At 26.2% G+C, this 265,326-nt stretch overlaps 7 protein-coding genes, 2 long non-coding RNA genes and 4 pseudogenes across 11 annotated transcripts in view; 10 read left to right on the forward strand and 3 right to left on the reverse strand.

Moving 5' to 3' along the window:
• Nucleotides 1–12,847: 12,847 nt before the first annotated feature.
• Nucleotides 12,848–149,950, forward strand: LOC114121299 (probable G-protein coupled receptor No18). Its single transcript, XM_050198582.1, has 3 exons — nt 12,848–13,702; nt 44,497–45,428; nt 144,077–149,950. Exons 2-3 carry the CDS (start codon nt 44,775–44,777, stop codon nt 145,124–145,126), a joined length of 1,704 nt encoding a protein of 567 aa, XP_050054539.1. The 5' UTR covers nt 12,848–13,702; nt 44,497–44,774; the 3' UTR covers nt 145,127–149,950.
• Nucleotides 66,442–70,999, forward strand: LOC126549447 (uncharacterized). Its single transcript, XR_007603548.1, has 2 exons — nt 66,442–68,576; nt 69,875–70,999. It is a non-coding gene; the product is annotated as an uncharacterized LOC126549447 (long non-coding RNA).
• A 36,277-nt stretch (nt 149,951–186,227) lies between the features above and the next one.
• Nucleotides 186,228–192,981, forward strand: LOC126551222 (uncharacterized). Its single transcript, XM_050204057.1, has 9 exons — nt 186,228–187,995; nt 188,579–188,725; nt 189,111–189,296; nt 189,524–189,722; nt 189,925–190,153; nt 190,430–190,673; nt 190,864–191,103; nt 191,622–191,747; nt 192,375–192,981. Exons 1-9 carry the CDS (start codon nt 186,621–186,623, stop codon nt 192,641–192,643), a joined length of 3,015 nt encoding a protein of 1,004 aa, XP_050060014.1. The 5' UTR covers nt 186,228–186,620; the 3' UTR covers nt 192,644–192,981.
• Nucleotides 192,982–197,703: 4,722 nt separating this feature from the next.
• LOC126548855 (28S ribosomal protein S18c, mitochondrial-like) overlaps nt 197,704–265,326 on the reverse strand; it is a 77,750-nt gene continuing 10,127 nt past the window's right edge. The window contains exons 1-5 of one of the 3 annotated variants that reach the window (XM_050204115.1): nt 201,915–202,060; nt 201,709–201,768; nt 198,708–198,847; nt 198,352–198,562; nt 197,704–197,914 (exon numbers count right to left, since the gene is read on the reverse strand). In XM_050204115.1, coding sequence (XP_050060072.1) covers nt 197,823–197,914; nt 198,352–198,562; nt 198,708–198,847; nt 201,709–201,751 — 486 coding nt within the window. In that variant the 5' untranslated portion in view covers nt 201,752–201,768; nt 201,915–202,060 and the 3' untranslated portion in view covers nt 197,704–197,822. Of the gene's footprint in view, nt 197,915–198,351; nt 198,563–198,707; nt 198,848–201,708; nt 201,769–201,914; nt 202,061–265,326 lie in introns of those variants that run through there. The other 2 variants (XM_050204120.1, XM_050204121.1) reach the window with 2 other exon arrangements.
• LOC126551231 (uncharacterized) lies at nt 202,091–207,449 on the forward strand (annotated as a pseudogene).
• LOC126551254 (uncharacterized) lies at nt 220,036–224,809 on the forward strand. Its single transcript, XR_007605124.1, has 3 exons — nt 220,036–220,204; nt 220,286–220,374; nt 224,396–224,809. It is a non-coding gene; the product is annotated as an uncharacterized LOC126551254 (long non-coding RNA).
• LOC126551239 (piggyBac transposable element-derived protein 4-like) lies at nt 222,347–223,070 on the forward strand. The gene has a single exon (XM_050204109.1). It carries the CDS (start codon nt 222,452–222,454, stop codon nt 223,022–223,024), a length of 573 nt encoding a protein of 190 aa, XP_050060066.1. The 5' UTR covers nt 222,347–222,451; the 3' UTR covers nt 223,025–223,070.
• LOC126551235 (uncharacterized) lies at nt 230,138–232,282 on the reverse strand (annotated as a pseudogene).
• Nucleotides 233,809–236,130, reverse strand: LOC126551250 (52 kDa repressor of the inhibitor of the protein kinase-like; annotated as a pseudogene).
• Nucleotides 241,366–244,544, forward strand: LOC126551238 (uncharacterized; annotated as a pseudogene).
• LOC126551233 (uncharacterized) lies at nt 246,172–247,625 on the forward strand. Its single transcript, XM_050204087.1, has one exon. It carries the CDS (start codon nt 246,257–246,259, stop codon nt 247,565–247,567), a length of 1,311 nt encoding a protein of 436 aa, XP_050060044.1. The 5' UTR covers nt 246,172–246,256; the 3' UTR covers nt 247,568–247,625.
• LOC126549382 (uncharacterized) lies at nt 253,285–255,973 on the forward strand. The gene is made up of 3 exons (XM_050198356.1): nt 253,285–253,572; nt 253,691–254,651; nt 254,751–255,973. The coding sequence occupies exons 1-3, from the start codon at nt 253,285–253,287 to the stop codon at nt 255,971–255,973; spliced, it is 2,472 nt and encodes an 823-aa protein (XP_050054313.1).
• LOC126549384 (uncharacterized) lies at nt 256,034–258,143 on the forward strand. The gene is made up of 3 exons (XM_050198410.1): nt 256,034–256,591; nt 256,646–257,570; nt 257,626–258,143. The coding sequence occupies exons 1-3, from the start codon at nt 256,034–256,036 to the stop codon at nt 258,141–258,143; spliced, it is 2,001 nt and encodes a 666-aa protein (XP_050054367.1).

Here is a 265,326-nt window from a genome sequence, read left to right on the forward strand (position 1 = left end):
AATAAATTAAAACCCATACCAGTTTTATTTGAAAAAATACGTGTCTTACCATAATATTTAAAGTGAAGCCAACCACTTTAGTGGAAATGTTTATAAAACTATAAACACAGTTTCCTTTACAACCGATTTTTAATACAAAATTAATACTACGATAATATAAAAATATTGTTTGGGTAGACAGTATAAAATTTTTATGTAAAAAATATCTTGTGTTTTTTCAGTATCATAAATCGTGTAATATAAAAATGAAATTAAAATAAAATTCTTAAATCAGTCAGTTTCTCATAATATTTACATTTTATACAGTTTTAAGAATTTAATAGCAATATTAATTCGTATATATTATACTTCTATAGTCTATAAAACAAAATACAATTAACAAATAACAAAAACTGCCTATTGGTATTTTTAAATATATTAATTGTAAATTCAATCTAAAAGATGTAAAGCATAATTAATATATAATATATTATTATATTCTATAGAGTATAGGCTATAATAATATATTACATTGCAGATTTATTTAAATTAAATTAAGTAGAGTTTATATTATTGATCGTACTTTGTTCTGTAAATATATATTTGTGTTGATTTGTTTAATATTACACATTTATTAAGTGACATAATCTAAAGCTTAAAATAACGCAAAAGCTGTTTTTTTTTAAAAAATGTAATATAATTATAAATTTTAACATATAATATTTTATAAAAATAAATTTATATTATGGTGTTATGAATAACTTACTAACCATAATATTTATGATATTTAAGTACTTTCAAAAAGATAAAACCTAATTTTTATTTAACTATTTTTAATTTTTGTCATCTTGTAAGACGAAGATAAGATAAAATATTTTTGATAAAAGCATTTTCAATTTCTATCAGAAATCTTATCAGTGGTATACATGGCCGATAAGGTACCTCAAAATATTCTGATATTTTGAAAATACTTAATTGTTTTGTGGACGAATTGTGTAAGACAATACGAAATGCGATTAACCACTTTTATACATTTAAATTCAAAATGCTTAATTATTATTCGTTTGTATTTAGACAAATTAGAAAATAAAACGAGTGAAAAAATTATATAATTATTTTAAGTTTTAATGATTGTAGAATATAAAAATGATATGCATAGTAAATATAAATTGAATTGCACCTCTATATTATGCAATACCTATTTATATTATATATTATACACGTAATACTATATATCAGTGGTAGCAGTGGTACTGAGTCTTATTCATTTAAGCGAAGCGAGATCAAATTATTTACCCACTCATTCACCATAATAATTTAAGTTGGTTATTTTAATTTCTGAGCAAATTATTTAATTTTAAAAACACTTTTATCCGGTACTAGTAGCCGGTAAGTAATGAAATTTATAAGTAAACGCATCTTATAAACTTAAATACAATCACATAGTTTTTATTGATGCACTTTAAATCTATTTCCAATAGATACTTAGCAATAGTCTTATCGTGAAGACTGAAGTGGATCAATTTCTTTCTTTTTTTTTTAATTTATTAAATTTTATTGTTTCAACATAATTTTTGTTTTTACAATTTATTTTTTATCAATTTCTAAGTTGTGGAAATTGTTATAAAAATTGCAAGCGCTATATTCAACTAACCATTTTAAATCTAATATTATAGTAAAGTTGTTAATAATTTATAATGCAAAATAGAATGAAACATAATATTGAATCTATTATCTTATTACCATTTGGGATTTACCCATTTATGAATTATTAAATATAACGATTTTAGTGTATAACCTCTTTGATCTTAATATATATGTATCATATTATACACACATTAACTTATTCATGGATTTTGTCCATTGTCTTCTACAATATTATTAAAATAAATAACAGTAGATATGATGTAGGTACTAGGTTTACGATTGGAATTTATTCCCAGAATACTAATTAATAGCGATTAGTTTTAATTTATTAACTACTGAGAATAAAATATATGTATATTTTATGATAAACATAAATAATATAATATACAACCTTATTTGTAGCTTACGAACATCGTCTAATACAAATTACAATATTATTAAAATAAATAATAATGCATAATAATATGATTTAGGTAGGTAAATTACAATTTTGAACTTTCTAGAATATTAATTAACATAGATTATTTATAACGTATTATCTAATTACATTAGGTTTACTAGTACATTGATCGGTCTTCTTAATTTGTAATAATTAGTAAAACATTAAAGTAGATTATCAAATTTAAATTGGATTGACAATTTCAAAATGTGTTATTTAATATATATTATTGATACTGATAACTTATACTATTAATAATAAAATAAATTACTTAAATAACAATATTAAAAAAAAGTAAAAAATATATAACTTGAAATGTACTTAATGATAAAGGGATATAGGCTGATACATGTTATCTGCTCAGAATCATTTTTCCATAAGCAATAATACAATATTATTGAATTCAAATTAAAAATATATATTACGGAGATACTGACTTGTCTAACTTTATTTTTTTTTATCATGCAACCTATAAATTATTTAGCTCAGTGTGTTAACTCAGATATTTGTGTTTGACCACTGTCGATTGAGATTTATCGAATGATTTTCAGTTAGTGATAGGATAGATTTGAATGGTTGTGTGTGCATAAAATAATATAATTTAATATAATATGAGTATATGATTCAACAACGCGAATTTATTTTTATTCAATAAATTGTAGATTGTAGATGGATGGAGTTATAAGTTCATTTATAAAAATAATTAAGTTTCAAAGAAACTATCCAAATGTTCTAAGCTTCTATACGTATGCTTAATGATTAGACATTTTTTTAGATCTAATACTATAGAGAGTATTATTTCTATAATAAATAATTTTTATGAAAAAAAAAAAACATACTGTACGAATGTATACTCTATATATTCAAGAATAAAAAATGTTGGCTTGAAAATATTTTTTATCTTATTTTTTTAATTTTTTAATTTTTCGTTGAGTATATTAAATAGTTTATAATTAAATAGGTATAATTAACTATTACTATTATGCTGTTTTATAATAATATAAAATGTTTAATTATATATTATATAATTTAATTTTAATTACAATAATTACAATTTTTATTTTCATCCATAATAATATGTTGTGTATACTATAATATAACGTGCAAAATATTTATAAACCATTGTATAGGTAGGTATATCATGTTTTAAATCTTTAAACCAAGTTTATATTATATTACTATACATTATTATTGGACATGATAGAAAGAAACTAATAAATTTAATAACATCGATCAAGAATGAATTTTTCATTGTGAATTATTTTTCGTGATAGCACTATAAATACCATTAGTAGCTACATTCAGACAAATAATTTGTGTCCTTACATGTCTATAAATTAACTATTTCTATATTTATTATTTTTTTGTTTTAAATAAATATTTATTATTTAATCATTAACTAGTTTACCATTTCATTAATATATCTTCTTCGACTTCAGGACGCATTATATTTTGTTGTATATAATATAATACCTTTTACATAATATTATTAAATTATCACGATTTACTTAAAAACAATTAATAATTTATTACTATAATTAATAAGTCATCAATACCAAATTTAGTATTAAATTATTAGTGTTAACATATTATTATGTATATATTCAAATTATAATGCTGTCACAGACATACATGTACAACAAATAATATTTTGATTATCAAATTATATTAATTGTAAGCTCTGGTTATTTTAATTGTTTATTGTTCTAACAAGCAAACGTAATTATATTTTATAATTGTCATAATATTGTTTTATTAATTAAAAAAAATTATTTATGTAAATAAATGGTGTTTTGATTGTAAAAATTATAAAAAATGATGTGAGACAAAGGTGTGTCACTTTTGAAAATATCATCAAATTCTAAATCAATTATCTTTTATATAATATTCAGAAAACTAGAGAAAATTAGATGAAAGTTGAACTAAAATCTTTTTTAATATACCTGTCCCAGTTGGAAGTACTTTAAATTTAAGTATTAATTATTTATCATGAAAATATAAAAAAATACTTATTTTAGTTAAATAAAATTAAACAGGTGTTAGGTAAATTGTAATACATAATATTAATCAAAAGTAATATTGTTTATAACTTTATATATACTGTTTAATTATTATAATTGTATGTAGGTTAACTTTTGTATAATTACACATATGTGTAAATTCACATAAATATACTCAAATGCAAAGACTTTTGTAAAAGTAAATAGACTTTTGGATTCTAAGCGGAACGATGAATGTATTGATAATATAATGATATTATGTGTATGTGTTTACGATAAGTAGTAGATAAAATATTTCCATTTCAACTTTAAGGGTGTATTTTGATAATAATTGAATCTAGTTTGTAAATGAGAAAGGTCAATATTAAAATTTTCCAGTTTTTTTTTTTCAAAATAATCATGTAAAACAAACAAAATATTAAGGATAATGGGAATTTTAGTACAAAGCAGGTCTTTGACAAAATCTATTTTGTTGTTTTGTTACTTAAAAACAAATATAACCTTAGATAAATAAAATTGTCATCATATTTTCATATTAAATTAACATAATTTATCAAAATCATAAAAATGGATAAATTACAAGTATTTTGTATTAACAATTATAAAATATTTTTCCTACAGTATTTTTTATAAATAGTTCACTATGAAACTAAAAAATTTAAAAAATGTAAGTATAATAAGAATTATTTTTTATGTATATTTTAAATTAAAATTTGGATGAAATTAACTATTTTAATAATGAATAACTATGTTAGTTATTTGGTCATAATATAAAAGCATTATTTCGCTAATAAAACTCAAGACATGGTCGGAGCTACAGTAAGATGTAACAACACAGAATTCATGTTCAAACTCCTTAGCTCAAACTCAATATTTACATCAAAATGTATGACCATAATAATAGTTCCCAGTTCTTAAGTCAAAAATCATATCTTAAACAAAATTTCTCCAAAGATTCTTTGAGCGCAATCGGTAACATTAAAACTACATATAATCCATCAAATATTAGTCTACATATTCTTATAAAAATCCATATTTAAAAAAATAACTATTGTTAAAATTATGGTTTTTTAAATACCTAGGTACTTTAACATAAAATAAAATGAGTTAGGTTATTTACAAACAAAACTACTATTAAATCTTCTGTATTATCATTGTTCACACAAATCATTTCATGTATGGACGTACAAATGCTAATAATAAACAAAAACCAACTCAGTTAGCATCAGAAATATATATCTTGCTCTAATAAATAAAATTGAAATAAATAAAATAAAACATTGGCTATAAGACCTTTCCTATCAAAACACCTAATAAATTTAAAAAGATTATGTAAATACTCATAATTAGTCACATGATAGCTTCCTGATGTCTTAGTTTATATTATAACCTTCACTGACCAAGTCATCATCATAATATATAATATATATAATTTATATATTATCACTATCGAGTGTCGAATATACTTAAACACTAGAACAAAATCTAATATCTCCAATTTAATGTTTGAAATACTTAAAAATCATCTCCAATTTTATTAATCTCCATCATCATTAATTGTATCATCGCTGCGCATCGATCAACCCCGAAATAAAATTTAAAACCTTTAATAATATATTATATAAAATACATATAATGTAATGTATTGGCGTATTGCACATTTATATATGTAGCCAAAAGTCTATATAAAACAAATATTATAAATTTTACTATGTACAATAATATTTTTAAAATAAATAACGTCTCAAAATCTACATCCTTTTCATGTATTTATACTATTAGTTTATTTACAATATTTTACTTTATAAGTATTATTAACCCCAAAAATAATAAAAAATAAAAATAAAATAATATAGTATATGTTTAGAGAGAGAGAGAGAGAGACTACAGAAAAAGTAATATACATTCATTTATATATTTATGTATTTATTATTAATTTGTAATATTATATTACAGTCATATTATAGCATTACTCGATACCTACTATACCAAATAACGGCACCACTAGCACATCTTTTGAATATATTGTTTGAAATTATAGCTATATTAGTTGATTATTATTATTATTATTGTTTTTTATTTTTTATTAGAAATGTATTAATTTAATAAATTATAGGTATGCACACTTTCAACTGAACTCAATGAATTTCTAAATCAAATTGGAATTCTTATGGTTATGTAAACCAATGCGACACTCTGTTGTTTCCCGAATTTGATAGTAATCCGTTTTTCTATTAAAAGGTCGGCTTAAAGGTGCCGGCCGTGGTTAAGCTACAGCTTGAAAGATAAAACAGACCCTTTTTACAGCTCAAGGTTTAACTTGGTTGCATGCATTCGTTTAAAATGAGATGTTTGTGTGTGTGTTAGTAAATAACACACATAAAGGATTAAAACAAAATCAATTAAACATTTTAAGTTTATCATATTTTTTATTAATAATTTCTTATCTTTATTAGATATATATATATATATATATAAAGGTATACATTTAAAGCTATAAAATAGTTGAATTTAGCTATACTTATTTTTTCCATACTGATTATAGTTCATAGTTGCATCTAATGAAAATAGCAGTTGTATTACTGTTTATTTGTTTATAGTTGAGTGATATGTTATATTCATACAATTTATTTTATCATATTATCACATTATAATATTATGACTTTGATAAATTTAGATAAAGTAAACAGTTATGCATAAAATTTATTTCTAGGTATTTATTATTAATACCTAAAATACCTAATATCATACTAACTGATAATAACTAAATTTGATAATTTAATAGATAATTTAATACACGGCATGCACAACGTGATGGGAAATGACCCATCGGTATTAAATTAATAGGTTTCAACACCATTTACGTTAGGTCAGTTATTTTATATTGTTTTATGATTTTGTACTTATAATATTAAATTAAAATATATTAGAAAACTCAAAATAATGTTAACTAGTTTATAATAATATCCAAGATTAAATATATAATTATTTAAACTAAGGACTTTAAAAAAAAAATATTATTTGAAATACGGTTCACAACAAGGAAATAATATTTATACTATTATTATTATTATCATACATAATAAATACGTAATATATAAAAAAAAATTACAATAAGTGTAAAGTGTAAGTATTAAATTAGGTTAGGTAGTCAGTAGTTTTGATTGAAAAAAAATTGTCCATAGCAAAGAAACTTTATAAAATAAGAAATTAGATTAATTATTTCGAATTTTTCACACTGTAATAAGCATTGTAGTACACTTTACTTGCCCTATTATATTTATCGATATATTACTCACTTAATTTAATTCTTATCCTGTCCACTGAAATACTAAATTATACTAAGCTAAAAATAATAATTATCTATAGGTATGTTAAACGTAGTTGATATGTAAATCAATCTCTATGGTAATAATTAACTTTTTTCTTTTTCATAATACATATTATATAATACGTGTAAGCCATTGTAAACACCGAGAATTATTCAAAATTCAGTTTATTTTCAATGTTTATTAACTATTATAGTTTAAGTTATTTAAAAACTTCTACAATTCACATTTTTTAAAGATATTTTTTCAGTTTAAAAAAATTAACAATCTATCTGTATATTATAGCATATTAAAAAAAATAATTTATATGTTGATGATAAAATAATACATACTACATCCTTAAAAATTTAATAGTATAAAGAGAGATGACATCCAGCAATGTAACCTAAAACATTTTTAAGATTTATAAACAAATAAAAAAAATTGTGTTGTTGCTATGTAACTATCGAATTTAAAAAAAAATAAATACTTTGAATTTGATTTAAATAATGTGCTTATACAATATGTTGTTTACTTAATCAAAACTAAACGAATTTGGACAAAAAGTTACAATAAGTAATTGGTTTAATCGATATGTATATAAAATAGCTTGAAATGAAACAATCCTATGGTATTTATGTTACTATATTTGTTTCAATCGATGTATTATGTGTACACACTATTTTTTTACTATCTTTAATGAACAAACATAGCCTGCTTTAATTTTGATATCAAGCAAAATAACCCAAATAGTATTGAAAGTGTGTATTCTTCAAATCGTCTTTTTAAGCACGAAATTTTCATTTGAAACCAGGATATAGAATTTTACAATTCATCATTCTTTGTTTATCATTTAACTAATAAACGTAAACTGTTATTTAATTACATAATGTATAGAACATTTAAAAGTTATTGTCGAAATCAATTGAAAAAATTTTTACTCATTGTATAGGTACCCATATACGTATTATTATAATTATATAATCATTCTTTCAGTCAACACATCATTGTAGTTTTCGAATGGTGTATGCTAAAAATTTAAATACAAACGCTCTAAGCTTATTAAACTCTTTTCGAACCCAAACAATCTGCATAGGGTTGTGGCACTATAATTTTTTTTATTATACGAGATTTGTATACAATTATTTTCGTTGAGATGAATATATTGATTTTACAACGATGTGTATTTTTCATTTATATATTTATTTTTGTTTTTGTGTATACAATCACCCTTGTTTGGAACAATAAATATGTTCTTTGTATTTTAATATTTTGCTTCAATATCAACCATTCTAATGGAAAAGTGAATCTTGTTAGTACCTTTTTTAGTCAAAATTCATAATAAATGTACAGAACTTTTCTTAATAATTGGGAATAAAATAAAATATTAATTTATATATTGTAATGTTTAATCAATGAATTTAAATTTAACACTTGCATTACTACAATCTATTCAATAATAAAGTATACTTGATGCACAATGGACTTAAAAGTGGTTTTTAAACTTTTCACCTGTTTGATACCTAAAAAAATGTATTTTTTTTTTATTTTTATTTTTTTAAATACAAAATTAATTTTGCATTATCAAAAACAAAAATACTATACGTTTTTTATCATGCATTTTATTTATTTAATGCTTAATCTAAGTATTACATAATTATAAGTTTTTATTTATTTATTTTTTTTTTTTTTTTGAGTATTAGAAACTCGTGTTATTGTTGACATTGCATATTTGCTCAAAAAAATTATACCGAATAAAACAATTTTTTTTTTTATATTTTATTGACTTCTTCTGTGTTCAATAATTTTACCTTGAATGATTATTATAGTTTATGTTTTATTGTTATTATTTTAAGACTATAAATTATTATTACTTTTATTATTATTACTCTACACAAATATTAATATATGTTTATATGGACATTCACATAAAATGATTTAAACGCGTATATCCTTATCTTATTCTTCTTATACTCGTAGTACCTATTTAAATTTAATGTGTACTCAACTAACTCTATTTTACCGTAACTTTCATGATACTCAATTTATTACTTTAATGTTTGTTTGTAAATATTCTTTATGGAATGAAATTATGTCATAACCTCACACATTATTATCATAATCTCAGACAGGATTATTATTCCTTTACGTTACTATGTACAATTTATTTTATAGTTCCTACATTTTAAATATTGTAGCTTTTGATAATTCAAAAAAAAAATATTCATATTATATAAATATAAATTAATTATATTCTTAAATAAAAGTAATACATTATAATACAATTGGTATATTATTCTATTTATACTTACATTTTTACAATATTCTTGCTTTCTTACAATTTTTGAAAATAATATTAGTTTTTATTATTTTTTAAACAATTATATAATAATTTTCAATAGATAATGAAAGTTCATTAAAAAAAAAAACTCATTATGGTATTAATATATTCATATGGATAATAAATTGTATCATCATAATAAATTAAGATCAAAAGTGAAAATATATTATTATTATTAATATATATAAATAATTAATAATTAAATATATACCTATTATTAATTATTATTAAAATATATTATAATATGGTTAAATAAAAAATTATAGTTATTAAGTCCAGTGATAAGAAACAAGTAAAATTTAAAAATTGATAAAAAAAATAAATTATTCTATTAATATCTAAATAAAATATGTTGTTATGCACTTAGTAATCAAAAAATATTAAATATATCATTCTGATAGATATAAATAATATAGTACTATGATATTATAATATAAAGTCAATTTCACAAAAATAAATGTTAGGCGTAATCATGTGTGAAATAAATTGTGTCGTAAAGAGTTTCCATTGGTACATTTTAATATTTTATACACTTTTCATGGTAATAGCGTATTGTGCAGTTTTAGGGGGAAATATTGCGATATCAAAAAATAAATAAATAAAATAAGTATGCACGTAATATGAGCAGTCTTACAATAAGAAAAATATATCCTTATACTTTTCCACTGGTGAAATCTGTTTGATTCATTGCTGAAATGTTTCTAAAACCTTCTTAATTGGTAGAGTTCGTGAAATTCTAATGCTACATTTTGTATAAAGCAATAAGTTATTCACATCCGAATGAATTCACATAATATAATAAATGATTAAATTATAAATTAGATTTTTTTATTACATAATATGTCATGTAAAGTATTTTAGAACAGTCTATATCAATTAATTTTGTTAATACTGTTATTTCAATTATATTTTAATTTATCAAAGTGGTTAATGGTGAAAAAAAATTAGTGGGCTAAGTATTATTTAAATTTATTACATCTTATTTTTGGTGTACATATTTACGTACTTTTTTTTAAAGTAAAATAAAATACGGTACATTACAAATAATTTCTTGACTACGTAAAGTAAACTTGTTGACCTAATTTGAAATTATTCCACTTAAAACAATGTTTGCTGTAAAAGCCGCATTTCAAGCATATTATATTTTCCACTTGCGTTGGATCGTTGATCCTGGAGGAAGAGGGGTTATTGTTTTTTCATTTGGATTTGTCGTTCATGACATGACTGTTCACTTTAGAAGCTGTTATCGTGTGTACTTATTCTGTTTTGTTGTGTTTCTGGCAACACTATTTGATAACAAACCCAAACTCCATATTTAGCCATTTTATACGGTTGGGTGAATACTTTTATTTGAAACTTTGCTATCATAAAATTATATTTCTTCAGTCAAAATTTAATAATAGTCTTTCTAAATTTGTACTTTTAACATTTGAAAATTAGTTTAATAATGTTTTCTTTGACACTGACAATACATTTCGTAGAAATAAATTAAAAACATCGCATGGGTTCTAAGAACTTGGATTTATAAACTTTTTCCAACTTATCAGAAATAGATAAATCATCATTCATTTCGTTATCAAATTATGAATGTTATATCATAGTAAGTTAATACCTATTTTATAGAATAGGTAGTCAAAATTTAAACTCAAATATTATTTGAATATAATAATAATTTTGTTATGAGTTGTGTAGTAATTATGTGATTTTTATGAAATCGTAAATTAATAAGTAATTGCATAGTGTATTACCGTAAAAGTACTGTTTTTCTATTTTAAATAATTGCACATACACATTCAATGTTTGATGTTTCCGGCTATCATTGGGTCACATTTGTGGTTTTTGTTGGTTATGTATAGGATATAGTTCACGTTAAAAGGAAGTGAATATCCTTTCCAACACATAATACACGAACGGCGTCATTCAGTTAATGATCGTCGGTGTTCCTACCCCTTGTATTCTTTTCTTTTTCTTCCTTATAGTCTGTAACGGGTGGTGAATGAAGGGTCGTCTAGAGGAGAAACTCGCTTTAGCCAGACAAAACGAACTAACGCTATACATGCACATCCCATAACTTATACAGTTTTTTTTTTTTTTTTTGATTCCTGTCTCTGCGTAATGATAAGTTTTCACTGTTATTATTGTTATTTTTACTATGGTTAGCAACAAGTGCGTTCCACTATCAAAATAATTTGCCCTTATATTATTATTAGTATGACGGTTGCGAGTGAGAATAAATTACTTTCTTTTTACATCGGTTCGACACGAAAACGCGACGAGAGATGGTCGACAACACATCGTTACTATGTTATTTGAACACACTTCCGGAAATTACGAGAAACCTCTAGAGTTGAGATATTACTATAAACGCATAGATATTATTATTGTTAAAACGACGACGCGGTACCACGAAATCATTGTGTCGTACAAGACACGGTTCGTTTTTGCCATTGTCGCGGACGAACTGGTCGAAAAAAAACACATCGTACCTATCCGATGTCCACCGCGTTTGGGACGAGACGGGCGTCGATTCCGACTGCGATCTCCGTCGCCTTTTCGTAACGATTTAACGGTGAAAAAAAAAATAAAAAACAAATAAATAAATAAAACCCGTCACGACAATGACGGTGAACGATGAGGTGAAGATACGGCGAGTTGACATTAAGACGGTGACTACAACTACGACGACGACGACGATTGCGAGGCTATGTGTACCGCCGGGACTGTAAATTTTTTATTTGTTTATTATTATCATCTGTTTGTTTTGTTTTTCGCGGAGCGAGTCATATAGGTCGGGTTTAGGGCGGCGGCGGCGGCGGCGTCGGACGGCGTTTAAAAATATTTGTGCGGGCCGCGGGTACGGCGCGCGGTCGCGTCGGGGGTGACGGCGGCGATCGCTTCTGAGCACGAGGAGTGAACCCCCTCGCCCTCCCTCGACCGCCCCTCCGGTGCTACCGGTGGTGAAGGCGGCGTTCACGGAGTTTGCGCGGCCGTCGGACGATTGCGCTTGCGCCAGCGTGTGTGTGCGGGCGCGTGCGCGAGTCCATGTGTGCGCGCGCGTGTGTGTGTGTGTTTGGTGTCGCGGTCACGTCCACACAGGAACTCCACACACTCACACAAACTTACACGCATAAAAACTTACTCGCACACATGCAAAGATACGCACGCACACACACGGTCACGTACTTACACGGACTCTGTGCTTCCCGAGCGGCGCGTATAACGCGTATAGTTATGGTATTAGTTCGCGTTCAGCCGAACAGCCGTGCGGTAGTGTGCGCCTCGTTTTCGCCGTTGCCGCCGCCGCCGCCGCGGTCGTCCAAGTCGAATCGGAAGCCGACTTCCGCACAGGACCACGATCGCGACCGTATTAATTACCGCGTGCGACCGAAATTCCAGACGGTCTATCGTAGTACGGGACATCTGCAGCTTTTGTACAATATCACAAATAACTTAGCTGCGGTTTCGTAGTGCCTATTGTTGTGCGCACAGCATGTCCGTTCGTTGGACCGCGGCACTCCGGTAATTTCTATTCTATTTTTTTTTTTTTTCCCCCCCCAGTAAACCCGATAACGTGACAAACCCCGACACGTTATAAACTGTATGCGTACGACACGGTAATATGCGTGCGATTTGTTTCACGTTGTACATCGATAAAGTTCAATAATAGCGAAAACAGTCATTATATTGATAATCGTACGATGCCGGCCGTTCGCTGCCACGGTCGTGGTGTCCACTGCTATCCCGTGGTAGCTGTAGACCTAACTACGGTAACAAGATCAGTATCTATAAGCGGAAGAGTTATAGTTATAGTAGGTGGAGGAGAAGGAGGAGGAGGAGCAGTATGTGACGGCGTGCTTTGCTCTGCGACCGATTTCAGCCCGATCGCCGGGTGATTTACGTATACACTTACGGTTTGACTGATTACAGACACACGCTAAAATCGTCATTGGTATCCAAAATCGAGTGTTGACTGCTCATCATCACAAAGGTTAGTATATGAAAATAATTGTATTATTATTAATTTTTTTTCGGACGGAAAGTGGGTGGACTCGGGGATCCAAAAGACGTACGACAACTACATCTAATTGTCAACTAAGTGCTATCGACTTATTTAGTACAAAAAATATTATAGAAATATACGTCATATTGAGTAAATTTTAGCAGTAAAATAATATCGATAACGTTATATTTTAATTTATACATGATATGTACAGATAAGTGAAATCGGTTTTACTAAGAACTTTTATAGGCAGTTAAGTTGTTCATAAATATTATAAAACTTATTTATATTGTATTTATTGAGTAAACAGAACTATAAAATAGACAGTTATCTTACAATAAGATTAAAGATAATTTAATTGACTGATTTACGATTTCGTCGGAGTGTAGTTGTCATGACACACTGTGCACCCCTTCCCTTCACACACATTATTTATACCATTGAGTCGAACGCGAAGATTAGTAACATGGTTACGCACTAACTTGTTTCCAAAAATAGAGTAACAACAATCACTTCTGCAATGATAATAATAACATAATAAAAATATTGTCTAGTGACCATAACACCTCTTTGGTATTCCAATTAGGCCAAGAATCATAAATTATGACCGGTGCGCTTTTCTGACAATGTCATCTGATATGGTAACCTAGCTAGGGGTGGCCGGTAGAGGGGTTGACGTTAATTTATTGTCGTCGTAATGAGTCAGACATCAAAATTAGCTAAACATTCCCCCTCCTCCCCTAGAGTTTATGTCTGCTAAATGACCCACATGAGGCGCCAAACGATTTGTCACAGTGAATTTCACGCAATTTTACACTCAACCTTCACCTAAAAAGCACATGCCAAATGAGGTGTTGGACCAATTTTGAAAAAAAACCGTTACTTAATGTCCAAATGTTACTAAGGTTATTCACAGGGCCATTCAAATATTTTTTTATTTTAGTATTTTATTCAATATCTCCCTTTTTGTGTCTGATCTCTGTGTGTAAATAAACCATATAAATATATAGTAAATAATTTTGTGAATATAATATTTTATTATGTGTACTCGATTTCCGTTTTTATTTATAAAAAAAAAAATAATAAAATAATAAAAACATAAACATAACGACTCGATATTTAGATATTTAATGTTTCGTTGGACCTTTGCCAGATTCTTAATATACAAAATTAAACCAGTACGCAAAATTCAATTTCTTACCGTTTTATATTGTTTGTTGTCGTCTTAGCCAAATAATCAAAGTAAATAAAATGTCAGAATCGTTTGCGCAAACACATTATCAGTGCAGTATCCATCTGTATTTCTAATAAAAATATTATAACCATCAACAGAGATTTACTTTATCTGGATTTTGTTTGTAACATGTGTACTTACTTTGATTTTCCAAATCAATGTTTATGTAATATTAATCTATTATTAAACTTATGAAGAACTATTTAACGTAAGACAGATTGCATAATGGTAATTATATAATATATAAAAACTTAACTTGATGGATAATATTATTGAAAGGAAAACAAATTAGTACAGTAAATTTATATATTATTTATGTATAATATTTTAGTTGAGTAACATTTGTCCATGAATATAATATAATATTATTTATATTATTATATTATATAAAATATATAAATTCAAAAGGAAATTTTTTTAATTTTAAAAGATAACTCATACGATATTTTTATTTTTAAAAATTTCTTTTAGTTATATATATATATTATATAAATATATTTTATTACACATTTTTATAAGAATAATTTAATTGATATCGTTTTCAGATAAGTAAGTTTAAACAATCATAATTATTAAACATTGAGGGCCAATTTACACGGAAGGTCACCTCGTGTTTATTAATGATTTTTGTTGTTATTATAAAATTTTGTGTAACGTACTTTATTATATAAAATAGTATTTTATTGAAATAAAAATGTATCTTATTCTATAAAAAAATATTACATGTTTTAATATTCCATAGTTTTTAAATAAAAAAAATTAACAAGAAAAATATTTAATCTGCATAATATGAATATCTAAATCGAATTTTAAATGTTATTATGAAGAATATTTAAGTATTGGCCATCTGGCATGCATTGCATTCGTTAACAAATAAACTAACGAATAAATTAACGTACAAATGAATTTGGAGCCGTTGTCATGTTACAGAATCTAGTGGAAGTTTTTGGGTGCTTTGTAAATTATTCGATATCAGTATAACCTGAATGTTTAAAGTCATCCAAGTATTTCCATTGTTTTGTTAAAACAACATTTTCAAAAGACGAATATTTTCTCTAGAATGGACCTGGTTTGTTCAGCTAATACCATAGAGTAGTAATGCTTGGTATTGTTTTATCGTATCTAGTACTACGTGTAAAGTTTGTAAGGAAGAAGTTTAATAATATCAAAAGAATTGGGTAACTACACATGAAAATAAGTACCTATATCATCTACGTCCGACATGTTCAATGCCAAATAAATTTTACTAAGCAAATTAAATACGTTAAAAATGCAACGTGTAAAAAATACATATAGTTAATATTATAATGTAATTAATTTTATCATTTTAAAGAAGAAAACAATGCATACTAGTACAATTGATTAGTTTATAATATTGTTGTACAAATAATTCAAAATTATATCTTTGAAATATTCATTGATAGGTATATAAAATTAGATGAATGCTTCATTATACAAAAAAAATATATATATCATAGCTTTGTAATTCTTTGTAATACGATATTCATAAATCTATCGATTATATATAGAGATAAAGTTTTCCTAGTTATATAAGGTTAAATCTAACGATATGAGTTTTGTATTGCTTTTTATTATATCGTCATATCGAACTTTGAAGACCATTTGTGAGCTTTTTATTCAACCAATCGTAAAAATAGTAATACAAAACTTAGTAAAAACGAAGACTATTAGAAATGTGCGTATGAAAATTTAACTTGGATATTATTTGAAAGTATTTTCAAAATGTTGTTCTTTTAATTCGACAAAATAAATTTTTAATTTTATATTTAACATAACTTATTAAAAGAATAAACTATAATTTTTATTATGTACTGTAGATTCAGGTAAATATAATTTAATTAATTAATTTTGGATAATTTTTAAGTTTTATTTAAAAGCTCATGTCTTTCAAAATATATTCAGAAAATGAATAATCTAATTTATTAAAATACATAATTTCTAATGAAATGAATATTGCTAAATATTTTTCATTGAAGATTATTTTGTACGTTTAAAAATTAAAATTATGATATATTTATAAAATTATCTTGAATTCGTGAAACAATAAGTTCGAGTAAAATAAGCTAAAACTATATGTTTTAAATATTAACATTTAAAGTAAACTAATATTATTTAACTAATAATAATTTTTGCTTAGTAGACAAAAACAATAATTAAATGTTGATTTTTAAATTGTTTGAATGAATAACATTTCGTGAATTCATTCATTATTATGTATACTATTATATTACTATTTACCTATTCAAAATATAATACAGGAAAACAACTGTATACATTCGTTATTCAATCATCTTGTTTTATAATTGGATTATAATGTATAGAAATAACAGTGAAATAATGCAAGATAATGCTTATCCAATATCTTCGCAAATAATTCATTATCAATTTGATGTTATTATGAATGGTAATAATTAAAATTGCGTTGTATTTTTGCAATTTCAGAAAGATTGATAAACTTCAATCAAAATCTGTTTTAGTATTCCAGGCGGTCCCATAAAATGAGAGACATGGTTATAATTTAATATTATTTATGATGGGAACACGAATTCGTGAAGTAGTGGTATATAATAATACATAAAAGTAACAAAACTATATGTATACAATGTAATATATTATGTATTTACGTAATATAATATATACATTGACAATATAATCACAGAGATACCGTCTGGCATGATTCGATGGTATAGCAAGAAAAATAAAGTATGTATACACTAAGAAATAACATATTTTTGTAATTTCCGTTGCATCTCTTGAAGTTACCATTTCCGGAAATGTTAGTAAAAATGAAGATATAGGCGTATGTATACGGGTGTATTATAATAATATGTCTGAAATTCAATTAAAACATTCAAAACTCACGAGGTTATAAAAACAATAATGTTATTAACTGTTCGTTTTTTCAGTAATGATCAATAATTATAATTGTAATTAAGTTGGACTCTTCGTTCAGTGACTGTGAGTTCTCTGGTTGAACGAGTAGGTATTGAACATCATTGTATTTTTTTTTTTTCAGTCATTCAAAAAGCCGTGACTGCTGGCGTTTTGTCGTTTGCCTGGTGTAAGTCATTTTTTTTACAAGAGGTCCCTTTCAGAAGACATTGTAGTAGACGGTTCATCATTGTCTGTATTTCACCGTAAGTTTGTATTTTCTTCTTTTCCAAAAATGTTCCATATTTCGAGTGTGGTTTCGCATCGTCTGTCACCTGTCCTTCTGTGGTTTCATACCCTCCACTCACCCCCTTCCGTTTGCAGTCCTTTCCGTTGTATAGTTTTTTTTTTTTATTATTATTATTCCGTTCAGAGTTTTGTATTTTCATCAGTTGGTCCTCTCTTCTTTTTTTTTTCAGGGGAGTTTCATATTGGGTGGATTACACCAAAAGAGGTTATTTTGAATTTAACTCGTTCTTGCTCGTGACGGGTTGTTTCTAACCGTTAATAACCGTTAACATATTTAAATTTATCAACTACGTATATCAATATTACCGAACAGTACATTATTTGGGATATAAAACACTATTGGAAATCGATGTGACAAACAATAATACATAGTAAACAATATAGGTCACAGTACCTAAGTTGTTTTCATGAACATTCTCGGACACATTAACCTAGTGCACGCGTCAGCAGTGCGCAACGGAGTGTCACGAGGAGCACGTTTTATTGCCACGACCGGCCAACAACTGTAACAGTCGCCCGGCTCATATTTTCCAGGGTAATCGAACGACGGTTTTACGGTACAGCTATGATATCGGAACCGACGGCTGTGCATATTTGATTATAACACGGCGTCACGTGTATGCAATATTAATGTCGCCGCGTCGTCAGTACAGTTGAGTGTATCGTTATTGCACACGGTCGCTATACCTTGCGCACCGTACTGCTTATTATTATTATAATAATAATATCGTTTTCGTCGTCTCGTTTCGCGTCCTCAATAATAATAATAATAATAATAATAATAGTAGTATAATACAATATAACGGTATACTAACCTCTTTCTCGTTGACGGTTTATATTTTGTATACGCTCGCACGTGTGTCGCGCGCTCGTGTTATAATGATCTACTGAGAGCTGTATTATATTATTATTATTATTATTACTATTATTATTATCATCATCATCGTAATAATATTACGGCGAGTGCTTCGACAACGACGACGATGACTTCAGAGGATCGGGTTGACCGGACGTCTAGAGCGGGGTAGGAGAGTAGACCGGAATCGAAAGAGCCGGTGACGGGGTGGTATATACACTGCCGTGAGTGGAGAGGTTGCCGGCCGTATGTGTCGGGAGGGGCCAAAAGTCATTTATACACTGATCCCCTTCGCCTATATGCGTCCGCATTAGTCATGCGCCACTGGCTTTTCGAGTTTTCCTCATACAGACACACACACGCACACACTCACTCACACACACACATCGACATACAAGCACGAACTTGCTTACACCACACACCAACACGCACGTTCCGCCGCTGTGCCGATGCGAGAAAACTTTTTCGACGACGACGTGCCATTGCGTCGCGACGACCCGACCCAACCGCACTTTTACCGACCACTGGGCGTCGACGATGATATAATACTATGTGTTAAAATATAAAATGATATACTGCGGCCGTTTCTTATAGAGTCGTACGCGGCTTGGTCGATGGGCAACTATATTATGGACGCCTAGACCCTCGTCCCTCTTAACCGTATTATTGTAATTGCCATTACAATAAATGGTAATAATAACGTTCAAGTAACTATAAATTATTAAAGGTACAAAACAAAAGTATATTACATTCTATAGACTCCTCGTTCTGCACCTCTGGATATTACTAATTGCTCTATCAAGGAACACATTTTGTTTTCCGGCGTTTTCAACGTCTAAACTCCAAACTTAGACCATTCCCAAACGTAAAGTTTTAGTCACTTGGATGGATGAATATATATATATAGACGTATAGATGTATAAACATAAAGAAAAAATACAAAATAACGCTCATCTCGTTAAACTGTGAGGTCTTTGGCCGTTGACACCCACTCGCACGCACGCACGAATAAGCTCACATGTATAGTATTGTTATTATCAAACTTTCTACAACTTTATTATTGACGAATGGTCTGCTCTGTACGTTATCGAACTTATCGCTTGAGATTTCTACTAGAAATATGATGCTACGCCCGCTCAGTTCGTAATCGAAATAATATAACTTTGTTATGATATTATTATAGCGTTATTATTCTCACAGTTCTCTGTTCTCCTTCATCGCCACTCCAAACTCTGAACCACAGTATATAATACATTATTATAAAACACAGTGCATTATGTATATACATATTTTAAACATCGTGTTATGTCAACAAAATGTTTAGTCGTTAAGACTATAACTGACGACAAACAATATTATATAAACGAAACTATAGTGTAGTACCATCGATGTAGATAGTAACTACATACAACATTGTCCGCGTGACAACGTGGAATTTCTCTTGTTCACTATTCTTGATTTAGATTTAATTTGAATTTTGAATTTGTTACAATTCAACTAAACATAATATTATGTTGATGATTTTCATGAAATCATTTTAATCTGTGTGTAAGTACATTTCTGTTATTCACTTGTATAAAGCGTTTGCAATTTCATGAATCTTAAATTTTGTATGAAATATAAATTATTGTGATTCAAAAATAAAAAATTAAATTCTTACGGATTGTTTAAGTTTATTTTTTATTATTATTCATTTTTTTTTTTTTTAATAAAATATGTTTACTTGAGAATATTTAAATGCAATTTACCTACATTATTAAATAATATACAATATACATAGGTACAATAGTTTTCTCAAAATTGTAATCACGACAATGTTTTAAAAATAATAAGAAATAAAATCGTAATTATAGTTTATTATTATAATGGTGTACTTTGAGTTTTGAAGTTTAAATTATTTCTCAAAATGTTTAATAACTTGTTATTCATATATTATGGGAATTAACGTTTTAAATTTATAATATTATGTTTGATCAGTGAAGTGGGTATTAAATATTAGTATACCTATTATATAAAATACCATTAAACATTTTCTTGTTTTTTGAAACTGTTCAAAGGCAAAATAACTTAACTGAAATGTTTTTGGCAGCCACTAAGAAAATGTACTCTTTACGAGACAAAAATATTTGCTACATTCAAGAATTTACGAAAACAACATATTTTAAAAATAACAATATTATGGAAATTTTGTTTGTTACAAAAATATAAAAAATATTTCAAACCATTATTTTGTATTATGTAGGTAATAAATGAATATTATAAAAAATACAGTAAATAGATAATTTTAAAATTAATAGTGTTCATGTGTAATATAACAATAATATGTATTTAACTACAACATACATATAATATTAAAATTGTTTCAAAGTTAAAATATAAACTGTTGCATGATTATTGATTAATCATAGTCTATAATAAAAATCAAATAGTCAACTATGTTCTTTGTATGTTTGATAAAAAATTATTTTTTCATTACATGTATTATAAATGCACATATAGAAATAATAATTTATATTATTAATTAAATATATATTTTGACTAATCTTGTACTACCGTATTTCTAGCATTTATTTCAGAAACTATGATGTGTAAAATAAATAAATCTAAAATAGGTGTATAGATATTAATCAATAATTTAAAATGATCGATTAATATGATTTATTTATGCTATTTCAGTCCACAGTTAAACTACAAATATTAATTAGAAACATAAATTCGATCATTTAAGTTGATGCAAAAGTAATATAAAAGTAATATAAATACTTCTGTTTATATTTTACTGAAATTTAAGGTAAACCAAGGTATTGGACACATACTTTTACGATATTTTTTAAAAAATATTATGAGAATATTGAGATAAATGGAGTTGAATGGTAACAATGCACTAAGACAATTAAACCATATTTTAATGGTTTAATTATTATAAACATAAAGCATTTTTATAGTCGGGAAATAAATAATGTATATTAAATTATACGACGTATTCTTAATGGATATTGCTAAATGATAAACAAAAATAAATACTGTATGTGAGTAAAAGTTTTATATTTTACAAGTCACTAAAATCAATGTTTGGCACACACAATATCACTAAAGTGTCGAGAGGTCGTACAATGTCGTAGGTTTGTTACCCGTTTAAAAAAAAAAAAAAAAAAATATCTGAGTATAATAAATATATCATCTGTATAGTGACCTTTTTAAATAAAGCATTATTGTAGGTGTTCTCATCTGTTACCCACAACAGATTGTTAATTAAGTTTTTATAATCTTTAATAATCTTTAAAATTAAAGCCTATTATATGATCTTCTATTACAAGGTAGTTATTTAATATTGAATTGGTCCCTGCAATAAATATTAAGGAGGAGAAAAGATATATTTTTCAAAATAATTTTTATTATCTACGATTTTTTACTCTAAATTATTTATTATACTATATTATCTTATACAGATAAATATATTAAGAAATATTGACAGTGTCTTTAATATAAAATGTAGACAAGTAGTCAAAACAATATAATATGTTGATAAAGTATATAAACACATATAATTTCATAATAAAAGTCAAACCATATATTATATTTATTTTTTTTAGGGCACGCAACTAACATCATCAATCACAGTATTATAACAGATATTATTACCTTTACACATAATATTTAATTTAAAAATATACAACCGTGCAAGTGAAAATGAAAGGTGAACATTCGATAACGCTATGACTTATAATAATAGTATGAAAACTTGACAATTATAATCTTATGTTCTTATTATAGTTAGTTATAAACTATTTTTACGAGAACAATTTTGAAAATATATTATTTTATGTTACAATTTGTATAGTTGTTACAAATAAAAATATAACTATTTTTAAATAAAAAATATTTACTTTGTTTTCAATGACATTGTTTGTTGAATAATGCACAGTAATAAATTCAAAGCATTTGGTGTTACCCTTCTGTATGTCTATTCGATAAATAAAAAAAAATAAAAAACATTCTTTAATCATTCACATTAAACATTACTTTACATGATTTGCAAAACAAAAAATAACTAAAACCACAAAATATTGTTATACTGAATAAATTCAAAATAACTTAATTTTTTCATGATTTATTATATTGCATATGTGATTTTTATCAGTATTTTTTTTTTATGGACGTAACTAATTATTTTAATTTATTTGAAAAAAATGTATCTCTTTTATAATATTAAATATTCTTTCTGATGGATGTTTTATTAGTAAACACCATGATAATAAATATTTTTCACAAAGAACCGTAGAAATTTGTAAATACTTTACTATCGGATGCGTCTGAACATAAAAAAGTAAGGTTAAAACTCTTTCAAATCCCGTGATCCACCTCAATGTTCAAACTGTCAGTCCTCAGAACACGTGGGATTCAATTGCATACATGTCTTGACTATGTAGAAGGTATAATACGGTCATTTTGACAGTTTATTTAAAAAAAGTCTTCGTATACCCTTTTAAGTATTTAATGTACTGATGTTACTATTAAACTTCTTAAATGTAGCACATTTTTTTTTTTTTAATTTAGGAAATTTATTTAATTTTTTTATTTTAACATTTAATTAAATTAGTTAATTTTATAATTTATCATGTAATGTTAACATTTGAATTGTATGAACAATTAATTATATATATATAGATTTATATATACGAGTATTAAAAAATATACAATACTTAATACGTTTATTATTATACCGATTAACACATAATATTCTTTATCTAGTTAGATTTTATTTCGAAAATAATATTTGTATAATTCAAGTATCTAAAATATTATATTTCAATATTTATTTTACTAAGTATGAATATTATAACATATAAAATATACAGTAAAGTGATTAATTGGTTAACATAAATAAATTAATATAATAATTTAAACCGTAATTAAAGTTTTATATATAACGTTTTAAAAAATCAAATACTTTTAATACTTTAATATTTTTACCTACATATAATAATAACTTACTTATTACGATCAAAAAATAAATAAGTATACTTATTTATTATTTATTAATACTTCCATTTAAAAATAATACCATGATCCCAACAACCTCGCATAAAATAAAGTGCTACAAAGAATAAAGTTATATATTTTCATATTTAAAACAATTGCATAATATAGTAAACCATTCCATTTTTCCCTTTATTTAAAACTTAAAAAAAATTAAAACTATGATTATTTCAAAAAATTTTATTTCTAAATTACACAATCTATATATTTTTTTTTTTTTTACAATAAGTATAAGCAAAAGTGAATATATTTAACATTAATAATAATAAATATTATTTAATAATATTCGGAAGGTAAGCCTGTGTGATGGAACCCATCAATGCTGGGACTTCTGGTGTATTTCAAGTATATAATTTTATATTGACTTATTCATTTTTTTAACAAAATAACTCTATATTTCCTTGGGAGAAATATTTCCGTTGTACTACAATAAGTAATTTTAAAACAATATCGATGTATATAATATAGTGCTTAAAATAAAGTATAATAATCAGTATTAATAAGATAAATATAATGATAATTATTAGAATATTATACATTCAATTGTGAGTACAAATTATGTTTATTTAAATAAAAAGTTATTACAATTTTAAATTCAATAAACCAATATATTGTGTTACAGCTAAAATGCCTATTTTTATAATATGCGTACCTACTTCACAAAGCTGTGGCTAGTACGAATAATTAATGTTGAAAGTTTTATATGTAGGAACAAAATATCCTAAATATTCCTAATTATAGGAATAATTTAGTGACAATCGGAATGATTTGAACAACATCTTAATAATAAAATACCAAATATTTGGCGATTAAGTAGCTCCATCATCATATGCTAATTGTATGACTTATCCTTTGGCTATATCATTTGCCTATTTATACCTGCTTTCATTTTATGCAAATGTAAAAAAAAATAAAAAAAATAAATGTAATAATATATAATATTTGTAGTTATTTTTTTATGTAGAATATTTTGGGAAGTATTTGGTTTATGGTATCAAATATTTTTTTTATTAAAATAAAACAGTGTGTGTTTAAACCTAACAAAAATTCGGAAATGTTGTAAAACACGGTGAAATGTACATTATTTTGTTATTTGATAATAGTACAATATCGTATTCCAGATAATCGTTTGTATACACACGAACAAATAGATAACAATAAATTATAATTAAATCTACCATACTCGCATTGTGGTGTTAACAGTGTATGGCGTTGGCAGCGACGAAATTCGATAGTTGAAAAAAATGCTTTGTCGATTACGGGCGATATTGATGCAATATTTTTGCACGCGTTTTGATTCGTGTAAAAGAGAGTTGACGTGTTATTATAATAATTATTTTAGTGTACGTATAACTAGGTTAGAGTGAAAAAAAAAAAACATTGCAAGGCATTTATAATAGTGTATATTATATAATTTGTGCGTTTCTACCGACACCCCTAACATAATACCAGCACGACTTAGTCTAATTCTAAATATTATATTACTCCAACAGTATTATAATGTAATAATATAATCACACACACACACACACGCATGTAATGTACCTTACTCAGTGTCGATCGTAAGATATTATTAATAATAATAATAATAATAACGATAGCGATAATAATAATAAAACGGCACGCGGTATTATACACTATATAGGAAGGAATCAACACCCATAATACTTTACGACGACGGTTGGGCGTTAAAGATTTCCTATGCCACCGCCACCAATAATAATTATCGGCATTTAGTTGCGGAGTTTGCCGCCACCGTAATTATAATCATTCAATAAACCACCGAGCAAATATTTCCCGACCCGAACGCCTCGTCGACCCCGTGCGCGCCGCGTCATTCAGCATCCATCCAGAACGATTGAAATTCTTGTGGTCCGGCCGGTTCAAAGTAATTCCCGTCGCATAGACTGCCGTTAACCGAGTTCCCAGAACCGACGGTGGTAATACCCCGTAGTATTATTTCCAGAGTTTACGTTCAATTCCGCACGACACTACGACACTCGTCGCAGAAATCGCAATCACGCTCATTCCCGAGGCCGGTCAAAAGAGTCAATGTGACTGCGATACACGGATAGCGGGAGGGGGGGGGGGGCAAAATATTATCGTCCTTTTTTTTATTATCGTCCTTAAGTGATTAACATCTCAAAAATGTTAGATAAACCTTTTATTGACGATTTCGCGGTCTTCAATATTTCAACTACGATTGAACCGTTGTCGAAGTATAAGATGGCGTAGGTAACTGGTTACGCACTACAGGACTATGATCCTCTTAGTACGAAAATTAACTGGACTACCAGGACATGACATAATATATATTATTATTATTTTATAATTGACATTATGTTACACACATAATGCACATAAATTATTGTAGAATTATGTATAAAAAAAAAAAAAAAAATACTTTAATACTGCTTCTCGGAAAGGAATAAAATACTGTGTTTTTAAAAATCAATTCAAATAGAACAACAGATTTTTCAACAATGAGTAAAACGTTTATAAGCTAAAATTATTGAGAAAGAACCACTTAATAAGTGTTAAATATAAATATAAGATAGAACATTTCCCCCGAGTATATATTATTATAATATTATACATAAGTAGATACTTCAGATACAAAATACATTGTACAATTACCGACTTATTTGAAAATAAGTATTATCTGCACTTGGGTATTTATTGCATAATATTTATATCAATAAAAACTGGTAGTCAAAGGAATAATATGGGTATATGTGGCTTGATCCGCTTGTCTAGTTGCGATTTTCATACAGAGCGAGTAGTCCCCCATTTAATACCTACCTTTAAATTCTCGTAATACGTTTTAGCTATTTAGTTTGCCCGTGCAAATAACAATTATAAATTAACAATATGCAAATGTTATAGAAGTATTAAAATAGTTTGGATAGGCATACCGTTTATTAGTAGAGCTATTTAAAAAAAACAATTTCTGGAAAACTGAAATAACCGTAACCGTTAGCTGTAACTAAACTATAACGATCGCTCGTCAGACGTTGATTTAAATTCTACCGGGATACACGTGTGCCAAAAATGAAAAAAATCACACATTCTCACTTGATAAAATCATTCGATCACCGTTAGAAGTGCTTTTACAGCATGCCAATTTGTTTCAAATTCGTCGGCATCGACGATACTGAGACCGACACCGGCACAGTGGTTTGCAAAGCACGTGCTGCAATGGTCGTCGCAATAATTTCGTAACCGTTTGATTCATTTCATTTTTTTTGCATCTGGCATTATACCATGTCGTCTGAATTCAAAAATTATGATTCTTGATGTTTCTATCCCGCTGAATCGTAAGGTGTTCCGATACAACAGTCACAGATCGTGGACGATTTCTAAAGTCAGTGTTATATTAGTATACCAATAATATCGTACCGCTAAATGGGTCAGTGGCCATCGTTAGGAACGAAAGCGATCGAATGCTACTTTTATTTCCAGAGGGGCGGTATCGCTTTAAAATGAGCTCTCTCACACACGCACACACATACACCCGCATAACAATATACTATCTGATACTGTGTATACGCATACGTAACTCTTGTTGTACGCCTATACCTGCGTGTTATATTCAAAACGAAATCAACAAAACCATTTGAAAACAAATGCGTATTTCGTTAGACCAAATTATCCCAAAACACCGATTAAAATTTAGTACCTCAGGCCACGGGCCGGGTGGTAGTAATAGGTTTATAATTTATTATTATAGTAGTCAATTACCGTGGAAATCACCTTACGCTAAAATCAATACCGTACATTTACGGTTTGTTGTTGAACTAAAAAAAAAAAAACTAAATAAAAATGATTTTGATTAAATTTGTTTATAGCTTTGCAACATACTCGTATACCAACCGTATAGTATACGTTATTATGTTTCTTTGGTGGAATGTAGGTATATAATATGCTGTTGTCGTATTTTGTCGTAACGGAGTAAAAAAAAAAAAGAAACCTACCCCGACAATATCCAGAGAATGTTATATTCGGTTGTTACAATAATAATAATAATAATATATACATCGACATAACATAAAACCAATACGATAACGTTTATTGCATACACTATGTTTTGTTTTATTTTCAATTTATGTGGTGAAATTTCTTTAGTTTCGTTTCCACTAAATGTGTCTATCATTTCTATTTTTTTTTTTTTTTAGACACTGTCATTATAATATTTATAATATTAGGTCGGAATTTTTTTTTTTTTATTATTCTAGAGTAACATAAGCTGCCGAATAAAAATTAATATTTATTCTATTCCTGAACTCTAACGAGAAATGGTATAAATTACAGCAAGTGGACACCATAACATTTTTTTCTAATATAACGTAGGATATAAAATATTAATTCAAATAAAAAATTTAAATTAGTGAATTAAAAAATCTATTTTTAGTGTTTTTGTATTTAAAAATTATAATTTTTTTTTATAGACTAATTTAATAATACAATATTAAAACATTTAAATATTATTTTCACCGATAAGTAAATTATTATTAGGGTAACTACGTGCATCTTATAGAAATGACAAACAGCAAACATAATTAGCTTGTGGTTTAATAAATTAAATCACTAAGCCAAAAATGATTCTGTATTTATTTATTTTTTTTTAATTCTAAATATTTCTAAGTTCAAGTAATATAATTCTTATATAGATTAGCGTAATATTACTTTCTCTCTAACTCTGGTAAATCACGTTATCAAAATGCCTATATTGAGCTCTCCCATATAGGTCCTCCTCATTATTCTTGTTCATATATCTTCTAGTTAAGAGATTCACACTGTTGTGTCCCCAAGTTGACGTATCCCCTGGTTCATATGTACATGCGATGGTTCTACTTTATTATAAGTCATTACATACATACATACAAGTGTTTTTGATGACTTGAATTCCATACATAAATTGTTTAAATTATACTATATACATTTATCTGTTTAAAAGTATTGCGTAGTGTTTTGTATTTAACTCGTTGTGTTATTCTTGTATAAATGTACTTTATAATATTAAAATATTCTGTCAAAGAAGAAGAAGAAGAAAAATAAGTTAATATTAAAATTATAAGTTACGACTTATATGATTCTGTGATGTGTATTTATGAGTACATAACATACCAGGCTTACTCATAATTGTATATACTATTAGAGTGTATATTTCACCCCCTTTTTATATATCAAGTTTAGGTCACAGTACCTGTGTTATATTGTATATGATATCAAAATATGTAGCATTATTATTCGTTAGAGGAATCAAAGTTTTCAAACACTTCAAAAGGCTTATTGTCACGATGATCATATAATAAAGTAAATACGCAAAAATAAATATACACTTGATTTAAAAAAAAAAAATGTATTCACGATTTCTGATTCGTATGATTACCTTATACACGATGATGGTTTTATAAACGTTACTTTTTGGAATAGTTTTGTTTATAAACAAGTTGTGTTCAAATTGAATCGATTAAATTATAATTATTTTAATTTTAATAATTTTTAGTTAGTGCGTATATCTTAACAAAAATAAATAACAAAACATAATATACAATTATTATATAAAATATATCAATGAAAGTATTTAGTGAATTAGCAAAAGGAAATAGTTTGTATTTTTAAGATTATAGTAACCTTACACTAACATGTGCAAAATATAAAATCATTTTTTGATCACAAAAGTATATGTTTAAAACATATTAGTACTCTATTATCACTTTGTTTTGATTAATAAAAATAAACAATAATTATTAACACTGGCATTTAAAATTTCTGTTTGATACGAGATACACAAACAATGCCGGTATACATTTGACAGTCTTAAATATTTATATCAATTAATAATATGTATGAATTATTTTGAACCTATATTTTTATAAGCACATACTCAATCAAAAACATGAGTAAAATAAATTATTCATGTAATCCTGTATAATATTCTATTATATTATTACTTATATACATTATAAAAATAACAAGTTTACACAACTCGATCTCAGGTGTCTCATTAGACGTTCAAGTTAGTCGTTCTCAGAGTCACTATACTGCGTAAAATAATCGCGTATAACTTTTTAAAGGGTGGAGGCTACTAAAGAAAAGTCTTAAAAATTCCAACTATAGTATCTTTCGGGTAGAAAGAGTAGTTTCTTGACAAAAAGTTGTGAGAGTATGCATTATAATGTTTAATGTATAGGATTCTCCAACAACAATTACGGAGTAAACATACCAAGTATGCTTATACAATGTTTCTAAAATAGTTGCATTTATTTGAGTACAAAAGCTTTTGATACCTATATGTTTTCTGATATTAAAATTTGGTAACCAAATGAATCTAAACAAACATTTTCGCACCAACATAAAAAATACCAAAACAACTTGATTTATTTACGTAAACATAATTAAATAAACACTAAAAACTAAAATAACTGTAGTTTCTTAAAACTATTATAATAATTGAGGATGGATGACTAACTTTAAATACAATTAACATGGATGTAATTTTTACATCTAACAGTTAAAATGAAAATTGTATTAAAAGTCATGCAAGTTCAATCTTTTTAAAATCATGGAAATATTCATAAAAATAATAAGTGAGTACTCGTCATTCCTGTAAAATAAACATCTTAGAAAATAATATGTAAATGACAGGTTATTTTTTTTTAGCGAATACAATTTAAAGTATATCATGTATATAATTATATACTATATAATTTAAATTATGTTTGGTTTTTAAAATTTATTTTGGAATGTGTACGATTAAATATTATTTAGGTTCGTAGAAGGTATTGTATACCCGTGTATAAAGTATAATAAGTTTTTGAATACTTTTTGGTTCCAGTACTGTGAAATGTATAATATACGTTAGGTTTCTTTACCTACATCTAACGATGTTAGATCTGAGGTTTAATTCGCTTTTTGAGAATAAAGAAAGGGGCTTTATAATAAACCAAAATGAATAAAAATATTTGTAAAATAAAAATTTATAAAAAAAAAAAACTTAGATTGAAAACTAACAGTATTCATAGTATAGTAAACACTCTAATACACTGAGAAAAAAATCTAGTGCCAACAATTAACCTTTTTTTTTTCTTGATAGTTTTCAAGTTAAATAAAGTTACTAAAAAATAACAATACTTACCGATGTGTTGCGTGTCTGACGTCATTCAAGCGTGAAAACGACAGTGACCGCTTGTCTTCATGTTTACGGTTGAACATTTTCAGTTGAGATATTGGCAAAGATTGGTCATCGACGACACATTTTTGATAGTTTACGAATTTAACTACAACTTTTCTTATTTATGATTATTATACAAATCAATTTATATTATATTATTGTGATTATTGTCTATTTCACTTATAACACTTTTTATATTATTGAATCATTTCAAATTTAATAAATTATGGTCAAGATTAGATAATATCAGAGATCATATTAAATTTAAATATTTTTTGTTTTCTTATTATATATATTGATGTAAATATTCTTAATCATTGTTTTTATATTTTTATTGATAATTTGAATATAAAGTTATATCATAGATAGTTATATGTTCTGTGGTCACATTCGTTTGATTCACCAAATTCTCTTAAAAAAATAATAAAACTATTATCAAAAAAAAAAAAAAAATAGTCAGTGGGCTGAAAACAATTTATACAATATTACGGTATAAGGTATTCTAGAACGCGCAGATGGTTATGAATCCAATTTTTATAAAATGTATCGAATCTGGGATAAGTGTCACCTGCGTAGAAAAAAAAATGGTCGATATCCAATAGCAAATGGCAGTATTTGACGTATTACGTTTTTAATATTCGTAACAAAAATGTTCACGTTTTAATATCACAGCGATGTTTATTCATTTTTTAAATGTTCATTGTACTTAAGTAAAAGTGAATATATTTTTTTTAACATAATATATACTTTAATTGTTAGTTTTTTTACCTAACTTAAATGAAGAGTAATAAACTGATTGTAAATTATAAATTTCTCAAATAATATTATAGCATTAAAATGTTCAATGCAAATAAAACAAATATAATAATATACGTCATAAATATTAAATAAACTAGACTAATAATATCCCGAGATGAAATATTTTACTTTTCAAGTTGATTAGCCGTTAATATTAATTAATATTTACCACATCTATATTTTAACTACAAGTCCCATTATTATAAATCGTTCGCTACACTGCTCGACCGAAAAGCCCGTCCATTATAGAGCTGACAAGTATATTTTATTTAAAATTCTCTTATTTTGACCTGACGCCCTTCATCCCCATATTTAATTTCATTGTTTATCCGACAGTCGTTTCCTCCGTAACTGTAACTGTAATCTCGTCTATCGTCTTCTTAGAATAGGATAACATGATTTTGATTTGGTTGGATCAAGAAAAATTAATGCTGTATGATATTACGTAAAAAATATGATATACAACAAAAATTAATGTTAATAAAAATAAATAGTAAACAATTAAGAATAAGTGATTAAAGTGAAAACAAAATATTATTTTTAAGGTATATATACGATGGAATAAGAATAAACAAAAGTGTTTTAAGACTTTTAAAAGTAATTTAACTATATTTATATTGAGATGAGTGTTTTTACGTATAATTTAATGGGTTAAAATTTTTGGTATTATACGTTTATGAAATAATAAAATCCATTTATTATATTTAAATATTACACTTATCATAATTATTTTTTTCTTAATTTAGCGTATATTGACTTATAACTATTAAAACATATTTTACATGATTAAATTCAAAGATAATTATTTGTAAATGTACTTTAATTTAATAAACTCAATTAGATGATATAATTATTTTTATAATTACAGGTTTTTAACTAGCAATTCATTATATTATTTTTATCGTTTTTTAAATAAAAAAATTAAAAATGTATGAAAGTAATTAGTGTAAATTTTTTGATAAGGCGCTCATGTATGCAAAATTTTAAAACATTGAAAATATAATTACGACAAAAAGAATAAAAATTCTCTATTTACTTATTATTTATTTTATTCATTATAATGTTTTTGGTCTTGGCTAAAGCCTAAAAGGCACATTATATATAGGTATTTAGTACATTATGAATCAATAATATTTTATTAATTCCATCTAATTAAAAATATGGGTATTTTATTTCATATATTATTCATTAATTTGATTGTATAATCAATAGTGTACCTTTACATATTAGTAAAATATTCATGCATTTCATAGTGAAAAAAATCAAATCGTGATATTATCAATTGTGATAAACATATATCTATACAACCCTGAAGTAGTTTCATTTTAGATAGAGATTATATGGTCTTAAGTTTAATTTTTACAGTTTGTAATTTTTTTATAAATTACAAAACGAATGGAATTTAACCAATGTGATCGATATTTTACAACCTAGTCAGATAAGTAGATAATATTTAAAGTATAAGTTATTATCTAACGTTAGTTTAAAGTTGATACATAATAACTACATGAATAACATCAAAGATAAAGTTTTTTTCGTTAAGTCAATTTTGATTATTAGGAAAATTTGGCAAGTAGAAAATTAAAATAAGTTATATTAGATTTAAAATCTGACAATATATTTTTATTTTTAAATTAAAACAGTATGATGGGTATATAACAATATAACATACTTTATTCATACAGCTAAAAACAAAAGTATTTATTTTCCATAAATGTGAAAATATTATTTTGAATTTAGTATTCAATAACCTAATATTCTAATACTTCAATGTTTTTGAAAGTCATTGCATTTTTCTCATTATTGCTTTGTTTAAGTATCTAAAAGAAATGTCTTTAGATTCGTGACCTTTCTTTTTTTTAATTTTTCTAGTATTTCCCTGGAATTTATTTTGCAGCAGTTACTTTATATTTTAGACGTAAAAAAATGTGTTATTTGCAGCATAGTTAAAGTTATGATAATGTGAGTTGAGTAATGGATACATAAGAATACTATAAAATATTACTGTAGTATTGTCAATTCTGACATGGGCAATTAGACGCAGTCTATAATATTTTTATACTTTTATCTTTATGTGTGGAATACTAGTTGTGAACAACATACATGTATTTAATATTTTCACATTTAATAAGGTTATAAAAAAAAATAAATAAAAAAGACTAAATCTTCTTACTAGATAAGCCAGTATTACATTCATACCAACTGACTTAATCCTAAATTTTCCTAATTATAAAATATGGACAATAATTGTGTTTTGATATCAATAGCGTAACGTACTTTAGACATAATATATTAAATATTTAAAGAAATTCAGATTGCATGATACAAACAGAAAATAATATAAAATTATATAGATTTTCAGGTACAAACGTATGCACATATTCTGAGAAACCTTTATCTGTTTTCATAAACATTATTTTATTGCGTTTATGGTTTGTTAATTTTGTAGAGATAGAATATTTTCTTTGATAGACTCATATACATTATGTACGCTATATTCCCAATGGGATTTTTGTACGAAATTACGGTTTATTTCTGTATCTACTTGTATGTTTACAGAAATAAAACTCTGTGGTTATGTTTAGAAAAATTTAATAATTGTAAAGTATAGGTATATGTTAGTATAGTCGTATATTTGTATTAAAAATAAAATTAACAAAATACAATTGGTTAGCTGATTCCTGGGTAAAGAAAAAATTTAACATAAATATTACAAACAATAATCTGTATGATGTATTCAAATACCAAAATCTTATTTAGCTCTGATTAATAATTTATATTTTAAGGTTAAATTGAAATTTCAATTAGTAAAATGCCTTGTGCTCCATATGTTACACAATTTTAATAATTAAAATATTTATAGAAAATTCTTGAGCCTAAAATGTTATTTAAAGTTATAAATCTATAGAAGCGGGACAGCAGTGACACCCGCGCATTTCGTTTTCTTGGTCGTATTATATATACAACGTCCGCTCGTCCTCCAATACTCCATTTCTGTCCATACTGTGATCATTGTTCTATATAAGTTTGGGCAACAAGAAACAAGTTTATGCGCTCAAGTTATGTGGCTCAAATTTCTAGGGCGTTAATCAAATTTCCATGGTTTTCCACCGAATGCCGCTTGCTTCGAATAGTGTATATTACGCAGTCCTTCCTATCGCTGTGGTTCTCATGGTTTTTAATTGGGTTAATTGTTTCGAACAAATGTTCAACGTTGACCGTGAATATTTTTAGTTGTATTTATTCGATCAAACTTCAAGTAGTACTAAAAACACCTTTTTTGAATTTTCGATATTTTAGGTTCTGATCAAAGCAGAGAAATGTATTGATTTTACAATGATTTGCATTTTTTTCTGTATGCCATTATCTTTTAGAACAGTAAGAATGTTTTAGTTATTGAAAATAGGGGTGGTATCTGTTAAAAAATTGGATCTAATTAGTACTCAGAAGAAATAAAAAGTAAAAATGCCCAGTATTTTTTTTATAATTGGGAGAGAAATGATAAGAAAAGAACTAAAATTTTTACACAAATCATATTTTTGACAAAATTGTTTTTGTTTATTCAGTGTTACACGAAAACAAATATAAATATCTATAGGTAGTTGAAATGTTCGTTAAATGTTTATTATTTTTTATTTACGATAAAATTTTCAATATATTTTGACCATTTTTAATGTATTTATAGCTATGAGTTATTTTCAATTTTTTCAATTTTTTTTTTTCAATAAATGTTAATTAAAATTATCTATTAAGTAAAAATGCTTGAAAATGTAATACAAAGCTTCTTATAAGTGATATAGGCAGACAGACTTTTTTCTCTCAGTATAATTTTTCATTTACAATGATAATATTATATAGGTACATTATTGAATTCAAATTTAACACACTCATAATAGTGACTCACTCAACACCTAATGTACAGTAGAATGATTCCCACTTGCCTACTTTTTTTGTTTTGACATGAATATCTCTTATGGCTGGAATTTGCAAGACACTTATTTGTTCCACTTGACGATTTTTATCAGTATAGTGGTAGTAATGTAAATAATAAATATGCAAAATGTCTATCAATACATTGTATTTTGTTACTCTAAATATAATACATTTTTGATTTCCTTGCTATTCAAAAGATATGTTCATGATCCAATGTCTTTCACAACAAAGGAAATATTCATAATTTTTTTTAAACATGAACGTATATTTTGGCTATTGGTCTCTATGGAATTTGCATGGAGTTTTTATTTTGTTATACTACTAGCTGTTAGTTGCTATGGTGATATCATTCGATATTACAACGAATGCGTAAATAATATTTAACGTTAAACAAAAATACCTTTGTTCGAACACCTTGTAATTCAATAGCAATATTCATTATACATTGTTTTTTTTTTTTACACCAACGAGGAATAGGTTTATAATTTTCACTGATTATGTTTATTGTATTTATATGGATTATAGCTATGCCAGTAGACATTATATAGAACACTAAACTATTTTTTCATACAATTTCATACTTCATTATGTTTGAATTACAGCCATGATGATGTTATTAAAATGATTTCCTGTCTTCATTTGGTTAATTTTGGTATTTATCGCGCAAACAATATCTAATTTAGTCTTGACGCATTTCCCGCCGCGCTGCTCAACCCGTTAGAATATAATCGCAGTCTATTATGTAGTAGCGCAAGTCCATGGGGGAATTCGTGAAAATGAACGATACTCAAATCATAAACCTTGGACAATGGAAAACTTGTTTAAGTATTGTATCACGTAATTTAATCAAATTAACGATGAAAGGCGGGACACAGATTACAGGATCTCCCTTGCATGCGTAATAAAATTTCATAACGCGTACAAAATAAATAAAACAATAAAAGTAGAGCATTGATCAAAATTTGTAAGTATTGTATTATATACTGTATATGACCTATAGTACGTGTTATGATGCTGTTTATGTTTTCTAGTAAAAGACTCAGTTCCATTATTGGTTATAATTAATGTATTTACAATGCAGATATATAATAATAAATTGGCAATATTTATTATGCTATTTGTACTATTACTATTTTATAAATACTGTTATTGGTTTTATTGCGTTGAATTATAATTATGAATCATTCACGACTTCTAGTAATACTAATTAATTCAAATTTTAGACAATCATTCAGACAATTTAATAAATATTTATTATTTATCGTTGTAATTATTAAATAATTATAAATCCTAAAATATAAAAAGTGGTACTATCATAAGAAATTTTGCGTTATTTAAGTAAATAAATAGTTTAAAGTTTTTTAATTTAAAAACTTTTAATTACATAATGCAAAATATATTAATCTAAAACCGCTGATGTACGTATATTGTAATTGATTATTTATAATATGGTATAACTATAAGTCTTTAATTTTTGCCTAATAAAAATAAAAAAGATAACATGGTCAGTGGAAAGAAAACTTTTAGCACTAGTGGTAGATTAAAGAAGCAATTCATTTTTTACGCATAAAATATCATTGCGAAACAATCAATATTATATTACAACACAAAATATTTTTTAATGAACCTTTTTAAATAATATGTCATTAAAGTTGTTTAAAAGTTATTTCAATAATTTATTATGATTTCAAGGCTCATGTTAGAACTATAACTTTATTTATAGAATATAAACAATCATTTTAATCAAATTTACATTAAAAAACATATACTTAATTGGTTATGTTGATATAATATTTTATACCATTACATTTTTCAAATGATACAATATATATCATATTATAGATAATATGTATTACCTTCTATAATAATACTGAATAGCTATGTATTATTTTAAACAATATTTTTTTTTACAAAACTTCATTATAATTTAATATTCATGAGTATTGAGTATTTATATATAAGTTTTTAATATTTTTTGGTAAACTCAAAATAAAAATAAGAGATTTTTAAATAGTTGATTTGTAAGATTAATTAACTATAAGAGATACAATACTTTCAACTTGATTATTCATTTTTGTTAAGTATTTAAATAGATAGGAATATATGCGATATTCATACATTATAATATTGCATACATAGGATCGGAATGAAGAATAAATATAAAATGTATACATGTCTGTATTTTATCGTAGATGGATTTTTAAAAGAATAAATAAGATTATACTATTAGTAAGGTTACTATGTACTTAAAAACTTTAAGGCTCTAATAATTAATATACAAATAACCATTAGGATAATATATTGTTTTTGATATAGAATATAGTTAATTCAAAATTAAATAAATAATTTAGTCATCCACAAGCTAGCCATTTATTCAAATGAATACCTACTACAAATAATTTTAATAACAATTATTGTTCGCTACTTTATAGGTTCACTTATTAATTTAAGTAACTGCATACTGTACTGAAATATTATTATTATATATATATATATATATAATATACCAAGGGATAACATTTTTTTTTATTAAGTAGATACTTTTTAAAACAAAGTAAAAGGGTGTATAACTCATATAGCATATTATTTTTATTTTAGATAAAACCAGATATTTTAACCTACACTTTTTTACACAACACACTTTTTCTAAATGGGAAATCTTTTTTTCTCAAGTTTAGCAGTGTTTTATATTTTCTGTATCGTATACTTTATTTATTATAAATTTTTTTATTATTATTATTTTATTTGTATATTCAGATTTATTCATAGGTTTTATTTTTTTCGTCACAAAAGCAAAGAAAGATGAGGACACAATAAATCCAATTTAAATTTTTTTTGTTTCGTAAACGGATTAATAATTCTGAAAATCATAATTCAGACGTGATAGTCTAATTTTAGTTATGTTTAAATATGCAAACTATTTTTACTGCTTTCCTCTTCGTTCATAGCGTATCATAAATTATCGTTGATGATAAACGACATCATGACGTTCATAATTCATAAATTAATTATTCTTTTAAAAGTCGGACCCAGCGTGATTATTGTAGGATATCCGAATGAAAAAGCGTTCCGGCCGGAGGTTTACATAACAATAGAACGAAAAAAAAATGTTATTGGAATAGGTAAGTGGAGTGGTGAAAAAAACAAGGATGATGATGACAACATAAAAAGGGTGGAAAAGTTTAACAAATATTTGGATTACGAAAAATTATTTGTGAGGAAAAAAATAGTTAAAGTCCTATAATCTCGGAGGGTTAATTAAAATCTCTTCGTAAGTTACATGGATTGTTTTCACTAACATAATATACATTTTCAATCCCTGAAATATGTTACACCTGATTGCTTGAATTAATGGAGCTTTGCGGGGAATATTTTTTAATTAATTAAAAATAAACATATTGACTACCTAAAAATATTAAATATCTGATGGTTCAAAATAACATAGATAATAGTAATAATAATTAAACTGTTTTTTACATAATTTAATAAAAAAATACATATCATAGATAAACTCGAGTATAGGTACTTTGAATTAATATTCATAAATAGGTAGTATGTTAAAAATATTTGCTACAATATCTTAATAATTATTAAAACAATAAGAATACTTACACAGCATTCGTATCAATTTCACCCCAATAATACCAATTTTCATAACATAGTCCTGAAATCTTTAAGTTCCCGGGTGATTGGTAAAATAGTACATGTTTCTGAGAATTAGATTTCAATTATGATTAAAATCTAATTATTTAGAATTATTTAGATTATTTAGAATTAAACCTGTTATCACGTGTGTTTAGCTAAAAATAAACAGTTTTCAGAAAATGTTTTACTATTTTAGACACAATAATATAGCTGAAGGTCAATTGTAGTCGTTATTGTTGATTATATTTGTTATATTTTCTATATTATTAATAATTGTAGAATTTCAATTTGCATTGCTGATTTTAAAATGCTTAATTTAAAAGAATATTTTGATGAAAAAATAGTTATTTGACATGAAATAATTTATGCATCAATACTTTAAAATCTATATTAGTAATTAAAATAATTTAAAAATTATACCCTGCCAAGAATTTTATCGAAAAATATCAAATAAATAAAGACCTACTCATTTGAATTGGTACCTACATAAAATTAAAAATATAAATTCTCAAAACAAATATCAGAAATGGAAGCTCATGAATCTTAATTATCAAATGATTCTGATGATAAATACAAATATTAGTAAGATAGTTCTGTCCTAAATTAAAATGATAAATGGTTTAAACAATTTTATTTATATTTCAGTAATCTCTACGAATTTGATCAAGATCAATTAAATATTAAAATTTAAAATATCACTAGTTATTAATAATTTTGCAATAATCAATTATTCATTTGTCAATATTTGTCTTTTTTCTAATTTCTAATCACTATAAACATTTAGAATTATAATTATTTACTAAAAAAAATACTTTACATTTACCTACGTATACTATATCGGTCTGTTAAAATAATATTTTTTTATTGAATCGTACCTATTTAGTTTAGGTAACGATTACTTAATTTTGAGTTTTACGATTATAAAATGGTTTTCTTAGATGTTATAATTTTGCAATATTATTAATCAATAGTCATGTATGAGAAAATTAATATTGTTAAGTAAATAACAATATATTGTGTACAATAAACCAGACTATTGTGTGAACAATAAAATGACCACGATATAATATTATGCCCGTATCTGCCATAAACAGTGAACTCTGCAGATACCTGGCTGTGGTTCAATGGTTTTAATGCGCAATAAAGAAATGGTCGACCGATACACCCGCATAGCTACATGTGAATACAAAATTGTAGCATCTGTCCATCAAAATAATGTAGGCGTGTTTAAATTAAGTGTTATTGATCGAAAACTTCTATTACAAAAATTAAACGAAATGATTTGTAAATTTAATAGCGTTATTGTACTCTAGATGATTATTTAGACAAATAAATATAATTTCGAAAATATTTAGTGCACATATTAATTCTTTAGGGACATTTCCTTATTTCTCATTTAATTTCCTAATTTTCAAGTATTTAATTGAAAAGTAATGATAAAAAACATGTTGATCCCGTTGTAAAATTTTTATGATATCAAACTAGAAAAACACGTAAATACCATTGGAGTTTTCAAATTTGACATTTATGTATTTTTAATTTACTATACAAAATGGATGTTTGAATATATATGTATAAATACTTTATTTATACGTTTATATTACACATATATATAGTCTTAATATTTTTAAGTTATAACATATCACAACCAATACTATATTATGATTCCTAGATAATAATATTAATTGTTACGATACTATTTTTAGATAGTGAAAAAATGTATACAATTTAGTAATTTATTGTATTACCTATTATTTGCAATAAAGGCTTAAAAGTAATTCAAATTCAGAAATTTACATTTGAAAAATATTGAATAATTAATAGTATAGAAAATAGCCATAATTAAAAAAATAAATTAATTAATGAAACAATTTTCTGATCTTACCACAGGTAACCAATAATTGTTTTAAAAAAAATGTCTACCTTTCAAGCAATAAATTATAAAAATGTTTTCTTATTAAAACATGTAATTACAATCTGTTTTTTTTTTAATCCAATCCTGAGAGTTGATACTACTATGTTTATAATTATGTAGGTATATAATTTATAAACAAGTAATAATATATCAAAATAGGTGTAGGTTGTAATAATTTTGTTTTATTCTTTATTAATATCAACAGTTATTTGATAGTAGTTAAGTCAAGTATGTTTTAACGCGTGTCGTAAAAACTAAACATATAATTTATATTTACGATTGAAATTTTATAATATGCATTTTATATTTTTATGCTTAATAAACCAGTACATTTATTATGTATACTTTATTGATTGCTCATCATTTTAAAATAAACATATTTAAAAATAATCCATATCATAAAATTTAAAAAAGTCTCGCATTTTATAAAAATAGAATTTTTTAATGTTTAAATGTAATGGGTTTAAAATAATTATTAGTATTTTTATTATAAAAATAGACAAATATGTTAAAATGCATAAATACATTAATTTGTTACCGATTAATTTTTTTCACGCTTCTAGTTCGTTTTTATTCGAATTTCTTGAGATCATGAAAAATCATTCAAACGGTATTAGAACCAAGATAACTTTCAATAATATTTCCATATCCATATTAATTACTATACATTTTAACATCGGATTTCTAACTTTTTTATCATTAGTTATTATATATACTTAAAACATATTTACATTTTTTTTACTATTAAATTATATTTCAATTAATTTATATGATTCAGGTTGTTCCAAATCAAAACACAAATACAAATCAAGTATTACAATTAAAATATTTATGATATCGGATTCAAATATAATAATAACGATTGTAAAAGTATTTTCAAATTTAAAACATTTACAAATTTATGAAATAAGTTCATAACTGTTTATGTGAAAACTTAATATCCAATCATATCATTTGTTATTATGAATTTTTATGCAAAATGAAAATTATTATAATTTTTTATCATTGTGTGAATGTAATTTATCATTTAAATACAATTGAGTTTCCAAGTTAACATAATTGTAATCATTGAAAGTCTTAATTTAAAATACATAAATAAGTACCTACATAACGTATCTTAGATTTTTCTCTTTCTATTCAACGGACAATGATATACTGTTTCAAATTGCAGTTGAATTAAATCATTTTTTGATAATCAATTTTGATTTTCTTACGTTGTATGCACCTTTTTCCAAATAATAATATACCTAGAACAAATATTTGTTAAGTATTTATGAATAAAATATCAGTACAACCTACCTATAAAGAGTATAATCAGTATGTTTGTAGCATAACCTACCTGTGCAAACCATTATACATTATGACGAACCTCAGACTTGACTAATTTATTAATGAAATCAGTTGGATTTAATTTTGTTTTTATTGTGTCCAAGTATAAATAACTATTAAAAATATTTGCGCACCATACTCAGTTACTTTCCTTTGTTAAAGAGTTGAAATGTAATTTAATATTCACGTGTTTGGCTTGGTTGAATATCAAATTCCAGTTTATGATTTCATCGTCTAATGACGCACTTAGTCATATACAGAAATGTTGTTGAGTGCCCTATTAAAATAATTATATGGCAGGACCGTTGTTTCATTCAACATATTATAAGCCTGTGGAAAAGTACTCAAAATGTGATGTAATTTATATATTTATATGCAGTAGGTAGGTATATTTAATATAATTAATATCTCACGCGAGATTATAGAATTGTTTCTTATTGTTATCAATCCTTGTGTTATAGGTTGTAATGAAGACAAAATATGTCGGTAAATAGGATGTAAAATATGTAACGATGAATGATTAACAATAATTAATAAATAATAAAAAAATATTGATTGTTGTATTTTTCTATACCAGACATTCTTGAGAAACTATATCTGAATTTTTAAACCAGTCTAACTTAGTCACCTATCAGTTAATAGTTGCTCTTTAAATTATTTTAATGCGATAATTGAAAATTTAATAAAATAGTATTGAACTATATGAAATAAAATAACACATATAAAATGCAATAGAAAAAAATAATTTAATTTACACGAACTAATTTTTTTTAAAAATAATATAATTATACTCAATATAATTTAAATAACATTCCTTTATGATTTATTAAGGTTGTGAAAATCAATTTAAATATTATTTTCTTGACTTTTAATTGTATTATGATACTTAATAATTAGAAAAAATCTTTATTTTTGCTGTAGCTACAATATAGATATATATGGGTAATGGATATAAAAGTGTAGATACAAAATGTCTATGAAATACTATGTATAAAACTATTTTAACGACGCACATTTTATTAGTTTGGTTAGAATAATATATTTTATATTTGTTAAAATACATTAATTTATTTAATATTAATTTGTACTTCAATATATTTTTTAGAAAATCAATATTAATAATTATGAACACTTATAATTTTTAAAGTAACTCAAAAGTTTAAATGGTTAGTTATTTTGCAAATATTTTTATATATTCTTGAAGAATAATATACATTGTTAAATTTTAATTACAATAACATAAGATAAAATTAGTATAGACTAAAGTTTATTGATAATTGAAGGTATGTAGATACAAAATAATAACCGTAAAGATTTCGTATTAATAGAGATAAAATTTCAATTACAAAGTATCAAATTATAATTGATTATAAGTTTATCCAACAAGCCATAGAATTTAGTTTATTCGCTTAGTCGAATAACATACTGCGCCTGTACACCAGAATTGTCTCCAAGGATCGGTAATCTATTTAAATATTCTCGTTAGCCATTAGGCGTTAGGAGAGAAACGTGACGTGGACTTAATGCCATGGTTTAAGCCACGTTTTCCTGTCGCGAAAGCCGAGAGGGTTAGCAAAAGGCTTTACTCGTATCACCTAGTTATAATACAATATGTTTCATGTGAACTTATTTTGTTCGTTTTTCTGTTTTCCAGAGACCATCCAGATTTGAAAACGCAAACGGGTCATGAGTTTTATTTGGTGGAAGGACTTTCGGAGAAAGAGACCTCCGACGGGCCAGCAAACGTGGAGGAAATTTGACTATTGGCGACAGACTACCGTCGACAACATAGTCTACCAACGGGTGAGGTCCTCAGTGACCACCTAGACAGTATCACCATCCTCTCCCTTTTCCTACGCTATCGACAGCCATAGCATTTATATACCTACTTTTTTTGTTTGGTTGGATTAATCCACTGCCACTGGTGCCAAAATGGAATCACTAGACGTGGCTGAAAACTTATCCAGCCTGTCGGGCATGGTATTCAAAATCGACCAGAACGAGTATGGGCTCCTGATGGACCAGAATGGCACAGGTTACCTAAACGATACCAATGTCACGATGGACCCAAATCGAACGTATTACATTTTCGAATCTGTTTACCCGTCAACGTACTCAATACCGGAAATAGTTATCGCTTCAGTCGTTGTTATCATGCTCATGATCGTTGTTGTTGTGGGTAATATGTTGGTCATCATTGCCATCGTGACAGAAAAAGCACTGAAAAACGTGCAAAACTGGTTCATCGCCAGCCTGGCCGTGGCTGACTTCTTCCTGGGCATAATCGTCATGCCATTCTCATTGGCTAACGAATTAATGGGCTATTGGATATTTGGCGACTGGTGGTGTGACATACACGCCGCACTCGACGTGCTTCTATGCACCGCGTCTATCATGAACTTGTGTTTGATAGCCCTAGATAGGTACTGGTCCATAACGCAGGCCGTCGACTATTTGAAGAAACGGACACCAGCCCGAGCAATGGTCATGATCGGTTTTGTATGGATATTTAGTGGCGTCATTTGCATACCACCTTTGCTTGGTTGGAAAGTCAAGAGGGTGCCTGAACGATATCCAAAATGTGAGGTAAGTGTCATTTTAAAAGTTTAAGCTTTTACATTTTAGTCAATTGATATTACATGTAAGAAAAGTATATTAGGGCAAATATTATATAGGGGCGAGGTTCATTATACTATTAACATGTTGAAAAATGTTTTAATATATAATATATAATAAAATCACTATTGTAGTATTTGATTGAATTTTATTTAAAATACAATTATTAATTCACTTTTTATGATATCATTAAATTGAAACAAGTTAACTGCTTAACAAAATCTTGCAAAAAAAAATGTATATATAAGAATTTTTAACGAAACAACTGATTTATCATTTCGATATAATAAAGTTCAGTAACGTAAAAATATTTTAACGTGTACTATTGTTTTAATTCAATTATTATCTAAAAATATCTTATAGAAAAAATTAAGTAAAATATATATTATATTAAGAATATCTGTAATAATAATATTATTGAAAATAAATTATTAAACATTGAAAATAATGACAGATGTTGAATACAATTTTAAAATTAAAATATAAAAATCAGACACCAAATTAGAATCATGGTAAAGATTGTTTGGAAATAGTACTATGTACAACTATTTACATTAAATTAATTTGCTTTCTAAAATTTGTAATTTATTTAAATCATTATGAATTACATGAATTCCAAATACATAATATAGTATATTGAATATGTATGTTTTTTTTCATACTCTAACAATACAAAATACACAAATACACATTTGTACTCTTTTGTTTGTTCAATATTTCTCTGTTGGTGAGCATTTTTCCTTGGATATTCGATCTAACAAAATTAAAAACAAACAACGCAGATTAGATTCAGATGGATGTCAGAAGAGTAGAAAAATATACTTCAGCTTACACTCTTGCATATACGATATTGTATAAATAACAAATATCTTAAAATCTCGAAATGAACGTTAATATTAAACTATATTATTATCAATCAAAATTTAACAGTTAGACTACTTGTAAATATATTATCTTTATATTAGATTATTATGTATTTTTCAGCACGTATAATCATCATTTAATATTATATAAACAAATAAACAATAAAACAATTGAATTGAAAATTCCAAAACATTTACAACATCTTGCATATTTACGTTTCAATAAATAAATAAAATGAAAAATTTAATGTAAAACAGGATTAATTGATTTTCGTTTTTTAATTAGTTTGGTTTAAGTGTTAGTTGCTAATTTTAAAATAATGTACTAGCACAATCTTTTTTAATGTTATAAAATACTACATTAGCAGGCGTGTTATATAATTATTAATTTACGAGTATAAAATAATCGAAGCAATGTTGTATAATATTTTATGCAAAGATGTCAACATAAGTGTAATGGCGTAGTGCTAAAAACATTTTTGACCTCATTAAATATTACCAAGGTGGTAAAAGTACAGAAAATATTTTCATTAAAATATTTCTTGAAAAATTCAACTCCGTTATAATTTTATTGCAGTTGATTTGACTGGCAATTTGGTCCTTTAATCAAATAAACTATTAATTATTTATACCAATCGTTTTAAATATTTTTCTTCCATAAAAATAATACACTTATTTTTCACTAGAATTTTTTAATACTAACATTACAACTTAAGTATTAATTGTATAAAACAATTTAACAAATTGTTTGTAAATTATCGATTTCTAAAAAAAATTGTTTTTATTAGAGCGAATATAAACATCTTATTATTAAATATGTTTACTATAATATAATAATATTAAGTACATCGGTAATTGTAAAATTAAAATCTATATTGTTAAGAATATAAAAGATTTTTTTTTCAATTATAAGAATAAATTAAATTAATACGTCTATAGGGTTGGATTAAGTTAAGTGCAACATACTATAGTTCAAAACATTTTTATTTTTTGAATTTAATATACATTTATCCAAGAAGTTATTGATAAAAATAATGGAAATACACAATATCTTCTAAGCCCTGAACTAATTTTAAAGCATTTTATTATATTATTATAGTATGTGGATAATACGAAATTTTAAGTATATTTTATATTTTTTATAAGACATTATATTTTTTACTGAAACAGATATGTACAAAAGTTATTGATTGCAAACGTATAATACTTTGAAATACTCTTTTAAACTCATAATAAAAGTTTAAATGTCACAAAGTTATTGCTTTTTGAACATGTTTAATATTTGTTTATTTTAGCTTGCAACAGAATTACACGAATGTACCGTTTTCAGTTTATTTAGTCATGTTTCTGACATTAAAATTTACATTTGATGGCCTAACAAATAATTTATATAGATTTCGTTTTTAACACTTATTACTAAAATATATTTATCGTCATATACGTATATAATGATGGCAAATATATAAATTTCAATTGATATTTTAAATGTATACTAATTTTAGTATAATGAGTAAATTAAAAAATAATGCAATATAAATTATTAAAAAGTTTTGATGCAATTTGTTGCAGATCACTTTAAATTATGTCAAAACTATAAATTTGATTATTAGTTTTGGTTTTCCAAGGAGAAACTCGAAAATAGGGTATTCTTAGAACTATGATTAAGTTACTGGTATATTATAGATAATTTAAATATAATAAAGTATAAATATAAAAAATACAGCTGCTGTCGATTTGTAATTTAACGCATCGTTTTCATAAAAAAGCACATATTTTAAGTATATTACATGGATATAATAAAAAAAGTCTAAACCATTCTGGTTGAGTATTTATAGGTAAAATTAATGAGGTGTCAGCTTGAAAATATGTCAATTTGTTCTATCGTATACATTTTTGGTAAAGAATCCTGTTTTTTTTTTTTTTTTTTTTTTTATTATGGTCATTATGATATATTTTAGATCTGACTTGGAAATATTCCATTTTACACAAATGTTTACCTTTAACTACAGTACGACTATGAAAAATATGCTCACTGAAAGGGTGTTTTGGACTATTTTAACTTTTTTCAACTTTCCCAAAAACACACAGATTTTCGGGTGTAGAGCCAAACTGGTTGTAGATATTATTATATAATAAGATAAATATCTCATTAGCAAAAAAACTAAACAGATTATTTCTGTTGTATTTATTATTTAGTATAATATTAGGTATAGGTAGTATTTTAATTGGTTGTTGGAACATTATTTTAAGACGATTATTATTTTACTTTTTGTCTTATATTTAGAATATACTAATTAGTAAATTATTTTATATTCAAAATGTTTCACATAAAACATTGAAAGCAAATTCCTGAAGTGGTGCGTCCAGTGTGGAGATATTGTTTTTGTAGATTCATACAATGCCGTTTAATAAATTAATCAAATACTAAATATGTTTATTTATACTGAAGAATTATTATGGATATATAAATAGTATGGACATTTTATTGAGTTCGAATAATAATTCCCTATTATAATAATTTTCTGTAGTCTGTTGGATGACACAAATCATCCAATTGACAGTCGGTTTAGTTCAGTATATGTATTTTAACGTCTTCTTTATGTGTTACCGTGGTGTACTAAGTCAGTATTAGCTGCCGATAATTGATGGACCAGTAATTATAGAAAAAATATAGATATCGATGGGTGTTAGATTTTTGATTCTATAACACTCCAATACATTATCATATCAGTTTAAAAATATATATAAAAAAAAAAATGTATATAATTTCTACACAGTTTTAGAAATAATAATTATTAAAATTGTATGAATATAGTAAAAACTATAAACGCTACTTATTATTTTTATTATCAATTTGATATTATATAATACGATTATATATTTTAATTATATAAACAGTTTTTTCACTGCCAAGTATGTTATTGATTATTACAATATAAGTATAGTAATTTTATTTTGTTTCGCTTAATATAATTACCTATTTAATTAATTAAGTATATGAATATCATAATTGAACTATATCATAATATTATGTTTTTAATTTATACTGTTCATAAAAGGAATTATACATTAAAAAAAATGTCTTAAACAAAACAGTTGCTAAAAGTATTTCTTTAAATAGTCATTTAATTACTAATACAATTGAAAATGTCGTAACAACGTGTGTATTTACACAGTAATATTATACTATATCGTTGTACGGATAATATCACTGTAATACTCGTGTACACATATTGATTATATCGTTATATTTATTACGTTATCTATGCATATTATAATATTATAGTAATAATCCATCAACATGAACAACTTTAACGTATACCTATATTAACAACAATGTTTCGGGAAAGTTTTCGTGATCCAACGTCTGTGGATAGTCACGTCATCCCGTATGAGTTTATTATAAATTAACTCTCTCACAGCGGGAAAAATGTCTCAACGTAGATCATATATATATATATAAAGTAGTAATAACCGTTGTGGGCCTTTGTACTGTTGGATGGGACGGTTTATTGCCGTTTATTTGCGACAGTTGTTTTACATGACCCGCCGTTAATATCCACCCCGAAGAAGATTGAGTCGTCGAAATAACGTGCGACGGGTGCACAGGAAAACGACGAGGTCGGTACATCATCGGAAAACACACAGCGATCGTCACAGTTTTGTCGGCCGTGCACGTGTGTTATGCGTGACCAATGTGTACACACAACTGTCTAGACTAATCCATATTCAATAAGAAACCCTTTACTTATACGATATACACACACAAACACGGGCTCCCACGCATACACTCGATAGTATGAATGATAACATTTGCTGACTTCTTGACACGGTTAATGTCATGCATCGTTTCGTGTCGATATTCTGGAATAATACATAGTATCGTTGTAGTAATTTATTTTGAGAGGAAAAAAGGGTTTGAAATTAAGCAACGTTCGTAAACTACCCAAACTAAACTAAACTAAAAAAAAAAAAAAAAAATGGTAATTTTTTTAATCTAATTTTAATTGCGTGGTATTAATTCGTTACCGATATAACTTTAATAACTTATCGACTAATTACTACATTTATAGAATAAATAGAATAAAAAAAGATGTTTAAGTTTCATCGTAAAAAAAAAAAAAATAATAGGTAAGTTGATATAGTCATGTAAATTCTAATCGATTTAGATTTACTTTAAATTTATGTGATTAATTTTAAGAAGATAGACTCCCCTGGGGAGTTGTATAGAAATACATGGGTATGATATAATTTATTCAATAATACGTAACTGTACAGCATGTACGACATCTCTGAAAGTCTATACAATAATATGTAGGTGTATATTTTTTTCACTAAAATACATCCATTTATTATAATAATAAATACTAATTGTCATCCGATCCGAAAAATAATCTTTAGTATTAGATATTGTGTTGTAAAAAATAAATATATTTATAATAAAACGGGCTTTATATACATTTTACTTTGCATTAAGAAAAGTTAATTTTAAGTATAAAAATGCGTACGATATAGTGTCCAACTGGTGTTTTATTGGCTAGAATTTGTATTTCACAATTATTCGCAGATAAGTCGTCAATAAAAGTTATAAACAACTTTCAGAATGAGTTACCGATTGAAAATGTTTTATAAACTTGTTATAATATGTTTGGTGAATGAAATTAAATAATATCACTAATCTATTGAGCATATATATTATTTCAATAAATATAGATTTATAAAAAAAAAAGTATATAATAACTGTTATTATTGTTTTTATTAGACGATAGATTATATTATATTCTTAAATTTTGAAGAATTATATGTTATGAATGACTTTGTTAGCTCCAAATTATGTTATTTATAACGCAAAATTATAGTTATGAATATTTTAAAATCAACCGAGTTTTCAAAATACAATGATAAAAAATTGGTTCAGACAGTGAATTAAAAAAATATTACATAATTTTATCATTTTTGCAAAGCATTCTTCGTTTTTTGTTCTTAAAATTGTGATCAATGCCATATCTACAAATATTATTCATTTCGATATATACATTTGGATACAAACTGTAATCATAATTGACATCATATTAAAATGAACAAACATCCAAATCAACATGACCAGATTGTCGAGATTGAGCAACTTGTAAACAAACTATTGAACTCTTTCTACGTGTTGTACTCGTTATTCTGGTTCTTGTGATTGAACAAATCGTAGACAATCTTCTTCATTGCTTATTTGAGAAGTTCTCAATCGGTTTATTGTCCTTGCTCTTTTAGTTGATTTTGCAAACAATGATCGTTTTAGAATCATAATTTTTGTTTTTGACTCAATTTCAACTGCATCAAAGTTATTGTTAAATGCAACTATTGGTTATTGAGGGCATACTATCTTGATGATTTTTATACTTGGTAATTGTTATGTAAAAGTGTGTAAAATTGTGAGTATATTAAATAAATAAATTCTAATGACTCACTAATTTACAATTATATATATTTACCTATGACTTATGAGTAAATAAATAAGAATAAAACTAAATTCAGCCACATATAGAACAAAATAAACATGCATAAACATTAAACACATAAGCATTATTTAGTCTTTTTTACTCGCATTTTCATAACATTTATTAATTTATAAATATAAATATCATCAATATTTATTCAGTGTTTGATAAATCCATAAAACAGAGAAATTATCATTTGTATAAGTATATAAAATAAAAAAATGAGCAAGATAAATTATTTTGATTATCTATTTAATTCAGAATTGTATAAAATAGTATATTTTATATATATAAAAAAAAAAAACTAAATCAGAATTTGTTTAGGAATAAGGCAAATTAATTATTGTTGTTCAATAAGTAGTATTTAATTAAATATTTTATTAATTTACTAACTTGGGACTTGATAAAATAGTGTACTGCATGAGATTATTAACTAGATTAGTCTTTAAATTTTAAATAATACCATTGTGAAATATATAGATAATAGTTATTTATTATCTTATATTAGATTTTTTAGAAAATTGGCATAAAAATAAGTATTGTTTTGTCTACAGAAAATTTCATAAAATATACTCACACTTTTTATATTTATTCAATAGATATTACAGTCCTCAGAATTATGATTTTTGGAATTTTTAATATACTTAAACATGATATTTTAAAATTCTTGAGATTTTTTGGACTAGTAAAGAGTATCTTGTGGAGACATAATTTTTATTTTTAAATGAAAACCAACTTTTTATATTGTAAACTATTCAGTGGTAAATGTACTATAATTTTCAAAATCAAAATTTGAATGATTAGTTTTTTAGTTATTTAATTTTGTATTATAAGAATAATAAATAATAATTATTACAAAAAATTCAATAATATTATGTATGAAAAATATAATGCCTACCTATGGTAATCTGATAACATTACTGATTTATATTAATCTATGAAAAATAATAGTTTGTAAAAAGTACAGTAAGCACTATGTTTAATATTACATCTATTTTAAATTGTTATAAAAAAAAGGATTATTTTCTCTATTATTAACATTATGATAACTGAAAAAAATGGTTTGAATTATAATTTAAGTATACAAAGATTTTCAAAAAAAAAAAAAAAAAAATGATTCACTAATTAATTTACAAAAAAAAAAAAAAAAACAGAAGTTTGCATTTCCACGGGACAATATTTCAATATTTATGTTTTTTATATCTTTGTATACACTATGTTATGAGTACAATGTTCCAGTGAGAAAAGTAGAGTTTATACTGGACCTGAATACAATGTAACAGTTGTAATATTTATTTTGTACACTTTACCTTTGAAAAGAGTAGAGCATACATTCTCAAGATTTAAAAAAAATATAGTCTTTATGTCTATTTAAAAATTTAAAAATCAGAATTTGGATGAATTCATTATATTTTTATGAAACAATTTGACTTGTGCATGCTTGATAAATTATTTTGTACCTAATTTACTTTGATACCAACAATATAAATCAATAAAATGCATTTTTATATGTTCTGATTATAAACATAAATATTTGTTATGATGTCTAAAACGCGTCTGTAATGATAATAATATTAATTTATGATCAGCATAAATCGATTTGTTTTAAAAAAAATTAAACTGCAGTTTACTTTAATAGGATGAATAAAGAATAATAATAAAAAAAAAGTTTTTTAAATTATTTAAGTTATTATATGTATGTAAATATTGTAAATGTTGTATAACGTTTAAATCAGGTTTATTCAAAACAAAATCGGTACCTACCGAAAATAATAAAGTAATAAAATATAACATTCAGTATCTGTCAAATAAAGTCCGATCAATTATTAAATTTTAATAAGTTAATACGTCTATTGTTTCGATTTAATTTGATTTCTATAGTAAACCAACAGTTTCATTGATAAATACTCAAATATTTTTGTTTCTGGATCAATAATGAATTATATAAATTGTAGAAAATCATAACTTTGATATAAAAATATCAAGTGGTATCCATTAATATTACCTACATAATAAGTTAAGGTTGTATCGATTATTATTATTTCGTTAAAAAATATTTTTCATAATTATATTTCGAGAATTTTTTTAATTGTTTTTATCATCATATTAAAATGCAAAATATATTATATTCACGAATTGTCGATTATATTTAATAACATTGAGGTCATTTATCTTATTTTTCATATTAATTTGAATAAATTATATTTTTATTTTAATAACTACAACGGTATTTAAAACTAAAGTTTAAATTTATTTGAATAATTAATAATTAAATAATTATCATAAATACATTTTATATCGTTATAAAATTTTTATTTTTTAAATTAAAAAAAAACATGTTAGTAAGAATAATCAATCCAAATCAATCTAATAATCAATCTTAATAATCTAATTTTAATCTAGCTTAAACATATATATGTTTATATAATAACCTTGAATACCTATATTTGTATATCATTCAACATTTTAAAAACCTTTTGAAATTAGTTCAAATAGAATAACAAAATTAAGGTTAAGTTAATATGTTTACGTACTTATAACGAATACAACTAAAGCGCTGATTATTTAAATAGATAAAATAATAGGGTTATTTGATTTACGAGTTATATATTTTAGTAAAATAAAAATAAATTACTTGGTAATTTCAATTCAGTATATTTAATCTGAAATGATCTTGAGGTATAATAATAATCATCAAATACCATTAATTTGAGTAAGAGTACCATCTTAAACTCCTTCCAACTAAATTCAGTAATCCGTGAACCCATTCATAATACACCCATAAATATTAAATTAGGAGAGTAATAGACAGAGATATTGAGTGTATTGAAAGAGATACAGCGATGGAATAAGGGTTCAAGGAAAAGAGTTAGAGATAATATATCGAAAAACCCATTTACCTTGACTCTAACTAATTCTTATAGTATACTATATAAATACAATTATGACAGATTTTTTTCTCAGAAATTTATTTCTTCGTTTATAATATTCTCTTATACTACTCTAACTCGCATACATTAATTATTCCTTCAATTTATACTACGGCACCTGTATTATATTTGTTTGTTACAACTATTAATACATGTCAAGTGTACGTATCCGTCAAAATTAACAGTGTTATTTGTCTGATGTGTGCGCATTCCACATTTATCTCAGTTATTATCTCTGTGCATAAGCTACAAATAAAATGAAAATGAAAAATAATAATTTTTCTTTTTTTTTTTTTTTTTTACTTGCTTTATTTAATGGAAATAATACAAAAACATAATATTAATTCAGTGTTGCAGAATAATTATTTTAAATTATGATTTTTGCAAATAGTTTTCAGTGAATTCTGAGTGTTTATTAATTATGTAAATCTATAGAACTCTAAAGAGTCAAATAAACATAGTTTATTGATAATTTAATGACTTTAAAACAAACAAATAATTTAAAAATTATTAGGTATTACGCTTGTGTAGGCTAATTTTTGGATTAATATTAATTATTTAATTATTTTAGTATAAAATATTTGCAAGTAAGAAAAAGGTTTTCTTACTTAGGTATATATTTACTTTAATATGTATGTATACATAACTGTATAGTAGTTTACTATTATTTGTGTAATTCGTCATAATAATTTGCCATTTAACTATAGTCAAATTTGTAATATACATCATTGAATTTTAATCTATTGAACATTATTCATCTTTAAATTAGAATGTAGTTGTTTAAAATTTTGGTTATTTGTTTTAATTAAAAAATTAAGATAGACATTTGAAATTTGAACATCTATGCAAAATATCAAATTAACGGAGAAAGCGTAATGAAATTAACGAACTATTTTTCAGATAATTATCAATTGTATAATAATAAACAAAAGTTTTATCTTAGTATTCAACTTTAAAAATATTTTCTTCACAACGAAAACTATTATTAGATTAATCGATTTTAATATTAAATTATCCAATCTGTCGTTCACATTTTGTCTGTTCTATTAAAATGTATAAAGTTTAAATTTGGTTTGAATTAATTAAATTCAATCGCCATAATAACGGTATTATATGGATTAATAACGCTTATTTTTTTGATAAAATAATTTTATTCTCTCTTAATACTGAACAAATTTATACAATGAACTTAAATTGTATAATAATACTAAAAATTGTACTAATTGCTTTATAATTAAATTAATACAAGTACGTTATGTGGAATTAAGATGAATCTATGATAAATATTAGATAAGTGTATATTATGCACCTATTTGCACTCTAATAAAGATAATTGAAATATATTCAATCAACGCAACAAAAATTATCGTTATGGTATATAGTAGGCTTAGATTCTACTGAATCAATTGGATAAAAAGACTACAAAATTTAATTAATTCAAAAACAGCCGAAATATCTTGAAAGTTTTATCGTAAATAAAAAACTATAACTATTTTAATATAAATATTTGGTGTAAATTTTAAGTCTTAACAGTTATTTATTTTTGATTAACATTAAAAAACTAAAATCGATTTTGTTTAAAATTTTAATTTTAATTATCTAAAGTACAATTTAATTACAATTTTTATTCGAAAATAAATTGTGTTAACTTCTTATTGTTTACTCATACACAAAAAAGATCATTCTATTCTAAATCTAAAATTGAAAATAAATATTTATATATTAGTATTAAAAGTATATGTATAGTTATAAAGTAATAATCAATTTTCTCTGTAAATAAATATCGATAAATAATTGTATACAATTAATTTAAATTAGTATAAAGTAAAATAATAATGTGTGAAATTTGCGAATTTATTTAATTGTATTATGTTTATTAGGCTGTCCATCGTAACTTTCTATGGAAATACGGTGAATTCGGTGTTTCGTCCTTTAAATAATTTTAAAATCTAACTGATAGATCGAGTGAACATCAACGTTAATCAGTGGGTGGGTCGGTGGACAGGTACCCGTAGCTGAGTGTCCCCTTTTTGGAATTTTGCCTAATTTCAGCTCGCCATCGTCCGGGCCAATAGTAGTATGTACCTATTATTGCCACCGCGTGGTCCATTGTGAAACGCAAAATCTGTAGAAGTTAAATGCTGATTAATGTATATGACGAACTAACTACCACACGTTTAGTTGGGTGTTAAAGTTTTACCGTTTGCCATTGAATGAACGATTGGTAAATTGGATTCGCACATTTTATTGTTTTGGTTTTTTTTCTTTTATGGTTTGAGAGAAAAAGCAGTCGTTTTACAAAATAAATAACAAATGTAATCAAAAACTACAATATACATTCAAGGTTCAAGTGAAAATTAAAAAAAAAAAAAAACATTTAATACTATATTGTCTTAAAATGTATATATACATACAAGAATGTAATATAATTTTTATGGTGATTACCGACAATAATGAAAACTAAGAACAACGCGTTACTATTTTAATGATTGAGAACGTTTCAAATTACTATAAATTAGTTTCAAAGATAAAAAAAAGAAATAAGTCTTTTTTTAAACAAGCATTGATGTATTTCAAAATTATAACTATTCAACAAAATGTAGAATAGTAAGAGAAACTGTAATAGTAATAGTATATTTCATAATTCATAACTTTCAGTTGTACTTTAAATTGAAGATATTAAAGAATGAGTTACTTTTCATTTTATAAATTTTGAAAAAATGTCAGAAAATACTGATAATACTGGCCATTTCTTTTATCGTTAAATTCTCCTCAAAAATCACCAGATTCTGATAAACTATGTAGGTTACAAGTAGAATATAAATTAAGAAATTATCAAATTCTATGCTAAATCTTGATAGATTTTAATAAAAAAAACGTGAACATTATACCGGTCAAAAAAAATATAATAACTAAATGTGACAACACAAATTAGATAGAATAGATGGGATATTGAAAAACTATCAGAAGAGGTGAAGAAATCAGTTAGATACAACAAAAAAAAAAAAACAAACCTAGCTTAATTATTTTTAAAATACTTGAAACACGCCTGTTAATGGACATGTTTTAGTGCTAGACAATTTGAAATCAGCATTTAAATATGCGCTGTAAAAATTTAAAAATATACAAATGTTATATATATATATATATATATATATTCGCAATTTTAAGACCACTTCGATATTTTAAAATACTGATGATATATACAAGACGAGTCACTGTTACTGTAAGCAATTTAGCTCACATAAAAATAACGTACGACTTTTGGTTATGAATTTGTGATAGTATATTATTTTATTATTGTTATTATTATTTTAAAACAAATATTTATAATCTGAATGGAAAAATATAATACATATTATATATAGTATATTACGCTTATATTATTTTTAATACATATTCACAAATCATAACTTATAATAACTTTTGTTTATTAAATATTCTGTATTTATTATTTAATCATAAAATATATTTTAATTTGAAAAAAAAAATGAAATGTTGAATAATTCATTGAAATTACAGTCAAACGTTCGACAAACAGATTAATTATTGACAAAACATTATTTTTAAATTATACTATACAACATTTTGACAATATAAATATTTTGAATATACTTTTGTGACATTGATTAACCAATAATTGATGGATATATAAATAATTTAATATTTACTGTTTAGTATTAAAAAATGAAGTTTATTCAAAAGATACATATATTTCTTTTAGTGAATACAAATACATGTATAACGTACTAGTATAAAACAAAACTATTGATATAATATAACTTCATATACAAAATTCTTTGCTATCATTTATTAAAATATTGAATTTATTTAATATGAATCGTATAAAAATAATTTAATGAAATGTATGAAATAATTACCAAAATTGGGTTATGATTATTTCTGCAGTCAATAATATGATAAAGATTAATATTATTTATAGTATATTAAAAAAATGTACCTATTTATTACTTTATAAATATTATATAATAACCAATATAAATTTAAAAACTCACTTTTATATTATATATTTTGTAATAATAAAATGTTATCTGAGTAAAATAAATATATCAAGGAATTGTTATCGATTAATGTGCGGATCATAAATTTCCAATGGCCGGTTAAGTTTCAACTTGTAATACGGCCAGAAATATGCTCAATGAAATGGAAATTTTAACCTCTAAAAATGTTGAATCTAAAATTAAAAGTTGTGATCGGATCGCTCCGATAGTTTTTAGTTATTAATATTATTTGTATTTGATTCCCAAAGTCTACCAAACGTGATTAAAAAAAGGTAATAATTCAAAAAAATCATTAAACATTTGAAAAGTCTAATGATTTCATAAACATTGTGTGTTAAGTGAATATTGTTTTATGTCTTATTAAGCACGATGATAATATAATAATAGCCAATAACCTTAAATATAATACTATTTAATAATTATACATAATTTATAATACTAAACAATAGTTAAATAATATGTTTTAGCTTTGCCAATAAAATTTCAATTTTAAATTAAAAAACAAAATAAAAATCTAAAAAAATCAAAAAAACCAGAACAGAATTTGAAACAGCTTGTAGAGTTTCAATTACTATTTATATAATACACACACACACACACACACACACACACACACACACACACACACACACACACACACACACACACACATATAAATATATATGTATTACGTACTAAATTGTATGTTTGTATGTTTATGTGCGTGTGTGATTGTGTGTTTTTATTGGTATAGACGTCAGTGTTTCATTCGGAATAAATGGCTTAGCGCAATAAATATATATCCTTCTGAAAATGGAAACCATTTCATTGGGTAAAGAAACATAGACTTTGACAGCCAGGGTATATTCTAAGACTCAGAGAGAGGAAGGTAGCAAAAAAAAAAAAAACAAAAACAAATCCGTGTAAAATAGTTAAAACCATTGACATCAAAATATGACATGGGAGCGTAATCGAGAAATTCAGTGAAGAGATGGAAGAACTTCTGGTATTGGAAACTTTCAAAATAGAATGAGCTTAATTTTATTTCGACCCGTTTAGCTCGCTTTATAAAGAGGGTATAAACATTTATTTTCACTTTACTTTAGTCCGCGTGTCCGCGAGACACAAGTTCTGCTTGGGATAAAAACTCGGACAAAGAAGTTTTTCGGCTTCTATTCAGCTTCCTTAATATGGAACAGTGAATTTTATTTTGTTGCGTAAAAATGGCGTAGGTACCGAATAAATAACTTTTTGATCAATATTAATAAACACTGCATTTATAGTATTCCAATATACGCTCTAGTTAATTTTATTAATATCTTATTCAAGTATGTGCGTGTGATTACTCGTTTATTATAATATTATAACAAATGAGTCATAACGATTAACTTATAATTTAATGAATATCAAAATAACAATATAATATATCAATATTTATAATAATATCATAAATATATTATTCACATATTTGGATATACTTTATTCGTATATTTTGATTTTGAATACACATTTTAATATATTTAACATTTAAACACATATTACAATTATCATTGTTATAAATTATATACTTATAACGTAATACAAACTTAATTGTTCATATAAAATGAATTAATTTTTCCACCATAATTTTTTGATTGTTTATTTTAAATTTCTAAAGTATAAATTAGGTGTATAATATATTCTATCAAAACCTCTCTTAAGGTTGAAAATCAAATCATTTTCTCAATAACATATTGTGAATTCATACACAAGAAATAAAAAAAATAAAAAACGCATCATTGTAAATAAATAGCTCCTTTAAAAGTTTAAAATATACAGTTTCGTAAAATTTTAATATAAATATAAATATACTTTTATTATAGATGTAAAATTATAATATTAAATCAAAGAAATTACTATTTTATGTCTATATAATAATATTAATTTTTAAAGCATTGCCAACGTAAAACATAGCAAAATGTTGATATGTACATTTTTTAACATTTAGGTTGAAAAGTATATTTTAATTTTAATTTTTAAAATTGTTACTATTCCTCATATATTTTATATCACTAAATTATGTCAACCATTCAACCAATGTTATGAAAAAAAGTTGAACGTTTTTTTTTTCTTATGAATATAAAATATGGACGACGAATAGTTTTTTTTTTATTTATAATCACGCAAAGTTTGTAGATAACTATTATTTCATTCTTTTATTGCAGATGGTTGGAGTTCATTTAAACTTTGAGTATTTAAATATGATTATAAATGAATAGATAACAAATTTTATTAGATATAAATAATTGTTTAATATTTTAATTCAAGATATAAAATTAAAATACAAAGTTACAATTCTTAATAACAAAATGTAAATTCCATGCTATTTTTCTAAGAACTTTCTATTGTAAATATTTGTTTTTCATAAAAAGCCTTAAAATTTAAAATAGCAATTCATTGTCACAAAAAAAAATTGATGTGGTATAATATCTTAAAAATTTCATAACATTAATTATATTGTAACCCGTTAATTTAAACATATAAAGTTTGTTAATGTGTGTGTGTGTGTATTTAAGGATTTCCAGTATAGTTTGTGAAAGTGGAACTAGACCTAGTAATTTTACAATAATGTTAGAAATATTAGACATTATTCTGTTTTCCTGATTGCATATTCTGAATTTCTGAGTATGAATTTTGATATGAAAAAGTATATTTAAATATTTTCTATCTTTAAGATCAAAAATATATTAGTATTTGAATATGAGCAATAAAAATTATTATAAACACTATTCTTTTTTATTTTTAATTTTTAATTAACTTTTATATATATATATGTGTGTGGTATAGCATGATTGTTTACTTTTTTTTTTTTTTGACTTGATTAATTACCATACTTTAACGGGCCAATCCCTTTTTTCTGATAAAATCACAACACCATTGCTCACCGAATGATTATGTTTATGTACTAAAAATAATTTATATGCGACTTAATATACATACAATACGACATATTTTATTTTATTTTCACACACTCACTCTAGAACAAATTATTAATTCACAATTGTACTACTCCAATACAAGATTATAGACATGACGATAAGCGATCATTGTCAATTTGGTTAAACATGTTTAATTTGTTTTATGTTGATCTACTTGGGAATACTTGGTTATACCTTAAAACTTTTACGGATTTCACTACGTCTTGACATTTTTTAGTACTGTTTTCTATCACTATGAAGTACTTATATTATTATCTCTTATGTCAATAGATTAATAAAATTATTTTCCAAAATACATACATTTATCAATTGGAAGTAAGACAGATTTGGCAATAATCAATAATATCTCTGCATTATCTATTATTTATTTTGGAAGTTTGAGTATTCAATATTTCACTTAACTATATATCTATATAATTTATTTTTAATCTTCTATACTAAAAATATTTAAATGTCTATACTTTTATTCTCAGCAATTTTTTTTAAAAAAAAAACAACAAAAGCAATTCAAATGAACGATCAGTTACATGAATGTTTTCGTATTTCGTTACCTATAAAAAAATAATGTATACTATATATTGTAAATGTTACAACATTTATATTACATGAACATATAATATTACAAAGTACAAATAAAACACTATTATGACACTCCCTTTAAAATATTTTAAATTCTTTGCTAAGCGAGTGCTTTTACGATTTTTGTATTATAGTCTTTATAAACTATTCACTTGTAAAACAACTGAATAAGCTAACATAAAAATCGTATTTTTTACTCATGTAAAACATGTTACTCAATATTTTTTTTTTCGTTTTTAAGAAATGTTTCGTTTGAACACTTTCATGAAATATCGTGTCCACTTTAACCATGGTTTTAGGTTAACATTGTAATTACTGAAAAACATGGACGCACTTAAAGGCTGTAAATAAATAAAACAGAGCTTCGATTGAGGGAAAAAGATACTGTAGATATTCTATTTTATGTACGTACTGTGCATATGTAGTGGAAATATATTAGCAGATTAATATAGAAAACAACATATGTTTGTAATTCCCACAGACTTGAATAAAAATAAATAGGTGTACCCACGTCCTACATGTTACATATGGGTATTTTCAAACTCTTGTTTGCTATTTAATTCAATTGATCATATTATTGGCATGTTATATCGAGAAAATAAACATCGTATTGTTTTTGTTTCATTGACTCGATATAAAAATAGAAAAAAAAAACAAAATGTATATAACCATTAAATTTATCTTAGTAAATTTGTATTAGTTTTCTTACGTAGGTAAAATATTATTATATTATATAAAGGTACTTACAAGTATAAGTAATGTTTTAGTATATGAACAAATAACTATTACTAAAGTGTGTGCTTATAATAATAAGAAAAAATGGATTATATAATTTATTTTAAATTATAATTGATTAAATATTGTTTTAAAACATTGTTATATTATGTAGTACGTTAACATAAATTACAATATTTTACCTTAATCTGAAATTTTTCGTATTTATAAACAGTAATTTTATAGTTATATTCAGATTATACATGTTTATTGTTATTCTAAATTAAAACATAATAAATTTTTTTTTATTATAAATCATACAATTTATATTTTTTGATATACCCACTTGTATTGTATGAATTCGTAACTTTTTTTTTTGAATCATTAATTAGTTTTCATCTCGTGTTATTTAGTAGAGATATGTCTATTGTTGAAGATTGTACATGATAAAGGTGTACTAACGCATGTAAGCCCATTCAAAAAGGGAGACCAGTAACATGTGTATTATTCATTATACCAACAATAAAAATAATGAACATCCATTAATTATGTACAGGGATTGCCAAAAATGGTAAACAATAAAAACGTGTCATTCAACAAAAAATAATAACCCCAAACAAATCATTTTTTTCTCCTTTCTACTATATCATAAAATATCTGTGAATTTATTCACATTTATATTCTAATAAAACTGTGTTTTTTGAACAACTTATAACTAACATATACAATTTAATGTTTGTGCTTAATATACAATATTTATGAAATTGTCATTAAATTATTTATATTCTTGAGTACTTAAATGCATGGTATTTATGATATAAAACTGACGGTTAACGTTAACAAAAGATAAATAACACTATAATATATTTAGGTACTAAAAACAGACAAACTTAATTTGCATTTTAGTACAACAGTAAAACATATTTATTGAGAAAAACATGGTTATAGGTATCCTGTATAGTATAATCGATATGTTTTCCTAGGCGAACTTAATGATATAACTTAACAATGATTGCTTTCTCAGTACTCCATTATTGTCTATTAGTATTATAATATATCGATGAAGACAACGACAATAAAAATTCAAACGAAACTATAATGTCAAATTAAAATAATAATAATAATAATACAATGTATAGAACATTTTATTATTTGAATTTTTTTGATTGGCATACAAGATTTGAATAACGTGTACATTGATAAGTAAAATTTATTTCTTAAGTATCAATATTTATTACATCTTGTTATACGTATTTTATTTTATAATATATCCATGTAGGTAATTATGTGCTAACCAAATGTAATTTAATGTGTATTATAAACAGAATGTTATCAAAAATCAATTTTCATAAATATACATTTTCTAGAATCTATATTGTTTGTATTTTAATTTTATAATACCTATTGTGAGTGTTCAACATTAGGAAATCCAAATCATTACACTACTTTACAATCGACAAGTCAAATAAACTAGAAGGTCATTGGATATTGCTCGCACGTTACTAACCCTTTTCAATTTACTACCAAACTACATTATACACCAGAGTTATTATTGTGGCAATGCTATTTTACACCCCTAGCCATTATGAGTAGAAATAGGTTTACGACTCTTAAAATATTTACGTTTCATGGTATTTTAGATCATTTGCAATTCAGAACACACGCATAGGAAACGATTTAAAAACCGTCGCCATAGATTAATTGTTCGGCACAAATGGTAATGGGTGTGAGAGCCATTTAGATTTATACCGGATGATAAACTGACAGGAGTTTAAAGAATCGATCAATTTTATAATGAATACTGTCGTTTTATTAGCTAAAATACATTCATGTTATAATTTTGAAAAATATCCAATAATGTATAACCATATTTCACTATTAAATATAAATTATACAAATTATATATATATATATATTTAGAATAGCTTTTTATAAATTAACAACACTGTAAAGGATTTCATGACAAATTTTCAATTAAACAAAAATGAAACACACAGATTATGATGACGTCGTAAACATAGTAGTATGATTATAAATAAGTTTAATAAATTATAAAACATATAAATGTTAAAGTTTTTTAAAAACCAGAATTTTAGTTTTATTCTAATAACTTTATACCGATATTTTAAAAATTCTTAAAAATTTTATTACAATTCTTCACAATATAATATAGTTTTTAAAGTATATACAATAATTTATATTTTTCACTACGTTCTAATTATTTGTAACAAGTAAGTTAATTTTTTTATGAGTATAATATTATTATATCAAAATTTACAAATAAAAAATCTATGAAAAAAAAAAAATAACATTTAAATATAATTATTAATTAATATTTAGTAGTAATAAAATGTATTATGCAATGTGATGATTAAAAGTATGTACTTAAATAATTACGAATAAAAAATTAATCGTTAAATTATTTTAACAAATTCAAGATAGTTATATATCGTAATATTGTTCATAGGTTCAAAAAAAAATTAATTTATACGAGTAGTCTTTTATTTATTTTATCTTTTAATTTAACTATTACAGTATTGAAAGTTACAATTTGTAATGAATTATATTATTTATGGTAAATTCGAATGATACATAATATACTTTCCTTAGTCGACATTGAGAATTAAATCATGTCATTAAATACAATATAATAATATGTTGTAATACTATTATTTTATTATAATATTTAAAAAGAAAAAAGTGACAAATTTGGCACTTTGCTGTACCTATAGTTGGTGTGAAGTAGTGTGTGTAATGAATAATGAGTGTATTGAATTAAAATTTAATTCAATAATAATATATTATTGTATCCAAAAAAACAATTCTAAACAGACGGTTTATCAACCTAGTTAAATGAATTTTGTGGTGATGTTTATTGACATTTTATTATTGATTTAAAATTTTCAAAAACATTGCATTTATGATATCATATTCAGTATTGAATTATTATACAATATTATATTAGAGACTAGAGTCAATACCACTTTACTATAAAATAGTGTTAATACATAAATTCATGGTATAAATAGGTAGTAATAGTTTGTAATTAATCTGCATAATATCTTATAAATTAAATTGCATGTACCTTATAATAATATTATTCATAAAAGCTCTCGAATAATGTTTTTGAATTAAAATATATATTTTTTTTTATGTAACTTCAACTTGTAACCTAATAATTAAACTTAAACGATTCGTAAGTGACTATAGCATTGAGTAATGAATTGTATATTATAAATTTATACATTTAATTGATAATTCTTTTATTATAGGCTATAATAAAATATTATATATTAATAGGCTATCATTAACTAATCATCATAATATTGTAACATGCTATTGTTTATTTAATTAAATCAGTGATACACGTCTTATATTTAGTTAAGTTTTATTTAGTAACTTCACTTTAATTTTATATTAATTATTAAAACCTTAAAGTATATATGACGAACTGGAGATTCAATAGTCTTCAATTTTTGTTTACCCTTGTAGAACAAGTCAGATACATCTTAAATAGATATTATACTATTTAATCATTTAATAACCAAATATATTGTGTAAAATGCATTTTTGGTTAAGATTGAATTTTATTGAATAAAATAATAAAGTTTGAAATATTCAATCAATAATTATTTTATTTTATTGCGACTCAACTTGGACTTTATTAAAGTTTACTAGATTTTAATTTAAATAGGGATTAATTTTCAGTAATTTTTGCATTGGTCTTATTGTATAGTTTATAATTTGACGACCTAAATTTGTTATATTTAGATAACCTATAAATTAATGAGATTTCACATTTATATGGAGTTGTATCTTGTAATCGTTTAATAATTATAATAAAGGTAATATTTTTTTTGATGTTAAATTATAATAACCCAAGTACTTAAGATGGGTAAAAATTAATGACAATCTTTTATCGTATCATAATAATATTACATATTATTATACAGAAATGTAATAATATAATTCCATTGTAGGAAATTTGCCCTTAAACATAAAATAAAAAAAATATACATATATATATATCTACATAAAGCCGCAGTCTCGGAACTCTGCAGGCGAACTGTTTAAAAACGAAAATATAATAGAAAGTACAATAAAAAGGCAATCCACTGATATATATTATATCTATGTATAATATTTTATATTACATCGTGTGACCTACTTCGTACTGATAAAAAAACCTTATGTCCTCTTTAGTGTATGTTAAAAAAATACAACTCTTAAAAACTTAGGGATCACACACACACACACACACACACACACACACACACACACACACATACACACATGCACACACACACACTCTAGAATAAGGTTCGGTGTCGTCTGGGTTGGATAAAAGGGATCCGATGCTATTGCTTCGATGCTCCGATGCTCCTGCTGCCGCTACCATTTCCGCCGACTACACTGCCAGAAATCGTGTGCGTTTGCACATGCCATTTGTTCGTTTTGTATTACCATAATGAACGACCGTCCCGCGATCTGAATGCATACAGCGAATAGGCTACCGCGGTAGTGTACGGTTTGGTTGGCGATGACTCGTATCGTCGTCGTCGCTGTGCGGTCGTAGTTATGTCGTCGTTCCCTTCATAATTGCAAGACACTCTGCCTGCAACGAATAATGTATATAAACCCACCTCGGTCTATACTTCATCTCTTTCTGTCCTCCCGGCGCGCCGCGGGAATAACAAGCTGCCAAACTGCACCGACAGGAGACTGTACAACGGACAAAACGCCATAACCCAAGTCCTCTCCCCGACTCCGTCACACTCCATCCTCCTCCGTCGTTAACACACTATCCCTTGTCTAAGATTCCGGCGGGCAGCCCTCTTAGAGCGGTGCACGACGCACCTTTGGGGTGTACCGCGAACACGGTATTCGTGGCTCAAAATGTCGTTAATCATTGTGCCCGATGGCGTCAGTATAGCAATGGTGGTTTAAAAGTTGACACGGACACGGTTTTGTCGCACTGTATATATATATATATATATATATATATATATTGTAAGGTTACCTATCATCGCTATAGGTAGTCCGACGACGGATTATACGTTTAAACTACAATATTACGATTATGATATAATCGTGTATCGCTTCCACGGGGTCGAGACTCGGGGATTATTTATCTCAGATGAGTCAAGTACATCGTATTGTAATTACCTAGCTAATGTCATTTTATAACATATGTTCAGATTACATCACTTACCGGTAGGCGTACGAGGTTGACAACAAAATAAGCTGAGCAAATCCGTACTCGACATGATAACTACGCGATTAGATACTTGTGCAAAAAGCATCGTTTAATCATTATTATAGTTTACTCTTATTGTACTACGTTGTTATAATATGTATTTTCTTTTAACTTATTCTCTACTGGTGAGTCTCTCACCTTATTATACGTCTGACAAGTTGACATTTTAAGAATTCAAGATTCTCAATTTTGTTCACTCTATTCATAATTTAAATAATAATTGATGGTGGCTACAGTTATTTTTCTGTTTACAATATATAAAACTAACTGACATTGTCATTGTCATTATTATTTATTTATTTTTTAAGTAAGTAAAGCATTTAATATATTACTAAAAGTATTAAAGATCGATTGGAATAGTGTCTTACCAAATAGAGCTATTATACTTTTACTTTAAGATTTAGTCATAACATTATTATGTTTGTGTTTTTACAAAAAAAAATATATTAATACTATTTGTTAGAAATACTAACAATTAGTTAAATTTTGAATATAAATATTGTTTTAGTGTAAGATTGATTGACAGAATATTTGTAATATATAATATATTTGTGATATTTTATTAAATGAAAATGAAAATAAAATTGTAAAATCAAAAATGAACAAAATATAAATATTTATATGATATTGATAATAATATTTATTCAATTAGATAAAATCAATTACATTAACTACAACATTTAAGAAAGATTATAGATTATAAAAACATTTAGAATTTTTACAAAAGATGTATTATATGTGAATAAAAATAAATAAATATATGAATTACTTAGAAAAATCGTATTTATAAAGATAACAGATAATAAAGTATGTTCATCCATTTCGATTTGAATTCAAATGGTAATATATAATAATTTACACATATAACAAAAAAAAAAAAAAATTGAAAAACTAAATTGCATTCCATCTAAATAAGACATAATATTGAATTATAAAATAACAATATACCACACAAAATAACTCTTTTAACTTTTTGTCTCCTATTAACATTAAACAAGTTTGTTTTTTTTTTGTAGAACAAAATTCTACATCAGCTATATTTCAACTATTGCATATTATTGAGAATAATATTATAAAATGAAAACAATATGAAAATGAAGACCAATACGTATTTATACATGAAATTATAACTTGATTAATTCGTTGATGTCATATGTAAATTATTTTAATTAATAATACATTTTATAGTTCAAAAATACTGAAATAATTTGATTTTTTAATTTAAACTACTATAACAATACTACGGTTGTCGTGAACTGTGATTTATTCTATATGACATCTTTTTTTGACGCTAAATTACGTGTTATGTTCAAAGAACAGTGACGAAGTCTCTCAAATGTCTACAATCAATTTATAAAATATTAATTCAAAATTAAAAAGTATTTTATACTCTATAGTATATCATTCTAATTATTATGAACATACTAATTACTAATGGTTTGTTTATTTATTCCTAATAAGCACAGATTTGCATAAAAAGAATACAAATGATGGCGTTTTGAAGAATGTCTGAATATAATAGATAATAACGATATATAATTGTTTTCAAATGTTTTGCTCTATTAGTTAGATTACCGAAAAGTACACATTTTTTTTTTTTTCAAGAACACAACATATAACAGCTGTCGTTGTTAACTCGTATGGGCTAGTGAGAGAGGAAGAGCATAGCACACATGTGAAACGTGAAATACACAAACACTAATGATCATTTTTATTAAAGGCATACTCAAATGGTACGAAACGAACGCACGCCCTTATATCGATAGAATTGAACTCCTTAAAGAAGGTCGGTATCAAATCCTCTTAAAATGAAAACAAAATTAAATTAATTTGTTTCGATGTTTACACTCCTTTTCAAGTATACACTTTAAGTAACATACTATACAAATCATGTAATGACAATACTTACATGTAAAATCATCATCATATTGCTGATTATTATTCATATTCATACATAATAAATATTAAATTATTTATAGATTATGATTAAATATAATTTATTTTTATTTATTTTATACTATTTAATGTCTATTAAAAAATATGATGCATATGCATTATGCAATTATACCAGCAGATACGTATCATTACAATTTAATTAAGTAAAACAACTATCCATTTGTTTTAATATTTTTAGTGATAAAATTATATTGTTATTGTATTTATATAAAAAATAAGAATTATTAAAAACACAAATATTATGAGCATGTTACTAATTTAAACGAATAGTATAAGTACGTATATAATGTATCAATGCAGTGGCGAAGCCAGAGGAGGGGCTGAGGGGGCTGCAGTCCTCCCAGAAATTTTAAGAAAATTGAAAATTTATTTTAATGGTCAATTAAACACGCTGCAAAAGTCTTAAATTGTATTTTACGGATTTTATATTGTCATAGCTTTTTTTATTTGTTATAATATATATATTAAAAATACTTTGACATCTGCATTTTACACTTATGGAAAAAACTAGGTAAACCACAGCTGAGAAAAAATTTAGCCTCCTCCGAAAAAAAAATCCTGGCTACGCCACTCTACCAATGTATAATTATATTGTAATAATTGTAATAATATTGGGTGAATTGAATATATTTGTCTATGATTTTTATTTAAAATCATTTATATTTAAATACTTTTTTTTTAAATATTCGTGTCTTAACTTAAATATGGCAAACCACTCGTTTGATTACATAAATAAAAAATATCTATAAAACAATAAAATATAATATTTGATTATACGTGTGAACACTATTTGAAAAATGGTGATAAAATTAATTATTCCGAATGATTGTGATTTTTGACTTTAAATAAAATATTGATCTAACATGTTATCAATAATAATATTTAAAAAAAAAAAAACAAATACTATTATAGTGCTTAAAATTGAATTAATATTTAAAATTTGGAAGTAATGGAACTTTTGTTTGTACTGTTAGTTTTAAATTCAGAGCAGAACTAAAAGCAATTTGTTCTTCCAATTATGTACTATGAAGTATGAATCCTTATATTTATTTAAACACGTGTCATCAATAATTTCGTGCTCCAATTCTCTTTTAACACTGATAAAATATCATATATTTGTGCAAACAATAGTTTGGTTACATTCTAATTTTTTTTTCAAGAGTAAACTGTGAAAGAAATAATTGGATTGTCATTGAAATTTTACAATATTAAAAATAGTGTTGTATTAGAGTATTACATCAGATCTCATGAAATATTCGCTGTTATTCATATTTGACTTTCTAAAATTTAATTATCGATACAACTATGTGTTAATTATTCATTTTTTATTTTATTATAATATATCCAGTAGATACCAGAAATATATCAAGAACTTTTGTGCGTTGGTAATAATTTTATTTGCAATCCACTTATATTTTAATCGAATTAAGTTTTTAGGTGGTTATTAGTGGTTATAGTGGTATTAAAGCTAACCATATCTATGTTTGAAAACACATAAAGAATATATTTATATGTACGTATAAATATATAACGGTATTTATACTTAAGCTACTAATACAAAGGTTATTAGGTGTGCGATTAAACATTTTATTAAAAGCATCAGTTAAAAAATAAACACAATTAAAACCAATTTAAAACCTCTCTAATAATGTTATTTATTTTTATATACATACATATAATATATTATATTAAGCGTTATTTTAAAAAGTATTTTAGCTTCAATCAAATTGGAGTATAATATTGACGTTTTTTAGTTGTTTTACAACACAACAGTTAAATGCAATCGTCTAGGTTGTAAATTGTAGTTTAGGGCACAAGTTTTAATGCGATTTTCAGTTTTAAAGAATCTCCAGTGTGCCATTTTTTTTAACTTTTGTTTTTTATTTTTTAAATTAAAATTGTTATTACACTTTTTTATACTTTAAAATGTAGTAAAATCAAAATAATTTAATGATACTTACTTATTATTGGCTATATATAAATACATTTTATTTGTAAATTTAATAACTTTATTTTTTTATTTTTCTTAAACTCACTGCCTAGTTGAATTTCATTATTAAACTGTAAAATCAAGGTTCAAAAAAACTATTTTAATTAAAATGTTTCTTTATTCATTTAATTATGCTGTACAACCATGGTTGTTAAAAATGTACGTTATTAAAATATGTTATAATCTACAATAAACACCTAATTCTAAATACTTAATTTAATTAAATAACATGAATTTGGTTTGAAGTCGACAAATTGTAATTATCTATGCAAACAATGCAATGTCTTTGTTTGAATTTGATATAACGGTATGTAAAATGAAAACTTTTGATGAGATTGATGATTAAAAGCGTATAGAATGATAAGAACAACTACGTAACAGTAGCAATATACACACGTACAATACCAGAGTGTAATATGCATTAGGTATATATTATATCTCAGTGAAATTCGAATGTTACTGGTTGGTAGTTAAATGATGAGTGGGATGGAAACAGTCGTCGTCACTTCTAAAGTTGATAACCGAATTAGCAAAACGTTTCTAAGACGTTTAGCCGCAGACATAAAATTGGCCCACTGTTTGGAATTAACATTCTGAAACACCCTCCAGGGGGTTGCTAGAGTAGGCAGCAAAAGCTTAAACGGATTGGCAAATAAAACAATGGGAGCGAAAAGAGACAGGAATAAAGCAATCCAGCAAGGTTAATTCTGTCGTTGAGTTTTGAAAAAAAAAAATCTAGTTTATGAACAAACCGCTTAATGTATTTAGTATTTAATAGCCCAGTAGGAAAACTTTGATACCATAGAAGTTAATCATCGCATTACAGTTTAAAAGGCGTACTCACTGAGCCATACCAATATTAATACCATCGCTGGAAAATATGTCTTTAAATGCTATGGAATGGGTGCTTAAACATTTTAAGGCTACGTTAAAAGAAGAGCGGAACGTAGTAAATCGTTTTATAGACCAACATAATATTATACAGTATTTTTTGTGGTAGTAGGCTTTTACTTTTTTCTTTTAACAACCGCAATATTTTCTATAAGTTCAAGGTTGTTGAATGTATATATATATATATGTATAAAACATTCTTGTTGTATCACAAATTATATTTATTTCAAAAAAAGTATGTCATATGAGATACAAAACTTTTAAATCAAATTCATATTATTGTAATACTGAATATTATAAAAATAATCCCCCTATAAAATATACATTTTTTATTATCCAATAATTTTTATAAGATTATATTATATAAGTTGATGTTTATTTAATATTTGAATAATAATTAAAATAATTTGAATACAAAATATGTTTAAAGTTAAAATTAAAAATAATAAATACAAATAATTTTCAAGTTCAGTTCTTATGAACTCGAATCTACTAACTATTTTTAATTTTTAATAACTAATGATAATCAATTCATTTAAATTATACTATAATAGTTATATCATTGTGAGTTTAAAATGTATAAATTATGTACCACAGCGATTTGATGCTGTCTATAATAGCGGACGAAATGAAAAGGTTTGCTTGCAAACACAAAACTAGCCTAGATCACCACGTCAATCCATTGGCTATCCAATCATTAGAAAACCCTAAGGACACCGGAAGACTTAATCCGTTTCAAGCTATATAACTTTTAAGAATTTATATTAAGGGTAGGAAACACTTCATTGCAAATGTGCCTCGCGCTTTCATTAATGTGTATTTTATATACCATTTATATTAAGACCTTTAGGTCGTTTAAATAATTAAGTCTTATGGAATTAAGAAAAAAAATATTCACTAATATTACTAATATTATATTATATTTACTGATTCAAATTAATATTATCAAGTGTTTCATATGCAACATCGATTTTATATTAAAAATTGTATTTCATGTGATCACATTATCATGAATGATTTACAGATCGTAGTTAAAGACAATATATTACATTTAAAAAAAAAAAATAATAAAAGTATTTGTATTTGTACAGTTTAAACGGATGGTTTTCATGATGAATTTAAAAAGAAAATGCGCATTTCGGTTATTGAAAAAAACTTTTTTTTAAGTGAATAACGATTTTAGTTTTAATGACCTCATTTTTCTTGTAAAATCGACGCAATTTAGGTTTCAGAAAACTGACGTTAAGGAATGTAGTAGTATATTTGACACAATATCTGACACGAAGTATTGAACCATTTAATCATGACCGACGGAAGACAATAAGGGGTGTTAGTGTGTAACGTGGAAACACATTGAAATGGAACAAGGGTAGTCCCCCATTAGTTTATCGAAACAAAAATCATTCTGTAGAGATACGTGTGAAGGTAATCAACAATAATTATTTGATATTCCACTGTGCATTTGACCGCAATAAATATTAAGAATTGAAGTTTGTGGTGCCTATTTCATGTAAAAACTATACGCGTAGAAACGGAGAAAAACTGATATAATTTATATTCTTGTCCATTAACAACAGAAGTTTGGACTGGCAGAAAGGGGGGAATTAAATTTCTTTTCTTTTATTACCGAAAATCTGTGCCAGGCACCAACTCATTTATCTGCGTGTGGTCTCTTTTTCTGGAAGAATAATTTCTGGTCGTTTTAGGGCACACCGTGGTTTAACGAAAACCACCACCGGATTTTCATGTCATTTACTCGGGTACACACTGCCGGGAGAGAGTGAAAGACGACATGATATAGATAGAGAGTAAAAAATAAGATAGAGTGGGACTGGGCTATAAGAGGGGAAAAAGAAAGGCAACACTGACTTTTAAACCCTCTAGTTGCATTTGTTCAAGACGTTGAACAGCATTAAATATTATATTAGAGTACAACACGTAAAAAAGAAACAATATGCACCATGAGTTATTTTTTCATACAAATATTGTTTTGATTCTAGAAACTAAGTACAGAGTATAAACTAACTTTGTATTCATAAAGTAACTTCAATGACGTGTATTGTGTGACATTTAAAAATGAGTTCATTTTAAATTATTATGTAAGCACATTCAGTTATTGACTCAAACACAATGTAATTAAACAATAATATTTCATAATATACAAAAAAAAATAGGATTCGTTATGTTTCCATGGTGTAATGGTTTTATGTGTTTTCAGATAGTAAGCGTATACCTAAATATAAATAGTTGATTGAATACTTAAGTACAGTGCAATGTGGAATCGTTTATGGAAATTAAAATGTATACTAAAATATCAACATTTAATAATCAATTCATTGGTTAATCTACCAGTCATATTTATAATATTGTTTAGCCAGTTGTAATTCATGTAATGTAATAATATATATAATCATCTTAATAATGTATTGAACAAAATATGTATTAATTATAATTTTATAAATTAATTTACTAAAAATAAAGTTTTAAAAAATGCACAAAAAATTCCAAATTTTTTTATTTTTGAATGATTAAATAATATAATTTATTAATATTCAATAGTTAATACTATTTGAAAAGGTTGGATAGTTTTTTTTTTTTTTCTATAATATTATACAAATCATGTTTTATTCTTATTTTATAGCTTATATGCTATGAATTTTATGTTGTAGTATGATATCATCGTGTTGTCAGATGTTAAAGTGTATAAATATAATTTAAGAGATAGCGAACACCTGACACTTAATTGACCTCCACTGCAATTTGTTTTCTTTACGATGATGTTATACACTTGTTGCCAGTAAACATATTTGATTATCTAATTTATTGAATATTATTCAATGATTTTATTGTAGGTTATTTTTTATTTTTTATATTATCTTTTAATAAATTAAGCTTTCGTGTACCTTTTTTGTGTTTATAATATGCTATTTTATGGTAGAATAAATTTACTTTATTTCTTTATCACATTCAAATTTTTATTGGATTTCCCTTGTTGTCAATGATAAGGTTATACGCTTTAATGCAATACCTACTCATATAACAATAATTGTGAATTACTTGAATCTGGGGTTATAATTATTATTTAAAAACTTTTCTACTGTCAACCTAGATGTCAACCTTTCTATAATAAATATATATTCACATTCTTTAAGTATATATAATATATATATTATACAATTTAACCCACATTAATTTAAAATATATCATAGAAACTTACATATTTTGTATTTATATTTTAACTATAATAAATAAATAATTTAAAAAATCAGTTTAATCTAAATTAATTTAATTATAAATATTCTATCAAAAACCTACTTATATTATTATTGATCATTTACTTAATTTAGTCATTTTATTTTATTTTTTATTTTTTGCCATTTATATTATTATATTGTTGATATCCAAATAACCCTAACCTTAATTATATAATAATTATATAGCATAATCTATACAATATCATATTATCCATCATCATTAGTTTTATGTATTTTTTTTTTTATGTATATTTTCAGTGATTATTATTAATAATCTTATAATAAAAAATGTAAAGTATATACTTTTTTGCTTAATTTTTACTTGTATTCGAAATAATGAATTATAGAGAAATATTTAGAATTATTTATTATAGTTTTGATAAAAGTAAAATAGAAAAGTCGTATTAAAAATTTTAAGTATTATAACAGTCACATAAATCTCCATAATCCTAAATATTAATGTATGTGCTTTATAATGTATAAACTTTTGAAAATCAGTAGAGTAAAATAATGAGATTGCATGTAAGAAAGAAATAGTTTTTTTTTTTTTTACTGTGTATTGTATGTTAAATATTTAAATAAATAAATAATTAATTAATTATCATTTTAATTTATTTATTATAAATTAATTTTAATTATTGCGTAGTATTTATAATAATAATAAGATAAAATACAACATTTTGATATTATTTAAGTATTATAAATATTTTTCAATATCTCATTGCTGTTTGTAGATAGATTCCTATACATTATATATGTGCGTGTGTGTGTGTGTGTGTGTGTATGTGTCTATTAGCTTACTTATTTCTGATAAAATATATGAGATTTTATTTAAAATAAAGATCCTTAAGAAGATATGTGGGTACATTCATTTTTATACTATATGCTTATGAATTATTTGTTATTATCCACCAAAGATTTTAAGAACATATTCAATTTATTTTTTGTTAAACTATTTATTTAAAAATAAAGAACTATTGAAATTAAGTGCATTTAAAAATCTTTTGTCTCTGGCCTCAAGCATATCTTAGCAAAATTTTAAAAGCTCTTTTCTGTCTTTCAGCTAACTTTTTGTTTGTGATTCCAAAAAAAAAAAAAGAAAAATTAATCAATCTTACTGAATGTTTATAAAAAAGTCAAACTAAAATAATATTTTTTTTTCAAGAAAATCAGATATAAATAAGATATATTTACAATATATTAATATATTTTATAATATAATAAGTTTTCATTAAGGTTTTAAATAGTAAAATTGTTGATAGGTAATGGCGTTTAGTAAACATGTTAGTAAATAAGAGATATTTTAATGTTTTTAGGTTTCATTAATATGAAATATGTACAAAATGGTATTATTTTGGAAAAAAAAGTAAACAGAATTAACTGAGCAAAATAATATGAAAAGAGATAAGTCTACACAATATTTATTATCTAGCTCGCTGATAAAAGTTTTTGATTACCGAGTTAACATTTTACGGCGTTCGTACGTGAACTACGTAAAATACTAAAGAGACCAAAAGGTTTTGTTGGTAGAAAATTCGTTAATCGGATTAACCTTTGCAGTCTATTCATGACATGACGACAAGATTGAGCTTATCACAGTGAAAAATTACTTAACATTGTTCTGTAACACAGGAAATGATGTGAAAATAAATAGTGAGAATTGTCTCCTTAAACATGAAAAAAATAGAATGATGATAAATAATATTATGACTTAAGTTAAACAAACGAATATGTTGAGAAAAATCATTTTTTGGTTCAGTTTATTCAAAAATAAATTATTATTTTAAAAACTACATTGTATTTATTATACCAAGATAAAAATACATTTTTCATTGATTTATAACTGACCTGGCTGATATAAATTAAGCTTAGTTTATCAAACAATAACAAATTATTTAATTAATTACAGAAAAAATGTCTGAGTAAATAAATTAGATTAAACGTGTTTAAGATAAACATATGTTTTTCATAATTAAAAATATTTTATGAGCTATTAAAATGTTAAAAAATAAATAAAATAAAATATATAATCATTCTTATTTGTATATTATATAAATATACCTACTGGTATTGTTATAATAGAACCTTAAACTAAATATTTCTGAGCATAATACAAATAATAACACATAATACTTACCTACAATATATAATAATGAAGTTATAATAATACATATTAATATACCTTTATATTATAAAAGATTATTACTAATAACACTTATACATTATAACACTACTACCATCGATGATTATAATATAAATATTACGTATTGTTTAATGAATGCACATATCATAATATACAGTATGCAAGGTTATGCATCAAACACGCTCTGCACACCCATTTTTACTTTAATAATGAATTCATTCAAACTATATAGTTTCTGGAATTTGTATGTATACATTTAAGAACCATTTTCAAATAATATTAGATTTGTATGCAACCATTGTTCTTAAAAACTGTTTAACGAAAATATAAAATATATGCAATATTTAATCTAGTATTTCTTGTACTCGGACAATTATTACAAAATATTTGTATTAATATATTTTATATAATTCTCAACGCGTCGTAGCCACCATATCTTCCAAACGAACAAAAAATCTAGTACCTATAATAATATTATTGTAATATCGTGGACAGCTAGGTCCATCTCTGTCTTGTGAGGATTCTTGTGTTACAGTTACATTATCTTTATATTACGTAAAACCATTCGCCTAATACTTTCTCTGCTACTAAAAGTCTGATATCATAAAAGATTTAAGTGTAAATATTTTGATAATAATAATAAATATACGTATGTATAATATATAAAATTGTAATATATTTCAAGAAAAATGCCGTATCTGGCTTATATGGCCCACATAGAGTCTAATGGTGACAAAATGTAATAGTAGACACACTGTAGCGAATTTTATTGTATAACTTTCTCGGTTGTTATTATTTTTATTGAACGTTCAATAAGACGTAAACGTCAGTCATTTGCCCGTTCTCGCCGTTCTTGATAATTAGATTATATCGAAATGGTGTAGACATTTTATATAATAATAATATGATTGGTCGTCACTCATCATTACAGTATCAATAATCGTTTTCGAATCGTCATGGCGACCATGTCCAGTAAATTATAACAAAATAATATAATAATATTATAGGTTAGCAATACTGTTGTTTTTACTGTGACAAATTACATACTTATAACCGACCGCCCATTTCCGCCATTACTATTCGCCACGACCAAATAGACCAAATAATACGATTGTAATATAGTTTGCAAGCTATAGAAAATCTGCGTTAGAAATAATGGCGGTGACCAGAGCAACCACGGTCTTAGTATAATATTATTATCGTGCACGTAAAGATTTACTCTACTGTGGCGTGGTATGAGTGGGAGGAGGAACTATAATATTAGATAATGGATTTGACATGATGTTATACGTTTTTTGTTACGACGACTTTATTACAAGATATTTTTATTGGCCCATCCTCGTCATTAAGACGATTAGATAACGATATTCTATAAACAGTCTAGATCTTCATCTAGTTTTAATAATAGTGATAGTATGGCTGGTCATCGTTTGTTGTTATTGATTCACGAGATTATTATTATATTGTGATTTCGACTATTAATGGATAAAATAATTAAACATAATTAAACTATTGCTTATGTAAGTTTGAATTGGTAAAAAAGCACACACATTATAATAACCAGTTTTCTTTTCTTTTTTTTTTACGATTTTTAATAATTGTTATGATTAATTTATACTTGATACTCATTATTGTTTTTTTGAGAAAATACCTCCAATGTTGCTTTTACTTATTAATATTGATTTATTATAAAATTATTATTTTTGTTGTTAGTTATTAACTTAAATTACTATAATACTTATAATTTGTAAGTTTTTGTCAATTATAAATTATTCTACTATCCGTTTAGGTACCTAGTAACTTACTATGCTTATGTTATTTATTATACTAAAGTAAGTTCAGCTTAATGTGATCACTGGTTTAGAGAATCAACCGCTTATTGGAATTAAAAATGAATATTCCTAACCAAATCATATGTTAGGAATGTTAAATTAACCTTTTAATAAAATTACAAAGTACCAGATTATCGAACCACTTTTATAAATATTCTTAACTTTTTTATATTTAAAACTGATTATAGTTGTTATAGTACTATATACAATGTACATGCATTATTATGTATTTAATTTTAAATAATTTAAAATTATATAATCATGTACATCAATTGAATAATATGGATTTTAATTTTAGGTTAATATAAAAATGAAACTAGAAGTATAATTTTAAAAGCTAGTTTCTTTACTAAGTAAAACATAAAAATATAAATTTATTTCAATGTATTAAGCGTACACTAGAAGGTTATAATATAATATAGAATAACTTTTTAACCTATTATCTATAACTGAAAGGTGTCATTTAACCCAAATTAAATAAATATTATACAGATGATTCAGTTATGTAGTCTATAATCGAATTTTTCAACAAAATGTTGTGGACTTAAAGTTTTATTTTATAATATCTACCTCTTTCATATTATTTAGTATCAAAAGTATTTTGGTCACTCAGTTATCGTTATTGTATATTTAAATAAAAATATAAAAACATTTTCAGCTAAGTTAAACCAATGTAATTTATTCATAAATCAAAAAACAAAATGTTATAATTATTCAATTTCTGTAAAGTTACATTATAAATTAGATTTGTTTATTTTTACTGTGTACTTTTTTCTGTTTTCTTCAAATTCAAACTAAATTTTAATATAGAATAACATAACTAATTCAGTTAGATTTTGAAGTGCAGTGTATTCAAATTAACTGAAATTAAATAAAAAAATCGCATAAAATATTCAAAACGCGTAACTAAAATTCATTATTTATTATATTTAACATACATCGTTGAATAATTTCTGAAAATTTAAAAAGAAACTGTAAATGTTATATAAATTATTTAAATTTGAATAAACTATGAAAATGTCATTAACTTAACACGTTGAGCTTCTTAGTACCTAACATAAGTTGTATAATTAAAAACTATTTTGCTCTGATCGTTAATCATGCCAATTATTATGATAATTAATTAGTATAATATTTATATATATATATATATATATATCTGGTAAAAAAGTTTTTGTTAACTGCATAAAATATAAATCGACAAACTTAATAAGTAATGGTCTTATACAATGTGTTACTAACAACAGTTAGTAACGAATAATTTTTTTTTTATCCACTAATAGTGACGGAGTTAATTTCGATTTGCATTTAAATTTATGGAAAGTAAAGCAATAATAATAATAAATACAACAAGCACGTATTATAGACGTATGCGTGACAAAGGTTTTGACTTCCCGCCGGCAGTCCATTGTTCCACAAATTTCTTATCCGGAAGCTGTAGAGAAAATAACTGCGTTTACAGGAAACTAATAGGGAACACACATCCGATAACACGGGAAAAAATATTTTCGGATTTTCGGTGTTGACAGTGGAGGAAACGTACGCTGTGGGTGGTGACATATAATACAATAATACGTTGGATGGAACCTGCATCAATTTATCAATCCTATGGCATCATTTATGGTTTACTTTATATATATACTAGTAGGTATACTAGTATACTTTATATATATATAGATATATATATAAGGAGGTATGTATTATACATATAGGTTATATGGTAGTATAGCACATAGGCGCAATATGTATGACGTACGTGCTGTTAGTTGCGTTGAGTTTTGAAAATTAGGGGCCGAAAACGCGAAGGAACGCTAGCTAATAGTCAGCGCGGTAAGTGTAGGGAGAGGCAGGAAAAACTGGGTTATGCGTAACTACGTTCCCCCTCCGTGACCGATAAATTATGCTTTTTTTAGTATAATGCTGCCCAAAATAACGGCCATCTTTGTGCATGCCTCAAAACCCTCCCCACATATTATATATACATATTATTATCCCAGTGAACTCACCATCACAATGTGTGAATACGGGGTGAGCAGCAGTAGTAGCTGCAGCAGCAGCAGTAGCAGCAACAGCAGCAGCAGCAGCAACAATAAACCGACACAGCCATAAATATGTACTTTAACGGGTGGAGGCCCTTTGTAGAGAAGAGAAACCCGGACTCGGTTCGGGAGTTTATATATTATTTTTATGCCCTTTTTACGGAGCCATCGCCGCCGCCACCGCGCTACTGCACCAGTCTACCACTTCCACTACCACCACTACCCCCTTGCAAAATAGCATTTTTGCGATTACCACTCCACGCCACATCATCCGACACGCATCGTCCGCACATCGGTTCCAACACGGGGGTGGTGGTGCGGCGTACGTCGTAAAGGTGGCTTAGAACGACTTATTTTATAAAAGAGTAGTCACGAGCAAAAATACACAAGTATATATCTTTCTCTTTTGCCTTGTACCAATAATATATATTTTTTTCTCCCCATTTATTAATATAATATACGCGTATACGTTTTATTGCTCTTTTTTTTTGTTTTTCCCCACCGTGCGCCTGTATATACAATAATATTATCATGTTATGTTTACAATGCGTTATTTATCGAGACAGTTATAAAAATAAAGGAACATTAAAAACAAAAAAATAATAAAAGCAATTTATTCGTCAGCGCGCGTAAGTGAGCAGGGTATAATATAACATAATATATATATAGTAGAGGATCAACTCTTTGAATCCAATTCCATCGGTTCTTGCGGCTAAAAATAAGGAATCGAAACCGTTATCGGTTATTAATATATCCGTTTGAGAAACAATCGATTAATAGAAACTGTCCAATCAAAAAATATCAAATTTAATATAATAAACAATGCCAATTCGAATTATGTGGAAGATACCCATAATTCTTTTGAACTACGTTAGAATAATGATCGGTAAAAAATTGGGATTGACCCATATCTAAGGTATGCGGGTAGTAGAAGGTATTGACGGATGCTACAGCCGAACAATATACCGCGTGAACACATTTGATAAAGTGGGTGAACCAGAAATTCGACAGCAATGTTATGCAGTCGTCGATTTTTACACCGACCATTGTCGGTAAGACGACTGTGCATAGCCTTTGGTTTTTGGACGACTTTCCATCATTTTGCCGTCATCATTTGACCCGTTAATAGATAACCACTTATTATTGATCAAAATTTCCTGTATCAGCCAAATAAACAACAAGGGTACTGCTACCTACTGACTCGTAGGTCCAGATTTAACACTGGGGAATAAGCAACAATTACAGTTATCTCAGAAGGTGCTTCGAGAACGGATTCCTGGAAATGCATTACATATTATTATCCTCACCGCATTGCCAATGCCAATTATATCAATTATATGTCTTCCATGTGTGGGTTCAAAGATAAACGAGCTAATCTATGTGGTCCATTATTTTCCAAGACGTTAATTTGTTAAATTATTGTGAGAATTCAAAAAATCGATTTTAACCCGTTATGCTGTTTACTTAGTTTTGATTAAATATAAATAAAATCGTAATAATTGTTCAGTTGAATATCATAAAAATAATTGCCATTTTTGAATTAACGATCATTCACAATACTATTATATAGATGATTTTATATCTTCGCTTCATAACACGCACTACGCCGAATAAGAGAATATATTATAATTGAAAACATCGAATAAACAATTGAATTAATTAATTTTAAATTGAATGATATCATATTTTTATTTAAATTTTACGAACTATCTATACTATTTTTTTTTCTTAGTCAAAAAAATAATAGTGTTTTTAATTGAATAAATATTGCTTTATCCATGATATATATTTTTAAATACATCTTTTAACTTGAACAGTCATTTTAACATTGAACACATCTAGTCAAACTAGATATTTTTTCTCAAAAAGATAGTTATTCCCTAAATTCTCCTTAAAATCATTCTACCCATAACTAACGTCGACGACATTCCTATCACTTTCCTTTGTCGGTGAAATTCCTGTGGATTTACGTACAAAGCTCTTTCAACCGTTCCCACAACTCGTCGTCACATATCCAAGTAATTTATAGCACTCTAACACGTGAAACATATTTTGCTCATTTATCTTAACTTTGTCTTATGTGATTCAATTCTCCAAGCTATTTCTAAACCAGCTCCATTTTATTTATCAAATTAATGGTTTATTAACTACATTATGAGAAATTGCAATAGCAACTTGACCTAAATAAGTTAAACCAAATAAACAATAATTATTAACACCAATATTATTTTAAATACCGTACTACCTCATACCTCACACAGTGTTTATTTTATAAAGAGAAATATAGTCTATAACGTGGAACAATTATTATTATATATTTATATGTGTAGTAGTCGATTTGCATATATAAATTAATTGTGTTTCTATTTATATTTGAAAAATAAATTAAAATTATTAATCAAATTATTAAAACTCTATTAATTGAAATTATTTGGAATTGAATAATTAAAATATAATATCATATGCGTACTATAATTATGAAAATATTTAAATATGGAACATTTAAAAGCTTTTGAAATCAACTGATAACCATGCTGCAGTTTTTTTTATTTTTTTTATTATTACTCGCTTACCATTTTTTAAAAATATGTTTAAAAAAACATGGTATATTCTTTTTGGTTTCATCTTAAATTCTACAAGCATCTTTCATTCTCATACTCCCATGTTTCCAATCTGTGTACTCATTATTCTTTCTAGACTGAAAAATTCATACAAGTACGTTTTTCTATAACGTATGTCATAGACAATGGTCATTAATCCTTTATTTCATTATATTTTATTTTATTTTATTTATTTATTATATATTAACTAAATATTAGTAATATAAATTATACATTTTATACTATTTTTATTTATCAAAATATTAACTGTTAAATTTAATTTAAATTATGAAGCTTATTAAAAATATATAGGTAAAGTAAGTAGTATTAGATATAATTTTTGAACAAAAGTCTACAACTTTTATAATATAACAATATACATAAAATAACGATTAAAAATAAATAAAATTAAAATATAAAATTATATAGAGCTTAACGTAAAAATGTATCAGTATTATTATTATAATATACAAAAAAAAAATGCTTATATCTTAAGGTAAGGGCATTGTTAAATATTATTCCTATGTTAAAACCTGTTCCATTTGAATAATATATCTAATAATATTTTTACATAGTAAAAATAAACTGTTAATTGTATCTTAAAATAGAGTATTTCAAATTTAAATAAATGGAATTTGTGTTTATTTTTAAGTATAAACTTTTTATACCATTATATTGTGACATCTCAACTTAAAATATTACTATTTGGTAACACTTTAAAACATTACTTTTATAGTTATATGAAACTTAAATATTCCCATACGTATTATTTGTTCAATGTTTATCTACAATAACATAATTTTAAACTTTATGGAATAATTTAAAATGTTTTTAATAATATAAGGTTGGTATTATTATACCTATTTCTTTTATATTCAGAAAAAAAATATGTTTAATATGATATTTTGTGTAAAATTGCTACCATTGAGGATTGTAGATATATTTTTTCACGTGTTTTGCTAGTTAAAATGGAGTTTATATAAAATTAATTATTTTAATCCTATATACATTATGTTTGTAAGATTTACTTTTATTTTTTTTTTTACAAATGGTTTTTAAGTTTATACATTTTTCTATGGTCAATAAAAATAATCTCAAGTATAGTTTAGTATTTTACATTTTTAGGGTTTTTTTTTTAATTTACAGTCTACCAGAGTTAAAATGCTATAATTAATATATATATTTTATATTAATTCTACATGATTTCTGAATATCTTAAATTATCATTAATTTCAGTTAAAATAATAAATTCTATATAATTCTCAAATGCTCAAATAAAATGCTTGGTTTTCAGTGTATCGACTTTTTTTTCGTTTTTTTTTTTTTTTTACAACTATGATAGCTCAACGTTTTCTAATAGAACTGACTTATATTCCTAGATTAAGACATAAAACATCTAATGGACCAAGGAGCAAAACTTATTTTTGAGCCGTATTCAATGAAAAAAAAAAAATACAACACTGTTCTTACCTCAGTACAAACATTATAATATTGGTTGCATTAATGTACAAATAATTAATTACTCATAATTATTGCGTGTGCAATGTTAAGAAATAATATTAGTAATATCACCATGACTACAAATTTTATTGAATTCAATATAAAACTCTAAAATATACTAGGTCTTAACGTATAAAATATAAAAAATATGCATAATATAGTGTAGTAGTTAAAACACCAATGCTATATTTTAAATTAAAATGTCTTTATATTATAATTGAATACTTCAATGTATTAATCAAAAAACATATTATATTTCAGACTATTTAAAATATAAGATAATTGATATTTTTCTACCAATAAATATATATTTGGATGATTTTGTTAAACTGAATATACACGTGTTATTAAAGCGACATAAATTATACTTCTCAAGTAGGTATATTATTTTTAATAAGATACTTTTTAGCAAGTCAAAAATTTTAGAAAAAAACTCGATTTACTTATTTGAATTAGCTATCATGAATAACCATCATTATAAGTGAGCTTTTGGAGGGTTGGTTCTACATTGTTCTACTTAAATTCGAGTGAATGTTTTCGTATTTGGCAACTAAAACTAAACCGTTACTTCAGATAAAGATACTCATATAATCGTTAATCCATTCTCTAAGTATCGCCAAATTTTTAAATAATAATAAAAAAAAAAACTATATAAAAACAATATTTATATAACGATACAATTGATTTAAATTATTTATAATAATTTTTTCCATTTATGTATGTGTTCTTAACTCATTTTCCATCACCATTAAAATGCGAATTAAATAGTTTAAAAATATAGAAATATATTAACAACAAATAAATTAAGATACATGTATATTTTAATTAATCAATATATGTATCTATTTAATAATTGTCTTTCAAATATAATATTATATTAAAAAAATAAATAAATATAAAATTATTATTATGAACATTTAAAAAAAAATATACCTATTATTCCTATTTGAATGTATTAAACAATATATTATTCAAATATATACATAAAATAAAATAATAATAATACAATTTAGTATTACTCATAATAGTTTGTAGTCCTATTTAATTTATGTATTAAGAGTTTTCATTTATATATTGCATTATTATTCAATAACTTCAAGTTTGATAAATATAAAAAAAAATGACGATAATAAATGTAACTCTTATCTTAAATAATATATTACATTGCTCTAATTGGAACTTGAGTTTAAAATTTGATGTACACAGTAATTAGTTTAGTAAATTAGATATTATTAAATATTTTTTGATGTCTTATTAGTGATGATTGATGATAAAATAATTTATTCACCTAGGTATGGAATTAAATAAATTTAAAAATTAATATCTCTTTCCTAAATTATAAATTAATTAGTTTTTTTTAAAAAAAAATTATTATAAACGTATATAAAAATTATGACCGAGTACTGAATGCATCTTATCAATTTATCTAATTTAATTAACTTTTAAATGGTATAGTGTTAGTTGTAATATGATGTAGACTATGAAAGTATAAATCGATAAATAACCAAGCACAAATGTAACTTAATGCTAGTTGTTCCTTTTACGCTTGGGGAAATTTAACTAATTTAATATACATCTGCTATAAACACTATTTATAATCGATTTCAAAGTTTAAAGATGTTATTATTTGAAATGAAACTTTTTATGTTCTAATTATTTAGCAAGAAATACTATTACAATAATAATTTGGACTTTTATCACGGCACCCAATACAAGTAAATACTACTAAAATGTAGTCTTATTTCACAGCTATTCTATCGGATATCGGATAGTAAATAAACACAGACATAATGAATTCATTCGGTATTTAAGCATTTTATACAAATAATTTGCATCTTAATAAATACATGGTCATTTTTGTAACCTAAAACATAAGAACAAACTTAAATTCTTATTTTATATCCATTTTATTCAAAAAGAAAAATCAAAAAAATCTGAAATGTTTGTAATCAACCCTAGAAAATGTACAATAAATTGAATACCTACCAATTATTTTAACTTTATAGATGTAATAATAAAAAAAAAAAAATAATAAAAAACTGTAAAATCAATTATTTTTAAATTACAAGTAAATGATTAATTTTTTTAGGTGTAATTAAGTTAAAATAACTTATACCGTACATTTTTTTCCTAGTAAGTACCTATATAGTATTATATAAGTATATTCTAGTTTTTGTTTCAATAGAAGATATTTGAGTTTACTTGTTACATAATACCTATTCGTTCATTTATTTATAATTTTTGTTTTTTTTTTTATAAAAACTGAACAAAATGATAATTTATTTAATCAAAATCAGTATTATAAATTATAATACTTTATGCTATTTAAATATTATATTATCATATAATTATATTTACGATCAGAGATTTATTTTATATGGCTTAATCAAACAGTTTTAAAATGTGCTATGTGCTGGAAATATACATATTTTATAATGCATTTTGTTTGTAATTCTTAATTTTTGTTTATATATATAAACCATAGGTTATGAGATTTAATTTTTTTTTTAACTTGATAATTTGTGGAAAAGATTACTTGAATTATGTAACACTTTATTATTGGATTTTTAAATTTAATATTTTAGGTAAAATACTTAATTTTTACACCGAAGAAAGTAAAAACATTCACGATAACATAAAACACCAAACCATAAAAAGTTGTATAATACAACAAGTTTCTTCAAAAAACAAGACAAATGTTCAAATAATTCTTAATATTGTAGAAGTCATTACATTAATAACTTTAGTTTTGTACTTGACATAGAATAAACATCCAAATTTATTACACTAGTTGCCTCAAACTTTTTACAAGAATATTACTATAATTGTAATTTATTTTGCAAAAATAAACATTTTCCACCAAAATGCACTTGGATATCCAATGGAAAATGTAACATTAAATCATTTTAAAATGTTAAATAAAAAATATTAAATAATGAAAATATTTAACCATCAACCAAATAATTTCCAATTAATACTTAACTAGCTTTTTAAAATTTAATGTTATGATAAATATATGTAAATACATTTTTATCGAATGTGGCTGTATAATTTACAACCCATATTCAACTTATTATCATATGATAGAAAATTTAAAAAATATTTTTTTTATAAATAATATTACAATATTATAGTTTTATGAAATTAATCTTTGCTCAGTCATAGTGGCATATAATAGTAGTTCTCATGCATTTATTTTGTATTATTTAACTTTAAACTCAACAATTTATAACAATGAATTAATTTTTACATACTATTTGTGTTAAATTTTGATTCACAAAAATATATGTACTCTACAGTTTGGATTTAGTATACTATAATTGAAATTATATTTTACATATACATCACATTACTTACTCAAGAACGAGGGTATATTTGACACCCGCTGTATAAAAATTGTTTAATTTATTAGTATGTTGGTAACTCAATATATATGATGATAAAATATACAGTATTTAGGTTATTCTGGAGTATAAGATAATTCTGATACGGTTTAAAACTATTTGAATATGAAACCATTTGTCTCGATTTAAATATGATTTTACGCCGTAAATTCTCATACATTTCCTTAACACCTATGCAATATGTATATCGTATATCGTAGCCCATATGTTAATAATAAATCGTTTACATATTCTCTCATGTTTCACGATCAGATCCTAGCCATCAATCTTTATATATATCTATGTACATGCATATAATACGCACGCAGACATTTTATGCTTTCCCCTAAATTAGGGGTTATATCAGCATTCAGCAGTGTTGTATAAGATTTCCAGTCCGACCATTATGAAGTGTTCTTACCTGCTTGCCGATTATATTAAGTGGCTTATGAAATATGGAACAACAAAATATGACCATCCAGTAAATTAACATTTTTAACAAACCGCTTTGGTTTTAAATAACAATAAAATATAGCGTTTTTTGACAGGCTTATAGTACATTTTATTTATTATTTATTTATGTTTAATGCTATTTTAAAATAATGAACTATGCGTAATGCGTGGTCACTAGTTAAATGTATAGCCAGTATGTGGATTTAAGTAATTTACAATTGTGCCATACGATATAATATAAAATAATTTACAATAATATTATATTAGTACATAAGATAAATTGATTAAACAATGTTAATAAATTAAGTTTAATGAAAAAATTAGTTATTTTTCATGATTTTAAAAATCATATCATATCCGATATCCTTTAAATTAATGTAGAAATGAACGTAAATGTATATATATATATATATATATACAGGTGAAAAATTCTATATATAGGTGTTGTAGAATATTATTTTAATTTGTATATCTGTTAACCAACTGACCACTTAAATTCAATGAAAATACAACATTTAATCAAGTACCTAGATAATATGTATAATATAATAAAACTAAGACTATTTAAAACGAATTGCGAGAAGCTTCATTTTCTTAGTATTTTTCAACTTTTTTTTTCTTACATCTTAATCAATAAAATATTATAAGAATACAAAAAAAAAAACCACAGAACATTTACTAAACTAAGAGATAATGTCTATTATTGGACTATATTGGACTATAAATATTTTAAATTGCAATTAAATAATTATAATTATCTACATTTTATTTATTTATTTATATTATGATTTACTATTTTATCGTAGTAACCAGTAATGTAAGTAATCGTATCAACGACAATGTATCAACAATGTGTCTTCAAATTTGTAGACAGCCCGCTTAAATAAATGTATTAATTAAAAAAAAAAAAAAATCGTCGATTGATATATGAAAAAAGTTTTAACACTCATAATTTTAATACCATTGATTATTTTTTATGAACAATTTCGATTAATTAATTAATTTAGTTACTTAATTACTATAAGATAAAACGTAATGTCCTATAGTAGATAGTAAAAAAAATATGCTTTTTGTATGTAGTTATAAAGTAAAATGTATAATATTATATATATATAATATTCATCATTTATAGTAAATAGTAAATGTTAGTAAGAATAAAACTATATTATAACATTTTCAATTTTCGTCAAAGAATAAATTATAAAGTTCCTGATTACATATACAAGCTTTATTTTTAACAAAAAGTATCGAGAAAATAATGCCGAATCAAAATTCATATATTTTAATAATTAATCTGATGTTTAAGTTTTCTTTTAAGTTTATGGAAATACTCATTTTGCTGTTAAACGACCCACGACCGGTATTTCTTACATTTTAAGCGTATTATGTTTTACTGAAGAAAATCTCTCAATAAACTCCCGGAGGTAATTAAAAAGCCAATATTTAGGTATATCATTAATTATTTAAATATAAGTAGGTACACAGTATAGTACATATTCATTCTGTGTAATATAATACAACTCTTCCGACTAAAATTGTATACACACAATATACTTATGAATTATTTAATAACATAATTATATACATAATAATGTTTTATGTTTATGAATTTTGTTTATACATACAGTACATTTTATACCATATTATGAAGTTTCGTAATCCACCGGTAGCTCATTTTTGGTCCATTAACATCAAACAAAAGTAATCGAGTTTCTACAAAATATTATTAACTTTAAATGTTTAGATTTTTAATAAATATTAAAGTATATATATAAATATATTTAATATTATTATATTCAATTGTTTGATTGCCAAATTCTCCATCGATTGTGTCATATACGTTCTATTATCTTAAAAAAAACGTGGTTAAAATCACATATATATACAATAAAAAGATCAAATATACTAATATAATCAATAGTAGTCTCTCTATTCATATATTTTGTAAATATATAGCACTCAATTTTCAAAGATTTCAACTCAATTTGTAAGAGACCTCTTCGTTAGTCCCAATAGTACCTATCGTATCACACAATCGAATTTAATGCTCAGACCCAAGTCAAATAATTTGATTTAACTCGAGAGCCAAGAAACTCAATATCATTCATTTAAATTGATACTTTTAAGTTGTTCAATAATTATACATATGGATATTTAACTAAAAGTAACTTACTTTGAAATGAATTACAATCACAACTTTATTAATAAATAATTATTCAAGTTTGTATTAATTATTTGTATAATACTATTATACACTAATTGTTTATTTTAAAATATTCTACTATGACATTTATAATTTTTATAATACCTAACAAACTCTTTAATTATTAGATAAATGCAATAATTATTAAAATGTATATTACTATTTAAAATAACATTTAATGACTAACATATTAAATAGTTATACCAAGAAAAGTGCACTTAATGTTTGTATCTATTATTACATATTGTTGTGAGAAGGAAATTGTATACAAACAACAACTATGCTTTATATAAAAGCTCACGTCAACGTTCCACCACTGGATGATTTTCCACCAACGTTATAAATTATTTTTAATATATTAAATAAATATGTTATTACTGGTGTTTATCATAGCAAATATTATTTAATGATTGTAAATAATATTGTTCAAAATAAAAAAAAAATAATAATATAAACTAATGTATAATACATTTTTTTTTTTACAGGTAAGATCATAATAACCACCTAGTTCAATACATTTTTTGAAGTAAGGTAAATAATTTATCATATTACATTGTAAAGAAAGCAGTGGTGTACTGATTAGATATTCACCCCCCCCCCCTTGAGTAAAGCATATATAATTATTTATTTTATGGAGTATTACATTATTAACAATTATTAACAATTTTTATAGATGTGTTTTTAAATCCTGTTTATACAATATATAGTATGATACACTATAAGGAATGCATTTTTAATACAATTAATATTAACATTGTAATGTTGTATTTTACAAATAGGGATCAATTATATCACAATTGTACTGCCATCTAAAATATCAATCAATACAAATTAAAATACTTAAATGTTATTTTATCAAAGTATATTTTGTTCTATTTTATATTTAAAAAAAAAAATCTATAGTTATAAAAAGTTATAAAACATTTTATAATAGCTATTAAAGGCATTATTATAATCTGATTGAAAAGATTGACAATTTTAAGGTTAGGTCTTAGGGTTTTAATAAAAATGAATGATAATGATAATGATGTTAAAAAAATGTTTGAAATGATAAAAAAAAAATCACGAAGCCCCACCATTTTTTTCACTTTGCTTTAAACCTATTATTTATCATTATTTATTTGTACGAAGTTATTTAAACTACCTACACAATAAGTGATGTAAGAACACAAAAGAATGAATAAATGTTTTTGTATAGACAATTTTGATGTGCCCACTTGGGCTCGATAATTCAAAAGTCAAAAGGGCTGCTCGGATAATCGATAAGTACTTGCTTAACAATATTTTACCACTTGTGTGTAGTACATAAAAAAAACATCCTTTCTCCTCGAATTTGGTCTAAAGGCGGAGAAGAGAACCGATTGAACCGATGTAGAATGGCAGAGTGAATGCAAAAATAGAGAAAGGAAATAGTTATGGTGAGGAACAGAGAAGAGAAACAACGAAAGAATTTTCAATAACGTGAAATCTTGCGACAGCAAAGAGACACATGACACACATTTAACCACTTTCCTACCCTTTCGATATTTGAAAGGCAAAAAACAACACTCTTAGGAATACTATAAATTCTCAGTTTCAAATCGGCTACCGTGGTCGTTATGTCTATACGGCTATTGGCGAACATAAAGGAAAATTCAATTTTAATTTTACCTTTTTTTATTTGTTCGCCAAATATTTTTAAAGATACTTTTTCTTATTATAATAATGTCTTTATTATTAGTGGTATTTATGATACTTATATTTTAGTTTTATAATAACATAAAAAAAAACGCTAATTAGTTCATTTAAATTATATCACACTGTGTTTATCAAAAATAAAACATATTTTAAAATTATTAGTTATAACTATAACTCTACCTAAATAATAGCTTGATATACTTATAATATAATATAATGTTTATAGAGTACATCAGTACATCAAAGAGATGTAGAAAATAAATTTGTTATACTACATGCAAGTGTTGTAAAATAAGGTTTATAATTGCACGACAGTAGTATTTTAATTTTTCATTTTATTAACACGACATAATTAGTAGTCATAACGAAACAAAATGGATACACAGATTTATCTTAAAATCAAGTAGTTAGTGTTAAATAAACGTCTAAATATCACTGTTGGTATAACAACTAATATAGTTAGACATTGGTTGTTTAAAAGTATAATACATTTAAAACACAACTTATTAAAATAAAATAAAATATAGAAAATCAAAAAAATTATTTTAAATTATATTATTATAATATATGCATATAATATTATATATTATGAGTATTTGTTTATGTCCAATAACTTAATGCTGTATAATTTAAGAAAATACTTAAATGTTACAATATGTTTAATAGTATTAATAGTAAATAACTAAATATTAAATTAATACATAAATATATAAATCAAATAAATTGCTTTATGTTAAAACTTGAAAATATAAAACCATGAAACGTAGTTAACTTTGTTGCTGTTAAACAAATTCTATAAACAAAATATATGTAAAAATATAGTATTAAAATAATAGAGAAAAAAATATTAAAATGAAATTAATTAATTGTCTATTAGAAATGTACGCATTAAACAATTATAATAATAATATAATAATAATTGACAAATACAATATAACATTTTTTTTTTTTTATTAAGTACACTATATACATTTAATAATCGGTATTGTTATTCTTGTCATTATAAAAAAATTGCTGATTTACTTAAGCAAGATAGTGTGTAAACAATAAATTGATAAGAATAGAAAACAATTTAATTTTTTGATTGTATCACTTAGAAAATATTTTAATTAAATAACAATTATACTATTACACTAAATAAATAAAATAAAATATGATAATCTAAAGTCTTTAAAATCGAAATAATATCAAAAATTATGATTGCATTTTATTATTTTTTTTATTTTTATGTATATATATAATTTGTCATAGTATAAAATACATTTTCACTCTTCAATTCTAAAATTATTCAAAACAACTATAAATTGTTCTACGATAACTCATGATATCTAAATCTGGAAATCAGTCGAAGTCTCAAATCTAAAATTGTTTTAATCTTTTCAGTCTATAAACTTACATTTATAAACCAAAACGCAATAGTACGTTAGCAACAAAAAACTCATAGCAACATAAACTCTTTATAAAATCTCAAAATTCCTACTCTCTTTGTACTTGGTTTCACTAACTATAAAAAAAATCCACTTCAATACTTTGCCCACCCAAATACTCTAATATCAAATCTCTCTTTTCCCACTCTACCGGGTAATCCTCCCCGTCGCTTAAAGCGAAATTGGCCACGCGATTTCCTAAACATATAACTGAGAAAAAAAATAAAATATAATAAAAATCCTTTTAAGTTGAAGTAGCGTTACTGGACGCTCCCTTCACTCAAGCCGTCGAGCCTTGTAAATTGTATCATATATATTATGTATTGTATTTTTTCATACAGATTGTAAATATTCGTTTTGAAATAAAAAAAACAAAAGATATACACACATATAAGTAGTTGTATTTTATGTAATGCGTGTATAGGTTTTACATAAAATATTTTTAAACGAATCATTAATACATTTTTTTTTTATAATTATTCACGAAGTAGAATAAATCAATAACAAAAACATTTTGCAAAATACACTAATATGAAAAAAATTAAGTTTGTAATAAAGTCGTGTCAGTTAAGCATTCATTTACAGTACATTATACATTAATGGTAAATATATAAATACCTACAACTTGAAATGAGTACAGATTTATCATTAATAATGATTGGAACTTATAAATATATCATACCTATTAATGAATCAATTGCACTTTTCATATAAGTATTATAAATGTTTTGTTGTTTTTTTTTTTATATAAATAAATAAATATAGGTAAAAACTATTTTCTGCGTACTAGTGTTACTGATAAAAAAAAATTATGTAGATAATAAACAATTAATTTTAATTATTTTTTAATTTAGTTCCTTAAGTAGGTATATGTGTATATTGGTTTAAAACCCAAAAGGCCAAACTATACTTTTACTATAAAATATGATATAAATGTTTTTTAATGTGTTATTCCAGTGCTTTTCAAAATGTTTTGTTCAAGCGTCCCTTGAAATAATAAAAAAAAAATCGCGCCTTATTTGAAAGAATGAAACAACATTTTTTATTAATATATAGTACTATATTAGTATCTATACGTTATATGTACACCATACATTTTTTCCATGGGATTCACGCCTCACAGTTTAGGAATCACTACACTATACTATGAAGAATATAATAATATTCTTCATACTGTAAGCTTCAAAATTCACTAAAAAAAAAAAATAGAAAAATGTCAATGGCGTAGAAGAAATTATTACATCCAATTTGATGTACCTACCTAATAAAATAAACACATTATTAAAAAAAAAAAAAAAAGAAAGAAAGTATAATATTTTAACAAGAATATATAAACTATATGAATCATTACGTTTCAATTTAAAATAGAAACATAGCATGTTTTAGTCACGAGTACTTAAAATTACGCAGTATACAGTATACAGTCGTATATCTCCATTGTCCAAATTTACTCAAAACACGATATTTACGCACACGTGTTAACTTCAAATATAATTCTCATGTTAACATGCAAAATCAAAATATAACGCATACAAACACTTGTTTAATGCCAAAATCGTGTTCTCACCGTCTTGGCCACAATATAGAAAATTGAACGCGTATAGTATTATTTACGAATACACTAAACTCGAAACACATAACATGTTTGTAAATTATACTTTACTCGTGCAAAATAATTTAAATTTCTTCACGTATTACACTAACCAAATAAAATAAACAGAAAATAATTTGTGCTAGGGTTTAAAGTTTCCGAAATAAAACAATTCAATTTAAAAAAAAATGTGTAAACATACACACTTACCCGCACATTAGGTTCAGATATCAAAACACATGCAAAAAAATATAGTTTTGAAGGTTGAAGTTTCTGGAAAAACACATTTTTCTACTCGAAAATATGAACACACACACATACAATAAAAATTATTAAGGTAACTGAACTGGGTGCTACTTTGTCATATACGCCAAGCATTTTGACACACGCAAATAAAAATGAAACACGCACAATTTAAAATATAAACACTTGATTAAACCGCGGTTGAGCAACCACATATAGAGTCATATATATCACCACTCAAGAACCCCTTTTCATTTTCTCTTATTTCTAATAATATTTAATGACTAAAACTTATTGTTGAATTCTGTTACTTATTATATTATAATTGTTTTTTTAGTTTATACATAAATATACATATTAACAAGTATCTAATACACGCATCAAATATAAAACAGTATCCATGCAGGATTTTTTGACATCAATCAGTTTTCCTTTAGTAATGAATTTTTGATATTTGTTTATGTTACTGAAATAATATATTGTTGTGGAAATAAAAATTTTCTATTTAACAAATAAAGACTGACTCCTTTTTCTATTGTTAATTATTTAGCAGATGGCTGTTTTGAAAATTTTCAGATCAAAATTCAAACGAGTAGATTTTGAGTTATTTGACTTTGTTTATAAGTTATACTATAGGGTACTTCTAACACGCGCTGCTGGTTTGGTTTTTATGTGCCATACGCAAAAGCGTCAACCATCCAAAACGATATATAGACAGCCCAAAACAGTTATAGGTTAGAGTAAATTCAATTATTTTCTTCAAATCTCAAAAACTATGACAAGAAGAAATAAAAATCCACTCAAAAGAAAAAAACACTAAAAGTACAAAAAACACTATTGAATTCTGCTGAAACCCGAAATAAAAATATACGACCAACGTCGTGACCGGCTAACGAATTCAGCGCTCAAAAGCAAACATGTTGAAACTAGACCACTTGAGACCATAGAAAACGTTCTCCGATATAACATCGAACGCCACCGAGACCTACATCTCGCTGAACCAGTGTACGAGTTGACGCCAATGAGCTTGTGACTTTTTCGATACGATTCATTTCCGACTCCATCGTCCTTCTGAGACTCTGAGTATCGTGAATAACTTATTCTAAACTATCAATTTTTACTCCAATGTCCGACAAAAAAATCACATCGTGACATCGAAACCACCCGACGAAATTACTGATACTTTTTGGGTTATCTAAACACCTGTCGTAGTCAAGCTCCAAGCACGAAGAGATTGATTTTTGGCGTATCATGAATAATACAAACACATACACTAGCTCACCGTCAATGATATGTATTTGAGTTGCCTACCTCAAGAAGATACGAAGGTTTGAAATCGCTACTACACTGTAGAGTAATTATGGGCTTCGAATGCGGATAAAAAATTAGTTGCTTCGCTGTCCCTCATATATCGTATATACTTACATAAACATAAACGTTATAGAAATAATAAGAGCAGCTGATGACTTGTGGTGTTTATTATAATAGGACACAGCTTTAATTGTACAAAAACTATTATAAGATTTTGAAAATATAACCTTTGAGTATAATTAAAAATTACAATCAGAATTTGAATAAATGAGTATGAGAGTGCTTAATAAATCACCTTATATAATATCTACAAAGACTTGATTGAATAGTTGATGATTATTTAAATTGATTTGTACATAACTAGTATAATATGTCTTCCTAAGTATTTTTTGATGTATTAATACACTCAATAATAAGTAATTAATGTAAATATATAATATACATAAATATATTTATACATGATTAGTTTGTAAATTATTCTTAAATATATTATTAAACATTATGGCCGCGTCAGTTTCAAATATTGAATAGATATGTAATATATGCGTGAATATGGATGCTTGTGATATTATTGCTTACTGCACACAAATTTATTTATAAAAACTGTATTGTTTTAAGCCATGTGTAATCATCCATAAATTTATAGAATGCCCGTGTAGTTTGAACGTGGTTCTACTTAAAGTCAAGGCGTCAAACATTAACCGCGTCCTTAATTTTGACGGTTGAAAACTTCTGACCAAACAGATTTCGAAATGCTCACACACACTAAACACAAGGACACGTGCATTTTGTGTTACACGTTCTTTGTTAGGTGGATACACACCATAGCAGCAACGGGTGTGTCGATGAAATATATAAATTGACCGGGTAGCAAATGGACCGAAAAACTAACCGTTTTCAGAAATTACACCCATCAAAAGTTTCGAATAAAAGCATTTATACACTCGGTCGCGTCACAATAGCCCTTCTGTGCTGAGTTGCGGCCGTCTCTGCAAAAGTGTACCACCTCCGCAGCAAAAAGCTGCGACAACCGAACGTTTGGGAAGCCAAATATCGTTGCGACGATTTCTCGCGATGCACACTACTTCCACTAGCTGTAACTAGCGCAATTTCATTTCCCTCTTACCCTCTCTCTCTCTATCTCTCTAATTTTTCTTTTCATTTTCAATATTTCCTTTTTTCACTTTACCTCTAATTTTAAATACGATTATTTAGTGTTATTATTTTTTTTCTGTTTTTAAACCAATGGATTTAACATGTATCATTTCAAAAGCAAAACTCTCATAATAAAGACTCACACCAGGACCCGTAAAGGCAATCGACAATGACGTGATAGATAACGTTGGCGTGTGAGGTGTCGCACGTAGTGAAGAGGAATATCATTTGGTATTCGATTTGACTTATCGCCAACGACGGTACAGGCTACTGCGCCTCGTCCGTGATGATCGGAAGGTCGCAAGACTTTTGTTTTGTGCTACCGTCGTTACGTGGCTACGGGGTGGGTGAATTTTGATGGAAAAACGCATATACGGTACGGTGTACACACACGGGTCGTAAGATATATCTACCCTGTGTATATTGATCCGTATTATGTCGGCCATTGGACCTCTTCCGCCATATGCACCCAGCCACAACTGTACCTTCCAGCGGACTATTCGTTCTCCTCTTCTTTCGACGCTGCGCGAAACTTATTTTTCTTCTATTTCTCATTTCCCTCATCGGTAATAGGAATAGGTTAGCAAAATGTGGAAGTATAGTAAAATTGTCTACCGTGCAATGAAACTCCAGGTTATGACCTGCAACCAACTCATTATTAAATCGGCTTTACAGTTTTTAACGTACAGTGTAAGTCGCTTACCATAGTCCGAGTTCATAATACTGTTCATTCGCAAAAACAGCAGCTGACTGTTATCGGTTATAGTAACCAACAACAGCTGAAGACCTGTTTCAGTTGCCAAAACGTTTTAGTTTCATCTCAATCCCTTTTAAACACAAATATAGATTTAATATATATATGTATAACATATTTGTATTATATGTGCTACGCAAACAAGTCACGACATCGTGGTATAAACAATCTGTACATATTGAGTATTGACCTACAAAAAAAACCGTATAGTAATATATAACTATCATAATCTGGGTCAGATGAAATATTACGGTAGGAGGTGGTTTACTGTGACATCCAAAAATTCGAATTACTATTATGGTTATTGATAGCTTCTAGTTTCAAATAATAGCTCGGTGGTTTTGAGTAATGTAACAGAAATAACCTTGTTTTACGTGTTTCAATTGTGAATCTATTGAAAACAATGTTTATTTAATATTATTGTTTTTATACATATGTATAGAAACCATCAATCAACCATTCAATGTTATTGATTGTATTGACTGTTTAAATTTTTTTTTTTTAAATTTCCCACAAAAACCAGTCACAGTGGTATCTTACAATGTAGATAATTAGAAAAATAGTAAAACGGTAGACACAAAATAAAGATAAATGAACGAAAATATTATCGTAAATATATAGGATTTTTTTTTATTTATTATAACGAATATTATATGATACAATTGAAAAATATACACGCATTATACAATTATTGTTATTTCTATTCGTGAATTTATTTAAAACAATTGAATATTTAGATTATATGTTATGATTACAAGCAACTCTGTGACTTATTATAATTTAAAAAATAAATCTGAGATTGTATTCGTATTTTGACACAGCTTGTCAAACTCAAAAAAAGATCATGAATATAATGCATGGCATGATAGGTATTGAAATCTGTTGTCTGAAATTTGTCATGATTGATTTTATGAATTTAACTATTACCTATAATAATATTAAAACAAACTATTCATAAATAAAATAGCTAGAACACTATTGTTTATTTTATAATAATAAACGTGTATTTATAGCATATTGATTTAGATTATCAAATATCTATCCATATTTAAATACAAATAGTTTAAATTGCTTTTTTCTGTAAAAAATCTATTGATTTATTAATTATTAGAACTTGGAATTCTGTAGAAGCCATTTATAAAGTTGTATCAATTGCAAAAATAAAAGTTATTATTATAACTTAACTTTATTAATAAATAAAAATTAAAGAAATGTTAGTTATTCGTGCACCTATTTAATTATAGTTATAGAGGAGTTACTTAATATGGTACTGTAAAAAAGAATAATGTTATCAATACTAATGTACTTATGTTCAACATTCGTGAACTTCATCATTAATCTAATTTTGTAAACTTTATTTTAATACAAACATTTATGTGTAATAATAACAGTTTGAACTAAATAATAATCTATTTTATTTTGTATAAATATTAACTTCTAATTTTATTAAATAAAATATATAAATGATTCAATATCAATTTATTTTGTATTCGAATTATACAACTAGTTCATATTATAATATTACAGCATATATTAAAATTACTGGGATTAAAGTTCATGTTTACACAAAAGTTTAATATGAAAATCATTGGTATTAAATAATTAATTGTATTAACTTAAAAACAAGTAAATATGAGACACGAAATCACATTTTAACAAAAGTTCTATTTATTTATTGTCTGTATTTTAAATCTTAAATGATTCTAAATAGTTATTTTGATTTAAATATATGAATATAAAAATTTGTTGATTATATCTGTTTATTCTTCTTTAAAATACGTATACGTTTAAATATTATGAATATAGAATTACAATTTTTTTTATATATATCACTAAATAATTTAACATTTATTTAATATTGTTTTTAATGTAAAATTGTGTGCGATAATGGCTTATAACTTTTCAATGATAAACATTTGCTAATCTAAAAACAAAAATGAATTATACAGTATAGAAATGTAATTATGAGCTTTCTGTGAGGGCAATTTTATACAATAAAGGACTAAGATAATAAACCAAAAATTAATTAATATTGGGACAGACTGCAAAGGTCAGATAATAACTACCAATTACCAAAACTTAATTTATGAAAATAATATGAGAAAATAGGTTATAATTATAGTTTGAAATAATTTATTGATGATTTTTCTACATATGTTTATGAATTTTAAACAGCATACTAATACAAAATATATATTATTTATCATCAAAGCACATGTTTATGTTAAAATTGTTAAAATTAAAAAAATTTACTGACCGAACATATTTATTTGTTACTTATGATAAAATTAAAATACAATGTATTGTAAAAAATAGTAATGATATTTAGAATCTATTTAAGTTTAATTTTATAACATAAACATATAATATTATATTTGGTTGATTAAAAGTAAAACAGATGGTTTAAAATCTCTAGAAAAAAATATAATAAGTACCTAGAAAAAACTTACAATATTCCCATATTCATTTCTTAGACACCAAACATAATGAAAAAAGAAATATACTGCACTGATATAGCAATTTTGATAACTTTATATATTATTATTAAAATAAAATTACCCCGAAGCTAGTTGATACTCTTTCATTAAACTTAATAGAATACTAGTAAATATAAATCCATGATTAAAAAAATTACTGAATTTCAGATTTATACATAATATACCTTTATACCTATCAAAATTCATTAATATCATCATTGTTGTTATTTTACAAAACTGCTTTTAATATTTTAGCGAATGATTTTCAACCATATTAATGACTTTTTAGTTTATTGTAATTCAAAAATTTAAGTTTATAAAGTAAAAATAATTAAGAATAGATTTTATTTTGAGTTTAATTAAAAGTATTTTGATATTTATATTATAGTTACATTCAATATATTAAAAATACGAGTATAAAGCAATTATAAAGACTCGTCAAATAAAAAAAAAAAAAAACTGAACACTTTTATCTTGCATTTTGTATTTTATTTTTTACTGTGGAAATTGTAGAAGAGTTTTTATAACGAAACTTATATATATATATATATATACAGTATACATTTCATTCCAGTTATAATAATAATAATAAATTATGACCCATTTTTTAAACATTATATTATTTTAAAACACTGTTTTATTTATCACAACAAATGATATATTTTATATTCTATTAACTAATATCAATATTCTTTATTATAGTATAATGAACTTCACTGTTCAGAGAACTATATCTATTATCCATGATCAATAATTAAATTAAATGCTTATAGGGACAACTGAGTTTTTCCAACATTGTTTTAAAATGTGTTATTTATTTATTTTGTATCTTAAAATAATTGTTTATTGTGCATACAAATTATAATTAAAGTTTTTTATTAACATTTTAGATACGTAAATCAAATCTACCTTTTATAGTAATTTCTTTAATTTCTTTAATTTGTATCATATTATTAATGAAGTATATTCGTATGTAAAAAAACGTAGTATAATGAAATTACTAATAAGTATTTTTTAATGTTTTAAATAAACTGATCGATTTTTTACCAAACAAGACTTATTTTTTCGAAATATATTGATATTTTTAAAATATTCTTTTTTTTTACATAACTATTATTTTAAATTTTATTTTAAATACTATTTAATGATTTTTATTTTTATCATTATAATTTTTTTACTTTTTAATTTTTTTAACATTTTTAACAACATACAATTTTTTGATTTTATATTCTGCAGCAAAATATTTGTTGGGTTACTTTATTACATAAAAATTGAAATTCAGACGAGTAGTTTATGACTTTATTAGTTATAAGTTTTAGAAGTTTAAATGAACAGAGTGGTGAGGTACAGAGATACTCCCCAAAATGTTAGTCTACTACTTGGCTTACCTAAACTTTAAATACTTATAACTCATAAACTTTATTAAGAATTTAGATTTTTATGTATCAAAATACTACTAAATATATTTTACTTCAAAATATAAAATGAAAAATGTGTGTTCTCATTAAAAACAGTAAATAACTTAAAAATTAGTTAAATTGAATAAAGATATAAAAAACATAATTTATTGAAAAAAAATATGTTTACAACACATTAATATAATATTTTGAAATAATAATTATTTAATAATAAAAATTAAATTAAGAAGGTACATACCAATTATTAAAATTGATATTTATATATAAATTGAAATGTTATTTTATTTTGCTAATATAATATTGATAATATTGGCATACCAAAATATTTGTATACAAGTATTTTTGATAAGTGATATTGAAAATACTTTTCCATGATAAAACATCCCTTAACAAGTCTTTGATTTAAAACCTAATACTAAATCAAAAGCATGCAAATTACAAAAGTTTGTATGCAAATATATATTATAGTACGCTTAATATTTTCCAATTTTTTATTTTTTTTTTTGTGGAGACTTATTCCACGTACTTCAATTAATCACTAACGAATTTTATTACACGTACAAATATTCTATTCTTTCGGTGTACTTTACAAATATTTTAATCTTTTCATGTAAATCGAAATACCCTTGCCAATACATGAATGTAACATGTTACGCTTGTATAATGTATTAGATACTATTTTCCTCGATAATAATTTTCACTAAAAAGCATACAATATGATTTTTGAAAATATTCAAACATCAAAGAATGATAATATTGTAAAATCTAATTTTGAAAATAATATAAGCCAGTTCTTTCAATATTTAATTTATTTGGTTTTAACGAAGAAATAGATACTCTGAAATAAGATATAATATTTATATATCAAATTTTCATTATACCAATTTAAAAATGTATTAATATTCAAAAACATTCCTAAATCTAAAATAATTACTTGATATAATCCAAACTTACATAATTTCTTACTTAAACAAAATATGGTTAGTTTATTTTTATGTACTATAATAGTACATTTTAATATTACTAAAATTATTTAGTTTGATTAATATAATACGGTGTTCCCCAAAGCGTAATCTTAGTATAAATGTAATAATATACTTTCGATTAAAAAAAAAAAATTATAAACAAATAAATGCTTAAAAATTTGTGCTTTTATAATGTTTGATTATATTTATAGTATAAATATATATGTTTTTATTCATCAACAAAGAATCAAGTTTATTTTTCAGAAAAATAGATTTAATTTTGATAAAAATAAATATTATAATCTATCAAACAATAAAAAAAAATAATACGAAAATAAAATAAAAACAAAATTTCTAATTAAAATACCAATCTTTAAACACAAAAGATAGCTTTTTGAAATATTCCAAAAAGTTTGCTCAGGTTTAAAGAACCACCGCCTTCCTTTTAGTGCTAATGGAAATCCGTTGAAGAAATAGCTTAGCTTTTCATGAACATCTAGCTAAAATGTTTTTTTCATTCGCTGATATTACAATTCTTATAGTACCAGAAAATCCTAAATTATAGTCACGTTTCTTAATAAATTGACATCTGTCTAATGCTAAATTTCCCACAACAAATAAAAGCTAAATCCATTGAGTATGGTTTTAGTACATTTACTATTCCAAGACGATACTGAAACAACAAATGAAAGTTTCTATTCATTATTTTTTTGATTTATAAAAATAATTTAAAAAAATGTAATACACTTTGGTATGTGGTTCACTAATAACTTTCCATTAATGTTATATAACAAAAAAAAAAAAAAAAAAAAAAAGAAAAAACGAACTTTTTGTTATACATTCAAATTTGAGCTGATATTAAATACTATAACTGAAAATTAGCTAGTAGGTTGTGATGTCGGTCTAGTAACCTTGAAAAACTAAATTATTTTTTATTGGTCTTTTACTGGCAGAAAGTGTATTTGCCTCCAATAATCGTTTTGTGGAGTAGGATGAGAAACCGCATTCAATTCATACACATAATCAGGTAACAAATTTATTTCCATGACGTGCTGGAAACGTCATACGCTTAAAGATTTCTTCGACGTCATAGTTTTTCGTTCGTCCGTGACGTAACTGTAGCCGTTGCCACGGTGATGGCCGTGACACATAGATGGATAACTATTTGAAACATTAAGAAGGGCGCCGAAACAGAGTTATTTAAATGTCTGAAATCTCTTTCATTTATTGCACGTATATAATAATATTATATATTGCGCACATAAATTCCGCGTTTTTAAGTGTTATATTTCAATAACCCAATAATATTTGATTGATTAATGATTTTACATTGCAAAACATTTTTGTCAGTTTACAAATCGCTGTAGTTTATTAGAAAATAGAAAAATAGGCATATTTAATATTTTCAATACTGAAAATTGTTCCTTATCACTTCTCAGATATAGGTTATAATATGTACGAATATTAACTAATATAATTCATAGATACATAAGTTCCTATAATACCATTATAAGAAACACAATAATTAAATAAATGCACCAATAGCACTGTATCACTATACTGGATTTGAAACAAATATAAAGTAAAATGTCTACATTCCTCATTTATTACAGTTCGCTTACTCCGATGCAGAAAAATAGTATATAATTATTCATTACTTATTACTCGTAAAATAATGAGTGTCGTCGTTAAATGGACCCCCACAGTATAGTTAGGTACTTAAAAATTGATTTCTTAAATGTAGAATTTATGTTGCATTTTGAATTTGTTGAAATGTTTGAAAAAAATGTTAAGTACCTATTTTAAGCTTACAAATATATATATTTTTAAAATAAAACTATATAAGTATATTATATTATCATTGTATGTCTTAGATGTATACTATCTACAGTTGAATAATAGGTAGAAAAAGTAAATTAGTTAAATTAAAACATTATTTTCATTATTAAAAACAATAATATTATGGTATAAATTATAATATAGACTAGTTACTAAGATTGAAATAAATATACTTATAATAAGTATAACGACTTGAACTAAATTTAAAAAAAAAATCTACAATTTTATAATCTTAAGATTTAAAAAAATAAAGGATGAAATACATTAATATTTAAATTTAATTTTCAATTTAGTTATATTTGGTATAGGATATCATACAACATAATATTTGATATTTTAGTATAATTGTATTATTAATATTTTATCTGATCGTATGAATTCAATGTGAAATATTTACTTATAAATATTCAAGAAACTTATATTTAAGCAACAAAGTTACACAATTTCAAATATATCAAAATATTAATGATTTAAAATAAATATTATTTGTATTTTATTTCAATTATACGAGATAAATGTATTATACATTATTTTATATAGTTGATGATAAAACTATGCTTAAGTATGACAGTTTTTTTTTTATTTATGAATTCTTAAAGGTTAGTAAAAAGTATAAACATGATGGAATTAATCTATATTTCTAAATATATTCATTATTAACTATGAGTACGTGTCAAAAATATCCAAGTGTGGAACTTCAGTTATATAGATCGTTCCAATTGCATCGATATGACCCAATTTTACGCGTTCTTTTTGATAAAATTCTTATGAGTTACTAGTAAATATGAGAATCATAACCCAACGGCGAAACAAAAGTTATATTACATGTCCTCTTCACTTCTTATCCAAACTATGTGACCACTGTGATAAATGGAATAACTACATTTCGAGGGGTAGCGCCTGAAGAAAATATAATGCAGTTAACGTAATCTATCGTATAAATCATGATTTGTTATGTGACCCCGAAAGCGCGCGCAAATTTCACTGAAAACCCCGTTCTTAAAAACCCTATAAACACAACAATGAGGAGTCTATTTGTTTTTTTCCCTTTTTCCACTTTACTTTTTCCAGCCATAATGTTTCATGTATTTATTTATATACATATATACATTTCATAATATGCACATACAGACGCGTTTATATGATTGTGTATGTTTATACATAAATGCGTTTCAAGGCAAAACCATTTCGAACAAAATGGAAAAGACGATTTTGTGCTCATTCTTTTTTCTCCTTATGAACAATACAAATAGCATGTGGATTTAGCCTTTTGCTCTATTCTCTATGTCTGCAACACAGTATTTTTTTTTAAATAATAATCTGCATTAAGTACTAAGTAGGATAAAAAATATTCTATAGTCTACAATGGTTGAATTGTATGTATTAGTTTCGTAAAATAATTTATTACATTTATATTTATCACAATGAGGTCGTTTAAAATATATTTTAATGAATACTTAATATTAAATTATACATATATGTGTTTATGTAATTATTGGTTTTAACTAAAAAATACAGTAATTATAAAATATTGTATTGTAAATAAAAAAATAAAATATTTGTTACTGGAACTATAAAAAACTATAGATTATTAAAAAAAAATAAATAAATAAAAAAAAATTAATTTGATTCTGTTTAAAAATAATTTACTATAATATGCGAAATTAAATTATAAAACTATAAGACGAAGCAAAAGGTAAAAAATAATATCTAGATAGGTATAAAAATTATTAAATATTAAAAATATAATATATATTATTTTAGTATAAACTGTACCACAGTACAGACAGTATTTTATATAAATACAATAAATAATAATTATCAGCGTATTTAAAACGTTTATAATTGAATAACGGGTACCTCGATTTTACAAACTCGTGTATTTATAATAATTGTCAAAATTGTCTATTATACTTGGTACTATAATACTATTGTGTAATTTATTAATTATACTCGTTTTATTAATTTTAGGAAAGAAAGTTGGATAATTATTTATTGGAATCATTTTAATTGGTTTTTTGTTTTTTTTAAACGAATTTTAAATTTATAGTTAGATGGTATCTATATTGTGATGGAATTGGAGATAACCATCAATAACATAGATTTCATTTATCATTTATAATACCATTTTATAGTAAATAAAATAATTTTTACAGATATTTTAAATTAACTCAAAACATGGTTTAAAAAGTTTATTTAACTATCACTATCACTAATTAAAATTAAAATTATATATATTTTTAACCAGTTCGTTTGGTTTGTAAACTAAGATACTATAATATAATGAAAGATTTAATTATTTATAAAAAAAATAATGCAAAATTTCCTATGTATATTGTATTTATTATTTGTGTATATGTGTTTTATTGTTCAATAAATCACATACATATATTATAGATGAATGTGAAACTATCAAATTATTAAACTCATCGTTTTCTTAATTTTTTAACATTCATATTATTATTTATACTGACTATTTATGTTACATAAAAAAAAATTGTATTTTCAATGTTTTAGTTATAATTGTAAGACATTTTAAAATTACAAAAACAATTTCGTTTTATTGACAAATACTTATTTACATTTTAAACAAATTGTATCAGTGTAATTTTCTTTATAATCATAAATACAGTGGGTTTATAATTGCATAATATATGATTATACGGATAAGTGGTCACGTTATACTGACAATATCGATGAAAATCTTACGATTCGATCCCGCAGGAAAAGGAATAGAAGAAAATGTTAACCCGACAAAATTGTCTAGTTCCAAGAAATTTATGGTCATGAAAAACTTTTGTCTGTGAAACTTCGGTCTATCTCATCAAAGTTGTATCCATTCGATAGTAAAAGTTGTCCAGACACAGGACCAAAACGGATTTCCATGATTCCCTCGACTATACTGCAGTAATAGCATTTTGAGTCTTTATGATTGTTGGACCCGGAGTAAAGCTCGGGCTGCATGAAGCTGCTGAAAACGAATCATAGTGGTTGACCTTAATTAGTAAATTTATTTTTTAAATAACATAAGTTATTCGAATTTATAACGTTTTTATTCAATAATTAATTGTACTATTTAATGTGTATAGTTATTGCTTTAAATACAAAACTGTTTAGTCACATTTTAACTATGTATCTACTATTTAAAATGATTTTTAAAAAAAATCAAAAATAATATTACTAGATTTTTAGTTTTTATAAATATATAAACGATATATTCATATAAGCTGGTCAACTTACGTGAATACGATTAATATGGTTTAATTTCCTTTAAAATAATATACTTCTATTAAAGAACATCTAATGATTTCCGTATTACATGTAATATATATTTATATAATATTTCAATTTGAAATTGGAACATTTTTAATTAAATGTTTTCTAAATAATTTTAATTTTAATAAAAAATATGTTGGATCAATTCAATTATATTTTATATAAGTATATTAAAATGTTTTGCGTAATTTAAATAAGTTTTATAATAACACATGCATACAATAATTTGTTAAATTAAATCAAACTTATTGTTAATTTATTGTAATTAATATATTTAACTATAAATTACAAAGCAAAGATAAATTTAGAAATATTATAAGACAATGTAGATAAAATTATGTAATAAACACTGATTGAAAATTTGCTCCTTAGAAAATGATTTTAACAACTGAAAGGCACGTCTCAGAAACCCAGTCACGTGTACATTATTATTTTGAAGATAGACGGCAAAACTCGAATCAGTTTATATAATATTACACCTTGTGTCGTCCAGGGATATTATTTGGGCATGTCAGAACAGAAAAGCAACATGCGAAAACTATCGTTATATAGCACCGACGTTATAAAGAGCACTGAAAATTTGACCCTTGAGGCGCTGTTTATTGCATGATTTCATTTCTAACACTTTTTGACCATAATAGTCACCATTTCTAGTTTAAATAGTATTTGATTTACATGTACGTGCACTATGCGTAAGAGTCATCATGAAACAAATATACTATTTTACGAGATAATAAAAAAATATTATTACTTATTTATATGATGTAAAATATGTTATTTATTAATCTAATGATAAATTTTTAATGTTAATGATCAAAATTAAACTATTAATTTAAAACTAGTGACAAGAATAAATAATATTTAATTTTAGATATATTATTTATTATTGTAATTTCTACGAAAATTGAAATTTTCTAAAACCGCTTTATCTTGTAACATAACAACATTTTTCTATTTTTACCATAAACCATCAGAAACCTATTGAAATATAATTAACTCGTATCTATATTTTTATTATTTGAAAAAATAATTTCCAATAATTTAAATAACATAATTTTGTCATAAAAATAAATTGTAATTGATATTTCTAGTTTATATGTATTTTGGATTGTAGTAATTAACTATATTCAGGTTTAAGATGAAATCATTTAAGTTAGATATTACATCCATATGGATATATTAAGTAATAATTGTATACTTAATATTTTAATGAAATATAAAAATAATCCAATTATCATCTATTTAACCTTCTCACAATATGTATATATAGGTTTGATTGTACAAAATATGTTTGTTTATTAAATTAAATATGTTTTACTTCATTGATTGCATCAGAAACTTATATGGAATATGCCATTTATTAAATAATATATGGTTAATTAATAATAAAATAATATGCTTTAAGTAGATTATTATTTATTTTAATTTGAAGTTTTATTTACCATAATTATTTATTACAAAAAACATCGCTACAGATAATATTGTAAAACAACTGTATATAAATTTATTTATTACAATAACTACTGAATTAATTAACTAAATTTCCTCAATTTTAATAAAAGTACTATTAACATAAACAAAAAATTAATTGTAATTTTAAGTTGTAAGTTATTGCAAAAGATAGTCTACTAGTCTACCCTAATTTCTTAATTTAATAAAGATTTTTTTCAAATTTTGATTATTTAAATTATTTATTATAATTAAAGACTATATTTTTCTACTGTTGAGATTTATTGTACTACTTTAAGCTTGTCTCGAGGCGATAAACAAACTTTTGTTGTATAAATTAGAACTTTATTTTTACTATTAATTATATTATAGAAAATTTTTTAAAAAATTCTAAAACTCATATTTTGATTAAACTCACCATTGTAAGAAAAGCGGGGAATGAGCATTAGTAAACTAAATTATTTATGTAAAAAGATTAAAGATTATGTTTATTTAATATATAATAATAATAATTATTCGCTTTTATACGTTTTTTTTTTTTTTTATACTAATAAAACGATAGATACAGATAGGTAATATTATATATATTATATTTATCTATTATTATTATATTCATCTGTATGATTATAATTAAGTTAGGACGTGACGTGTACAGGCCAGGATTGAGCAGGCGGTCTACCGGGCAAAACCCGGTGGTCCGTTAAATTTCGAAAGATTTGGGACGGTTATGCAAAAATTATTATTAATTTAATGCTCTTTTATTATTATACTATGCGCAATATACCTATTAATTACAATAAAAAAAATTATCCCTTATTATTTATTATTTTACCCCATATAAGCCTTTGCCTTTCATTAGTCAATGCGTGTATTAAAGTCTGCAAGTTCCACCAACTTGGCCTATGGGCATACATGCGATGCAGCTTGCAGGTCACCATCTAAGTATTCCCTTTCGATGGTGGATAGTTTTTGTATGCTTAAAACTCTCAAATCCTTACAAGTTAATAGCTAATAAAAGTAGTTTATTAAAAAAAATTACTAATTTGAAAATTATGTAACATAATATTTGTTTTTTGTTTTTTGACATCTTATAATAATATAGTTTGATAATAATAAACTATTAAAATTTTACTTACGTTTTTTGTATAATACTATTATACTTAGTGTTTAAATGTTTAATTTAAAATTAGAGAAAAAAAAAGTGTTTTTATTTACATTAAGGGTCTGTAAATTATATCTTGTTATATACTAATACAATTTGTATATGTTAAGAAAAAAATTGTTTAGAAACTTGGGCTGGTCTAGGTGGACAGCCCGGTAAGTAGTTTCTTCCCAATCTGGCGCTGGACGTGTGTGTTACTAAAATTCCCAGATGGTCACCCATCCAGCAACTAGCAACGGTCCAAGCAACTCGCTTAATATCAGCTCTGTCAGGCAATGGTGTTTTCTCTGTAACACGCTATGCCCCAATTTAATTAGCTAAGAAACAGAATATTTTTAAAAACAATTAACCTATAATTGAATCAAATAATCACTGTTCAGCTTTCTAAGTAACCAGATGAAAATACTAATACAATATTGACGATTGCTGTAAACTTAATTTTCAACTTTATTCGTCAAACTGTAATATGAGTTAACTTACTTTACTTAGTAAAATTGATTATTTTAATGTGATTATTTATTAATTGTTTTCTTTTATTAAAAAAAAAAAAATATTTTATTTTTTGTAAATTATTTTAGTTAGGTAGACGACTTAAAAAAAAAAATTGAATTATAGCTCTGATTGTTATATTTTATTATTATTATGTTAATGTATAATTAATACATGTTTCAATGTGATCGACTTCAAATTCTATGCTGATTAAAGATTTAAATGTTTATTAAAGTTCATTTATGAAGATATTTTTTTTTATACGTATTATTATAGGTATATTATGATTTATATTGCTTGAGAAAAATTGAAATAATACAAAAATAGCTTTATTGATTTTATAAAGAAAATCATCCAATTTTTTTTCCAAATAATTGACACATTTTGAAAATAAATTTAATATAATATTTTTGATGTGTTAACATCTTTACGTTATGCAGTTATATCAATAGTTTAAATAACGTTAGAATTAGGTATATATTACTTGGAATGAAACTAAGATTCCGACATAAAAATCTCAGTGAAGTCCTTAAATTGTGAACATAAAACAAATGAAGATGTACATTAATTTTATTGTGATCGTCGCCCGATACTACTATCAACAATGAAATTTTATTGTTGATGTATGATTTAGTAAATTGAAAAAAAAAACAAAAACAAAATTATATTACCCATAGATATTATATTATGCTTTCAATATATCGAGTTTCAAATTATGTTAGTGATAAATGCAATGTAATAATGGTAATTTTATGTTATTACGGATGCATTAGCTGTATATCTTATCCGTTTCGTGCATAATTATCCTATCGGAAGAATATTATAATATACGAGTGTATGTTTATTTGTTTCTCGCACGCGTTGTTATTAGACAATGCGAAAATGTCGTTTTATGCTAAATAATGTTGGGGTTCACGATGTTGGATTTAATCCACCGGATTCCTATTGAATTTAACGAACCCATGCCTAAATATGAATGAACCCCACAATATACAACGGAATACTGATCAGGGCTCATGTTTTTCGCCGTATACCATATGCACATATCAATATCAGCGTACGTATGTGCACCACCAAACATTGAATACGTATATATTATTAAGTCTCTCGGCTCGTTCCGTTACAAAACGTTTTACCGTGTTTGCTTGATTACCATTAGTAAACAGAGTAGAAATGAGAACTATAGCGCCATCCCTGGGGGCAATATTTATATTAATGACTCGTTTGTCCGAGTTAGGGATTTAAACGAATCCGACGGGGCCCGGCGTGTTTATTAATTTTCACCGGTCCCCGTGTGTGTATTAATCATGTAAGTATTATGATTGTTCGCTGCCTGTACGTCGTACAAGTGTGTGTGTGTGTGTGCAGCCGTGTAGGTATATGTAATTTAGTACACACGAACCATACCGTAACCAGTTACGGTACGAAATGTGCGATGCATTACGACACAATACCTGCTAGTATACGTTTTGCTGCCGTCTAATGCATTTTAACAATGATCAATTCGAATTGATTGTTATACCTGTTATACCACTGTGGCGTACCGCTTGAATTGATATTAACCACTAAAGTTTTAGTAGGTTGATTCTGATATCAAAAGCGTACAAGAAAATAAAAACCAAAGCATTTCAAGAACGCGGCCAAGATAATATCAACTAACTTTTTTCACATAAAAACTCAAATACACTGTTTAATCAAAGATAAAAATAATTCTAATTAAATAAATATGCAATGTAATTATTTCACATCGATAAAAATGTATTGAACTCGGTGAATGCTGATAAAAGTCAAATTATTAAAACAAATAAAATACAAATATTTAACCGGTTACGAATAAGCATTATTGTGACTCAAATACACAATATTATTTTAACACCACAAAGATACTTGATCTGACTATAAATTTTATCTCAGGACTAAACTCAAAAAACAATATGTTTCAATATACTATAAAACACGAATTATGAACGTGCTATCAAAACTTAATTATTAAGAAGAAATCGAAGTCAGGTTTCTAATAAATCCTTAATCCGGTAAATATAAATTTACTTTTTACTTCAATTGAGTATTATTAATAAATATTAAACAATTTTAATATAATTCAACTTATTTCGAACTTTGTATTTCAATTTTAAACGAATATCCATTATGCTATATATTATCATAATATATATTTTAATATCATCATCTTACATAATACTCAACTATTAGAATATTAGAGAATAAAAATAAAAATTTAATTTAATGTATTGTATGTAATATAATATTTATGAGCTACTAAATAAATTGCAATTTTTTTTTTATCTACGTTTTTTTTCTAGTTTTTAAGTATGAATTGAATTGGTTATTATTTAAAGCTGCATTATTATTATTATTATTATCAACAAAAAATAATTAAATTATGTTTAATTTGTTAAAACTAACTAATTGATGATATAACAATCTGAACAATATAAGCACAATAGTTCAACTGATAAAATTTAGAAAAGAAAGATTACATTGTTTAAAATATTCGAGAAAGAAATTTCCTTTTAAAGTCATAACATTTGAATTATCTTATTGTTGTTGTTGTTGTTGTTGTTTTTTTTTTAACCAATATTTAAAGATAACGACGATACTGAATCAATTCATCTATAAGTAGATTATTTTAGCTCAATGTATTTTTTTCCTGTAAAGAAGATATCTCATATGAACTTTTATTTTATTTTTATTTTTATAGAATGACAAAAAAAAAAAAACAAAAATACTTAACTAAAATAATTTTCAAGTGTTTTAAATATAACAGTTATATAGTGTTTTTAAATAAAATAGTTGTTTTCTAATATTATCATAATCAAATTAAAAACAAATATATACCATTTTATTTTATATAATAATTCCACATCAGAATTTTTTTTCATAAATAAGGAAAGAAATGAAACTTTATTAGCTTAAAATATTAATACCTATATATATTATTTATCATTTCTATCTTACAATTTTATCTTTAAAATTAAACATATTGTAAGCAAAAGCATTAAAGATCATTAATATTCAAGTATCAATCAATATAACATTACTTTTGAATTTCTCTTTAAACTTTTAAAATATAAATAAAGTTTGATTAATATATTAAGTTATTTTAATATATTTATAAAAAAAATGTTTTTTAACAAAACTAACAGTATTTGAATAGGATGTTACACTTTTTAAACTTGAATTTTTTGTATTTTCAAATGTTAAATGGTATCATTTAGAGTTGACTACTAATGTTAATGATACATCCAAAGTTCTATGCTATAACGCCATATTAGATAGGTTATTTGAACAGATTTACATTTATCATATCACTGTGGTAACTTCCCAGTTTGCGTATGAATTCGGTTGAATTTTCGACGACAAATCAATGCTATTATCTGTGAATCAAGAACGTACACAAACGTGTGCTTCGAACAATACAAAATATGATATTATTCTTCTATATTGTACGCTAACATTTTTGGTCAACCAAACAATAGTCGCACAAAATGTACAACCGTATCTATACCAATGGAAATAATGACGTTTGGACATCCACAGTGTCGATAAAATTGGTGGTATGGGTGGCTTACCAATAACGTTCACATGTCGACCTGGGCCGACACACTAGTCACATCAATCACATAATGCGAATTTATATTACACCAAACCATGTGATCAATTGTGGTACTTAAATATTTTTTTCTTCTAAAAACAATTCTATAATAATATGTATTGTTCTCGTAAAAAAAAAAATGGATCAGTAGACGTGTATCAAATACAATATTATATTCTAGATGAAAATAATAAATATTACCTATATAAAAATTATAAACATTATTATTATTAGGTATATAATGTTTAAAAATATTTTATTTTCTACGTAATATTTTAAGTTTTTAAATTTAAACATATATTAAATGAAATTTCTGAAAAGTAATTAATACTTCATAAGTTTAAAATAAAAAGTTTGAATGAGTGGAGAAGTATGCTAATATTTTTCGGGGTATCTTAATAAATACCACACCATTCTACTCATCATAACTTTATTTACTTATACTTCTTAAACTGCTAGTTGAAATATCTATTTTTGTTTATTGAAAAAAATATTCTGCTTTGGATTATGAAATTATAAACATATGTTGTCATTCGAAAAAATAAAAACTTAAAACATAATCACGATAAAAAATATTTAAAAACAAAAGTTTATTTTTATTATTTTTTTTTTTTTTTCAATGTTTTAATTGGATTAGAAATTATGAAAAAGAATATATCAAACGCGTTAATATATTTTGAAATAATGAGTATGATAAAAAAAAAATATGGTAACATACATCATAACCACAAACATACTAACAACTTATAACAAAGTAGTTAGAAATTCGATAAGCCTGTAGTTAAATACTTTAAAAAAATGTTGTTTCTTGAAATATGAAATAAAGATTTAAGCTTTCCTTCGAATTATAAAAAATAAGAAAAATAAAATAAATTATTTATCAAAAATATGATTTTGTAATTACATAAAAATAAAGTAAAAACAAATTTTCTTTCAAATTTATAGCTTTTCAAAAAAATGAGTGTGACTTAAATGAAGCTTTGTATATATCTCAATTAAATTTGACGATTTGTCATTGTATACAAAGTATTTTAAAAATAAACGTTCTAAAATATCATTAATGTAGGAATATAATATATCTGTGTGTATTATTTCATTAATTGTAAGTCTTTTTAATCGAATATATATATAATATTACTTCATAATCAAATAGCTTATTACAAAATGTATCCGATGAAATAACTCAAAATGAAGTATAATATAAATTGTTATACCATTTTACATCATTTATTGATTATTTTCTTTTAAAATTACCATGAAATGTACTAAAAGATTACTCTTTGTTAAATTACTCTACGAAAATGGTAAAATACCTTTATTTAGCCAATTTATTGTGTCACAAAATAACGAGATTCTTGAATATATTGAGGTTATTTCATCATGTACCCTAAACCAATTATAATACAACCAATAAGCTCTAAAAGTTTTATCGATAACCAAGCTTAGAAATTTGATTTGATCATTTTATTTAATGCAATATCATACATTATATATATTTATAAACCTTAGACCACTGATATAGGTACTATTAATGATATTGATTATTTATATAATTATATTTAGTTGTATAATATTAATCAAATAAAACTGTTTAGTGGTCATAAGTTTTTTTTTCAAAATAAAATTAAATATTTGTGAATTTTTATTTATATTATTAGCATTATTATATACAAATAATATAATATTATAATATTGTAACATACCATATGTAAAGCTTTTCATGAGCCAATAATCCTTATCATCGAGGTTTCAATAACAAAGAACAACTATAATATTATAATAGTTTGTGAATTAGAAATATCTTCTTTTATGTATTAAAACTGGGATAATAATTTAATATTTATTTAAAAATTATGAATAAAACTAAATAATATACTTTCAAATATTTAAATGTTTAAATTACGTTAATAATTAAATTTATTTATGATTAATACATCAATTTTATATTGTTAGCCCATTGCCGGCGCTTTGGTTATGCAATTTCACTACACTTGTGTGTAGTTGCACAAAGCCAAACACACTGGAGACTTGGATATTATAATAGTAACAACAAAATAATATGCAAAATGTTACAAAACTATAACCAAATCTAACAAATAAAATATTCATATTATGATATCTGGGTCAATAATATTATATTAAATAGAATAAAAGCAAGATAAACAATAGTAATATAAATTGTGTAATATACTGTTTTTTAAACTCTTACCAAATTTATTTATTTTACGAAATTCTTGATTAGATATATTTTATTCATAAAAAAATAGATTTTTTATTATTCCATCTTTAAAAAAAAAGACATTTATCTAATTTAATACAATATTACTTTTTATCATTTTTTTTTTTTTTGTATGTATTGTACATAAAAATTAACTAAAAACACAAATTAATTACTCATTTATAAAAATTGTATCAATAACTTACTTGGTCCACTTGTATAATTCTATACGGTTCAGTTTAAGTTTTTATACATTATGAACAATTTAATATAATATCGTTCAACTTATAATAATATGTCAAACGTATTATATTTAATTTATTTAATTGTATACTATACGACCTTCTACAAGCTATATACTGAATAGAAATAGATTGCATACGCAGTTCACCAGTCATTTGGGTATACAGTCATTATATTATAACATGATATACCTTTTTACCACATATTGTTTTATTTTACTTTATATATTTATAATAACCTATGTTTATCATGAATCATTATTTTTATGTACATATATAATAATAGAAATAGGCTATGTAATTAACTAGAAATACATGATAATTTTTTCTCTTATCAATATTAAACACTTTATCATGCAATTTATCTTAATATTATAACTAAACATGAATTTTATTTAATAGGATGAAGGTAAATACGTAGTTTAGCAATTTGCAATTGGATAATTTCTTTCTGTTACATCCTATACATTCTATTTAAATATATTATTTAGTATTAATTTTAACTGTTTTTTTTTGTATAAAATTATGACTTAAATGTCCATTTTGTTTATTCTTCCAAAATACAAGGTTTAATAATTATTCATAGTATTTATTAAAATAAGTCTTAAAAAAAAATTCAACTAAAATTTAATTTAATGTCAACGTGAATTTATAAGTAGAATATATAGCCATAAACGCTATGAAACATATTAAGTAAATTGCAATTTTATTTTCATTGTATTTAAGTCATTGACCTTGATAAAATTTGATCAAAAATTCTCCAAGTGTTTATCTTTATTATTATGGCGATGTCAATGGTAACCATCAAAAATCTAACTTTTATTTTATAGTATATTTTACATATTATCTTAGCCCGAGCATGTAAAATGATATTACCGGACAAAAAACCGCATGAAGGCTAAACATTTATGTGCTTATTTGTATACAGTACGTAGATACGCCGTGCACGGAAGAATATTTGAAATGCCTGAATCAACCAATTTATTTTCCTCTCTTACGACCCCTACACCAACACGACTGCGATAAGCTTATTAAAATTATGTTTTCTCTATCTTCAAAATGTTGCAACAATATGCAATAGCATTACTACTTTGACTCGTGATTTTATTTTTACCTCAGTGTATAATATAATATTGGTAAGAATAAACTATACATTTTCGTATGTGTGTAATACGCAAACGAGTCGATTTACGGTTATAAAAAAAAAAAACGTGCGATTTGGGACTACCACTTTCGTCGAAACCGTTACCGCCGTGATCGTAAAAAAGAAAAAAAACTGAAAAAAAAAACAAGATAGAAAAAAGTGAAGAAAATTTAAAATAGCAACACGAACGAGTAGACGTGTTACTCGCGCAACACGTTCACGCTACGCGATATTTAGTCGCGCACATCGCATTATTTTTTTATTTTTTTATTTTTTTTCTTATATTTACACATATATATCATAATAATATTCATGGAACCATGACAATTCGCCCGGAGGCGGCAACCGTCGTTGACGCACTACTATTTCACTGATTTGCATATAGTGCACCCGGAGCGCCTATAAAATTGTTCGTGTGATGATGGACGATAAACATATATATATATATATATCATATATAAGATACGGTTGGTTTAGTTAATCAAGTATGCGGGTATATGTGTGCGTATGTGTCTGGGTCAATGTGCGTGCACATTTTACAGCAATATTAAACTGCACTTAGACTAAGAAAAATAAATAATAAATTCACGAATAGGAGTAAAACATTTTTTTCACACGTATAATATTTATTATTATAATCATATTGGGCGTTGCTACTCAACCAGCTTTAATATGGAATGAGATCGGTTTATTAATCAAACCGATAAACGAAAAAAAATCTCTCTACTTATGTACTTAACTATAGTATAATAAGCAAATAAATTTTTATGAAACGGATAAATTCCAACGACAAATTCGTGAAACGCATTAATATTATAGCTAATAATATGATTATAAACTACATATTTAAATGATTATAATATCACATCTCAAAACTATTTTGTTCTATGTAAACAAATTATTCATAAAGATTTTAACTATTGAATTTATCATGATATAAGTAATGATAATGTGTTAATATCTCTTAAGTATTTTTTGGTTAGGTTAACAGCTACGTTAATAGTTATTATATTATACAATTTAATGTATTTTACCTATGTGTAATTAATACATTTTTTTTTTCATTTTTCAGGTAAGTTCAATACACAAATGGTTAAAATAAGAAATTCATTATATTAATACAATGTGTAAGTACTTAAATAATTTATTAAAAACTATTGAGCTGATAATTTTGCTATATTTATGAAAATTGCGTATTTATTGTTGTTCAATAGAATAATTTAATGTATATATATATATAAATTCACAAAGACATAATATTATATAAGCTCCATTAAAAATTGTTTATCTAACATTACCATAATGTTATATTTTTCGATGATTCGTTCGTCGTCATTAAATTAATTTAACAACTATACTTTCAATATATTCTATATTGTTCAAAGAATTTGTTTATATTGAATAAAAATTGCCTAACCAAACATTAGTATAAATTAAAGTAATGTTTTTTTCTGTGCATTTTGTAAATAATCGTTAGTATTAGGTTCAAAACTAAGAGAGCTATCGAGTGTTTTCACAAAATGTTTTTTTTTTTCTTGTGGACACTTTCATTCAAACAGAAAGAATGCTCGATGAGTTTCATATAATGTAATTGTACATCGAAAATTGAGAATGGTCTTAACTTCAAACATATTGTATTTCGATTTTGATTTTATTTGTTGTTGTTTCTCATAAGTACATCTCAACATTCACGATTATAAACAAGACATTTCAGATACGTTTTTTTTTATGTGATAGTTGATGATTGATTAAAAATTAAAAATCACAGCACATTTTGTATTATGAATCCATGATGAAACAAATTTAACGATCGAAATATTCTGTATAGATTATATTTTGTTTGGTTATAAATAATACATTTTAAATAGATTTGTTTAATTAATAATAAGAGAAAATATATTTAAATATTTTTTTATTATTTATTTTTTTTTTTTATTATAATTTGAATAAACAAAAACAACGAAAGTATATGTCATACATTTATAGAAAAAATAATATTTTAGTAACATAAAAATAAAACAAATTGAGTAAGAAGGATAAGAACACTGCATAGTGGTGTGTTATGATATAAAATTTGAAAAAAATGATAAATCGCCACATTCGAATAACTATTCTCGGTGGAACAGGATTAAAACCACTCAGCAATAATATTTCTTCAAAAATTATCGACGATTGTCGGAAGTTTTTCCTTACGCTTAGAAAAAAGTTTTGAGAAAATCGAAAAATGTCTCTGCAAATTACCATCTAGACTCGATTTCCAGTCTATAAAAGACAAAGGTGCTGCATAAAACTTTTTGAACACTTCTCTCAACAGGAAAAAGTATTTATAATAAAATATAACAGATAAAAAAAAATCATCAATTTTCAACCAATTGTAACACCGCTTTACTCGGAATCTACAATACATCATTGTAATACTAACACATTAATCACTTCACTGAAAATTTAAAGCAATATTTTACTTTATTATAAGTACCGAATTAAATATTGCATACAATTATAAATAATACATCTCTGTTTGTAATTTATTTATGAAAAATGGAGCAATTCGTCCCAGGTACCAGACATATTTTCCAGTTAATTCAGCAAGGTTACTATTAAATACAATACATTAAATTGAAGTAATTTAATTTTATAAAACAATAATGATATCATTGAATTTTTATGTATTGCTTAATGTCAGTCAAAAGTTGAATATACGTTATTCGTGTTTTTAGGCAAGGTCACGAAAACACCAACAGTTTTCATTAGGAAAAAAGTCCCCGAATGACATCGAATTGTAATAACTTTATTTTATTTTTTTTAGTACACATAGAAAAAAACAGTATTTAATCTGGTTAGAACACGCAAACATTACCAACAGAAAATAATAGTGTTTTATGGTATTATTTCACTTAAAAAAATTGATTGCATTAATGACATCCGTATCACGTAATATACTATCCTTTTCGTCAAAACTTTTATAATTAACAATCAGTGTCATTGTCGTTGTTTTCACCATATCATTGTTTAGTTTTTCTCTCATTCTCTTTATGCATATCTTTCTTTCTCTCTCACACTTTTTTTATTTTCTTTACTCGTCTCTTCTTTTATTTTCTCTCATTCATTCTCTCTTTGTCTCTTCTTAGTTTTCCCGATCCACCAACGTAAATAAGACCTACCCACTTGAACTATTTACTCTCAAGTCAACAGAAACCTGTACAAAAACAAATTATCTCTGCCTTACACTCTCCGTCTCACTTTATTGAAGTATTTCTCTTTTGTGGCTGTCTCCGTGCGATGTAGAGTACTAAAACAACAAAAAGCGATGATTAAACTCTATGTCTATCCGCTCAAGCACGAAATGCGAACATTTTTTGACATAAGAACAAAAAGGAAGTGTATAAAATTCCCCATGTGGGTTTTTTCACATCTTCGAATTTTTCCCATCTCCAGACAAATTTCTAAACAAAATCGGTTTCTTATTTTGATACCGTGCATTTTTGCGTGAAAACCCTAATTCCGATTACATTGTTGTATCACTACCATCACCAACGATTCTCTACTCGTTTGTATGTTATTATTTTTTATTTTTTTGAAACCCCTTTTAACACGTATAATAATATATCAAATATAACTAGAATTTTTCGGCGTCAGAGCGTATTAGTTTGAAAGCTCTAGGGACCAACGAAGATACAATATGGTTTGGTTTGTTTTGTATACATTTTTTTTTCATATTTTATACTTATTCTTCCTCCACAGTGGAAAAAGATAGACGTTTTAGTTTTCAGATTTCTCGTATATTTATTTCGGACCGATCCAATTTAACGCCGGCGACTTGCACGTTTACACGCTTAAGACTGAATAAGGTTTTATTTTTTAAAGTCGCAAAGGGTATGTGAAAAGGTGGCATATAAATCAAACGGTCGGAGAGCTACCAAATTCTTCTCCACCTAGACAAGCAAAGAAGCTTCCCCTCTATTTATCAACGTTTCATAAACTGACTTTTCAGACAATATATATAAAAACAAAACCTCTCTGGAACGTGCTGGGCTCGATATCCTATTGGTTTTCACTGCATAAATAACCACCCAAATATTTATTTAGTTTTTTTTACTATTTGTTTATTATTCATTCTTATAAAAACACACAGAAACACATAAGCTGACTCATTTCTTCAATACAATATTACAAAAAGTGTTGGTATCCAAATAAACGACAATTTTTTTTTAGTAAATATAATTCTAAAGGATTGAACATTATACTAAATTTAAAAGAATTATAAAGTATATGAAAATAAAATAAGCAGAACGAAGTATATGAAAATATTATATTGATAATATTAAGTTATTTAATTATAACATATATCATAATTCAACTTTAAATTATTATATAATTGAAAACGTAATTTATGAATTCATAGTTTGTGTAAGTGATATACTTTTTAAATTATAAGTTGTTTTTCGAGATACATGCCCTAGATGTTTATATTTTTAACTTTATTCTAAATATAACAACACATTTTTTTATATTTAATTATTATTTGAACATCAAAAACTAAAAAATGGGGTATAATGTAGAGTAAAAATAATAGTGCTGTTAACATAGGTCGCATAAAATGTACATAATACAACAAAAAATCATGGTTCAGTTTAATAAACGTATTGACAATAAAATTACAATGAAGGCTATAAAAAATTTAAATTAAATAGGTTCATTTTGCAGTATCAGTTAGAAATTGTGTATATTATATTGTTTCCTTTTATTATCTTAGGTTTTGCTTAATTTTAAATTATTATTCAAATAAAATTTATAAAAATAAAAAAACTATAAATAATATTTGAAAAATTCAAAATTTAAACGTATTACACTACGTTGTAGTGCATTGATACACAAACGTTGGTATTTACTATTTAGCTATGTTGGTTACAAGTCATCGTGATTTATTATGCACTTGCGTGCTATTATCTTGTTTGTACGAACCCGTATGCATTGAATAAAAATGATCAAAACTATTGACTCATGTTATTTATAGAATGATACATAGTAGGTATATATATTGTATGGCATCCGATAAAAAATACTGAACAAGATAACGATTGACATTGGTTTTGGTGTAGATATCTTATAAATGGCAGTTCTCTGTTTAGCTTTGCACAATAGGAAGACACGTTTAGGAAGTAAAAAAAGAATATCCTTCAACGCATATACCTAGTTTATCAATTGGGAAAGTTCAATAAAACTATAATACTGATAAATAAAATGTATAATAATACTAAATTTATATTACTAAGCATAGAAATAACTTGGCAATCGTATTTCTTTATGTTAAATCCAAAAGTTTTTATTTGTGCAATATTCCAAAACAGTTTTAAATACTTTTATTGAAATAATTCAAAAGAGAGATCAGAACTAAATATATCCTCATGAAACTATTGAACTAACTAAATTAATTGCTAATCGTAATTTTAAAATTAAGTTAAATTACAGATTACTTTCACCATAGTTTGTTATTGTTACGTATTTTGGTTTCTTTAAAATAGTTAAGTTGAGTAGTGGACATTTTCTAATCGGACGCCTATTGAATATTACTGATATTTTAAATAACTACAATTCTTCTCTCGGATAAATTGTATATTTAAATTTGGTTTGAGAATGAGCATTTGCGAGAAAAAATCATAAAATATGTATTCAATAATGTTACATTTCTTTATTAATAAAGTTATATAATTAAATGGTAAATACATTTATTATTGTTAATTTACTACCACAAAAATCAAAGTTTTATCCACTTATTGTTTAATAAATAATTTCTAGTATCCGTTGTTATATGTATTTACAAAAATTGTATTATATTATAAAAATAATTTATGAAAAAATAAGAATTACCGTGATTATTTATTGTAATTTTACAAAATTTAAAATAACTATATTATTTGAAATACAATTTTTGTTTTATATAACAAAATTTTTCTAATTCATTTTTTTATAAATAAAAAAATTATAAAAAAATGTATTGGTTTTATTACTTAAATAATAATATGTGTTATTTCAGTTATATAGATTCATGATTTGTGACCTTTAAGGTATTATACTGTTACCTACTTCAAAATGTATTGACTATTCTTATTTTATTTTTACTGAAATAGTGAAATCTAACAAGTTTGTTCTCCTAATCAAGTTACTATACTGCAAAAATGAACTAAAATAATGTTATAGGGAGTCAGAAAAAATTATCTTATTAAAAACATTTTTTTTATGTGTTAGTCTATTATACAATCGTGCTCAAATTAGATAAACTATGAACTCCATAACTTACTTCTTTGAAATATTTAAAAAAAATTTATAATACCCTCAAAATCACACATAATCTCAACATATTCTCAAGATTAAGAATATAATATTTATGTCGTCTTAAATTGTATTCAGAATATGCTCAGTATGAAAAAGTATATATTAATTCACATAATTTAAATATATATATTTTTATGAAACATTACAATTTTATAATATTAGTTTTCAAATATCGTTTCATAATATATTATTTTAATTTTAAATGTGTTATAGAAAGTTAAACGCATTTATAGTTAACAGTTAACGTCATTATATTAAATAATTCAATTTTGATGTACAATTTTCTTTTTAAATATGATCTAATAAGTTTATAATAATTATTCAAAGATTTATTGAAGTATTATGCTGACTGACTTAATGTTTTCTTATTAAATTATACTAAGACAAATATATTTCTTATTATTAGTACAGATAAAACAAATATAAATATTTTATTTTCAGATTAACGTAACAAAATATAATATTATTAAGACTTTATTTGTTTGATGCATATTTCACAGAAATAAATTCTTATCATTTACACAATAAAATTAAAGATGATTAAAAAAGCTAATAACATATATAAGGAAAGAATAGTTTGGCAGCGTGAAAAAAAATTATACGAATCAACAGAAACCATTTAATAGGCATATTCTCATAATGCTAATTAAGTTTATACCTAATACTAAAAAAATACTCAATATTTATGTATGTTACAATATTAAATCATTTTTAACTGTGTGGCATTTTATTAATTAATATCATGTTTAATTTTTCAAAAATGTAAAAAAGCGAGATACAATATAACACATAACTAATATTAGTATGAACTTTGAATCAGTAAATAATAATGATAAATGTTGAACTAATTAGTGTTAACATTGTTAAAGGTTAGCTATGTCATTTATAGTATAATGTTTCAACAAAGTTGATTGTATTATGAACAAGTAGTGAAGAAGTAGCAGTAGATATATCATCAATGCTTTGCAGTATAAGACTAATAAACTTTATGTAGTTAACACAAAAATTATTGAGCTTTGTTTAAAACATTGTAATTTAGGTATTTTTTTTTTTTAGTAATATATAATTACATATTCATAATGCAATTTTGAATGTAATATAAGATATAACACACAATTAATTTTACGTATATCTAGACATATTGGCACAGCTAGCAATGATAATGTAGTTAAACGAGCCAAACAAGTTATACGATTCATTGACGTTTCCTTAAACTCTAACGTAAAAAACAACAAAAAATCTGAATACAACTGGAAAACATATTAAATAGCCAAATAAATATATTAAATTAAATAAAACAATTAGTTAAATTATAGAACAGAAATTCAAGTATAATGATCTAAAAAAAAATGTGGACATAACAGACTGAACCGTGCATTTTTTATAATTTGAAGCAACCTCTCTCCTCACAGTAAACCAGTCGTGCGGTACTACGCTAACAATAAAACATATTTTCGAAGAATGCAGACAATACAATGAACTCAGAGAGAGAATTCAAAAAATAAGCCATTGCAGACAGGTTGAGATCACATAAAAAAAAAAAAAATATTGAAAAAATTTGATTTACTATAGCCAAGATATACTTAATAACTAAAACTCTTAATATTATATTATTATTATAACTATTACAATTATATTATACTAAAAACTGTTCGTGTCATTATAAATAGGTATATCTACGTGTTAATCTTAAAGTTGTCAAACATAGATTATAAGTGGTAACTTTATAGGTCTTGTATGGAAATAATTCTAATAATTAAAAATGTATTTGTGCCGTGTACCGATGCATGGCTAAATAATCTAGTTTTCAAAGTTAAAACTTCGTTTTAAAAAAAAAATAAAACAAAAATTAATTAATAATTGAGAAATTGAGTTTATTCTGTTTATCATTTTAGAGTTTATAAATTGACATTCAGCATTTAATTATATTGATTTATTATATGCATATTATAATATTCGAAGTAAATACGAAAATAAACTAATTGTCTTTTTTCCCTTTTAGTTTTATCCATAACGGTTTTAGTTTTAAAGACAAAAAACGTTTTTCGACCAATAAAATGTAAATAGCATGCCTTATTTTCATGGTTATAAACGGTTTACAATAATGTAGGAAGCACAAAATCTCATTTATAAAACAGCATAGTTAATTCTGTGAATAAAGAAAAGTCGATCTATAATAATGATTCAGTTACTATTAAACAGTGTAATACTATAATATCATTAATCTATTTAATAAAATATAATATATTTATGATAATAAAATATTTGTAATTTTAACTAATTTTAATCATATTAACTAATACACTTATATAAATAATTCAGTAAAATTAGTTTATCAATTTTCATATGACTTGCAATATAGTATTATTATAATATATTTTTGTAATATTTTAAATAATTTAAATGCGTACATCACATATATTTAATAATAATTATTTATAAATGTATTTTTTTGTTTTAATTCAACTATTTGTATCGTTCATTAAAAGTTACAGCTTTTAATGTTATGAAATTTACTTAACCTTAAATGTCTATGATTTATGGAAAATAATAATTATATACTATTATGTTCAAATTCTCAAGTTAAAATGAATATTTTTTTTGTTTCTTAAATTTAATAAATTTAACAGGAGACTAATGTAACACTTTTAAGATACATTGTTAAACTATACAAAAATCATGATAAAATATTATTATAATATATATATATATATATAATAAAATAAACGTCTACTATTTGAAACACATATTATTGTGCATACAACTAAATTATACAATAACACACAGAATTAAAATTTATATATATATTTTAATGGATATGACTGTGACCTATTTTTATTATTATTATTATACACGCATAGATACTGTATACTAGAAAACCGCAGTATCGAAGCAAATAACTTTCGGCTTGACATTTACCATAATTCGTATATGAAAAATGTCAGCCGTTTCGAAATTTGTTTGTCAGGTGATACAAATATCTTGAGAAGATTTATACCCTAATATCACTACATACAATGAAACATGCATTATTTGGATATAAAAAATATATAAAACGTTCAAAATGGGCCGTATGTAAAATCATATATTATATATATTTATGTTTGCAAAAAAAAGTTTAGAGCTAACTTTGTGCAAAATAGTGGTATTCGCGGTATTCTAAATCCAAATTCAAAACTATCACCGGTAAAATTTGCTAGTTTAAATTAATTTTGTGAAGTTTTTGTCAAAACTTTTATTGTTTGTATATATTTAAGCAAGGATTTTAACTTCCAAAAATTATTTAAAAATGAATTATTTTAAAATATTGTTGTTCAATCATTAATAAGAGTATTACTCTTAGCAAGTGTATAAAAATATAATATTTTTATATATCAAGATATAACATAAGTGTATATCAATAATAAATTATCTGTTACTTAATAATATAAAATCTAAAATATTACATTAATTATATTCTTGAACGTATTGTTGAAAGATATAATTTATTTTTTTATTTTGTTTATATGCATTTATAATGTATTAATAAATTATATATTATTTTTCGAGTATTTTTCATGCGAACGTTAATAAATTTAACAAATTACGCAATGTAGCGAATGTAGTGTTTTAGTTTAAAAACAACGATTATAATCTATTTATTTAGGTAACACATGTATGTAAATATCATATGTTAATTAAAATATAAATTACATATTTATAATTTAGGTTCCTCATATTTTAAATATGAAGTTCAAAATATTCTACTATATCAATTTAATATAATAAGGATAGTTGTTTATTTAAAAAAAAAAATATTTTTTAATTTAAATTTTATTAGAATTATTTCCGTTAAGTAATACCTCTATATTTTATATTTTATTTTAGTTTATATTTACTATATAATAATAATTAAACATAGGAAATATATTATTTGTTTATTAACTAATTTAATAAGTTAAAAATAACTTAAACAAATATCATATCTGTTAAAGATTTTAAAGGTTGAATAAAAAATATTTTGTAGAAAATAATACATCGACTACGTCGAGTAGTTCAACTTTGTATACTTATTACAACTTATATAGTCAGTTTAATGAGAATAATGCATATAACATTTACAACCAATGAGTTACTTAGTGAAATATTAATTTCTTTATTATAGTTCCTCGTAAAATGAACTAAAGTTAAATAACACGTTATAAAACATTAAGAAAAGGAAAAATAAATGTAATATTTGGTGTAGTTTTCATCGTAATGATATGATACATATTTTAATTAATTTGTAATCGTTTATGATCTCGATACACGTCTTTATTATTGCCAGGTGAATAAGTATTACACAATATTTCAACTGAGTTTCTTATTATATAATTTCTATTAATTTTACTTTAAAGTAAATAATAAAGTATTGCTTTTAAAAAACTTACTTTACTTAAAATATTCATACGTTTCAAAAATTCTGGAGGCTGACCAATAGTCGAGATATATTTTGATTAGACAATGGTATAAGCGACGACGGGCAACAGACACTGCTGACATCACCAGAGTTTGCTACAGGTCTAATCAATTTTCGAAATTGAAGAAGCAACGGCATAAAGGATAGAGTAGTAATGAATTTTAGTTTTCCCCAGAGTTACGAGTGCCACTGCCGCCACCGGTTGGCGTATTATATCTTGTATACGAATGTAGTCGTTAGTGGTCTCCGAAACATAGTATCAATATATCATCTTATCCTATGTGGAAGGGTCAAATTTAATCAGTTTTAGTTATTGTATAATTAACTATTTGCATTTGGTTTTGTGCGGTTGCTTCAATCGTCATAATTCATTGAAGGGTAGGTCAAGAAGCCAATAGAAAGAGATAGAACATAAGGCTCGTTAATTTAATACGTAAGATATGATATAATTTGTAATTAGATACTCTATTACATGAGTATTACACAAGCTTATTAATAAATTATAATACTTGAATATTTCACATTATTTTTCTTTCGGTTATAAAAGGTGAAATATATTTTAAAAAGAAGTTTGAGAACTATTTAATATCATTATGATAATTATTAAAACTTAATAACAACATTGAATTGAATAATAATAGTCTAGCTTATGATAACAATAATTTGAAAGTTCAAACGACTGGAGGCGAAGATTTTAAGGCTGCGAAAGTTGTGAATATTTGAATTATTGACTTTCCGTGGGTTAGGTTGAAACTTTACTAATATAGGAAAAGAATAACAAAATATGATATTTCCTTTTAACTTTCATCAAACTTGACAATTTAATGTTTAAATTAAATTATTACATAATCTCCATATAATTTAAAATCTTTTTTAAGCTTCATAAGATAACGTGAAAATATAATTTTAGCAAAGTTTATGGAGTATATTTAGAAATAATAAACCTTTATAACATAAAAAATATAAACTTATCAAATTAATAAAAAACAAATAAATCATGCATTAAATGACTTCCATTTATTTGGCTTTATAATATGTGAAGTAAAGTATCGGTCATTATTTGTATTTCGTATTTAACTTAGTATTATTTATATTATTATCTTTAATGAAACCATTTAAATTGACTACAGGGTGCCTCAACTTTAACTAAAACGCCAGCATAGCCTTGGACGCAATCAGTTTTTCCGTTAAGGGTTAAGGGGAGGGCACAGCTATACGATGACTAGTAGTGGACTCATAAATATTTAAATTTGAATTTCCTGACCGGCAATCCCATAATCCTTACCCTCCCATCATGCACCTTCTCTTCACCACATCTTTATTTCTTTATCTCTTTTCCTCTTTTGCCTCATCTGCATCACTAAATCGTTCTTTCTCTTTCACACTTTCCCTTCACGACTCATTCTGCTTTTACTCCGCCATTTTTCAATGTTCTCTATCCCGTTTGCAGAGTGACTCATAAATAAAATTCTCAAACGATTCAAATCAAATTAAAATGTTCATAGTTTCGTAATTTATTGTCTCTCATAATAATAGTGGTAGCAAGGAAAACGACGGAAACAATACCAGACTATACGTCATATTCTGAAGTAGTGGCAAACAATTATTTTCTATACAGACGTGGAAGACATAAAAAATAATAATAATAATACAATTATTATGTTGTCAAGCCGGTGTCACAGTGAACATTATTCTACATATTATTAAAATAAATAAAGTCAAAAGTTAGAAGTACAACGTAGGTTCACTGTATATTATGTACACAAATATAAAAATATGTGTATAATAATATTATAAAAAAAAAAAATAAAAACGTATTACAATCTTATTTACTGTGTAGTACCAAAATTGTATTAAGGATATTATAGTAATGAAGTATTCTAAACTTATAATAGGGCCACATCAGTCAATACATATATAATTTAAAATGTAAATTAATATAATAAAGAGTATAAAATATCATATTATATAATATTGTTATATTTAATATTAATAATAGAGAATAATACAATATAATATATAAAATGTTATTTCAAATTCTGAATGGATAGTGATGAATTTTATGGTTTAACAATGGTTATTCTCTTTTTTATAATAATTATTGTTTGTGTATACCAACACTGTTTTAAACAATAAATATTTATTTTATCTTCAACTTTTAGGATGATTCCTAGTAGAAAATTTATTGTATCTAGTTGGTACTTTAAGAAGTCAACAATTCTAAGTATCTAGTTTTCAAATTAACAGGTAAAACCAAAACAAAATAAGTAGGCAAGTAGATATCTACAACTGTACAGTAGGTTAGATCACTAGATAATTATGTTAAATCTGAACTATAAATAACTAAATATATTTTATTATTAGTAAATGTTAATAATTTAGGCAATGGCTTAAATTAAATTTAAATACTTTGAAAATGTCATTGGGTATAATAAAATGTAGTAATATATTATGTAAAAGTTTCGAATTCTTTATAAATAAACGTAAAAGTCATTTAGTAACAAAATTCCAAACATCTAATGATAAAATAAAAAATATGAATTTTAAATAATAAAATAATTTGTAATTTTTCAGATGTATAAAACTATCTTCAAATTTAGTTTTTTTTTTTTTTTGTTCTATTTATATACATTTCAAATTGTTTTTATTATTACAGAAAATGTACAGATGATATGTTATTATGTAGGTAATTAAAACTTATGTTTGACTATATTATGTATTCATAATTTTCTTAAGTTTTAAAGGTTTAAGTTTAAAATAAAACCAAATGTATTATCTAAACATTTTAATAGTAATGTCTTACGTTGTAAAAGTTATATAGTAGTGTAGTTCAAAATATTCTTTGTTATACGTTTATAAAACAAATGTTAATATCATTATAAACTGTTTTATATATTATCTTGATTTTTCCGTTATGGTTTCCGTATCAACGAAGATATTTTGTAAGTGATAATAATTATCTAATAATTTAGTGTTCTTAGTAACGGAAATATAATAATAATTGAATTACAAAATTTAATAAATATGAAAGTTAGCCCATTATATCCTTAAAATGAAAAAGGTACCTTAAGTATTTAAATTTTTATCTGTATATGTAATTTCTTGATACAATTTGTATGATTTCAAGAATATACTCTCTTCTAGTTTATATATTATATTGTGTGATTAATCAGTTCACATATTAATTCAACCCAAAACCACTTGTTTATTGTTTGAGTGGGATGAACAAAGCTCTTAATAGTACTCTACAAACTATAGAATAATATTATAATTTATATTATAGACTCCAATTGCATGGGGTGATTATCACAAGCATTGAACAACGTTAAAATTAACTGTGCACATTTTAATGGCTAACAATATTCGGTCTGATACAAAACCAGAATATCATTATTTTAAACAGAAGCTTAGAATTGCTCACAGACTTGAATGGCGTGGAAAATGACTTTTAATCAGGAAGGTGTAAAATAATTTTATGACTTGCAAACTTTGGACAAAATATTAAAGAAGTATATTTTGTAAAGAACAAAATACTGGAAAACTTTTAGAATATTTTCTCAGTAATACTTTTTACGCTTTCAAGTTACCTAAATAAAGAACAATTGCATAATAAAATTCAACGATAAAATAAATAATCAATTTAAGTACTTAAATAATTTTAAACAAAAACATAGTAATAAAAGATGAGTTTATGTTTTGCTAAACTGATAAGTTCTAAAAATAAAATTTTGATACATAATTTAAAATTTTAAACTTCGTCATCATTATTTGAAACAGACAAATAATATTTAATGAATCACTGGCCGTGGTGTTTAAGAAGAAATTATTTGATATAATTATCCCGTAAATTCTTTGTGATAATGTTTTAATAATGAGTAAACTGTTCAAAATTATAATATAAGTTATATTAAATTAAAAAAATCTGGATTAAATAACATAATATTTAATTAGAATCATATGATACCTGTGTACAAAATGAATATTATCAAAATGTTATTCTTATTCAAAATTTACCTTCTAAAGAAGGTATTTCTAAAGAAACTTAATAAATAAGTTATTTTATTAACAAAAATTTTTATCTATCTAACATATTTTTATATATGTGTTTATAAGGTACAGAGATAAAATAAAAGATTCATTATAGTCACTGCTCATTGAGGCTGAATAACTAAAACTAGTTTAATAACAATATAAACAGTTTTTAAACCAATATGATGATAAATGTGGGTGCATTACTTTATTGTATATATATATATATATATATATATATATATATAAGAATAAGAGGATAATGTAATGATTAAAAAACATCTTCAAATGCTCAAGAAAGTACATTATATATATACAAAATTATAACAGTACAGATTGAAAAAAAAAATTAAGTAAAAGTAAATTGTTGTAATATTTTTATACATCAAGATCTACATAGGAATATTTTATATACATTTTTATGATTTATGCTGTCACTTTAAAAATAATAAATAACAGTTTATCAAATATATAAAACAAACCTCACTCTTTAGAATAATGTGATATAAGAGAAAAATTATAAGAATTAATCATTATATTTCAATTGTGACAATTATAACACTAAAAAAAAAAAAAAAAAAACAAAGCAAAACTATGGAAAAATAAATATTTTATTTCCTTATAACTACAATCTTAATGATATATCACAATTTATAATATTTATTATTAAAAAAAGTAAATTGAAAATAAATTAAAATATGTATGTCATAAGTACCTAATAAGTTATAACCTACATCATTACTATGGAATATATTATAACACAATATAATATGATTAATATGTGTTATTAATGGTTTTTACAACAAATAAAAAAAATATATTAACAATACCATAAGATGTCGACTTTTAAACAATAATTAATAACAAAAATAATTTATTACCATACCACGAAAGATTAATTTGAAATAAATATAATTCCAAATAAAAATATTATGTACATATTTCTTTAGTTCGTGCAAATATTATTTTTAAATGAAATAAATCTAATTTTAATTGTTTACTGCTCCAAGGTATTTTGTATTAGTATAAAATAAAAATAAAAAAAACAATTACAGCAATTTAATAAAAGAAATAATGACTGTTTATTATGGAAATAGATTAAGGTACCTAACAATTTGTTTATTAATTATTCTTTGAGCAATGACCGCTAATGTTCATCCTTTGCAGTTAGGTAGAAGGACAGCAATCGCTATTCTCATTAATTTTATATAAAATGAAATTCAAATATTTATATTATATTTGCGAATACATGATAATTGTTACCATCATGTGCGTTCTAAGGTGAGGGGCAACAAGGGGCACTTGCCAGCCCCTTAGAATTTTAAATTTGTTTTGAATGTATAATTATTATACCTAATTGTAATAATGTTCTATAATTAAAATATATAAAAAAATTTCATTTATTTTTAAAATTAATTTTGAAAAATGTCTGAGAACGCCCATGGTTACAATACAATTGAGATTATGTATTCGCGCAGGTGTGTAATAATATTATTGTTGTTATAAGAGAGCATAGATGGATAATAAATAATAATACAACTTGTTATTTATATATGGATTAAAATAAATATAGAGATTCAATCAAAGTACTCTATTTATTAGTTTTAGCATGATTCGATTTTACCCAAATTCGATTTCATTCAAATACTTGAGAATTGTATACAATAAAAACGAATTCAATTACATTACAGACGAATTTTTTTCGAAAGTCGTCTGTTTAAACTCTGTCATCCCAGTAACATCACTACGCAGTACTTGGAATAATTTATTTATTTTTTTTATTTTTTTTTGTCTTAAACTTGTAAATAATTTCTTTGTTGTTTATTATTTTACAAAAACACTTCTCGTTTATTTCGCATTAATTAATAAGTTTATCGAGTTTCAAGAAAACTGGGCAGCGGGCTCGTTGAGTTAGCTCGGGCGGGAAGTAGTGTAAAAAAAGAAATACCACATCGTATTTTAAGTAAACAAAAATACAGAAAGAATTTTCATGAAGTTTTTATTTCTATTAGGGATATAAATATTTGTGAGTGATTCAGTCTTTAGAAATCTGTGTATAAATAAATAACTGAATCCTTATTTTTACCAGTACAGACTTATTTTATCACCATAGGACACTTTTTAGAAAAAAAAATGTAAAAAGTATTATACGTGACTGTATCATTATATTATGTAAGTCAAACAATCAATTACAACATAGCTATACAATTATTATAGAGTAAATATAACAAAAAGTATTTTGTGAAATTCCAGATAAATATAATAAAATTGTATTACTTTGATAAAACATAAATTCAAAACCTTTATCCACAATATCATCTCTTATAAATACTCAAGATATAGAAATATGCTATATAGAATTAAGAGTGTATGATTAATATTGCCTCACTATTCACTTTAAAATAATTTGTATCTTTGGATTTTTTTTTAATTTAATGACTGAATTTTAAGAGAACTTAATAAATTACACTAAAATATTAATTATATCATTTTTGAATGTATAAAATTGGAAACTTAAGCTTTGTAAGATAACCTATAAATTATGTTTTGTTTTTTTGAAAACTACTTCATTTTATAAACAATACTATAATTGTCTATGAAAATAATATAACAGTAAAGTTTTAGTTATTTTAACACGCCATACGCCATATCATTTCGTAATTATATATTGGAAACAAAAAATCAGATGATTAATTACTATCGTTAGGTACCTGCCATTGAATTGACTGTTAAATTTAACACTAATTACTTTTTTCTTTAATGTACTTTAAATTAATCGCTTTCAAAATGTGAATATTTTTTATTTTTATTTTTACTTTCATTATTTTTATGCCAACAAATTTGTATACAAGTAATACCTACAATAATACAGTAATACAATTTCACAGTATAAATCGGGACGACATTCGGTTATGTAGTTTCTGTGATTAAGTAAGCGAAACTGGATGCAATTAAATGAAAAGAAACCTCATAAGTGTAAATTAAGTGAAAATGTTAAAATTTAGGCTTCATATTCAGTTGAAAAATCTAATTACAAAATAATATACATATTAATGTCCAAAAACCAAAAAAGAATATAATTTTCTACTTGACGAGATCAATCAATTATAAACTAATTTCATTTGAATTAACATCGCCAATATTCTTGTCAGAAAGGATGATCAAAAAACATCAAAATAAAGTTTATTCGCATACTTAGGGAAATTATGATCTATAACTATTTAAAATGTTTATAAAACTTATTTATTGCTTACTCTTTTTAGAAAAAATTGGTATACATAATATTATATTATATATTGGTTTAATTGTTTTAATATTAGGTTCTTATTTATGGCTCACATCATATTCATAAAAGTAAGAAATGTACAGTATTAATTATCATTAATAACCGAAATTATCTTTCTTTTTGGTGTAATTGATGAAGGTGACACAACAATAAAATATCTAGATAAGATTAAAACTCTATTTTTAAATTATCATTCCGATATGAACATACTTTTTAATATGAGCTAGGGATATAAATACAAGGAGCATTTCAGACAACTGTTTGGAATTCGAGTGCCTTAAAATTGCACTTAATAATAAAAATAATATAGGTAAGTGTAATTACAGCAAAGTCATTACCTACTCAGGAAAAGTATCGATAAAATACTATTAAATCAAATAATTCCAAAGATGCTATTTTCAATATTAATATAATATGCAAATCCATAAGTTTAGTTATATTATTTGAAATAATATTATACTTCATACCATGAGAGATTTAAAAATACTAGATACTAATTACTAAATTACCTGTTTACAACAATTAAATTTAATGAAAAAAAATATGGATTTGTATCAGTTTATAGATCCCAAAGTAGTAACATAATCATATTTATTACAAATATAAGCACAATAATAACCAATATAATTGATTGCTATAAACAAATTCCATAATTATTATAGGAAGGAGATATAAACATTAATCTACTTGATACTTTTAATTCAACAACAATTTATTTAGATTTAATAAATTTCTTTAGCTTCAATCAATATAAGTAATATTAATTTCCCAACTCAACCCACGGCCAATAGTTGTATTGATCATAATATATTCGTTAAGGACACTGAGACTTTGAAACAGTTGTTAGACTCTCTAATTACTTAAAATGATCCGTTATTTCTACAATTACATCATTCTATGACAAATTAAAATAACAATATTAATAATAAGTTATATAAAAATTTACATTTTTTGAATTTAAGGTAAATAACTTAAAATAATTGGAATGATTTCAAAAAATTAAACTTTCAATGATAAGCTAGCAATACTTACAAAAACTATACATAATCTATTAAATAATTATAAATTTTATGGGAAAACAAAATATAACTAACAAAGTCAATGTATTATCAGATTAATTAAAAAATAAAATTAAGATAATTAACTACATACTATAACTATCTGACAACTGTCTAATTCTTTATTGATAAAAATAAATACAAAACGTATAGAAATAATATATTATAATTAAATGAAAACAACATTTTTGTATAAAAATAAAATATAATATATAACAACCCACAAATGATAAAGTCAACAATAAAAGGCATAACAACGTCAACCCAGTTATATTTTCAAAACTATAGATTAAATATAAAAACATAATTCCAAGAATCCAATTATAAAAAACTATTAATAACTGATAATGTATTCAGATTCAGCCACTTTTCTTAGATAACTGGCTTCCTTAAAAATAATATTAAAAACAGGGTATAAAAATCAGTTTCCTGCCAAATGCACATTAAACTATATTTATTTAAGAAACATAACTTAAACAGAAATAAGTAATATTATTTCTTTCGGGAAAGGTGAATCGGCTCCTTTAAAAAAGATGGTATTATCAATGAAAATAGTAAAACATATAAAGAAACAATAAATAATAATTTAAAATACATTTTGAACATAATTTAGGATAAAGTATTTATTTAGTTTAAATTTGCCATAGTAGGTATCACCAATACACAAAGGGGGGGACAAAACAGAAAAACAGAAATTAATAAATACAGACCTACCACCTACTTTTAGAATATTAAATACTTTTTAAAAAATATTCATAAAAGCCATTTAAATGAAAACGAGATCCTACCAAAATCCCACAATGAATTTCAAGAAAGAATTAGAACCGAATAATGCCCTTGTACATCTATCAATGAATATTAACACAAACCTCAACAAGATAAATAAATCTCTAAGATTTTTTTTGGATCTCATAAAAGCGTTTAGTAGTATCTCTCATAAAACACTAATACATTTTGTTAAATTTATTGAAATTGATAAGTAATAAAAACCATTAATTTTTTTTTAAATCATACTCAACTAATAGAAAACTACATCAAGTTAGAATATCTATCATTTTAAGCGACAAAACTACAATAACTATTGGGGACAATTTTATATTTAATTTATAACATAAGTGTGAAATTACGAAAAACTAAGAAAAAAAAATGAAAAAAATATATAAGAATTAATTACTCGAGAGCAATTTTGCTATGACTCAGATGGTTCTGCGATATGGCATAACTGCTTTTGATGGTCTAGGTTTTTTAACAAGTAATGAAATACAAAGGGCTCGGAAAAACATAATTAAAATAATATTAAATAAATCCAAAACGTGTTCTTCAATATAAATATTCAAAGACTTAAACGTCTTATCAGTACAACAACTGCTATTTTATAGAAATGCTCTTTATTATACATACAAATTGAATCTTATTAGCTTTAAACCAAAACGTACATAATACACGACAGAAAAATAATATAGAGATGCCTACTATTAAAACATTAAAAACAAGTCCGTATTTTTCTCGAGTAGGTCTAAACTTATAAAGCTCTAATACATATCATAAACTTCAAATCTTACATACAACAGGAAAAATCCGTCATAGTATAGTTAAGTCATAGCACAAACAATATATGAACTAAGTGTACGTGACACGAATTTATTTAATCAACTTAATATTATAATAGCAAAATTGTTAATAATAAATATGTACTTCCAAGTTCCTTCACTGTAAGTATTATTAGCATTAGGCTTATTTTATTATAACCCTTTATTTTTACTCGCATTACTAATCTTATATCACCAATAAGAGGTTATCCTTAGTGGTGAATTAGAATACGCATTTTATTAATTTATTATAATTACATACTTTTTATGTACCGTTAGGTGTCTAAGGAAATCATCATTATTATTATTGTTTATTTATGAAACTTTATAATAAATGTAGTGTATATTAAATGATGTGGCGTGAGTCAGTTGGTATCTAGTAATGAAACATAAAAAAAAATTAATAATATAATAATTAAATAGCATTACTTGAATTAGGATATTTAAAATATGTTTAATACAATATCAAAGTTCCATATTTGCCTACATGTACAACACAATGCAATAAAAAAAATTCCCCTTATTCCCTACATAATATTCTGTCAACATATTACTATATTGACTTACTATTATAACTTTTACCTACGAAAATGTATTAACCATCACTGTTTGAGACTAACACATTATTTTCATCGACCATAATCATATTCGGTATACTTTTAAAATATTACAATTATTATTAGTCTTATTAGAACAATCTCAAAATAAATGTAATATTATAAAGATTGTTACATATTATAATACACTTTTTGGAGTATTTCAATTGTCAGTATCAGACGAGAAATTTTAGTTCGTATACTCTACTCATTAAAATCTTGTAGACTGGTTAGTTTACAGCATATTTTTTTTGCAGAAAACATCGCGTTCACTTCATGAAAACTTATTCAGATAACTGTGATATTCAAACAGTACTCATGTGCGTCAGTATCATAGAAAACTTGTATAACACACGCGCTATATGTTTCTCAAGCCAAAAGTTTTCTGGCAGTGCGATATTTTCGGTTGACTAAGGACGGACCTATAATATTTTGTATTATCATGTATATAAACTACGAACTTTGTAGTTGATGAATATATGTATTATGAAATATTATTTTTTACTTAATTTAACATAACTTAACGTGTTATATTGATTTATTAAAACACATTCAAAGTCACAGTTAGCAAGAAGACAACATTTTTTTTAACTTCTAGCCCTGTCGATAATTATTGCAATAATCGATTACCACTTACTTAACCATTCATCATATTATATTAAAATACAATAACAATTTTTCAAGTAGGTATCAACTTAATAAAAACTATTATAAACTAATGATAACTTAAACCAATAATGAATAATCCAATTATATACTTATCTTTATTTATTGGTAAAAAAAAAGTTTTATATTTTTATTTTACAATATGATTTCTTACAATTTAAAACACAAAACCACATTACCAAATGTTATATGAGTATGAAATAAATTAAGAAATCTTTTTTTCACAACTTAAGAGCAATACAGACTTCTATTATATTAACGTACTTCTCTACTCTAAAGTCTTAATATAGTAGTCTATTGTAAAAAGCAATGTTACCATGACTCTTCGATCAATGTCAAGGAGCTTAGAAACAACTTATTATACGAATTACGATTACAATGAACTCATGTAAATAATTAAAAACATAGATGGATGCACTGCTGAGTCGTGCAGATACACTATATGCTCAAACGAGACAACGCTATCGGTCAAATTGTTGTGGAAAAGAGAGGTCCAATCACTATTATTTTGTGCAGCAGACTCATATAGTATACTAATATGTAGATAATATTATTATGTGCATAATATAGTTATCAGATACGTTAAAATAAGTATCTAAGTACAAACACCCGGTTCAAGTGTCTTAAAATGTATTTAACACCACAAAATGTTTTAATAAAACCAAAAATTAGAAATATACAGTCACCGCGTTAAAGTAAAATAAATAATGCATAATTTAAAATAGGTGAAATGATTTTTATGTCAGTCTTCAAATGTAATTGTACACTTACAAATTACAATGGAGTCATTGTCAATGAAAAATAACGAACAAAATACGATTTGTAAATTTATTATAGTACTGTTATAAACCTATGATACATCATCATAGACCGTTTAAGTTCGATAAAATAGAACAAAAATTTAGGTAATTATGACGTAATAGAGGGTAGTATCCACTCGACCACCAAGGGAATTTTCTGGTACCTATATGTATTTCGGTTAAACTAATATTGTAATAATATGTTGTGTCCTAAACACTTTTGTTACGCGTACCCAATGACGCTGATAGTCTAAGATAATAATATTATGTGAACGCAACGAGAATAATGGACACGTCCACGTTTTTTGTGTGTTTCAGCTGAGCGAGGACTTGGGATACCGGATATACTCGGCACTCGGTTCGTTCTACATACCGTCGTGCATCATGGTGTTCGTTTACATCCGGATATACTTCGCGGCCAAAGCGCGGGCGCGGCGGGGCATCCGGAAACCGCCGTCGAAACCGAAAAAGGGGGCGGCCAAGGCGGCGAAGGCGGCCGCCGCCGCGGCCGCGGCCGCGCAGAGCCCGTCCACCGTGTCGCAGACGACCAGCTTCATCACGCGGCCGTCGCCGGCCAGCGTGCCGCTGACCGCGTTCCGGTCGCCGCCCGCCACGCCGGTCAACACCACGCTGCCGGTGATCGCATGCGACTACGCCAGCGACGCGAGCACCAGCGACGTGAGCAAGGACGGCGACAAGGACACGCTGAAGGTGTTCACCACGCAGGGCAGCCGCCGGCTGACGGTCAACGGCGACCTGGCCGGCGGCGGCGGCCGGTGCCGGGCGTCCAGCGTGGCCGTGGACACGGACATGGTCAGCGAACTGGAACCGTCGTCGTCGGACTCGGGCAACGTGCAAAAGTGCGGGGCCGTCAAGCCGGTCAAGTCGCGGCTGTGCAAGCCCATATTCGGCGTCGGCCGCAAGTCGGCCAAGGCGGCGTCGGCCAAGGCCAAACGGGACATACTGGACACGGGCAAGGTGTCCATGGCGTGCCGCGGCGGCGTCGATCACCATCAGTACGGGTCCGGTGCCGCGAACGCGGGCGGCCCGGCCGTAGACCCGGCGGCGCCGTGCCAGCCGCGGCCCAAACCGCGTGACCCGGAGCGCGAGAAGCGGCGCATCGCCCGGAAGAAGGAGAAGCGCGCCACGCTCATACTCGGCCTCATCATGGGCTCGTTCATCGCGTGCTGGCTTCCGTTCTTCTTCATGTACATACTGAAGCCGCTGTGTCCGGTGTGCTACATACCGCCGCAGGCTTTCGCCATCGCGTTCTGGCTGGGCTACATGAACTCGGCCATCAATCCGGTCATATACACGATATTCAACAAGGACTTCCGGCGCAGCTTCCGGCGCGTGCTGTTCAAATGATGAAACCGTCGTCGTCGCGCACCACTCGTCGTACGACTGGCGGCCCGCCCGGTGGTCATCCTATTCGACACGACGTCTCGACGTGTCGTCTCTTCTTCTTATATCTACTCGTTCTTTGTATCCTTCGTATTCTCGTTCTCGTTTCTCTCGTAATCGACATCATCATTAATTATTATTATTATTATTATTATTATTATTATTACCTACGCGTACTATTATAATATTGTTGTTATTACTGTTATCATCGTTATTATTATTTATCATTGTATTATACTATTATATAGGTACGTGAAATACGGTCGAATATCTGCAGAAAACTGATTTTTTCACACACCATCCCCCCCCCCTAAGCGCCCATAGACACGTACGGGGTGTGAACGAACACTGTTCAAATACAAAAAGTGAATTGTGCATCCGTCATGATAAAACCATGACTTGCGATCAAACATATGAATAATGAATCAGTAAACTTTTCTCAATTCCGCAGCGGAATTCAACAAATTATTACATTAAAAAAATATTTATGTATATTTTTTTTTTTTTTTTTTAATACCTTTACAACTACTACACTCGACATTTCAACACCAACCGCAGGCAGGCAGATTGCGCAACTAATTCTAAATGAACACTGCACATACTCACTAATGTACACACACGTGTTATAGTTATGCGTGTAAAACGTAGTCGGTATTCGACGTTGGTATTATAAAGTAATATGTGGAGTAATCGAAAAAGCCATTCCATGTAAAAATTGGGTTCTTGGATTACGAGTTACGACGAAAAATCTACAAAATAAAATCGTCAATAAAATGCACGTGTATTTAAACTTTTTTTTAATTTTCCATTTTAACAAAACAATATTAATATAAACCGCTTAACTAAAAACCAAATATAATTTTATAATGTTTATAACATTAACATATATTTTGAATTTTATCTAGTATTACAAAAAAACTACAATTTAACTAATAACAAAAATCTATAACATCGTGCACTAACATAGATGAAGATTAAATGCATGTATAAAAAAGTATTATTTTGAATAAAACATTATGAATTGAGTTCAAATAGTATAAGCTTATTAAAAATTAACAAATAGGTAATAATAATTTTAATACAAGTTATAAATTTGAGCTAAAAAAGTTTTGTTCTAAATCTAATAATATAACAATTTAACTAATAGTTCAAAATTCAATTTTTTACTCCTGAATTTATTAAAATATAATTAATTGTATATCCGATAAAAATATATTTAGCAAATATTTATTTATGTTCAATGTTTGCCTACTTAAATTCCACATTACAACATTGAGTGTATTATTTAGCACAAATTCCATTTATAGAAATTTAAAAATGTTTGTTATAGTTTATTTAAATAGGTACCGTAATACAAAATTCTAATAAATATTATCAAATAACAGTAACCTATTCTATTATATAAAATGATATTTCCGCATAGTCCAACAAAATAGCAAGTAGCGACATAATATTTCAAAACTAAATATAATACAAAATAAGTATTTCAAAATATTGTTAAATTATATTCATATTTTTTTTTTTCAAAGTTCTAAATATTGAAATTATAAAGATAGTTTCAGTATGAACACATATTAAGAATTTATTTTAATACAGGATATTAATGAAAAACCCCCAGTGCACTTAGATAAATTGCATGTTTTTATAGGCTATAATAAACACGGTTTTATTTTTGAAAATTCTCAGAATTCCGTTTTCTAATAATACATTACACAAAAATAATAACATATACAATCGCAGTGTACAAATAAAATGAACATATTATAATTAAATAATGTTTATAATAAACGTTGAAATTGTTTTAAGGCATATAATGTGAGATTTAAATAAATTATTTATTAATATTCACCAAGTACCTAAATATTTGATTGATACGTGTAAAACATATTATAAATACTTCAATTTATTAAATACTAAATTTAAAATTTAAATTAATCCCGAATACTTTATTACAAATTATTGAATTATCGAATTATATAGTTTAACCATAAATAAATTCATTTTTCTAATTAGGTAACTTAAACATAATATATTATATTTAAATTAAAATCAAATTGACTAGTCCATTTTTAGTTCAAAACTACTTACTTCGAAGTGTTTAATATTGCATTTTTAAATTTATATTTTATAATTTTATTATAAGTCTATTGTTTTTAGCTTATAACAATCCATATTTTTTTATTTTAATAATTTAATTTTGTTCATATAAAACACGGACAATCAAAAAAGAATTTCAAACTCATCCTGACTGATGTTGATCAATTATAAACGTGTTACGATTAACAGAAATATGATAAATTATTAACATCGTTAAATAACATTTTTATTAAAAGATTACTTGTATACACATATACCAAGTAACAATGTGGAACATGACGTGTAGAAAAATATGTTTATTTGACAATTTAAATGTGTACATATTATACGTGCATTATGCATGTTATCCGACCAGTTATACCTCAGTTGTTTATTTGCTTCAGTTTTATAATATCCTAGTGAAATAAAAATGGTTGAATAATATGGTTAACACTTATTCATGCGAAACACGTCACTATATATCTCTCGTGTTGGTTTATTTGTATAAAGAAAAAGCAATAATAATAACAACTCAAATAGAAATCATATTATGTTTCTTTATTTTGTTTTGAATTTTGCACACAATTTCTATATGAAATAATACACCAATAATAACGATAGTAAATTCATTTTAAAAATATTTTGCATTTTTCTGGTATTGAAAATTAATTTTCCAAAAACCATGGGATAGGTAGCCGATTTGTTTACCTTCATTTCACACTGTACAGGTACATCCTTAGAGACACAAAAATAACGGGTTATTCTGGTTATGTGAAATATCCATGTTCCCGATCACGTATCCCATCACAATGTTTACATCCATTGAATGTTAGTTTTTCAGTGTAACCTTTATTTACTTACGCAAATGCCAAAAATAACAGAAATATATTTCATACATCCCACTAAGTGAATAATTTTAAATGTCAATATTATTTTTAAACGTGTTATTGTGATTGAATTTATTATAATTTATAATTATTATTGTTATGAAATAAAGTATACAGAAAAAAAAGAGAAGTCAAGAGAATTGACTAAAAGAATGATTAAAAATTAATATTGGAAATTCACATAAATATTATATTATATTTGGTAAATTTTATTAAAATAAATAACAAAACCTTAATATGGAGTGGTCAAATACAGGTGATTATTTTAGGACTAGATTAAGTATTTTTGTTTATAGTGTGTCTAGAATATCTTCATTATCAATACCTAGGCATGGAATAAATTTCATTTTTGAAATTATTACATGTATGATAATTATAAAATAATTCATTTTCTTAATATTTTCACGCATAGGTATGAATAAAATAACTACAATATTAACCTATTAACTAATAATTCAAATTATTAAAAAAATATTTATGAGAGTTAAGAATATATAATAATACGATTCTTACATATTTTTATTTTATAATTCTATTTTCTATACCTAAGTTATTAATTGTTAAAAATAAATATTTTTTTTTTTATTATTATCTAAATATTCGAAATATAAATGAAAATATCTATCGGTTAAAATTCGAAATATGAACAGCTATAAAGTCTTTTAATATTTTATGAGACTAACCGAATCCATTTAATGTATTATATTTGCCAAAATAATCACTTGTTATTTTATTTATAAACATTTTTATAAGGAAACAAAAATCATATTAATGTTATGTTCAAAGTAAATAGTGCCAATTCACAAAAAGTAAAATAAATGAATATGGGCAGGTACCTAAAACGTTTTACACGCATAGTAGCAGAGTATAATCTATTATTACTCAAAGAAGTGTATGGTTTGGTGTGAAAATTTCTTCTGTGGTTTTTGTTTGTTTTTGTTTTCCAGTATAATATTATTACATGCATGTAGATAAAGTTAAGCGCAAGTTTGATTGCATCCCATTAATTAAAATATTCATAATAATGTTTAATTTTATGTATAAAATACGTGCTTCAAATTTGAGAACAAAATATAATTGTATGTATAATTTTTGTGTTAAAATAAATTTAAAAAACGATTCGAACTCTATATTATTCCGTTCGCTTTATTGTGGGTCCAAAAACACAAAGAGGACATTAACGCTTGAGCCTCAAATGATTGTTATATATACATATATATATATGTATATATATATTTAAACAAAGTTATTATATATATATATATATATATGTATACATACTGGATTAAATACTAATATATTGTCCTAATATTATAAAAAAAAAATTGTTAACAAAATAGCTACAAAATATTCTAAGCATACAAAATATTAGGTAGTTGATATTTTATTTTTCAATTTTACTCAATTAACATTAAGTCCATTGTATATAATTTATTAAGGCTTATGACATTAAGAAAAAACAAAATAATATTGAGAAAATACATTTCTATATTTTATCGCTAGTATTTTGTACGAATTATATTCTAAATTAGACTTTTTTAATTTATTATATCTTTACGAATACTACTGATGGATATAGTAGAAACAATAATACCTGCCCTAATAGCAGTTAGTGTAAGTACTTATAGTAAAATTCTATGTACATATACAAACATATTTGATAACTAAACAGTTTTCAATACTTAAAACAAATATGTTTATTATGATATTTGATTATAGAACTCAAGATTAAGAATAATTACATTTATATTTAGTTCATTCCAAAATTCTAAATTACCGAAATCATGATGTACACACCTATTAGTCTTTAAGTTCACGTTATTTTGTTTTTAAAATGACTCAATCACATTGATACTGTTACAAGTTGTATAATTCATATTTTTAGTATATTATTATTATATTGTCTTCCATTTATTCCTATTTAAAAAAATAAAAAATATATTAATAGGATAATATGTTTTTACAAATTTTATTTAAACATAAGTGAAATGTGTTTGAATTTCCGACAAAAACAATGCATTTTAATCTAGGCAATTTAATAAAAATAATTGTTATATTGACAAAAATGTATTTATCTTAATATTAGAATTATAAATAAAAGTTATATTTACAGCTATGGTTAATATAAACTTATTATTCTCGCTATAGAGTTTATAATTGTTTAAATAGCATTGAAAATTATTATTATTATTATTATTATTTGTATTATTATTTTTCTTATTCTAATTATCATTGTTATTATTATATTATTATTGTGTATTATTATTATTATTATTATTATTATTATTATTATTACTATTATTATTATTATTACTATTATTATTATCATTATTATCAAATATAATAAAACAGTTAAAACTATTGAATTTAATAGTTACGTTACATTTTTATTTTGAACAGACAAGAAACTTCCACAAGATCAATTAGCTAGTTAACAGCTGAACGATATCATTGAACTTTTGAGTAATAAAATATGGATAGACAATTGAAAATTAAAAATAACAACAAGAAGAACAAAATAATTAAACAATAGTTCTGAAACAAAATTTGATACAGACATAGTGGTTTCTTTTAATTATAATATCCAAGCAAAAAAAAAAATTAATATTTTATCAGAAACTTACTTACATCCTAAATGAAAAAAAAAACAATTATAGAAATAGTTCAACTGAATTATTTATTTTTACAAACATGACAGTAAAATTCTATAATGGTATAATACGAGTATAATATATTTTTTTTATTTTAAACTAGATTGATATTTTAAATATTTGGTTAAAAGCTTGAAACATGTACGGTTGTATATGGTGCTGTTTAAATAATTATCTTATGATAATACCTATACGTTTTCAGTAACAGACGTTTAATTTTTAAAATTAGTCAACAAATACATTAATATGACAAAATTGTATTCAAATTTAAAATGAATAGTATAATGAAATATTGTGTTTGTATATCTATTAAAAATACAAAAAATAACATTTTATTTGGAACAATGAAATTCAATATATAATATTACATAGAAAATATTAGAAGTATATTTGGGATATATGAATATATTTGTTTAATTTATCAAGAAAGCGTATTGACTTTTTATCATTGATATTTTTAGGTATTTGTACTCATATTAATGATCCTGTATAAACAATGTATATTATTTTTTATAATCCGAAATTAAATTTTGAATTTCCTTTCAAGTACTTAATTCAATAATATTAGTTTATACTTTGCGAATATAATAGATATTATACTTCGTATTTTCAATTATTTAGTTACTTTAAATTTAAACAACTAATAAATATCAAGTGACTTAGAAACATGACGTATAAAATAAATTACATTTTATTGAAAAATTACAATAATAATAACTGTTTAAATATTTTTATAATTAAATTTTTTTCTCAATGGACAGCTTAATAACAAAAAATTAGGTGAAAATAATCATAACTCATTACTGTAGATCAATTAGATAAAGAGAACAATTAATTAATATTTGGCCCTTCATATAAAATTTGATAAACAATACACTTTTAGAAACACCGACATAATGCATATTATACATAGTGTATAATAATTAGCCTTTTAAAGATAAGTCTTTGAAATACAATAGTATATTTTTTATTCAATTTTTTTCAATTAAAACTTAAATATTAATATTTATTGTTTATGCAAGGACTATAATATATATATATAATATATATGAAATAAAAATAATAAAATAGGTACTCTAAAAATGTAAGCTATTCCTTTGGTTACCAATTCAATTTTTTCTCAAAAACCATAATTTTTTTGTCTATCTATGAAGAAAATTAATTTTATTGTTACTTTAAAAATCAAACGAAGTTTTCACAAAAGTTCTCATTAAATCTTTAAAATGATTTTACATATTATGGTATAGTTTAAGGTACATCTACAATCTATATAAACCGAGAACGAACTATAATATATTAACTAGGTAAATATTTTTAAAGTACCCTAAATTCAATAACTAAACTTCAAATATAAAATTAAATTTGAAAAAAATATGATCCATATTTAACTAAAATAAACATTTTAAATTGGCTAGGTATCTATGATTATTTATTTACAAATCGGGATACTATACAAATACAACATAAAGGGTACTTTATCGCTTCGCTTACCTTATATTTTGTGCTAGATAGTGGCATGTTGAGTTATTAAATTGAAAAAAAAAGATATAACGTCCAGAAAAACAACGATTGCTGAAATATCTTATATAGATTTCAATGGTTGAAGGTAGGTCTTAGTTACAAACTAAAAAACTTTATTATTTCTATTTTTCCTTAAAGAAATATGTTTTGATAATATTATATAAATGTGCAAATTATAAAAATCGTTTGATACATTGGTTCCAGTCTCATCAAATATGAACAATTTATTATTTTACTATTTTTATCTATCAACAATTAAAATTAAACAAATTTTAATATAAAGAAACATAATTATCACAGCCTCATAGGACAGTGCTTTTAAGTTTTATTTTGTATGATCAGTGGAATCATAATAAGATTAATAGATAAAATAAATCTTTTCTATAAGATTGTGATATGCATTATAAAAATTATAAGCACAAACATTTTCACAACAATCTCACAATAGAATAGCTATAAATAGATACATTTTTGATCTCGGTAATTTTTATAATTGTACAGTATGTAATCTACGTTATTTTAACTATAAATTGTATACCTAACTTATGTGTTTGTATAAATTCAAATCCCAATTTTTTATATGTTATATATTTTCAGTCTAATGTCTATTTTTTAAGACATACATTTTTTATTACATTAAGATCATTTATTTTAATATTATATGCGCTCTTCTAAAATGTATTCATACCAGAACTCACAAATTATAAGTTTCTCAAAATATATATTTATTTGAAAGACTCGTTTCATTGGGGTGTTAAAGTCCACTGTAAAACATCTCTTCATACACTGATGAAAGATGAATGTGACGTGAAAATGGTTTGAACCCCTTCTGCTCCCTTCATCAATTAAGAACGGCTGACGGCAGAAAGTATCGTGATTACCCGTTTGTGAGTAACGTAAATAATGTGGACAGAAGTTGTGGTATAAATTCTGTCACCACAATTGTAGTATAAAGTCACCACCAAAACCACAGTTAAAATTTGGCAATCACGGTCTCGACTGTGTAAAATGTAATGCCAAACAGTTTTCCACGATATTTTTAGTCTTCATTCAATCATAAAGATATCAAATCCAGCTATTTATTTGACCTCAAATTTAAGTAATTTATGGAAAATTGATATTAATCTAATGTTCAATAATTATACTGAAATTAATTAGAGAAATTTATACTTCAAGAATTTTGTTATTAAAAAATAATAATTGCGTAAAAATTTGTGACATTAAAAATACAAACGACATAAATATAAAATGTCATTCCTAATAAATTATTTTATCTAATAATATTTATAATAATATTTTAGTTAATTCTGTATTTACCAAATAATTGATTATGATATAAATATTTATGTAATTACTTGTTAAATAACTTTAATGTATATATTTATATTAAGTATAATATGTACAGTTATGTTCAGTGGCGTCCCTAATTCGCTGTATAGGAGGAGGGGTAGAACTCCATACATTTGTTATATATAAACACACTAATTACAAAATAGTTGACATAGTAATTTATTTAACAGAGTCATTATATTAAAATATTAGTGTATATTATATTTAATTATTAAAATATAAATTAATAAACATTAAAACACTGAATAAATGTTATATTTATTGATTATATAATAATAAAGCAAAAAGAAAATTAAATTACAAATTATATGTTTACTTAATATGTTATAGAATAAAATCGATTTTGTGTTTAGATTTGGCAAAGCGATCAATTATATTATAAGTATATAATAGAATTTCTCTATGAATATTCAAAAATCCCAAAACAGTTAAACATGATTGTCCCATTTGATATCTAAACTTAGTTTTTAAATCTAATAAGCACAGACATGTAAGGAAATCATTATAAATCAAAAAAGAAAATTGTGTACAAAAGCTTAAAAATTAAAACCATACAGGATTAAAATATTCATATAACACACTGCATTTATCATTTAGAAAAGCATTAACTTAATTTGGAACTTTCTTTTAGAAAATGAGTTCAAATATCCTTATCATACCAATAAAAAATTCAAAATTTTAATATTTAAGCTAATTCTCAAAAGAAAATCCCAAAAAAGTTAATAATATTCAAAATTATGCATATAATGTTTTAATTTATCTTACAATTATATTTTGTAGTTTATAATGAATATGTTTCTGTTTTTTTAATTTATCCTAGTATGATATAAAATAAAAATTACGAAATTAAAAAAAATAATAATAAAGTTCATGAAGATGGTGACTGTTCCATTCTTTCCCCCCTTGAAGACACCCCTGGTTCTTATTCTACAGAAATATTACTTGAAAATATAGCGTGATGTGAAACCCGTTAGTTAAGTTGTATAAATTGAATATTCTAGATTTTCTCCTTCTTTTATAAATTACGAATCAGTTAAAATTTAAATCTTCGCACCACTTTCTATAAATTCTTCTAAGAGGATCATCTAGAATAATTCCATATCAAAAAACGAATATTAACAGGGATTTAAATATTTTGATATTTTGATTATTAAGATAAAAAATATTTGTACGAAACTTTAACCATTTTTTCTATAGTTTTTATTTTTAGATAAAAATGTATCTAAAAGGCTATTATTTGAGACTTAAACGAAGTACTCGTATATAATGTGGTTGTATCCAGTCATTTATGAGAATGATTGAATTTTGTAAGATTAGTTTGTTTATTAGACACTTGATTTTTTGGCTACATTTCATAAGTCCAGATGTACAATAGGACAGTTACATAACACATTAACATAACATTTTTATATTTAGTTTAGAAAAGTTATTTACCAGTATAGATATTTACACATAGAGTTTATTTTGAGTCATTTGTTTTTTTACATAATACTCCTACTACACCGAAACGTCTTAATCAAGCATTAAGCCCACGTAAGTATTTAAAAATGCAATTATTTGATGTTCTTGATGTTTAATTATTCAAAAAGTGTATCTTTTTGAATTTTTATATTCGAATGAAAATAGTATTTTAAAGAATACCAATGAAATTGGAGGACCCATTTACTTAACTCTAATTTATATACAAACATTTTTTTTTATCTATTAAAAAAATAATAAAACCACCTTTAGTATTCCATGATAATTCATTTTAGTAGGTATATTTTTGTATAGTGTAGCATAGTATTGTTTTTATAAATTAAAAACAAAATATAAAAAATGAATTTTTGTATCTTTTATTATCGAAGAAAGTCTTGATTACGATTAGAGTACTGTGGTCTTAAAAATAATGTAAAATTAACTGTTACAAATGTTATTGTTTATGGAAGACTAATTAAATTAATTTTAATAAACAGACTCTGTGTATATATAATATATTATTATCAAATTGCATTTAATTTTGTTGAGCGATCACCAACCTATATAATTTCCGGTAAGGCGATGTCGACACCTTCAGGTCTACCGGATTTTATCCACCATCCGTTTATTCCGTCAAACAAATACAATACCACTTTTACACTCTATCTTTAGGCATGTCAAGAGTGATTATGACCATACACGGTGGAATGGATGTTAGCGATCTCTTAGCATAAATGAAGCGTCATCAGCCAAAAGGATCATCTCCTGTACCTACATACAAACACTCATACACAACTGGCGAAATAATTGATGATAACAAACGGCTATACGGCAGACCCCCTCGGGAACACATACCTGACATCGTCGCTGTCATTTCAACACTAAAAGGAATTTACTGTCTATTTTGCTCAATAATACTATCATTATAGGATTCAATATTTTACAAGATGGTCATGGTTTTTTTTTTCTAACAGAAATATATAAATTGGTACCTATGCCTATCTGACGAAAAATAAATTATAATCACGTCCATTTAATTGTTCCTAAAATGTATAAATATAATAATAATAATATACTTCACACATGCATTCGTAGTTTGAAAAAAAAGTAAGTAGGCAATAGCAATTGTACGATTAAGGACTATCAAGTATAAATTATATTTAAATTATGTTAAAATTTTCAACTATATAATGTGATAACGAATAAATTACATTTGAATATAATATGCATACATATAGGTATACATATTGTTGCTTTAAACTATTATGGATTATAATTTTCTTTCTGATTAGTAAATAATAATTATAATATTTTTACAAGCAAATCACTATTAATAATAATAATAATAATGATAATATCGTTGTTTATTCATAAAAACAAAATTTTTAATTTACTTATCAAATATACAAGACAACATATATATGAGTAGACGATTCAAAACAATATACATTTATAATTTGCATGTACATATTTTAAAAGTCAAGTTAATATATTCATATTTTTATAACTTAAAATGTATCATAGCATCCATTAACAACCTTTCTATTGTAGTCTTATTAAGTCACTAGAATATAAATATAATGTCCTTATATTAATAAATATACCAATCTATTAATAAATGTTTTGGTCTTGTATACATTTTTTGTAGTAGATTTTAAGTAGTGATGGCCGACTAATATCATGTGTGGAATAAATAAACAAAAATACGGAATATTATTATAAACATAAACCAAAGACCGGTGTATACCCAGATTTTATCTTGTAGAAAAATAGTGTTTGGTTCAATATGGTCAAAAATAAATCATACGTAGACTACTTGATTACAGTTTAGGTACCCCTTTTCATAACCTATTTGCTTCCGGAAAATTGATGAAAAGAAATTGATTATTTGAATGCATTTCGTTAATATACGAATATATGATATATTCATTTTTTCATATAGTACTATGTACTAACTGCAAATATATAAATAAACTAGCTTGCCCGGCTTACGTTGTATTGACTATTAAGATTTTTTTTTTGGTCGACGTCTAACCAAAAATAAATCTATGGGAACATCGACTGACCCTAATAATATGAGAATATCTCTTTGATAGCTTTTAGAGTCACTAACAAGCACAATCGTTTATATATACAGATGTAGGAAATTCTGATTTTATGCTTAAAAGCTAAATACAAATATATATATATGTATTACACACCATTTAATTTTGATTCACATTCAAGTATGTTCTTATATATATATTTAACACATATTAAGAAATATAAATACTTTAAAGATTATAATTATAATATTACTGATGTTAGGAAGAGTGACAGCTAGAATATCGTTCCTGTTTAATGACAGAAATATCATGTTGTAAGTAAAGTAAATTAACCAAAAAAAAAAAACATTTATACCTATTATTAATTACGATATTCAAGTATAATAGAACTAGTTCAAGTTAATATTTTACGCTCTAGCTATACCTACTAGCTCTTGCCTGTTTCATTAATATTAAAAAAAAACCAAATTGATCATTTTATAGAATAACGCTATCAACATATTATTAACTGTTGCATGCGTATGTAAGTATACATACAATCCACGAATGTTTTTTCTTCTTAGGTTATCCGGTTATATCCTTTTCATTAATGCTACAATTAATAAACAAATACCTAAATATTATGAAGTCAAGTATAAATTTTAAAGTATTAATAAAAAAAAAAGTAGGGCAGTGAAAACTACCACTTTGATGTATAGCACATAAGTGTCGAATTGGTCACTATAATGATGTTGTTAAATTTGAATTCATTGTTTTATCATGGTACACGAAAAACAGTTCTATGCGCAGACGGTCTGTCAACATAATACATCATTGAATACATTTCATAATGTATTTTTAGATATTTCTATTAAAATGATTTATTTTACTAGTAGAATTAAAGGTTTTTTTTAAATAAAATCTTTACATATTACATGGATAACATAAATAACAATATAAAATTATTGATATTTGTATATAATAAGAATAATACATTTTATACCAATATCATATATTATTGTGTTCACTCTACAAATTTATCAAGGTTAAATGTTTTGAAAATTTGAATGCACCAAGTAAAAATTATAATAAAACTTAAAACGTCAATGTATATTTTTTTAAATTAAAACAAAATAAAGAACATTATTATTTATTCTTCAGATGTATGATTTCATCAAAAATTTAATTTAAAATATTTATAACAAATTATTATACTTACTAGTTCTAGTATCAATCCATTGTAGTTCTAATAGTAAAATATATTAAGAAATATAAGTAACTACTTATAACCTGAATAAGGATCGTCTCCACTCAGGATCGTTTTTCGTAATATATTATTGAATACAAATTTAATAAAGCCATTATCCAATACACAGTTATTTTTGACAACTAATGTACAGCATTTTGCTTAAACACCATTTTTTAACTATTAATTTTTGAAATTTTGAAATAATGTATTAAAATTCATCATATATTTATTTGATGGATATTATATAATATTATATTTATTTTTCTATTATTTCCATAAATAAAATTTTATGAGAAACCTTGTATTCAATTTTCAAAGTCGTTGTCCATGGGAACATTTTATATTGTCAAATAATAATGATAAAATTAAAACTAAACATAAATAGTTGGTAAAAAATTTAAAGTTTCTATGGTGTTTGATTTTTAAATTTTAACAAAACAAAAAAATATTGTCAAAACTGGCTTAGCGTAAAATGTTCAGTTTTTTCATTTTTTTTTTTTTTAACCACTCTTATAGTGTAAAATCTAAACATTTATACTATCCAAAAAGTTAATGTTATAAAACAACACACATTATCGTAAAATCAATAAATGCATTGCTATACTCATAAATTAAAATTCATTGGTGATTGTCATAATATAATACATATCGATTTTATAGTGACAGAACTACATCAATAATTATGAAATAAAATGTATCTAAGTTATTGATGAAATGAACTACCTATGAAACATATAATTATTTTTACAAGTGTAGTAAGAAGTGTTAAATACTATAACAGGTCATATATATAATAAGTATATATTTAAAATATTCAAGATAAATAGAAATAAATGTATAGGTATTAAATTTAGATTGAATTATTGCATTAAATACTTTTTTGTAACACTGAACTATTTTATGCGTTTTAATAATATTTCCTTAAAATATATTTACATAATAATTATTAACATACTTTCAACTTATTAAAATTAAAATCATAGTAAGCAGCTATGTGTGTTAAGAAAACTTTAAGGTATCGTATAAGCAAACATATAATAGTCTCCTTTTGTTAAAATTTTGATTTATTGTAATCCTTGAGAATCGGTATACCATTATATATATTTAAGTTTCTAATTTTAAGTACTTTGTTTTAAAACCAAATTCTTAGGAAATCATTTTTTACACTTTTAAGAGTATAACACTATAGATTTTAATAATATTGTTATAAAATTAAATAATAACGTACGTAATTTAAAATATAGGTACATATCTATTTATAATAGGAATAAGAACTAACATTTTAAAATGGGAATTCAAATTTTTCCATAAATAATATGTATCCAATAGTTATCAAAATAAAAATAATTTTAAATTTTAAATTCATAGTAATGTGTAAAAACATTTATAAACACGTTTTTCGTTATCTAATTATAATTTTAGGTTCAGAATTTGATAAAGAAAATAATTTATTAAATTAAAAAACTGATCAGTTAGATTTAAAACTACAGTAAAAAGATGTATGCAATGTTATTATTCTAGGTATAAATAAAAAATTCATTAACAATGATTTGCAAAAAAAGTAATTTTTGCAAGTGGTTAGTAGTTAATTCAGTTATTAATAAACTATACAGTTACTATTCACGATAAACATAAAAAATAATTTATTTAATACACCTTTGATTAGTTTATGATAGATAATAAAATTAATATTATTAATAAAGAAATGAATAATAATTAATAAAAATGAATACAAACTGAATTTAATGGAATTAGTATAGGTAGTAGGTACCGTAATAAAACGAACATTATTATGAATGGTAATAAATGGTTGCGGCTTGGTTGTTTTCATATTGCTATCTGAGAATTAATTTAAGTTATTTATATTCAAATTTACTTTATACCCATGGTAATCTTATTTTAATTTCTTAAATTATTTACTTTTTAAATAATTGAATCACCTGTTTGCTAACTATTTAAGGATAAGTGGTTGATTAAAGATGATGTTGAAGATTCGAAGTACATATTATATTTATGAAAGACTATTAAAATTATGTTATGTTTTTATACAATCCGTTTCAAAAAATGTATAATATGTAAAATATCTTTATTGAATTTACAAAGATTATAAATAAAATATTTAAAAATAAAATTTGATTTTTAATAATTATTATAGTTGTATATTTTGTATGTAATTGTATAGTTTTTTTTTTTTTTTTAATTGACTTAGAATAGCAATATTGCAACAATACATATTATATAATTCAATGTAAATGAGTGTTTACTGTTAAGATATTTAGATATAACATTGATTTTGGAAAAAAAATAACAAATGTTTATCTACATAATTCATCAAATTATATAATCAAATAAAAAATAAACTTCAATTAAAATGATAATAAATATATATTACAGTAAGTGTATGCTTTTATGTTAGGTGTTTTTTTTTTTTTATTTATATTATTTATATTTGTCTATATTCAATTTAATTTAAGTCACCTATCTCAAAAACAATAATAATTTACAAGAGAACAAAATAAAATTCCTAAAATAGTGAAATGAATCATTTTGGGCATGGTACAGTAGTCAGTGGACATACGTTTCGTATTGCTATTTACAAATAATTTGTATCCACTAAAAGTGGCTAATCATGTCATATTCTATTAAGTATCTAAAAAAAACAAAAGTAATTAACTGTTAAAAAGTAAATGTTAAGTAAACTTCATCACTGTAGAGTAAGTCACTATATTGTAATGTGTGTTAAATTTGAATACAATAATACGAAAAAATATTCTGATCGAATTCCGTCAGAGCCTACATTTTATTATATATTGTTATTGAAGTAATTTATTTTACAATTAGTAATGTAGTAGGTAGAATTAATTATTTTCCAAAACATTGAATTTTAAAATGGCATTGTGTGTTTAAAATATAATAAAGTATGCTAACATTTTCAAACACCACGAATAATATTTTTCAAATTAAATAAAATAGTTATTCTTCATTTAAATATCTGATTCCGATCAAATTTGAACATAAAATATCTTTGAAAAATTCATGTATTAGGTACATTTTAAATTCTTAACTAAAAAAATTGAACGTTTAATACATTTTTAACAACAAAATTACTTGTACTAACTATAATAATCACTAACGAAGAACCTTGAATTATTTTTTTGTGAACTTAAATAAAATTAAAATTCCAAACATCTATAAATAGCTCAAAATAATCAGTTTATTTTGAAAATGTTAACATCAATAAAAAAAATCATGATTTTATTTGGTGAAAATGTTAATTAAGTATCTACGATTATTCGTTTTTGAATTATATCAAAAAAACAAAATAGATTTTGTCAAATACAGACTATGTAAAAATGCCCATTTTTCCTTAATTTTTTTTTTTTGTTTTTTTGTTTTTCCTGGGTATTTGACCAGTTCTGAGATTTTTTACTTTTTATCCCTTAAAATTACCAACCAGGTTTAATTCTCTATCAGATATCACCCTCAAAGCTTAAATTCGAAGCATTTTTACTGACCCAAAAGGTGATGACAGGCACAAAATAAAAATATATATAAAAAAAATACACTTCATTGTAAAATCAATACATTTATAACTCCTTCAAAATATCTATTTAAATATATAATATATTCTTATATTTATTTGATTAAGCTTTTTGATGAACAATTCAAAAATTCTATTGAATTATACGATTATACAATATTGTTTTATCAACATGTATTTATTTTTTATGTTTTTCAAGAAATTTTGAATACAGTGGTTGGATATAAATGGTTTTAACTACGTAAGTCCTATCAATTATACTTAATAAATGAGGTATTTATTTCACAAATATTTTAATTTCATAATGGCTTGTTATAACGATTATCTTTTAAAGTTTTTCTCATTTAAACAGAAAATGCCTCTCTAGAAGCATTTAATTTTGTACATCAAACATTTAAGTATGGTGATAATTTGATTAAAAATTCTGATAAAAATTCATACAAGATTCAATTTAAAAAAGAAAAATTCTGATACAATTTACCCATATTACGTACTACGAAAAAATATAAAAATTGTTCAATGATTAACCAATATAATATTATATTAACATATTCAGTATTCACACAATGTGGAGAAACAGTCAACCATAAAGATATAAATTCGTTTTGTAGTTTGAGAATAAAGTACATATCATTATCAAGTGCAAATAGAATACGACATAATAAAAATGTATTAAACTTTTTTGTAGAAATTTTTGAATTTCAATATTAATTACAAATATAGAATATATGCACCGATTGCAATGGTTGGTATAGCCGTTTGATAATACATTGATGTGTGAATTACTGTAATTTATATATGTATTAAATGAATAAATATACAACTTATAACTAGGTAATTAATAGTTATATTATCTTTTTCTTGATATAAGACTCTAATAAAGTCACTATATACGAAAATATACAAATTATACACTGAGATTACGACTTGGTAGTAATAAATAATGAAAAAGTAGTCCTGTAGGTTAATGCCCATGGGTAAAAATTTCTCATTTCTAGTAAATAAAAATAATTTCTCATTTAGGTATTACAATATACATAATTTTAATAACTTGTTATTTTTGTAAAGTATTTTATTTATATTACTGAAACACTATATGATATTATGCATATAAAATTGTAATACTTATAATAATCATAACTTCAGACTTCTTAACTATAAATTCCCTTATACTCATTACACCATTAGCATTATAACAACTTATATAAAGACAACTTATTACTTAACCAAAAAAGTTCACTGTTGATTGACTGTTCAGCGTTATCTTAATTACCCTTTTCATTTAATAGTTTTAATAAAATATCGATTTTTTTTTTTTTTTTAATAAAAGTTAAACAATTTTATTTTATTTATTATATTATATAATATTGTTTTTAAAGTCAAAAAAATATTTTTTTTTATAAATATTTTTCTTACAAGACTATACCAACACCAACTAAAATAATTATTGAGTAACAATAACTCCCCCTAACCCATGTGTATACCATTTCCGTGTGTATATAAATATTATACATATGTGTGTGTATATATAAATATCATATTATATTATTTTTATAATTTTTAAATCTAAAATAAAAATAAATTAACACAATGTAAGTAAGCAAGAAATAATGTTATATGTTACCTATTCTGTTCACTAAAATTCATCATATTATCTTATTTTTTTAATGTTTGAATGATATTAAATATTTATATGATGTGTGGGTAATGAAAACGGTTCTACAAAAATGAGGTTGTGTATAAAAAAAAAAATTGTAGCACTTTTTTTTAAATTCTGTTTAAATTTTATTCAGGGATACATTTTAGTTACATTACTTTAACTTATTTTATTTGACATTTTAAGTGTTTTTGCTAATTTTGTTTTATTTTTTGATTTTTATTTGGATCAAACTATTAAATAACAGTATAAAATAAACTAAACATTAAAATATGATTCTTAAGTTTACCAACATAAAAAACCTTTATAATATATTACAGCGCAAATAAGATAAATGGAAGTAATATAAAATGTTTAATATTTTAATATTTATTTTCTCATTTCGTTAATATTATATAATAAATAACTAGTAGTTTGATAATATTTTCCATTTTCGTCAACCTTATGTTTTAACTATATTTGTTATTACTTTTCATGCTCATTATATAATTCTTTTAGTTATATTGGTTGTATTTTTAAGCTATAACATATTGAAAAAAGTATTTTTATTAATTTAAACTCCTTAATAACAAAATATGAATTATACTTAATTTCAAATACTTTACTGTTACGTTACTATATATAAAAAAAAATTAAGAAAATAATTATTTTTTCAGAAATATTAGGTAAAATAAAATAAAAACAAGATATAGAATATTTAAAGTATACATAAATATTTAAATTAAAAGAACAATGGAAATTATTTTAGTGTACCTTCATAGTCAGTTATAAGATAATGTATAATCCATATATTATTACATATAACTTCTTAAACAATGAAAATTATTTTTAAATTTATTTCGTACATTTAAATGATATAAAATCTATTTAAAAATAAATTTAAAATGTATGAAATGAATTTATTAGTTAGAAAAATAGTAAGTAAATATAATTTTGGTTATACGAATCGTAGAATAATTGTGATTTATTTAAATAAAAACTAAAAATGTATAAAGATAAAACAGTATACATTATTATTATTATGAATTACGACAAACAATTCGTTTAATATTGTTTGTTTTAGTGTAAAATGTACATTTGGTGATTCGTTTCTTTGTGGTTGACAAAACTTAAAACTTAACTGTAATTGACGTAAAAAAAAAGTAATAACACAACAGTTCCTACATTATATCTTCATAATAAATTGATATAAAAAATAATTTATAAATCAATCATTTATTACTCAGAAAAAAGTATATTATCTAATTCTTAAATTAGTATATTTAACTAGTTTGGTGCAATTTAATTGTAATATATACTGTAACAGTATAAAAACAACGTCTGAAAATATTATCTACCACGATTGCTAAAATTTTCTTTGCTCGATAGTATTGAACTATATTTTTTTTCACTTAAATCAAATTTACAGTAACAACTTATCTTAATAGCTCGTTCAAATTGAAATTTAATTAAATCGTATTTGAAATAATAACTCCAGCGCTATGTTATGTAATTTTATTTTATTTACATTTACAATTAAAAATGTTTTATGCAATTCTAAACTTCACATTAAAGTGTGGAATTACGCTGTATCTGTTATTTGTAGAATGTATGTGACTAATTACACCAACAATTTTACTCTGTAATTAAAATGTCTGATTAGAATTTTTATTTTAGTTTTTTTTTTTATTATTGATTACTTTATAATTGTATATTTTTCATATATAATTGAGTTTTGTAAACTTAACAAAATTTTAATTAGAAAACTTTATTAGCAAACATTATTTAAGTTATGCTTATATCAAATTTGTGAGTAGTTTTTGTTCTAAAATTGAATCTAGTTGGTACTTTAGTGATTAAAATTATTATAAATACCAAGCACTTTTCAAAATAATTGGAAGAAATGGAAATTGCCACTTAAAACTTATGCAATGATATTTTCAAAATATTTAGACTAATTTTAAAGCTATTCATAAGCTGAAATATATACAGCTGGAATTTCTTAGTATTTTTTATCCAATTCATAAACGAAGAACGTTTAAAATCGATAATAAAATCTATGAGGCGGTAAATATTAGATGCGATAGGTCGATCTCAATATTAAAAAAAAAAAAAAATCCTTGCCCATAATAATTCGTGGTTTACCTAAATACCTAATTTTCGACATTCTACCGAATTTGTAAACAACGGATATTTTTTATCGACGAATTATTTAGTTTTGATAAACGATTGACACGTGCTAGTGAATAATTTACCCTTACTGCCGTGATGATATTATAATGCTCACTCAACACACCACCCGTGTAATACGTCTTAACGGACGTCATGACGAATCGGTTAGGTTACCGCCGTTCGTCCATAATGTCCGCGCCGAAGTGGTCGTCATAACCGTTTCGTCGCGGTGGCAGAGTTTTGATCGATTTATAAGCTCCTCGCATATACGGGTTTGACGAACGTGGCCGCCACCACAGCCGTGTGACGGATGTGCTTGATATGTTCTCCCATCCCCCCCCCCCTTCACCCTGGACTCCCTGAGCTCGCCACTGTGCAGGTCCTCCGGCCCGGCGCGCCTTCTGTCAGCTACTCGAGGCAAATGGCGTGTTTGCGTGTATGTGATTTGTTTGAAATCGCGAGTGTGTGTGTGTGTGTTTGTGTGTGTGTGTGTGTGTGTGTGTGTGTGTGTGTGTGTATGTGTGTGTGTGTGTGTGTGTGCGTGTGTTCCTTCGAAGCCAGTTTTTCTTCGTTTCGCTCACACGACTCCCCGGTGTCCACCATCCCCTACACCGCCGCCATTACAACCGTGAGTTTCTTACTGCGAATACGCTTTTGCTCCCGAGGAGGGTAGATGGCTCGGGTGTTTCGCTTGACATTGATTGATCGGCGACAATATCTACAGCATGGTTGTCGGCAGTGTCGGTACGGTCGTTTTTAAGGGACGGTTCTCCACCCCAACACCATTTGCTTTTCTCACCCTTTCTCTCGCTCTCTCTCTCTCGCTTGCACATAGGTACATACGCGCACATACACATTATCTCTCTCTCTCACCCTCTCTCTCTCTCTCTCTCTCTCTCTCTCTCTCTCTCTCTCTCTCTCTCTCTCTCTCTCTCTCTCTCTCTGCCCCTCTCTCTCTCTCATCCAGTGGTTGTATTCCCGAGGCAAAACGACTACGGCCAATGTCGGCAGAGAAGGAGAGAGAGAAGTATAAAGTAAAATACGTAAATTATTTTTATTTTTTACGCACTCGCGATATAATATTGTTATTATGACGAAGACAACAACTGAAAAATAAATTACACAGTTATAATATATTATGAGCATTTCGGAACCAAAACAACAATTTTCACGGCACTTTCACGCGTTACCCGCCTAAAATTTAATAATAACAAAGTTATCAATCATCAAATGTGTATATGTAAATAGTAAGTACACTTACAGACTTATATAATAAATATGAATTGGCATGTGTAAGTGTGTGACTACGGTGTTGTGGATTATAAATGTTGACATTTAGAGTATATAGGTAGCATAAAATAATTAGACGCAAATAATAATTTATGCAATTGACAGTTAAACCGTGATCGAAATGCAATATATACACGAGCAGAATTAAACAAGTAATTTCATAATTCGAATTTAAATATTTATCTATTTTTCTATTTTTAATCTTACTGTTTAAGTACAAATTTAAATATTCTATTTTTAACAAAATAGACTATTACAGGTATTTAGAAATAAGAGTGTTGGTGTTAATATTAACAACTTCGACAACCTATTTTATTTACTGCTTATAATGAATAGTTATTATTGATAAACAATCAAAACTTAAAATTAATTTGAATAACATAAGCATTTTATATACTGAAATAACAGATATTTTAGATAGTAAAAATATTTGCACTGCTTAATATGATAACTTTCGTTGTCTATATAAGCTATAATATAGCTATCACAGTTTACTTGGAATACATTTACACATCATAATATTATAATATGATTATATTATTATAATCATTAACTGAATTACTCAGTACCCTCATAAAATCTTTATAGTTTGGTTTTTTAAATTGTATAAATTACTTGCAAACTAACGAAATACCTGTTTGTTTATTAAAACAATATAATTATGATCGTAAACGAAAATTTAAATGTACTTGAATCTAAATTCGAATAGAATATATTGTAATCACAAAAATATTATAATTACTTTGAACTTTTTAAAGCAAGTTCCCTTTTATATTTACTTTAAAAAAATAAAAATAAAAATGAATAGATTTAGTAAGTAGTAAGTACCTACATTGTTTTCATAAAACATTTTTAAATGGTTCTTTTTTTTTTTAGTATTTTATGTTTTACAGAGTTTAATTATTTGTTTACTTCCTTGTTCGATGTCATATAGAAATGTATCAACTCAACTGGATGACTTCAACCACGCGGGTTAAATTTCGAGAAGTTTAACTATCACTTAAGAGGGTATTTCACGGATGAAAAAGCGGCTCAAAACTTATGGTCGAATTTTCAAGACATTATGTTTCTTTTTCATTTATTTTTGTAGAATACTAATATAATACTAAATATTACAAATTTATAACTAAACATTCCGATAAATATTCACAGAGCATAGGTACTGATAAAATTATGGTGGTTCAATATTTTAAATTAAATAATTATACCTTAAAACAATATTAATTAAATTATTTTATTACAAGATTCTATTATAATATAGTCATATAGATTTTATTTTTAAATTGTATAGATTTATATTTATTGCAATACTTATATGATATTATTATCAACCAGATTAGTTTGTGCTGATATGATTAATCTTCGATATCCGTGTATAACTGTATAGCTTAATTTAATAGTAAATCGATATTGGTCAAAATAAAAATAAAAATAAAAACATTTAGTTTTATATTTAAATGTTTTCTATATCATGTGTATGTATTATTTCGTATAAAATATATTTTCAAATTTATATTAAAAACATAATAAATACTTTTTAGATGGCATTATCTCTATTTCTATTTAAATGCAAATATAAAATAAATGATATGTTTACAATATTAATATTACCGATCTAATAATAATTGGGGAATTTTGTATTTCAAACAATAAAATGACAGTGGTTTCACAATAATCATTCTCAGTGTCCGATATGTGTCAAAGTACCTACAATTGTCACTCAAACAGATTCATCTTGTTTTCTATTATTATTTATTGATTATTTTTCCTAAAATTATTGTTTACTCCAATTTCTGAAAATATGTAAGGAAATAATAAATTAATAACATTCCATTGATTTAATTTTTCTATAGCAATATAAAACAGATTTATCAAACTTTTTCTAACCCGGAATATGCCAAATTATTCATTTTAGGAAAACGATCAACATCATTTTGACATAAATTGAATCAATCAATTGCCTTTACCGAAAGATAACTCTTGTCGATTTAATAATAATTATAATGTTGTACATTATTTTTTCAATTATTTTCTTCGATAAAATATTTAATTAATACAAGATTTACCACGTTATGATAAGTAAAATATTTTTTGTCATACGCAAAGCGATTGATATGTTCTAAACATTCCTACTTTTTTGCTAGACTAAAAGAAATACTGTTTCCAATTATTCATTTTAATTATATTTTAGGTATTAATTTAGTTATTATTCAAAAAAAGTTTATTACAGTCATCTTGATTTTTAAACATTTAATGATAAGTATTTAATAATAGTTTTCAAATAACTTATTTTATTTTAAATGACCACTTAGAGAAATGTTTAAAGGAAATTTTCAAATTTTTAAACTTAGATAAACATGATACATTTATTGGAATTGCGGTTTTTATGAAAACAATTTTAATACCTATTTAATATTTATTAAGATTATAATACATACATGCTCAGAAGTTCAAGTAGGAAGACATTAAACTATACGGCACGACTAGGTTATAATAGTTTTAGTAAACGGAAATAAATGTCTCTTTCATAAATTTTAGTGTAACTTATAAACATACATATAGGTGCATACTTTAGTAACACATAAGTACATAACTAATAAGTGGCTAGCCTCTAATCTTCTTTTCTTCATTGATTATATTTCGTGTGATGTAATAAAGCGTATAAGTTTGTTTATGTTAACAGTAAGTATACAAAGACTCAGACATTTGTGTGTAGAGTGGACCAAGCCATACATTTTAAAATGATTTTTTTTTAAATATTATGTACCTACCTTGTTCCTATATTATTGAATTTATTTTGTTAAAATAATATAATACAAAATGATTTTACCTTTAACGTATTTTTTACCCTAGTGATAATATACAGCTCTTAAAATGAATGTGACCCCCAAAAAGTCCAGTAGTAATAAATAATAATGCAAGTTATTACTGGTATAATCGGATTTATCTGTGCTTCGTATCATATGATTTATTAACTTTCTCAAGCTAATGTTTCTTATTTAGCAAAGGACTTATCGTTTTGTTTAATGTCTAGTTGTAAGCTATGTGTCATGATGTTTCCTCATTTAGTTATAATGCGTAATGTATTTTCATAATCACATTATATTTCCCTATTAAAAAAAATATATAATACTACAATTTATTTTAAAATATAAAATAGACAAAATTCTAATATGTATAAATTGTATTTAATAACAACTAATATTTAAAGAAATTCCGTAAGTGAATCAATATATTTTATAATTAGTTTAGAAAAAAAATTGACATAGGGTTTATTGGACATCAAAGATTTCAATATATCAAAGTAAACTCGAAAATTAATTCTTCTTTCAATACATATCATTTATTTATTGAAATAACTTATGATTCTTAGTAAAAAATAAGTATGTATATTTGATCAACAGTTTAATATTTTATTCCTGATAGTCAGTGCTTTTGAACTTAAAAAATAAACATATAAATAAGTGTAAAATAAATAATACTTAGTATTACAGAGATTGAAATTATTTATAAATATTTCAAAATTATAAGTCATTGGTGTTAAACAAAAATTGACTAAAAGCAATTTGGGTTAGTCACCTAAGACTTGCCGGGCCAACTATGATTTTCCGTAGTAAATTGCAATTTTGACGTAAGTCAATAAGAAACCTGACGCACTCGAGCGGAAAACACTATCACTCCTTCGAGATTATTCATGTGTCATCGTACTTTCCATCAATAAAGTAACTGAAGGGTGGGCAAAAAACTGAGACAGCCTAAACTCTGTGCCATCAAAACAGACGGTGCTATTTTCCAGTGATGATGAGACAGACAATCTTTCCAGACTGACGGAGTGAACAACGTTGGTCTGGAGTGAAGAGGAGAACTAGACGTTTTGACGTTATCTCGTTAACCAAAATGAATTGAATCCGGTATTAATTTGGTAGACTGAGAAATCGGAATGTACTAGATTTTTGACAAAAACTTGAGATTATTAATTGTTAGTGGGACGGACGTAATACAAAAAAATGTTCCCGTTAGATGTAATATTGCATATATACAGGTAAAGTATAAGACCGAAAATTTTATTTATTTTTAATGATTTGGTAGGTATATAATATGTTAAATTTAAAATTTAATAAAATAATAAATATGATCTTGTATAATATAATCTATTGTAACACAGATATTTTCCATGATATTTTTATGTACAAAGACATCCAGCAGCTCTTTTTACTTTGTTTATAATAATAAACAATTCACATTATATTTAAAAAATATTTTAGAAACTTTAGTTATTGTCATAACTAATAAATGTGCATTGTGCATACGAGATTGTCATGGTAGACCGTACACTATCAGTTTGATTCTACTTTTTGAACTTTTCTTTTGGTTGTAGGTACACGATTATATCGCGAATTTATCAGTTGTTCGTTTCAACGTTGAAAAATATGGACACTGGTCAGTCGCTCATTATTAAGATATAGTATGTTTGTTTATTAAACTTTTAAAACAATAATTGTGCAATATACAACGTCAACAGTTTCTATGATTGTTAAGTGGTGTCAAAACCAACGTAAAATGTTCTAAATTATTAAGTAAGATTATAGTGAGTAGTTTTACGACATATCTTCAAAGTGTCTTAACAATTCCTACTCAGATGGCAATATCAGCGTGCTTTCTAGTTGGACAGAGTATATTATTATTCAGAACACCCTACAATTTTCCGCTATTTATGTTTAAATCCATTTCTGTTAGTTGGTAAATTTGACTTGGTTTTAATTTACTCATATTTATATTAGACAATAGTAAGATAGTACTGTTTAATATCACATTCAGCCCAGTATGATCACATTATTTTATATTTTCATTAAAAATCTGTAAAAATAGGTAAAAAGTACAAACATAATGTATAAGATATACTCAAATATTTAGGTAACCAAAACGAAATTAACAGACTAATAGTTTATTCTTTTGATGTTAAAAAATATATATTTCGAAGTACATATATGAAAATTATTATCAAGTGCATTCTAAATCTTTTTAACATTGCCAGTTTATAAAGAAATAAAAAAAGCTGTGGCCATCAACTAACGCCATGGACCTACCTGTAATATATAACAAGCTTAAATTTGATTTGAAATACGAATAGTAGTTGTAGTTTCATTAGTTTTGACATTTTTACACATCTCAAAAACATAATTAATTATTGGCATACACAAACTTATGATATATGAATAATTATTAAAAAATTATATTTCTTTGAATAAATCGACAATTTAAATAAAATATTTAAATTTTCCTTATTATTCGTACCATATATTATATAACATGAATGTAGAACCAAAAAAAAAAATTAGCAAATTGTTCTGTGTTATGTCTTGATTTTTATCTTTTTTAAGTAAAACTTAACGTAAAAAAGTTAGATAAGTAGTTTCCACTCTGCTGTATAATGGGTATCAAATGGGTCACTGCTATAAGTGTGTTAAATTTGAATTCAATGATACCTATATCATTAAATACGCAAAACGATTCTGAGCGGAAATGATCTATCAACCTACACCTCCAAGACAAATGATATATGTTTATTAGATATAGCTATTTAAGTCATTTGTTTTATTAAATAATAAATTTCTTAGACACATCTAATTATTCCGTTAACATAATACTTCAGTTAAAATAATTAACATAATAAAAGTATTATACTAAGATGATTACTGTACATCATTAAACAACTGTTATTGCAAATAAATAAATTACAAATAAAGTTTTAAATATTTAAGTATTACTGCAAGCCTGGGCATAAACGAGTTAAAAAGTTAAAGTTAAGTTAAAAGTTAAGTTAATTTTAACTTTTTAACTTAACTTTTTTGAATTTAATTTTCATTGACATAATTTTTAACTTAATTGATGTTTATTGATATTAACTTAATAAATAACGAGTTATTTTTAATAAAATCTAAGTTACGTTATTTTATAAATAATTAAATTATAAATAAACCTAACGTAACGCTAACATATAAAAAAATAACTTTTTTTAACTTTTAATTTTATTAACTTTTAACTTTTAACTTTTTCTTATTGATGCATATTAACTTAACTTAACTAAGTTAAAAAAAATCATTAACTTGCCCAGCCTTGAGTATTAGTAATATGAGGTGAAATATATCCAAACTATCTATTAATAAAAATGGTATATGTATTAATAAATCATAACAAAGTTTTAGAATTACCTAAGCAACGTCAAGTTTATTTAACATTTGTGGAATCAATAATTTCTTATGATATAATAATTTGTGTTGGTTCTTTCGTTAGTCCTATATCTCAAACATGTCAAAATCAAATAATTAGAATTTTATTCGATAAAGAGAAAATGTACTCAACAAAAAATGTATATACACATCAATGTTATACATCACATATACATATCTAAAAACTGCTACTGAATATTTAAAAACTTATGATTTACTATAATCAATAATACATGGAATAGACACATAGTATATAAAAAACAATTTAATCTTTGAAAGATCAAAAAAAACCACACCTGGTAGAAATTTCGAAATTATCGGTATCAAATTATATAATAAAATAACATTATATATTATAATAAGCCATCCAATTAATTTATTTAAAAAAGGCATTTGCTATAGCTATTGGAATCCCTTGACAAATTAATTATATTATAGTAATTTATTACAACGCATTTTGTAATCAATCTTGTATTTTAAATTCCCAATATTTATATCAGATATTAAAGTAATCCAGAATTTATATTTAAATACATATTATTTAAGAGTTCTTATCAATAAATATTATAATCTATACTATGTACTTAAAAATGTTATTTTTATATAATTTGATTTGAAAATCTTGGACCACACACAAGTTCTTTCAATAGAGCTTAGTATTCATATTATGTATGTGAAATTAAATTAAATAAAAAAAAATAAATAAATATTGACTATATTCCATAGTCTTATGCTTTTATCCAAATAATAAAACAATTTCCGTCATATTCAAATATTAAATTCAATCAGGCGTAGTTTTTCGAATGTCTTCAAAATATTTTTTAAATAATATAATATAATATTTTTTTTCCAAAGAATATTATAAGTATAACTGGTCATAGTTATTGATGAGCAATAAACTTTCAAAAATAAGTTCAATATGAGACTGCTATAAAAAAAATCTCCACCGCATTGTACATACAAAATCTGTTATTTTCATCCTTCTTTCTTCAAACCTCAATAACGCGTAACCCTAACCATAATTGGTTTTTGATCGATGGTTCATGTCGTTGTTTGTTCACAGCAAAGATAGTCTAATAAACTCTAACGCGCATCACACACGTATCTGTATACCATATAACCACAACATATTGTTTTGAAGGCATAACAAATTTGATTGAAACAGGACCCGTTAGAAATTTGCACCAAATCACACATGGTGTAATAATTATTGCACATCTAACTAATTGAAATATTGTCATTTTTACTTCTTCAAAAACTGAGTTTGAAGTACCTATGATTCAAAATAACGAATAAGTGTCTATAATATGTGTGACAACATTATGCATTTTTAAGGTATACAAAAAAAAACATTTTATTTATCAAGGATGTACATGTATTGATTTATCTTATTATTGCATAACATAATTTAATATTTTGTATATAAAATTTTAGATTTTAATCACATTAATTATATTATCATGATAATTTGGTGTAAGTTTATTACGCCGATATCGTGCCACATATGAAACTATTAGGATAATAAAAAAAATATTTAATTAATAAATTAGATGGGTTCAATGATTAAACAAGGTTCCAATAATAAACTAAAAAATATTAATAATTTTCACATTACGAGAAATTTGAACTATACAAAATAAACTATAGTTTAAACTTAAATATTATCATTAATATTCCATAAAAAATACTATCTATACAAACAAATTTTATTAAACTATAGAAAATATCAATGTTATTTGAAAATCTAATAATTTTACATTTAACAATGATTTTTAAAATTTTTATTATAACACATTGACACGAGAACCAATAAAAGCTATCTTCCACCAAAAAACGAGTCCCATCGATGCCATAATTTTATTTCATATCATATTGGTTTGTTAATATGCATGTATCATTTAATTAAAAATAAAAAATAAATAGTCTTGGTTTAAATTACCAATTCTAAATAATATGATACTCGGTAAAAGGTGTTTCATTCTTGACATAACAGATAACCCAAGAATAATTTTTTTTATATAAAATGAAAAAGAATATATTCACCATCACAAAAATATTATATCATTATGAGCATTGTAACTATATTAAAAATCTAAATATTTATATTACCTATGTACTACCTAAAAATAACAATTGATAACTACATTTGTAAGTGTAATAAATAATAACGTAAAACATGTTGTGATGATATTTTTTGATACAATATTGACAGTTAATTTATAAAATGGAATTTATTATAGAAAAATATTTTTTCTAAATCAAATAATTTTATATTGAGTCATATTATAAGGTTCTATGTTTTCACGCTTATATGATTTTTTTTTTTATTTACCATCATAATTCACAAGTTATAAATATCAAATATTTTTATATCATTTGTTTCATTACTATAAACACATTGGTTTATTTTAATTATAGTAGTATTTAGTTTAAAATAGTTTAAAAAGAAAAAACATTGCTTAAAAAAACATAAAAGTAGTTAGATATTAGAAAGTCACTACAATAATATCCAACTGTTTTTACTACAGAATATCAACATTTTTACAATTATTTATAGATAAAAAATGTTACTAAAAACTACATTTCTGTTAAAAAAAAAAAAAAATTAGAACAAAAAAGGTCTTTTCAATTAAAAAATAATAATTATACTCACTGCTATTTTTTAGATTAAGCGAAAACAGTATTTAGTGTTTTCAATATAGTACAAGAATTTTTAATTATATATACAAACTAAAAATACCCTGAAGTATCCTTGACATCAACGTAATTTGTTTTGCATTCTAACAGATATCATTAAAAAGTGTATTTACAGTAAGGTCCATATGATGAAATAAAATCTTAGAAGCATTAACATATCCTAATAAAATAAAAATAAAATAGTAACATTAAAATGTATCTTATGAATTAAATTATCGTAGACAATTTTAGTTTTAATTACGATTAGATTGAACATAATTAAATTTTTTAAAGTATCCACTAGAATAATTACATTTTAATCACTAGGTAGGTATCTTATATAAATATTCGCAAGTGGATACCATATCATAAATATTTCATAAAATAGCAATTTATTTTAGTCATATACCTATTAGTCGTAATTTAATTTATATTCATTATTTTACATGTTTAATTTTAACAAAAATATAATTATGTATTATACAACATCAAGTAAGTTAAGATATTGATTGCATGTGATTTGTATAAATACATTGTTTAATAAAATTGGTAGACTCAAAAATAATGATAGCAGGTACCTATTATAGATTTTTCCAGTCAAACATAATCGAAATTGCGCATACTCAGCATTGATGCTTTGCATCTATATTGCCGTTTATGTTGTTTTATCCTTTAAGCCCTAGTGTTTGCCTCGCATTAAAATGCTCACTTGCATTATTAAAACTACGTATTCAACCGATAAAGGTCTAACCAAGAATAGGAATCTCTAACGTTTTGTTAAGTTAAATGATAAAATCCGATAAAATGCATGTAAAACATTAGGTCTAAGGTAGAAAAAACTACCTGGAAAAAACCACGTTGTATATGAAAAAAAAATCACATTAAACCAATAAAATATACATAATAATATAATTTTATTGCACGAACGTAACGGCCGTAACACAATTACCTGTTGTACGAACACATATTTCCTTAAGAAGAAACATCATGATTATTCATAGGTTCCTTGAAAATTGTAGATATAAGTAACTGATTTAATTTTTATTTATGAAAATAGTGAAATATTTTTTTTTTCTTGCTTTCACTTCTATAACTCAACAATTACGTGGTTTTCTATTATTATATTTTTGTCAAGGAATTAACTATACGAATAAAACTTTAAAAAATGTTATTAATAAAGAACTAAATGTCAAATCAAAAAAACCTCAACCCTCTCTGTAACTAAAAAAAAATGTTGTTTTATATTCTGAATTATGCAACTATAAACGTAGTTATTTATAATTCGTGTATAAGTTTATCTTGCATAACATTATTATAATTTAATATTTAGGTTCTAAGTGGAGTCAAAAATTAATTATTTTTGAATTCTAAATAGTGCAATTCTATTTGTCTTACATTTTGGGTCAGAAAAAAAGGATATATTTTCAGAATTAGTGTATTTTCTAGTGACAAATTGTATCAAATTATTAATTTAGATTATAAGCAAAAAAATCTCAGTAATTTTCAAAATAATTGTCAAAATTAGAAAAAAAAATTACCGAAAACTAGAATTTTTACGCAAAACTGATTTTCGATGAAATTCTATTTTGTTTTTGGTGTAATTCAAAAATTAATTGATATAATGACTTAACATTGTTTTCTTAACAGTAATATAAATTAAATAAATTTCATATAATAAAATATACTTGGTAATATAGTCGTGTAGTCACCATTCAGATCCGTTTTCCATACCTATGAAATTATTTACCATTAAATTATATTCAGCACCTACTATATACAGCTACAGCAGTTGGTGTTGCCTGATTTTTTTATTTGTACACAATGTATACATACAGTAAAAATGCCATTTTTCCTGTAACCACTTATTGATGAACAGCTTCAATATGTCTGAGTATCCTAAACAGACTATTAAACAATTAATCTTTCAATATCGAACCTTGAAATTATTCTTTTTAAATTTAAATTAACGTTTCAAAAGTACAATATTCATGTCATTTTTGATTGATTGAATATTTTGTAGTAGGTATATAATATATTATATACACTAAAATTGAAGAACATTAATGCTTCCTTACAAACTAACTAAAACATCTTTTCGATACTCAGAATCTAAAAAAAGTTATAGAACGTTAACATCTGTACATTATTGAACCTACGCAAAAACTTCGTGTCATCTTGAATACTTACAATCTGATTTTAAACTAGATTTCTGTTAGGGAAATTCTAAATAATATGTTGCCAACTATTCTATCTCTAACAAGATATCAAGGTTTGTATTTGAGTTCTTTCCTACTCGATCAAATAAACTTTTAACGATTTTACAATCACTTGTTTCTCTACTTAGTGCTTTTTCGTGTACCTACTATCTAAAGTCTTCTATACCAAAATATTATATAACCTTAAATTATGTATACAATAAATTATAAGTAGTTATTTAACTCGTCTAACCAAATTTAATACATAAAAAATTAAATAAAGTACCTATATGATATTTCTTTCCATTTAGCTAAGACACTCGATAGTATTGTATATGAATTGTATATTATATTATATCGATAGGAGCTCAGATTCATTCATACGGTTGTACCGATTTTTCAAATGCACTTTAGTAGACATCTTAATTTTATTTTTATTCTTACAGTTAAATAAGTTGTTATATTATGTTTATATTTATAAGAATGTTTCTATATTCAAATATTTTTATTTATAAAAATAATTTGTTAATAATTATTTTATATATTTATATAGGTATTTAATCACATAATTCTGTGGAAACTTTGACTTACAAACATTTATTGGTTCCATAGTTTTTTTTCAGGCTTTTACTAATAATATTCTAAATATTAAAATAATATTAATTATGACGATTCATACGAAAAATCCCTAAAAATTATATGTATAAACTATGAGCTATACACTATTATATAATTCCTAAAATATGATTTATAATGTCCCACGGTTAGTCTATAAAATTAATCAATTTTTATACAAACCAGTATTAATATTATTTTTCTGTAGTTTAACGTATGCTTAATACATCCATGAACTATATATTGTGAGTTATGACTATAATTCCTCTAGCCGTATTGTACACAATATCAATAGCTTCGGCTAAATTGTTTTCATGTCGAAAACAACAATAATATAACACTAAATAATACAAAGTATTGTTTTCATTTTAAATTCTTAAATTCTTACAAAATAAAATACTGCTACCATATTTTTAACTAGATATGTATTTGAATTAGATTTAATTAATACATTATTATCAGGTGCATGGTGTTTGAATTGGTTTATCTTATCAACCACCATACAATTAAATAAATACAGAATATAACATGATATAGATATTACCATAAAAAAAATTATATAAGTATATAATATTATAATAATCATTTTTTAAGTCATCATTTGCTCTATCTTATTTGTAATTGTATCACAGTCAGTCAATCTCATCACAAAAGCAGCAACATAACCTCCTCCGGTCCTTGAAAAGTCGTCTCCACGGTGGCTATAGGAATGATGACCTACACCAAATGGATCGCGATTGTTCTGCTGCTACTATTTAGGTACTTTATCTCGACTGCCATAGCTGCTTCCGGTCAACCACCGTCACTTCCTGCTATATCGTCCGGAACTATGACGATATAATACACTATGAATGGCACACTTGAGAACTGTTTCTGTCTTGGCACGTTTTCCAAACATCCATGAATCAACAACAAATTCCATAATATCTTTGGTTCTAGTTTTTGCAGGAGACTTTAATTCTTCAATCGCATCGTAAATCAAACGTTAGGAATAAAAAAACTTTTTTGTGCAGTACTGCTGAAAAACAACACTAATGGTTCGTCTATGTTGTGCTGGGGAAAAATCATTGTGATAGGTAAGTTCAAAGATCTACATCTAACCATTGCTCATGAAGCTTCAGCTAGTGTGTATAGTAACCCAACAACTGCCGTTATCAAGTCAATATTATACTGTACACTTTTTTTTTTATCCATTTAAAATTCAGCAAAATTATTAATTAATAAACAAAAAATGTAATATTGTACATGATAAAAATGAAAAAATAACATTGTTTTTTTAAGGTTTAATGATAATTTTTTTAAAACTAACTAATTATTTATTGTTTTTATTAATATTGTTAACTGGTTTTTGTTTTAAATGTTAATATAACTTTCATCAAAAAACAACAAACATGTATTATCTGTATATACATTTAATTTCTACGTCAATATTCATATTTCATGGCCTATTTATCCATATTTTAAATGACATATGACCAAATACACTTTCTTAAAGTATATTACATAATATTATAACTTCATTTTTTTTTTTTGACCTATAACACCATTGGTATTAGAAATTCGTTTCCTTTTATTTAAATAACTTTTAAACCGGCTTAAGCAAATTCCACTTAAACAGAAACAACTGATTAGGTACTTTAAATAATACACGGTGATTTAGTGTATCAAAAACTTTTGCCAAATCTAATTAAATGGAGGGTACTGTTTAGAAATTTTGCGGCGCCCCCAGGCACAAAATTCATTGCACCCATTTTTAATATATTTTTCAATATCATAATATATAATATACTATCATACTCGTATATATTATATAATATTGACGAATATTTTTCGTCGGGGACCATAAAAAAATTCATTTTAGATTCTGAGTAGAACAATGAATGTATTGATTTTATAATATTGTTTTTTTCTTTTGTGTGTGTGTATCTGTGTACACTATAAGCAGTCAAAAAAATTATACTTAGAATTTAGTTTAAATTTTGGAAAATAGATTGGCTATAGTTTTTACTTTTGAAAAGTCAAAATTAAAAATTATCACTTCTTTTCTAAATAATCGGAAAAAAAACAACAATTTTTACACAAATTCAGTTATCAGCAAAATTGATTTTTTTTTTCGTTTTGTGTAATCGTAAAAATTTTAAACTATCAATAAATAGTTACATGGTAATTTTCCATACATTTTATAATCTATCAATTACTTTTACTCTTTTTATACTATTTATATTGACAATTGAAACTTTAGATTTTTTTTTTTTAACTGCCAATAAAACAATTGTATAAATAGATAATATAAACGCTTGAAAATCTATTAAAACGTTTCTAACAGGTTAATAATATTTTCCAATAAAAAAATTATAATCACAATACGTTTGTATAAGTATTTAAAATTAAAATGTTAAAAATATATTTTGTCAACGTTACAAATTATTTTATTGTTGGAGATTCATAAAAAATATCTGCTCTATATCATAAATATTAAAAATATTAAAAAAAATTAGTATAGGATTTTTCATGTGTAGCTCATAATTGAATCGTAAAAATATTTACAGACCAATATATTATTATAGACATTTTAGGTTTATATAAAATTATTTATAAAAATTTCTTATAAATAATGATCTTGATTATTATAATTATATAAAAACATAATTCGTGTAAACTTAAAACGTATACGTATCATTTATTGTAATGTATTTATTATGCACAATAATATTTTTGATGTATTTTAAAATATTATCTATTCATACTTTATGAACCTACTTTTACAGTTTTATGATATGTACAAAAATATGTACGTATTAAAAATTATAATTATTAAAAAGTTATTTAGTAATTATTTTTGTAAATAACATGAAATGAAAAACTGATTTATAAATCACATATATTTGTATTACTCATTCTAACTGAAATATTTCTTAAAAATTAGTGTAGCAATATTTCAACTTTCAATTTTGACTTTTAGTTTTAAAACTTTTCATGGAAGTAAATAAATACAGTATTTTAGTATTTTTTGAATTTTGTCTCTTGTAAATAATTTCATTCAAGTATTTAAAAATTCTGCTAGTGTAATTAAAACGAATAATTAAATCAAATTATTACTTATTTTTATTTACTGTGAACTTTTACACTAATTATATACAATCTGTTTTTAATTTAATTCACTTGTTTAATTAACTGAATTGATAACGTGAAATTAAGAATGATTAAATTATGAAAATAAAAATATTTTATCCAATAACTTACCGTGTAGTACCTATTATATTAAAACAATATCATAAGAAATATAGAAATATTGGATGACAAAGAAATTTTTTTTTTACATAACTAGAAAAACTGTTTCAAACCTAATGAGGAACATATATTTCCAATATTGATACTAACAATTTTTTTAATTTAATAGTTATAGCCATTATTATAGGTACATCTAATTTCATTTAATTAATATATATTTTATACATTGAGTATGAATTATGATGTTTCTATTACACTACCTATTCTGACTAAATCGAAAATCGTAGTTATAATTTCAAATCAAAATATTATTTTTCAATCAAATGAAGTTTAAAAGCTTAATTATGAAAAAAAATAGTTTGCAAGTTATATTATACATTAGTATTTTTATCGTACAATTGGGGAATACTGCTATGTGAAAAATACTCGGAATTTTTTTTTTAAAAGAAAAAAACAATTGCTTTCAGATTTAATATGACAGCACACCCACCCTTTCAACCTACCGAAACAGTAGCCTACCCAACAAAGCAATTAATGTCCACTTTTAATCTTTTTATACAATGTATTCTTCATACTATCTAGTTGTTAATAAATATTACTTGGTAAAAAAATCCTCTATGGTGTTATTTTATTTGTATGTAAAAATGTATATTTTTATCGTATTTATGAAACAAATTTAAAAAAAAAGTCAACTTTATTACTATATATGTGATGATTTAGATTAATGTTTAATCTAAATAAAACGTATATATCAAAGAAAAATTAGTCAGCAAAAATGTATTATATTCATGAATATATTCACATTCACTAATTATAAATTAATAATTGCAGAGAACGTTTAACTAGGTGGATATTTAAAAAAAACAATGCTTTTAAAAATAAGATTGAAAAATGTTGTATATTTTATAACTGTTTATTGATATAACTAGGACATTATAGCAGTAGATAAAATATTATAAATTATATTTATAATTATAATTATATTATTTAAATAGCAACTAATACTGCTAATTAAACAATATATACGTAATTCAGTTTCAGTATGAACAATTATAAATTTATTTTCAAGAATAATTTTTATATCTAATCAAAATTCAACTTACTTTAAGAAATTTATGTTAGAAAAGTAAGAGTAACATATAGTACCCAAAGAGACAGTTTATTATTAATCAGAAAATATATTGAAATATACAAAACAGTAAATCCTACTTTAGTGGCACAAGTAGAAGATGAATGTGAAAATATATTGGACAATTTCATGAAAAATTTTTTAAAAAATGTAGGTGAATGGGTACCGCTCTGCTGTGCATTAGGTGTGTTAAATTCAAATTCAATGATATATCATTGTATACGAAAAACAATTCTGAGCGGAGACGGTCTGTCAGAGTGTCAGCCCAAATCACTAAGTATATTTTTCATATAATGTTTTTTGATATTATGTATACCTATAAAGTAATTTATTTTACTTTTAGTATTAAAGTAGGTTGATATATTTTTTACCGAAAATATTGAGTTTATTATATTATTAATATTTTGTAATTTTATTATTATAGTTAATATTGTAAATATTGTATTTATATTTTATACCATACTATATCAACTTATTTATATAAATCAAAATTGAATATTATATTTTTGTATATTCTGCAAAACTGTAAAAATAGAATAGATTAATAAATAGAATAATAGATATTATTTTACAATAAATCAAAAATATAATTGAGTTATATAAATTATAATATACGATACGTTGATTTGTGAAAGTTTTAAGTCTCATGAATAAGGTTTTTAAATTATAACATAATAATTAATATCAATATTTATAAGTAATTTTTTACAAATTTGAATTTAAAATATATATAAAAAAAATTAAATTTTATGAATTCAATATAAACTACTTATGAAAAATCTTGTATTCAATTTTATAAAGTTAGATATAGAACGAAGTATTTATGAATTTTTAACTACCAAATAATTTGCAATTTTTTACGACTTTGACGAATCTTGTTAAAATGCTAACTTTAAATGCTTATAAAAAAAATATTGTGCATATTATTAATACTTCTATATAAACGCAAGAAAAAGTTAAGGGAGATCTTGAATTAAATTTTCAAAAATTGTAACTTAGCAACTAATTTGTTTTCAACAATTATGGAAAAAAAACTAAAAAAAAGATACGCGAAACGACGAAACAAAATAGTAGCTAAAAATAAAATAATGGGATTTATAATATATAACTTTCTTTATTAGAGTTGTCTACAATAATGTGTTACCAACATACATTAGTTTTAATTCCGTTTTAGTGTATTTTTAGACTTTTAAGTGTAAGAAAATTATGTGAGATCTTGTATTAATTTTTCAAGAACTTTCACAAAACGAATATTTTCTTTTTTGACATTTATAAAACAAAAACTAAAAAAAAAAATGGAGAATTTGTAAAAATTATTTGTATACATAACTCAAAAACAATAGTACAATTTTGAAAATTTTATCATACGTTTGAAATGATAATATAAAAAAGTCGGCAAATGGGTACCGCTTTGCTGTACATTAGGGGGAGGGGACCTCGGACTAGGGTAGGTTAAATTTGAATGCAATGATAGGTATCATTGTATACGAAAAACGATTTTGAACGGAGATGATTTGTCAGTCTAGAATATTTAACGTTATATATAAATACAAACAATTTTATGAATTTTGAACTACAAAATAATTAGCAAATATTCATGATTTTGACGAATTTTTGTCGAAATTTGAACTTCAAATGCTAATAAAAAAAAATTGTGCCTATGTATTCTTATAATTTTTAATCACTATAAGAATAACATATGAGGAACTTTGTATACATTTTTCAAGTATTTTGATTAGGCCAAAAAAAATGTATCGACACTTAAAAAAAAATTTTTCAGAAAAATTGAAAATTTCAGTTGTCTATAAATAGCTCAAAAAAAGTCAATAATAACAGATATTTAAAGTCGGTTGAAGATAAATCATCGTTACGCGATTTCGTAAAAATTTAAAATTCAAACGCACTTAAAATTTTTCCTATAATGATGCTTCGAGTTTTCTCTATAGCTACTTAAAGAAAAACCTATAGAAAACTTAGTGTTATATTTTTAATTCTTAGTTATAAACACAAAACATTTTATGATTTTTCAACTTCAAAATTACTTGCAAATTTTCGCGTTTTCGACAGATTTCGTAAAAATTTGAACTATAAACGCTTATAAAAAAAAAATTGTGACTTACGATTTTTAATTTTTTTTAGCTACAATAAGAACAACTCATAAGGAACCTTGTATTAATTTTCAAGTTTTTTTGGTCATCCAAAATTTTTTTACCGACACTTCAAAAAAAAATTCGCATAAAAATCGAAAATTTCAGTGGTCTATAAATAACTCAAAAAAAGTCAAAAATGTTTGAAAATTTAACTGTATATAGATAACACTAACATAAATATTTGGTGAAAATTTCAAGTATTTACAGTGATTAGTTTTTGAATTACAACCATATAAAAAAAATAGATTCGGTCAAAAACTGGTTTTGCGTAAAAATTCCCGTTTTTCCGTCATTTTTTTTTTTTTGTTATTCTGGATTTTTTTGAAAACTGTTGGAAAATGTTTACTTTTTACCTCTATAATGCACCAAGGATATTATAATATATTTTATAATACAACTAATAAATTATCACATAAAATTTACCTAAGTCCTTAAATATTAATTATTATGTATTTTTTGATATAAATAATACAAAATATCTTATTTTTCATAAATTAAAAAATTAAACTAAAAATAAAACCAAATTAATGTAAATAAATATAATAATATTATGTTGTTTCATTATTCTGAATCACTATTTTTTGAAACATTGTCTTCAGTTCATGATTGGCAGTATCTATAACAGAATGTTTACCACAGTAAAAATGTTATATGTCGAGTAGGTTAGGTTATTATACTAAGATTTACGAATCTCATTTGTTAAAGTCTGAACTACAAAAATCATTCGGGGTTTGAACAAAATATTTTTTGTAACTTAGGTTTCCCGGTAGCCGTACTTTTACCGTATTACACATATATAATATATATACATTATACATAGGTTGCAAAATGTATGAAAACGTATTAAAGTTTCAAGTCTCAAGTAGGTAATAATAATATATCAATATAATATCACAGGAATAAAAAAAAAGAGCACTGGAACTTATAACTCGCGGACTATCGCGGTAGTTTTTTTAAATAATTTATTTAATTATATTAAATATATTAATTTTACTATTTATTCTTATTTTATCAAAATAATTGTTAGAAACGCAAATATCATCGAAAAAGGAGCCGTTACTACGGATTTTTTATTATCTATGTCAATACCATTATTTATTCTTTTCTGGCCCATATGGATACTGGCTACACAGTTTAAATAAAAATAAACGTGAAATCTCTTGTACGGCGTTGTCGTAGAAACCACTACAAACCGTTATTTATTTTTTACGTTTGTCTTCAAACTATTTTCTAGCCTCGGCAGTGTTCTTATTTCTTAAAAGCATTTAATATCAAAATAGTCGCGGACGAATTTTTTTTTTTGTTTATCGATATTATTTGTGTATAACTGTCTAACAGTATTTATATACTTCTATTGTAAAGATAGTTTCATATAACATGGACTTATCAACTTATTCAATTTCAATTGACTCAAGTACCGGTATATCAGCCGACGACGAGCTGGTCTCAGAACAGACAGCGTCTCTGGCAGCTGGACAGCCACCATCGCCGAATGACAACAGCATACCCTGTGAAAACATTCATAATTTCCCTAATACTGCTACTAACAAATCGATCACGGAACTTTTAGCATCTCCGGCAACTGAACCACCGCAATCGCCAAATGACGACAACATATCTTGTGAAAACATGTATGATTGCTCTGATACCGACACGAACAAGCCAATCTCGGAACTAACAGCGTCTACGGCAGTTGAATCACCACCATCGCCGAATGACAAAAACACACCTCGTGAAAACACGTATAACTTCCCTAATACGTCTATAGACAAGTCGATCTTGGAACTGACAGAGTTTCCAGTAACTGAACCACCACCATCACCGAATGAAGACAATACATCTTGTGACAACATCTATCTTTACTCTGGTACTGCTACAAATCAACCGATCACAGAGCTTTCAGCATCTCCGGAAGCTGAACAGTCACCATCGCCGAATGACGACAACATATCTTGTGAAAACATGTATGATTGCTCTGATACCAACACGGACAAATCGATTTTTGAACTAACAGCGTCGGTGGCAGTTGAATCGCCACCATCGCCGAATGACAAAAACACAGCTTGTGAAAACATGCATAATTTCCCTAATACGTCTATAGACAATTCGATCTTGGAACTGACAGAGTTTCCAGTAACTAAACCACCACCATCACCAAATGACGACAATACATCTTGTGAGAACATCCATCGTTACTCCGGTACTGGTACAAACCAACCGATCACGGAGCTTCCAGAGTCTCCAGCAGCCGAACTACCATCATCAACGAATAATGACGACACAACATCTTTTGTAGACAACATGTATCGTTATACTGAAACTTTAGTGAACAAACCGATATCGGAGCTTCCTACTATTTACGAAGACAAATCGATCGTAGAGAATGAATCTGAAGAAGACAGATCAACACCTTTACAAAATCGAGACCAAGTGTCTTGTATAATTGATATGCATTCCAATCCAGCAGATTTCACGGGTAATCCGATCGTGAATATCCCGTCGCTGGAAGCCGGGCCACCGCCGCTAGATCAAAACGAAAATGTGTGTTTGTACACTGTGCTGTGTCCGTCTGATGATGGTTTTTGGCCTAGACTAACATGCATACTTGCTTTCTTGTCGTTATTTGTCGTCGACGGTATCTGCTCGTCGTTCTTCTTACTGGACAGCCGCGTTGGAATGGCCGAATATTTGCCATCTGGAACGTACGCTCTCGAACATTTGGCAGTTATCTACTTATTTCGTTATTTGACCGGTAAGTAAATATATTTAATATAGTATAAACGCTCAGTTTACAGGTATATAATTTAAAGTCGTGTCGATTACAAATATTGACCGTAACGCGGTAGTGCAGGTTATACATTTTTAAAATTATAATCAACGTCTGTTGCAATTGTGTAATATTTGTACGACCGCAAAGATGTATATAATATATTCTTGTATAAATATATATATTATACTGAAATAGCCCTATTCAATGCACCCCATGATTATTTTACCCTATATATATATTCAACGTAGATTAGAAGTTTTAGTTTAGCATAAAAAATTATAATCAAAAACAGCCATATGAAATGATTTTTTTTTTTGTGTTATTTCTTGCTTTATTTTATTATTTAATTAAGACTATAAACAAATTAAAAATAACTTTTTTTTATGATAAAAATAAGTACATTGTAAATTCTAACGTACTAGAAGGTTTCAATATTAAATAATATACTTTATAGAACTTAATTATTACTTATTAAGAATAAATAAAAATAATAATAATAATTAATCTGTAATACAGACATATTATTATACATAAATCATATAGGTACATGATATTTTGTTTACAGAACCGTTTTCGTGTGCGTACATAAACCGCTACGGTTTTAGGTACTGTCTATTTATTGGAAGTCTATTATCTATCACGTGGATCGCATTGTTATACTTTATTGAAAACGCACTTGTTTACGAATATTTATTTTTGGCCATCATTGGAGGTAAGTGTAGAAAACACAGTACCTATAGGTAGGAAATATAATATAATTATAATAATTGTTCATAATTGTATACACACGACACACAGCTAATTATATTATAATAAATGTATTATATTATACGTTTATATTATGTTCATAAAACACAATATTATATAGGTAGTTGTAATTATGCACAAGTTTTATTAATTGGAAATAATAATTTTCAAAAAAAAAATTGTTATTCTTATTTTATATACCAAAAATCAAAACACAAAATAAAGCATATAAAATCTTAGGTATAATATATAATACATTATGTACCTAATGACGTATAGATAATAAGATACTAGTAAATATTATATTATGTATATGAAGGTATAACATATATATATATATTTATACATAGGTATTGGAATGGGTATGATTAAAACGTCGTTCTACGTTTTGCTTTCCACGCTGTTCGTAGTAAATCGTCATACGGCGCATTTATCTCTCCATCTAGGAAGCATCAGTGGGATGATGTTTATGCCACCTGTAACCGAATACTGTCTACTTTTTGCAGACTGGAAAACAGCATTATATATTCACTTGTGTCAGTACAAATATGCGATATACCTATTATTTAATTTTAGCAATATATTTATATTTATAATTGTATAACTCGTACATACTATATGATTGTAAACATAGTAGGTACTTAATTATTAAGTAGGGTATTTTTTATGTTTCACGAGTACTATGTTTAATATCTTAATCCAAGTATGCGATATATTTTTAATATGTTTTATATAATACTATAATATACACCTTTCAATGTAGTGTTGATGTGCTTCACACTGGTGTTCTGGTTGTTTATCGCCACACCGGTACCGGTTAAAGTTGAACCCATCGACGATAAAGTCATTAACAATCCGGTAAGTCCTCGCCGATTAAAAACCGTGACAAAGATTTGGAACGTTCAGAACTTTGCAAAAAAATATCAACCTCCAACCCTTAATACCGAGATTGGATATCAACAGTGAGACATTTTTTAACCTTTACCTATTTTATAAACCTGTATTAGTATTGATACAATACATTATATCCAATATTGTTTATGATACGAATATTATATGACATTGCTTATAAAATATCTATAGTATATTTTATACTATTTATTAATATATATATAATAAATTATAATGCACGTAAAAATACTTGTAAAAACTTGTGATTTGCAGATTTTGGGTAGGGCGATTTTTATCGAGCATTCCTATGTTTTCCAATACACGGCCATCAAATTCTGTCGTCTACAACTTAAATTGGTTATACGACGAAGACAGAATTCATATGTTGGACGTCCGAAATCTTACCAACATATTTAAAAGCGGCTTGATTGGCAGTCGGCCAATGTATAGAGACGATGTTTTGTTCGACGGCAATGTCTCCTTTTTGGATCCTGATTTAAAGGTTTTTATAATATTTCGATATAATAATATATTTGATATGCCTATATAGTATACTATATATATACATAGGTATACGACCTACTTCGTAAGGAATTTATATCTTTTTGAAATTCTGTATAATATTCTGCCCGTCTATTAATTAGCAAGCCTTTTAAAATGAAAATGTTTTTTTTTTTTTAAATCGCTATTACACACACTTACCAATAACGTAATACTGTACAATTTCTATATACCACATATTGTATCCTCGCGTATATTTAAATTCATATTTCTATAGAATGTTAGGACAAAGAGAATAAACTATAGTGAATACGTGATGTCGATGACTCGAATTTGCTCGGTGGCCGACGTGAAAGAAGAAACATATAACAGATGGTGCTGGAAACCACCGATAGCGATGAATAGAGTTTTCCGTTCTATGTTACATATGCCAATCTGGCTAAATGACGAATTCATTTTAACGGCTATAAGTGAAGCATTAGTTCACACGGCATGTTTTGTTCCATTTATGTCCATTAAAGGTGTGTTAAAATATTTATTTTGATTACTATTGTGGCAAATCGTCTTGAAAAAAATAATAACAATAATAACATTGTACATATGTATTAATATTTACAAGGTTATTCGAGTTTTTACTGTATTTACTGGTTATTTTATGGTATCCTAATAAGAATAATGATGATTGGTAACATCATCATAATATTATTATAGGTCCAGTTGGTCAGAAGCATTCGGCAGAGGCAGTGATCACCCTTATCGCTGGTTGCTGTGGTCTATTCGCCGGTCGGGGGCTTGGATATTTGTTGCACGAAAAGTCAAGAAAATCTGTAGCATTGTATCATGTTGGATTAACATTAATGACCAATGGGCTATCATTACTTATGTGTGCTATGGCAACTAGTGATTTTGCAAAAATGTTACCGTACTTCGGACTATTTGGATTTTTCTTTGGTAAACTTTAAATTTTAAAAGTTAATAAATACCTACAGATAAAAATGAATACATGTCTATACGTTGTCTATATTGAATATATTATTTTCTGGTCGACTATAAACAACGGTAAACCGCAAAAGAACCTACATTTTATACGTATAGAATTGTTTATAATATATTCACGTTTTATTTCGTTTTTATCGATTTTCGGTTATCTTATACAACATTATAATAATATTACGTATTTAACTTGAAATGCACTAATCTTACTTGTGACTTACACATAAATGCAGATACGTATCATTCTGCAAGCTTCATTAACACAAATTCGAATTATTAGTACAATATACAATAATGAATGTATATATTCTATAAAACACAACTTTACTATGAATTCATATTCCATAGCTATACAAATGTATATTATTGTGATATTAAACTTCGTTGTCCATATGATTATTATGTACAATATATGATACGATTTACAAGTATTATACTATGACGAATGAATTTTGTAATTCTATAATACATTTCAGGGTACTACAAGTCAATTCAAAACGTAGTGCTGTATTCTGTTTTTCCAATAAGAAAATTGAATAACGTATACGGACAAATATCATTGGTTCGGGCTGTTTCGTCGTTTGCTGGAATTTTAATCGCAGGTATACACAAGTGTTTTTTAAAACTATAATTATATATATATTAAGGTATGTTTTTAATTTTTTTTTTTTTTTTTAACATACCTAGTAGTCCTATCGTATAGAAATGAAAATATATGGATAATAAATTCGTGTCAGGGGTGGCTCCAGAGACTTATAGTTAGATAGAGATAGCCATTCAATTCATATTTATATCATATCATAGTATATTTTATTTTATTATAATTTATTTATACTCTATAGTATAAATAATATAAGTATACACCCCGAACTATACACACTTGTACGTGTCTTTAACAATCTAACAACAATTTAACAATCATTACTTTACATACCTAAACACGTTATCAACATAAATGTTGTTATTTAATATTTGACTTACTTTGACGACTACTTTTATGCATAAGTAACTCATTTGATAAGGCAAAAATTTTATCTTAAAATATATTTTATATTATGAATTAATGAGATCCTTTAAAATTTTAAAAATTCAAAATAGGTATCAAAATGTTCATTAACAAGTCACAAATTCCGGTGGCCTATCCATTCTTATATATTATATACTATACCTATATCCTTCTCTTTATATATATTATTATTAATATCGCCGGGGCGCATCGCCTTTTTCAGTATATATTCAACGGCCAGGGAACGAAAACCGGTCGGTTTTGGGCAACAGCGAAGACGTATACGTTTTCGCTGGTCTACTCATGTTGGTTGGAGGCGTTTTTGTATTCATTTTAATGCAGTCGGCGCGTATCGCCGCCACCGCCGCTGCCACCGTCAATTCGCGAGAGCCAGTAAGACGCGAAAACCAAAACGTATTCGGCCGTGACGACGACAATGTTGGCGACAGTAACCGTAATAACGAGCGAAACGCAAACAATTATATTGTATAGAGCAAAATATTATGTTGACGCTTTATAAAATTATTATCTCACGATCAGCACGTGTGGATTTTACCTATGATAAATGTTAAAAGTTATATAAAGATGATATATTTCATTATTTTTGAATATTGAACATTGATTACGAGTTACGATAAATAATATGAAAATTTTATAACGGAATATACCGTTTTCGAATGTTGTGTGTAAACTGTCACGACGTTTAATTGAGTAAATCGTACACTCGTAAAATTGTACAAATAATGTGTATGGTTATAATTTATTGTTCATAATTATTATGTAAATATATATATATATATGTTATAAAATAAACTCTGAATTTGTATGTATATTGTATACTAGTGTTTACTGTGTAGTTATTTATTCATGGATTTATAAAATGCTTACCAAATCTTTTGAAGAGAAATATTATAGGTTATTATATGGCTGAATACAGAATGTCGTAAAACTTTGAATTTAAAACGGTCATAAAAAATGTTATGTGACTTTCTGGTAAACTGTTCAATTTTTTTTATAGGTAGAACAACTAAAGATAAATCTTTTACTATTTATTTTATCCTAACTAGATACAATATTTTTTTTTACCGGAAACCACTCTAAAGTTGAAAATACTCATAAAATTAATTCTGCTTTCCGGTAATTTTTTTTTATACATAAAAGCATAAACAACGCGGAATTGAATTTTTAAATCTTAAATATAACAACAAATTTTTTTTTATGAATTTCCAACAATAAAAGAATTTGCAATTTTCATGATTTTGATGAATTTTGTTAAAATTCTAAATTTAAACGCTAATAAAAAAATATTGTGACAAACAACTTATGAAGAACTTTATCTCAAATTGTCAAGCATTTTTACCAACAAATAATTTTTAATCAAGGATTTTATACAACAAGTCTAAAAAAATATTATTGTATAAGTTGCTTAAAAAGAGTCGAAATATTTTGAAAATTTTATCAGAAATAGAGAATGATACATAAACATTTTGTGAAAATTTTAAGTATCTATGTATACAATTGTTATTCGTTTTCGAATTACACCAAAAACCATTTTTGGTAATCTTCCTCGCAGGTTAAAGATAAGATTGTGTCGTGATCTAAGCCACAACTGAAATTCAAATAGCTAAAAAAAGTTTTATATAAAATGTACCATTAGGTGGATTAATTTTTCAAGCATCTTATTTCAAAAATAAATATATTTATATATCCACAGTCCACATGCATGCTTGTTGTAGATTAAATATTACAGATTGCTCGTTTTAAAATAAAGTTTAAAAAAAAATTACAATAAAAAAAAAAATAAAATTTATCAAAAATTTGATTTGTGAAAGATTTTGCATTTTTCATAATTTTTATTTATTTTTCTTGATTATTAAAAAAGTATTGCAAATTTTTAATTTTGATTTTTTAAAAAAGAACAAACTACATACAGTTTGCAATCCAAAACCACGATTAAATTTTGTACCACTGACACCAAAAAATCACACATCATTTTAAAATCAATATATTCATCACTCTGCTCAGAATCTAAAACGTATATAAATAAAGAATAAAGGAATTTTAAGTTTTAACAAACTCACAATGTTCAGAAATTTTTAGAAACTGACGTTTCTAAAAAAAAAAATGAACAATAATGTTCGATCAATCACATGATAAAGATAAAGATACTAGATATAATAGTATTCTCAATATGGTTTTTTTAAGAATTTTAATTAAAAATGTACAGGGTATGGAATAAAGAAAAGCCACTTCGTCAGCGTGACGTATAATGATTCGGCCGAGCATGACCCAAACATCAAAATGATGAATAGTCTTTATATTAAAGGGACTAGGATTCGTTGTGGAAATAGTAATTTATTGAAGTCCTTGTACACCACCACCGCTGTCTGTAGTACTTTCCATGGTATAGGTTCTGCTTTTTCAATAAATTGCTTGCCAACGGCTGTGTCATCAATATTATCTCATTCTTGTATTGTCATTTTGGTAGGTGTATGTACTCCTGTTGCTGGTTTTGATGTACCTACCTACTAAAGCCTTTCTATTGCTTTTATTCATTAAATATACCCACAGTGTAGTATAAATATCAGTTAGCTGTTCGTTTTCTTGTCAGCTATGGTAGGTATAATATGTTAGCTTCTGGTGGTCACTCATCAGATGTTGTTAGCTGTCGACCGGATTTTAGCTACCTACCTAATGTTACTTGCGTTCACATAAAGCGACGTCAAGGTATATTTCAAACACCGATAATAATCTTGTGCACAATACGCGTGAAAACCTTTACAAGTTAAATAAAATAAAAATAAAATAGGACAAATGCATTTTATTATTTTCAATTTCTTTCTACAAATAAGTGATTCTGTACAACAATAATATACGAACTTCACTATAGGTAGCAAAGATAAGTTAATATGCCTATATATATATATTTAAAGGTATGTAGGACGTGTAAGTACTATCCACTAGGTAGATATAAGATAAGTACCAATTCTAAAGTATTAAATGTATGTATTATTGTGAATTATTTAAGTGCAGCCAAAAAGGGTGTCCGCCGGGGGGGGGATCTAGGTGCAATTTCCCCCTTGGCTTTTTTTCTGGATCAATTATCATAATCATTGTATAATATAAAATATCACAAAATAAATATTTCTGAAATTAAAAATTAAAAATCATTTTTTTTTTCAGTGATTTTTATTATCTACACTCGATTATGAATTTCATACGTTGTTTGTAGCATATATGTATGGCGGTGGAGCCAAGTGCAGTATCAACCAAATTTTTACTTTTTCATTAAAAATAATTAATGTTCATAGATTGCATAGATATAATAGTTTCTAACGTATGATAATTCTTTATTTATTTTATAGAAGTTAGAAAAATTTAATTATATAAACAACCTAAAATTACTAAATTAATGGGTGACATTTTATTTATTAAAAAAAAATACTCATGTTAATATAAAATTTCAAATTAATTAATTAAAATGAATGCTGTAAGATTAAGTTCTAACTATCTATAAGTAATAATTAATAATTTAAGTTTTACTTTTCTAGGTACCTAAATGACAAAAAACGCGTTACAAACAATACTTTAACACTTTGGTATCAAATAATGAAACAAAAATTAAAATATAGTCCCCCCTCCCCCTCTTGACGAATTCCACCAAACGCCCTTCGTAGCCAATGAGAATTTTGAGTGATGTGGTACATAGGTAATTATAATTTTTAGCGCGTAAAACATAATATCAAATTAAATTATTTTTTATAATATCCCGTAATGAATTTCTCAATAAAACACTAACATAATTGTCATAATTTGATTACTTCGTTATAATGATTTACCGTGATTAATTTTCGCTCTAAAATTTTCTATGCGAGTACAATTTTACCGACCAGATTCTACGTGGACAGAGTGAGAATTTCTTGTGTGATTTAAGAAGTACCCGTCATATTCGTTTATTGTATGAACAGTAATCCCATTCATTTCGTCTTTATTGTTATCACCTCAACCAGCAAAATCCATGTACGAGGTCAAAATCCACAACATAAGTTTCATCCGGGATGAAACTACCTGTGTAATCCGATCTCCAATTCGAAATAATCTGTTACGCTATTCGCTATTGGTCACATTCCCGGAAAGAAAAATCAATTTTTGGTTTACTATAATATTATAGGATGGTATAGCCTTAGTAATAATGTAATTTGTTCGAAATGATGGATAGATATATCTAATCATTATAATTTTTTGTAATATCTATAATACGTACCTACCTAGTCAACCTGCTCTATATTATATAGGTAGGTTATATATTACACCTATTTTCCTATTTATTATTTATAGACTATTATACAAAAAATATATTATAGCTAATAATGTTCTGCTAAGGATAAAATATAAATCTTATCAGCATTAAAATATATAACATTATAATTAGCTAAGTTATTTGCTAATAGGAAAAACACAATAAATGTGAATTTCCAAGTCAAAAAATGAAGGTACCAATTAACCTTATTAACTTACATCGCGTGTTGTGACAGGTGTTATTATAGTAACTATATTTTATACAGGTATGCAACCGTCAAATAGCTAGGTGGATAATAATGTAGGCTATAGACATTAACGTCAATGACAATATTTCCTATTGAATTTCGGATATACATTATATTATTATATAATATAATTTTGAATAGAATTCAGGAGATATATTAATGACGGAATTTTCAACAAATATTTCCTAATTATTTAAATAACATTATTTCAGAAAGCTATGCATATTGCATACCATCCATCAGTGGTATATACTAATATTATAATTTAATATGTTTATTCAAAAAATGTAAAACAATTTAAATGATAAAGAAGTTTATATGAGTCATGACACATAAGTTGATTTTTATAAAGATTGGATATATTTAAAAAAAATTAATTTTTTATAATTTAAATGCTTATTATTGTTTTGAAAAAAAATGTAAACAATATCATATATTATGTAATAAACTATTTAATAAAAAAACCTATAGAGCAGGAGAACATTCAATGTTTCAATTTAATAAAAATATTTATATTACGTATTATTAATATGTATTCAAACATTTCTAACATCGTACATTTTAATATTATATAACATTTTTTTTTTATTTTATATCACTAAATTATGTTTCAATATTATTACGTATGTAATATGTTTACACAATTACCTATCTATAATTTATCATTAAATAAGTTGTAAAGCACTTTTTGAAGTTAATAAAAAATACAAGAAAAATAAAGTATAGACAGATAGTTCTAATATAGGTAGGTACATAAATGACGGTCTGTCATGTATGACTCTCTGAACATTTCGCAAAGTAATAAGCAAACTAAGATTTTAAATTACCTACGTATTTTAAATTTTACCATAAATACCTATCTATACTATAATAGTATAATATATCTATTACCTGCCTATTTGTACGTAGTTTTAAGACAAATGTATATTTACCTTGGCCGTTTAGTAGTAACCATATTGATAACTGATAGTAATCTACGCGATCCGTGTGAAAAAAAAGATATAATATTTATAAACTAAATCACATTTCATATTTGCATATAAAATGAACATCTACATTTTTTATTATGAACTGAACAATTTATTTTTAATATACAGCATTAATTTTAAATTTATTTGATAACACTAATAACTATGAGGTCTAAAAGGATTGTCAGGGTCGAACAGTTTAGGATCATGACTAAATTCTGGATTTCTGAAATAAAACGGCATCAAACCTGAAACCAAAATAATAAACTATCAAAATCACATAACAAGTAACCAGTAGCAGAACAGTCAATGTCTATACTCCATATTGAACCTTATGTATAAATTATATTTTAAATTATTACATGAATAATAATTTATTATAGGTTTAGTAGGTAGTAGCTATATATTATGATACATAGGTATTTGCCTTGATATTAGGTAGTTAAAAATTGGAAAAAAAGACCTACACCATACATGAATTTACAAAGTACAAAAATAATTGCACGAGCCTCGTTCAACATTTGTACCTATGACCGATCGACTGAAAATTCGGTGTAATAATATTAAAATACAAGGGAAATAAAATTAAAATTAATACCTAACAACGTATAATTATTTACAATGAAATAAATACGGAATAACACCGGGGGATGCAGAATCCATAAAGTAGGTAGTAAGTACTAACCTGCTTCCCTAGATTTTTTAATTTCTTTTTCAACGTGCTCTTGTTTGTGCCGGCAAAGACCTGTAATGTGTCTACCGTAAATACGACCAGTAAAACGGGATATAAACTGCGATAACATTCTGGTGTTCTTGTAGTCCGGAACAATATTCATTTTGCAGAGAATGCACAACCGTTTTTCCTTTTCGTACGGGTTAGGTATGTTAACTAAATGCTTAACAATAAACAATTTAATGATGAAATTAGTAGTACAGCAAATAAAATAAAAGATTATTTAAAAATATAATGAAAATAAAAATCAACTATCATAAAATAATATTATACACCTATGTAGGCATCTTAACAAATATGGTAGCTACCTTGCTTTTGAACGCCTGCACGTCTTCATCTACAGCGTTCGTTTTTTTTTTATCAATGGTTTTTTGCAAATTGGTCCATGGGTTAAATCTATTTGTTCGGAACCTACCCATATGCCTCGTGCTTACTCCAATACTTATCCCTAAATAAATATAAACGTAAGTACAGTGCGTGAATTATGTACTAATAAATTAATACATGAGACAAGTGTTGTTTAAAATAAGTATAAAATTAATAATTATTGTTCGACTATACTACATAACTGACATACTTATCATGATAGATATAAAAATACTTGAACATGTACTTTAATTTTTATTATTTAATGAATGTATACCTTACAATCTATGGTAATAAGACTAATAACTTATAAATAAACACAACAGCATCATAATTTGTAGGTGTTATAAATTATTCTACTTACTTTATAAGAAAGATTTTTTTATTTTAAATCTAGATAAAATATTATGACAAGAGTTAAGATTTATTAGATAATTAATTTACGATATGTTCTTTTAAGAAATAAGTTTCCAACAAAATAAAAACGCAGAAATGGTTATATTATAATATTAATGTTCAGTCTCAAAAGAATTAGAACACAGAACAATTTATTGTTTTGAAAATTAAATCAAAACGCAGCTTGAACAAATGTATTTAAAAATATGAGAGTACGTACAAATATGCAAATTAGATTTATAAAACCATTAATATACCTAGGTAGTTACTGTAAGACATATATTATAATTTATAACCTATTAATAAAAGTATTTGTAATACTTTAGTATAATATCCTGAATCATGGAATAACCTAATTGCATATAAATTAGATAGATAGATTACAGTAAAGCTTGTACACGTAAATAAGTGGTATGAGTAGGTATAACATAATATACCTACATATTTCAGAATGTTAACTAATTTATAGATATTTTATAAATGAATAGGTAAGTAGGTAGTATCTTCTTAACTCAATATTCATTATATAGTAGAGAAAAATTTGAAAAAAACATGACAATTATCTATATTTAATTATAAGTATAACTTAAAAATTGAATTTAATTTAAGAAATCTAAATTTTTAATTTTCAATAATTTATATTTTTGCTTTAAAAAATATTTTAGACCAGTAGGTATACTTTATTTACGTTCAAATATTAATAGCATAATATTAAGAGGTCACTACAGCAATGTTTTAATAGCTGTCGTTTTTTTTAACATTACAGGAAAAAATATATTTTGCATACTTTTTAGCTATACGTTTTCAGACAAAATTTTTTTATAAGAACAGGGTAAATATGCATTCAATTTCCGAGGTATTCTCAATATCATAATTAATTTTATACAAATAATAGGTAAAGTATAACATTTAATATTTGATTTTTTTAGCAAATAATTTTAGTAAAAAAAAAAAAAATAATAAAGAAATTAAGAAATAAAAAAATATAATATAATATCGTAGAAATGTGTATTTACATTGAAAGGTTGAATTTATTTTAAGACTGAAGTTGAGAAAGCAGCTAAACAATGGGTATTTGTCGAGTCTTAATGATAATAGAAAAAGTTACCAGATTAAGAATGATTTCATGCATAACTTACTAAGATTTAAGTCAACTTTATCTTTAAGATTTTATACATTTAATATATTTCATACTAACAATACACAAATATAATTAACTAAAATATTAAAACCTACATACAAAATTTATGTATTTTTTCTAAATAAAAAAAATTAATTTATAAATGTAAATAATCTTCATTTATTTTTATTTTCTATTTTACAATAAATCATCATCTAAAAGTACTTTTCCAAATACTCTTGTACGAAATGCATTTAGAAAATTTCTTGCCATTCCTTGCATGTCAGGTCGTATAAATATAAGATCCATCAAAGTTTAGATACTTGATACTAGACTTGCGATGAATTGCAGCTTTTGCTAGCACTATTCGTATATCATCAGTAGGTTCATCACAATTTAAGTATGAAACATAATCAAAATGGTTATTCTTATTAAACCAGTATAATAAATAGTCAGCAATTTTTCTTCACCCACAGAATGATCTTGTAGAGTCGCACACATGCAAGTTTTAATCCAGTTTCAACATTTTTAATTGTTGGAGAAACTACACCTGGAGTATCAAGGACATAAACTAATGGATCATGGCTCACTTTAATTTGATGTTGAACTGCTCTAGTAATACCTGCTACTGCTCCAACAGGAACAGCACTTTTTTTCCCAAGAATTGTATTTCTAATAGAATTAATTAAGATGATTTTCCCACATTAGGTACACAATAACCATTATTCGAGAATCAATATTTTCAGAACGATTGTATCTATTTGATCTTTTAATTAAACTTAATGCAGTAGGCATAATTTGTTTTACACCTGGACATAAAGAATTTTTACAGTTTGTATATATAATTTTTGATATTTTCTGTTCACGCATAATTTTTTCTTCAACTTCTTGCTTGTAATTTAAATCAGCTAAATCCATTTTGTTCAATACTAAAATGTGAGGTTTCAATCCAGAGATCGAGTATTTAAAATCTGGATTACGGCCAGAAAGTGGTATTCGGGCATCATGGACTTCAATGATACAGTCAACTGATTTCAGTTTTTGCTGCATTCGTTTCATGCCTTTCCCCATGTGGCCTGGGAACCATCGTAAAAGAGCTTTGTCGACAACTTTGAAACTCTGTCTGAACTTGGAAGTCATTTTTAAAAATGAATCCGATTCTTTACAGAAAAAATGTTGAGAATATTTTAAGCTGGAAAAAAACAATTGAACTTATCTTATCACCAGTCCCAGACCACAGAGGCAAATGATTATGTGAAGCAATGTGAATACATGAATTTAAGAAGAAATGTATTAATATTACAACAAACTAAATTAAACCCGCGCACAATAATTTAATAGCTATAATAAATAACAAATATGCCAGTTTCAGTATTCTTTATAGACACGTAATCAACTATTAAAATACTATGTATTATATTATTTACCTTTAAGTAACTTCTGGCAAGTTCCAAACATTGTGACTGACATCAGGATAACTTACTGTTCTGTGACAAACAACAAATACATGAAAACTAATTATTATTGTTTTTACAATAAATATTATGTAGGTACACAATAACAGTTATGAAAACGTAAAAAGTTACTGTAAAGGTATATTTTTTTTAGAATTTATGTAAACTAAAATACTTACAACTACGTAATATTCTTTTTCGACCTCAATTCTCAATAACTAGAAATAGTGTGAAAATTAGATTTTTTTCTTTTCTCTCACTATGACTACTGATATTTAATGGGGGGCTAGTACAGTTCGGCCCCGAGATAACAGGCAGAATAATTTTCATGGAATTATCTGTATCTCCTTATAAGGCCCCGTGATAAGAGTTCGGCCCAGTGATAAGGAATTTTCGATTATTCAGAGTTCGAACACTAACCTCAAAATACAAAAATTCAAATTATTACCAACCATTCGACATTGTAAACAGTTCAACTACGATTTTTGAGTAATAGAATTCCTCAGCCTGGTCCCCAGCACCGGATACATTATTTATTCGTCCGTTAAAATTTCAAATAGCAAATAATCGTCTATAATAACTTTAACGGTCATTTTACGTTTGTCGCTTTTATTAGAAAGTTGGTATTTGGTTCATCTTAACGTAAGTAAAACTTATATTTTTTAATTTTTACCTTAATAATATGTTCTTAGATGAATTATTGTTTGTAATATATCTTTTTATTTTATTGTTTATTAGATAATATTAAATTTTCTTAATAGCATGTGCACTCCTAATTAATAAGTTTTTCGACTAGGAAGTACTACATTTACGTAACTATGACTCAAATACCACGTTTTTGTAAAACAATTTCAACATAATTATTTATTTATATTTTGTACATTAACAGCTTAATATATATCATTATACTTATAAAGTAAATAATTTCCTTATTTTTACAATGTAAATTATATAATACTTTACATGTTACAAATAACACACTTCCAATTTCCATTAGGTGTTATTAAATTTAAAATTAACCCTCATAGCTTTTATAATTTTCATCATCTTAAAAAAACTATTATTATTAATATAATTAGCTTAGCATAAGTTTATCCAACTACATTAAATATATTGTCATTCTATTATTTTAAATCAAAAATTATTTTTCATGCTCTGTTGCTCATTATCTTTTTACTTATATTCTTTAATATGTATTAACCAACATTATTATATATATATTAATTATTGTTGTTATTATATTGTTTAGACTTTTAATATTTTTATGAACACAGCGAATGGCTTAGAAGTGTCTAACAACTGCAATTTAATTTTGTTTATCTTATAAATTGTTAAACTATAGTTGGGAATAAATAAATTAATATTATTATTGTTATTTTATATTGATTAATAAAGATCATGATGTATATTTTAAAACACTAACTGATCACTTAGTTTTTCTGTTGCCACTATCTAAATTAAATACCAGTGCTTTTGGTCATCATTACTTGAACAGAATTCTGCAGATTGAGTGTTACAGTGTTTAAATATTCTAATTTTCTATAATTACAGATTTGAAAATACTGAATGCTGCTTACAAAAATCTTCCAAATATATTGAATGCAGTAAACACCATGGATCTTGTTATGATGGTCATTGGTTGATGATAGCTATTTTGATGACATCTTGAAAATTGCAATACTTAACTTAACCATAACTTTGTCTTTTTTATTAAACAGTTACACATATTTTTATGAATATTTTAATAACTATACAGTTATTCTGTTTAGGAAAATTGAATATGTCTGAAAATTGCATGGCAGTTATGGCTGGAAGAATGTGCAATGTTGTTAAGTCAAATATTTATAAAGCATATCAAATAACTTAAAACTTTTTCTTATTAATAATTCATGAATTATTAACTGTGGAAGACACTGAAAATAAGATTAACAATTAATCTCTATTTGTATTACCTAAATTATGTACCTATGTGTTCTAACTGAAATAGCTTCAGTTTATGTAAAGTGAATAATTATTAATGAATTATTTTAAGAGTTGTTAATATTATGTAAATGTAACAAAACAAATAATTATGTTAATTAGATATTTTATCATATCTGTGAATGACTGTGATACTAATACAAATTTTTTAATTTATTATATAGCCTGATATATCTACCATTTACCTGCCACTTACCTACGAGAAAAAAAAAAACAGTTTTTTTTAAGACTAACTTCTGCGATTTTACTGTAAGTAAAAGAAATAAACGGTTTTTCTCAAGACAGACCATCTCTGTGACTTGCCTATAAGTATATATAAAAGGTTTTTCTTAAAACCAACCGACTTTATATTTATACATATATTTCTTTTGTTTGTTTAATATTTTTTAAGTTTTGTTTAGCATAGTAAAATGGCATTGAGAGATCATGACTATGTCATTCCAGCCAATCACGAAGAAGTCGGTCTCCCAGCTCATTTGTTGGATCATGATTATTTTCGTCCAGTTGTTTACGAGAACAACCCGAATGAAGAACTCACCGATGAAGAAGTAGAAGTACTTGAAAATGAAAGAGTTCCAGCAGATGAAGAAGTGCTTGAAGAAGAAGATCCAGAAGATAATCCTTTGAATCAAGTACCAGTTACTTACAGACTGATCCCGGGGGTTCATCATGGTTCTAGGGTTTATATTGATAATTTAGGTTTTAAGTACTACAAGCACGAAGCCAGAATTAACCGGATATATTTGGTATGTGAAAGGCAAAAAAGTCGGGTACATGATTATTGTCCTTGTACAGCATCGGTAAGTACAGAACCTGTTGACAATAGAATTAGAATTCGAAATCGACACAACCACGAACCTGCAGATATCAATTTACATGTGCCTTTCTTGAGAGAAGCAATTGGTGCAAGGGGCATTGATCCTGAAAACATGTCTGTTTCAGTTAGGACTGCATACAACAATGCAATTGTTCAGTAAGTTTTTGAATTAATATTTTATTTAACTAACTATTTCGTTTATTTAAACATTATTCGCTTACTTATATATTTTTAATCACAGTTAGGTAGGTAACTGATAAATTTGCAAGTATTATGATAAAGTTGTTAAACATTCCTTGTTCTAAGTTATTTACTTGGTTATTTATTATTAAGAGGCACTGTTGAATTTAATACAACTAATTTTCCAATTCTATAATATAGAAAAAATAATAATTATATATAAATATATATATAATAATAATATATTATATGTTTATTTGGTATATTTCTTTAATTAATGGGTTAGTAGTTATTATAATATGTTATAAGCTTTACATAATAAATAAATCAATTAGGTCTCGGTTATGTTGTACTTATCATCGTTGTACAATTGTCAAACAACTATACATTATCATCAGTTTCCTCTTAAAATACCTAAAACTATTTTACAATATATTATTAAATGATAAACCAGCCTCATTCAATAATTTGTATTATTGATAATTATTATAATTTATTTGTGTAGTTAAAAATGTGGTTTGACAGTAAGTTTATAGTGAAATAAACAATTGTATTGAACAAATTAAAAAAAAATTTATTAAATTTTTTTAGGTATCCAGAAGCTGCTAACAATTACACATTTATGCAAGGACAGGGAAGATGGAAGAGGATGCGGAGGTCACGTCAACCAAAAGGTGGACGCATTCCCGAAGACATCCATGAGCTTGCTGAAGCATTGACCCGACCAGAGAATGCTGCCTACAGTCAAACGCTTCAGACACCACCGTCAAATTTCTTCCAACAAGAACTTCTAGTCAATGGATCAAGCGAAGGAATTATTTTTGCAAACCTGGATGCAATTAGGAGATTTAGAGAAGAGTTGGCCACAGTTACAACAGTTGGAATTGACGGGACTTTCAAGACTGTTCCTGCTACTCCTGCAGACTTGAGAAGTTTTCTGACTTTTCAAGTGGTATTTAAGAGTGTATCGTTCCCAATGGTGTATGTTCTTCTTAGAAGTCGGACAGAAGAAACATACGTTACATTGTTTAATATTGTTGGTCAAATTTTACCTTTAAATTATAATTCAATTCGATTTGTTACAGATTATGAAAAAGGACTCATGAATGCAGTTCAACAAGCATTTCCAGAAAGTAGATTAGGATGTTGCTTAGGGTTGATTAGGGTGATTCCATTACACCCAATCAATTGTGCGGTATTGTCATCGTAAATTAAATGGTGTTTTGGATTTAGTCAAGAGAAATCCTGAAGCAGCTCGTGTTTTCAGAATGGTTCTTGCACTGCCTCATCTGCCTGCTGTTAGGGGTCATCCACAATGTCCACGGTTTTGTATGTATGGATGGTTTCAGGGCCATCATGCAGTATGTTCAACAATTTCCTGAAGTCGAACAGGGAATGAGAAATTTTTTAATTGGATATATTGAGCATTATTGGTTTTTACAGGTTGGTCCAGAGTTTTTCAGTGTTTTTGGAGAAGGCTATCGTACAAATAACTATTTAGAATCATTCCACTCAACATTATTGTCGCAAATGGGACGCCATCCTAATATTTGGGATTTTCTCCGTGAGTCAGATAACGTCTGATGTGTTTTTATGTGTTGTAACTTTGTCCTAAATGTTTGTGATTATATGGTTTATGGTTTATATGTTCAACAGCGTGTTACAGATAAGTAAGTTAATTTATGTGTATTTTAATTTTAGTTAAAAACCATTTGTTGCTTTCCTTATAATCTATGCTTTTGTGTATTATTGTAGTTACTTGATTTTATGTGTAATGCTTGTGCTATGGTTACTGATTTCTTATTGTCTTGTTTTTTGCTTGTGTCTTATCTTAACAAAATAATTAATAATATATTTTTTTAATTACACCACAATTATTTTAAAACTAGATTTTTGTTTTATAATGAATAATCATTTATACATGAAATTAATAATATTAATAATAATTTAAAAATATTTTATATATTATGAATTGATATTTTTATAAAATAGACAATAATTTTTAACCATTCACCAACAACCAAAATTTGTTATCCGGGACATTTCATTAAGAAACTTCCTCAAGACAATGGGTTGAAAATCAGTTGTGTCCTGGCAAATCTGTGACATATCACTAGTCTATTAATTATGTTTGATTATTTTGCCTTGGGTTCAACATTTAGTTAATTTAATATTTAGCATGATGTAAAATAAATTGTCTTTATTGCTGTAGTTTTATAGTATATCATATCAATTTTATATTATTTATATATTATTAAATAATATATATTTATATTTATAATAAAATATATTACATATTTTTATTCATTATTAAATAATGGATAAATAATATAAAATTGATGATATAATAACGTATGTAATATATAATAATGTCATCTTCTATTTCAGGAAAATTAACTTACATTGAAAATCAGTTTTCAGTTGAGTTTAATCAAGTACGGAATAATCTCAGGGTAAATGGTTAACATACTTAACTTGTTTTACTTAATTTAAAATATAATATGAATTATTATTTTATTAGGTGAGAGACGGCATATCAAGATCGGAACGAGTTATTGCCACTCATATTATTGCTCAAAATGTCCAGCGCCTTAATGAACAACAAGACCTCTTGTTGTTTTTGCGGAATACCGGTCATCGTAATGATGGATACGTTCAAAGGGAAATTGGACCTTATGCGCAGCCATGAAGCCGTTGTAATTTAATTTTATCAATTCTTAATGTATTATATTTAGGTTATAATCATTAATTATTTTATTTATATATTTTGTATACTAAGTTATATTTTTATTGTTTATATAATTTATATAGGTATTGTATTTTCTTTATAATATTAATACATAGTAAGTAACTATTTTTATTGTTTTATGTTAAATCATATTTTGTTTTAATTACTTTCAAAGTGTTACATTTAATTACTTTTCTAATTTTTATCTCTTGTTATATATTTTATTTTTATTTTATATTATATTTTCCTTTTACTATTACCTAAAGTGATATTAGATATTAAGTATATATTTTGTTTTTTTATAATAAAAAATCATATTTTGTTTTTTAACATTTTTAAATAAACATTTAATTAATTATTTTACTTGCCTGTTGTACACTGTTACATAGGTTGTAACTAAAACTATAAATTAATAACCTCAAATATTGGTTAAGATTTGAAATGGTAACCTTCTAAAACTATATACAACCATGGTTATACTAATCTATAATCTATAATAATTGATAAAGCAAATTTTTGTATTGTTTTTTGGTTTTTTTTATGCTTTTTAAAAGCTATCTATTTAACTACTGGAAGATTTGTTACACTGACCATTTAAATGGAATCCTCATAAATTTCTCTACCGATTAAGTTTTGGGTTCACAATTTCTCGTTCTCTTATGTGTGATTAATCTCGTCCGCAAATGGACGACCACAATAATTCTGAATAGAAAACATAATATTTACCCTTGTTATTTTGTAATTACTATAACTATTGTTCAGCGTTAAAGGTTTTGAGACTTGTCATAAATTAAGTTATTATGTATGCATAAAAAAAATAACATATAACTGCATATAACTATAAAATATCAAGTACAGAGGTTCAAATTTTAGTCACAATACCATTTGCAGCTTGCTTCTGTTAAAATACTAAGTCCTTCATCCACAGCGAACATTCTTATTTACTTATCGTTGAAAGTTTAAAAGTAAATCTAAGTTGTCGGATAACAAAAATCGTTTTCCTTCATTCAAAACAAATCACCTTAATTACAAATACTGTATTTTAATGTAATATAAATACACAAATAGGTAGGTAATCTAGACAATCTAGTATTTTTCGGACAGGTTTCAACTTAGGGGGACCATTGCTTCACCAAACGTTTTGGTTTAGGCTCTTCTAAGACGCACTCCCCAAGTCGAGGGTCTTTGAACACCCCCCCCCTAGGTGTATTTTTGAAAATGTTTAATTTTTGTACAATGTTTCTGAAACTCGGGAACTGGGTAGTTTGAAGGTCGGTGATCAAATTTGGCGTCTTGTGTCGAGACAGTAGAAGCCGTTTTTCCCTGTAATTTGGGGCTTCAAAAGTTCAAAATTCACATTTTTTCGGTTTTTTCGGCATGGGCACTAAGATTTGGGCGCAACAAACCGTTTTGGTAATTAAATATTATAGAGGACTTTGCGCCGAATCGATGGGTTCCGAGATCGACGCTATGCGACTTGTGGTTCGGGAGTTATGATTTTTCGTATGTTTTTTGTACTTAGAAAATTACGTAGTAACGTGTTTTTTGGATTTTGAATTTTCGATCGATCACTATGAAACTCGAGATTCTGGTATTTTAGCGTACGACAATTCAAAAAGGGTCTATGGTCGAAGTACCTACGACCATTATTTCACCCGTAATCTGGGAAGCAAAAAGTTGAATAACACATAAAGTTATTTTTCGTATAACCATACGTTTCCTTATGGTATATACGTCTGTTTAATGTTTTAAGTAATAATTATTTTAAATTTTGGTAATATGCCACTTAAACAACACGTTTTCGTAAAATCTAAATTATAAAACTTACAAAGTACCCTACGGGGATTAATTTTACCTATTATAATTTTTGTCCTATCTATGACGGTTTTCCCGGGAAACAGCTGGAAAACGTGATTTTCCGAATTACGAAATTGTCAATTTTCCCGGTAAACCGATGGCCAAACGAACATTTTGCATAGAGGTCGATTTGTTCTCCGAGAGATGCTACACTAGGATCAGTTTTTCATTTTTCCAAAAAGTCATTATTTAAAACTTTTATTTTTTAAAAGCCATTTGACGTATACGATGTTTTTAAAAAACCTAAATAACACGTTTTCGAAAAATCTAAACCATAGAACTTACGAAGTATTCAACGGGGATCAATTTTATCTCTTATGATTTTTGTCCTATCTATGACGGTGTGGTGATAGTGGCGTTTGTTGGCTCACTATCAGCCAGCAATTTACGCACTTCGAGGAGACTCGAAGCGAGACGGTAAATATAAAAGAAAAAAGGAAACTTAACAGAAAAGCACTTTTTAATGTGTAGAACAAAACGTTATAAATGTATTTTAAATAATAAATGAACAATTACAGCCGTAGAGAGTTACAAGGCAATCACGGAGGCGAAAAATACGCGTGGCGTGATTTAACGGCGTCGCGGAAACAGAAAAATGTCGCGTGACGGTGCAAAAGTTTAGCGGACGAGTGGACAGAGAACAAGTCACTTGACAGTTCGAATGTCGAAAAAAGGAGTGCGAAAAGAGGAAACGCGAATCGAGCGTAACGGTCGTAACGAACCGAGAATCGCGGACGGTCGCTCGTACGGGCTGGCGGGGGGTAACGCGAGATCGCGCGTCGCTAAAATGCACATACATAGATATAATACACAATAATACAATAATAAAATAATACAATAATAAAATAATACAATAATAAAATAATACAATAATAATTGTGCGCTAACGCGGCGACGGTAAACACCGCGACAGTGCGTCCGCGGTGTAGTGGTGATAACACCGTATCACCACAACGGTTTTCCCGGAAAACAGTTCGTAAGCTAAATACAATAATATTTGAATTTAAAAATACATAAATTTGAGTTATACAATAATTGTACAATAATTTTACAATAATTTTTAAAGTTGAAAATACATAAATTTGGGAAATGCATTGGGATATTTTGTGTTTTAATGTTGGTACACCTGCTTTTGAGTTCGGCCCCGATTTATTCGTTTATTCCATGATAATTCCATGAAAATTATTCTGCCTGTTATCTCGGGGCCGAACTGTACTAGCCCCACGGACGGAGACTGCGAATCGATGCGATTAATGCGGTGTTCTCTGCGGTTTGGAAACGGCTTAAGAGCTCGACGTTCGACTCGGTTTCCCATCTCGTACTGTAGTCGATAGGTTTAGGCGTTAGGTCCCCGTGCAAGGGTAGGCAGGTTCGAATCCCGCTCCGGCGGTCACGTCGTCGATCCGACGGCGGCGCTTTGAAACGCACGGCCGCCCGGACGCTGTCGATTTTTTGCATTTTTTTCCGATTTTTTTTTCGTTTTTTCGTTTGATTGTCGAGAGTTAAACACCGTTTAATAATATATTATTATACATACCTACGTATATTACTGGAATATTATATATTTTATAGTTTCCCATTTATTTACTACCTATACGCTATTTATGTATATTTATTATTTTTCGAACTCGGCAATATTGTATACATGGGTAATTATATATTTTAGGCGGATTGGTTATTCAATACCGATTTTCGACGAGTTTTTCGTGTTTGTATTATATACGTACAGGTTTATCTCGAGTTTTTGCACGCCGATGAAATGCAATTGTTATTAAACATTAAAAAAAAAAGGAGATTTCGATTTTATTTTTACGCGGCGTTTATATTGTCATCTTCGCAGTCCGATATTAATTGGACGTCGACGGCGGTCGTGTTAGATTTAATCTTTGGGTATAGTAATACTATCTTATCGTCGATAAGATTTCGATTTGACGAATTGTAAATCTATTTATTGTTGGTAAATTCGTTATACTCAATACGAAATTAGTATTTATTAATTATCAGTGTAGGTACCCATCATTACTGTACGCCTTCACTTCCACGGTCGGCGTATTATTGTTAAATACGTACAACTTTAAAGTTTAAATATGCGAAAGTATATACAAATTTTGCTTATTAGGTATATATTTTGTATTCGTAGAAGACCAATACCTCATTGAACCCCTTAAATACATAATATATTATGTATTAGAACACCGATATCATAGACACGGAAAATACGTATAATAATAAGATGCAATTGGACAATATACAACATCTGTCATCTAAGCACCATGTTTTTTTTGTACTATACTGTTTTTTTTTTTAGCTTATATATTATGAGACGCGTTATGCTTAAAATGCATACTCATTCATATTTACACTTACAAAGCATTATTGCTTTTAAATTGGTTCTGAATAAACCAATACATTTATTACAATAAATTGTCTAATTTTTATTTAACAACTTATTATATTTCATTAATGCTGAGCTATAAATTATAATCATCAAACGATTATTTTCTGTTTGTTGTTAATATTCTTTATTTTATTTATCTTTCCTTCACATATATTAATAATACTGACTATATAACGAATACACGACACTGGTCAATTATGTAAAATATTGGTACAATAAAGGATTTCAAAGATGGGTTAAATATTTACCTACCCTGTTTTTATATTTATCACGTGTGATATAAACCTTATGTAATTTTAAAATTTCAAAACAATTTTTAAATTAAAATTGAAAAACGTATATGGAAAAAATGCCTTTAATGATGCACATAATGTATTATTACATTATTTTACAATTTATTATGTAAATGATGATGTATTTAAAAGTACATATTACAAAGATTTACTTTAGGTGATGACTGATTGCTAGACCCCCCTCAAATACTTAATTTCTATTCTATCGTGTAATTCTTTTGCGTTTCAAAATTATTCTGAATTCAAATTTCAAATATTTCAATTACCTACAATAAAAAATAAAAAAATTAATTAAAATTGTAGAAAAGTCAACTCAAATACTTATTGTTGTATTCATTGTAACTAATGCCAATTTTAATTTTACTTCATAATACATATTATAATCGATCCTACTGCGGCGATTTTATATACACGGCCACCCGCGAACGCTCTAAATTTATTGCATTCTTTTCAAGTTATTTTTTGATTTTTTAATTTGAATTTTGAAAATTAAAGCTATTGCTTTCGCTAAAATACATACGTCTACGATTTTTTTTTAATACCGTATTATTACGATTATTATTAGTATAATATTAAGTGTAGTACTACAACGCGTTAATGGAGTACATTTTGAATTTTTATGTTTTCAATTTTTATGACATTTGATATGTTTTATATAGTTTCCTACATATCAAAAACAACATCTGATATATTCTGAACTTTGACATTAGGAGGTATGAAAATTATGGATTTAACTTTCGGACATCGATTTACATCATATATTATGATGACTGATAGCTAGACATTCAACTACCATTTTCACTAAATAAATTTTATAATATTAAAAAAAGAACCAGGCATGCGACGGAACACGGTATCAGATTGTTCATATTATACTATATTGGCATTATAAACCTACTATTCACGCATTGTCCGCGATCCGACGCAGTCGGATTGCCTACGTGGTGGGTGGGTTTAATGGCGTTTAATTCGATTTTTCCCAATGATAACTGACAACTCGACTTGAATGCTCACAATATGTTATTCGACTTTATACTTATAATCCTACAATACAACATTAGACTTTTGACGACGGAGGCGCAGGCATCACGTGATGTGATGGTTGATAGCTAGACACTCGACTATCATTTTCGCTAAATACATTTTTTTATATACAAAAAGAACAGGTAGTCGCGTTTTGCCTGTCGAACGAACAACACGTACGTTCCCGTCGCGTGTGTCGTATTGTGCGAAGTGTTTATTAAATTTAATTTAATATCTCTATACGATGTTTTTTGCTTAGAACACAAAAGTGTCAAGTGTTACAACACAAATTATTTAAGATATTGCGCGTGGCGGCCCAGACCGTCGTCCAGCAATGGACTCGACGGATAATGCTCCCACGGAGTCAACACAAATTTTAGTTGACCAAGCAGTTCTGGTGCGCATGCAAAATGATAATGAAACATTACACAAACTTGTAATCGAATTACAAGCGAGTAATGTACAATTGCAGAGTCAACTACTGGACATTCAAGTGAGTAATATTAATACTAATAATACTACTGTAAATAATGACTTAAAGAATACAAATGCAAATGAAAAAACGGGTCTCAGCTCAGAAGCTAGTTCAAGCCCACTAACAAAACGCTTCAAAGAAACAGATAATAATATCATCAAAACAGTACCAAAAATATATAAACCACCACCAATTACAGTGTGTGGCGTTAACGATATTCAAAACCTAGTTTCTATCCTAACTCGTGAAGAAGCAATTGGATATGAACAGCAACTGAAAACGTTCGCTAACGGTGACATTAAAATCTCAACAGTGGATGAACATCAGTTTAGACGAACAGTAAAAATTCTTGAAGTCAACAAAATTGAGTTTCATAGATATCAATTAAAAGCCGAAAAAAAAATTCCGTGTCGTAATTCGTGGATTGCACCCAGAAACTGACATATGTGAAATTAAAAGAGACCTAGCTGACAAAGGTTTTTCTGCATGCGATGTCTCAAACATTCAAATCAAAAAAAAGCTAAACCCCAATGATAAAAATAGCGAAAATAAACGTATAAGACTGCCTTTATTTTTCGTGGACTTACTTCCACAAGAAAATAATAAAGATATTTACAAGCTAGATAGTTTATGTTATCATAAAATTAAAATAGAACCACCGAAAAAGAAAAAAGATATACCACAGTGTAAAAACTGCCAGTCTTTTGGACATACACAAAATTACTGCTTCAAAAAACCAGCGTGTGTAAAATGCGGTGAAGAGCATAGAACCGAAGACTGCCATAAGTCCAGAAAAGCTAAAGCTAAATGTGCTAATTGCGGTGAAGAACATACTGCAAACTGGAAGGGTTGCTCTATTTACAAAAAAGCGGAAGAAAAAGCACACCCAAAAAAGGTTTCTGCAGTACAACGCATTCAGCAAAAACCAACAAAAACTGTTACAGCGGCCATTTCCTATGCCCAGATGACTAGCTCTACCGACACTAACACAACGCCCCAAACGTCCAGCCAACAACAACAGTCCAACGAAAACAACCTCGCGTTAATAGATATCTTATCTGCGTTAACCAATATAACAAAATCACTAGAAAAAGTCACATCTAGACTAGATAGATTAGAAAGTAATCAATCTAAGTCTAACAACAAAAATCAAAAGAAAAAGTAATGAATCTCACTCTGAGAATCATAGCATGGAACGCCAACGGGTTAGTACAGCGTAAACAAGAACTCGAAGACTTCTTACACAATGAAAACATTGATATTGCTCTAATATCAGAAATACACTTCACACCTTGGACTGTCCTAAAAATTAGAAACTATAGTATCTATACCACCCTCCATCCTAGTGGCAAAGCTCGAGGAGGTACAGCGATAATCATAAAAGAATCTATTAAACATTTTGAGTTTGACAAACACTCGGAACTATACTTACAAGCCACAACTGTTAGCGTCAACGATGGTAACAATGACCTTACAGTTACAGCTATTTATTGCCCACCACAGGGAGGCGCAGATGAAATTAAATTTATTGATTTTTTCCGTAAGCTAGGAAACAGATTCATTGTTGGTGGAGACTACAACGCAAAACACACCCATTGGGGCTCAAGACTCATCACTCAGAAAGGACGTGCTCTATTGAAAGCAGTTAATACTATCAACGCCGAAGTATTTTCCACCAGAAAACCGACTTACTGGCCAACTGACCCAAATAAGATACCTGACCTACTAGACTTTTTCGTAGTTAAAAATATTTCCTCCAACTACATTGAAGCTGAGGAACTAATAGAACTATCGTCCGACCATATTCCTGTGTTACTTTCTCTAAGCTCAAACGTCATAATGAAAAAACGAAAAATCTTTCTCACAAACAAAAGAACAGATTGGGATCTCTTTAGGAGTACCCTCGAAGAAACCACCACTCTCACAGAGAAGCTAAAAACACCATCAGACATCGAGTCGGTAGTGCAAAAATTAACTAATGACATCGCCGAAGCAGCAAAAGCGGCAACACCAATAATTTCCGAAGGAAACAACCGGGAGGCCACTTACCCGTTAGAAATTAGAGAACTTGTTCAACAAAAACGTAAGGCGAGAAGAACCTGGCATAGAACTCGACATCCGGAGGATAAAAGCAATTGGAACCGTATCAGTAGAAATCTACGCGACAAAACCAATGAAATAAAAAACGAAACTTTTAAATCGCATTTGAGTGGCTTATCTGCAACGAACGATACCGATTACTCATTGTGGAAAGCCACAAGACGCATTAAAAGACCTCGTACACATGTACCACCCATTCGTAAAGTAGACGGCACCTGGGCACGCAGTGAGCAAGATAAAGCTGAAGTATTTGGGCAACACCTTGAGAATGTATTTCAACCAAATGATATCGCTTCCGAACTTGATATAATACAATGTCAACCACTAAACGAAACAAGGAAAAAAATACGATATTTTACACCTCTAGAAGTCGCTCATGAAATTGATAACAACATCAACCCAAAAAAGGCACCTGGTTTCGACGAGATCAGCCCACGTATACTTAAAGAGCTACCAAAGAAGGCGGTCATTCTTTTAACACATATATACAATGGAATCCTACGACTGGAATATTTCCCTAAGCAATGGAAAAAGGCGCAAGTGATCATGCTACTAAAACCAGGCAAGCCACCTGAACGATCTACCTCGTACAGACCGATATCGCTTCTTCCAAGCATGTCAAAGCTCTTTGAAAAGCTTCTTCTTAAACGATTAAAACCACTTCTAGAAGAAAAACACCTCATACCAGACCATCAGTTTGGTTTTCGGAACAAACATTCTACTATTGATCAAGTTCATCGTGTCACTAATGTAATAAGCAAGGCACTGGAAGAAAAAAAATATTGCTGCGGAGTGTTCCTAGACGTAGCCCAAGCCTTCGATAAGGTTTGGCATAAAGGACTACTCATAAAACTACAAGAACAACTACCACACACATGGTGCGCACTATTAAAATCTTATCTGACCGAAAGGCAATTTAGAGTTGTGCATGAAGAAGCGATAACAAACTGGAAAAATATATCAGCAGGAGTACCACAAGGTAGTGTATTAGGACCTATTATTTATCTGCTTTACACAGCTGACATCCCAACTGATTGTAACGCAACGACAGCCATGTTTGCCGATGATACTGCAATTTTAGCAACAAGCAATGATCAACAGACTGCGACTGAAAACGTACAGACCTCAATCAACCTCATCGCTAACTGGACAAGGAGATGGAAAATCAAGATCAATAGAGAAAAGTCGGTGCACGTAAATTAAACTTTACGCAAAACTGAAAATCTCCAAGTGTCGCTGGATCATACGGCAATCCCACAAAAGGACTCAGCCAAATACTTAGGTATGCACCTTGATTCTCGCCTTAATTGGAAACACCATGTACGACAGAAAAAAATACAAATAAAGGAAAAATTGCGTAAACTGTACTGGCTTGTAGGAAGACATTCCTCACTAGACCTGACAAACAAACGGCTACTATATGTAGCTATTATCAAACCGATTTGGACTTATGGCATACAACTGTGGGGTTGTGCCAGCAAATCCAACATAGAAGTCATTCAACGATGTCAGAATATTGCACTTCGTACCATTGTTGCAGCATACCGTTTCGACAGGAATGAGATCATCCATCGAGACTTGAATATATCATCCATCCAGGACGAAATCAAAAAGTTTGCCAACAAACATGCGAATAAACTTGAGCTGCATCCGAATGCAACTGCTAAACAACTTCTAGACAACTCGCAAGACATTAGGCGTCTCAAACGCCTAAAGCCATACGACTTAGTTTAAATCACTTAGGCTTAGGAAAGGGACTATCTCATTGGAGATAAAATCCCACACATGTTTATGTATAATATATATTTTAGTAATTATTATTGTATTTTAATATTTTAATATTTCAATATTTTAAATGTTACTTATAAATAATCATATTGTACTCACCCTCAATGTATTGTATTTATAAAGACCTTTGGTCGTTTAAATAAAAATGCCATAGGCAGTATAAAAAAAAAATAAAAAAAAAAAAAAAAAAAAAAAGAACAGGTCATGCAATGGGAAACGGTATTACACCAGTTTAGGACTGATAGCTAGACACTCAATTACCATTTTTCGTATTTATTTACTCGACTTCAGTACTTTTCTTACTTTTTTAGTGTATATGATTTCTTTTCTAGACACCCGATTACAATTTCCGACCGAATTCCTGATAACACGATTTTTACACGACCCCCTCGAAGGCGCCGAAGGCGGCTTCCACCAGCCCAGAAATCGAGGCACACCGACCCCCTCGAAGGTTAGGTTAGGACCCCATCGGCTCCTCTCAAACCACCGGAGGTTAGGTTAACTAAAATTGTGACTACTAGACTTTTTACGATATTTTCTTTACAGTCCCGTCTCCGACCTAGGGTACTCACTTAGAGCGAATATCACTTAGACCGAATTTCACTTAGACCGAATTTCACAGCAGAGCGAGGCACATCTAGTCATAGAATAAACGAATAAATCGGGGCCGAACTCAAAAGCAGGTGTACCAACATTAAAACACAAAATATCCCAATGCATTTCCCAAATTTATGTATTTTCAACTTTAAAAATTATTGTAAAATTATTGTATAATTCAAATTTATGTATTTTTAAATTCAAATATTATTGTATTTAGCTTACGAACTGTTTTCCGGGAAAACCGTCATAGATAGGACAAAAATCATAAGAGGTAAAATTGATCCCCGTTGAATACTTCGTAAGTTCTATGGTTTAGATTTTTCGAAAACGTGTTATTTAGGTTTTTTAAAAACATCGTATACGTCAAATGGCTTTTAAAAAAATAAAAGTTTTAAATAATGACTTTTTGGAAAAATGAAAAACTGATCCTGGTGTAGAATCCCTCGGAGAACAAATCGACCTCTATGCAAAATGTTCGTTTGGCCATCGGTTTACCGGGAAAATTGACAATTTCGTAATTCGGAAAATCGCGTTTTCCAGCTGTTTCCCGGGAAAACCTTCATAGATAGGACAAAAATCATAAGAGATAAAATTGATCCCCGTTGGATACTTCGTAAGTTCTATAGTTTAGATTTTTCGAAAACGTGTTGTTTAAGTGGCATATAAACAAAAGTTCAAAATAATTATTACTTAAAACATTAGACAGACGTACCTATACCATAAGGAAACGTATGGTTATACGAAAAATAACTTTGTGTTATTCAACTTTTTGCTTCCCAGATTACGGGTGAATTAATGGTCGTAGGTACTTCGACCATAGACCCTTTTTGAATTGTCGTACGCTAAAATACCAGAATCTCGAGTTTCATAGTGATCGATCGAAAATTCAAAATCCAAAAAACACGTTACTACGTAATTTTCTAAGTACAAAAAACATACGAAAAATCATAACTCCCGAACCACAAGTCGCATAACGTCGATCTCGGAACCCATCGATTCGGCGCAAAGTCCTCTATAATATTTAATTATCAAAACGGTTTGTTGCGCCCAAATCTTAGTGCCCATGCCGAAAAAACCGAAAAAATGTGAATTTTGAACTTTTGAAGCCCCAAATTACAGGGAAAAACGGCTTCTACTGTCTCGACACAAGACGCCAAATTTGATCACCGACCTTCAAACTACCCAGTTCCCGAGTTTCAGAAACATTGTACAAAAATTAAACATTTTCAAAAATACACCTAGGGGGGGGGGTGTTCAAAGACCCTCGACTTGGGGAGTGCGTCTTAGAAGAGCCTAAACCAAAACGTTTGGTGAAGCAATGGTCCCCCTAAGTTGAAACCTGTCCGAAAAATACTAGATTGTCTAGATTACCTACCTATTTGTGTATTTATATTACATTAAAATACAGTATTTGTAATTAAGGTGATTTGTTTTGAATGAAGGAAAACGATTTTTGTTATCCGACAACTTAGATTTACTTTTAAACTTTCAAACGATAAGTAAATAAGAATGTTCGCTGTGGATGAAGGACTTAGTATTTTAACAGAAGCAAGCTGCAAATGGTATTGTGACTAAAATTTGAACCTCTGTACTTGATTATTTTATAGTTATATGCAGTTATATGTTTATTTTTTTATGCATACATAATAACTTAATTTATGACAAGTCTCAAAACCTTTAACGCTGAACAATAGTTATAGTAATTACAAAATAACAAGGGTAAATATTATGTTTTCTATTCAGAATTATTGTGGTCGTCCATTTGCGGACGAGATTAATCACACATAAGAGAACGAGAAATTGTGAACCCAAAACTTAATCGGTAGAGAAATTTATGAGGATTCCTTTTAATTGGTCAGTGTAACAAATCTTCCAGTAGTTAAATAGATAGCTTTTAAAAAGCATAAAAAAAACCAAAAAACAATACAAAAATTTGCTTTATCAATTATTATAGATTATAGATTAGTATAACCATGGTTGTATATAGTTTTAGAAGGTTACCATTTCAAATCTTAACCAATATTTGAGGTTATTAATTTATTTTTTGTTTTTAATTTCATGATAAAGAAAAAATGATTATTATCAATTTTGATATTTTTGATTTAATTTTTAAGTATTTAAAGTATTTTACATTTTTTGACTTTTGTTTTGTTTAATTGAATAATAATTTCACTACAGTGTACAGTATACAAATTTCAAATCTAAACAGTTCTCCTTAGATGTGGTTTTTGTAAGTCGTTCATAGTTATTAGTCATCATATTTTGTGTATTCTGTAGATTTTATTTTATATAACATTGTTATTATTTCTAGGTGCAATGTATAGACAAAGAATTAAAATCATCGCAAAAAACAAGTTAATATCATGCTATCTACAACAATTACATGCCTACTCAATTCATGTAAGTTTGGTATAGTGTTACAATTTCTTTAATAGGTGTATTATTTATTTAAAGTTTATTTTTTATTTCACATCTAAAGCAACCCTTTAGCGATTAGTGGTAACCATATTTACCACTAGGTTTTTTTCAATAAATAGGCGATATTACTCTCATTAATGATATTAGGTGTCTTATTATGGTATTTATCTATTCTTAGAATGCTTATCATCAAATAACTATTTGTTCAAGTTGCTAAGACATCATTGATGAGTGGATATAAACAAAAAAAAAAGGTGGTAAGTATATTTACCACTGCTCACATGTTGTTCCCGCGAAATTGTTCTTAGCAATTATTGAAATATTTAATTTGTCAAGCAACCAGTGTAGCCACAACGACGATAATTGTATATTCTTAATCACGGGAAAATTTAACACAATATGAAGTTATCAATTATTTTTCGCTCCTTTTCGAAAAGATAATATTCCAATTCAAATATGATAGGACCGTAAAACACAAGCATGAACTGATTACGGTTTGTGAATTTGCATCCTTCAATTCGCGTTTGCGAGGTGAACAATTTTTCAACGTTCAACCAAGCATACAGGTATGTTTTAAATTTATATTAATATTGTTTTATTAGTAAACAGGTATTTCAAATAAATAATAAATAGTATTCATGTCAAAATAGATAAGTAATTTATTTTTTATGATTTTAGCATGGATGAAGAAACTATAAGGGACTATTTGTTTTCAATCACTGATGAACAGGCTGAATGTTCTGATATTGACGGTGATTCAGATTATGAAGATGGATTATTAATTACTAGTCCACAGCACAAAATTACAAGAAGTACTTCATCACAATCATCTAGCAAATCTGATTCTATGTCATATGAACCAAATGAAAATAATTTACCAGCAACGCCAGTATTGGATATATATACTAATACACCATCACCGTCTACTCTCAATGTGTTTGATAATGATTTTGACATTATGAATATGCCTATAGAAATAGTTGAAAATAGTGATGTGTCTACTGAAATAAATTTAGATAATAATGTTTCTTCAGGCATTTCTCCTAACATACTGCCAATAATCAACAATTCACCCATACCAAAAAAAAAAAGAGTTCCTCAACCAATATTGACTTTCAAATGGAAAAAACAAGGTAATAGACCAAAAACATTTAGAAAATTTAAATTCACACAACCTTTTGGACCTAATGTACCTGTTGATATAAATAGTCCAAATGATATTTTCAAATTGTTTTTTGATGACAATATTCTACATACTTTCAAGACTCAATCTGAATTATATGCTGCTCAATGTAATCAACATTTTGTTACTTCAGTTGAAGAATTAAAAGCATTTTTTGGCTGTCTAATTATAATGGGATTTCATAAATTACCTACTATTCGTTCTTACTGGTCTACTGATACCAATTTTCAAGTTTCAAGGATATCATCTGTTATGTCATTAAAAAGATTTCTATCTTTGTTACGATATCTTCATTTAAATAATAATTTGACTATGCCTAAACGGGGACATGATAATTATGATAAATTATACAAAGTACGGCCATTGATCAACAAACTAAATAAAAATTTTTTTTCAAATTTCAACCCATCAAGAAATATTGCTATAGATGAAAGTATGGTTGCTTTCAAGGGAAGAACCACACTTAAACAATATATGCCACTTAAGCCAATCAAAAGAGGAATAAAAATTTGGGCAGCTGCATGCTCTAAGACTGGATACCTACTACAATTTGAAGTATACCAAGGTAAACAAGGAGATCCAGAAATTGGTCTTGGGGAAAAAGTTGTGACACATTTAGCCAATCTTTATGACAATAAAGGATATTGTTTTTATTTTGATGGGTTTTTCAGTAATATTCCCATGATGAAAAGTATGATTGAAAAAAATAATTTTGCATGTGGTACTATTAAATCAAATAAAAAATATTTTCCATCTTGTGTTCTAAAAGATGACAAAGAACTAAAACAAGGACAGTTTGATATAGTTAGTTCTGACGAACTAACTATAAGTAAATGGAAAGACAGAGGAAAAAAGTGTGTAAATGTAATTAGTAACATGCATAATGCCAATTGTATTGGTTCTGTTTCTAGAAGAGATAATCTAGGAAATAAACAAGTAATAAAAGCTCCAATGGCTATTGTAGACTACAATAAGTACATGGGTGGTGTCGACCACTTTGACCAGTTTCATTCATACTACAATGTGGCATGGAAGTCTAGAAGATGGTGGTTAAAAATATTTTATTATCTTCTAGATGCTTCTATAGTAAATTCATTTATACTTTATCAAACAACAAGTAATCTACATGACCCCAAGATATCAAAATTTACACACCTTGCTTTCAGATCAACATTAGCTAATCAATTAATCGGTGATTATTCTTCAAAAAAAAAACCAGGTGTTCAAAAATCAATGCAAAGAAAATTGACAAAAAAAACTGGAAAATTGATTATTGGAAACCATTATTATCTTCAAAATATTGGTGATCATTTACCAACCAAAGGTACATATCGTCGGTGTGGATATTGTAGTACAAAAGAGATACAGAAACGTTCTAACATTATTTGCAAAAAATGTGATATTGCACTTTGCTTAAAATGTTTTGCACCCTTCCACAAGAACTCTTAACGCTAGTCAATTACATTCAATTTGTATGAATTATAAGTATTTTTTTTAAATTTGTTAATTTAAGTATGTTAATACAGTAAACTATAAGTTTGACTTATTAGTTTATAATATGTTTTTGCTATTTTCTTTTGTTAATTAGTTCAAGTTTTATTATTTTATTTTATACTCTGTACAGTGTACACCTATTTGTTATAAAATTAGGCTTGCAGAAAAAATTTTGTATAATTTTTTTGAAGCTTTTTTTTAAAAAAATTTTAAAATGGTAATATTTTTTTTATGTATTTACAGATACTTTGTTCGTTTTAGTTATTTATTGTTTGAACATTGAATTCATAAAGTCTGAATATGTTGTAAGTTTATAATCATATGTATTTTATATTTTCTTTATACATTAATTCTTGATTCAAGTTTTACTATTTTATTTTACATTTTGTACATCTATTTATTACAAAAGTATGTTTGAAATATTTTATTTAATCTTGTTGTAGCTTTGCAATTTTTTTTTTAATTTAAAAAAGTTAATATTTTGTTTATTAGTTCAAAGTTGTATTATTATGTTTTACCTTATACATTTATACATCTACTTAGTAGATATGTTTAAATTTTAAAGTATTTGATTTGAGTCTGAATTATAATTTTGTTATTTTATTTTAAATGATTTTGTTGATTTGGTTGTTTTTTAATAAATAATAAATATTTATGATTTGTTAAACTATTTATTTATTTAGTATAAAATAATATATAAAAAGTTGTAAATGGTCTTTAGTAAATATTTAATATAATATATACCTCCTTTGTTTGTTGTCACTGGTCAATGGTAAATATATATACCACCTTACTTTGTTGTACTTGAGCAGTGGTAAATATACTTACCACTTCAAAAACAACCCCTCAGAACTACCCCGAATGAGGGAAGTTATGAAAAACATCATTTTTAACATCCTAAAGAATATAGAAATTGGAAAATATAACTTTTTTTTATCTGAAGTAAGCATAGAATTATGCCCTTTAAAGGGTTAAAAGAAATATGGAAAAGATAATTATTTATCTTACAAAGTTACAATCGGATATGGATTGATTACTTGAGAATTTGTAATTATCGACTGTTCAATTTTATAGTAATGTTAAATGTTGATAGAATTAATAATTCATAATATTAAATAGTTTTTATATTTATAATATAATTATTGATTTCACTTTTCTCTATAACACATAGACAATTATAAATAGTATAAGTATACTCTATAAAGTATAAGCACACCACTATAATACAATAATAAAATTTGAATAATATTGATTATAGTAACTATTTTACATTGATACAATTTTCAGAATAATTTTATTAATATTATTTTTTATTATTTTTTTCAGCTTTAGTCAGCAAGATACAATAGTTGACATAGGCATTTGTCCAGGACAATAAGGAGATTATTCTGTTTTGAAAAAAGCTTTTTACTAACAAATGTTAAGTTGTAAACTTACACAAGTCCCATCTCTATTATTCAACAATGTATTCTTCAGTTCATAATTTTTTTATATCATATGGTTATATTTTTTATTTTTTAATGTATATTTTATTTTATTTTTTTGTTTGTGTATAATGGCAAATATAAGCCATAAATAATATATATATTTTTATTTCATCATTATAATTTTTAAAAGATTTATAAAATCACAATTTTATTATTTATACATTTTTTATGTGTGTATCTTATGTAACTATTTACCTTAAACCTAAAATACATAATATAGGTTTAAGCAAGTAAATACAATTTTTAAGTTTTACATATTGTTTATATGCTAATGTATATGACATGATCGTGTATTTCTATAACAGTGCCTTGATGTTATTGGTTTACAAAGGAGCACACATGCACTTATAATCTTTTGTCAATACATAAATTAGCAATAACCAAAATTATGAGTGCTGTGTAACACGGATTCACCAGTGGCATTACAGATATAATTTTTTTTGAATATTCAAGTTTAAATTGTTTTAAAGTGTGGAAAGATAACTTCAATATTTTAGGTTATGGATAAAATGTGTGTTACCAATATGAGTTTCATTGAATACTATTTTTTGATATTTTTGATAATTCATGTGTGAGGTCAAAATAAGCAATAAGTTACGAAATATAGTATCATACAATTTCATAATTTATGACAATGCTTTACACTAGATGGTGCTGGATCAAATTGTTGCTTAAAATTAGTTGAAATTTAAATTTATTTGTAAATGATTCTATACCTTTGGGAAATATTTAATGCAATTTGCAAAATTCTTTCATATAGAAATTATTCATTATATTATCATTCAATATATAAATCATAAGTCATAATCATTTACAGAATCGTGACATAAACATTGATACAGCTGCAGATGTGCAAGAGAGCCAAATTAAGATAAAAGTTAGGAAATTCTATTGAATCGATATCATTGGTAAGTATCATTAATTACTTTACCAATTAATTTGTTTTGTTACATTTAATTTTTGTAATGGCCCACGCTGCATTATGCCAGCAGGGCCTCAAATCTATAAAAAGTCTACTAAAAATACTCAGCTCGAAATTGAAATTTTCCATATAACTTATTTTACTAACTACTTACTATCTATGACGGTTTTCTCGGTAAACCGTTGGCCGAACGAATATTTTGCATAGAGATCGATTTGTTCTCCGAGAGATTCTACACTAGGATCAGTTTTTCATTTTTCTAAAAAGGTCAGATAGCCTAATTATATTAATTAAGTCTGTTAGCTGTTATGTTCATTAATATTTTTGAAATAGAACCAAGACACAGATTACAAATTTAAAAAAAAACTTTTGTTGTTTATTTATAATTTTTTATAAATATCTGAAGTTCAAATATGACAATATTTATCAAAACCTTAAAAATGTTCAAATTGATTATAGTAAAAAATATATATAAATAGTTTAATTTTTATATCTTAAGATTGAAAAATTGAAACAAGAATTCTCATCAATACATTGATTATTTTAGTCAGCTATCCATTTGGGCCACAGCCATGTTTTGTAAGCTTTTCATTGATGTGTTTAAAAGTTTAATGATTCGTATTTATAAACCATACCTTATACCATATTATGTGTCAGTTCACCTGTAAATTGTTAGGGGTTATAAAGCCCTTCAGAAGCAAAAAGTATGTGATTCACATTCATACTGTTATCTAAAAATACTTAAAATATACTACTAATATAATAAAAATAATATAATAATATAATACTTAAAACACAGTTTTTTTTATGGCCATACACTTTTAATATTAATAAAAATAACATTATTTTTTAATTTCCAAATCATATTTTAAAAACAATGTAATAGGTATGATACCTTCTTAATTATACAATTTTTCTCTTAATAACTATTATATTTTTGAAAAAATGTTTAACGTTTTACTAAATAAAATAATTCAACAGAAATATAGTTCTTGAATAGTTAGATGATGTTTACAGCAACTAACAGCTTTTTTGTTTTGTACTAATACACATTGTTTTATCCTCATTGTAACATAATATTTTAAGAATTTGGAAGTTTCTCGTCTTAGGCGCCTTTATTGTTAAATAAACTAGCAGTAGTCTGTAAACTTGCAAGAAGGATGTAGGTTGATCATTTGGACTGCAACGTGCTCTGATACTTATATTAAATATAATATATAAATTACATTCTGTAGCCGACAATAACCACAACGCTAGGGGGCATAACAAACATCCCTATAATTATAATTGGGACCTAAAATGAAAGGTAAAAAGATAACTAATCAAAAGGTATCATCACACGTATGCTTTCTACCCGCTTGAAATAATGGCTATATGATTGCTATTTGGTGAAATGTGTGGATGCGTAATTACCACCCGGTATAATATACTAGGTACGTAATTACCCACCCGGTAGAATATTATAGACACATAATTGACGCACGATGTTGCGCGAATGACGCAAAGCGTGGGAAGAAGCGGATGCAGGTGCAGATGACCATTAGGGACCAGAAGGTACCGCGGGAGTCCCTGTATGATATATAAGGGGGCCCAGATCAGGCACAATTCAGACGTGATCCACCAGAGTTAGAGCAAGCACCTTCACGTCACCCAGTTTAATATTTTATGTCTCCTGGACTTAGAATATTTTTCACAGTTTCATTTATTAAATCATTTGGACTTAGAATAATTTTAAATAAAAAACACTTAGAATAATTTCGAGAGTCTACAATTATTTCACTTTTCCTTTCCGATTCGACATCATCCAATTGATTGTACGTGGCACGTTACAGGACCAATAGGTTGGCATAGTGTACCGTAAGATTGCTACAATTGAAGTATAAACATTAATAATATGAATTTATATTAACTATTCAAAAGTTATTTTACCTCCAAAGAATTTTGGTTCATGCACTTCGTTGCCCGTTAAAAATTCCAATTCTATATAATATGATTCGAATTTTGATTAATTTGTTATTTAATATTCGGTTTAACGGTGTTCAAAACTTATATATTTTCATTGACCGTTTTGATTCTCAAAAATCTTGTGAAACCACCACTTAAATATGCGAATTTTGTAAAATGCTTTCTTATTGCACACTAAATTTGTGGTACGATTTTACGAATGTACAGTGTACATTTTAAGCATCGATCTATCATTGTTCAGGCTCTACGTTTATTAGTCAGTGAGTTACTCAAGTCATAATATTTAGTCATTCTGCTTGCCGTTGCCGTGAGACTCTCTTATGATTATGCGAGCAGTATATTATCATGTAGGCAATCCACACATGGTGGATTGCGGACCCCGCGAGATGTGTACGTAAGCTTATAATTTCTAACACTTAAGTTTCAAAGTTATATCATTTTTTTATTTTACTACGGTGGGTAAAATACAATAATGTGCCATCTCGTGATTTTTATATTGTTGCCTGTTGGTAAAACAATAAAACTTGGTATAACTTGTTATGTTAGTTTATTGCTGTGAATTTGAAATTTACTGTAGACATTGACTTATTTTGCTAATTCTTATTTTTGTTGTTATGGTTTTAACAAAATATAACAACAGGTCTATAATTATTATATTCAATCATAATCAATAGTGACCTTAATATAGTTGTTGTTTTTTTACATCCAGATTCCGAAGTTTTCTGGTGGATTTTCCTAAAATTGTACTACATAAGCACCTTCTCTTGCGACCAATAGGAGCGAATCATCAGTGAAAAATGTTACAAAAATGGGGAAAATAAATAATAATAACAAAAAAATTGTTACCATGATTACCGAAAATAAAATAGTAATAATAATAATAATAATAGTAATAGTAGTCATCGGTATTTTTTATTTTTCATTGTATTTTTTTTAATTTTCCGTGCAATTTTCTTAACTTTTTCTTACATAAGAACCTTCTCCTGGAAATTACGACCCAAACAAAATAAGAATGAGCGAAATCGATCCAGCCGTTCTCAATTGATGAAATGTTATACACTTTTGTCTCTATTTTTATATATATAGAAGATAGAAGATAGATAGATTATTGTGAACTAAAAAAAAATTCACTCAACAAATTTCAAATTTCCAAACTAAAATAACTATAGAAACCATAGATTATATTGATTGTACATCGAGCTGATGTTTAGATGTCTACATCTACCATAGAGTAAATAAAGACAATGGTATCGAGTTCAAATCCCAAACATCAATGAATAGACTTTGCACTTTTCCTACTTATTCGGTTGACTTTTTAAAAATTTTCTTTCGTAAAAACCTTCTCCAGACAATAATAAATACTCCTAAAAAATAATTGGCGAAATCGGTTCAGCTGTTCTCAATTCATGAATTTTTATACATTTTTGTCTCCATTTTTATGTATAAAGATTTTTAATTTCTTTTTTTACTATGACAACGATTTAAGTTTGTATGTCTATTTGCATGCATTTTTAAAAACATTTTAAATAAATGATTTATTTTATTTAAATGGTTGCCATTGACTACCAAAAATAATTTAGTTGACTATTTGCTGGATAGATGGCGCTTCTGTAATTTCATTACCACCTCGTCATATTTCTCTAACCCGATAACTTTCTCAAATTTTTCGCTCGTAAGAACCTTCTCCTGGCAATTACGACCCAAACAAAAAAAGAATGAGCGAAATCGGTCCAGGCGTTGTTGAGTTATGCGCTTACAACACTTTTGCGATTCATTTTTATATTATAGATTCAAAAGTTATTTTACCTCCAAAGAATTTTGGTTCATCTTGTTTTGTTGACATATTTAAAACCACACGTTTGCAATAAATAATTTGTTGAATCCATAGGCGACACAAAACCCATATAACATTGATTTCCCAATCATTGAGCCAAAAAATGGTTTTCTCTAAAACATAATTAACAAGATACCTATAGTGAGATATAACAATGTAATGTTAGGAAGCAACAAGTAAAATATTGTTTATTAATATAGTTGAACAAACTTATCTTTATTACTGCTTCAGATGCCCTCGCTGGATTTATGCGGTATTTGCGATTTATAACATCAGATAGTGAAATAAAAATATTTGAGAATTTTTCAGTTTCTTCACTGTTTGAACTCTTCAACGCATTGATGTTTTCTGTAATACAGTAATACATTTATTTTAAATAACATTATGTGTAGTAAGTAGATCTTAAGGTTATTAATATAAAATATTATTTATTTCTTAACTTCTTCAACAGTTTCATGGGGAAAATGGTAAGCGCTGCGTATCCCAGCAATAAAATGTTAACACGCACCATATCAAACACCAACCGACCTGTATGTTTTATGTGTAATAGTGTTATAGTTCAACTAGCAGTGGTTAGGTTCGCCGCGCAAATACTAGTGAGCTATGTGGTGTAATGATGTGTAAGGTGTGTATATGAGTATATGTGTTTGTGTGTATAGATCGGTCAATGAGAAATAGGCTGTTTAGTTGATCCAGACCCAACAATAACACACCTCCTACAGTGATAAGTACAATTAATGAAATAGCTTATTTATTTTTTGTAAGTGGACAAGTAGAAAATTTACAACATACTCAGGGATAGGCTCCAATTTGTTGTTGAACATAGCCATCATTTCGGTGACCAGTCCTCCTCAAAAACATCAATACGAGATAGATAGATCACCGTCTCTGTTTAGTTGCTGTACAGATTCTGCAATAATCCTTGTTGAATTTTCTCTTTCAGATCTGGAAGTACCATCTCTGATCTAAAAAAAATAAATACATACAGTTGACATTATTCAACCGCAATCAAAACAGTAATTATGTTGATTCAAATATTGATAATAATTAAACAATTACCATGAGATTATTGATGCTTTGTTGAAATTCTACAAAGAACTGATTTTCCACAATAGTCAGTCTTTCTGTTTAAAATATAAATAAACATAAATATTATTATTAAAAATATAATATCTTTGACAATAAATAATTTAAAACAATTTGCCATGCTAGAGATACTTTTAAAAGCGACACTTATTTATCAACAAGCATGGTACCATGCACACCATTAACAAAGCACAAATATTCACAACACAACTACTATTTACATATTAACCTAATCTCTATAATGGTGTTAAATAAATTTTACACCAGGTTAAGCTTATGAAAGCAATAATAAAAAGATAGAGCAAATAGAAAAAAAATATTTATTAAATTAAATACAAATATTGATGACACTTACTAATTTTGTTTTTAAGAATTGATGTTACACTGTCGATTATTTTAAACATGTACCTAACAATAACACAAACATAAAACACATAATACATACATATAACACAAACATTTATGAGATAATGCAACATAGAGAACATAGTATGGTCAGTACAACTAAGACAACTCACGAAGAAAGTCCCAAATATTAGGGTGGCGTCCAATTTGAGTGAGCAACGTTGCATGGAAGGATTCTAAGTAATTGTTGGTCCGGTGATCTTGACCAAAAACACTTAAAAATCGTGGACCAATTTGCAAAAACCAATAATGGTAAATGTAGTCCATCAGGAAACGATTCATAACCTCATTAATTTCGGGAAATTGTAAGGTATAATTAACAATCGTATTTAATCCATCTTCCATACAAAAATTAGGGCACCCCGGATGACCCCTTTCAGCCGGTAGATGAGGCAATGCTAGTACCTGAAATATAAAATATAATTGAAATACAATAATATTAACTTGTAAAAGAGAAAATCAAATTTACCATTCTAAAAATACGAGCTGCTACATCATGCCTCTTTACCAAGTTCAAGACACCATTCACTTTTCGGTGACAATATCTAACAACCGACTATAACATTAAAAATAATATCATTAAATTTATCTGACAGGTATGATCAACAAAATGTGTTTGTTTATATTACCTGGGTATAATGGAACCAACAGCATAGAAAGTTACTGTTAGGGAAGATTTGCTGGACAGCATTCATAAGAGCACGCTCATAATCAGTAACAAAACGGATTCCATCATAATTCAAAGGTAGAATATTGCGTATCACAGCGAATAACGCACAATACGTTTCCTCTGTCTCACTCCCCAAAAGGACAAAGACCATTGGAAACGCCTAAATTGTAAAAAAAAATACATATTTAGAGCATAGTTATAAGTAATAACAAACAATATAACTATAAACAATTGCTTACTACACTTTTGTAGAGAATCTGAAATGTCAGGAAAGATCGCAAGTCCATTGGCACTTGAGGTAGCGTCTTATACGTACCATCTATTCCGACAATCTCTACTGTTCACGATACTTTTCAATTGCCGAAGTATTCGCAAAAATAATTCCAACAGTTACTCCATTTACAATCAATTCTTGATTGAAAAAGGCAGTTGAAGGAATTTGGAATGTTGAGGCATATTTTGCATTCCGGGGGTCTCTCAACATTTCTGCAAGATCGTGCATGTCCTGAGGTAATTGTGGGCGTCTCGATAGTCTCATCCTTTTTGTTCTAGCTTGTGTCTGGAGGAATGTATAGCGAATGGCAGCCTGGGGATGCCTACCAAAAGTTAAAAAAAATTATCATATAATTAGCATAATTTATGTATTTGTAATTCAACACAATAATTAGTTAATTAACTTACCTAATTATTTCGCTATTATAGAGACCTCGAATTGATGGGGTTGTGATTGTCCGATCAATAGCTCTTTCACCTAGAGCGTTCCTCAGGAATGGCACATTTAAATCAATTTCATTCGGCTCATGATTGTGTGGAACTACAATCAAAATTTGATTGTCCATCTCGTTTCTACTGATAGATGCTGAACCATGACATAAATTAAATAAAGTATATATAATGTGTATATAATATGTGTATATATAATATATATATTAAAAAAATGATGGAAAAACGGGAATTTTTACGCAAAACCAGTTTTTGACCGAATCTATTTTTTTATATGGTTGTAATTCAAAAAATAATCACTGTAAATACTTGAAATTTTCACCAAATATTTATGTTAGTGTTATCTATATACAGTTAAATTTTCAAAAATTTTTGACTTTTTTTGAGTTATTTATAGACCACTGAAATTTTTGATTTTTATGTGAATTTTTTTTTGAAGTGTCGGTAAAAAAATTTTGGATGACCAAAAAAACTTGAAAATTAATACAAGGTTCCTTATGAATTGTTCTTATTGTAGCTAAAAAAAATTAAAAATCGTAAGTCACAATTTTTTTTTATAAGCGTTTATAGTTCAAATTTTTACGAAATCTGTCGAAAACGCGAAAATTTGCAAGTAATTTTGAAGTTGAAAAATCATAAAATGTTTTGTGTTTATAACTAAGAATTAAAAATACAACACTAAGTTTTCTATAGGTTTTTCTTTAAGTAGCTATAGAGAAAACTCGAAGCATCATTATAGGAAAAATTTTAAGTGCGTTTGATTATTTTAAATTTTTACGAAATACGCGTAACGATGATTTATCCTCAACCGACTTTAAATATTTGTTATTATTGACTTTTTTTGAGCTATTTATTGACAACTGAAATTTTCAATTTTTCTGAAATTTTTTTTTAAGTGTCGATACATTTTTTTTGGCCCAATCAAAATACTTGAAAAATGTATACAAAGTTCCTCATATGTTATTCTTATAGTGATTAAAAATTATAAGAATACATAGGCACAATTTTTTTATTAGCATTTGAAGTTCAAATTTCGACGAAAATTCGTCAAAATCATGAATATTTGCAAATTATTTTGTAGTTCAAAATTCATAAAATTGTTTGTATTTATATATAACGTTAAATATTCTAGACTGACAAATCATCTCCGTTCAAAATCGTTTTTCGTATACAATGATACCTATCATTGCATTCAAATTTAACCTACCTAGTCCGAGGTCCCCCCCCCTAATGTACAGCAAAGCGGTACCATTTGCCGACTTTTTATATTATCATTTCAAACGTATGATAAAATTTTCAAAATTGTTTTATTGTTTTTGAGTTATGTATACAAATAATTTTTACAAATTCTCCATTTTTTTTTTGTTTTTGTTTTATAAATGTCAAAAGAAAAAATATCGTTGGGTGAAAGTTCTTGAAAAATTAATACAAGATCTCACATAATTTTCTTACACTTAAAAGTCTAAAAATACACTAAAACGGAATTAAAACTAATGTATGTTGGTAACACATTATTGTAGACAACTCTAATAAAGAAAGCAGTGGCGTTCTCAGAAATTTTCAATGGGGGGGGCTCTGAAAATTTACTAGAATACAAAAGTGGGGGCTCTGCCCCCCCACACCCACCATAGTCATAATAATTACAAATTTTGTTCTGTTTTAAAAAATTATATATATTTTAATTTTTAATACATTATAATAAAAAATCTAATTTTCTTGGTTTTTTCGCCAGATCGTCCAACACTTCCTCAGCTGTTAATGGCACATCTCCATGTATTGCCAACATTGTGAGTCCATTAAGTCGGGTCTAAAATAATTTAACAGACACACTATACTTATAAATTTAACCAAACATATTTGTAAATAAAAGTCAAAAGACGTACCTCTGTCATTGTATTACGTAAGTAGGTTTTAAGTCTCTTAAGACACGAAAAAGTCCTCTCTGGCGTTGCTGTAGATACTGGTATAGTACACAAAATTTTCAACAGACGATGGATATTAGGAAATATTTCTTTGTTACACACTCGTAACGCATCTAAATATCTAATGCATTTTTTGGTTGTTCATTATTTTTCTCCAATTTTGTATGCCATAGTCGTAATTCAGCCTTAACAATTTGTAGATCTGTATCAAGGTAAAACTGTACCAGTTCGTCAAACTCGTCAGCATAGGTTTTAGAAAATAAACACCCAAATCCTAACGAAAGATAAATATATTTTAAATACTAAAATAAATAAATTTGAAAATAAAATATAATAGGTAGATATTAACTAGCCTTTTAATATATTTGTGCTTCAAAAACCTTTCATTTAATTGCTGTATAAATGAATCAATAAACGGTATGGCTATTGTTATACGATAATATTTTTCTGGTGTTATATCATTAATACAGAGGTTGGCTCGATTTTTGTTTATTTTATTCTGACGTTTAATTGAAATACTCACGCCAACCACATCGGCCATTTTCTGAAAAAAAAATAAATAATAATTGCTTTGTCAGATAATAACATTTTATCAAAATCTTTACCTCAGCTTCTTTGAACATTTTATTGAACTCTTGTTCTATATTATCACGTAAACATTGAATACTTGTCACAGTCACTTCAGCTAAGTCCACAGCTTCTTTCAAATCAAGTTCAACTTTTTGTAACAGTTTACATAGAGGCAAACCATATGCAAACAGCACCTAAAGAATAAAATACAAATTGACGTGTGACAAAAAAAAAACATTTTTGATTCAGAATTAGTCACCTTAATAACTTGTAAAGAAACAAAAAATTCAGAATCCATAGATTTTGCAAGAATATTAGCATCCGTAGCTGTTGAGTCTTTCCACTCAGATATTTTATCGAGTGCACTAACCACACAGGGATATAATTCGACAAAGTCATGAATTGCTGAATACCTTTCAACCCATCTTGTGGCGCATAGGCGTTTTAATGATTTTGAATCAGGATTAAAGTCACTTTCTGCAATTTCACTTAATAACATATCTTTTCGTTTAGGTGTGTTGAAGAAACAGTACATTTTTTCAACAATACCCAAACAGTTTCTAATTGCTCGTATATCACAAGCAGCAGAGACAGCCAGATTTAAACTATGGGCGGCACAGTGAACATATATAGCCTTAAGAAAGTTTTCAGATACAATTTTTTGTGTTCCTTTGACATGTCCTGCCATGTTTGATGCCCCATCATAACCCTGACCAACCATATTGCAACAATCAATTCCACAGGAATTTAAACCTGTTTAAACAAAATTTGTATACGAATTGATTATAAGTAGCAAATTAATATAACAGATATAAAATATTTACCATTTATGATAGAATTTGCAATATCTTTTCCTGTTAGGCTATGAATAACAATGTATTTTAAAAAAACTTCACGCAAATTGACATTTTTTTCGGTACCAGTTACAAAGCGAACACATAAAGTTAATTTTTCCTTCAATGAAACATCAGTTGTCTCATCCGCTAAAATTGAGAAGCACTCAGATGTGTTAATTTCTTTGACAATCTTTTCCAATATTAAGTCACCACATGAAGATATAATTTGATTTTGAATATTAGAACTTGTATACTTATACCGGCTATTTGATTCTAAAAATTCTTTAAAACTGTCTAAGTCTTTGGCCTTATACTTGAGTATGGCACGAAAATTGCCTTCATTCACATATGGTTGTAATTCACCTTAAAATACAATTATAATATAAAAATATTTCCAATAGTTTAGATTATTTTCTTAAAATACTGACTTTCAAAACAAATAGGACCAGAGTCTCTATGGCCACGTAAGGGAAGCCCTTGTCTACCACATAGCATGACACATTCAATAATGGGTATAAGCATCAACCTATTTTGCTTTTTCTGTTTTATTCTAAATATTATCAAATAATAATATAATTATACAATTAAAGTTTCATATTTATTATATTATTATAGGTACCTGTCATCATCCAAAAGATCAATTATACTTGTTTGTTAGTTAAAATAGTTTTGAAAAATGTTCACCTCTAATTAAAGATGCTCTATGGTATTCATGTTTATTGTGATTTTCAAAAAACTAAATAGCAGAAAATAATTTATTTAGTAGAATTAAAAAAAAATGTATTGTTAATAGTTAAGTACAAAATATAAAAAATTAGTAAGTGTTAAATTAAAAATCATTAGAAATAAAAGCAATTACTTCTAAAGCATTTTTCCAGTTTTGGTATGCAGTCAAGACAAGGCCACCTAACTTTTGTGATCCAACACCACCAACTTTTGTAAAAACTACACAATATTTACAAAAAGCACCTTCAAATTTTTTAGAGTAACATAACCAGCTATATGTTTGAAGCCAACGGTACTGAAATTTCAGGTTTCTTTTAGAGTTCATTTTTAATATTGGAAATTCATAATTTACTGATGGTGTCCATAAGTTATTTAAAACCTTAAAAAATGTTGTTTACATTAAGTAACTTAATTTAAGTTACACAGGTTTTTAATTAATTTAATTTTCATAAATAACTAATTTGAAATTAAAATGTGATTAAACTTATCAGTGACAAATGCACTCACTATGTTCTTTTCAATATCTGACAAGCTTCGATTTATAAATAAACCTATATCATTTATTGGTCCAATTTCAACAGGTTCATTACATTCTAACATGTCTAACTGTATCTGTAATGAAGAAAAGCAAAGCAACAAGAAAAACATCTATAATTAAAGCACCATTTCACCTATTCTGTGGTAAATGTGGTGGTTAAAGCAAATAGCAATAGTGTGATATCTAAGTTTAAATGTTTAATTACATAGGTATCCATATACTCACATTTTCTGAATTTTGGCCACATTTGTCACTTAGTGTTTGAATGTTTTGAACAATTATATGCTAAACACAATTATTAGTATTATATTATAAATATATTATATATAAATTCTGAATAACAAAATACAGATATATTATGGTTTTTGGTGTATACAAAAATACGTAAGTAATAGTTTTGTGTTTAGTAAAATAATACCGAATAATATTATGTTACTTACCGTTGGCGTTTCCACACAAACTTTTTTATTGAAGTACGATAACAATGTAATTTGTCTTTTATCTCCCATTGTATTAATGGTATTTAGGTAGGTAGTTATTTTAGTAAAAGAAAATATATCAAACTAAAAGAACTAAGAAGTAAACTTAGTAGTAAGTACAATCACAGAAACATACACGAAAGTTGAACGTTAACATTATCACAATATAAAATAAAACCATAGATATTAAAGAATAAAACCATAGAACGTGTTCTATGGTCGTGCTCCAATCCAACTTGACAACCGCGATACTGTTAACTAATGACGTATAACCACTATATTATAATCAATAAAATCAATAATAAATTATTATTGAACTATTGGAATAATTTTAAAAAAATACGGCCAATGGGGGGGGTTTAAACCCCATGAACCCCCCCCCGTGAGTACGCCACTGAAAGAAAGGTATATATTATAAATCCCATTATTTTATTTTTAGCTACTATTTTGTTTCGTCGTTTCGCGCATCTTTTTTCCATAATTGTTGAAAACAAATTAGTTGCTAAGTTACAATTTTTGAAAATTTAATTCAAGATCTCCCTTAACTTTTTCTTGCGTTTATATAGAAGTATTAATAATATGCATAATATTTTTTTTATAAGCATTTAAAGTTAGTATTTTAACAAGATTCGTCAAAGTCGTAAAAAATTGCAAATTATTTGGTAGTTAAAAATTCATAAATACTTCGTTCTATATCTAACTTTATAAAATTGAATACAAGATTTTTCATAAGTAGTTTATATTGAATTCATAAAATTTAATTTTTTTTATATATATTTTAAATTCAAATTTGAAAAAATTACTTATAAATATTGATATTAATTATTATGTTATAATTAAAAACCTTATTCATGAGACTTAAAACTTTCACAAATCAACGTATCGTATATTATATTTATATAACTCAATTATATTTTGATTTATTGTAAAATAATATCTATTATTCTATTTATTAATCTATTCTATTTCTACAGTTTTTCAGAATATACAAAAATATAATATTCAATTTTGATTTATATAAATAAGTTGGTATAATATGGTATAAAATATAAATACAATATTTACAATATTAACTATAATAATAAAATTACTGTAGGAAGGCCTCTTCTTTCTCGGCATAATTATTGTTGTAATAAATAATAATAATCATAAGTCAGGAAATACTTTATATTTTAATTAAATAATTTAACATTATAGTTGAACGTAACGAACATAACATAACATAACTGTCGTCTACTACTACAAATTACAAAAAGGTTAGGTCCTCAGTCAGGAGGGTGAGGGATACCAGCAGTGTTGCCAATAGTCACCACAGTATGCCTACATTACAAAATATTAATAATATAATAAACTCAATATTTTCGGTAAAAAATATATCAACCTACTTTAATACTAAAAGTAAAATAAATTACTTTATAGGTATACATAATATCAAAAAACATTATATGAAAAATATACTTTATACTTAGTGATTTGGGCTGACACTCTGACAGGCCGTCTCCGCTCAGAATTGTTTTTCGTATACAATGATAAATCATTGAATTTGAATTTAACACACCTAATGCACAGCAGAGCGGTACCCATTCACCTACATTTTTTAAAAAAATTTTCATGAAATTGTCCAATATATTTTCACATTCATCTTCTACTTGTGCCACTAAAGTAGGATTTACTGTTTTGTATATTTCAATATATTTTCTGATTAATAATAAACCGTCTCTTTGGGTACTATATGTTACTCTTACTTTTCTAACATAAATTACTTAAAGTAAGTTGAATTTTGATTAGATATAAAAATTATTCTTGAAAATAAATTTATAATTGTTCATACTGAAACTGAATTATATTGTTTAATTAGCAGTATTAATTGCTATTTAAATAATATAATTATAATTATAAATATAATTTATAATATTTTATCTACTGCTATAATGTCCTAGTTATATCAATAAACAGTTATAAAATATACAACATTTTTCAATCTTATTTTTAAAAGCATTGTTTTTTTTAAATATCCACCTAGTTAAACGTTCTCTGCAATTATTAATTTATAATTAGTGAATGTGAATATATTCATGAATATAATACATTTTTGCTGACTAATTTTTCTTTGATATAATATACGTTTTATTTAGATTAAACATTAATCTAAATCATCACATATATAGTAATAAAGTTGACTTTTTTTTTAAACTTGTTTCATAAATACGATAAAAATATACATTTTTACATACAAATAAAATAACACCATAGAGGATTTTTTTACCAAGTAATATTTATTAACAACTAGATAGTATGAAGAATACATTGTATAAAAAGATTAAAAGTGGACATTAATTGCTTTGTTGGGTAGGCTACTGTTTCGGTAGGTTGAAAGGGTGGGTGTGCTGTCATATTAAATCTGAAAGCAATTGTTTTTTTCTTTTAAAAAAAAAATTCCGAGTATTTTTCACATAGCAGTATTCCCCAATTGTACGATAAAAATACTAATGTATAATATAACTTGCAAACTATTTTTTTTTCATAATTAAGCTTTTAAACTTCATTTGATTGAAAAATAATGTTTTGATTTGAAATTATAACTACGATTTTCGATTTAGTCAGAATAGGTAGTGTAATAGAAACATCATAATTCATACTTAATATATAAAATATATATTAATTAAATGAAATTAGATGTACCTATAATAATGGCTATAACTATTAAATTAAAAAAATTGTTAGTATCAATTTTGGAAATATATTTTCCTCGTTAGGTTTGAAACAGTTTTTCTAGTTATGTAAAAAAAAATTTTCTTTGTCATCCAATATTTCTATATTTCTTATGATATTGTTTTAATATAATAGGTACTACACGGTAAGTTATTGGATAAAATATTTTTATTTTCATAATTTAATCATTCTTAATTTCACGTTATCAATTCAGTTAATTAAACAAGTGAATTAAATTAAAAACAGATTGTATATAATTAGTGTAAAAGTTCACAGTAAATAAAAATAAGTAATAATTTGATTTAATTATTCGTTTTAATTACACTAGCAGAATTTTTAAATACTTGAATGAAATTATTTACAAGAGACAAAATTCAAAAAATACTAAAATACTGTATTTATTTAATTCCATGAAAAGTTTTAAAACTAAAAGAAAACTGTTGGAAAATGTTTACTTTTTACTTCTATAATGCACCAAGGATATTATAACATATTTTATAATACAACTAATAAATTACCACATAAAATTTACCTAAGTCCTTAAATATTAATTATTATGTATTTTTTGATATAAATAATAAAAATATCTTATCTTTCATAAATTAAAAAATTAAACTAAAAATAAAACCAAATTAATGTAAATAAATATAATAATATTATGTTGTTTCATTATCTGAATCACTATTTTTTGAAACATTGTCTTCAGTTCATGATTGGCAGTATCTATAACAGAATGTTTACCACAGTAAAAATGTTATATGTTGAGTAGGTTAGGTTATTATACTAAGATTTATGAATCTCATTTGTTAAAGTCTGAACTACAAAAATCATTCGGGGTTTGACCAAAATATTTTTTGTAACCTAGGTTTCCCGGTAGCCGTACTTTTACCGTATTACACATATATAATATATATACATTATACATAGGTTGCAAAATGTATGAAAACGTATTAAAGTTTCAAGTCTCAAGTAGGTAGGTAATAATAATATATCAATATAATATCACAGGAATAAAAAAAAAGAGCACTGGAACTTATAACTCGCGGACTATCGCGGTAGTTTTTTTAAATAATTTATTTCGCATATTCTTATTTTATCAAAATAATTGTAAGGGCCAGTTGTACCAGTCTAGTTTAAACTAAAGATTATCTAAACTTGGTTTAAAAATTAAACCGAGTTTAAAATTTGCTATGTTGTTCAATGGTAGTTTAAACTACAGATAGTTAAACTAGGTTTATCAGAGCGGTCAATGGATTCTATGAACGTTGGGACAACTATACCACATCAATATTATTGTTATCAGTGCATTATCACTTCTTGTTTAAAAATGATAGCATGATAACATTAATTCAGAATTTCAGAATAATACCTAGGTATTAATCTTTTGTAGTTTTAAAGTTTAATTTATTTGTTCAGGTAATCTTTTTTATTTATTCAATTAATATAATTTAATTTTGTAATAGGTACATTATACTAGTAATTATTAAAAAATGACTTCCATTAAAAAAAGAGCCACTAACTTTTCTTTTAAAGAAGAGAAAACGGTATATTTATACTTTACCGGACACCTTTTTTTTTGCGATTTTTATAATTGAAATCTATGTAGTTAAGTACGCTGAAAACGATGGTGAAGTCAGAATTTGGCGCTCGGACATAGTTACGAAGTTATGGCACTACAAAGTTAGTAGATATTATGTTAGGTTAACCTAACCTAACGCGCAGTCAAATTTTATGCATTTTACATTTTCACATTTCTTAAAATGCATTTTAACCCAATGCCTACTTGAGGTGGCGGTACATAGCAAGTCGAGGGATATTTTCGATTTGTGCGGAGCGGAGCGACGGCGCCGAGGAGCGTAGCGACGAGTGCCGAAACACGCGCAGTCAAATTTTATGCATTTTACATTTTTACATTTTTTAAAATGCATTTTAACTCAATGCCTACTTGAGGTGGCGGTACATAGCAAGTCGAGGTATATTTTCGATTTGTGCGGAGCGGAGCGACGGCGCCGAGGAGCGTAGCGACGAGTGCCGAAACACGCGCAGTCAAATTTTATGCATTTTACATTTTTACATTTTTTTAAAAATCATTTAGCCCTTGATAACTTTTACTTATAAGTTAACACTGCGCAACGGTACAATACGAACATTTTTTATCCAAAATGGGTATTTAAGAATTATAGTATAAACAGAAAACTTCAAAATAAATGATTATATATTATACATATATAAGAATAAACATTTTTGGACTTCACTCGTTGCCGTCGTCGTCGCCGTCGTCATCGTTGCCGTCGTAATATCGTATAGGAAAGTAGTGTCGTAGATGTTTTCGCGTACGCACAGAAAAACACAGTGAGTATTATAGTGGTATAGAAATCTTAAACTTATCATTTTATCTTATCGAAAATGTTCAATAATTTAAAGGAAACCCTATTAAATGTGTCCTAAAATATTTATTTATTTTCTTTATTTGTTGGTTTCTAGATTACAAATTGAGTGTGCCCTTGTAAACTACTTAATTAGATAAATTCTGTTTTCGCATTATATTACCCGTACGAGCGCAGTGCGCAAGTGACCCTGCCCGGTGACTCGGTGCAACAAAAATGCATTTTATTTACCGTGTTGCGTACTTGAGAGGTGGCGTTGCATAGCAATCTCCAGAAAAACTCGAAAAATTTTTTTTAGTAAAGTAGTAAAGTAAAAAAGTTCCTCAGTAAGTACCTACCTATTACAAATTAACTATTGGATAATTATAATTTTTATATTCATTCTAAACAGTTTTAATTTGCTCACTAATCAAAAATAAATTGTTATATTTTTTACTTTAATACTTACCTACCTATACATATGATATAATTTATGTATAGGTACACCTACTAGTTTAAAAAGTTTTAAAAGTTTATTAATACCTACATGGCTAAATGTCAAATTAATTTAGTGAAAAACAAAATATTTATAATATTCACTATACCACTATAATAAAATAATGTTTACTAATTTCATTATATTTAATAATATACTTCACAAATAAAGACACATTTGAGGATGCTAAGATAAAAGAAAAAGAACTATTCTTGTCTGCATCCGAATCTGAAAGTCCAGTAAAAAAAAAAAAGAAAAAGCAGAAAGGTTATCCAGCACAAATTGAAGTAGAAAGTGACAGTGGTAAGTATAGTTTTACTTTTCCAAAAATGGTAAATATGCGTAGGTGCATTTAATTACATTCTATAGTTATACTTAATAAAACAAAATATAAAAAACTTTGAATCTATGTTTTATTTTTGTATAACATTTTAATATTTTACATTTCTTTAAATATATTTACTTTTATATTATTAATATGAGAAAATTATTAATTATTAAAGTTACATAAATATCAAATTTAAAGCGATGATGGACTTAACTATTTATACCTGTTTATACTATTGTTAAAATACTAATTTTTGCATTACAGCTTGTAGTAGTACACACACAACTCCCATAAAAGTTTTGAAAACAAAGCATGTAGAAGACCACCAACAAAGTGGATCTTCAGCTTATGCCGAACTGCAGATAAATCAGATTTCTGATCAGTTATTACCCAGCAACATTATTTCTTGTATGTATTAAATTCATTTGTAATTTACTGATGACAGCAAAAATTAATTAATATGTTTAGCATCCATGAACACTTTATATGACACTGATGCTTATACTGCAGAGAAAGAGTTACCTATGTTTGAATTAAACACTCAGAGTGTGGACCATTCCATGTCAAGTATGTGTTTTATAAAACATGCACTTGTTTTATTTTTGCCAAAAACTGGCTCAAAAATTATTATTTATAAAATAATTTATAATTTAGGCGTATCAACAGAAAATCAAGAAGAATTAGTTAAAAAGTACGATGACAATATGATGAACAATTTATTTAAAAATGTAATTTCTATACTGGCATATATAAAACGATTGGACAGCAAAATAGATTCATTAATTCAAAACAATAATAATGTTCAGATAAATCAAACTTTTACAATAATTTCGAGAAAATCTTTCCATTAAAAAATGTAGAAGCCGTGGATGACATGGAAAATAAATTAAAATTGTGATGAAAACACTTCTGGTCAACTGGTATTTATGATATTATTATAATGTTTAAGTCATAAAATAATTATTTACTACTTTTATTATTTTTACAGAGGAAATTACTGCAAAAAATTGGTGGCACAGGACTTAAAAACTTTGTTAAAAGAGTTTTGGAAAGAATATTCACAAATGAATTATCCACAAAATATTCATGGACCGGGTTTAAAGATAATCATGCTCTTAGAAATTTAAAAATTATAAAAATCATGAAAGGTTAGGTATTTGTATACAGATATTGATTTTTGTTAATGTTAATGCTTATGAAACTCACTATGTTGTATCATTTTTAGATGTTGCCAATAGTACTTTTTCTGAAACTGAAGCTAATTTTGAAGCACACATTAAAACTGGTTTCGTCATGGTTCTCAAAGATATGCAAGAGAACAAACAAAAGAATCTTTATAGGCATCTAAATTTTATTCAGTTAATACATTCATTCAGTCATTCAGTAAATACATTCATTCAGTCAATTCAATTCATATATCATTACTAGGTAATTCACTAAATATCATCACATATTAATTTTTTATTATAATATAAACAAAAAAAAACAAATGTATTTATATTATTTTATCATTATTATTATTTTATTAAGAAAGTTATTTTAGTTTAAACTTTTATAGATTATATAATATGATTTGATTTAATCTTTTTATAATATTGCTCTAAAAATGTTCCTGTACATTATTATTATTTTAATATTTTAAGAAATAATAGAAATAATAACAAAAAGTTTAAAAAAATTTATAAATATTTAGAGAGAACACACTTTTTATACATACACTTATTACTTATATTTTTTTTTTAAAGGACAGTACAAAAATGTTATTTGTATACATTATGCTTATTGATTATTATGTATAAAAAAAAAAAATTAATTATATTATAAGTTATGTTGTTGTGAGATTTACAAACATTATTATTATAGATAATAATAAAAATTTTGATATTCAAAGTAATAATAAAATACCTACCTAGTAAAAACGTTTGGACTTAACCTAGTTTTAATTATCAACCCACCCATTGTCAAAGTAAAATATGCTTCAAATGCTTAATCTAGTTCAATATATAGGTATTTAAAAAAATACCAAACATGTAACGACCAAAGCAAAGATGGTTGCAATGGTTGCATACAGTTTAAAAAAATATGATAGTGTTGAAACCATATTAGAATGGGAATTGAACCTACCTATCTTGTATATGTAGATAGAATGGTAATTATTAAAAGATTCTTAATATCCTGTTGTAATATTAAATAAATACTAAATAGGTATACAAATAATAATTTGTGTCAAAATTAAATTATTACAATTTATAGGTAGCTGCAGTTATGTATTATTTATTAATTATTTTTAAATTTAATTTAGTTGGTTCTTCTGTTCTAATGAATATTTTTGTTATCTCTTTAATATTATTATGACTAATAATTAAATTTTAGTTCCAGAAAAGGAAAGCTATACATTCTACAACAAAAAGGCATTTTTCACGCTACATTCAAAATGATATATCAAATCAACTGTCATGTATTAATCACTTTACAAACACTTATGACAGATCACAAGAACCTAAAATGAACTCAACAACAGACAATTTAGATAATATTCAAACATGGATTTACAAATACCAAGTGCATGTAATTTACCATCACCAGTTCATTTGATAACTTTTCGAAATAGTTAATTCTGAAGCTAGTTGTTCTGACAATTTTACTAGTAACATAAATGATAATGATTCCATTGATGAAATCCTTTAAACAAAAATTAAAACAGTGGATAAGTGATTATCATGTTTCTCATAACTGTGTTAATTCACTTTTGTTAATTTGAGATCAGAAGGATTAAAATTGCCTAAAGATGCCAGGACATTATTAAAAACACCTAAAGCTCGTGAACATAGCATAATAAATGTTCACCCTGGAACATATATACACCTTGGGGTAGAATTTATGTTAACTAAAATCTTAACTGTAAATCTTGACATTATTGAACAAAATACTACAATACAACTTGGATTTAATATTGATGGATTCCTCTTACATCAAGTTCAAAATCAAGTTTTTGGCCCATTCTCTTAAGTTTTGTAAATATTCCTCAGTTATTCAATATTGTAATACCAGTGGGTATTTATCATGGAAAGTTTAAAAAACCGTCATCTAGTCATGAATTTTTACAATATTTTACTTCTGAAATGAAAATAATTTTAACTAACGGAATATGTATACAAGATAAATTAATGAAATTTGAAATTAGTCAGGTTGTATGTGATGCACCTGCTAAGTCATTTATTTTAAATGTGAAAGGCCATAATGCCTATCATGGGTGTAATTCCTGTATCGTTGAAGGAACATATATTGATAATAAAAGGATGGCTTATCTAGATTTAAATGCCCCTTTAAGATCAAATCAATCATTTCGAGACAAACAGGACTCATTTTATCACAAAGACTCAAGTCCCTTAGAGGAATTTCCAATTGATATAATTTCTACAGTGGTCCTTGAATATATGCATAATATTTGTTTAGGGGTTATGAAGAAGCTAATTGTATTTTGGGTAAAAGGTAAAAAACCTGTTCGTTTGGTAGATCCGAACGCTGTTTCAGAAGAATTGATTAATCTTAAATGTTATTTACCATCAGAATTTAATCGCTTGCCCAGATCACTTGAAGAATGTGAACATTGGAAGGCAACAGAATTTTGCACTTTCCTTCTCTATACGGGCCCTATTGTATTAAAAGGACGATTGAAAAAACCACTATTTAAACATTTTATGCTTTTAAACTATGCCATAAGACTTCTTATTTCTTCAGAAAATTGTTATACCCAAAATAATTTAGCTAAAGACATGTTAAAAAGATTTGTACAGGAATATGGTTCTCTTTATGGTGAAGGATATGTTGGATATAATGTTCATGGTCTGATACATCTAGCTGATTTTGTTTTGATACATGGCCATTTGGATTTATTTAGCGCATTCAAGTATGAAAACTATTTACAGTTTTTAAAAAAAAGTTGTAAAAATGATAGATTTCCTCTCCAAGATGCATATAACCGCATCATGGAAAATATTGAAATTCAAATTAATAAAATTATATCTCCAATAATATATCCAACATTGAAACGAGAGTCAACATTTAATACTAATTCAAATAATTCATTAACTGAAACTATGTATGAAGAAGTTGTATTAGAAAAATTTTTGGTGAGTTCAAAAAATGCTAAAGATAAATATTTTATGTTGCAAAATAATGATATAGTTGAAGTTACCAAAATAATAAAATATTATAATGGTCAGATTAAAATTGAAGCAACTAAATTTGATTATTCACCCATGTTTGATTATCCATTTACCTCAGATATTACAAAAATATTTTATATCAAAGAAATTATTCCAAAAATTCAACCAGTTTTAATCAACATAAACAGTTTAAAACATAAATGCTTTGTGACACCAATAGGTAATTGTAAATATATAGCTATCGCATTACTACACTCATCATAATATATTTTATATAATTATAACTTAAAAATCAAAAAAAAATTGTCATACCTACATACCTATCAACTAATAGAATCATAGTCTCATTAACTATTTTACCCAAGTTGAAGGTATAAGTTATAACTTAAAATAGTATAATATACTTAAATAATTATAACATATATATTATATATGTTATAATTAGGTACATTTAAATGTATTTTTTTTTTTATGATCAATTGTATTTGCATTGTATACCTACATAAAAGGTATTGTCTACTTCTATTTTATTATATATATAATAACATGTTCATATAATATATTACCTATAATACAATTATCCAAATAATTTGTTGTCTATTTTTTTTTTTTATATAATAATATAGTTAGCTATAGGTACCTACCTATATTATCAAATATAATTTATTACATACCTACCGATATTAATTTTAATACATAAATATGATAAAATGTTTTAAATTTCAAGAAGGTATCTTATTTATAACTATAGGTACATTTAAATAGGTGCTTGAATTTTTTAATAATTAGTAGGTATATCTAATAAATTATTTACTTATCTAACAAAATGTATTTTATTGTATTATGATATTTATTGTGCTTAATTAGTAAGTAGGTATACTACCTATATTATTATAAGTACTTATGTAAATATATTAATATTTGAGTCCAAATTAAATTGTTCATGATTTGTTTTATTTTATTTATTTACATATAGTTAGGTATAATAGTTATAGACACTTATAGGTCCCTTTAAATGGTTATATAAATATATAATATAATATAACATATATAATATACCTAGGTAGTAGGTATAGTACCTACCTAATAATTACCTATATTTTGTAAACAGTAATTAGGTATTAACTTACTTAAAATGCTTTAAAAACTCTGTGTCAGTTTTATTATGTTCAACCGTTATTACCTACTCATTGAAGTAAAATTAATATTTTTATGAAAATTTGTAATTTACGATTTTATTTTTAAAATACCTAGGTATTGATTAAGTAGGTAATAAGTATGATTGTATATTAATTATTAATTAGTATGTATACCCTTAATTAATATGAATAGGTAATATGAAATGAAACAATTTATTCATTTATATTAGGGGGTAATGCTTTTCGCACGTAAATAGTATAATGTATTTCTATTTTAATGTTTAAGTACTTATTTACACCAAGTACAAACTACAGAAATATTTACAATTAAATGATATTAAATACACTAAAATGTTAGCACCGATAAATCGTGTTAAGGTGTCCCAGTAGGTTAGGCGTAGGTTAGAAGTGTTCAGGGGGTGTAGGTTTCGAATCCGTCCGGATGCAAAAAATAACAAAAACCATCCGCGAACGCGCGCGCCCGACATTGGTTTTTTTTTCATGAACATCAATTTTGTGAGTTCTATATGAAGTCGATGCGATGAAATTGGGTTGTTCAATGTATCTCAACAAGGTGACCTATGGAAGTTAGTGTGACCACACATAGACCATTGTTTTGCGACATCGCATGCAGTAACTTCGCGTGTCTGGACATTAAGCATCACATAAGAGTCTCTGAGACATCTCTAGGCTCTAAATTTGAACATCTCACTGCTTAGTGAGAGGACTATGTAACGTCTCAGAGATTATATTTTGCACACAGGGATTTCTCTTCAAAAGATTTGGTTAGAATTTTATAAATCCATGAATAAATAACTACACAGTAAACACTAGTATATAATATACATACAAATTCAGAGTTTATTTTATAACATATATATATATATATATTTACATAATAATTATGAACAATAAATTATAACCATACACATTATTTGTACAATTTTACGAGTGTACGATTTACTCAATTAAACGTCGTGACAGTTTACTCACGACATTCGAAAACGGTATATTCCGTTATAAAATTTTAAAAATAAAGCGTCAACATAATATTTCGCTCTATACAATATATGTTATGGCTTATGTAGGGGCGTTGCCTATTATATAATTTTAATATAATTAAGGGTAACTCCAATAAAAATAGTAAACAGGTAAATATAGTTAAGTGGACTGTATAATCAATAATAATATAAAAAAATCACACCAGTAATAAATAATAGAATAGTATCAACTTGTTTAACAATATAATAATATCAACTTGTTTAACAATATAATAATAACAAATAAATATATTAAATAATATTTTGTGCCTCAGACGGCTCTTATAACAAATATAGGTAATAATATTACAATTAAAGAAAATATATAATAGTAAGTATAATGATAAATAATAAATATAATCATGTGGTGCACCACGTACCTTATGTATGATTATGATGCTATGTGGTGCCCAGATCCGTATAATAATTTTAATAAATTACAATAAAAATAACAAATTGATCTGGCACACTCACATAAGCACCGATAAACATACCCAGAAGAATCAATCAATAATCTGCGGCCAAAACCAATAAACAACACCACGGGAAAATTTCCAATGAAGCTTTAACATATACAAAAACAATCTCCTGTAAATACAATAATGCTTAACAACCGCAGCAAAAAAGGTGATCAAACGATACAAACCAAATCTAAACAACCGACATTCATGAAACTGACCAAAACCACGTGGTGAATGTGAAGAACAATGGATGCATATAAGCTAAAACCGAGAAAGAGAATTGAGCAACGAGCTACGACTTGGTGTCTCGAGAGCACCGAAAAAAGTGAATAAAATAACAAAAAAAATGGTAGAACAGACCATACCGACTATATACAAAATAATAATATGAACGTAGGAACGATACTAAATAACATTCAACATGATAATAATAATAATGATAACAAAACTGATTGTAGTTAACAGCTTGAAGCGTGAACAGCTTAATTAAAAATAATTTTTAATTCCCCAGCCACCAAAAATATAAAAAAAATGTAACAAATGTATATAGTTTTGTAAATTTATAACGGCGACACAAGGTCCCCAGTAGGTAGTAATAGTAGCTTATCAGTATAATCAGTATAATTATTATCAGTATAATTGGCATTTAACTTATCAAAGTAATAGCCGAAAACTGTTTGCATACGTTCCTAACTTGTGTTTTATCATCCAACTCAGTCGTGGCCACGGATAAATATACTGGATACGCAACGAACCTGTGATAAGTGAAGCACTGAGCTTCTCACGTTGCGGCAAGATTCCTAGCGCGATCTTGTATAGTATATACCAGGGGCGGCCAAACAGTCGATCGCGATCGACCGGTCGATCTTGGACAATTTCAAAGTCGATTGTGTTAGAATTTATTTTTAGAGCCACTCGCCCTATATGTTTCTTAATAATTATAGTTATTCAATAATAAAAAAAAAATTATATGGAAGTCGATCCTCAAAGGTGAAGTACATTTTTAGTAGATCGTGACCAAAAAAAGTTTGGCCACCCCTGGTATATACGCACTAATTCCCGCGTATTTTTAATTCGTGATTATATCACAAGCTATATGAAAATATAGTAATATATTATAAAATATTATATTATGAAAAAAGTCTGTATTGTATAAGCACAATATAATAATAATAAGCACAGATTAATATATTAATAACCCCAAAGATTTGAGATTATATTTAAATCGAATCTGTGGTAACAGTATAAACTAACAAGTCTAAGATAATATAATACATGCATTTTAAAACTTTGACTTTTTATTGTGTTGTATATTATTTGGCAGGGTAAATATTAATTTTAGTTTTGAATATTAATTTTATTTTGTTTATAGATAGTTAAATGTATCATTTTTTTATTTTTAAGGTATTTGGCAAGAAGGGTTAGTAATAAAACAAAATGTAAACTTTGCCTATCAGGGATTAAAAATAATGATAGTACTAACTTACCTGCAGCAAAGTTAACTAACCTTAAGTCTCGTGGTTATTTGACACAACCAGATAGTGGGTTTTATATTTTGCTGCGACAAATTGAAGATTCATTTGCTCTAAATGCTCAAAGCCCAAATGCTTTTGATGACACTATAGACCATTTTTTAATAAGAATTATTTAGTTCCCTTTCCTTGCAATGAACATAAACATGAAATAATTCAGTTTATTTTTGTATCTTATTTGACAATGCGAATGAGACAATTCACTTGGATGAGCAACAAACAATCAAAATCTACCAACAAAGTGAAGAAAAAATTATCAAAATTAGTTCCTCATTAATTAATTTAACTTACAAATAATATATTAATATAATATTTATATACTACCTATATTATAATATATTAAATACTTACTACTTTTTTTTTTACAGTATTAAATACTTCTTAGTTTGTTATTGTGAAGAATATAAACATATAAAATTAATCACAAATCATAATTGACAGAGACCACGAATAAAAATTCAATTTTAACTTTTAAATTTAAAATAAAAAATAATATCGAATAATGTAGTGTAAAAATAATAACAATATTATGGTGTACAATAATAAATTATTACTATGTGGCAACACTGTCTTAGTTCATATTTTATCCGATTAGCGCTAGGTGTCATGCCGCAGTCGAAGAAGGACACCGATTCAAAAAAAGCATTGATAAGATGCATCGTTGCGTATCCAGTATATTTATCCGTGGTTGTGGCAGTCGTGGTGCGGCAGTTTTCTACCATTACTTTTCAGTTTTTCACTTTTTTCTTTGCTGCGTGTTCGAGAAGGTCGTCCGTGTGTGGCTCGACTTGTCCATTTTTTATGTCGTCGAAACACGTGTTGTCTTGGCACATTTTTACATTGCTGTCATTCAAGTAAATATCGTTCGATATTATTGTTTCATATTATTATTTACATTGCTGTCATTAAATTTAGGATGTTTCAACTCTCGTTTAAATTTGACTATTTCATTCTTCCGTTTACCTGCGTTAATGCGCTGTGATGGTAGTTAGCGTTCCCATCATTGGCAGCAGACTCATCGGTGACTCTTCTGTGAGTGAGTTAGCGGAGGTGCTGTGTGTGTGCGGGATCACACCTGTTATTTTTATTGTATTTAAAGAGTTACCTACAGATCCCGGCGCCACGCACTCCATAACCTCAGAATAGGTAGGTGGTGCACCACAATCTATTATTTATTTGTATCTATGCCACCAGGCCAGAATTGTTAATTTATTATTCACAATCTATTATTTATTTGTATCTGTGCCACCAGGCCAGAATTGTCAATTTATTATTCATATTATTTATTTGTATCTGTGCCACCAGGCCAGAATTGTTAATTTATTATTCACATCATTATTTGTATCTGTGCCACCAGGCCAGAATTACTATATTTATTATTCATATTATTTATTGTATCTGTGCCACCAGGCCAGACACATTTCATTTATATTAAATTTATATTGCACATTATTTGTTTTATCGTTTTATTATTTAATGCCAACTGGTTAATACAACAACGACACCCTAAAAGGTCATTCACAAATACAGTCCACTAAAACACTAAAATATTAAACCAGTAAAACATTTACCAAAGCCCGCCTAATAAGCTCTTTGGTCTTAACATTTTGGTCATCTTTGAGCCGGATCGTTGTTGTTTAAACAAGTAGCATTAATTTTAAATTAAAATTACTATACATTTTATTTAATTGTTAATAAGCACATGGTGCAATTGCAATCAATGTAAAGCACATTTGTTCACTTATTATTATATTCTTAAAGTCAAAAATTATCATCAAGTGTGCTTAGGATTAAGTAAAACTCATCACCATGAATGAAGAACAAGTCAAAATTGCCAATCAATTGGCAAGGAAAATTAAATTTATGGTCACTTCTCTCAATGCTATGAGGACATTTGCAGCTGAAAGTCCAGATGTCATCAACAGGTATCAAGTTCACAGTCGAATAGATGAACTAAATGCCATGGGTCAGGCATTTGAGGAAATGCAAGACAAGTTGGAACTGTTGGAGGAAAAACCTGATGAGAATTGTAAGAATTGTAGAACGACTCAACTTTCAATCAATAATAATGGATGTAAAGGCATGCTTGAAAGGAATGTTGGATAACAATTCACTTGACTCAAGCTCAGAAGCAACGTCAGCATGTAAGGAAGGTACAAACAGAACACTTCGGCTTCCAGCTATTGAAATACCAATCTTTGATGGAAACTTACAGAACTGGACCTCATTCATAGACAGTTTTAATGCCGTATTCCACAATCACCCTGACTTGGAACCCGTACAGAAATTCCAATTTCTAAAATCACATTTAACTGGGAATGCAAGTGACGTTGTGAAAACCATTCCTCTCACGAATGACAATTACAATCAAGCGTATGCTAAGCTAGCTGAGCGATATGAAAATCCAGGACTCATCATTCAGTCCCATATCCGAGCTCTGTTTGACACACCAAAGGTACAGTATGCATCAGCAAGTCAACTACATCAATTACACCACCACGTGGTCACTAACGTACGTGCCTTGGAGTCGCTGAAACAACCAGTTAAGCAATGGGATGCATGGTTAGTAACATTGTTATGCTGTCGGCTCGATAATATCACTGTGTCTGAATGGCAATTAAGACAAACATCAAAACAGTTGCCTACATTCACTGACTTGGAGCAATTTCTATCAAATAGAGTAAATGCTTATGAGGCAGGTGAAATAGCAATTGGGTCAGCAGTCAATGACAAGTACTCAAAAGTTAAGGCAACAAAAAACCAAAGTACTAAGACATGTTTTGTTGCTCAAGAAATAAAAAACAGTCAGTGTCCAATCTGCAGTTATAAACATGAAATATATAGATGCTTTAAGTTCAAGAATATGACTGTCTCAGAGCGTCAAGAAGCTGCTCGAAAACAAAATTTATGTTTTAACTGCTTATCAACTGGACACTCTTATTCAAGTTGTATAGCTGGGAAATGTAAAAATTGTAGCAAGAAACACAATACTCTGCTACACAAGGATACAATTTCAAACACTGAACCAAATCAACAAACACCGGCACAGTCAAGTCCAGATACACCTACTTCTGCTGTTGAGCCTCAAGGAGCCCCTCGAGTACTTTGTGCACATAGTCAGAATAACAGTCAGGTACTACTTGGAACAGCAATAGTGAATATTGAAAATAGTACAGGCAGATTTATAAAGGCACGAGCAGTACTCGACAGTGGTTCACAGGTCAATTTAATTTCAACCAAATTAGCAAATAAATTAAACATTCAAAAACATAAAGGTACAATGCCTATCTGTGGAGTTGGATCTTCTGTGATGAACACTTCAAGCTGGATATATGGACAAGTGCATTCATTACATTTCAAATACTCAAAAAAGGTAGAAATGTCCATCATCAATGCAATTACACATCAACTTCCTGCAGTATATATTGATGTCAGCCAATGGAAATTACCAGAGCAGGTTCAAAATAACCTAGCTGATCCAGATTTTTATAAACCAGGTAACATTGATCTGTTATTGGGAGCAGAATTGTTCTTCGACCTGCTAGGCAATGAACAATTAAAAGTAAACAATCAATTAGTTACTATTCGCAACACCAAGCTAGGGTGGATAGTATCTGGAAGGGTAAATTCAGCTCAACACCCGGTACCATCAATGTGTTTAGTGTCATCAATCTATAACAATGACGACAAACCTTCTATCTTGTGCAACGAAGCAGTTAAATGCGAGGAACATTTCAAGTCCACATATACTAGAACCAAAGAAGGCCGTTTCAGTCTCAAGCTTCCCATCAAGGACATATCAATTCTAGGATCCTCGTATGAAATGGCTCGTCGACGTTTCTTTAGTTTGGAAAAACGACTGTCGCAAAACGATGAGTTACGTTCAAAATATATCACATTTTTACAGGAATATGAAGCATTAGGGCACATGTCACAAATTAAAAATGTTGATGCCGTACATACCAACTGTTATTATCTCCCACATCATGCAGTGCTGAGAGCAGAGAGCCTCACAACAAAAACAAGAGTTGTCTTTGATGCATCAGCCAAGACCACCAGTGGTAAATCTCTAAATGATGTGTTGATGAATGGTGGAGTTGTCCAAGATGATTTGGTGTCAATATTATTACGGTTTAGAATGCACAAGTTTGTCATGACTGCAGACATTGAAAAAATGTACAGACAGATATTAATTGACCCAGAACATAGGACCTACCAAAGAATACTATGGAGAGACTCACCGAAAAAGGAATTGCTACATTTCCAACTCAATACAGTAACTTATGGAACAACATCTGCTCCATTTCAAGCTACTCGGTGTTTACAAGAACTTGCAAATATAAGTGAAGCAGAACATCCACAGGCTGCTCAAGTAATCAAACAAGATTTTTATGCTGATGACCTGATAACAGGTTCTCACTCAATTAACAATTGTCAAGAAATCCAAAGAAAGGTCACCATGATACTCCAGTCAGCAGGAATGACTCTTCGAAAGTAGTGTGCAAATAGTTCACAACTAATCGCTGGGATAGCAAACGCAAACGACGATCCTCATGTCATGCTTGAGTTAAATGATAATGATACCACCAAAACACTTGGACTAGTATGGAACCCAAGAAGTGATCAACTTCTTTTTAAGGTGTCACCTCATGTAACCGAATATTTATTCACCAAACGCACATTACTTGCAGACTTAAATCGTGTCTTTGATCCGTTGGGATTTCTGGCACCAGTCTTAATTAGTGGTAAAATATTCATTCAGCAATTATGGCAACTGAAACTGGATTGGGACACTGTACTTCCAGCTGACATGTCTCAACGTTGGCATAATTACACTCATGAACTTAGTCAGATTGACCAGCTCAAGGTATTGCGCAAGGTGAAGGATCATCCGTACAACAAATTTGAACTGCATGGGTTCTGTGACGCCTCCATGAACGCATATGGGGCATGTATTTATGTAAGACAATGGCAACAAGACAATACATTCACGTGTCATCTTCTGATAGCAAGGGCTCGAGTAGCACCTCTAAAGGTGTTGTCAATTCCAAGATTGGAATTATGTAGTGCTCATGTGTTGGCAATATTAATGGCTAAGGCGAGAAAGACATTAAACGTAAGCCCAAATTGTTGTACATGTTGGATAGATTCATCAGTTGCGTTAACATAGATCCGAGGAATCTCCAGTCAATGGAGCACATTTGTGGCGAGTCGTGTATCTGAGATTCAAACATTAACCGAAGAAATGACTTGGCAACATGTGAGAACAAAGTTAAATCCTGCAGATCTAATCTCTCGAGGGGTAAAGGTAAAGGAACTGTTGAACTCAAATCTGTGGTGGTACGGTCCAATCTTTCTCCAGCAGCCGGAAGCAGAATGGCCAGCAGAATGTTCATTTGCACCACCAAGTGAAATCCTGGAAAAACGACCCGTTCAGTTTGCGCTTTTGGTTCAAACTAACGAAAATAGTATTCTAGCCAAATACTCAAGTTGGACAAAATTAGTTCGCATCACAGCATATTTAAAAAGATTCATACACAACACTCACAATAAATGTCGAGAGAGATGCATCGGTCCACTGTCAGTACCAGAATTAAAGAATGCCAGAGACGTATGGATTAAGATTGCTCAAACAGATGCATTTAACGACGAAATCAAGTCACTCAGACAAGGCAAATCTTTATCCTCACACAGTAAACTCATTACATTAAGTCCGTTTCTGGAAGAAGGTATAATCAGAGTGGGAGGACGGTTGCAACGATCACACCTACCCATCAACCAACGTCATCCAGCAATTCTTCCAAAGAAGCATACCGTGACAGAACTCATTTTCACAGAGTATCATATTAAATATCTGCATGCTGGTCCCCAAAACCTCTTAACAAGAGTACGCCAAGAGTTTTGGCCACTTGATGCAATGAGAACTGCTCGGCGTATTGTTCATTGTTGTACGATCTGCTATCGTGCAAGACCACAGTTATTTCAACCCAGCATGGGTGAACTACCTCGGCTCAGGGTAACACCCAGCAGACCTTTTACAGCAACGGGTGTAGATACAACTATACTCTGGTCCAAGAAACCGAACGGTGACCAAGGCATACATTGCAGTGTTTGTGTGTTTCAGCACGCGTGCTATTCACCTCGAGGCAGTGAGTAATCTCTCAGCACAAGCGTTTTTGGCTGCGCTACGTAGATTCTTCGCTCGACGAGGTCAAAGTGCTCATATTCACTCTGACAATGGAACCAACTTCCACGGCGCCAGGGCAGAGTTGAGACGCTACTACACTGAGCACTGTCAGAACAACAAAACCATAATTGAGTCCCTAGCAACAGATGGTACTGAGTGGCATTTCAATCCACCTAGTGCACCACATATGGGCGGACTGTGGGAGGCGGCAGTTAAGTCAGCCAAACACCATCTTCTACGCATCACAGGGTCGGCCAAAATCAACTTTGAAGAACTAACCACTATGCTGTGTCAAATTGAAGCCTGTTTAAACAGCAGACCACTGACATCACAGTCTAGTGACCCAGAGAGTTTTGCGGTCCTGACACCTGCTCATTTCTTAGTAGGTGGTTGTCTGACTCTACCTCCTGAACCGGCTGATGGCGGGCGGCAGAATGTTCCAGAGACCCATCGTAAAGTTGTGTCCACTCAAGATCTATAAAGTAGAGGTTAGCCAGTTATGGGAAAGGAGCCGTAATTGTAGTGCGGGGAAATTATATCTGTGACGTAGGCAATAGACCTCCACCGAGCTTATCACTTATCAGTTTTATTCGGTTATCGTTTTAAGTTAAAATTTCCGATATTTTAACTTCAAATGTCTATAACAAAAATTGTACCTATGTATTTCACATAAGTATTATACATTTTAGTTCTATCTATAATGCCTGGTACCATGTGTGCTGTAGCATGCTGCAAGAATAACTTAAAAACAACAAAAAAGCTGTCAAAAGATATATCCTATCACACCTTTCCCAAAAATAATGAACCAGAGCGTTTAAAAAATTGGATTTTGAGAACGAAACGAGCGGACAAATTTAATCCTATGTCATCTCATATTTGTTCAGAACACTTTAATGCTGATGACTTTGAAAGAAATTTGCAAGCTGAAATGTTGAACTTAAAAGTAAAAAGGCAATTAAAAAAAACTGGTAAGAAATAGATTAGTATATTATACTTAACCTCAGACCTCTTATATAATATATACTATATAGGTACCTAATCATGTTTGTGTTAATATTATTTAATAGTAATAATTATATAATAATACTATTGTATATTTTCATATTGTAAGATAATAAGTTACCAACTATTTAGTATTTTGACCTAAGTTCATATCATATAAATATTATTGTCTCAACGACCAGTTGAGAGATGAGGTGGTTGTGGTTCATGAGGAGTTTCCCATGAAATCTTTTATAGAAATTGGTGGCTGTTTCTTGGACAGTTTTGATTTGGAGATCATCGTGTAGTAATTTATTCATTACGTACCATGGAGCTTTGGCAATGATACGTAGGCATAGATTAAACATACATAGATAGCCAACGCCGTGTGATCGTTTGGAAATAAATATTTCATCGGAAATGTACCCGAGAATATTTAGTTTGTACCCGACTCGTTAGAAGCGCTAGTTTATTACCAGCTAAATCGGGTACGACGGCTGGTCGCGTCTGTCGTCCGACACTCCGGCGGCCGGTGCGTACAGCGTATTGCTTAAGAGGATTTTCCAATATTAAAATATTATGTTTAATCCAATACCATAATGAATAACAAACACATTCATTTATAATATAAATTATGATTATATATGATTATATATGGAATATATTTCAAAAATAGAATTACGTATAATTATTTCATATTACGTCAAAACATTCAGCATTGTATGTGTTGAGCTTAATATTGTCATGCTTTTAAGAATAATATTATTACTCAATCTACAAATTAAAATATAGTGTACTTTTACGACTAGTGGTAATTTGTACTCCAATACGTATTTTTTAATTTATACATCATTATTAATAATATTAATATGGCTAGGAGAAATAAATGTGTATTCTTTAACTGCTCTAAAAGTAAAATTGAAGAACCTGGTTTAACTTTATTTCATTTTCCCAAAAATGATCCTATTCGAGCACAAGAATGGGTTAAAAAATCAGGTCAGTAGTGTATTAGTATAATAACTATAATTCAATATTAAAATAACTTTGCTTTATTCAGTTGATTTATTTAAAATAATAAAGTTTATATTTGTTAAATTATTAGTTGAGATATTATGTACACCAAATTTAAATAATGATATACTTAAATTGCGATAGGTAGGTATCTATATACGCCTTAGTGTACATTATAATTATTAGGGTTGTGAATTTAATGCACTAAAAAACCTTAAAAAAATGTCCAAAAAATGCAATAAAATATGTAGGTAGGTACTTAAAATGCAAAAATGCAGTATAAATTGCCAACAATTATAGTATAAAATACACCAAAAATGGTTTTTAATTTAATTTTTATATTTATATTGATATTATGGGATATTACACATTAGTTTATTAGATTTTACATGCATAAAAATGTGTTTATTCAATAAAAAAATAAAAAATAAAAATGTTGATTGAATTTGAATTTCATGTGAAAATTTTTTAAAAAATTTTAAAATTGTGTAAAACAAAAAAAAAAAATTTCAAAGATGTTATGATTGGCAGAATTTAATTAAAACTACCGGAAAATTAACTAAAAAAGGAAAAAATTACCTAAACAATAAAAAAAAAAAATGCAAAATAATAACTCCATAAATCGATTAGTTATTACATAATTCAAATCATGTACTTACTTACAAAGCTACGTTTCACAATCACAAAAAATGCACCTTCTTACAAACTCGCAGCCCTAATTATAATGAAAGTTCAGTACAAATTGCTTTAGGTGATTCATGTACGAATCAAAAATGTAGTATAATTCTTTTTAAACTGGGTTAAGTTAATGTTATTTCCATATTAATTATATAACTTGAGTTAATTATATTATTAACTTGCCTGCATTTGATGTATGATGTATACAATGCATATTTTAATAAGTTTATGGAACCTAGCTATATCATAGATTTATATTTATTCAATGCATATTATATATATTATATAATTTTATTTTATTTTTATTTTCTAATTAAATTTTTTGTGGTTTTGTTTCCTAAGGAAATATTGATTTAACTATTTTAACTCATGAAGAACTTTCTGCAAAATATGTTTGTGCTCACCATTTTTCTAAATGTGACATTAGATGGGCAGGCAATCGTTTCATATTGATAAAGACAGCTATCCCCAAAAAATATAATATTGACAATTCTTCTTATGAACTGCATCAATCTACATCATCAACACCATCACAAACAGATCCTTTATCAGAAAATATTCTAGACACTGATGACAAAATAGATTTACGTGTTTTAAAACCGACACACACATATTTTAAAAAATCACCAAAAACACCAACAATTTATTTTTCTCAAAAAAATTCAAATAAAACTTTAGAGGAAGAGATTAATCTTCAAACTCCAATAAATGCCCATAATAAAAAATCAGCAACACCTAATTTAACACCTTCTTCAAGATTATTTATACAGGATATTATAAATATGCCAACTCCAAAAAAGTGCCAAAATTCTCAGCTTACAAGTTTCCCCAGTCATGAAAATTCTGATAATACTGTTGTTGAAACACCAACTATGAAAAATGAGAAATGTGATAGAAATTAAAAAAAAAATAATAAAATATAAATCATCAACAGTATGCAAACTACAAACAAAACTGTTTAATGCGAGAAATAAATTAAAAATTGCTAACAAATTTAAAAATAAAATAAATTATAAGAGTACTAATTCTAGAATACTTTCTGAAATGCAAATGTTTCGTGCAAATAAATCTAGACGACCATGGTCAGTTGAAGAAAAGCAATTTGCGATTTCCCTTTTTTATAATTCACCTGGAACATATAGATTTTTAAGAAATGTACAAAACATAAATTTACCTGGTTTAAGTACTATTAAAGGATGGATTGGTAGTTCAAAGTTTTCACCTGGTTTTGTAAATAGTTATATGGAACAAATAAAAATTAAAGTTAACGCGATGGACAATGAACAAAAATATTGCGTCATTGCTTTTGATGAGATGTCCATAAAAAAATATTTGGAATATTCTAAATACTTGGATGTAGTTGAAGGTTACGAGGATCTTGGACATAAAGGAAGAAAAGACAAATTAGCCTCTCAAGCGCTAGTATTTATTGCCCGAGGTTTATACTCAAAATGGAAATTACCCCTTGCATATTTTTTATCTGCTTCATCAACTAGAGGTCTTGAATTGAAGAATTTGATAAATGATGTAATTGAAAAAGCTTTAGAGTTAGGGTTAATTGTTACTGCTGTAATATGTGACCAAGGTAGTAATAACTGTGCTGCTCTAAAACAATTAGGATGCAACAAGGAATCTCCTTATTTTAAAGTAAATGGTAAAAGAATATTTTCCATACTTGATATACCTCACATTTTTAAAAACTACAGAAATAATTTTTTAAAAAATAATTTAGTGGTTGATGACTATGAAATATCATTTAGTGACATAAAGACAGCTTATGAAATAGATAAAATGAGTGGAACAAGTAGAGCATTGCTAAAAATAACAGACAGTCATATTAACCCAGGTCCTTTCCAAAAAATGAAGTGCAAACTCGCTCTTCAACTTTTTAGTAACACCGTAACCGCTGTTATCAAAACATGTGTAACTACAGGACAGATTAAGTCAAAGACAGGTGCAAATACAGCTAATTTTTTAAAGCATATGAATGATTTGTTTGATTGCTTAAATAGCAAATGTTTGTATAGCTCCAATCCTAAAATGTGTGCATTATCTGAAGAACGACCTAGCCAATTCCAATTTTTAAATGAAGCAAAAACAATACATGAAAATATAAGATTAGTTAAACCTAATACAAAATATGGGTATCGTCTACCGTGTTTTGATGGTTTAGTGTGGTCAATTAATAGTATAACAATGTTATATTTACAACAAAAAAACTTGCAGTTCAGTTACTTACTAACATCTAGACTCAACCAAGACTTTTTAGAAAATACTTTTGCAGTCTTTCGACAACGTGGAGGATACAACCCTAATCCTACAGCTCGGATTTTTAGATCTACGTTTAGTATTCAAGCAAAAAACAATTTATTTAAAGCATCAGAATTATCGAACTGTGAATCAGATATGGATTCAAATTTATTAGCTCCTACTTCTGATTCTGATTCACTTTTAAGTAATGTAAATAAAAGTGATTCAGATTCAGATTCCAGTAGTACTTTAGATGATGATGAGTCATTCACTAATACTAATGATAATCTAGGAGAAAATTGTGAGATATCATTAGAAATGTGTTTGATTGCTTATTTTGCTGGTTATCTGGGAAAGTCTTGTTTTGATCATTTTAAGTGCTTCAAATGTGTTGATAAATTTTTAAAAAAGATGAAAACTTAAATTTATTTGACCAACATGAATTTTTAATTTTTTATAAAAATTATGAGTCAAAAGAAATAGATTCAAATTCATGTTTTTTAAAGAAGCCTACAGAAACTTTAATAAATTTTGTTAAGAATGCACAAATAATATTGAAAAAACTGGTTGAACAAAAACCACACAGAAAAAATATTGCACGCTTCATAAATAAGCAAATAAGTAATAAGTATTTATTGTCCTTTAATTTAGATAAAAGCTGTATTGAACATTTTGATTATTTATTAACTAAATTAATCCATGCCAAACTGTTAAAAGATTTTAATTGGAAATCGAAGCATTTGAAACAAATTAAAAATACATCCATCAATACATCAAGAAAATTAAAAATTTTAAAAAACCTTTAAAATCTATAACACTATCTACATATCAGTTTGAAGTATCCATTTATTTTATATTATTATTATATTAGGTATATTATTAATAATATGAAGATATATAATTTGTTGATTATTTATTTATATATTACATTACATTAAATATTGCTTACCTATAAATTGTATAATCTAATATTTACATTAATAAAGTTCATTACATATTGTTCCATTTTTCTTTTGTTGATTTTAGTTCATTTCAGATTCTAAGCCTAGTGATGAATGTATTGATTTTATGATGATATTTTATTATGATGATAACTATGCTGTCAAAGCTAAGACTTCTCAGACCGCCGGTTTCCCCAGGTTAGTATAATCATAGATTAAACATACATAGATAGCCGAATACATCGTAGCTTTTGGAAACTATGTTATGGTTTTGTTATGTGATCATAGATAGCGCAGCTAGTCGTTATCAAAATATTGTTGTCCAGTGGCCGACTCGGTATCACGGTCTTAGAAGATAAGGTCCGACAACTTCCACCCCGCCGGCCCACAATAATGCATCCGCTTAAAAAAGCGAAAACAGTTCCAATTTTAATCACCTTATAATAGAGCGCTAATGGTTATACGTTTTTGAGGTTAGGCAATAAATTTAATATTAAATAGTAAATACCAAAATAATAATACAAAAATTGCCGCTAAAATTTGATTAGAAAATCAAAAACTATATAAATAAATACTATAGATATAAATACTGTACTGTACTTTTAAATACTAATTACCACGGCCCGTGCTAATTACTATAATACATTATTATTATTAATTATATATTATATACATGTAAAATACTCTATGGTATAAAAATAAATTTATTAACATCACGGTCTTATAAACCTTGTGTATATGCTATTTACTACACAAGTACATAACCTCAAAAACGTATAACCAGCAGCGCTTTAACAAAAGGTGGTCAGTAGTAGAACTGTGTTAGACATCGTAAGCGGAACGCTGATTAAATAGAGTTGTCGGACCTTATCTTCTAAGACCGTGCTCGGTATTCCACATTTCCAGTCTTAGAAAGTTAGAAGATCTTCTAAATAAATAAATAATAAAACCATCTTCTAAGACTGTGCTGTATTCTCAAATTTCAAATTATTATTTATTCTCAATTCTGTATTGTATTTCTCTATCTTATCTATATTTGTGTCCGATTTGGTCATCTAGCGACCAGCATTATTGAGCAACAAAGAGTGAGGACAAACATTATTTCACGAGTGTGAAGTTGGGTGACTAAAGCTAGGTGACTATTTTTCGGACGAATAGTGATAAGAAAGACCGAATACTGGGTTGCATTAAAATGTATAACAGGCGCAAAACGTTTCCAACCTCCTTCTAACATCCGCCAACCACAAGATAGCGCTATGTTAATGATATTAGAGTTAAAAGCACTTTTCCATCACAATATGGTACAGGCTAAAGTAGTAAAGTCGCCAGGTGACTGTTTTCCGTACTACGCGTGACGGGCGTCCGTCCGTGGTTTTTAATTTTTTTCGTCGTGTTCCCCGGGGAGTCGCACGACTTAACCTACATATTCGGAAAGCCAGGAAAATTGTCTATCCGACGAAATACATTCAAAAAGGTACTGAGGTTATCGAGAGACGTCTCGTAGCACGGTAAGTCGCCAGGTGACTGTTTTCCGTACTACGCGTGACGGGCGTCCGTCCGTGGTTTTCACTAGACTTAAGCAGTCAAGACTAACAAAAAGTCAAAAACACAGCACTCATAATTTTGGTTATTGCTAATTTATGTATTGACAAAAGATTATAAGTGCATGTGTGCTCCTTTGTAAACCAATAACATCAAGGCACTGTTATAGAAATATACGATCATGTCATATACATTAGCATATAAACCATATATAAAACTTAAAAATTGTATTTACTTGCTTAAATCTATATTATGTATTTT

This window comes from Aphis gossypii, chromosome 1, assembly GCF_020184175.1.
Source record: "Aphis gossypii isolate Hap1 chromosome 1, ASM2018417v2, whole genome shotgun sequence".
Taxonomy (NCBI): Eukaryota; Metazoa; Arthropoda; class Insecta; order Hemiptera; family Aphididae; genus Aphis; species Aphis gossypii.

What these genes read in the sequence shown, in the direction of transcription:
- LOC126551222 (XM_050204057.1), top strand. Translation starts at nt 186,621, where the DNA reads ATGGACTTATCAACTTATTCAATTTCAATTGACTCAAGTACCGGTATA. An exon ending in TTTTGGATCCTGATTTAAAG is followed by an intron (nt 190,154 to 190,429) that starts GTTTTTATAATA and finishes ATATTTCTATAG; the next exon opens with AATGTTAGGACAAAGAGAAT. An exon ending in ACTATTTGGATTTTTCTTTG is followed by an intron (nt 191,104 to 191,621) that starts GTAAACTTTAAA and finishes AATACATTTCAG; the next exon opens with GGTACTACAAGTCAATTCAA.
- LOC126551233 (XM_050204087.1), top strand. Translation starts at nt 246,257, where the DNA reads ATGAAAATAATTTTAACTAACGGAATATGTATACAAGATAAATTAATG.
- LOC126551239 (XM_050204109.1), top strand. Translation starts at nt 222,452, where the DNA reads ATGCATAATGCCAATTGTATTGGTTCTGTTTCTAGAAGAGATAATCTA.
- LOC126549382 (XM_050198356.1), top strand. Translation starts at nt 253,285, where the DNA reads ATGAATGAAGAACAAGTCAAAATTGCCAATCAATTGGCAAGGAAAATT. An exon ending in AAGGCATGCTTGAAAGGAAT is followed by an intron (nt 253,573 to 253,690) that starts GTTGGATAACAA and finishes GGAAACTTACAG; the next exon opens with AACTGGACCTCATTCATAGA. An exon ending in GAATATTGAAAATAGTACAG is followed by an intron (nt 254,652 to 254,750) that starts GCAGATTTATAA and finishes AAAAACATAAAG; the next exon opens with GTACAATGCCTATCTGTGGA.
- LOC126549384 (XM_050198410.1), top strand. Translation starts at nt 256,034, where the DNA reads ATGCTTGAGTTAAATGATAATGATACCACCAAAACACTTGGACTAGTA. An exon ending in AGGCGAGAAAGACATTAAAC is followed by an intron (nt 256,592 to 256,645) that starts GTAAGCCCAAAT and finishes GCGTTAACATAG; the next exon opens with ATCCGAGGAATCTCCAGTCA. An exon ending in GAAACCGAACGGTGACCAAG is followed by an intron (nt 257,571 to 257,625) that starts GCATACATTGCA and finishes ACCTCGAGGCAG; the next exon opens with TGAGTAATCTCTCAGCACAA.
- LOC114121299 (XM_050198582.1), top strand. Translation starts at nt 44,775, where the DNA reads ATGGAATCACTAGACGTGGCTGAAAACTTATCCAGCCTGTCGGGCATG. An exon ending in AACGATATCCAAAATGTGAG is followed by an intron (nt 45,429 to 144,076) that starts GTAAGTGTCATT and finishes TGTGTGTTTCAG; the next exon opens with CTGAGCGAGGACTTGGGATA.